Below are 288358 nucleotides of genomic sequence, written 5' to 3'. Positions count from 1 at the left end.
GGGCATTGTAGGGACAGCATGGCTGACAACGACCCCAAAACACCGCAGGACCTCTCTGATTTTGTAAGTTTGTCTTGTTTCTTGTGCTGTGATACAATGTAACGCCACGTTCCCAGGAGGAGCATTAGGGGAGTTCTTGGTGTTGCAGACTTCCTAGGTTACTTATAATATTTCTAGTGCATTTTGTTACATCTGTTTTTATAGCGTTTTGGATGCTGTGGTTTTGTCTCTCTGTGGGACATTATGTTTTAAATAAAGCTGCTTTGTTTTTGATACTTCCGGGTATTTATCTTTGACTTTACAAATTTAGTCATGTGCGGATTACATATGTTTTTAGTGCCTTTTCGCAGCAAAAAAAAAAAAACCCCATTAAAAACTGCATGGGCTTTTTTTTTTACCTGCAGGATTTTCGTGTTTAGGATGTGCATTTTCACTGCGACAAAAAGCACTTTGTCCGTGTTCTCCATGACCCGTAACATTTTTATTTTTTCTGTTGTTGGTGCTGAGTGAGGGTGTGTGTGTGTGTGTGTGTGTATATGTGTGTATGTGTGTGTGTTTTGAAAAAAAATGTCTGGACCACCATGACCCATTTTTCTATATATAACACATTCCTTCAAAATGTAACAAGACATCTTTGTCTTACTGTTTTTCCAGGACCCTCCTCCCATTCCACCACCTCTAGTCAAAAAATATATGTAGTACCATTAAAAATGTCCCCTCTGTGCCCTGCTGAGTAATAGTAACTTCATTTTGTGCCCCACACAACAACAGTGCCCCTCTGTAAATCTTCATAGTAATATCACCTTCATGACCTTACAATTTTCCATTTTCATGTTTTCGTTGTTTCCTTCACTTCTTCCAAGAGCCATCATTTTTATTTATATTTCCTTCAATATAGCAGTTTATTTATTAGGGCTTATTTATTTTTAGGGCTTATTTATTTATTTTTTTGCTGGTTGTTGTACTTTTAAATGACACCATTAATTTTACCATATAGTGGGAGCGTGTGAGGCATTGGACTGCACTCGGATGTCATCCAAGTGCAGTCCGATTACTGCAAAACAGAGAATGGAGAATAAGAAAAAATTTAGTTCTCTGTCTTTTCATCACCTGCAAGAGAATCTGATCACAGTAAGACGATGCTCTGATTAAATTCTGATGCAGTTTGATCAGAGTGTCATTAGCATAATGACAGCACAGTGGCTCAGTGGTTAGCACTGCAGCCTTGCAGCGCTGGAGTCCTAGGTTCAAACCCCACCAAGGACAACATCTGCAAAGAGTTTATATGTTCTCCCCGTGTCTGCGTGGGTTTCCTCCGGGTTCTCCGGTTTCCTTCCACATTCCAAAGACATACTGATAGGGAATTTAGATTGTGAGCACCAACGGGGACAGCGATGATAATGTGTGCAAACTGCAAAGCGCTGCGGAATATGTTAGCGCTATATAAAAATAAAGATTATTATTATATTATTATAATCGGCCCGCATGAGAGATTCAACAGCTGTGTGACCCTGGCATTATAAGGAGGTTCATTGAGGAGTGGTATTATTATAAGGACCCTCAGTGCATCTTTATTGTAATAATGCTCCTGAGCATATGTAGAAATTACAGGGCCCCATAGCAAAAGTTCTATTTCAACAGTCACAGAAGGTTATACTTTCAAACTTTGTAAAATACGGGTAAGGATATGTATTGGTGCCTATAGACAGTTATTTTCTTCACTAGATGGTGGCCCGATTCTAACGCATCGGGTATTCTAGAATATGTATGCGTAGTGTATAGCACAGCCCACGCAGTACGTTGCGCAGCCCACGCAGTACGTTGCGCAGCCCACGCAGTACGTTGCGCAGCCCACGCAGTACGTTGCGCAGCCCACCCAGTACGTTGCGCAGCCCACCCAGTACGTTGCGCAGCCCACCCAGTACGTTGCGCAGCCCCACGAAGTACGTTGCGCAGCCCCACGAAGTACGTTGCGCAGCCCACGCAGTACGTTGCGCAGCCCACGCAGTACATTGCGCAGCCCACGCAGTACATTGCGCAGCCCATGTAGTACATTGCGCAGCCCACGTAGTATATTGCGCAGCCCACTTTGTATATTACGCAGCCCACGTAGTATATTGCGCAGCCCACGTATATTGCGCAGCCCACGTTGTATATTGCGCAGACCATGTTGTATATTGCGCAGCCCACGTTGTATATTGCACAGCCCACATAGTATACAGCACAGAGCCACGTAGTATATTGCCCAGCCACGTAATATGTAGTATATTGCCCAGCCACGTAGTATATTGCCTAGCCACGTAGTATATTGCCCAGCCACGTAGTATATAGCACAGCCCATGTAGTATATTGCCCAGCCATGTAGTATATTGCCCAGCCACGTAGTATATATCACAGCCCATGTAGTATATTGCCCAGCCACATAGTATATAGCACAGCCCATGTAGTATATTGCCCAGCCACATAGTATATTGCCTAGCCACGTAGTATATTGCACAGCCCATGTATTATATTGCACAGCCCATTGTTGTGAATTCCGTTCTCGGGCTCCCTCCTGTGGTCGTGAATGGTACTTTGGTGAGTTCTGTCCTTGGACACCCTCTGGTGGCTTTGAGTGGAACTGTTGATCTTTGAGGTTGGCTTTCTCAGCTGCCCTCGTTTATTGCTTCTGCTGGCTTCCCTATTTAACTCTGCCCAGGTCGTTAGTTCATGCCAGCTGTCAATGTCTCAGTACTGGTTCAGACCTCTCTTGGATTTCTCAGTGACCTGTCTACTGCAGCAGACGCTAAGTCCTTGCTAGTCATTTGCTGTTCATTGGTTTTTGAATATATTTCTCAGTACATGCTATGTTTCTAGTCCAGCCTGCTATTATATTTCCTTGCTAGCTGGAAGCTCTGGGGGTGCAGAGCTGCACCTCCACACCGTGAGTCGGTGTGGAGGTCTTTTTGCACACTCTGCGTGGTTTTTGTAGTTTTTAATACTGACCGCATAGTTCCCTTTCCTATCCTCTGTCTATCTAGTGAAGATTCGGCCTCCTTTGCTAAAATCTGTTTCATTCCTGTGTTTGTTACTTCCCTCTTAACTCACAGTCAATCTTTGTGGGGGGCTACCTTTACTTTGGGGAATTTCTCTGAGGCAAGGTAGGCTGCTATTTCTATCTTTAGGGGTAGTTAGCTCTTAGGCTGTGAAGAGGCATCTAGGGAGAGTTAGGTACGCTCCACGGCTATTTCTAGTGTGTGTGATAGGATTAGGGATTGCGGTCAGTAGAGTTACCACTTCCTCAGAGCTTGTCCCAGGTTTTCCATTTTAACCATCAGGTCATTTCGGGTGCTCCTAACCACCAGGTCCATAACAGTACAGCTGGCCCACAAAGTGTTAATGCATCTCAAAAGAGGGAAAAGAGAAGTTCTGAGTCAATTTTTTTTTCTTTGCTGCTTGTTTTGTCTTTCTTTTCCCCTTAACCTCTGGGTGGTTCAGGACTCAGGTGTAGATATGGATATTCAAGGTTTGTCCTCTTGTGTGGATCAACTCACTGCTAGGGTACAGAGGATTCAAGATTATGTAGTTCAGAATCCGATGATAGAGCCTAGAATTCCAATTCCTGATTTGTTTTCTGGGGATAGATCTAAATTTTTGAATTTCAAAAATAATTGCAGACTGTTTCTTGCTCTGAAACACCGCCCCTCTGGTGATCCCATTCACCAAGTAAAGATTGTTATTTCTTTGTTGCGTGGTGACCTGCAAGACTGGGAATTCTCCCTTGAGCCAGGAAATCCTGCATTGCTTAATGTGGATGCATTTTTTCTAGCGCTTGGATTGCTTTATGACGAACCTAATTCAGTGGATCAGGCAGAAAAGATCTTACTGACTCTATGTCAGGGTCAGGATGAAGCAGAAGTATATTGCCAGAAGTTTAGAAAGTGGTCTGTGCTTACCCAATGGAATGAGTGTGCCCTGGCAGCAATTTTCAGAAAGGGTCTTTCTGAAGCCCTTAAGGATGTTATGGTGGGGTTTCCCACGCCAGCTGGTCTGAATGAGTCAATGTTTTTGGCCATTCAGATTGATCGGCATTTGCGCGAGCGCAAAGTTGTGCACCATTTGGCGGTGTCCTCTGAGCAGAGGCCCGAGCCTATGCAATGTGATAGGACTTTGACCAGAGCTGAACGGCAAGAACACAGACGTCAGAATGGGCTGTGTTTTTACTGTGGTGACTCCTCTCATGCTATCTCTGATTGTCCTAAGCGCACTAAGAGGTTCGCTAGGTCTGTCACCATTAGTACTTTGCAGCCTAAATTTCTCTTATCTGTTACTCTGATTTGCTCATTGTCGTCCTACTCTGTTATGGCATTTGTGGATTCGGGCGCTGCTCTGAATTTGATGGACTTGGAGTTTGCCAGGCGCTGTGGTTTTTTCTTGGAGCCTTTGCAGATTCCTATTCCCTTAAGAGGGATTGATGCTACGCCATTGGCCAAGAATAAACCTCAGTACTGGACTCAGCTGACCATGTGCATGGCTCCCGCACATCAGGAAAATATTTGCTTTTTGGTGTTGCATAATTTGCATGATGTTGTCGTGTTGGGTTTGCCATGGTTACAGGTTCATAACCCAGTACTGGATTGGAAATCAATGTCTGTGTCTAGTTGGGGTTGTCAAGGGATACATGGTGATGTTCCTTTGATGTCAATTTCTTCTTCCACTCCTTCTGAAGTCCCTGAGTTTTTGTCGGATTACCAGGATGTATTTGATGAGCCCAAGTCCAGTGCCCTACCTCCTCATAGGGACTGTGATTGCGCTATTAATTTGATTCCTGGTAGTAAGTTCCCTAAGGGCCGACTGTTCAATTTATCTGTGCCAGAACATGCCGCTATGCGGAGTTATGTAAAGGAGTCCTTGGAGAAAGGGCATATTCGCCCGTCTTCGTCGCCGTTGGGAGCAGGGTTCTTTTTTGTGGCCAAGAAGGATGGCTCTCTGAGACCCTGTATAGATTAACGCTTTCTCAATAAAATCACGGTCAAATTTCAGTACCCTTTGCCTCTGTTGTCTGATTTGTTTGCTCGGATTAAGGGGGCTAGTTGGTTTACCAAGATTGACCTTCGAGGGGCGTATAATCTTGTGCGTATTAAACAGGGCGATGAATGGAAAACAGCATTTAATACGCCCGAGGGCCATTTTGAGTATCTGGTGATGCCATTCGGGCTTTCTAATGCTCCATCTGTGTTTCAGTCCTTTATGCACGACATCTTCCGGAAGTATCTGGATAGGTTCATGATCGTATATTTGGATGATATTTTGGTCTTTTCGGATGATTGGGAGTCTCATGTGAGGCAGGTCAGGATGGTGTTCCAAGTCCTTCGTGCCAATGCGTTATTTGTGAAGGGCTCTAAATGCCTCTTTGGAGTTCAGAAGGTTTCCTTTTTGGGCTTCATTTTCTCCCCTTCTACTATCGAGATGGATCCTGTTAAAGTTCAGGCCATTTATGATTGGACTCAACCTACATCTGTGAAGAGTCTTCAGAAGTTCCTGGGCTTTGCTAATTTTTACCGTCGATTCATCGCTAATTTTTCTAGTGTGGTTAAACCTTTGACTGATTTGACGAAGAAAGGCGCTGATGTGGTGAATTGGTCCACTGCGGCCGTTGAGGCTTTTCAGGAGCTTAAACGTCGTTTTACTTCGGCCCCTGTGTTGCGTCAGCCAGATGTTTTGCTCCCTTTTCAGGTCGAGGTTGATGCTTCTGAGATTGGGGCAGGGGCTGTTTTGTCTCAGGGAAGTTCTGATGGCTCCTTGATGAAGCCATGTGCTTTCTTTTCTAGAAAGTTTTCGCCTGCTGAGCGTAATTATGATGTCGGCAATCGGGAGTTGTTGGCTATGAAGTGTGCATTCGAGGAGTGGCGACATTGGCTTGAGGGAGCCAAACATCGCGTGGTGGTCCTGACTGATCACAAGAATCTGACTTACCTCGAGTCCACCAAGCGGTTGAACCCTAGACAGGCTCGATGGTCACTGTTTTTCTCCCGTTTCGATTTTGTGGTCTCATACCTTCCGGGATCTAAGAATGTGAAGGCTGATGCCCTTTCTAGGAGTTTTTTGCCTGATTCTCCGGGAGTCTCTGAACCGGCTGGTATTCTCAAAGAGGGGGTGATTTTGTCTGCCATCTCCCCTGATTTGCGGCGGGTGCTGCAGGAGTTTCAGGCTGATAGACCTGACCGCTGTCCAGTGGAGAAACTGTTTGTCCCTGATAGATGGACTAGTAGGGTTATTTCTGAGGTTCATTGTTCAGTGTTGGCTGGTCATCCTGGGATTTTTGGTACCAGAGATTTGGTTGCCAGGTCCTTTTGGTGGCCTTCCTTGTCACTGGATGTGCGTTCTTTTGTGCAGTCCTGTGGGACTTGTGCTCGGGCCAAACCTTGCTGTTCTCATGCCAGTGGGTTGCTTTTGCCTTTGCCTGTCCCGAAGAGGCCCTGGACACATATTTCCATGAATTTTATTTCTGATCTTCCTGTCTCTCAAAGGATGTCTGTCATCTGGGTGGTTTGTGATCGGTTTTCTAAGATGGTCCATTTGGTGCCCTTGCCTTAATTGCCTTCCTCCTCTGATTTGGTTCTATTATTTTTTCAGCATGTGGTTCGTTTGCATGGCATTCCAGAGAACATTGTGTCGGACAGAGGTTCCCAATTTGTTTCTAGGTTTTGGCGGTCCTTTTGTGCTAAGATGGGCATTGATTTGTCTTTTTCTTCAGCGTTCCATCCTCAGACAAATGGCCAAACCGAACGAACCAATCAGACCTTGGAAACCTATCTGAGATGCTTTGTTTCTGCTGATCAGGATGATTGGGTGACCTTCTTGCCATTGGCCGAGTTCGCCCTTAATAATCGGGCTAGTTCTGCTACTTTGGTTTCGCCTTTTTTTTGTAATTCTGGTTTTCATCCCCGTTTTTCTTCAGGGCAGGTTGAGCCTTCTGACTGTCCTGGTGTGGATTCTGTGGTGGACAGGTTGCAAGAAATTTGGACTCGCGTGGTGGACAATTTGACTTCTCAGGAGAAGGCGCAACGTTTTGCTAACCGCAGTCGCTGTGTTGGTCCCCGACTTCGTGTTGGGGATTTGGTTTGGTTGTCTTCTCGTTATGTTCCTATGAAGGTTTCTTCTCCTAAGTTCAAGCCTCGTTTCATTGGTCCTTATAAGATTTCTGAAATTATCAATCCTGTGTCGTTTCGTTTGGCCCTTCCAACTTCTTTTGCCATCCATAATGTGTTCCATAGGTCGTTGTTGCGGAGATATGTGGCGCCTATGGTTCCTTCCGTTGATCCTCCTGCTCCGGTGTTGGTTGAGGGGGAGTTGGAGTATGTGGTGGAGAAGATTTTAGATTCTCGTATTTCGAGATGGAAGCTTCAGTACCTAGTTAAATGGAAAGGCTATGGTCAGGAGGATAATTCCTGGGTTGTTGCCTCCGATGTCCATGCTGCCGATTTGGTTTGTGCCTTTCATTTGGCTCATCCTGATCGGCCTGGGGGCTCTGGTGAGGGTTCGGTGACCCCTCCTCAAGGGGGGGGGTACTGTTGTGAATTCCGTTCTCGGGCTCCCTCCTGTGGTCGTGAATGGTACTTTGGTGAGTTCTGTCCTTGGACACCCTCTGGTGGCTTTGAGTGGAACTGCTGATCTTTGAGGTTGGCTTTCTCAGCTGCCCTCGTTTATTGCTTCTGCTGGCTTCCCTATTTAACTCTGCCCAGGTCGTTAGTTCATGCCAGCTGTCAATGTCTCAGTACTGGTTCAGACCTCTCTTGGATTTCTCAGATGACCTGTCTACTCCAGCAGAAGCTAAGTCCTTGCTAGTCATTTGCTGTTCATTGGTTTTTGAATATATTTCTCAGTACATGCTATGTTTCTAGTCCAGCCTGCTATTATGATATTTCCTTGCTAGCTGGAAGCTCTGGGGGTGCAGAGCTGCACCTCCACACCGTGAGTCGGTGTGGAGGTCTTTTTGCACACTCTGCATGGTTTTTGTAGTTTTTAATACTGACCGCATAGTTCCCTTTCCTATCCTCTGTCTATCTAGTGAAGATTCGGCCTCCTTTGCTAAAATCTGTTTCATTCCTGTCTTTGTTACTTCCCTCTTACCTCACAGTCAATATTTGTGGGGGGCTACCTTTACTTTGGGGAATTTCTCTGAGGCAAGGTAGGCAGCTATTTCTATCTTTAGGGGTAGTTAGCTCTTAGGCTGTGAAGAGGCCTCTAGGGAGAGTTAGGTACGCTCCACGGCTATTTCTAGTGTGTGTGATAGGATTAGGGATTGCGGTCAGTAGAGTTACCACTTCCTCAGAGCTTGTCCCAGGTTTTCCATTTTAACCATCAGGTCATTTCGGGTCCTCCTAACCACCAGGTCCATAACAGCCCATGTAGTATATAGCACAGCCCATGTAGTATATAGCACAGCCCATGTAGTATATTGCACTGCCACATAGTATATTGCACAGCCCATGTATTATATTGCACAGCCCACGTAATATATAGCACAGCCCACGTAGTATATTGCCCAGCCCATGTAGTATATAACACAGCCCATGTAGTATATAGCACAGCCCATGTGGTATATTGCCCAGCCACGTAGTATACTGCACAGCCCATGTAGTATACTGCACAGCCCATGTATTATATTGCACAGCCCATGTAGTATATTGCACAGCCCACGTAGTATATAGCAATGTGGGCATCATATCCCTGTTAAAAAAAAGAAATAAAATAAAAAATAGTTATATACTCACCTTCCGGAGCCCCCGACGCGGCTCGTGCGCGCCGGTGCGGTCTCGCGAGATGATGACGTAGCGGTCTCGCGAGACCGCTACGTCATCGTCTCACGAGATCGCAGCATGGACCGGTTGCCGGAGCGTCGCGAGCGGGAAAGGCCTGTTGTCGATCCGGGGGCCGACGGACGGTGAGTATATAACGATTTTTTATTTTTTTAATTATTTTTAACATTAGATTGTTTTACTATTCATGCTGCATAGGCAGCATGAATAGTAAAAAGTTGGTCACACAGGGTTAATAGCAGCGTTAACCAAGTGCGTTACACCGCGGTCAACGCTGCCATTAACCCTTTGTGAGCGCAGACTGGAGGGGAGTACGGAGCGGGCACTGAATGCAGGGAGGAAGGAGCGGCCATTTTTCCGTCGGACTGTGCCCGTCGCTGATTGGTCGTGGCAAAACAGCCACGACCAATCAGTGACTTGGATTACATGACAGACAGAGGCCGCGACCAATGAATATCCGTGACAGACAGACAGACAAAAGGACGGAAGTGACCCTTAGACAATTATATAGTAGATGGTCCCCCCTCCCCCACACAGAATAGTGGTTTCCACAGCCCTCCACCCATTATGATGTCCACTACACCCTCCACACACTATGATGGTTCTCCCAGTCTCCCGTATAGTATGACTGTATATTCACAGCCCACCATACAGTACGATAGTTCCCCATGACCGTTCATACGGTATGATCGTATCCCCTACAGCCAACCACACAGTATGATAGTTCCCGCATAGCCTACAACACAGTATGATAGACCCCCATGACTTACGTTACAGGTGTCACAGACAATTCTGCATAAATCCAGTGACCTACTAGTAGTACATACATTTACAGGAAAGGGTGAAAAATCCAGAAGCAGAAATGTACCTCTATACCAGGGCTGTGGAGTCAGGTAAGCCAAACCACCGACTGCTCAATTTCCCTGATTTCTGACTCCGACTCCACAGCACTGCCTCCCTATTGATCATGTGCATAAAGTGCAGCACAGATTCATCTCCACTAAAAGCCAAGATTCTTAGATCAGGAGCAGAACAGACATTTAATAGACATTTCATAACTTTCCCAAATTCTTATGAAAGCATTCACAGCAAAACTGCATTGTACTACTGTACACAATTTATTATATATTTTAGGAGTCAGAGTGTGTCTATTTTATATTGACTCCACAGCCCTGCTCTAAACAACTATTACAGCTAAATATCTATGTTGCTTATTTAAATCTGTCACCAAGAACAACTGCCCTGAACTACTATAATGTGTGGATACCTAAAGAGACAGGTTCCAACCATGTAATATTTTTCTCTCTGAACTCACATTCACTCCTCAAATATAAAGGTGCATTTACACCGCAAGATTATGATCACTGCTGAAGTTCATTGTGATCTGCCGGACTGATAAACCAAGGTCTCGGTTCAAGGATTCTGTGGCTATCAGTTTGTGATAAGTGGTGAGTACAGGCACATCGCCAGAAAGGCTGCATTGCACAATCATCCCATAAGATTTTATCCAATTTTTGGCATTTCAAGTGGCTAAAAAAATAGCATTCAATTATGCCCCTCTTTCATGTCACAGATTGGAGTTAGGCTATGTGCACACGTTGTGGATTCTCTGCGGATCCGCTGCATTTTTTGCGGTGCAGAAACGCTGCAGATCCACAATTGATTTACAGTACAATGTAAATCAATGAGAAAAAAAAAAGCTGTGCACACGTTGTGGAAAATCCGCGCAGAAACGCTGCGGTTTAAATGAAGTAGCATGTCACTTCTTTTCTGCGGATCTGCAGCGTTTTTGTACCCACTCCATTATAGAAATCCGCAGGGGTAAAAAACGCACAAAAAACGCAACAAATCCGCAGCTGCGTTTTCTGCGAGGAAATGCAGAATCTGCAACAGAAATTCCTAAGGCTAAGGCTGCTTTCACACTAGCGTCGGTACGGGGCCGTGGCGCTGCGTCGGCCTGACGTACTGACGCATACTGTGACAAAAATGCCCGACGTGGGCAGCGGAAGCAGTCTTACGACGCTTCCGCTGCCCCATTTCAAGGTCCGGGGAGTTTCGGCCGCACATGCGTGGTCGAAAATGGCGGTCCCGACGCACAAAAAAAGTTACATGTAACTTTTTTTGTGCCGACGGTGCGCCAAAACACAGCGCAACCGTCACACGATGGTTGCGACGTGTGGCACTGCGTCGCAATGCGTCGCTAATAAAAGTCTATGGAGAAAAAACGCATCCTGCGGGCAACTTTGCAGGATGCGTTTTTTCTCCACAATATACCGGTTAAAATTATACCTGGGAGATGAAATCCGTCTTAAGCCGGAGTCACACTAGAGCATAATACGGACGTGTGCTATGCGATAAAAAAACGCATAGCACTCGGACCAATGTTAATCTATGGGGCAGCTCCTATCATCCATTGTTTTCTCAGCCGTATTATACGTGAGAGAGAAATCGCAGCATGCTGCGATTTGCACCATATATCGGCCGAGACGCCAATAAAAGTCTATGGGTGCGAGAAAAACTCGCACACCACACGGATCATCAGTGTGACTTGTGAGAAATACGCACCAGTGTGTCCTTTAGGAAAGCCGGTAATTCAGTGTGGTGTACAGTAAAATAACACTGACGGGTTACATAGAATAGATAGAATAAATGATGTCTACACATAGTGTGTGTGAGTATGTACAGTAGATATATATATACAGTCATGGCCAAAAGTATTCACACCCCTGCAATTCTGTCAGATAATACTCTTTCTTCCTGAAAATGACTGCAAACACAAATTCTTTGGTATTATTATCTTCATTTAATTTGTCTTAAATGAAAAAACACAAAAGAGAATGAAGCAAAAATTGATCATTTCACATAAAACTCCAAAAATGGGCCAGACAAAAGTATTGGCACCCTCAGCCTAATACTTGGTTGCACAACCTTTAGCCAAAATAACTGCGACCAACCGCTTCCGGTAACCATCAATGAGTTTCTTACAATGCTCTGCTGGAATTTTAGACCATTCTTCTTTGTCAAACTGCTCCAGGTCCCTGATATTTGAAGGGTGCCTTCTCCAAATTGCCATTTTTCGATCTCTTCACAGGTTTTCTATGGGATTCAGGTCAGGACTCCTTGCTGGCCACCTTAGAAGTCTCCAGTGCTTTCTCTCAAACCATTTTCTAGTGCTTTTTGAAGTGAGTTTTGGGTCATTGTCCTGCTGGAAGACCCATGACCTCTGAGGGAGACCCAGCTTTCTCACACTGGGCCCTACATTATTCTGAAAAATTTGTTGGTAGTCTTCAGACTTCATAATGCCATGCACATGTTCAAGCAGTCCAGTGCCAGAGGCAGCAAAGCAACCCCAAAACATCAGGGAACCTCCGCCACGTTTGACTGTAGGGACCGTGTTCTTTTCTTTGAATGCCTCTTTTTTTCTCCTGTAAACTCTATGTTGATGCCTTTGCCCAAAAAGCTCTACTTTTGTCTCATCTGACCAGAGAACATTCTTCCAAAATGTTTTAGGCTTACATCTACTTTGTCGATAGTTTGTTATGCGATGACATTTGTTTTTACCTTTCAGGCTGAAAACCTTTTAAAAAAACTCCAGGAGCGATTCCAATCAATGTCAGATCAACTGACAGAGAGAAATATCCTTTTAGTTGACATTTGCAATGTATGTTTACGATCTGCTGAAGTGCAGGCATCGCATATTCATGACTTATAACATCAACGTTGCAGCTATTAGAGACCAGATGGGAACTGGGCAGCATTGTGACTGGATCAGTGGGGGATGGATGAGGTGAGTATAGCTTTTTTTTTTTTCCAACCAACCCCCCCAAGAAAAAAAAAAATAAAAAATTGGTTGCATGTAAACCTTTTTAATACTCTATTTCCGGATTTGATCGGCATCAGTACTAGGAAATGTCTTTACTACTTCAATTTATAAACAATTGTGGAACAACTTTGTAACCTGTGAAGAAAGCTGAGCAGGGCTATTTGGGCCAAAGTGTCAAGACAAATTCCTAACGCTGGTACCATCCCATTCTAGTGATAAGTGGCACGGAAAGGCCGACACCTCTGATCAGACACTAATGTTATTTCCTAGCAATACACTATTTAGAGACCATCTCTGTTCGGAATACTGTTTAATACAGTTTACGTTGTTGCACTAAAGTTCTTTTACTTAAAAAAAACCTATAACCAGTGAGGAGCTTTCATAGGATCGCTCACTCCTGATTATCTGCCTGAGTATATAGGCTGGCAATTACCCTACAAATTAATCAAACCACTAGTTTGAGTATATGCATAAAAATCGTGATTATCGGCAGCACATCGCCCTGTAATGTGTATGGGGCCAGGACGATATATTTGTGTATTCATCATTGCTTGTTGGCCTGTGTAAACAGGCTCGTACACGAGCCATTAACCATTTGAAAATAGTCGCTTTGCGCATGTTACTGGAATGGAATTTGCCAATGTCCACGGGCCAATAGTGTTTAAAACTATTCAGACAAAATAGAGAATAAACTTAAAACCCGTGAAGCAGTGTAAAAAGACCCTTGACCAAAAGTTGAGAGGGGCTGAACAGAGTGTAAACACTACAGGTTCACTTTTTGTTCTGAAAATGGTACCTCTTATTTAGGCTGTGTCTGGTATAACAGCTTGGCACCATTTACTTTAGAGGTTTTTCAGGACTATTTGTTTTCTATGAGCCTTAACACTAGCAGGCAGGTAGGTGGTAACAGAGGCAACTACCTGGCTGTACTACCCAGCTTGAGCTGTCACCGACTGCTCCTGCCAGCGATTCAGTTGCTCTACGTCAACAGACCAGCACTTCTTCATCTGGGTTTTAGGCGGCAGAGAGTCGGCTGTTAATCAGCATAATGTCGACAGTCAAGACCTGTCAACAGAGCAGATAGGATGAGAAGCCGCTGCTCTGTGAATGTGGCGTCAGCTGCTGAATCACCAGCAGGAGCTGTCTGTGACGGCTCTGTACCAGCAGAGATTGGCGCCCAGCACAGCAGGCAGGTAGAGCACAACTACCTGCCTGTTAGTTCTCAGGCTCATAGTAAAAAAATAAATAAATAACAGTCCTGGATAACCCCTTTAAATCAGAATGCCACGCAGTACCTAACATTTACAAAAATGTTTTGTACTTTAGAGGTTTTGGAGAAAAAATACTTTATTTTGTAACTCATTCTTCTTTCCAGTTGTGCCTTTAAAGGGAACCTGTCACCACGTTTTTGGAAGATGGGATAAAAATAGCGTTAAATAGGGGCAGAGGTGGGCGTTACATTAGTGTGTTTGTTATGCGTTTATTACCCACCTAAGTTGCCGAAATACCTTTGCAAAGTCTCCGTTTTCGCCTGTCAATCAGGCTGGTCTGGTCAAAAGGGCGTTGTCTTCCCCCAGATTTTGCGTAGTTTTCCGTTGGTGGCGTAGTGGTGTGCGCATGCCCAAGGTCCCGAATCCTCTGCCAGGGGATTTAAAAGAGCGCGCTGTTCGTTATTTCATTGGTGATCGGTGGGCGCGGCCATCTTCCTTTGGCCGCGCGTGCGCAGAAGCAGCGCTCTGCTGGCCGCGGCTTCAGGAAAATGGCCGCCGCGATATCCATCTGCGCACGCGCGGCATCCCGCAGCCATTTTCCTGAAGCCGCGGCCAGCAGAGCGCCGCTTCTGCGCACGCGCGGCCAAAGGAAGATGGCCGCGCCCACCGATCACCAATGAAATCACGAACAGCGCGCTTTTTTAAATCCCCTGGCAGAGGATTCGGGACCTTGGGCATGCGCACACCACTACGCCACCAACGGAAAACTACGCAAAATCTGGGGGAAGACAAGACGCCCTTTTGACCAGACCAGCCTGATTGACAGGCGAAAACGGAGACTTTGCAAAGGTATTTCGGCAACTTAGGTGGGTAATAAACGCATAACAAACACACTAATGTAATGCCCACCTCTGCCCCTATTTAACGCTATTTTTATCCCATCTTCCAAAAACGTAGTGACAGGTTCCCTTTAACATACATTATAAGCTGCTATTTCTACATTATTATGTTATTTTCCTGAATATCTTACTGGATGACATGGGTTCTAACATTGATAAACTACAGAGTGACGTCAGTGACCTGATGACTCAAGCAGGCATAGAAAACACAGATGAGGTTGCGGTAAGTATCTTTTAAATGTCAGATCTTTAAAAAAAATCAGTAAAACTTGTAAATCGTATACGTATAAAGTGGTAATCGGCAAATTGTCTCTTCAGAGAGGAGGAGCACTAGAACTCTAGTGCCACCTATAGGAAGTAACAATTATAATAGTCAGTCGACCCTTTAACGAGCCTTGTCACATGACTCAGGATAATAGCCAAACCAGAATCTCAATTTGCAGACACTGTGTTTCGGGGTACTGCCCCTCATCAGTGCAAAGTGTGAGATCTGGTTTGGCTGTGTTAGAGACGTCTGACCAGGATCCAAGAAGTATCGTTTCTCCTTGCAGAGAGTGACATGTTAAGCATTTACAAAGCAATTACAAAATCATAAATAAAACCTAGAAAAATTAGTAAAACTTGAATTGAGAAACTCTGATTTGTAATTGTCTATAAAACAACTTTTATTTATATATTTTATTCTTTTCCAGCACTGACAGTCCGAAGGCTTTCCTGCAATGTACTTATTAGTGTCTAACCTTTTAGTCATCCAATATTTGTATGACTAAATGCTGCTATTTCCCCCCGACACCCGGTGCAGAGAACATGTAATGTTTTATACACACATTATCAGTGTATTTGTAACTAACAGCTGAAGCAGAGTTTCAATACAGATTCTGCTCTGATTTATGGATTATGCTAATTAAAATGATCCCATTTTTCTGATTTTGTGTAATACCTCCTCTTGTTTTGTAAAGAAATGATGGGGGATAGAGAAGTAATTTTGTTACAGAACAAATTACTATATTATTATTATTTAGGTTCATGGTGCACAATTTAAAAACAAGCAGCAAGAATAAAAGATCCTGCATTCTAAAGTGGTTTCATTCTGAAATACGATCACATCAAAAGATGGTGCACATAGACCACATACGAGTATAATCCTTAAAAATTTACATTTTATTGATACAAAAAATCACAGAAATAAAAACAGAACTACTGGACACCACTAGTCAAAGGACAAAATGTGACCAGCACAACAGCGAACGCTTTTAAGTGCAAATGAGGATAAAAATAATTAGTACATAACCTCTCGGATAGTAGGTATGATCATTAATGCAGACAGAATAAATCTGTCAATGCAAGTTTATGTGGATAAAACATTATTCTTACATATAAAGTGCATAGTAGCAAGTCCAAAAAGGACCATTAGAGTGCAATATCCAGCGACAGAAGGAGAGAGGTATAATGTACTTACAGAGTATGAGCAGGCTGTGTGCTGGTGACAAGTGGTCCCTGCCGCCCCAACGCACGTTTCGTTAAGACTTCCTCAGGAGGCACCTCCTGAGGAAGTCTTGACGAAACAGGCGTTGGGGCGGCGGGGACCACTTGTCACCAGCACACAGCCTGCTCATACTCTGTAAGTACATTATACGTCTCTCCTTCATTGACAGATTTATGCTGTCTGCATTAATGATCATACCTACTATCTGAGAGGTTATGGACTAATTATTTTTGTCCTCATTTGCACTTAAAAGCATTCGCTGTTGTGCTGGTCACATTTTGTCCTTTGACTAGTGGTGTCCAGTAGTTCTATTTTTATTTCTGTGATTTTTTGTATCAATAAAATGTAAATTTTTAAGGATTATACTCGTATGTGGTCTATGTGCACCATCTTTTGATGTGATAATATTGCTGTGAGTTCTCTGTCCTTTTTTTGAAATTCTAAGGACATTTGCTTAGTGTTAAATACTCATTCTGGAATACTGCCATGTTTTAGACAAAACACATCATGGAATGATTGGCTGGGGACGAGGAGCATAGTCCAAGAAATATGTTCCCAGTCTTCTCCCCGCCCGCTCAGCTAGACTGACATAGATCGCCCCAGACAGTTTAGATGTCTGATGCAGGGGTTGGGCTCCGGCTGCCTGTGATTCGTGCGGCATGAATCGGATGTAAACCTTTCCACTATAGAAAAAAACAAACCTTACGGCTAAAGTAGGTTAGCCTTGCAATAGACATAGTAAACCCTTCCTAACAAAGAAAAGTGAAAGAACCTAACACAATCAGAAGGAATAGCCACCGCAAGTAAAAACCTGACCCTCATGGTCCCCACTCCCTGAAAATTAGGATCCTCATGGGTAGAGTTGAGCAAATATGTTTGGAATCGGTCGCCAAATCTGCCATTCATACCATATTGCTACCCTATTTGTGCCGAATTTATGTTTGACAATTGTTTCCGAACATATTTTCTCAGTTCTACTCCCATTGACTCCAACTTTCGGAGAATATTGCAAGAACCATATTCGCCGGCGAACGTAAACCGAACAATGAAAAAGTCGCTCATCTCTACTCATGGGAACCTCAGGAATCCAATTTGAGGCTGAAAATATCACAGAAATGGACTTTTAGGCTGTGTGCGAACAATGGGTTTTTTTACCCTAATTTTTGCTCTATCAAAAATACATCATCTTAGGCAATGTTCACACGTTGCGTATTTCCTGCAGGCAAAGCCCTCTCTTGGCAGTAAAGAAGCAATATAAAAAAAATCAGGTTTTGCTGTGCGATTGCCACGTTATTTTACTGTATTTTTGTCTGGTTACATTTGTCTCTTCTGAATGCTGATAAAGTTTAGTGCATTAAAAAAAATAATCAGATTCATGAGGTTTTGGCACTAAACGCAGCAAAACCCAATTCCTGTGTCTTGTTGCACTACCTACTGCCTTGAATGGGTGAAAAACGCAACAAGCGACATGTTGCATTCTGCAAAAATGCAGCTCTTTGACTAAACAGGAGAAAAAACAAGCTGTGTGCATGAGATTTCTGAAATCTCAGACTTTGCTAGTATTGTGAAAGGCAGCTGAAAATGAGCAGAAAAAAAGCCGCAAAAACACAATGTGTGACATATCCCATACACTTTACTGGAATTGTAAGGCTTTTTTTTTTTTTAACTACATATAAACGTAGGCTGTTACCACAATGAGCTTTTGATGTTGCAGATTTTCTGCACCTATTAAGTAAATTAGGATACTTGCATTTTCTTCATTGTCTTTTTTTTTTCTCTTAGTATGTCATGTTTTAAACAAATAGGTCTTGTTTGTTATACTTGTTGGTATTTTGTTTTGACAAAACATTATTAATCCAGTCAGGTGCAGATTACATGTGATTTTGATGCATTTCCGTTGCAAAAACGCTCTAAAAACGCATGTGCATTTTTTATTTTTTCCATAAATCCCATCCACTTTGCTGGAACTGCAAGGCGTTGCATTTTCAACTAAGCTCTTTTTCTCAGACAATGTTATGATGGTGGAACATTTATTCAAGAGGTGGTTATTAAGCCCGAATATTTGGAAACCAGAAAAGGGAAGGTCTCAGTACTTCTAGTATGGAAGGTGCTCATATTGTATCGGAGCAACTTCTGTCCAGAGAAGTAAGAAGGGAATGTCCCCAAAAAGTGTGTTTATAAGAGGCTAAGAAGGACAATGCTTAAGTGTGACATTTTCCCTCCAAAAACATGGTGTACCAAAGAAAATGAAATTTGACTTAAACAGCATAATATATTAGAAAATACTATACACTTATGGGGGTGTAGTTTCCTTTTATAGAGATACCGCATAGGCTTTGCAAATCAATCTAGATCCCGGAAAAAAATAAATTCCAGCAATATTTTAACTGTGAAAGCCAAATAGCCCTCGTCCCCTTTAGTCTGCCCTACATGAGTTGTAATTTAACAGATTTTCTTTTACCTTTGACAACTCCAATGTCTCTGCAGATTCCAAGCCTCAATAAAAAAATATTTCTGCACTTTATTAAGTGAAATAAAGTCTTTACAGATTTCTTATTAATACAACATACTGCTCAATGGAAGCTCACCAGCCTTTCATACCACTTATTGCAAACTTTTTTGTTCTTAATCATGAGTGAGAGAGACAGTGTATATAATGGTGGTTTGAATGTAGCTTTACCGTTAGGCTATGTGCACACGTTGTGGATTTTTCCGCACTGTTTTTGCAAAATCCGCAGGTAATCCGCACTGCGAATTACACGTGGTTTTTGTGCGGATTCCTATTATGGAGCAGGTGTAAACCGCTGTGGAATCCGCACAAAGAATTGACATGCTGCGGAAAATACAATGCTGCGTTTCCACGCTTTTTTTTTCCGCAGCATGTGCACTGTGGATTTTGTTTTCCATACGTTTACATTGTACTGTACAACGCATGGAAAACGGCTGCAGATCCGCAGCAAAATCCACAACGTGTGCACATAGCCTTAGGATTGATCACGGTTTTGGAGCGAGGGGAAAAAAAGGTGACTGCTTTGCAACCACTGCAAGGGATGTTTGTGGCAGAAACCAATAATAAAATGAAATCGTACAGTGGCTACCTATATCTTTAGTGTACCATGTCTGTTAACATGAGCATACGCACGATGTACAGTACAGGGAAAGAAAGCACGCACAATAGGGTGACTATTAGAGGAGAAAAAAAGATATAAAAATATGGTAGTATTCACCTAGGGAGGATATGGGATATCTACCTAACCCCTTCACGACCTAGGACATATAGGTATGTCATGGGTCGTGTCCTGGAGCCCGCATCTTTTCTGGCACATGACAGCTGATTTGATGTTGACATGTTAAATGCCGCTATCAATCTCTGACACCGGCATTTAACATGTGTGCGGCGGAAGCATGCCACAAACCACACCCATGACATGATTGCGAGGCGCCAGTGGGTTGGTGTGCCAACCGGGGGTCTGCAAAAGATGGGGGTTATGGACAAAAACGCAGCTCGTCATTGCTGATCTGCTATGAGCACTGCCCCGTGGCCGGCGTCCACAGCAGATGGTCATGTCTGCAGCCCTGCTATGTGTAGCACAAGCAATCAGAAGATCGCAGCTTCAAGTCTCCTAAGAAGACTATTGAAGCAAGTAAAAAAAAAAAATATGAACAAAAATATATATAAAAGTTCAAACAAAAAATTGATATCCATGCATTTAGAATCTCCCAATCCATCCAAATATAAAAAGAATTAATCTGATAGGTAAACAGGGTAACGAGAAGGAAAAAAATAAACGCCAGAATTACTTTTTTTTTTTGGTCACTGCAAAAAAAAAAAAAAAGTTATGGCTCTGGGAAGAAGGGGAGAAAAAGATGAAAATGAAAAAAAAAAAAAAAAATCCTAAGATTGTGAAGTGGTTAAAAATTTGGTGTTGAAGCACGTTGAATAAAAATTTTATCCAGCGGCACAGCCTCTTCAAAGTGTTTTTTTTTTTCCTAGAGGTGAAAAAGCATACTAACAGAAATGCAGTAAAAACCACACTACTGCTACGTTCACAGCATAACTTTATTCTGCACCAGTGCCACACCATGGTTTGTGAGCTTAGAAATGTAATCCACTGATCAAAAACAATCCATTCTTTATCTCAATGTTCTTTTTTGGCCACGCAGATACAATACTCACATCAGTATTTGTAAGCTAAAATCAGGAGTGGAACAATCAGAGGACAGTATAATAAATACAGAAGTGGTGTTTCTATCACTCACTCTTGGTTTTGGCTTACAAATACTGATGTAAAATACTGACCAAACACTGAACGTGGCCTAAGGTTGAAATCTGAACCTAAGAGTAATTCTGACGAGCAGCACTAATTGTATTATGATGACCATATGACAGACAGTAGTTTTCAAAAACAAAAGTTAAAAATTTAAGATTTATTAAAACAATACAAAAAGGAGAAAAAAAAAAGACTTACAATATAAATAACATGTTCGAGGATTGAATCCTTGTGTTTTCTCTCAGATCAGAAAGCTCATCAATAGGTGTAAAACGTAGGATTGCGCACTGCTTCGCAAGTCGATGATCTCATGACCGTTCTTACGTCCAAGTTAATGTTTAGCATAATAATGATGTGTGTAAAAAGCACCATATCACCAGGCAGTAAGCTTCAGTATCTGTATTTTGTGGAGTAGTCCTTGGGAGACACCACTAGACCTCTGCCCTTCCTGGCACCTCTGTAGACCGTTTCCACGATATCAATCATCTCCTGTTTATCTTCCATTGGCCAGTTAATCTTGTTATTGTTACCAGTGCCTAAATCAATCATAATGTGCTTGTTCCTGTTGTAAGGCGATAGACAAAAAATACATATTAATGGGTAAGCATGACCTGCCGACAAAGATGCAAAGGCGGTGAGACGCGCGCCGAGGCCACAGATAATGGATCAGATACTTTGACTTATGTATAACTTTATGTGCCTCCATTGTGCCATTCCTATTATTATGCCACCTTTATTATGTATCAATTTGGCCCTCTATTACCTGGACCCGTCATTAACCTGTACAGTTATGCAGGTGTTTATTTTCCAGTATTGATCTAGAAATATTTTGGACAATTAATCCAACAGACACTGACTATATTTCTATACTAGTCCAGACATGCTAGGTAAGGCCTCTTTCACACTTCAGTCTTTTGGCGTCAGTCTGAAACCACCATTTTCCTCAAACAGCGGATCCGCCATTTTTTTTTGCGGATCCGCTATTTTCCCATAGACTTGCATTAGCGATGGATTGTGGCGGATGGTCGTCCGTTCCATCCGCCATGCGACGGATCCATCGAACTGTCATTTGGCGGATCAGTCGCCCCAATCCGTTTTTTTCAATTGAGCATGCTCCAAAAAGTAGATACTTTGCCCAGACAACCCCAAAACTATATAAACAGGACAGATGGGCCTCATTCCTCAATGCGCCAGCAAGAGAGACAGACCCTGCCAGCAAGAGAGACCCTGCCAGCAAGAGAGACAGACCCTGCCAGCAAGAGAGACCCTGCCAGCAAGAGACACAGACCCTGCCACCAAGAGAGACAGACCCTGCCAGCAAGAGACACAGACCCTGCCAGCAAGAGACAGACCCTGCCAGCAAGAGACAGACCCTGCCAGCAGCCAGCAAGACCCTGCCAGAGACTGCCATGTGAGTACTGCCATCCAGTGTGTGTGTGTGTGTGTGTGTGTGTGTGTGTGTGTGTGTGTGTGTGTGTGTGTGTGTGTGTGCCTGCCTTGCATGTTTTTATTTTTAATACCGTGTGGTGTGTGTATAAATGCCGTGTGATGTTTGTGTCCTGCATTTTTGTTATTTTTCATACATTAACATATTGTACTGGTATTTAAAATAAAGAGCAGTGTAGCTCCTACTTTCCAACAACAAAAAAAACAAGAAAAAAAAAAATTGTAATAAAAATTCCACAAAACTGTCCGTAGTATGATTTCAAGATAAATTTAAAACTGGGTCTACATTCAATAAAGGTGTTTGAGGTTATATATATAAATGCGGAATGCAAACCTTTGGTATAGAAGATGTTATCTGGTTTTAGAAAATAGTAACTGTAGGGTAACCATAATTAACATTTTTGGGTATTGGTATTTTAACTTTGAATGAGGGAAATTTTTTATAAGGTTGAAACTGTGTCTGGAGGAGGGGGTGGGGTAGGTTTACCAACATGTGCATGGCGCATATCAAGTTTGAAGTAGTTTTGGTGTTGCTTTCAAGGAATTTGGGGGGGGAACAGGAGGTGGACGGTTTTGCAGCTTGTGCATCAAGCATATCAAGTTTGAAGGGAACAGTTTAACACAATTTATTTTTTTGTGTAATAATTTTTTTGTGGGGAATCAAAATGTATGTTGGCATACCAATACATACTCATTCTAATTAAAACTGTGTTTAAATTGGAAGATTCTTGGGACCAAGCAAGGAACCCAAGAGAAACGCAGCAAGGACCCAAGACAGACGCAGCCAGGCCCCCCAAGTTTGGAAAACAGATGTAAGTATAAAGTCCCGAAAGCTGCGTCTATCCTTTTGTATAGTAGCTTAGAACTCTCTTTATACTTGCAGATTCTTAGGGACCCAAGACAGACGCTGGAAAGCAGGACCATAATGTCTTCTTCTGAGAGCCCCCCCTCACATCGTCAGCCACCTGAGGTGATTTTTTTTTTTCTTCATAAATTTTTTTGGGTACATCTCTGGTAACATATGTTTTTGAACCCTATATGTATTTATTCTGTTTTCACAGGAAGCTGAAGCAGAGGGGCTTCCAGAAGGAGACGGGCAGGGTGGAGAAATGAGGAGCGGGAGCGCATAGTGTAAGTTTTGCAGAGACAGATCCTCACATAAAAAACACTGCACCCAACACAAACATTCAGCACAGCACACACACAGTACATATGCCTCCATCCAAGCACATCATTTATTTGTTTATTTATTTATTTTTTTATTAGTCTTCACAATCCGGGGCTTGACGTAGAGTTCCTCAGAGCACCTCCCATAGTCGTCGGAATGCTAATCGCGGCGGTCACCGAAGAGTAAGTTCCTTTTTGGTTTGGTGTTTAGTAAACTGTAAAATTCATGTGGTATAATCTTTTCCTTTTTATTCTTATTTTTTTGTTAAGGCTTCACAGCGTGCTCCCGAACAGGCTGAGGAAGAGGAGGGCATTGATGTGGACACCCTCATTCAAGCGGTCCAAAGTCGGGAGCCGCTGTGGAACATGGCGGACCGCCGCCATACTGACCAGTTCATCACCCGACGGCTATGGGAGGAAGTGTGCAGTGCTGTTCTGGATAACTGGGAGGAACTCGACGCTGGGGCCCAGGATCTAGCGCGTAAGTATTCACACTTCATTAACTTGTGTTAACATGACTTAATGTGTTGTATAGTAACCAATTTTTGCTTTCTCTTTCCAGGTAACAAGGTTATCGTGCAGTGGCGGTTACTCAGGGATCGCTTCAAGAGGGAGTTTAACAAGGAGATGCAGGCCCCGAGTGGATCTAGAGGACGCAGGAGCAGGTATAAATATGCCAGAGCCCTGTCGTTCCTCCGGTCGACGCTGCTGAGCAGAAGGTAAATATTCAACACCACGTTTTCAGTCAAACTGTTAAAATGTGTAACCTTCATATTTTGGGGGGCAGCAAGGGCAATTGTAATATCAAGATACAAATTTATTTATTTTCTTCTTTTACAGCACTGTCTGCAGCACTCGGGAGCCTGCATCAGCGTTGCACCCCTCTGGAGCGATCTCTCAGGAGTCCGCCACCGGGGACCACGTCGACCCCTCTGTATCTGTACCTTCCCTTTTGTGTGATCCCTCGGCCCCATCCACCAGCGCTGGAGCAGCAGGGCGGACTTCGTCACTTGAAGCTGCAGGTGATGAGTTACAGTTCCCTTTACCCCATCCCTCTGAAACTGCCGCAACATCTAGACCACCTTTGGGGTCAGGACGGCAGCGCCAGAGAGTTCAGGAAAGGAGCTATGCGCCTGAGTTTTTGCATCTGAAAGCAGCCTTAAGGAATGCCATCAAGCTTTTGGGTGAGCAAACATCTGCTGGGTACAATATGCTTAAAAGCATACTTGAACTCAGCAGTTGTCTGGATAGGATGCATTCAGATGCAAACCAGTCACCAAGACACTTTTTTTCAGTCGGTCCTCAGGCACATGGAAAATCTAACCTGCAGATGCATGTGATGCAAGGCTGCCACACTGCTCTAGCGCAGGCGATGTCCCAAGCCCCTCCACCCACCCTTCATGTTTCAACACCTTTCCCCTCTCAAGCCGCCGTCCATCCTCCTCCCGTCCATCCTCCTACTCCTTCTCCATTCCTTCCTTCCCCCCCTCATTATTTCCCAGTACCTACCTTCCCCTTTCCATTCTTCCCCTTTAACTTCACCGTTCCCAATCCCACCAACACCTTCACCATACCTCCCACAGACCACATCTGTACCTCAACTCCCTGCCCAACCTCATGTTTTTACCACCCATTCCACTTCTGTTCCTCCCCGCGATGTCCTGTCCCCCACTATCGACGTGGTCCGCCCTGTCAGCCCCTCCGCTATTATCTCCACCCCAAATTATGAGAACCTGTAATAAACGTGTAACAAATAAAACTTTTTTTGGTTTAAAAACAATTTTGTCTTTCCTTTTTTTTTTTTAACTGTATAAAAACCACCAAGGTTATGGTAAAAGTAACAGTAGAAAATGTGTAAAGGGGTACCGGTTCAAAACATACAATACTGTGAGGTTAAAGTCCAAAGGTTTTGTAACAAAACAAAAAACATGGTATATTTACAAGTGTGAAAAAAAAATTTTTTTACACCATTTCGTACTGCCAGTCAACTGATCCTTGAGGAGACATGAAGTAGTCTGCAAAATTGTCCCGCATTCTGGACTGCGAAAACTTGTGTTGTGGTAATCCCGCAAGGTGGTTTCTGACACATTATCCTCCAGGGAAACATGTTCTTTGGATAAAACAAAATTGTGAAGTACCACGCAAGCCTTCACCACATCATCAACAGTGTCAGTCTGCAGTTTAATTGCAGTTAGTAGGATTCTCCATTTAGCAGTTAAAATGCCAAAGGCACATTCCACAACTCTCCGTGCTCTGGTTAAGCGATAATTAAAAATTTTCTTCCTCTGGGTCAGTCCACTACTTCCATAGGGTTTAAGCAAGTGTGGGGAAAGCTGGAAGGCATCATCTCCAACGCACACAAATGGTAATGGTGGACCGGTGGTTCCAGGGAGAGGTCTAGGCGGTGGAAAGTCAAATGTCTCTCCATACAAACGACGCCCCATTGGAGAAGTTTTAAAAATCTGGGAGTCATTTGCGCGTCCATACGCACCGATATCCACAGCGATAAACTTGCAGTGTGCGTCGGCTATGGCCATCAATACAATTGAGAAGTACTTTTTGTAGTTGTAAAATTCAGATCCAGGGCCAGAAGGTTTGACAATCCTCATATGCTTCCCATCGACTGCTCCGACACAATTTGGGAACTGGCATATTTGTTCAAAATTGTGGGCAATCTCCAGCCACCTCTCCTGTGATGGCTCTGGAATGTATTCCGCTTGTAAGCAATCCCACAATGCCCGGCAGGTCTCTCTGATGATCCCTGAGATTGTGGATATCCCAAGCCTGAACTGGAAATGTAGGGATGTAAACGACTCTCCAGTTGCAAGGAATCTGTTAACAAAAGGAAAAGACAATAATTAATAAAAACTTCAAAAAACAACATTACAGTTATAAGTCGTCTGAATGAGAATAAAAAAAAAACAAAAAAAAAAAAACTTACCGAATAGTCACCATGAGACGCTCCGCTGGTGATATGGAGAAGCGCATCTGGGTGTCTCGTCTCCGTATAGATTCTACCACATAGCCCAACAAAATTTCGAAATTTTCTGCTTTCATTCTCACATAGCTGAAGAATTTTTGAGGATTTTCCCTCAATTCAATGTACAGTGTGGAATAAACGCCACTGGTCATGCGTTGGGCTGTGATAGGATGGATCCACAGCCTTCTCTTCCGCCGCTGCCACAGGATGCGCATTCTTTCTTCCTCCTTGTCTCGAACGATGACTGCCAACCGATTTGCCTCAAAAGTGAAATCCGCACATATCTTCACAATATTCGCCAGCACCCCTTCCATCTTTGCCACTTTCTCTACAACCTTTCAAAGATGTGGTGTAAATACACTGTATATATAGTTTTCCAGTCATTTCCAGTAGCCAATCACATTGAGATCCTCCCTTTTTAAAAAACGGATCCGTCAAAAAACGGTTACAACGGATGGAAAAACGGTAGCAACGGTTCAAACGGATCCGTTTTTTTGACGGAACAGTAACTGATCCGTCACAAAAACGGATCCGTTTTCTCAACAATTTTGACGGATCTGTCACGATGTCGGAGCTGACTGACGCCAAACAACTGAAGTGTGAAAGAAGCCTTAGAGGTGTGTTCCTGCTTTATGGTTCCAGCTATGTCCCATTGTGACTATGTTTTAAACTGTTTTGCTATTGAATATCATATCAATTATGTTTTATAATATCTAAATAAAATTTGATACATTTTATCATTCTTGATAGTTTGCTCCTTCATAATCGCTATTGGGTCTTGCATCCAAACTAAGAAGGGCTCACTATACTATAACGAAGAATTTTGGTGGTTATATACATATATAAGCATGAAGGCTTTGTAGGTGGAAGTGTGGAAACAAAAAAAGACCTGTGAGCTCTCCAGATACATCTGCTTATGGGTATGTGCACAAAATTCTGCTGCAAATCCTGATGTGTTGGCAGAAAAAACGCTGCATAGAAAAATAAAAACATTGTTGCCAAGTTTTCCTCCACTCATTACTATGGGTTAAGGCTACGTTCACACGATCCTTTTTTTCATCCTTTTTTTTTCAGGTCCTGTTTTGAAAAACCCCAGCTAAATTCAGCGCTGATTTTAGCTGCGGTTTTTGATCCTTTTTCTTCTGCGGATTCCACTGCGGGTTTCCAACTGCAGTTTCCTATTGGTGCTGCTGGAAACCCGCTGCGGAATCCGCAGAAAGAATTGACATGGTACTTCATTTTTCTGCAGGCAAAACCGCTGCGGATTTGCCTGTGAAAAAAAGGATCGTCGGCACAGCGGGTCCTTTTTTCCATTGGGTTACATTGTACTGTAACCTACGTGGAAAACTGCTGCGGATCCGCAGTGCAATTCCGCTGCGGATCCGCAGCAAAAACCGCACCGTGTGAACATAGCCTAAGTCTGCAGCGAAAAATGCTGAAAGAGATATGTAGCAAATTTAAATCTGTAAGAAAAAAAAATAAGCAAAGCGTGCATAAGATGTTAGGAATCTCATTCACTTTGCTGGGACTAGGAAATATTTCAGGTTCTGCAACAAAACTGCTGAAAAAATGCGAGAAACGCAACATGGGCACAAACTCATGATACGTAATTACCCTATAATCCCCATATTACAATCCTGGAGACTTTTAACTCTGTGCTGTTCTTTTGTTAATCATCCAATAAAGGTATGAGCTAATTTATTACTGGGCGTTACTAGTTGAGGGTGCGTCCACAAGCTGCGCTAATGCATGCAGTAGTGCAGCCACCCCCACCTGCGAGCAAGTGCACAATGTTGGAGGGAACGGCTCAGTTTTGCTGCAAATTCATGTGTTCATTCAGATGGCGATGTTGAACAGAGAATAATGTACAAGAACGTCAATCACATCCCTGAGACGTATACTATGCTGGTTTTGTGGTTAACTAATGTATAGGAAAGAACAGGAGAAAATAATAAGTATGCCAATGTAATGTCATCAGCTGAGTCCAAAAAGGCCAATAAGTGGGGTCCTCAGGCTCTGATCAGCGCATGCACCAGGGGCTTTCACTACACATATGATGAACATGTCCACATCTATCTATATAATCGTCCAAGGGTCACTTCTGTCTGTCTGTCTGTAACGGAAATCCCGCGTCGCTGATTGGTCACAGCCGGCAGGCCACGACGACGGGCACAGTCCGGCCGCAAATTCGCCCCTTCCTACTCTCCATCTGTGCCCCCTCCCTACTCCCCTCCAGTCAGCACTCACACAGGGTTAATGGCTGCGTTACACCGCGTTATGCCGTGGTGTAACGCAGTCCGTTAACGCTGCCATTAACCCTGTGTGACCAACTTTTTACTACTGATGCTGCCTATGCAGCATCAATAGTAAAAAATCTAATGTTAAAAATAATTTAAAAAAATAAAATTATATTCTGACCTTCCGGCGACTTTCCCACTCCTCGCAACGCTCCAGGCCATGCATTGCGGTCTCGCGAGATGATGACGTAGCGGTCTCGCGAGACCACTACATCATCATCTTGCGAGACTGCAATGCATTCTTGAGACCGGAGCGTCGCGAGGAGCATCGCTAAACGCCTGGCCTGGATCCAGGGGCCGTCGGAAGGTGAGTATATAACTATTTATTTTAATTTATTTTATTTTTTTTAAACAGGGATATGGTGCCCACATTGCTATATATTGCGTGGGCCGTGCCATATGCTGCGTGGGCCGTGCTATATGCTGCGTGGGCCATGCTATATTTCTCTGCTGTATCTGTGTATCATGAATCGTGGTATGTGTTAAAGAGGGGGGCCCACAGAGACTCTTTCGCCCGGGGCCCTCAAAAACCTGGAGCAGGCCCTGGCTTCACTGATTGTTCACTTCCGGACGTGACCAATCAGTGACAGGCGCAGTCCGGCCGTGAATTGGCGCGGAATTTGCACCACGCTTCGCTAATTGGCAGCGGCCGGCCGAATCCTGTGTATAAATTGCATTATTCTGAAAACTTCATAAATAAACTACATACATATTCTAGAATACCCGATGCGTTAGAATCGGGCCTCCATCTAGTAACCAGATATAGCCACAAACTCTAGCAGAAGAAACATTTTATAGAACTCACCTGAAGAAGAACATGACTGTACAGGGATCATATAACTCGTACATTTTATTGAAATCGGGGACTTCTGTTATATCCACCAGATAAATCACAGCAAAGTTTTTCACCTGTAGTGAACAATAAGATAATAGAAATGTTTGTTGTACAAGTACAGCACACTGATGAGTGCATAGCAGACACGGGTAGCTTATCTAGGGGCTTACGCTCAATGCAGGGCTCTGCTGCAGCGTGCACCGCCTTGTGCTGTACTTACTTTCATTACGTAACCTGTGGCCACTAGAGGGGAGTCCCGACAACACGTCTATCCTCTTTGCAAATTCTGTGTTAATTCTGATTAGCCAGCCTGGCACCTTGTCATTGTGCCGTGCCAGGCCGGCTAAGCAAAACAAGAGTCGTGAGGTGGTTGTCGGGGACCTGTCAATCAATCCACACCAACTCCCATCATGGATCTAATGTCATTTAGAAACTCCTGTCCTGAAGTGTTACTATCCAAGCAGCCCTATGCTGATATTAACAATATTTATTTTTATTGCTGCACTATGATGTAACTACACTTCTATTATTTTAAATATGTGACAGACCATAAGACGCCCTGCAGAATGGTGGGAGTCTATTGCTCCGACCCCAACCGATGGCGCAACACTTATGTGACAGGTGCACAGGAGCACTTTAGGGGGTGTAGAAAGTCTGAGCCTGGACACCATTAAAGGAAACCTGACAGCTCCCCATGTCTCTATCACACTCCATACTGCTTCCTACAAGCCTCTGTTTTCTGTTTAATCAATTTCATGAAAATAATTTAATTATGCCAGTGATGTGCCACCAGTGGGCGAGTAGTTGAGGGAGCATTTCTTTCCCAGGACTAATCTTATCACACCCCAATAGGCAGATGTGACATGATTTGCATAGTAAGTATATCAGAAGTAAGCCAAGTGTAAGCACCTCGGATCATCGGCATTCTTGCAGCTCACCGTTCCTCATCAAGACATGGGGAAGCCGTCAAGTTACCTTAAAGTATGCGCCCTCACGCAGGAACAGAGCACTTCTGATTCCCTCAATAGCACACAGGATTATGTACGGGGGGCACATAGACTGTCTACAAGCCTATACACCTTTCTGTATGGAGGCTCCTGCTACCACTTCGCAACCGTGTTGAGCAATCAGTTGGGGTCTCAGGATCCCTATCGATCTGTCACATCTTTGAAATAAAACAATAAAAAGTGTAGGTACCTTTCAACTGAGTGTTGGGCGGACAGCTTTTCTTCCCGATTCTCCCCCATATCTGGGACTGAGCATGAATGTGTTCTCAGAGGAGAGGGGGGCACCCTGCCTTGTCCTTACTACCCCTCCTCTAAAATCTGCATTCAGGGGGTTGTAGACAAGCGGTGGTGCTGGTCAAAACAGTCGGGTTTGGTCAGCTCTCCTGTAACAGCCATCTATGGAAGAGGACACAAGTGGGATGTAAATGAAACACTGGTGAATACAGCAGAGAAATTAGAGAAAAGCCTGCCATACCATGGAATCAGGCCGAACGTTAGGCAGGGGCGAGATGGAGATATTGGGAGATTTACACTGAGCTCTTAAAGCAATAAACAATAAATACAGAAATAATTGCGTGCTCTAAACTTTGCAGAAACAGAGGTGAAGGCCCAGGAAATTATGATAAACTCACTGTGCAGGAAATACGGCACCAATAATGCTATGGTTCCAAACCTTCACCGCTTACATCAGCTGAAATGTCTAATGTGGGGCTGTACTTTCCCGATTCGTATGATCTAATATTAACCCCTTAACGTCCAATGACGGGCAGTGTGTCATTGGATGCCTCCCCGTTTGGTTCGGGCTGCGGTGATGAGCCGGCATCTTTTCCTGTACATGACAGCTAATCTGATCAGCTGTCATATGCCCGTTAACATGTTAAATGCCACTGTCAAAAACCTGACAGCGGCATTTAACATGCATGCGCAGGAAGAGCGTCATTACCTCCTCCCATCAGCGCCCGTGTCACATGAGCGCGGGTTGCCAATGGATTGGCATGACAACCCGGGGTCAGCAGGTCGGCGCTTATGGCAAGTGAACATATCTGCTATGTATGTAGCTATCTATGTAGCACAAGCGATCGGATGATCGCAGCTTCTAGTTTTCCCATGGAGACTATTGAATCAAGCAAAAAGTAAAAAAATAAAAATTGTTTTTTAAAAATATTAAATATAAAAGTTCAAATCACCCCCCTTTGCACCATTCAAAATAAAATAAAAAAATACATATTTAGCTTTGTCACGTTCAGAGTCACCCAATCTATCAATATATAAAAAGAGTTAATCCAATCTGTACACGGCGTAGCGAGAAAAAAAAAAAAAAAAAATCGAAAGGCCAGAATTACTTTTTATGATCACTGCAACATTGCAATACAATGCAATAACTGCCAATCAAAGGATTGTATCTGCACCAAAATGGTATAAATAAAAACATTGTATTGGCGAGCAAAAAAGTAAGCCCTCACCCAACCTAAGATCATGAAAAATGGAGACACTACGGGTCTCGGAAAATGAAAACTTTTTTTTCACCACTTACGGTAAATAAAAAAGAACCTTGACATGTTTGGTGTCTATGACCTCGTAATGACCTGGAGAATCATAATGGCAGGTCAGTTTTAGCATTTAGTGAACATGGTTAAAAAAAAAATATCAAAAACACAATTGTAGGATTGCACTTTTTTTTGCAATTTCACCGCATTTGGAATTTTTTCCCATTTTCCAGTACATGATATGGTAAAATAAGTTCAAAAAGTACAACTCGTGTTGCAAACAACAAGCCCTCACATGGCCACATTGACAGAAAATAGAACAGTTATGGCTCTGCGAAGAAGGGGAGCAAAAAATGGAAATGCAAAAACGGAAATACCCCTGGTTCTTATGGGGTTAATTACACTTCGCTTCATTGGGATTGTCCCACAATAATATACCACGTCTCTATTGGATCAAAAAAAAAAAAAAAATTGTTCATCTCAAGTCATAATAAAAAAAAAATAATAATAAAAATATGCGTGTGTGTCGATATTGCTGTTATGGACTTTTTATAGCCCCCTGCTGTTATTCTGATTTTTTTTCCACCCGATCTGTCCGCTGCTGGTGAGAAGCAGCTTCTTTTCTGCTGATTTTTAGTTGCTTGCACATTTTGCGTTGTGTGCCCAATGACACTATGAGAAACAAAGACCAGCAGGGGGCGCTAGAACAGTTATGTAACCAATTTCTAGACACTGGATTTCTATATTAATTTGAAAAGATGTTGTTTCGTCTGATCCACCACAGAAAATTATTATATAAATTGTAGGACAATAGCTTTAAGCTGAGCACTCTATTGATTTATAAGGCAGGAATCCGACCCTGGCGTTCACACTGACCTTCTCAGCTATGCAGTACAAAACTTCATCCATCTTCATACATGTAGGATCCCAGTCATGTCCAAAGCGGATAACCAACACGCGGTCCTCCTCGGAAAGGATGGACTGGTCAACCTGCCAGCCATTGTGCAGATGTGGAAGCATGTAAGACATCCTGACGCCTTGGTTTTACCTTTACAAGAAGAGACAGTAACGCGTTACATAAGAGGCCGCACACCACAGGACGGAGGAGCACTATGATCGCTGGGCACCCCAAAGGTCAGGAAAGTGGGGACCCCATACTGATGGTGACTGGAGCAGCGGTCACACACGTTCTCCTTCACGTCTAGGAGCCTGGAAATAAATACAATAAATGGTGCACGAGTGATCATTGAGCCATTCATTGACTATGGGACTGAGAACAGCGCGGTCAGTACCAAACCCAATGAGCAGCACAACGTGGATGGGTGACTAATGTTCTGGACATGTAGATGAGGCGCAGACAATGGCCTCGGTGGACTAGTCTAGTGCAGGTTTACACATGCTGATAATTGGGGATCGAGCATTCCAAGGACTGACGGACAACTGATCTTCCAAAAGACGAGCAAAACGCTTGTTTGTCGGGTGCAATATTTTTTTAAAGGTTGGGGTACAAGTCTGCAGTCAGTATGTGACTGAACACTGCGAGGATTCTCGCTGGCGGTCACGTGCCGACTAGCCGTGTGAGGCCTCAATGCAATTGTACTGAGCAAGGGTGGACACGTCTAGCCGGAATGTGGCTAGGAGTGTGCAAATCGCATATTAGTGATCACATGACCACCAACTCTGGCTCCGGAGAATCCTGACAGTGCGCAGTGTGAACTTTCACAAGTCTGCAGACGCATAGGGTAACTGCAGACGTGTACCCCAAGGCCGGACAGCCCCTGTAACCATCCTGTGTATGTAAGATATATGTAGAGGGGTTGGGAGGAGCTAATGCTGAGCTGTCAGTCAGTGCCGGAGGGGCAGAACGCTGTAGGGGGGAGGGGGTGTCGGGCAGTTTCTCACAGTTATTAACCCCATATCTGAAGGTTAGTAGGGTTGTTAAAGTAACAGGTGCTCTTTAATAGTTTCAAAAAGGCCGACTTCCCTCATACAATCATTTCTGCATTCGCTCTACCCACAGGACAGCCATGTCCTCGGCAGCACATCTTTCCACAGGACAGCCATGTCCTCGGCAGCACATCTTTCCACAGGACAGCCATGTCCTCGGCAGCACATCTTTCCACAGGACAGCCATGTCCTCGGCAGCACATCTTTCCACAGGACAGCCATGTCCTCGGCAGCACATCTTTCCACAGGACAGCCATGTCCTCGGCAGCACATCTTTCCACAGGACAGCCATGTCCTCGGCAGCACATCTTTCCACAGGACAGCCATGTCCTCGGCAGCACATCTTTCCACAGGACAGCCATGTCCTCGGCAGCACATCTTTCCACAGGACAGCCATATCCTCGGCAGCACATCTTTCCACAGGACAGCCATGTCCTCGGCAGCACATCTTTCCACAGGACAGCCATGTCCTCGGAAGCACGTCGTTCCACAGGACAGCCATGTCCTCGGCAGCACATCTTTCCACAGGACAGCCATGTCCTCGGAAGCACGTCGTTCCACAGGACAGCATGTCCTCGGCAGCACATCTTTCCGCAGGACAGCCATGTTGTCGGCAGCACGTCTTTCCACAGGACGATGTGTTGCAGAACGTCATTAGGCATGGCTGAGCGTCCTGCTCGGTGCTGGGGAGAGGAGGTCGGTGTAGACCGGAGGACCCTGAGGACGGTCCGGTGTGTGCAGCCATGGTAGCGCTCTCACGGCACAGCACTCCGGGCAGGAGACCACAGATACCCGTCACCCCCGGGGTTATGGCGGCTCAGTGCTGGAGCACCGCACACCGGTCACTTACCGCACAGCGGCCGCCCCACAGACACAGCTTTACCCACGGCCCCGCACGCTGCGAGCGCAACCGGAACTCAGCAGTACGGTCCTAGTCCTTTCCGCTCTTGCTTCCTACGCCGCCATGTTTACCCAGGGAAATGGCAGACCGCGACCTCTACCCGGTTTAGTAATGAAATGTGATTAGAATCACACCGCCATCTTAGTAGTTTTGAGGATTTAAAAAAAAAAAATAATTAACATTTGAAAATTATGTTTCTCCTCATCCCTGATGTATTCTACTACCCGAATCAAATATGGCCGCTCGTGACTCCCGTGACATCACATGACCCCGCCCCGTACAGGAAGCCGCCACTGTGAATCCGGCTGTAAGAGAAGAGCGGTTTTCCAGTCAGTCACAGGGTTGTCATGGAAACAGTCTCACGCGCGTCACTGTGCTTTTCGTAACCTCTGTGGTGCCCGTACACTGGCGGCGCTTTCACTCCTGCTGCCTAGGGGAGCTGCGACTTATAGTTCCCTAGCCGCTGTATGGACAGAGAGGTTGGACACGGAGAAGCGAAGACTGGGTGGTTATTATTATTATGCCAGAACTGGCTGGGTGTAGGGGCAGGTCTGGCACCGCGCATGCTCAGTGCTGGTGTCAGAGTCCTGGGGCAGCAGCTGTTGTGCTGCTGCAGTTTCCAGCTGGAGGTGAGTGGTAGGAACATGCGATCATTCTTCACCAAGGTGGCCACTTCTTATGGGGTGGCCATGGCTGGTGCAGCTCCACAACTGATCCCATCCGCAGTGCCGTGTGTCGCCCCTTATCCGTCTGATCTTGATGACCTAGCCGGAGTTTGGGCCATCAATATAAAAGTACGGGCAGACCCCTTTACAAGTAGACTTGTTCATTACAAATGCTCAGATCTCTTTTCTACAGAAGTGTAAAAACATGTAGGTGGAATATTGATCGAAAACATGGCCGAGTTTTTTGCTCCAATCAGCCTGCAGTGATCCTGAACCTACTGAACCGCCGCACAACCAGCTCTGCCCTCTCCTAGAGTATCATCACCCGTCCCCTGCAGATTGTGAGCCCTCGCGGGCAGGGTCCTCCCTCCTTATGTACCCGTGTGCCTTGTTTTTTGTTTTTTTTTGTTTTTTTTTTGCTCATGTCTAATGTATTTGTCTATATTTGCCCCGTATTTCACATGTACAGCGCCATGGAATAAATGGCGCTATAAAAATGAATAATAATAATAAAAAATAATAATAATAGTGCAGAAATTGACAAAAATGTGTAAAACTCTGCAACCAATGTCTAATAAGTAGTCACCCTGCCTACAATGGAATAAGGAGAAATACAATAATGAACACATGGTGGTAAAGCCATAACCGGAAAGTAAAGCCTGTATACGTTCCCCTCCTGCCACACACAACAAGGCTCAGTAACCCATCAGCGTCCTTATCAGTACGTATTTGTATCAGTATGTAGGGTCACCGTCACGTGGTCAGATTATTATTCCATGGCACTTTACATGTGAGGAGGGTATACATAATAAAAACAAGTACAATAATCTTAAACAATACAAGTCACAACTGGTACAGGAGGAGAGAGGACCCTGCCCGCGAAGGCTCACAATCTACAAGGGATGGGTGACAATACAGTAGGTGAGGGTAGAGCTGGTCATGCAGCGGTTTGGCCGATCGGTGGTTACTGCAGGTTGTAGGCTTGTCGGAAGAGGAGGGTCTTCAGGTTCTTTTTGAAGGTTTCGATGGTAGGTGAGAGTCTGATGTGTTGTGGTAGAGGGTTCCAGAGTAGGGGTGATACGCGAGAGAAATCTTGTATACGATTGTGGGAAGAGGAGATAAGAGGGAAGTGGAGAAGGAGATCTTGTGAGGATCGGAGGTTGCGTGCAGGTCAGTACCGGGAGACGAGGTCACAGATGTATGGAGGAGACAGGTTGTGGATGGCTTTGTACGTCATGGTTAGGGTTTTGTACTGGAGTCTCTGGGCAATGGGGAGCCAGTGAAGGGATTGACAGAGGGGAGAGGCCGGAGAATAGCGGGGGGACAGGTGGATTAGTCAGTCAGCAGAGTTTAGAGTAGATTGGAGGGGTGCGAGAGTGTTAGAGGGGAGGCCACAGAGCAGGAGGTTGCAGTAGTCAAGGCGAGAGATGATGAGGGCATGGGCTAGGGTTTTTGCAGATTCTTGGTTTAGGAATGTACGGACCCGTGAAATATTTTTCAGTTGAAGTCGTCAGGAAGTGGAAAGGGCTTGGATATGTGGTTTGAAGGAGAGATCAGTGTCAAGGATTACCCCGAGGCAGCTAGCTTGTGGGACTGGGGAGAGTGGGCAGCCGTTTACAGTAATGGATAGGTTCGTTGGGGGGGTCACATGAGATGGGGGAAAGATGATCAATTCTGTTTTGTCCATGTTAAGTTTTAGAAATTAGCGGAGAAGAAGGATGAAATAGCGGACAGACATTGTGGGATTCTGGTTAGCAGGGTGGTATCTGGTCTAGAGATGTAGATCTGTGTGTCATAAGCATAGAGGTGTGTCATAAGCATAGCGGGACTCTTGACATATAGGGGGCGAGGTGAGGAGGTGGTGTGTGAGTAGGAGACGCTGAATGTCCGGTCTGTTAGGTATGATGAGATCCAGGATAGGGCCAAGTCTGTGATGCCAAGGGATGAGAGCGTCTGTAATAATAGGGAATTGTCCACTGTATCAAAGGCAGAGGACAGGTCCAGGAGGAGGACAGAGTAGTGTTGCTTGGCTTTGGCGGTTAATAGGTCATTGGTCACACATAACCCCGCCCCCACCGCATCACCACACAATCCCGCCCCCACCGCATTACCACACATAATCCCGCCCCCCCATTACCACATATAATCCCGCCCCCCACCACACACAATACCACCCCCCAACCACATTACCACACATAATCCCGCCCCCACCACATTACCACACACAATCCCACCCCCCACAACATTAGCACAGACAATCCCACCCCCATCACATTACCACACACAATCCCGCCCCACCACATTACCACACATAATCCCGCCCTACCACATTACCACACATAATCCCACCCCCACCACATCACCACACATAATCCCGCCCCCCACCACATCACACATTATGCCGCCACATTACTACACATAATTCCGCCCCCCACCACATTACCACACACAATCCCGCCCCCCACATTACCACACAATCCCGCCCTTCCACATTACCATACAAAATCCCGCCCCCCACCACATTACCATACACAATCCCGCCCCCCACCACATTACCATACACAATCCCGCACCCCCACATTACTATACACAATCCCGCCCCCCCACCACATTACCATACACAATCCGCATACATCACCACACATAATCCCGCCCCCCACCACATGGCCACAGATAATCCCGCCCCCCACCACATTACCACACATAATCCTGCCCCACCACATTACCACACATAATACCGTCCCCCACCAAATTACAATTATTGTTATTAACTTAATTTTAAGTTAATTTACCACCTGCGTAAGCGCTATTGCGTGTTGTCATTATTTACTTTAGTTTAATCACCAGCAGCGTTAATTAGATAGCAATGAGCGTGCCGAGTGTTAGCTGGCTGGGAACAGCTAGTATATATATATATATATATCAAAAAGATGTAAAAAAGAAAAAAAAGGACTTTAATGCCCTGTGGCGTGGCAACGTTTCGGATAAAACAAATCCTTTCTTAAGCAATGAATCAAGCATATATAATCTTTCATGCAGAGCTAGATAGCCGAATAGTAGATAATTCGATTGTCGGCATCTGTAAAATCATTACCGAACCCGACAGGATATGAGACATGGTTTACATACAGTAAACCATTGCAGCAGAGTTCTATTTGTATATGTCCCTCACTAATAATGTTAGTAGTGTGTGTGTGTAAAATTTTGGAGCTGTAGGTGTTAAATTAATGGATTAATTAACGGAAAAAAATGGCATGGGCTCCCGCGCAAATTTTCTCCACCAGCGTGGGAAAGCCAGTGACTGAGGGCAGATATTAATAGCCTAGAGAGGGACCATGGTTATTGGCCCCCCCTGGCTAAAAACATCTGCCCCCAGCACCCCAGAAAAGGCACATCTGTAACATGCACCTATTCCGGCACTTAGCCTTTCTCTGCCCATTGCTAATAATGGAGAGGTTTCAATAAGACATCCATTATTAATCCAATAGTCTGGAAGGGTTAAAAATACACACATTAAGAATAAAGTCTTTTAAGGAAACACACAGGTTTTACATCTTTATTGCACGCTCAGTCCAAGCGAACCCTCATTCTTCTGTAAAAAAAAAACAAAAATCCGCAGTGCACATGCTGCCAAAAAAACCGCGCGGAAACGCAGCCTTTTATATTCCGCAGCATGTCAATTCTTTGTGCGGATTCCGCTGCGGGTTTACACCTGCTCCAATAGAAAACAGGTGTAAACCCGCAGCGGAAACCGCGATAAATCCGCAGTAAAAACCGCAGCGGTTTTGCACTGCGGATTTATCAATTCCGCTGTGGAAAATTCCGCAATGGAATCCGCAGTGTGTGCACAAGCCCTTATTAGAGAAGAAAAAAAATAAAAATTCTTCAAAGATGGCGCTGCCTGTGCAATAGCAGCTATCGGTGTCTAATGCTGTGATTGGAGAGCTGCTACTGAGCAGCTGCGGGCGGCGCCATTTTGGAGGATTTTTTTTCTCTTCTCCAGCAGGATGGTGCCGCAGTTGCAGCTGTGAGATAGCAGGAACGCGGGATGCAATTACAGACAGGAGGCAGAGCAAGAGTTAATGGATTTATTACAGGGGATACTCCATACAGGGAGATAATGGGTTAAGCAGGGGGTATTGAGAGGGAGGAAAACGGGGAAAAGGCAGGTCATGAAACAAGTGATCTTATCAGTGGGCAGGGTTCCTGGCTGCTGAGGCTTGGAATCTCTGAGTGGCGCGTGAAGACTCCAGGGTGGTCCTGAAGAGATTAAGGAACTGGCTTCCGACGAAGGCGGTATATCCGAGTAGTCCTAAGCAAGGTATTGCGTCCACGGTTTGTGTGGCAGAATGCAGCACAGTATGCGGCACGGCCAGAGGGTAACTCAGTTCAGCGGTGGAGGCAGGGAAGAACCTACCTGGCTCTGCATGGATCGCCAGGTCAGTCTTAGGTCACACTCTCGCGGCAATCAATGGGACGGTACAGGTCGCCTTCTCAGTCACAGCAGCTTTCTGCTAACAGTCATGATGCGCATAGGCCAGGGAACTACAGCGTGGGCCTGCGCTATCATGTTGCTCAAAGGAGAGAGCACCAACCTTCCTCTGCAGTGCGCTCTGTCTTCCAGCCAAGTCCACCACTTTCACGCGCACTGCCCCTTTTTATATCAGTTACGCCCCCTACTGTTGAGTGCAAAGGTCTGTCCGGGTCAGAAAGCCTTCCCCCAGGCAACAATGGTGACAGCCCTGACAGTTCAGGGACCAGCGCAAGAGAGGTACCTCATTCCGGTCCATCTTCCTACACAGCTATAGACACCGATAGCTGCTATTGTTTTTTTGCTAGCTGGATAACATCAAGAAAATGTATTATTGCCACAGTAACCATGCGATTATGCTGCAGAGTAGGTGCCACGGCCGGCACCTGCCTGCAGAAGGTTTTTTTTTTTGTCTCTTTCTTCAGTATGTTAGGTATTCATTATGCAAACTAGGGGGCAGGTCAGTGAGGGATCAGTGACCTTTCGGCAGTCTACATTATGAATACCTAATCAGGGCACCACATACACCAACCCCGCCTTAGGGCTCGAGCATATCATTACCTACAAACTGAAAATAAAGACTAAACAACAACCATAAGGCTGGAGTCACACACAACGTATTAAAAAAAAAAAGTCTGTTTTTCACGGACAAGAATCACACAAATGTTTCATGAAAAGTGATCCGTATATCATCCATGTGCAATGCAAGGATGCGATTTTTTTTTTCTCAAAAAAGTATCCGTGTGACATCCGTATGGCGAGATTTTCTCGCCGGCTTGCAAAATGGACATATAATGGATCCATGGCCTCAAATATTCTTGAAAACATAAATACAGTTATATACATTCATACAGAGCTAGATAGCAGAAAAGCCGAAAAGCCAGTGACTGAGGGCAGATATTAATAGCCTAGAGAGGGGCCATGGTTATTGCCCCCCGGCTAAAAAAAAAAAATCTGCCCCAGGCACCCTAGAAAAGGCACATCTGTAACATGCGCCTATTCCAGCACTTAGCCTCTCTCTTCCCATTGCCCAGTAGCGGTGGCTTATGGGGTAATAAGGGGTTAATGTCACCTTGCTATTGTAAGGTGACATTAAGCCTAGTTAATAATGGAGAGGTGTCAGACACCTCTCCATTATTAATCCAAAAGTCAGAAAGGGTTAAAAATACACATATACACACACATTAACAATAAAGTCTTTAATGAAACCCACAGGTTTTACATCATTATTGTACGCTCAATCCAAGCGAAGCCCTCGTTCTTCTGTAAAAAATTAAAAAGCAAAAATATCCCATACTTGTCCTCCGTACAGTCAAGTCCCACGCTGTAATCCATCTCAAGGGGTTAAATAGTTACAACCCGGAGCGGTGCTAATGCTACCGGCCGGGCTGTAAACCACGGAGGAATGAATAAAAAGCTGCCTGCGCAGTCTCCCCGCCTGGCCGGACATAAACTCTATAGCATGGGAAAGTTTCTGAACATTTTCCCATGCTGTAAAGTTCACCTCAGGTCAGGGTGGGCCGGCTACTACTGACATCACTGAGCATGCGCAGACTCTCCGCCTGACCCGCGGACAGGTATGGGATATTGTTGCTTTTTTATTTTGGATTTTTTTTTTCTGGGAAGAAGGGGAGAAAAAGATGAAAATGAAAAAAAAAAAATTCTTAAATTGTGAAGTGGTTAAAAATTTGGTGTTCAAGCACGTTGAATAAAAATTTTATCCAGCGGCACAGCCTCTTTAAAGTGTGTTGTTTTTTTTCCCTAGAGGTGAAAAAGCATACTAACAGAAATGCAGTAAAAACCACACTACTGCTACGTTCACAGCATAACTTTATTCTGCACCAGTGCCACACCATGGTTTGTGAGCTTAGAAATGTAATCCACTGATCAACCACAATCCATTCTTTATCTCAATGTTCTTTTTTGGCCACGCAGATACAATACTCACATCAGTATTTGTAAGCTAAAATCAGGAGTGGAACAATCAGAGGACAGTATAATAAATACAGAAGTGGTGTTTCTATCACTCACTCTTGGTTTTGGCTTACAAATACTGATGTAAAATACTGACCAAACACTGAACGTGGCCTAAGGTTGAAATCTGAACCTAAGAGTAATTCTGACGAGCAGCACTAATTGTATTATGATGACCATATGACAGGCAGTAGTTTTCAAAAACAAAAGTTACAAATTTCAGATTTATTAAAACAATACAACAAGCAGAAAAAAAAGACTTATAATATAAATAACATGTTCGAGGATTGAATCCTTGTGTTTTCTCTCAGATCAGAAAGCTCATCAATAGGTGTAAAACATAGGATTGCGCACTGCTTCGCAAGTCGATGATCTCATGACCGTTCTTACGTCCAAGTTAATGTTTAGCATAATAATGATGTGTGTAAAAAGCACCATATCACCAGGCAGTAAGCTTCAGTATCTGTATTTTGTGGAGTAGTCCTTGGGAGACACCACTAGACCTCTGCCCTTCCTGGCACCTCTGTAGACCGTTTCCACGATATCAATCATCTCCTGTTTATCTTCCATTGCCCAGTTAATCTTGTTATTGTTACCAGTGCCTAAATCAATCATAATGTGCTTGTTCCTGTTGTAAGGCGATAGACAAAAAATACATATTAATGGGTAAGCATGACCTGCCGACAAAGATGCAAAGGCGGTGAGACGCGCGCCGAGGCCACAGATAATGGATCAGATACTTTGACTTATGTATAACTTTATGTGCCTCCATTGTGCCATTCCTATTATTATGCCACCTTTATTATGTATCAATTTGGCCCTCTATTACCTGGACCCGTCACTAACCTGTACAGTTATGCAGGTGTTTATTTTCCAGTACTGATCTAGAAATATTTTGTACAATTAATCCAACAGACACTGACTATATTTCTATACTACTCCAGACATGCTAGGTAAGGCCTCTTTCACACTTCAGTCTTTTGGGGTCAGTCTGAAACCGCCATTTTCCTCAAATAGCGGATCCGCCATTTTTTGGGGGGGCGGATCCGCTATTTTCCCATAGACTTGCATTAGCGACGGATTGTGGCGGATGGTCGTCCGTTCCATCCGCCATGCGACGGATCCATCGAAATTTGGCGGACGTTGTCTAGACATTGACGGACATTGTAACGTTTATTGTCTGCGCCTAATTGACGGTTCGTGACGGATCCATCGAACTGTCATTTGGCGGATCAGTCGCCCCAATCCGTTTTTTTCAATTGAGCATGCTCCATAAAGTAGATACTTTGCCCAGACAACCCCAAAACTATATAAACAGGACAGGTGGGCCTCATTCCTCAATGCGCCAGCAAGAGAGACAGACCCTGCCAGCAAGAGAGACAGACCCTGCCAGAGACTGCCATGTGAGTACTGCCATCCAGCATGAGGTGTGTGTGTGTGTGATGTGTGTGTGTGCCCGCCTTGCATGTTTTTATTTTTCATACTGTGCTGGTATTTTGAATGGCTGTGCTGTGACGTGTGTGTATAAATGCCGTGTGATGTGTGTGTCCTGCATTTTTGTTATTTTTCATACATTGACATACTGTACTGGTATTTAAAATAAAGTGTAGCTCCTACTTTCCAACAAAAAAAAAAAAGAAATAAAAAATTGTAATAAATTCCACAAAACTGTCCGTAGTATGATTTCAAGATAAATTTAAAACTGGGTCTACATTCAATAAAGGTGTTTGAGGTTCTATATACAAATGCGGAATGCAAACCTTTGGTCTCAAAAATTTTATCTGGTTTTAGAAAACAGTAACTGTAGGGTAACCATAATTAACATTTTTGGGTATTGGTATTTTAACTTTGAATGAGGGAAATTTTTTATAAGGTTGAAACTGTGTCTGGAGGAGGGGGTGAGGTAGGTTTAGCAAAATGCGCATGGCGCATATCAAGTTTGAAGTAGTTTTGGGGGGAAACAGGAGGTGGACGGTTTTACAGCTTGTGCATCAAGCATATCAAGTTTGAAGGGAACAGTTAACACTTTTTTTTTTTTTATAATTTTTTTGTGGGGAATCAAAATGTATGTTGGCATACCAATACATAATCATTCTAATTAAAACGGTGTTTAAATTGGAAGATTCTTGGGACCAAGCAAGGAACCCAAGAGAAACGCAGCAAGGACCCAAGACAGACGCAGCGAGGCCCCCCAAGTTTTGCAAACAGATGTAAGTATAAAGTCCCGAAAGCTTTATCTATCCTTTTGTATAGTAGCTTAGAACTCTCTTTATACTTGCAGATTCTAGGGACCAAGAGGCACCCAAGACAGACGCAGGCAGGCCCCCCAAGTCAGGGACCATAATGTCGTCTTCTGAGAGCCCCCCTCACATCGTCAGCCACCTGAGGTGATTTTTTTTTTCTTCATAAATTTTTTTGGGTACATCTCTGGTAACATATGTTTTTGAACCCTATATGTATTTATTCTGTTTTCACAGGAAGCTGAAGCAGAGGGGCTTCCAGAAGGAGACGGGCAGGGTGGAGAAATGAGAGGAGCGGGAGCGCATAGTGTAAGTTTTGCAGAGACCGATCCTCACATAAAACACACTACACCCAACACAAACATTCAGCACAGCACACACACAGTACATATGCCTCCATCCAAGCACATTATTTATTTATTTATTTTTTTATTAGTCTTCACAATCCGGGGCTTGACGTAGAGTTCCTCAAAGCACCTCCTATAGTCGTCGGAATGCTAATCGCGGCGGTCACAGAAGAGTAAGTTCCTTTTTGGTTTGGTGTTTAGTAAACTGTAAAATTCATGTGGTATAATCTTTCCCTTTTTATTCTTATTTTTTTGTTAAGGCTTCACAGCGTGCTCCCGAACAGACTGAGGAAGAAGAGAACATTGATGTGGACACCCTCATCCAAGAGGTCCAAAGTCGGGAGCCGCTATGGAACATGTCGGACCGCCGCCATGCTGACCAGTTAGTCACCCGACGGCTATGGGAGGAAGTGTGCAGTGCTGTTCTGGATAACTGGGAGGAACTCGACGCTGGGGCCCAGGATCTAGCGCGTAAGTATTCACACTTCATTAACTTGTGTTAGCATGATTTAATGTGTTGTATAGTAACCAATTTTTGCTTTATCTTTCCAGGTAACAGGGTTATCGTGCGGTGGCGGTCACTCAGGGATCGCTTCAAGAGGGAGTTTAACAAGGAGATACAGGCCCCGAGTGGATCTAGAGGACGCAGGAGCAGGTATAAATATGCCAGAGCCCTGTCGTTCCTCCAGTCGACGCTGCTGAGCAGAAGGTAAATATTCAACACCACATGTTTTCAGTCAAACTGTTAAAATGTGTAACCTTCATATTTTTTTGACAGCAAGGGCAATTGTAATATCAAGATACAAATTATTTTTTTTTTTCTTCTTTAACAGCACTGTCTGCAGCACTCGGGAGCCTGCATCAGCGTTGCACCCCTCTGGAGCGATCTCTCAGGAGTCCGCCACCGGGGACCACGTCGACCCCTCTGTATCTGTACCTTCCCTTTTGTGTGATCCCTCGGCCCCATCCACCAGCGCTGGAGCAGCAGGGCGGACTTCGTCACTTGAAGCTGCAGGTGATGAGTTACAGTTCCCTTTACCCCATCCCTCTGAAACTGCCGCAACATCTAGACCACCTTTGGGGTCAGGACGGCATCGCCAAAGAGGTCAGGAAAGGAGCTATGCGCCTGAGTTTTTGCATCTGAATGCAGCCTTCCAGAATGCCATCAAGCTTTTGGGTGAGCAAACATCTGCTGGGTACAATATGCTTAAAAGCATACTTGAACTCAGCAGTTGTCTGGATAGGATGCATTCAGATGCAAACCAGTCACCAAGACATTGTTTTTTTCAGTCGGTCCTCAGGCACATGGAAAATCTAACTCCTGACCTGCAGATGCATGTGATGCAAGGCTGCCACACTGCTCTAGCGCAGGCGATGTCCCAAGCCCCTCCACCCACCCTTCATGTTTCAACACCTTTCCCCTCTCAAGCCGCAGTCTATCCTCCCGTCCATCCTCCTCCTGTCCATCCTACTTCTACTCCTTCGCCATTCCTTCCTTCCCCCCTCAGTATTTCCCAGTACCTACCTTCCCCTTTCCATTCTTCCCCTTTAACTTCACCGTTCCCAATCCCACCAACACCTTCACCATACCTCCCACAGACCACATCTGTACCTCAACTCCCTGCCCAACCTCATGTTTTCACCACCCATTCCACTTCTGTTCCTCCCCGTGATGTTCTGTCCCCCACTATCGACGTGGTCCGCCCTGTCAGCCCCTCCGCTACTATCTCCACCCCAAATTATGAGAACCTGTAATAAACGTGTAATAAATAAAACTTTTTTTGGTTTAAAAACAATTTTATCGTCTTTCCTTTTTTTTTTTTTTAAACTGTATAAAAACCACCAAGGTTATGGTAAAAGTAACAGTAGAAAATGTGTAAAGGGGTACCGTTTCAAAACATACAATACTGCGAGGTTAAAGTACAAAAGGTTTTGGAACAAAACAAAAAACATGGTATATTTACAAGTGTGAAAAAAAAATTTTTTACACCATTTCGTACTGCCAGTCAACTGATCCTTGAGGAGACATGAAGTAGTCTGCAAAATTGTCCCGCATTCTGGACTACGAAAACTTGTGTTGTGGTAATCCCGCAAGGTGGTTTCTGACACATTATCCTCCAGGGAAACATGTTCTTTGGATAAAACAAAATTGTGACGTACCACACAAGCCTTCACCACATCATCAACAGTGTCAGTCTGCAGTTTAATTGCAGTTAGTAGGATTCTCCATTTAGCAGTTAAGATGCCAAAGGCACATTCCACAACTCTTCGTGCTCTGGTTAAGCGATAATTAAAAATGTTCTTCCTCTGGGTCAGTCCACTACTTCCATAGGGTTTAAGCAAGTGTGGGGAAAGCTGGAAGGCATCATCTCCAACGCACACAAATGGTAATGGTGGACCGGTGGTTCCAGGGAGAGGTCTAGGCAGTGGAAAGTCAAATGTCTCTCCATACAAACGACGCCCCATTGGAGAAGTTTTAAAAATCTGGGAGTCATTTGCGCATCCATACGCACCGATATCCACAGCAATAAACTTGCAGTGTGCGTCGGCTATGGCCATCAATACAATTGAGACGTACTTTTCGTAGTTGTAAAATTCGGATCCAGAGCCAGAAGGTTTGACAATCCTCATATGCTTCCCATCAACTGCTCCCACACAATTTGGGAACTGGCATATTTGTTCAAAATTGTGGGCAATCTCCAGCCACCTCTCCTGTGATGGCTCTGGAATGTATTCCGCTTGTAAGCAATCCCACAATGCCCGGCAGGTCTCTCTGATGATCCCTGAGATTGTGGATATCCCAAGCCTGAACTGGAAATGTAGGGATGAGAACGACTCTCCAGTTGCAAGGAATCTGTTAACAAAAGGAAAAACAGGATTTTTGGTTGCTTACCGTAAAATCTGTTTCTTGAAGCCTCCATTGGGGGACACAGGAACCATGGGTGTATGCTGCTGCCACTAGGAGGCTGACACTATGCAAATAAAAAAGTTAGCTCCTCCTCTGCAGTGTACACCCCACCGACTGGCATTGAACTCTTCAGTTAGTGAGAAAGCAGTAGGAGATAATGAAACAAGGTTGAAAAACCATAACCACAAACTTGAGAACTGTAACGTGAGAACAGTCATAGAACAGATAACAGAAAACATTGGGAGGGTGCTGTGTCCCCCAATGGAGGCTTCAAGAAACAGATTTTACGGTAAGCAACCAAAAATCCTGTTTTCTTTATCGCCTCTCATTGGGGGACACAGGAACCATGGGACGTCCCAAAGCAGTCCCAAGGGCGGGAGAACAGACTTCCATCAGGTCAGAGGACTCACCACTGCCGCCTGCAGGATCCTTCTGCCTAGGCTGGCGTCCGCCGATGCGTAGGTATGGACCTTGTAAAATTTGGCGAACGTGTGGATGGAAGACCAAGTTGCCGCTTTGCAAAGCTGTAGGGCGGAAGCCCTGTGGTGCACCGCCCAGGAGGCGCCGACTGCCCGGGTAGAGTGAGCCTTAATCCCAGGAGGGGGCACTCTGTTCTTGACCCGGTAAGCCTCCAAAATTGCCGTTCTGATCCAACGAGCAATAGTCGCTTTAGAAGCCGGCTGGCCTCTGCGCGTGCCATTAGGAATGACGAAAAAAGAATCCGTCTTCCGGAAAGAGGATGTTCTATCCAGATAAATCCTCACTGCCCTGACTAGGTCTAGCTTGTTCAACGATCGCTCCAGAGGATGAGTCGGAGCTGGACAAAAGGAAGGTAGAACGATGTCCTCGTTGAGGTGGAAGGTGGAAACCACCTTAGGAAGAAAAGAAGGTGGAGGACGGAAGACCACCTTGTCCTGGTGAATGACCAAAAACGGAGGGCGGCAAGACAGTGCCGCCAGCTCGGAAACGCGGCGAATGGACGTGATGGCCACAAGAAAGGCCACCTTCCAAGATAAAACTGATAGAGGAATCTCCCTAAGAGGTTCAAAGGGAGAAACCTTCAAAACGTCCAGTACCAGGTTTAAGTCCCAAGCCTCCACAGGGGCCCTGAACGGCGGGACCGCGTGGGCTACCCCCTGAAAGAAGGTCTTAACCTGTGGCCGAGAGGCCAAGGTCTTCTGAAAGAGGATGGAAAGCGCAGAGACCTGACCCTTCAGGGAACTAAGAGCCAGGCCCGAATCCAGTCCTGCCTGAAGGAAGGCCAAAAGAGAAGGCAGGGAAAAAACCATAGGCGGCACGCGGTTGGACTCGCACCAACGGAAGTAGGCCTTCCAGGTGCGGTAGTAGATCCTGGAAGACGAAGGCTTCCGAGCCTGAATCATGGTGTGAATCACACGGTCCGAAAGGCCGGACGCTCTTAGAACCGCGGTCTCAACAGCCACGCCGTTAAACTGAGCGACCGAGAATTCGGGTGGCAGATCGGACCCTGGGACAGCAGATCGGGCCTGTCTGGAAGGTGCCAGGGAGCGTCCGCGAGAAGGTTGACGAGCTCCGCGAACCAAGCTCTCCTGGGCCAATCCGGGGCGATCAGGATGACCGGCACCCCTTCCGCTTTGATCTTCTTCAACAGTTTGGGAAGTAATGGAAGGGGTGGGAACAGGTAGGGCAGCTTGAACTGTGACCAAGGAATGGCCAGGGCATCGACGCCCACTGCGAGAGGATCGCGTGACCTGGAGACGAATTGCGGAACCTTCCTGTTGATTCGAGACGCCGTGAGATCCACATCCGGAGTTCCCCATCGAAGGCAAATCTGATGGAAGACCTCCGGATGCAGGGACCATTCCCCTGCCGCGAGACCCTCGCGGCTGAGGAAGTCGGCGGCCCAGTTTTCTACGCCGGGGATATGCACCGCGGATATCACCGGAACCGTTGCCTCTGCCCAAAGGAGGATCTTGGATACCTCGGCAAGGGCCAAGGAGCTCCGAGTCCCCCCCTGATGGTTGACATATGCCACAGCCGTGGCGTTGTCCGTCTGGATCCGGACTGGAAGGCCCCTGAGGATCCTTTCCCAATGGCGGAGGGACAGAAAGATGGCCCGAATTTCGAGGACATTGATCGGCAGCGCAGACTCCTGCGGCGACCAACGGCCCTGAACCGTCAGGTGGCGAAAAACCGCACCCCAGCCGATCAGGCTGGCATCCGTTGTCACCACCTGCCAGTGAACCGGAAGGAAGGACCTGCCCTGGGAGATGAGAGGAGACGTCAGCCACCAGTTGAGAGACCGCTTGACCCGAAAGGAGAGTCTGATCGGCCGATCCAGGGAGAAGACCGACCTGTCCCACTGAGACAGAATGGCTTGCTGAAGGGGCCGAGAATGGAATTGGGCGAAGGGAATCGCTTCCAAGGTAGCTACCATCCTCCCCAGAACCTTCATGGCCGATCGGAGTGAGGGAGGCCGAGGTCCCTGGAGCAAGAGTATGTCCCGACAAAGGGTGGATCTCTTCTCCTTGGGAAGGAAGACTCTGGACTGACGAGTGTCGAAAAGCATGCCCAAAAAGATGATGCGCTGAGAAGGAATAAGGCAGGACTTCTTCCGGTTGACCAGCCATCCGAAACGGGATAAGGTGTCGAGAACAATGGACAAGCTTTCGTGGGCCTGAGCAAAGGACGGAGCCTTGATGAGGATGTCGTCGAGGTATGGAAACAGGACCAAGCCTCTGACTCTCAAAACGGCCATCAGCGCCGCCATGATTTTCGTGAACACCCTTGGCGCGGTTGCGAGACCGAACGGCAGGGCGACGAACTGAAAATGATCTTGTTGCACTGCAAAGCGCAGGAAACGGTGATGACCGGGAAAAATTGGAACATGTAGGTAGGCGTCCTGGATATCTATAGAGCATAGAAATTCCTGAGCCTCCATGGAAGCAATTACTGAACGAAGGGATTCCATCCTGAAGTGTTTCAGGCGAACCCTCCTGTTCAGCAATTTGAGGTCCAGAATGGGACGAACCTTGCCGTCTTTTTTCGGTACCACAAAGAGGTTCGAGTAGAAACCCGTGTACCGTTCCCTTTCTGGAACGGGAACAATCACCCCGGATTTTAGCAGAGAAGCGATGGCTGCGAAGAAGCCCGGAACCAAAGCTGGATCTTTTGGAGGACGAGATTGGAAGAAACGATCCCTGGGTCGGGAGGCGAACTCTATCTTGTATCCCGAGGATACAACTTCCCTGACCCATGCATCCTCTACTGCGGAAATCCAGACGTCCCTGAAACGGAGAAGACGGCCCCCCAACCTGGGAGTTGGGCTGGAGTCTTGCCGAGAGTCATGCGGAAGTGGATCTTCCAGTCCTGGGCCTGGACGATCTACCCTGGGAATAGCGAGGACGCCAGGACGGAGTGGGCCTGAAGGACACCGCCTTCTTCTCTTGACGTGCCTGTGGCCTCTGTTGCTGCTGGGAAAAGGAGTTTGATGCAGCGAAGCGACGAAAAGGCCGAAACGAGCGAAACTGCCGTCTAGGAGGAGGGCGACGAGGTTTAGCCTGGGGGAGAAGGGAACTTGTGCCCCCAGTGGCATCCTTAATGATCTGGTCCAGCTGGGAACCAAAGAGACGAGAGCCCTGGAAGGGCAGACTAGTGAGGGACTTTTTGGAGGACAAGTCCGCCTGCCAGGCCTTGAGCCAAACGGTCCGGCGAATGGCAACGGCATTGCTGGAAGCCTGAGCAGCACAAGAGGCGACATCCAGGGAGGCGGAAACCAGGTATTCACCAGCGTGGGAAATCTGGTTGGCAAGTTCCGCTAATTGCGCGGGAGGAGCCCCGTCCAGGATACCTCGCCGTAGATCCTTGGCCCATATTGAGATGGATTTTGAAGCCCAAGTGGAAGCAAAGGCTGGGCATAGCGCTGCTGAAGCCGCATCAAAGGCAGATTTCGCAAAAGATTCTATAACTCTGTCGTTAGAATCCTTCAGAGACGCTCCGCCGGACAGTGGAAGCACCGTGTTGGCGGACAGCCTGGAAACAGGGGGATCCACCGAGGGAGAGACCGTCCAATTGGCGGTAAGATCTGGTGAAAAAGGATATAACACCCCCAGACGTTTTCCCCTCTGAAAACGTCTGGTCGGATTCTCTCTCTCTCTGGCCAGGATTTCCTCGAATTCAGGATGAGGAGCAAAAAATTTTGAAGGTGGTTTGGCCCGTCTAAACGAAACCGCCTGATCTGCGGGTTCCGTAGAGGGATCCTTGATGCCACAGGTTTGGTTTATAGCCCGAATGAGGTTCTGGACCGACTCACTCATGGTGGCGATTTGCCTAGGATCCAGCTCCGAAAATTCGTCTGAGGGCGCATCAGATAAAGCCTCGCCTGACTCAGGGGAGGAGGAACGGTGCGACACCAACCGCGGGGGAGGGCCGTGCGGCGAGATGGAACGCGAAGAGGACTCAGACCGACGTTCCTGTCTGGACCTTTTGTGGCTAATCAAGGAGGGCTCGGGCGGCGGTTCCTGCGACCCGCTGGCCACTGCAGGGGTCTGCAGGGGAAACCGATCCAGCGCGGACACCAGGGTTTGAGACACCCGTGTTAAATCGGCCACCGATTGTGACAGAGAAGCGGCCCAGCCTGGGATGGGGGGATCACTCTCGGGCGGAACAGCCGGGGGATCCTGGGCGGTGGGAACAATCGGGTTGCTGCAGGACTGACACAACGGGGAGGACTGACCTGAGGGAAGTTTGCTGTTACAGGACGAACATGCAAAGTACGTGACTAAGGCAGTAGATGAAGAAGAAGTAGGGGGGCGAGAGCGGCCCCCTTTAGAGGAAGACATCTTGAGGGACCCTGAAGATGCCAGTTGGTTAGGGGACAGTGTGCAGAGGGGGGTGTCAGACTGCAGTGCAGCTACTCACGGACCCGGTCCTGGAAGATGTCCCACTTGTCCTTGGTGGAGAAATCCCCTGTGCTGAGCTCACAGAAGATGCGGGCGAAGGAGCGTGGCGCGCTGCGGGAGGCACTGCAAGGGCTGCTGCTGTGGTGTGAAGCGATGCTAACACCAGACGAGTGTCCCACGAGGAAGGGGGCGGAGCTAGACGCAGAGGCGCCGGTGGGCAGGTCCTAGTATGTCGGGCGGGAAAAAGCCCGCCCGCAGAAGCGGAAGTGACAGATCCGAAGACCGGAAGTAGGCCCCGGCCGAAGCCGGGGCCTAAATTAGGAACCGGCGGCCGGGAAACGAGCCGCGGCGCCGGTATAGAGCGCCAGAGCGATGCGCCGCGACGGGAAGCTGGCGGCACAGGCGCCGCAGCCTGCTAGGCTGCGCCACTGAAGGGCGCCACAGTCCACCTCCTGCGGCGCCGGAGCAATGCGCTGCAGCGATAAGCAGCGCGATAGACTGCAGGGCTGCTGCGCTGAGGACTGTGCCCAGGGAAAAAACCGCAGCACTGATAGTGCGCCGCGGAAAGGAGTGAACGGCAGCCAGGAGCTGTCAGAAAGAAGGTGCTGAGAACGCTGCGGCCAGAAAGGGGCCCCGCGCTGGAGCAGAAGGCCCTTGCAGAATAGGATACACTTAACAAGAATCCCCCCCTAACAAGGATCTGAGAAGGGATAGGGGACATACTCACCTAAAAACATCCCACGCCGTACTAACCTTAAAAAAAGGGTGAAACGTCCAGGGCTGATGGACGTCCTCGTCTCCTCCAACCGACAGGCTCTGGTGGGCGAGTGGGTGGGGGACGGAGCCAGGACCGGACTTCTGAGCACGCTGGTGTGCCAGGATCTTGGTCCTGGTGAGGGATCAATGAGGATACGGGGTGGCAGTACACACCGTACTCATAGTCCGCTTGTGGGAATACAGGTGTGACTATTCACCCTGTATCCCTCCGAGGAAACCTGCAAGAAAACGACGCACATTGAGGTAGATAAGGGTCTAATGAAAGACCCGTGTCCACCTCCTACTGACACTAAGCTAAAACTGAAGAGTTCAATGCCAGTCGGTGGGGTGTACACTGCAGAGGAGGAGCTAACTTTTTTATTTGCATAGTGTCAGCCTCCTAGTGGCAGCAGCATACACCCATGGTTCCTGTGTCCCCCAATGAGAGGCGATAAAGAAAGACAATTAATAAAAACTTCAAAAAACAACATTACAGTTATAAGTCTGATGAATGAGAATCATTAAAAAAAATAAATAAATAACTTACCGAATAGTCACCATGAGACGCTCCGCTGGTGATATGGAGAAGCGCATCTGGGTGTCTCGTCTCCGTATAGATTCTACCACATGGCCCAACAAAATTTCGAAATTTTCTGCATTCATTCTCACATAGCTGAAGAATTTTTGAGGATTTCAATTCAATGTACAGTGTGGAATAAACACCACGGGTTATGCGTTGGGCTGTGATAGGATGGATCCACAGCCTTCTCTTCCGCCGCTGCCGCAGGATGCGCAGTCTTTCTTCCTCCTTGTCTCGAATGATGACTGCCAACCGATTTGCCTCAAGAGTGAAATCCGCACATATCTTCACAATATTCGCCAGCACCCCTTCCATCTTTGCCACTTTCTCTACAACCTTTCAAAGATGTGGTGTAAATACACAGTATATATAGTTTTCCAGTCATTTCCAGTAGCCAATCACATTGAGATCCTCCCTTTTTAAAAAACGGATCCGTCAAAAAACGGTTACAACGGATGGAAAAACGGTAGCAACGGTTCAAACGGATCCGTTTTTTTGACGGAACAGTAACTGATCCGTCACAAAAACGGATCCGTTTTCTCAACAATTTTGACGGATCCGTCACGATGTCGGAGCTGACTGACGCCAAACAACTGAAGTGTGAAAGAAGCCTTAGAGGTGTGTTCCTGCTTTATGGTTCCAGCTATGTCCCATTGTGACTATGTTTTAAACTGTTTTGCTATTGAATATCATATCAATTATGTTTTATAATATCTAAATAAAATTTGATACATTTTATCATTCTTGATAGTTTGCTCCTTCATAATCGCTATTGGGTCTTGCATCCAAACTAAGAAGGGCTCACTATACTATAACGAAGAATTTTGGTGGTTATATACATATATAAGCATGAAGGCTTTGTAGGTGGAAGTGTGGAAACAAAAAAAGACCTGTGAGCTCTCCAGATACATCTGCTTATGGGTATGTGCACAAAATTCTGCTGCAAATCCTGATGTGTTGGCAGAAAAAAAAGCTGCATAGAAAAATAAAAACATTGTTGCAGAGTTTTCCTCCACTCATTACTATGGGTTAAGGCCTCTTTCACACTTCAGTTGTTTGGAGTCAGTCTAAAACCGCCATTTTCCTCAAATAACGGATCCGTCTTTTTTTGTGACGGATCCGTTATTTTCCCCATAGACTTGCATTAGCGACGGATTGTGACGGATGGTCGTCCGTTCCATCCGTCATGCGACGGATCTGTCAAAATTTGGCGGATGTCATCTAGACATTGACGGTCATTGCAACGTTTTTTGTCTGCGTTGAAATGGCGGATCGCGACGGATCCGTCGCGTCCGTCATTCCATAGAATGGCCACCTATGGGCGACGGATCCGTCGCGACCGTCATTTCGGCGGATCCGTCGCCCCAATCCGTTTTTTCAATTGCGCATGCTCCAAAAAGTATATACAACCCACAAGTAACTGATCCGTCAAAAAAACGGATCCGTTAGAACCGTTTTCTCAGCAATTGTGACGGATCCGTCGATCCGTCATTATGGCGGAGCAGACTGACGCCAAACAACTGAAGTGTGAAAGAAGCCTTAGTCTGCAGCGAAAAATGCTGAAAGAGATATGTAGCAAATTTAAATCTGCAAGGAAAAAAAAATAAGCAAAGTGTGCATAAGATGTTAGGAAACTCAGTCACTTTGCTGGGACTAGGAAATATTTCAGGTTCTGCAACAAAACTGCGGACAAAAATGCGAGAAACGCAACATGGGCACAAACTCATGATACGTAATTACCCTATAATCCCCATATTACAATCCTGGAGACTTTTAACTCTGTGCTGTTCTTTTGTTAATCATCCAATAAAGGTATGAGCTAATTTATTACTGGGCGTTACTAGTTGAGGGTGCGTCCACAAGCTGCGCTAATGCATGCAGTAGTGCAGCCACCCCCACCTGCGAGCAAGTGCACAATGTTGGAGGGAACGGCTCAATTTTGCTGCAAATTCATGTGTTCATTCAGATGGCGATGTTGAACAGAGAATAATGTACAAGAACGTCAATCACATCCCTGAGACGTATACTATGCTGGTTTTGTGGTTAACTAATGTATAGGAAAGAACAGGAGAAAATAAATAAATATGCCAATGTAATGTCATCAGCTGAGTCCAAAAAGGCCAATAAGTGGGGTCCTCAGGCTCTGATCAGCGCATGCACCAGGGGCTTTCACTACACATATGATGAACATGTCCACATCTATCTATATAATCGTCCAAGGGTCACTTCTGTCTGTCTGTAACGGAAATCCCGCGTCGCTGATTGGTCACAGTCCGGACGCAAATTCGCCCCTTCCTACTCTCCATCTGTGCCCCCTCCCTACTCCCCTCCAGTCAGCACTCACACAGGGTTAATGGCTGCGTTGCACCGCGTTATGCCGTGGTGTAACGCAGTCCGTTAACGCTGCCATTAACCCTGTGTGACCAACTTTTTACTATTGATGCTGCCTATGCAGCATCAATAGTAAAAAATCTAATGTTAAAAATAATTTAAAAAAAATAAAATTATATTCTAACCCTCCGGCGACTTTCCCGCTCCTCGCAACGCTCCAGGCTATGCATTGCGGTCTCGCGAGATGATGACGTAGCGGTCTCGCGAGACCACTATGTCATCATCTTGCGAGACTGCAATGCATTCTTGAGACTGGAGCGTCGCGAGGAGCATCGCTAAACGCCTGGCCTGGATCCAGGGGCCGTCGGAAGGTGAGTATATTGTTGAAGAATAAGACGTGCACTCTCGCTAGTGCTGGTGCAGACTGAACCTGGAGGGATACTCCGGACTATAATCCTGTACAACAACAGTCGCACTCAATAAAGGAGTTTTTAGAATTTTCGTTAATCAAAAAAACGCGATTTCTTTATTGTGAACAAACACCAAAATGAGGGTATCACCGCAGTGTTTCAAGGTAGGTAACGTTTCGACCCGCAGGGTCTTTCTCAAACCTTACTTTCAGTGGTAGATACCAAGAAGAGGGCGTAAATCCCTTTGGAGATGCAGAAGTCCCGTTAGGGGCTGTAATATGAGAGAATCCGGTGTCTGCGACACACCACCACCGCAGACACCGGATTCTCTCATATTACAGCCCCTAACGGGACTTCTGCATCTCCAAAGGGATTTACGCCCTCTTCTTGGTATTTACCACTGAAAGTAAGGTTTGAGAAAGACCCTGCGGGTCGAAACGTTACCTACCTTGAAACACTGCGGTGATACCCTCATTTTGGTGTTTGTTCACAATAAAGAAATCACGTTTTTTTGATTAACGAAAATTCTAAAAACTCCCTGATTGAGTGCGACTGTTGTTGTACAGGAAGGTGAGTATATAACTATTTATTTAAAAAAAATTTTTTTTTTTTAAACAGGGATATGGTGCCCACATTGCTATATACTACGTGGGCCGTGTTATATGCTGCGTGGGCCGTGCCATATGCTACGTGGGCCGTGCCATATGCTACGTGGGCCGTGCCATATGCTACGTGGGCCGTGCCATATGCTACGTGGGCCGTGCCATATGCTACGTGGGCCGTGCTATATTTCTCTGCTGTATCTGTGCATCATGAATCGTGGTATGTGTTAAAGAGGGGGGCCCACAGAGACTCTTTCGCCCGGGGCCCTCAAAAACCTGGAGCAGGCCCTGGCTTCACTGATTGTTCACTTCCGGACGTGACCAATCAGTGACAGGCGCAGTCCGGCCATGAATTGGCGCGGAATTTGAACCACTCTTCGCTAATTGGCTGCGGACAGCAGAATCCTGTGTATAAATTGCATTATTCTGAAAACTTCATAAATAAACTACATACATATTCTAGAACAGTGATTTTCAACCTTTTTTGAGCCGCGGCACATTTTTTATACTTAAAAAATCCCGAGGCACACCACCAACCAAAATGGCACAAAATGGTGCGTCCAGGTTTGAGATGAAAGTCTGCAGTCATTCTATGTGACTGCAGGCTTTTGAATTCTCACAGCGCAAGCACTGCACACTTTCAGGATTCTCCCTTGCCGGTGGCCAGAGTGGACGGTCATGACAGCACAAGTATGTGATTTGGATACTTCTGGTCACATTCTAACTAGACGTGTCCGGCCTCAGTCAATTCATTTTCATTGAATGAGGCCACACATGTCTAGTCAGCACGTGACCGCATGTATGTAAATCACCAACATCAGAGAATTATGATAGCAGTGTGCACTGTGAGAATTCAGAAGTCTGCAGTCACATAGTATGACTGCAGACTCATCACAACCTTGGACATCCCCTTTAATGTTCCTAACAAATAAAAATGAGAATTAGTATCACAAAAAAAACACATTTACATCCAGGTACCTGATAGATGACGTTGTTTGTGGAGTCGCCTCTTTCTTTTCATCTTCACCTTGTCCAGATGCCATGATGACTCTTCTCATCCACCGGCAGAGCTCGTTTCTGCAGACTTCCATCTTCTCCTGTCTTCTGCAGCACATCCCGACACAACACCCTTAAAGATAGCAGTGTTATTATAATGCTCCGGAATAACAATATCTGCCCTAGGCTGAGCCTCTGAGTAAATAATTGCCCCTCACTTTATTCCCAGCACATAATATGACCCTCACTGTCCCTCTTATGGTACATGCCATCCACACTACCCTCTCTCTCTTTTCCATACTTCACACTGCCTTCTCATACGGTGTCCCTCATAGAGAGCCCAGTCTCTCTACTGTGCCCCTTCATTACACTCCTCCTACTTGGCATACTGTCTCCTCCTGGCTGTTACCCTCACACTACTCACTATCTATTATGTGTCCACTCACACTTTCATCCCCCCATACTGTCTGCACACATTTCTAATAGCCTCCTCCTGTACATCCCCCCCCCCTGCTAACATACCCCTTTGCTCTCTCCATATTTACTCCTCACACATTCCCCCCTCACACATTCCCCCGACTCCCCATACTGTCCTCACACATCCCATCACCGTTGCTCCCAGTACTGTCTGCACACATTTCTAATAGCCTCCTCCTGTACATCCCCCCCCCCTGCTAACATACCCCTTTGCTCTCTCCATATTTCCTCCTCACACATTCCCCCCTCACACATTCCCCCGACTCCCCATACTGTCCTCACACATCCCATCACCGTTGCTCCCAGTACTGTCAGCACACATTTTTCCCCTCGCTACTGTGTCCACCCCCATCTCCCCACTCACCCCCACAGAATATATCCACTGCCCTTCCGATAGAATAAATCCATCCCCTTCCACAGAATAAATGCACCCTGCCCCACACATGCTAAATAAATTCCAGCCCCCCCCCCACGTACACACTGAATAAATCCCCCACACACTGAATAAATCCCCCCACACACTTAATAAATCCCCCCACACACTTAATAAATCCCCCCACATACTCCCCATAAACCCACCCCACGCTGAATCTTCGGTGTCTTCAGCTCCACAGCACAGGAGCACTTACCACCAAGTCTCTTCTTTCTCCTGCGCGCCGGATAGTGACGTCAGCAGCGTGATCACATGACTTGATCACGCTGCTGGCGTCGCTCTGACCCGGCAGTCAGAGCCTCAATTGTACTCGCAGCTGGTAGATGTCTGCGAGTACAATTGATCTCCGGGAGCCGGCGCGCTGCAGCTTCTCTGTGCCGGCTGTCAGCTTGACAGTCGGCACAGAGAACAGCTGACTCCCGTTCCCCGCGGCACACCCGACCATGTGTCGCGGCACACTAGTGTGCCGCGGCACACTGGTTGAAAAACACTGTTCTAGAATACCCGATGCGTTAGAATCGGGCCTCCATCTAGTAACCAGATATAGTCACAAACTCTAGCAGAAGAAACATTTTATAGAACTCACCTGAAGAAGAACATGACTGTACAGGGATCATATAACTCGTACATTTTATTGAAATCGGGGACTTCTGTTATATCCACCAGATAAGTCACAGCAAAGTTTTTCACCTGTAGTGAACAATAAGATAATAGAAATGTTTGTTGTACAAGTACAGCACACTGATGAGTGCATAGCAGACACGGGTAGCTTATCCAGGGGCTTACGCTCAATGCAGGGCTCTGCTGCAGCGTGCACCGCCTTGTGCTGTACTTACTTTCATTACGTAACCTGTGGCCACTGGAGGGGAGCCCCGACAACACGTCTATCCTCTTTGCAAATTCTGTGTTAATTCTGATTAGCCAGCCTGGCACCTTGTCATTGTGCCGTGCCAGGCCGGCTAAGCAAAACAAGAGTCGTGAGGTGGTTGTCGGGGGCCTGTCAATCAATCCACACCAACTCCCATCATGGATCTAATGTCATTTAGAAACTCCTGTCCTGAAGTGTTACTATCCAAACAGCCCTATGCTGATATTAACAATATTTTTTTTTATTGCTGTAACTACACTTTTATTATTTTAAATATGTGACAGACCATAAGACGCCCTGCAGAATGGTGGGAGTCTAGTGCTCCGACCCCAACCGATGGCGCAACACTTATGTGACAGGTGCACAGGAGCACTTTAGGGGGTGTAGAAAGTCTGAGCCTGGACACCATTAAAGGAAACCTGACAGCTCCCCATGTCTCTATCACACTCCATACTGCTTCCTACAAGCCTCTGTTTTCTGTTTAATCAATTTCATGAAAATAATTTAATTATGCCAGTGATGTGCCACCAGTGGGCGAGTAGTTGAGGGAGCATTTCTTTCCCAGGACTAATCTTATCACACCCCAATAGGCATATGTGACATGATTTGCATAGTAAGTATAGCAGAAGTAAGCCAAGTGTAAGCACCTCGGATCATTGGCATTCTTGCAGCTCACCGTTCCTCATCAAGACATGGGGAAGCCGTCAAGTTACCTTAAAGTATGCGCCCTCACGCAGGAACAGAGCACTTCTGATTCCCTCAATAGCACACAGGATTATGTACGGGGGGCACATAGACTGTCTACAAGCCTATACACCTTTCTGTATGGAGGCTCCTGCCACCACTTCGCAACCGTGTTGAGCAATCAGTTGGGGTCTCAGGATCCCTATCGATCTGTCACATCTTTGAAATAAAACAATAAAAAGTGTAGGTACCTTTCAACTGAGTGTTGGGCGGACAGCTTTTCTTCCCGATTCTCCCCCATATCTGGGACTGAGCATGAATGTGTTCTCAGAGGAGAGGGGGGCACCCTGCCTTGTCCTTACTACCCCTCCTCTAAAATCTGCATTCAGGGGGTTGTAGACAAGCGGTGGTGCTGGTCAAAACAGTCGGGTTTGGTCAGCTCTCCTGTAACAGCCATCTATGGAAGAGGACACAAGTGGGATGTAAATGAAACACTGGTGAATACAGCAGAGAAATTAGAGAAAAGCCTGCCATACCATGGAATCAGGCCGAACGTTAGGCAGGGGCGAGATGGAGATATTGGGAGATTTACACTGAGCTCTTAAAGCAATAAACAATAAATACAGAAATAATTGTGCGCTCTAAACTTTGCAGAAACAGAGGTGAAGGCCCAGGAAATTATGATAAACTCACTGTGCAGGAAATACGGCACCAATAATGCTATGGTTCCAAACCTTCACCGCTTACATCAGCTGAAATGTCTAATGTGGGGCTGTACTTTCCCGATTCGTATGATCTAATATTAACCCCTTAACGTCCAATGACGGGCAGTGTGTCATTGGATGCCTCCCCGTTTGGTTCGGGCTGCGGTGATGAGCCGGCATCTTTTCCTGTACATGACAGCTAATCTGATCAGCTATCATATGCCCCTGTTAACATGTTAAATGCCACTGTCAAAAACCTGACAGCGGCATTTAACATGCATGCGCAGGAAGAGCGTCATTACCTCCTCCCATCAGCGCCCGTGTCACATGAGCGCGGGTTGCCAATGGATTGGCATGACAACCCGGGGTCAGCAGGTCGGCGCTTATGGCAAGTGAACATATCTGCTATGTATGTAGCTATCTATGTAGCACAAGCGATCAGATGATCGCAGCTTCTAGTTTTCCCATGGAGACTATTGAATCAAGCAAAAAAATAAAAATTGTTTTTTAAAAATATTAAATATAAAAGTTCAAATCACCCCCCCTTTGCACCATTCAAAATAAAATAAAAAAATACATATTTAGCTTTGTCACGTTCAGAGTCACCCAATCTATCAATATATAAAAAGAGTTAATCCAATCTGTACACGGCGTAGCGAGAAAAAAAAAAAAAAAAAATCGAAAGGCCAGAATTACTTTTTATGATCACTGCAACATTGCAATACAATGCAATAACTGCCAATCAAAGGATTGTATCTGCACCAAAATGGTATAAATAAAAACATTGGATTGGCGAGCAAAAAAGTAAGCCCTCACCCAACCTAAGATCATGAAAAATGGAGACACTAAGGGTCTCGGAAAATGAAATTTTTATTTTTTTTTTATTTAATTTTTTTTTCACCACTTACGGTAAATAAAAAAGAACCTTGACATGTTTGGTGTCTATGACCTCATAATGACCTGGAGAATCATAATGGCAGGTCAGTTTTAGCATTTAGTGAACATGGTTAAAGAAAAAAATATCAAAAACACAATTGTAGGATTGCACTTTTTTTTTTGCAATTTCACCGCATTTGGAATTTTTTCCCATTTTCCAGTACATGATATGGTAAAATAAGTTCAAAAAGTACAACTCGTGTTGCAAACAACAAGCCCTCACATGGCCACATTGACAGAAAATAGAACAGTTATGGCTCTGCGAAGAAGGGGAGCAAAAAATGGAAATGCAAAAACGGAAATACCCCTGGTTCTTATGGGGTTAATTACACTTCGCTTCATTGGGATTGTCCCACAATAATATACCACGTCTCTATTGGATAAAAAAAAAAAAAAATTGTTCATCTCAAGTCATAATAAAAAAAAATAATAATAAATAATAAATAATAATAAAAATATGCGTGTGTGTCGATATTGCTGTTATGGACTTTTTATAGCCCCCTGCTGTTATTCTGATTTTTTTTTTCCACCCGATCTGTCCGCTGCTGGTGAGAAGAAGCAGCTTCTTTTCTGCTGATTTTTAGTTGCTTGCACATTTTGCGTTGTGTGCCCAATGACACTATGAGAAACAAAGACCAGCAGGGGGCGCTAGAACAGTTATGCAACCAATTTCTAGACACTGGATTTCTATATTAATTTGAAAAGATGTTGTTTCGTCTGATCCACCATAGAAGATTATTCTATAAATTGTAGGACAATAGCTTTAAGCTGAGCACTCTATTGATTTATAAGGCAGGAATCCGACCCTGGCGTTCACACTGACCTTCTCAGCTATGCAGTACAAAACTTCATCCATCTTCATACATGTAGGATCCCAGTCATGTCCAAAGCGGATAACCAACACGCGGTCCTCCTCGGAAAGGATGGACTGGTCAACCTGCCAGCCATTGTGCAGATGTGGAAGCATGTAAGACATCCTGACGCCTTGGTTTTACCTTTACAAGAAGAGACAGTAACGCGTTACATAAGAGGCCGCACACCACAGGACGGAGGAGCACTATGATCGCTGGGCACCCCAAAGGTCAGGAAAGTGGGGACCCCATACTCCCCGGTGACTGGAGCAGCGGTCACACACGTTCTCCTTCACGTCTAGGAGCCTGGAAATAAATACAATAAATGGTGCACGAGTGATCATTGAGCCATTCATTGACTATGGGACTGAGAACAGCGCGGTCAGTACCAAACCCAATGAGCAGCACAACGTGGATGGGTGACTAATGTTCTGGACATGTAGATGAGGCGCAGACAATGGCCTCGGTGGACTAGTCTAGTGCAGGTTTACACATGCTGATAATTGGGGATCGAGCATTCCAAGGACTGACGGACAACTGATCTTCCAAAAGACGAGCAAAACGCTTGTTTGTCGGGTGCAATATTTTTTTAAAGGTTGGGGTACAAGTCTGCAGTCAGTATGTGACTGAACACTGCGAGGATTCTCGCTGGCGGTCACGTGCCGACTAGCCGTGTGAGGCCTCAATGCAAGTGTACTGAGCAAGGGTGGACACGTCTAGCCGGAATGTGGCTAGGAGTGTGCAAATCGCATATTAGTGATCACATGACCACCAACTCTGGCTCCGGAGAATCCTGACAGTGCGCAGTGTGAACTTTCACAAGTCTGCAGACGCATAGGGTAACTGCAGACGTGTACCCCAAGGCCGGACAGCCCCTGTAACCATCCTGTGTATGTAAGATATATGTAGAGGGGTTGGGAGGAGCTAATGCTGAGCTGTCAGTCAGTGCCGGAGGGGCAGAACGCTGTAGGGGGGAGGGGGTGTCGGGCAGTTTCTCACAGTTATTAACCCCATATCTGAAGGTTAGTAGGGTTGTTAAAGTAACAGGTGCTCTTTAATAGTTTCAAAAAGGCCGACTTCCCTCATACAATCATTTCTGCATTCGCTCTACCCACAGGACAGCCATGTCCTCGGCAGCACATCTTTCCACAGGACAGCCATGTCCTCGGAAGCACATCTTTCCGTAGGACAGCCATGTCCTTGGAAGCACGTCGTTCCACAGGACAGCATGTCCTCGGCAGCACATCTTTCCGCAGGACAGCCATGTCCTCGGCAGCACATCTTTCCGCAGGACAGCCATGTCCTCGGCAGCACATCTTTCCACAGGACAGCCATGTCCTCGGAAGCACATCTTTCCGTAGGACAGCCATGTCCTTGGAAGCACGTCGTTCCACAGGACAGCATGTCCTCGGCAGCACATCTTTCCGCAGGACAGCCATGTCCTCGGCAGCACATCTTTCCGCAGGACAGCCATGTCCTCGGCAGCACATCTTTCCACAGGACAGCCATGTCCTCGGCAGCACATCTTTCCACAGGACAGCCATGTCCTCGGCAGCACGTCGTTCCACAGGACAGCATGTCCTCGGCAGCACATCTTTCCATAGGACAGCCATGTCCTCGGAAGCACGTCGTTCCACAGGACAGCATGTCCTCGGCAGCACATCTTTCCATAGGACAGCCATGTCCTCGGCAGCACATCTTTCCACAGGACAGCATGTCCTCGGCAGCACATCTTTCCATAGGACAGCCATGTCCTCGGCAGCACATCTTTCCACAGGACAGCCATGTCCTCGGCAGCACATCTTTCCACAGGACAGCATGTCCTCGGCAGCACATCTTTCCATAGGACAGCCATGTCCTCGGCAGCACATCTTTCCACAGGACAGCCATGTCCTCGGCAGCACATCTTTCCACAGGACAGCCATGTCCTTGGAAGCACATCTTTCCACAGGACAGCCATGTTGTCGGCAGCACGTCTTTCCACAGGACGATGTGCTGCAGAACGTCATTAGGCATGGCTGAGCGTCCTGCTCGGTGCTGGGGAGAGGAGGTCGGTGTAGACCGGAGGACCCTGAGGACGGTCCGGTGTGTGCAGCCATGGTAGCGCTCTCACGGCACAGCACTCCGGGCAGGAGACCACAGATAGCCGTCACCCCCGGGGTTATGGCGGCTCAGTGCTGGAGCACCGCACACCGGTCACTTACCGCACAGCGGCCGCCCCACAGACACAGCTTTACGGTAGAGGCTAAATCCAAGTCGGCTAAAGGACCTCTGCCCATGTGACCGGAAGGGGCGGTGCCTCTTCCTCCACATAGAACAGACAGAGCACACACGAGGAAGCTGTGGATGTCATGGCGGGATTTCGTGCAGGATTTGGTTTTGGAGTGTTTTGTGCAGGATTTGCCTCTTCCTCCATAGAGCAGAGCAGACAGCAGGAGGCTGTGTGTCATGGCTGGATTTCGAGGATTTTTGTGCAAGATTTGGGGTATTATGGGGGTCATTCTCCAAAGTCATAGATCAGGTAAGTGGGAGTCTGCCTGGGGAGAATGGGGTGGTGTTGCTTGCATGGGGCTGCTGGGGAGAATGGGGTGTTGCTTGCATGGGGCTGCTGGGGAGAATGGGGTGGTGATGCTTGCATGGGCTGCCTGGGGAGAATGGGATGTTGCTTGCATGGGGCTGCCTGGGGAGAATGGGGTGATGTTGCTTGCATGGGGCTGCCTGGGGAGAATGGGGTGATGTTGCTTGCATGGGGCTGCCTGGGGAGAATGGGGGGGGGTGCTTGCATGGGGCTGCCTGGGGAGAATGGGGTGGTGTTGCTTGCATGGGGCTGCCTGGGGAGAATGGGGTGATGATGCTTGCATGGGGCTGCCTGGGGAGAATGGGGTGGTGTTGCTTGCATGGGGCTGCCTGGGGAAAATGGGGTGATGTTGCTTGCATGGGGCTGCCTGGGGAGAATGGGGTGATGTTGCTTGCATGGGGCTGCTTGGGGAGAATGGGGTGATGTTGCTTGCATGGGGCTGCCTGGGGAGAATGGGGTGGTGTTGCTTGCATGGGGCTGCCTGGGGAGAATGGGGTGATGTTGCTTGCCTGGGGAGAATGGGGTGGTGTTGCTTGCATGGGGCTGCCTGGAGAGAATGGGGTGATGCTTGCATGGGGCTGCCTGGGGAGAATGGGGTGATGTTGCTTGCATGGGGCTGCCTGGGGAGAATGGGGTGGTGTTGCTTGCATGGGGCTGCCTGGGGAGAATGGGGGGGGGTGCTTGCATGGGGCTGCCTGGGGAGAATGGGGTGGTGATGCTTGCATGGGGCTGCCTGGGGAGAACGGGGTGATGATGCTTGCATGGGGCTGCCTGGGGAGAATGGGGTGATGATGCTTGCATGGGGCTGCCTGGGGAGAATGGGGTGGTGTTGCTTGCATGGGGCTGCCTGGGGAAAATGGGGTGATGTTGCTTGCATGGGGCTGCCTGGGGAGAATGGGGTGATGTTGCTTGCATGGGGCTGCTTGGGGAGAATGGGGTGATGTTGCTTGCATGGGGCTGCCTGGGGAGAATGGGGTGGTGTTGCTTGCATGGGGCTGCCTGGGGAGAATGGGGTGATGTTGCTTGCCTGGGGAGAATGGGGTGGTGTTGCTTGCATGGGGCTGCCTGGAGAGAATGGGGTGATGCTTGCATGGGGCTGCCTGGGGAGAATGGGGTGATGTTGCTTGCATGGGGCTGCCTGGGGAGAATGGGGTGGTGTTGCTTGCATGGGGCTGCCTGGGGAGAATGGGGTGATGTTGCTTGCATGGGGCTGCTTGGGGAGAATGGGGTGATGTTGCTTGCATGGGGCTGCCTGGGGAGAATGGGATGTTGCTTGCATGGGGCTGCCTGGGGAGAATGGGGTGGTGATGCTTGCATGGGGTGATGATGCTTGCATGGGGCTGCCTGGGGAGAATGGGGTGATGATGCTTGCATGGGGCTGCCTGGGGAGAATGGGGTGATGTTGCTTGCATGGGGCTGCCTGGGGAGAATGGGGTGGTGATGCTTGCATGGGGCTGCCTGGGGAGAATGGGGTGATGTTGCTTGCATGGGGCTGCCTGGGGAGAATGGGGTGGTGTTGCTTGCATGGGGCTGCTTGGGGAGAATGGGGTGGTGTTGCTTGCATGGGGCTGCCTGGGGAGAATGGGGTGGTGTTGCTTGCATGGGGCTGCCTGGGGAGAATGGGGTGATGTTGCTTGCATGGGGCTGCCTGGGGAGAATGGGGTGATGTTGCTTGCATGGGGCTGCCTGGGGAGAATGGGGTGATGTTGCTTGCATGGGGCTGCCTGGGGAGAATGAGGTGATGTTGCTTGCATGGGGCTGCCTGGGGAGAATGGGGTGATGTTGCTTGCATGGGGCTGCTTGGCGAGAATGGGGTGATGTTGCTTGCATGGGGCTGCTTGGCGAGAATGGGGTGATGCTTGCATGGGGCTGCCTGGGGAGAATGGGGTGGTGTTGCTTGCATGGGGCTGCCTGGAGAGAATGGGGTGATGTTGCTTGCATGGGGCTGCCTGGGGAGAATGGGGTGTTGCTTTCATGGGGCAGCTGGGGAGAATGGGGTGGTGATGCTTGCATGGGGCTGCTGGGGAGAATGGGGGGTGTTGCTTGCATGGGGCTGCCTGGGGAGAATGGGGGGGTGTTGCTTGCATGGGGCTGCCTGGGGAGAATGGGGTGATGCTTGCATGGGGCTGCTTGGGGAGAATGGGGTGATGTTGCTTGCATGGGGCTGCTTGGGGATAATGGGGTGATGTTGCTTGCATGGGGCTGCTTGGGGAGAATGGGGTTTTGTTGCTTGCATGGGGCTGCCTGGGGAGAATGAGGAGGTGTTGCTTGCATGGGGCTGCCTGGGGAGAATGGGGTGGTGTTGCTTGCATGGGGCTGCCTGGGGAAAATGGGGTGATGTTGCTTGCATGGGGCTGCCTGGGGAGAATGGGGCTGATGTTACTCGCATGGGTCTGTGTGGTGTGCAGGTCAGTGTGTGTGATGTCACTTGCGGTGGGGGGGTGCAGGAAAGTATAGTGCTACGTGTGTGGGGGCGAACAGGGGAGGGGATGAATGATGATGGAGATCTGAGGGATTGATATTACTTAGCATGAGAATCTCTGCCTGGTGGTGAGGGCTCGGTCCTGTTTTTTTTTTTAATATACATAAAATGTGTTCTCATTAATATTATTGGGGACACATGCTGTCAGGTTGATGACTGAGCTATGACCTCTGGGAGCGAAGCAGCTTTACAACAATGTCTCCAGATCCCTGACTTTATTCTCCCCTCGCACTCTGTGCTGGTCAGTATTAGCCCTGTGGCCACTGGTGTCAGCCACTACTTGTATCCAGTTTTCTGCATGATTTTTTTTCTGTTTTATTCTAGGTATTGTGACTTTTCCCCATCCTGTGCCCCCCAGAGCAGTGACCTCCCTGCAGATGTCATTTCATCACTGGACTTCTTTTCACCAAGTGGAATGGCGGTGCCCCCACAATCCATGTGAGGACCCAAAGGGATGACACTGTGGGCGTCTGATAATGTCAGATAGATGAGTATAATTACTAAATTGTCTCCATCCGCGGCGGCTCCGTCTCCCCCGCGGCGGCTCCGTCTCCCCCGCGGCGGCTCCGTCTCCCCCGCGGCGGCTCCGTCTCCCCCGCGGCGGCTCCGTCTCCCCCGCGGCGGCTCCGTCTCCCCCGCGGCGGCTCCGTCTCCCCCGCGGCGGCTCCGTCTCCCCCGCGGCGGCTCCGTCTCCCCCGCGGCGGCTCCGTCTCCCCCGCGGCGGCTCCGTCTCCCCCGCGGCGGCTCCGTCTCCCCCGCGGCGGCTCCGTCTCCCCCGCGGCGGCTCCGTCTCCCCCGCGGCGGCTCCGTCTCCCCCGCGGCGGCTCCGTCTCCCCCGCGGCGGCTCCGTCTCCCCCGCGGCGGCTCCGTCTCCCCCGCGGCGGCTCCGTCTCCCCCGCGGCGGCTCCGTCTCCCCCGCGGCGGCTCCGTCTCCCCCGCGGCGGCTCCGTCTCCCCCGCGGCGGCTCCGTCTCCCCCGCGGCGGCTCCGTCTCCCCCGCGGCGGCTCCGTCTCCCCCGCGGCGGCTCCGTCTCCCCCGCCCCGGCTCCGTCTCCCCCGCCCCGGCTCCGTCTCCCCCGCGGCGGCTCCGTCTCCCCCGCGGCGGCTCCGTCTCCCCCGCGGCGGCTCCGTCTCCCCCGCCCCGGCTCCGTCTCCCCCGCCCCGGCTCCGTCTCCCCCGCCCCGGCTCCGTCTCCCCCGCCCCGGCTCCGTCTGTTAAAGGGAACCTGTCACCCCCAAAATCGATGGTAAGCTAAGCCCACCAGCGTCAGGGGCTTATCCTACAGCATTCTGTAATGGTGTAGTTAAGCCTCCAATGTATCTTAAAAGATGAGAAAAAGAGGTTATATTATACTCACGCTGGCGGTCCGATCCAAGTCGCGGTCCGATCCAAGTCGCGGTCCGGTCCTGGGCCTCCCATCTTAATAGGATGACTTCCTCTTCTTGTCTTCACGCTGTGGTGCGCAGGCGCCGGGAAAGGTCAGAGGGGCCTGCACACTGCAGTACTTTGTGCTGGAGCCGCAGCGTGAAGACACGAAGAGGACCAAAACAAAAGTCAAGGGTGCTCACTATACTTAGGCAGGGGTGCTCTGGAGAAAAAGAGTCCAATATACAGGTCCTTCTCAAAAAATTAGCATATAGTGTTAAATTTCATTATTTACCATAATGTAATGATTACAATTAAACTTTCATATATTATAGATTCATTAACCACCAACTGAAATTTGTCAGGTCTTTTATTGTTTTAATACTGATGATTTTGGCCTACAACTCCTGATAACCCAAAAAACCTGTCTCAATAAATTAGCATATCAAGAAAAGGTTCTCTAAACGACCTATTACCCTAATCTTCTGAATCAACTAATTAACTCTAAACACATGCAAAAGATACCTGAGGCTTTTATAAACTCCCTGCCTGGTTCATTACTCAAAACCCCCATCATGGGTAAGACTAGCGACCTGACAGATGTCAAGAAGGCCATCATTGACACCCTCAAGCAAGAGGGTAAGACCCAGAAAGAAATTTCTCAACAAATAGGCTGTTCCCAGAGTGCTGTATCAAGGCACCTCAATGGTAAGTCTGTTGGAAGGAAACAATGTGGCAGAAAACGCTGTACAACGAGAAGAGGTGACCGGACCCTGAGGAAGATTGTGGAGAAGGACCGATTCCAGACCTTGGGGAACCTGAGGAAGCAGTGGACTGAGTCTGGTGTGGAAACATCCAGAGCCACCGTGCACAGGCGTGTGCAGGAAATGGGCTACAGGTGCCGCATTCCCCAGGTAAAGCCACTTTTGAACCATAAACAGCGGCAGAAGCGCCTGACCTGGGCTACAGAGAAGCAGCACTGGACTGTTGCTAAGTGGTCCCAAGTACTTTTTTCTGATGAAAGCAAATTTTGCATGTCATTCGGAAATCAAGGTGCCAGAGTCTGGAGGAAGACTGGGGAGAAGGAAATGCCAAAATGCCTGAAGTCCAGTGTCAAGTACCCACAGTCAGTGATGGTGTGGGGTGCCATGTCAGCTGCTGGTGTTGGTCCACTGTGTTTCATCAAGGGCAGGGTCAATGCAGCTAGCTATCAGGAGATTTTGGAGCACTTCATGCTTCCATCGGCTGAAATGCTTTATGGAGATGAAGATTTCATTTTTCAGCACGACCTGGCACCTGCTCACAGTGCCAAAACCACTGGTAAATGGTTTACTGACCATGGTATTACTGTGCTCAATTGGCCTGCCAACTCTCCTGACCTGAACCCCATAGAGAATCTGTGGGATATTGTGAAGAGAAAGTTGAGACGCAAGACCCAACACTCTGGATGAGCTTAAGGCCGCTATTGAAGCATCCTGGGCCTCCATAACATCTCAGCAGTGTCACAGGCTGATTGCCTCCATGCCACGCCGCATTGAAGCAGTCATTTCTGCCAAAGGATTCCCGACCAAGTATTGAGTGCATAACAACTGAACATTATTATTTGATGGTTTTTTTGTTTGTTATTAAAAAACACTTTTATTTGATTGGTCGGGTGAAATATGCTAATTTATTGAGACAGGTTTTTTGGGTTATCAGGAGTTGTAGGCCAAAATCATCAGTATTAAAACAATAAAAGACCTGACAAATTTCAGTTGGTGGATAATGAATCTATAATATATGAAAGTTTAATTGTAATCATTACATTATGGTAAATAATGAAATTTAACACTATATGCTAATTTTTTGAGAAGGACCTGTATTATAGATAACTCCGGCACACCATAAATCTTCAGCAGTAAATGTATATTTATTATCTCAATTCAGTAGACAGCGGGATGCCATACAGAAAAGAAAAACGATCACAATTGTGGGTATCCCCAACGTTTCGGCATCAAATAGCCTTTCTCAAGGGGTATCAGTTTATTTGATGCCGAAACGTTGGGGATACCCACAATTGTGATCGTTTTTATTTCTGTATGGCATCCCGCTGTCTACTGAATTGAGACACGAAGAGGACGTCATCTGATGAAGATAGGAGGCTCCGGACTGCGATGCCCATCGGACAGGACTGGGACTGTCCCTGGGTGAGTATAATATAACCTCTTTCTTATTTTTTAGGATACATCGGGGGCTTATCTACAGCATTACAGAATGCATTACAGAATGCTGTAGATAAGCCCCTGATGCTGGTGGGCTTAGCTCGCCCTCGATTTTGGGGGTGACAGGTTGCCTTTAAGCACCACAATACAATTTTTGCAGCTAAAGCACAGTGGACTTTGGTAAAAAATGTGTTTTTCTTTTGTTATTAATCTGTCTTTAATGTTTAATTCATTGTTTTGATTTCTAAAACTCTTTATTATTGATTTGTATGTATGCATACTTATATATTTCTCTTTTTTATTTCTAACTATTCATCTTGTAATAAACTTGTTTGACAGCTATGAGTTGAAATTTCATTTCCTTGCGGATTTACGTTCTATGGGATAATGGGGAAGAGACAAAAGGTCGGGGGTGCAGTAGCTCTGGTGGTGGTGAGGCGGCAGAATGGTTATTGCAGGCTGTAGGCTTTCCTGAAGAGATGAGTTTTCAGGTTCCATCTGAGGGATCCAAGGGTGGCGGATAATCGGACGTGTTGAGGCGTGGAATTCGAGAGGATGAAGGATATTGGGGAGAAATCTTGGAGGCGGTTGTGTGAGGAATAAGTGTGGAGGAGAGTAGGAGGTCTTTGGAGGATCGGAGATTACGTGAGGGAAGATAGTGGGAGATTAGTTCAGAAATATAGGGAGGGGACAGGTTGTGGATGGCTTTGTAGATCAGTGTTAGTAGTTTGAACTGGATTCGTTCTGGAATTGGGAGCCAGTGGAGGGATTTGCAGAGGGGAGAAACAGGAGTAGCGAGGAGAGAGGTGGATTAGCCGGGCAGCAGAGTTGAGGACAGACTGGAGTGGTGCAAGAGAGTTAGCGGGGAGGCCACAGAGGAGGATGTTGCAGTAGTCGAGGCGAGAGATGATGAGGGCATGCACAAGCATTTTAGTAGATTAAGGGCAGAGGAAGGGACGGATTATGGCAATATGTTTGAGTTGGAGGCGACAGGAGGTGGCAAGAGTTTGGACGTGCGGTGTGATGGACAGGGCAGAGTCGAGAGTTACCGCGAGGCAGCGTATTTCAGGTGTGGGAGAGAGCGTGATGCCGCTTACCATAATAGATAGATCAGGTAGGGGGGATACGCGAGATGGAGGAAAGATGAGTTCGGTATTGTCTACATTGAGTTTTAGGAAGCGAGAGGTGAAGAAGGAGGATATGGCTGCTAGACACTTCGGGATTCTGGACAGCAGAGAGGTGACATCTGGGCCAGAGAGGTAGATCTGAGTGTCATCAGCATACAGGTGATACTGGAAGCCATGGGACTTTATGAGTTATCCTAGGCCAAGGGTATAGATGGAAAAAAGTAGGGGCCCCAGGCCAGAGCCTTGAGGGACTCCAACAGAGAGAGGGCGGAATGTGTCAATACAGTCTGCTGTGCCTGCGCAACGACCGCAGAGTTGCCCAGATCTTCCTTACTGATTACTGGGTGGCCACCCTGCTGGATCCCTGCTGCAAAGACAAAGTACCATTATTTGTTCCGTCACTGGAGCGGGATGGCAAAATGTGTGAATACAAGCACATGCTGGTAGAGGCACTACTGACGGCATTCCCACCTGACAGAAGAAACACAACGCAGAGGAGGAGGAAGTCGCCAACGCAGCTGTGGCACCACCTCAGAAGGGAGGGTTAACATGGCTAAAATGTGAAAAAAATTCATCAGCATGACACAGCATCCAGCACCACCATCTGATACGGTCTATACAACCAGGTGCCAGTGTTATAACAACATGGTGGAAGAGTACATGTCTATGTCCACACGTCTGCATGTACTAAGTTGGGTCTGCCCATTTAACTTCTTGGTTTCCAAACTGGACACATGGCCTAGGCTTGGAAGTGCCGGCATGCCCCGTGGCAAGTGTAATGTTGGAACATTTGTTTATCAGAGCAGGGGATATCACACATAGGCGCATCCACCTGTCCAAAGCCAACGTGGCCACTCTCGCCTTCATTAAAAGAAACCAGGAGTGGAGTCCACAGGACTTGTCTTTGCCTTTGGCAAACCAGACAAAGGTACCATCTGCACCCAGACATTGTTATATTTTATTTGCCATTTGTTTTATTTTGGGGCCTTACCAAAAAGGAAGAGAAATAAAATCCACCAAAATAATGGCCTGCCTCTTCCACCTACACTGCAATGTCCACCTACATCTCCTCCACTAGGACATCCGACTACTGTATCTACATTGTTCTTTTTTATTTTATACTATGTTCTTTTAAATGCTGTCCCTAAAAAAAAAAAAAAATCCTCCAAAAAACTGTTGGATACCTCATCCTCTGCCTCTTCCACCTTCATCGCCACATTCGCCTCAAGCTCATCCACCTACTACACCTCCTCCTACATTTGGACCTATGCCTCTTTTTTCAAGATTATTATTACTTTTTATTCTCTGTTATTTTAAGTGATCTTACTATCCACATTTGTTTTCAGGGCTATTGTCCTGCTTACCCCCTTTTTGTTCTATTTTTCACCTTTACCGCTTACTACCCCCATTTTACCACGCGAAAGTACGAGACCACATTAACTGTGAGCTGGTCTCATTATGCTGGGAAGGGCCCAATAAAGATTTAACTTTTCAGCTTATTAATCAGTGAACAGCTGTCTGCTTTTTCTTTGCTGGTTATTAAAAAATGGGTGGACTCATCCAAAAAAATTAATTGGGGCCCCCTCTATTTTTAATAACCAGCTACGGCAAAACAGACAGCTAAGGGCTGATATTAAAAAGCTGTGAAGGTCCATGGATATTGGCCCCTACCAACACTAATGAGACTAGTCCTCAGCCGCACGAGAAATGGAGCATCTATTAGGGTATATTTCCACTGTCAGGATGGCCGGCGGTATCGCCGCAGCGGCGAAGCCCCGCCCCCTTTCTGCGACGCGATCATGCCGGATGTGTTTACTCTTCACATCCGGGATGATCGCTCGCTCCCATAGGGCCCTGTGATATGCCTTGCGGGGACGCTGCGTCCCTGCAAGGTGTACGGACATGCTGCGATCTGAAAAGACGCGCAGCATGTCCGGAGTCGCAGGGCCGCCGCGTGCGGGTTTCCACGCATAGTGGAGACGGGATTTCATAAAATCCCCTCCACTATGCTGGAACATCTGGACGCTGCTTGTTTGACGCTGCAGCTCTGCGCAGTGTCAAACAAGCAGCGTTTCCTGACCGTGGAAACATACCCTAAGAAGCGCTAATTCTTGAGCATCGACTCAGCTCTTCCTGATTGCATGTGTGCAGTGGCAACTGGGGTAATATATACAGCTCTGGCCAAAATTAAGAAACCACCACATCAAAACCCTGCCATGGGCAGCCCATTCTCCAGACCCCCACTGGAAACCTCTGGAATGTAATCAAGAGGATGATGGATAGTCACAAGCCATCAAACAAAGAACTGCTTATATTTTTGCGCCAGAAGCAGTGTGAAACACTGCTGGAAAGCATGCCAAGATGCATGAAAGCTGTGATTAAAAATTATGGTTAGTACACAAAATATTAATTTCTGAATAGTGATGGGGTCGAGCAAATTGGAATACTCGGGTACTCAGCCAGAACAGCGAACCCAATATAAGTCTATGGGAGACCCAAGTACTTTTACTACGATCTCCCCCGGGGGTCCTTTTAAGGTCTAAAAATGATGGAAACACTGCTCAAAAGACACAGGAACATCATGGGGATCGCCCCTGAAAAAATTCCTGACTCCTAGTTCACAGCCTTAATAATTTTTTTCCGAGATTCATGCCATTTTTCCTGGTGCCACAAAAAACACATTAAAACGAAACCAAAATGGGTTTTGCTGGCCTGTAAGGCCAAATATTTAACCCCAGGCCGAAAATTTCCTCTCCCTCTTAGGCTGCCGTCACACAAGGAGTATTTGGTCAGTATTTTACATCAGTATTTGTAGCCAAAACCAGGAGTGGGTGATAAATGCAGAAGTGGTGACGTGTTTCTATGATACTTTTCCTCTATTTGTTCCACTCCTGGTTTTGGCTACAAATACTGATGTAAAATACTGACCAAATACTGCTAGTGTGACGGCAGCCTTAGGCTTAGTTCAGACGCAGCGTTTTTGAAGCGTTTTTCAACTTTAACATTGCTTTCAACCACTACAAATGCATTCACTGGGAAATGTCATTGTAACATTTAACTGGCCATGTGGTGTGTGACACATAAGCAGACCCATCTTGTTTCATTTATAAAGGAGGGACTCTTAAAGTCACAGAGCCTATTTTTACTGGCATCAGGCGGCATTAATCTTCTTAAAGGGCCAATATGAAACAGTGGGTCTCCTAAGCTGTTGTAGCCTATGCTGTGAGTGGATGGGCTGCCAAGAATTACAACGCACCACAGTACCCCTGTCATAAGATGTCCAGGGGGGACTCCTGAAAAAGTGTTGCATTGAATTCAAGGCCTGCCCTGCTACCAATTCATATGCACCCCAATAAGCCTTTGAACCCACATAGTGGATGGGCCCATGAAAATCCACTTCACAATATGCATTTTGTACTCCGTACTCCTTTGTTTTACACATTGGCGGCAAGGCCAGCCCTGCTGCATAGTCATATGCACCCCATTAGGCCTTGGAACACACATACTGGATGTGCCCATGAAAATCCACTCGTATTTTTTATGGTATGATGGTTCCCTCTTTGCAGAATTATTTACAGGAAATTTGGCAATTGTGTTTGCCATGTTTTTAACACTAAGGTTCAGATACGGCTTTAAAAAAGTCTAATCCTAGCAATACAAAGCAATTTCATTGCAAACTACAAAAATCAAGGAATATTAAGATTGAATAGTGTGAGTGCGTACATTTTTGTATATGTTACCAATAACATACAAAAGTTAATGATTACATATAAGGATTACATAGATATACTGATTACGTGTATATATGAAGATTAACTTCATACAGTCTACTTAGATCATCACCAAGAGGCTTTTAAATATCATCCGTCTGGAATATCCGAGAAGCAACACCAAGACAGAGAACCCCTTTGAGATTACCTACACTGCATGGGCGTCTCCAATTATGCAGGTATCAGCACACTGTACATGTACAGGTACCCCAGTTTTGGTATCTGTCTTAGTCATGTTTCTCTGGTCTTATATAGTGATTTACACTATGTAGTAACTCTAGTTTCACCCAGACCTTCAAGTGACCAGCTTTCACGGGTGTATTAAACTGAGATATCATGGAGTCATCAGACGAGTGGCCATAAACCACTAGAAAATAAAAACCACAAGGATTTAGATCAAACCACCACAGGCAGAGTTTCAGTAAACCTTAATGTTTTACAACGACAAACAGCAAACATATAGAGGCTTCAAACTGTTTCTGAAGTGAGAAAACAAACATTTATCAACATGGTGCATTATGAGCATTATGAGCATTGTCTGTCACATTTGTAAATGTTTTACAAGACATGCAGCTATGTGATTGTCTGAATGCATTCGGTGTACAGTATTTCAATCTTGTTTACAAATCGCCATTTGTATATTCGCCATTTGTACATTTGAGGCAGCCAAAGTTATCGCTCTCAAGGAGAGAAACTAATATAGTGGACAAAGAAATATTTGTAATAAACTACTGAGCCAAACTAACATCATTGCATTATCAAATTTATATGAAGTGTATTGTGTCCAATTTGCGCAACCAGGCAACACAAAAAGGAGCTTTTCCAGTGAGCTCTTTAAGGTACACAAATGTGAAGTGTTTGCTATCAAGGATGTGGTTTCACCAATGGGGGGTACCTTTTTTAAAAATATACTATTGCCATCACAGCCACCCATGCCCAAACTTCACGGGCCTATAACAATACAAAGCATGTTCACCCAGGTCATGTTGTCGGAGATAAGGAAGAGACATTGCAGGAGACAGTTAAGAATTAGGGCCAATGTAGTGGTGTGGGTCTCTGAGACTTGTAATGCAGTGCATGATCTGCCAAACAATTCCCCAAAGGGGGTACTGTCAAGGTGAAAAGATATATCTTCATACACTTTTTGTACTGTTGTATTCTTATACTGTGAAACAATAAGTTTTTCCCATCTGCTAGCTAATGTAGATGTAATTGTATTTAAAATCGCTGCCAGTATTCACCTTTGCCCTACTTTTTGTCTCTGAGGAAAGAAGTATCATTTCTTCTTAAATTGAAACTTGAGGAATGTGAAGAAAGGAGGATTCGCCAGGAGACATCAGGACAAATCAGAAAGACTGAATACTAGACATATACTGCTTAAACCCCGCCCAATGCATTCCTTCTCCTAACACACAATATAGTACTGTGTATCCGGAAATAAACGCAGTTGCTGTGATCGTGGCCGATACTGGTAGACGCACGAGCATCAACTGAGATTGAACCAGCTATTTGTCTGACTCATTCTTACCCGGTACCAAATGCTCTGCTCATACTTTAATTTGGGATGACTGGTGAATGAGGGTTATTGTCGTGACGACCCCGACAGTACCTTTTTTAAAAGTACACTAGTGCCATCGCATGCCCCTAGCCCAAATATTAACGGCCTATAACAGTACTGAGCATGTTTACCCTGGTGATCTAGTGGCAGGAACATTTTAGATTGCAGGAGAGCAAGTTAAGAAGTCAGCCCAATGGAATGTCATGCCCAATTCCACAATGTGGGATCTTTTTAAAAAAACTAAGAGTGCCATCACAGCCCCCTTGGCAGGGCCGGACTGGCCATCGGGCAGTTCTGGCAAATGCCAGAAGGGTCGGTGGCAGTAGTGGGGCACTCGAGTGTGCCGCTGTCAGCACACTCCCCCTGTTGTCGGCACACTCCCCCCGTTGTCAGCACACTCCCGGCCCCGCATTCAACTATACCGGCGTCATAGACACCGGTACAGTTGAATGCAATGATGGAGGAGAGAGCGTCTGCTGACGCTCCCTCTCCCATCATTCCCCGCTCTGCCTGCCGCTGACACTGTGGGTGCGCGATGACGTCATATCATCGCGCACCTGCTGTGTGACCGGGCGGGCAGACTGCAGCTGCTGAGACCGGAGCCAGGAGCAGCAGCGCGGGGCAAGAGGAAAGGTGAGTAGACTTTGTTTTTTTATTATTACATATCAATGGGTGATAACTGGATTGTAGGGGGGGGCTGGCTGCATTACATTCTATGGGGCAGTGCTGCATTACATGATTTTATGGGGCTGGGCTGCATTACATGATTCTATGGGGCAGTGCTGCATTACATGATTCTATGGGGCTGGGCTGCATTACATGATTCTATGGGGCTGGGCTGCATTACATGATTCTATGGGGCAGTGCTGCATTACATGATTCTATGGGGCTGGGCTGCATTAAATTCTATGGGGCAGTGCTGCATTACAGGATTCTATGGGGCTGTGCTGCATTACATTCTATGGGGGCTGTGCTGCATTACATTCTATGGGGACTGAGCTGTAATGCTGGATACAGCTGTAATTATATGTTATATAGTCGTGTTACACTCCCCTCACTTCTTGTAACCTACAATTGTACAAAGATATTATACAGTCACCAGGCGACAAGTGGGCCTGTGTGACTTCAAATGCCAGGGCTGAATTTTAGTCCCAGTCCGGCCCTGCCCCTTGGCCAAAATGCACCGTACAGAGCACGTTCACCCTGGTGATCTATTGGCAGATACAGGACAGATTGCAGGCGACTGTCATGATTCCAATGGCAGGGAATCACCAAAAGGGCAAGCACAAAAATAGGACAAGCTCTAGGGTGATGGAACCTGAGCTGACCGCGATCCTGAACTTAACACAAACACTATCAGCAGCCGGGGAACGTACCTACGGGGACTCTAGACGTCTCGCGCCAGCCGGAGAACTAACTTCCCCTAGAAGATGAAAAGCAGACCTCTCTTGCCTCCTAGAGAAATACCCCAAAGGGATAGCAGCCCCCCACATATAATGACGGTGAATTAAGAGGAAGGCACATGCGCAGGTATGAAAACAGTTTTAGCAAAATGAGGCCCGCTAAAGCTAGATAGCAGAAGGATACAAAAGAGATCTAGGCGGTCAGCGAAAAACCCTTTCTTCAAAAAACCATCCTGAAATTACTGGGACCCATGTGCCAACTCATGGTACATGGGGAGTAATTTCAGCCCACTAGAGCAACCAGCAGCAAAGACTCATATGTATGCAAGCTGGACTAAAAACATGATAAGGCAGAACACAAAAAAACAAGAAAATCAGAACTTAGCTTGTCCAGCAGATTATAGGAGCAGGTAGCAGAGGCAAACAGAGACACTCTGATTAGATTGATAGCCGGCAAGGGAATGACAGGAAAGCTAGGTTAAATATGAAACACCCAGCCTATGATGGACAGGTGGAAACCAGAGACCGCAACCCACCAAAGTCACCCAGTACCACTTGTAACCACCAGAGGGAGCCCAAAAAAAGAATCCACAACAGGCGACTGAGTTAAGAAGTAGGCCCAATGTAATGTCATGCCCAATTTCCCAATGTGTTGTCCTTTTTGGACTTAAAAAAATATTGCCAGCACAGCCCCTTTGCCCAAAATTCACTGGCCTATAACAGTACAGAGCACGTTCACCCTGGTGATCTACTGGCAGGTACAGGACAGTTTGCAGGAGACCGAGTTAAGAAGTAGGCCCAATGTAATGTCATGCCCAGTTCCCCAATGTGTTGTCCTTTTTAAAAAAAATAAAAGAGTGCCATCAGAGCATCCTTGGCCAAAATGCACCGTACAGACCACGTTCACGCTGGTGATATATTGGTTCTGGAGGAGGAGGATTAGGATAAGGAGGAGGATAAGAACAAACAGACCAAATCTGTAAGCGTATACCCATGTTGGGTTGTGAAGAGGTGCATAAGAATACGCCTCCCCAAAAGAGAGAATGTATTTGAGGTTATGTTTTGCTGTTTTCACTTGGTGGTGTACAGAAGTCTTTCCCAATCCAGGCCTTGTTCATTTTTATAAGAGTCAGCATTTTCAGTTGACAGGCGGATGCGCTTTTCTGTTATAATTCCACCAGCGGCACTAAAAACCCTCTCTGACAGAATGCTAGCAGCAGGGCAGGCCAGGACCTCCAAGGTGTAGACAGCCAGTCCATGTCACGTGTCCAGCTTGGATACCCAATAATTCAAAGGCACATAGGAATCCCGGAGGATGTTTGCACGATCTGCAAGGTACTCCCTCACCATCTTCCCAAACATTGCACTTCTTGTGACAGCACCCCTTGCCTCTGTGCCGCCACGATGGGAGTGTCTGAGAAAACTGTCCCAGAACTTGGCCATTGTTCCCCTGCCTGAGCTGGATTGTACTTCTGTCTCTCTCTTGCTTGGAGTCCTTGGTTGTACAACAAACTCTTGAAGTCTGCTGCCAGCGTTCTCACATGGGAATTTTCTAAGTAATTCCGCTACAAGGGCCCTGTGGTACTGCAAAATTTTAGTACACCTCTCTGCCTCAGGCAGAAGAGATTGAAAGTTCTCCTTGTAGCGTGGGTCTAGAAGTGTCACCAACCAGTAATGAGTGTCACCCAAAATTTTGATAATCCGAGGGTCACGTGAAATGCAGTGCAACATAAAGTCAGCCATGCGTGCCAGACTGCTAACAGGCAAGACTTCCGTGTCCTCATCAACAGGACGACTGACGATGCTGTCCTCCTCCTCCTCCTCCCTGTCCTCAGGTCATCCCCACTGAACAGAAGCTAATACAGATGTGTTTGTAGTACCATCTATAGCACATGAAAGTAGCTCCTGTTCTTCCTCCTCCTCCTGATTGCCTACCAATCCACGTTGAGAAGACATGAGGCTGGGCTGAGTGTAATCCCCCTGTATGTTTCCTTGCTCCATGTCCTCGTGCTCCGCCTGCAATGCATCCTCTTTGATTGTGAGCAGAGAGTTTTTCAGAATGCTGAGAAGCGGGATAGTGATGCTAATTATGGCATCATCGCCACTCACCATCTTAGTGCAGTCCTCAAAGTTTTGGAGGATGTTATATATGTCTGACATCCATGTCCACTCCTGAGGTCTTATGTGTGGAGTCTGACATGAAATTTGACGGCCTTGTTAATGTTGGTAGTCAACAACGGCCCTCTTCTGCTCCTTTCCAAGATATGCAGCGTAGAGTTCCAGCGCGTGGGGATGGGGGACATCACACAATAGTCAGTGAGCTGGAATCTGAAAACGCTGCTGAAGCACGGCAAGGGCGGCTGAAGCTGTAGCTGACTTTCTAAAATGGTCAGACAGACAGCGTACTTTCACTAGCAGATCCGGCAGCTCCGGGTAGCTTTTCAGAAAACGTTGAACCAAGAGATTAAGCACATGGGCCAAGCAAGGTACGTGTGTGAGCTCACCTTGCCTCAGAGCCGCCACCAGGTTTCGGCCATTGTCACACATGACCATGCCTGGCTGTAGGTTCAGCGGTGTCATCCAAACATCTGACTGCTCTTTCAGCGCTGTCCACAACTCTTCTGCATTGTGCGGTTTGTCACCTATGCAGATTATCTTCAGCACAGCCTGTTGCCGCTTGGCTGAGGCAGTGCTGCAGTGCTTCCAGCTTCTGACTGATGTGTTGATTTCAGAGATGGAGGATGAATAGGAGGAGGAGGTGCAGGAGCTGTAGACTGTGGGGGCAACCCTGATTGACCTAGGGCCAGCAATCCTCAGCGTGGGGAGGATGTGTTCCATCTCAAGGTCCAACTGGGTCCCGGCTTCCACTATGTTAACCCAGTGTGCCGTCATTGAGATGTACCGTCCCTGCCCACAAGCACTTGTCCACGTGTCCGTGGTTAGGTGGACTTTCCCGGTAACAGCATTGTTGAGGGCACGGGTAATGTTGTGGGACACATGCTGGTGTAATGCCGGTATGGCACACCGAGAGAAATAGTGGCGACTGGGGACCGAGTACCTTGGGATGACCGCCCCCATCAGGTTGCGGAATGCTTCCGTCTCAACAAGCCTAAAAGGCAGCATTTCTAGCACAAGCAGAAGAGAAATAATAGAATTGAGGACTGTGGCCTGTGGGGTGTTGGCTGGGTATTTCTGCTTGTGTTCCAAAGACTGGGTTATAGACAACTGAATGCTGTGCTGGGTCAAGGACGTGGACGGGCTTGCTGATGGTGCTGCTTGACTGTGGGCCACAAGAGGTGCAGGGCTAGAGGCATCTTCACATGCACGGTGTACTAGGGATTGGCTTCTATGCAAAACAGTGGAAGAAGCAGTGGTGTGACCAGCATGCAGTGGTCCTCGAGCCTGGGGTTCGGCCCACAAAGTCAGGTGCTTTGCTTGCATGTGCCTGATCATGCTGGTGGTCAGGCTGGTTGTTTTGCTACCCCTGCTGAAGCAGGCATGGCAGGTGCTGCAAATGGCCTGTTTAGGGTTATCGGCAGAGTCTTTAAAAAATAGCCAGACTCGGGAAGATCTCACAGGTGGAATGGCAACTTCACTCATGTTGGTGTTACAGGGAACGGATGCACGCCTTCTGTCTGTGGCCACCACACTGCTTCTTCCTGCCTGTTGGGGGATATGCCTCCTTCCCCATTTGTGCTGCTGTCCTCGCTACGCATGTCCTCCTGCCAGCTTGGGTCATTTACTATGACATCCACCACCTCGTCTTCCACATGTGCACCTTGCTCCTCCTCCTGACTTTCTAGAAATTAGGTCTCATCATGGTCCACCTCTTGTGACACTTTCCCACCATTGCCTTCGTGTGACTGGGGCTGGTCAAAGCTTTGGGCAGCTCTACATGCGATCTCATCTTTCCCCACTTCAAGTTGACCTGCAGAGATTTCTGAATCTTGAAATGGAAAACTGAACAGCTCTTCAGAGTGTCCAAGTGTGGGATCAGTTGTCTCAGGGTACTCGGCATGGTGGGAGGAATGTTGTGATTTTGCTTTTTTGCTCCCTCTAGTGGTCATTAGTGATTTGACTCTGGAGCGTCTGTCTTTTCCTATATCCTCACCTGGGCCGTTAGTTCAGGGGCGTTGCTATATAAGCTCCCTGGACCTTCAGTTCAATGCCTGGCATCGTTGAAATCAGAGCTAATCTGTTGTGCTCTTGTCCTCTGATCCTGGTTCCTGTTTTTCAAGCTAAGTCTGCTTCTTTGCTTTTTGCTTTTGTTTTGTTTGGTATTTTTGTCCAGCTTGTTCCTATCTGTATCCTGACCTTTGCTGGAAGCTCTAGGGGGCTGGTGTTCTCCCCCCGGACCGTTAGACGGTTCGGGGGTTCTTGAATCTCCAGCGTGGATTTTTATAGGGTTTTTGTTGACCAGATAAGTTATCTTGCTTTATTCTGCTATTAGTAAGCTGGCCTCTCTTTGCTGAACCTGGTTCATTTCTGTGTTTGTCATTTCCTCTTACCTCACCGTTATTATTTGTGGGGGGCTTGTATCTTGCTTTGGGGTCCCTTTCTCTGGAGGCAAGAGAGGTCTTTGTTTTCTTCTCCTAGGGGTAGTTAGATTCTCCGGCTGGCGCGAGTCATCTAGCGATCACCGTAGGCATGATCCCCGGCTACTTCTAGTGTTGGCGTTAGGAGTAGCTATTTGGTCAACCCAGTTACCACAGCCCTATGAGCTGGATTTTTGTATCTTGCAGACTTACACGTTCCTCTGAGACCCTGTCCACTGGGGTCATAACAGTATGCCAGGCCAGTATTAAATGTTTAATGCATTGCAGAAGTGGGATTATAAGAAAGAAAATTTTGAGGGTTTTTTTCCCTCTCTCATTTTTTTTTTTTCTTTTCCCCTTTACCTCAGAGTGGCTTAAGCTTGCTGCAGACATGAATGTCCAGACCTTGATTACAAGTGTGGACCAGCTTGCCGCTCGTGTGCAGGGTATACAAGATTATGTTACCAGAAATCCTAGGTCTGAACCCAAGATTCCGATTCCTGAACTGTTTTCAGGAGACCGATTTAAGTTTAGGAATTTCAGGAATAATTGTAAATTATTTTTGTCCCTGAAACCTTGTTCGTCTGGAGACTCTGCTCAACAAGTAAAAATTGTTATTTCATTCTTACGGGGTGACCCTCAGGATTGGGCTTTTTCGTTGGCGCCAGGAGATCCGGCATTGGCTGATATTGATGCGTTTTTTCTGGCGCTCGGTTTACTTTATGAGGAACCCAATCTTGAGATTCAGGCAGAGAAAGCCTTGCTGGCTATGTCTCAGGGCCAGGACGAGGCAGAGGTGTATTGCCAAAAATTTCGGAAATGGTCCGTGCTGACACATTGGAACGAGTGTGCACTGGCCGCTAATTTTAGAAATGGCCTTTCTGAGGCCATTAAGAATGTTATGGTGGGTTTTCCCATTCCCACAGGTCTGAATGATACCATGTCCCTGGCTATTCAAATTGACCGGCGATTGCGGGAGCGCAAAACCGCAAATTCCCTCATGTTGTTGTCTGAACAGACACCTGATGTGATGCAATGTGATAGAAAAACCGCAAATTCCCTCATGGTGTTGTCTGAACGGACACCTGATTTGATGCAATGTGATAGAATCCTGACTAGAAATGAGAGGAAAATTCATAGACGCCGGAATGGCTTGTGCTACTACTGTGGTGATTCTACACATGTTATCTCAGCATGCTCTAAACGTATATCTAAGGTTGTTAGTCCTGTCACCGTTGGTAATTTGCATCCTAAGTTTATTCTGTCTGTAACTTTGATTTGCTCACTGTCATCTTATCCTGTCATGGCGTTTGTAGATTCAGGTGCTGCCCTGAGTCTTATGGATCTCTCATTTGCTAAGCGCTGTGGTTTTATTCTTGAACCATTAGAAAATCCTATCCCTCTTAGGGGTATTGATGCTACGCCATTGGCAGAAAATAAGCCGCAGTATTGGACACAGGTTACCATGTGCATGACTCCTGAACACCGCAAGGTGATACGTTTTCTCGTTCTACATAAAATGCATGATTTGGTTGTTTTGGGGCTGCCATGGTTACAGACCCATAATCCAGTCCTTGACTGGAAGGCTATGTCAGTGTCTAGTTGGGGCTGTCGTGGTATTCATGAGGATTCCCTGCCTGTGTCTATTGCTTCTTCTACGCCTTCGGAAGTTCCGGAGTACTTGTCTGATTATCAGGATGTCTTTAGCGAGTCCAGGTCCAGTGCATTGCCTCCTCATAGGGAATGTGACTGTGCAATAGATTTGATTCCAGGCAGTAAGTTTCCTAAGGGAAGACTGTTTAATCTGTCGATACCTGAACATACCGCTATGCGTTCATATATCAAGGAGTCTCTGGAGAAAGGACACATCCGTCCGTCTTCTTCCCCTCTTGGTGCGGGATTCTTTTTTGTGGCTAAAAAGGACGGATCTTTGAGGCCTTGTATTGACTATCGGCTTTTAAATAAGATCACTGTCAAATTTCAGTATCCTTTGCCGCTGTTGTCAGATTTGTTTGCCTGGATTAAAGGTGCCAAGTGGTTCACCAAGATAGACCTTCGTGGTGCGTACAACCTTGTGCGCATTAGGCAGGGCGATGAATGGAAAACCGCATTCAATACGCCCGAAGGTCATTTTGAGTACTTGGTGATGCCATTTGGGCTCTCTAGTGCACCTTCAGTTTTTCAGTCCTTCATGCATGACATTTTCCGGAAGTATCTGGATAAATTTTTGATTGTTTATCTGGATGATATTCTGGTTTTTTCTGATGATTGGGACTCGCATGTGGAGCAGGTCAGGATGGTTTTTGAGATTCTGCGTGAAAATTCTTTGTTTGTAAAAGGCTCAAAGTGTCTCTTTGGTGTACAGAAGGTTCCCTTTTTGGGGTTCATTTTTTCCCCTTCTGCTGTGGAGATGGATCCAGTCAAGGTCCGAGCTATTCATGATTGGACTCAACCCTCGTCAGTTAAGAGTCTTCAGAAGTTCTTGGGTTTTGCTAACTTCTACCGTCGTTTTATCGCAAATTTCTCTAGCGTTGTTAAACCGCTGACGGATATGACCAAGAAAGGCTCTGATGTAGCTAACTGGGCTCCTGCTGCCGTGGAGGCTTTCCAGGAGTTGAAACGCCGGTTTACTTCGGCGCCTGTTTTGTGCCAGCCTGACGTCTCACTTCCCTTTCAGGTTGAGGTGGATGCTTCGGAGATTGGGGCAGGGGCCGTTTTGTCGCAGAGAGGCCCTGGTTGCTCTGTTATGAGACCTTGCGCCTTTTTCTCTAGGAAGTTTTCGCCTGCGGAGCGAAATTATGATGTGGGCAATCGGGAGTTGTTGGCCATGAAATGGGCATTTGAGGAGTGGCGTCATTGGCTCGAGGGTGCTAAGCATCGTGTGGTGGTCTTGACTGATCACAAAAATCTGATGTATCTCGAGTCTGCTAAACGCCTGAATCCTAGACAGGCCCGCTGGTCATTGTTTTTCTCCCGTTTTGACTTTGTTGTCTCGTATTTACCAGGTTCAAAGAATGTGAAGGCCGATGCTCTTTCCAGGAGCTTTGTGCCTGATGCTCCTGGAGTCGCTGAACCTGTTGGTATTCTTAAGGATGGTATTATCTTGTCAGCTATTTCTCCAGATCTGCGACGTGTGTTGCAGAGATTTCAGGCTGATAGGCCTGATTCTTGTCCACCTGACAGACTGTTTGTGCCTGATAAGTGGACCAGCAGAGTCATTTCCGAGGTTCATTCCTCGGTGTTGGCAGGTCACCCAGGAATTTTTGGCACCAGAGATCTGGTGGCCAGATCCTTTTGGTGGCCTTCCTTGTCTAGGGATGTGCGGTCATTTGTACAGTCCTGTGGGACTTGTGCTTGAGCTAAGCCTTGCTGTTCTCGTGCCAGCGGGTTGCTCTTGCCCTTGCCTGTCCCTAAGAGACCTTGGACACATATCTCCATGGATTTCATTTCTGATCTTCCGGTGTCTCAGGGCATGTCTGTTATCTGGGTGATATGTGATCGCTTCTCCAAGATGGTCCATTTGGTTCCTTTGCCTAAACTGCCTTCCTCTTCCGATCTGGTTCCTGTGTTTTTCCAGAACGTGGTTCGTTTGCACGGCATCCCTGAGAATATTGTGTCAGACAGAGGATCCCAGTTCGTTTCCAGATTCTGGCGATCCTTTTGTAGTAGGATGGGCATTGACTTGTCGTTTTCGTCTGCTTTCCATCCTCAGACTAATGGACAGACGGAGCGAACTAATCAGACTTTGGAGGCTTATTTGAGGTGTTTTGTCTCTGCTGATCAGGACGATTGGGTGACCTTCTTGCCGTTAGCTGAGTTTGCCCTTAATAATCGGGCTAGTTCCGCCACCTTGGTTTCGCCGTTTTTCTGCAACTCTGGTTTCCACCCTCGTTTTTCTTCGGGTCATGTGGAACCTTCTGACTGCCCTGGGGTGGATTTTGTGGTGGATAGGTTGCAGCGGATCTGGAATCTTGTGGTGGACAACTTGAAGTTGTCACAGGAGAGGGCTCAGCGCTTTGCCAACCGCCGCCGCGGTGTGGGTCCCCGACTACGTGTTGGGGATTTGGTGTGGCTTTCTTCCCGCTTTGTTCCTATGAAGGTTTCCTCTCCCAAATTTAAACCTCGTTTTATTGGTCCTTACAAGATATTGGAAATTCTTAATCCTGTGTCCTTTCGCCTGGATCTTCCTGTGTCGTTTGCTATCCACAACGTGTTTCATAGGTCCTTGTTGCGGCGGTACGTTGTGCCTGTGGTTCCTTCTGCTGAGCCTCCTGCTCCGGTGTTGGTTGAGGGCGAGTTGGAGTACGTGGTGGAGAAGATCTTGGATTCTCGTCTCTCCAGGCGGAGGCTTCAGTACCTGGTCAAGTGGAAGGGCTATGGTCAGGAAGATAATTCCTGGGTGGTCGCCTCTGATGTTCATGCGGCCGATTTAGTTCGTGCCTTTCACGCCGCTCATCCTGATCACCCTGGTGGTCGTGGTGAGGGTTCGGTGACCCCTCACTAAGGGGGGGGGTACTGTTGTGATTTTGCTTTTTGCTCCCTCTAGTGGTCATTAGTGATTTGACTCTGGAGCGTCTGTCTTTTCCTATATCCTCACCTGGGCCGTTAGTTCAGGGGCGTTGCTATATAAGCTCCCTGGACCTTCAGTTCAATGCCTGGCATCGTTGAAATCAGAGCTAATCTGTTGTGCTCTTGTCCTCTGATCCTGGTTCCTGTTTTTCAAGCTAAGTCTGCTTCTTTGCTTTTTGCTTTTGTTTTGTTTGGTATTTTTGTCCAGCTTGTTCCTATCTGTATCCTGACCTTTGCTGGAAGCTCTAGGGGGCTGGTGTTCTCCCCCCGGACCGTTAGACGGTTCGGGGGTTCATGAATCTCCAGCGTGGATTTTTATAGGGTTTTTGTTGACCAGATAAGTTATCTTGCTTTATTCTGCTATTAGTAAGCTGGCCTCTCTTTGCTGAACCTGGTTCATTTCTGTGTTTGTCATTTCCTCTTACCTCACCGTTATTATTTGTGGGGGGCTTGTATCTTGCTTTGGGGTCCCTTTCTCTGGAGGCAAGAGAGGTCTTTGTTTTCTTCTCCTAGGGGTAGTTAGATTCTCCGGCTGGCGCGAGTCATCTAGCGATCACCGTAGGCATGATCCCCGGCTACTTCTAGTGTTGGCGTTAGGAGTAGCTATTTGGTCAACCCAGTTACCACAGCCCTATGAGCTGGATTTTTGTATCTTGCAGACTTACACGTTCCTCTGAGACCCTGTCCACTGGGGTCATAACAGAGGAAGGAGGATCAGGGTGAGGAATATCCTGGCCTCACTCACGGCTACTCAGACTTGACCGTGTGAAAGACAAGGTGGTGGTGGTGATGGCTAAGTGACTGGAAGCATTATCCGCTATCCAACCAACAACCGTTACACACTGCTCTGGCTTCAATAGTTGTGTGCTGCGGTACCCTAGAAACTGGGACAGGAATGTCGAGCGAGAAGATGTGGGTCTTTGTTGTTGCCCACTTTCACCTTGCCCACGGCCTCATCCTATGGATGCACCATCACGTCCACTTCCCCGTCCTTTGCCTCTTGCCTTAACCATTTTAAATGGACTACTGCACTATTTCAAATGCTCAACACAAATGTCTTTATTAGTAGCGAAATAATATGTGATCAGTATGCCTGCAAATCTATGATTTTTCAAACCCAAACACCAGGCAGGCCTCAGCCTGACCTAACAGACTGTATTCATGTTTTTTTTAAGTTAATTTATGCAAAATAGTGCTGTATTGAATTTGAGTATCACACAGCCAAAAAATAAGTACACCAGCCTCCAATGCCCAAACTTGGAGCACAGAGATATATGACGGCTGTAACGGAAATACCACACTGGCAAATCTGTGGCCTTTGAATTTTTTGGATACGAAATAGTGCTGTATAGAATTTGACTATCACACAGTCAAAAAATAAGTACACCGGCCTCCAATGACCAAACATGGAGCACGCAGATATATGAGGCCTTTTTCAGTGAATTTAAAACACCAAAAAAAAGGGAGCACAAGGGTCGCACAGACAACTATGCTACGTATGCCTGACAAACTATAACTTTTCAACAGGCCTCAGTATGACAGAACAGACTGTATTTTTTTTTTTTGGGGGGGGGGGAATTTTTGAAAAAAATGAAGGAAAAATAAATATATAGACAGTAAATAAGCTGCAGCTGCAGGCAGTTATGGAGCTTTGGGAGGGATGCAGTGGGAGCAATGGACGCACATACAGTGCCTGCAGGCCTTGCACTGATGTGGATATGCTATGCCCTGCCGACCTAGTGCTGCAATATCGGGACCCACGAATTAGCCCTAAAAAGGACTTTTGGTTTCTGAGGAGTTGTGGATGTAAGAGTTGCAGACCTACACTCTAAAACCACGATTCTGACCCTATCTCGGCAGCAGCTCTCCCTATTCTCGCTGAAACAGGAACAGAATGCGGCGAGCAGGGCGGCACCAGGTCTCTTATACTTGGGATGATGCTGTGCGGCCCAGCCAATCACTGCACGACACAACAAAGATGGCTGCCGCGTTTCATGGCCTGGCAGACAATCTCTGCACCGTGATTGGGTCTCTAAAGTCCGCTAAAACTTCTGGGTGGAGACTGCAGTTACCGCCGAATAGTACCGGAAATGCTCGCTGCTCGCCGAGTACCCCGATACTCGGGCGAGTAACGAGTAGTGGCGAGCACGTTCACTCATCACTATTTCTGAACTCTTCCTGAGTTAAAAAATTAGTACTGTTGTTTCTAAATGATTATGAACTTGTTTTCTTTGCATTATTTGAGGTCTGAAAGCACTGGGTTTTTTTAATTTTGACCATTTTTCTTTGTTAGAAAAAAATACTAAATTTATTTCTTGAAAATTCTGAGACATGTCAGACGTTTATAGAATAAAAGAACAATTTACATTTTACTCAAAAATATACCTAGAAAGAGAAAAATCAGACAAACTGGACATTTTGCAGTGGTCTCTTAATTTTTGCCAGGGCTGTAAGTATAATTACAACTGTGATTTGTCAAAAATCACAGCTGACATCAAGCCCAGGGTTAGTAATAGAGAGGTGTCTATGAAACACCCCGTTTACTAACACTGTAAGTAAAAATAAAGAAACACATTAAAAACATGTACGGTAATTAAAATATAAAAACAGACACCCTCTTTCACCCATTTATCATCATCAAGGTCTCAAGATGATCCCCTGCTCCAATACATACAGAAGCCACAGTGACATCATAAAACGTGACCCCTCCCCGTATCCGGCGTACACACACTAAGGGTGCATGGAAGCCGCCACCTGTGAGGTCACTGGAGATTACAGTTTGCGGTTATCACAGTACCCTCTGAGCTGTCAACTGTCACTTGAGGTGAACTCAAGGAGCACAGTGACCGGCAATATGCATAACCTGGCGGAAACATTGTAGTAGGTTGGATTGCCGGACTGCCCCCAGCGTGACACAGGGGCACTACAGTACGGAAGTCCGACAGTGAACCAGTGGGATCATTACAGTGCATCAGATTGGTGAATCACTGGTGGACTGCGCTGCCCACTAGACTTTGTTATATACAGCAAGCTAAAGCTAAGTGGGCAGAAGGACCTGGTGTTTTAGCTTACTAAGTCTGGTATTAAACCACTCCAAGGGACCTGGTCCTTTATCCCACTTGGATTTAGCTTTCTCACAGAGAGCAGGCTAAATCCAAGTCGGCCGAAGGACCTGGTCCATTTGGCCAATAATTATAGTATTAACCCCTTCACAACGCATGATGCAGTTACATCATATATCATAAAAATATCAGAAAAAGAAATATCGCGTTTGCTCCATTTAAAAAAAAATAAATTTGGAATTGACGTGATCAGAAAGGTCTGACCAATCAAAATGTAAAATAATCTGATCAGCAAACGGCATAACGAGAAAAAAACTAGAAATGCCATAATTACTTTTTTTTGGTCACCACAACATTGTAATAAAATGAAATAAGAGGTGATCAAAACATGGTATCCGCGCCAAAATGGTATCAATAAGAACGTCCCGCCAAAATAAAAAAAATTCACAACGGCGATGTGGATGGAAAAATAAATAAGTTATGGGAAGAAAAAAAAACGGAAAATCGCCCGAGGGTTAAAACACTCCTAGGTGCATGCATGGAAAAAATCTGTGGTTGTGTGATCTACAAAAATGATCACCAGTAAATAAAACGGGACGCGGATGAGATTGCTGCAGAATATTGTACACACTGGGATTACGGGGAAAATTCTTGCGTATAATTGTCACATATAAATAAAAGTGTAATCAGATGTCATATCCAGGCTGCAGCTCAATATAACTGCAAAAAATCACAAGACAAGATTCATATATATCTATATACAATAAGGGTCCTTCTATCTACTGGGATTTAGCATTCTTATATAGAGCAGGCTAAATCCAAGTCGGCTAAAGGACCAGGTCCCTCTGCCGACTGGGAAATAGCCCACTCTGTGTGAGAAAGCTAAATCCCAGTGCACAGAAGGACCAGGTCCTTTAGCCGACTGGGATTTAGCTTTCTCACAGAGAGCAGGCTATTTCCAAGTCGGCAGAAGGACCTGGTCCATTTGGCCAATAATTATAGTATTGACCCCTTCACAACACATGATGCAGTTAGGCTACGTTCACATTTGCGTTGTGCGCCGCAGCGCACAACGCAAACAAAAACGCGGCAAAACGCACGCTAAAACGCTGCGTTTTGCGCCGCATGTGTCCTTTTTGGCCGAAAGTTGGACGCAAAAAAAATGCAACTTGAAGCGTTTCTTGCATCCAACGCTTGCGGCCATGCGGCGCAAAACGCAGCACAACGCATGTCCATGCGCCCCCATGTTAAATATAGGGGCGCATGACGCATGTGGCGCCGCTGCGGCGCCCGACGCTGCGGCGCGGACCGCAAATGTGAACGTAGCCTTACATCATATATCATAAAAATATCAGAAAAAAAAATATCGCTTTTGCTCCATTTAAAAAAATAAATAAATTTGGAATTGACGTGATCAGAAAGGTCTGACCAATCAAAATGTAAAATAATCTGATCAGCAAACGGCATAACGAGAAAAAAAACGCCATAATTACGTTTTTTTTGGTCGCAGCAACATTGCAATAAAATGAAATAAGAGGTGATCAAAACATGGTATCCGCGCCAAAATGGTATCAATAAGAACGTCCCGCCAAAATAACAAAAAAATCCCAATGGCGATGTGGATGGAAAAATAAGTTATGGGAAGGAAATTAAAAAAAAAAAAAAAACGGAAAATTGCCCGAGGGTTAAAACACTCCTAGGTGCATGCATGGAAAAAAATCTGTAGTTGTGTGATCTACAAAAATGATCACCAGTAAATAAAACGGGACAAGGATGAGATTGGCGCAGAATATTGTACACACTGGGATTAGGGGGAAAATTTGTGTGTATAATTGTCACATATAAATAAATGTGTAATCAGATGTCATATCTAGTCTGCGGCTCAATATTACTGCAAAAAAAATCACATGACAGTATTCATATCTATCTATACACAATAAGGGTCCTTCTATCTGCTGGGATTTAGCATTCTTATATAGAGCAGGCTAAATCCAAGTCGGCTAAAGGACCTGGTCCCTCTGCCGACTTGGAAATAGCCCACTCTGTGTGAGAAAGCTAAATCCCAGTGCACAGAGGGACCTGGGCCTACAGCCGACTGGGATTTAGCTTTCTCACAGAGAGCAGGCTATTTCCAAGTCGGCAGAGGGACCAGGTCCTTTAGCCGACTTGGATTTAGCCACAACCACAGCTTTACCCACGGCCCCGCACGCTGCGAGCGCAACCGGAACTCAGCAGTACGCTCCTAGGGTAGAGGCTAAATCCAAGTCGGCTAAAGGACCTCTGCCGACGTCATGCCCATGTGACCGGAAGGGGCGGTGCCTCTTCCTCTATAGAGCAGACACTGTTGTGGCTAAATCCCAGTCGGCTAAAGCAGTGTTCCCCAACTCCAGTCCTCAAGGCCCACCAACAGATCATGTTTTCAGGATTTCCTTTGTATTGCACAGGTGATGCAATTATCACCTGGGCAAGACTAAGGAAATCCTGAAAACATGACCTGTTGGTGGGCCTTGAGGACTGGAGTTGGGGACCCCTGGGCTAAAGGACCTGGTCCTTCTGTGCACTGGGATTTAGCTTTCTCACACAGAGTCGGCCATTTCCCAGTCGGCAGAGGGACCAGGTCCTTTAGCCGACTTGGATTTCGCCTGCTCTATATAAGAATGCTAAATCCCAGTAGATAGAAGGACCCTCATTGTATATAGATATATATGAATCCTGTCATGTGATTTTTTGCAGTAATATTGAGCCGCAGACTAGATATGACATCTGATTACACATTTATTTATATGTGACAATTATACACACAAATTTTCCCCTTAATCCCAGTGTGTACAATATTCTGCGCCAATCTCATCCGCGTCCCGTTTTATTTACTGGTGATCATTTTTGTAGATCACACAACCACAGATTTTTTTCCATGCATGCACCTAGAAGTGTTTTAACCCTCGGGCAATTTTCCGTTTTTGTTTTTTTTTAAATTTCCTTCCCATAACTTATTTTTCCATCCACATCGCCATTAGGATTTTTTTGTTATTTTGGTGGGAGGTTCTTATTGATACCATTTTGGCGCGGATACCATGTTTTGATCACCTCTTATTTCATTTTATTGCAATGTTGCTGCGACCAAAAAAAACGTAATTATGGCGTTTCTAGTTCTAGTTTTAGTATCCTAAAAGATGAGAAAAAGAGGTTATATTATACTCACGCTTGTTGTCGCAGGTCTCGACCTACTCTCTGATGAGTGCACTGTAGAGATGACGTCACGACACCGGAGAGATAAGACACAGTACACCAGGGCTGTATCTGAAGTATCTCTAGTTTTATTTAAGCTTACACACACTTTTATGCATTCTTGTGTTGGAGGCGGATTCTCCATATATTGGCTAAGCGTCGGAGTGTATTACTCCCTTCACTCCCTATGATTTCGCAAACACATTTTTACACAGTACATTATTCGTTATTTTACCAAGGACATTCACTGCTACAATTAGTTCTTAGGAATCAGCGATAACAGCACAATGAAGAATAGTGAATTATGTCTTATTTTGCTGACCTTAGGTAACACTTATACAAAATGGAGGCAACCAAAATAAAATGGATTCTGCTCTAACATTCCCCCATTTTATTCACTATTCTGAATAAGCTGTACTGTTTCCTGGCTGTAGGATTTGTTAGTATATATCATCATCAGCTGTGTGAGTGCAGAATTTCCCAGCACGTACTACACCAAAGACAGAAAATACAGAGAAAACTGGAACGCAGCTACGAGCCACCTCCATCAGGTATTTTAGAAATTTCACACAGAAACGGAATACAGCAGTTCTCAGACTTAATGTCCACAAAACCTTCATCACACAAATTCAAAGTCTTCTTCTTCTACGGAAACTGATTATCTAGCAGGGAGACCCTCTGTCCCAAATTTTTAACTGTTTGCTTTCCCGACACATTAATCTCAGTCACTTTCTCAGTTCCTTCTTGCACCACAAAACATCCGGTTTTTCGTCATAGTAATAGACACCTTTCCTTTTTTCAACGTGACAAAAACAATCAGAATTCACTTCCTCGGTTGATCTTCAATTTGCTATATATCAACCACTCAACTTGAAGCAGGTAAATCTTTTACCAATCTTTCAATCACACTGATAACCATCAATCACTTACAAGTTTCCTTCTAAAACTAGGCACCATATTTCACCTTCAACTTCCAACTTCAACTTACAATATTTCTTTCTACTGCAAAACGATATTGTTGCTTTAAACAAAACACAGATCTCCCAGTACATACAGAGATACACTTAAAAACTATTTTGAACACTATATATGCAATAAGGACAATCGCAACTATATGCAATAAGCTCTGTAAAATCCCAGCTACCCAGCCCCCGATCCCCTTAAACTAATTGGCTGGGTTTAGGAAAGAGAAAGTATCTGACCACCAGCTGTCCGACAGTAGTGTTCCACAACTGAACATTGTTCGTGGCATTGTTGGCAAGTGTGTCAGAACAATCAGTCCAGGCAAGCAGTTCCTCAGGTGACACAGGGATAGCTAGGAAGGGGGGGATACTTGTGGCTGACGTTGGTGAATGCGTACAGATCCAACTAGGTTTTCCTTCGAGCTTGACAGCTGTGGCTGTGGTCAGGAGTACTTGGTATAGTCCGTCAAATCTTGGATCCAGGCTCTTCCGGACGTGCCGCTTTATCACTACCCAGTCTCCTGGCTCCAAGGGATGGTGTCCAGGAACCTTGTCTGGGTCTGGAAGAGAACTGAAGACAGTTAAATGCACTTTGGCAAGGTGTCCATGTAAGGCCTGCACATAGCTAGTCAAGTCCTGGTACTTGAGCTGCAACTGTTGTGGAAAGAAACATCCAAGATTGGGGCCCCTGCCAAACAGAATCTCATACGGTGACAGTCCTGTCTTCCTACACACAAATTACACACGGCACTCGAGGCTCCTGGGTGGTGCTCAAGTAGGGGTTCCAACCCGTCAATAAATGAATAATAAACTTGGCACTCAAAAGTTCATTTTGCAAGATGAGAAACAATTTTTTCGTTTATTGGTGCAACCAGTTCAATAATTGATGATTTTAAACGTTTTCGGTCACAAGACCTTCATCAGAAACATCATATATGAGACTGGAAGCCGGGCAGCACAATATATAGGCCCAAGTGGCCTGCGCACAAATGTTGCTGGGTGATTAAACCTGGAGGCTCCTGGGAAACATATAAGATAGGGCGCACTGGGGAGGCGAGGGTCCCGCTGTGGAGAACTTGCGCTGATATATCCAGGTCCAGGGAGCGCTGTGTAGCCGGTATGACAGGAAGACGCGTCTATCTTATATGTTTCCCAGGAGCCTCCAGGTTTAATCACCCGGCAACATTTGTGCGCAGGCCACTTGGGCCTATATATTGTGCTGCCCTGCTTCCAGTCCTGTCTTCCTGTTTGGGGTATATCTTACTGAAAACAAAGCTAGAGGAAGGCATTCTGTCCATGGTTTTCCAGTCTCTGCTATTGCCTTCTGGATTTTAAGCTTAGAAGTTCCATTTAGTCTCTCCACTTTTCCACTGCTCTGCGGATGGTATGGAGTATGCAATGCTTGACTTACCCCCAGTGCTGCCATTTCCTCTGACATGATCTCTCCAGTAAAATGGGAACCCTGATCGCTTTCAATGACTTCAGGAATTCCATACCTGCATATGATCTCAGCCATCAGTTTCTTCGCCGTTGTTTTAGCCGTAGCTTTGTATAGTGAGCGGTCAGGACGGTGCAGCGCATTGTAGCAGCCCCTGGTCCAGAATATAGCCCCCGGTTTGGTCCCCTGATGAACCCCGGCTTATCTTCCTGGGGGAAACGCGTCGGGATAGGATGGGCAATTGATTGATAAGTACCATTCTTGTACTATCTTCTTTTTATGACCACAATCAAACTATGGATTATTTATATCCCTGCAAGTTTTTCACTATGTGACTTATGACTTTATCTGTTTAAATAAGCACCCGTGAACACTAGTGTGCTTGTATATCTGTGGATGTATAGCTATTGTTGTCATTTGATAACCTGAATATATAACTTAAAATAGTGTTACTATTTCCCACTGGTTACCCCTCTTTTGTGGTACATTGCAATTTTGGCTAAATGATCACTTACTAAGGCGCTGACTAGGACATCTATATAATACAGTGATCAATGCTATATGGTGATTTGGTTGTCAATTAAAACAATCACTACCTCTTTATTAGTGACCTTCCGTGTGAGACACTGTAGATATTCCCCAGATGGGGTTTGGGAATGCTTTAAGGTTATTTTATATAGCTTAATACATGGCACACACAGATTAATTGCTGCTATAAGATTATTCTAAATCTCTGCTCACAGTTGCACTTTAGTCATAAGGCACTAGGACTCTCACTCATTGGAGCCCTAGGACATTGAAAAAGTGGTATATGAAATATTGGTATATACCTATGCAGGTGTTATTCTTAAGCATTTTTAAAGCACATTAGCACTTTAAAAATATTTGGTGTTGGTGATGGTGTTTCTTTGTTAGTCCCCCTTAGGGTCATAAGGGAGAGCCGTCGTTGAGTGGGGGCGCCATGTCGAACTTAGGGTGCCAACCTCCGCGGTAAGGTAGGGTGAGTAAGGGAAAGAGCACCCCCTCACCTATTATACCTCTATCCTTTCTTAGTGTTAAGTTTATATTGTTAAAATTAACTATTGTCTCCTGACCCAATAGGTCATTTTACCTTATCTAATTAAAAGTTATATTTTAGGGGCATATTGTGGTTCTCTTTTGGTCAATAATATTTATATATGCTCCGTTCCAATTAGTTTTGGTTTTCTCTTTAGCCGTAGCTTTGGCAACTGGGTAGGCTTCTGGCCAACCTGAAAATAAATCAATGCAGACCAACACATACTCATACGTCTCTACCCTAGACAACTGAATATAATCAATCTGCAGTCTCTGGAATGGGTAAAGGGGTCGGGGAGTGTGTTTGGATGGAGTTTTCACTGTCCTACCCTAATTATGTGTGACACATATCATGCAGCTCTGTACCTGCCTTTCTGCGCAGGTGGAAAACCCGGGGGCAATCCATTGTTTCTGTAGGGTGTCACACATGGCCGTCTTCGAGTGGTGCACATTCCCGTGCAGAACCTGTGCCATCATTGGGTACAGTACCTGTGGTAGGCAGACCTTTTCACCCCTCCCCCATAGTCCAGTGACGGTATCAGAGCAAGCCCCTATCTTTTGCCACCTATCTTTCTCCTCCTTACTTGCCTGTTCTTGTAACCGGGCTAAGATGTCTTTTGACACAAGTGGAGATGGTGGGGTGTCTAGGTGATGTACTTTAGAGGCTACAGGAGTGCTTGCTGCTTTCTTGGCAGCCTGGTCTGCCAGTGCGTTACCCTTTGCCTGTCCATCGGTGCCTTTGGTATGTGCCTTTACCTTTATGATGCCTGCTTGGGTGGGAAGCTGTAGTGCATTCATAAGTTGCTGGACTGCCTCAGCATGTTTAACCCCTTAAGCCCCGAGGGTGGTTTGCACGTTAATGACCGGGCCAATTTTTACAATTCTGACCACTGTCCCTTTATGAGGCTATAACTCTGGAACGCTTTGACGGATCTTGGCGATTCTGACATTGTTTTCTCGTGACATATTGTACTTCATGTTAGTGGTAAAATTTATTCGATATAACTTGCGTTTATTTGTGAAAAAAACGGAAATTTAGCAAAAATTTTAAAAATTTCGCAATTTTCCAACTTTGAATTTTTATGCCCTTAAATCACAGACATATGTCACGCAAAATACTTAATAAGTAACATTTCCCACATGTCTACTTTACATCAGCACAATTTTGGAACCAAAATTTTTTTTTGTGACGAAGTTATAAGGGTTAAAAGTTGACCAGCAATTTCTCATTTTTACAACACCATTTTTTTTTAGGGACCACATCTCATTTGAAGTCATTTTGAGGGGTCTATATGATAGAAAATACCCAAGTGTGACACCATTCTAAAAACTGCACCTCTCAAGGTGCTCAAAACCACATTCAAGAAGTTTATTAAACAGTCAGGTGTTTCACAGGAAGTTTTGGAATGTTTAAATAAAAATGAACATTTAACTTTTTTTCACACAAAATTTATTTCAGCTCCAATTTGTTTTATTTTACCAAGGGTAACAGGAGAAAATGGACCCCCAAAGTTGTTGTACAATTTGTCCTGAGTACGCTGATACCCCATATGTGGGGGTAAACCACTGTTTGGGCGCATGGCAGAGCTCGGAAGGAAAGGAGCGCCATTTGACTTTTCAATGCAAAATTGACTGGAATTGAGATGGGACGCCATGTTGCGTTTGGAGAGCCCCTGATGTGCCTAAACATTGAAACCCCCTACAAGTGACACCATTTTGGAAAGTAGACCCCCTAAGGAACTTATCTAGATGTGTGGTGAGCACTTTGACCCACCAAGTGCTTCACAGAAGTTTATAATGCAGAGTCGTAAAAATAAAAAATCATATTTTTTCACAAAAATGATCTTTTCGCCCCAAATTTTTTATTTTCCCAAGGGTAAGAGAAGAAATTGGACCCCAAAAAATGTTGTGCAATTTGTCCTGAGTACGCTGATACCCCATATGTGGGTGTAAACCATTGTTTGGGCGCATAGCAGTGCTTGGAAGGGAAGGAGCGCCATTTGACTTTTCAATGCAAAATTGACTGGAATTGAGATGAGACGCCATGTTGCGTTTGGAGAGCCCCTGATGTGCCTAAACACTGAAACCCCCTACAAGTGACACCATTTTGGAAAGTAGACCCCCTAAGGAACTTATCTAGATGTGTGGTGAGCACTTTGACCCACCAAGTGCTTCACAGAAGTTTATAATGCAGAGCCGTAAAAATAAAAAATCATATTTTTTCACAAAAATTATCTTTTCGCCCCCAATTTTTTATTTTCCCAAGGGTAAGAGAAGAAATTGGACCCCACAAAAATGTTGTGCAATTTGTCCTGAGTACGCTGATACCCCATATGTGGGTGTAAGCCATTGTTTGGGCGCATAGCAGAGCTTGGAAGGGAAGGAGCGCCATTTGACTTTTCAATGCAAAATTGACTGGAATTGAGATGAGACGCCATGTTGCGTTTGGAGAGCCCCTGATGTGCCTAAACACTGAAACCCCCTACAAGTGACACCATTTTGGAAAGTAGACCCCCTAAGGAACTTATCTAGATGTGTGGTGAGCACTTTGACCCACCAAGTGCTTCACAGAAGTTTATAATGCAGAGCCGTAAAATTAAAAAATCATATTTTTTCACAAAAATGATCTTTTCGCCCCCAATTTTTTATTTTCCCAAGGGTAAGAGAAGAAATTGGACCCCACAAAAATGTTGTGCAATTTGTCCTGAGTACGCTGATACCCCATATGTGGGTGTAAACCATTGTTTGGGCGCATAGCAGAGCTTGGAAGGGAAGGAGCGCCATTTGACTTTTCAATGCAAAATTGACTGGAATTGAGATGAGACGCCATGTTGCGTTTGGAGAGCCCCTGATGTGCCTAAACACTGAAACCCCCTACAAGTGACACCATTTTGGAAAGTAGACCCCCTAAGGAACTTATCTAGATGTGTGGTGAGCACTTTGACCCACCAAGTGCTTCACAGAAGTTTATAATGCAGAGCCGTAAAAATAAAAAATCATATTTTTTCACAAAAATTATCTTTTCGCCCCCAATTTTTTATTTTCCCAAGGGTAAGAGAAGAAATTGGACTCCAAAAAATGTTGTGCAATTTGTCCTGAGTACGCTGATACCCCATATGTGGGTGTAAACCATTGTTTGGGCACATGGCAGAGCTTGGAAGGGAAGGAGCGCCATTTGACTTTTCAATGCAAAATTGACTGGAATTGAGATGGGACGCCATGTTGCGTTTGGAGAGCCCCTGATGTGCCTAAACATTGAAACCCCCCACAAGTGACACCATTTTGGAAAGTAGACCCCCTAAGGAACTTATCTAGATGTGTTTTGAGAGCTTTGAACCCCCAAGTGTTTCATTACAGATTATAACGCAGAGCCGTGAAAATATATATATATTTTTTTTTCACAAAAATGATTTTTTAGCCCCCAGCTTTGTATTTTTACAAGGGTAACAGAATAAATTGGACCACAAAATTTGTTGTCCAATTTGTCCTGAGTATGCTGATACCCCATATGTGGGGGGGAACCACTGTTTGGGCGCATGACAGAGCTCGGAAGGGAAGGAGCGCCATTTGGAATGCAGACTTAAATGGATTGGTCTGCAGCCGTCACGTTGCATTTGCAGAGCCCCTGATGTACCCAAACAGTACAAACCCCCCGCAAGTGACCCCATATTGGAAACTAGACCTCCCAAGGAACTTATCTAGATGTGTTGTGAGAACTTTGAACCCCCAAGTGTTTCACTACAGTTTATAACGCAGAGCCGTGAAAATAAAACATCTTTTTTTTTCTCACAAAAATGATTTTTAGACCCCCAAATTTTTACTTTTCCAAAGGATAACAAGAGAACTTAGACCCCAGAAGTTGTTGCTCAATTTGTCCCAAGTACGCTGATAACCCATATGTTGGGGTAAACCCCTTTTTGGGCACACGGGAGAGCTCGGAAGGGAAGGAGCACTGTTTTACTTTTTCAACGCAGAATTGGCTGGAATTGAGATTGGACGCCATGTCGCGTTTGGAGAGCCCCTGATGTGCCTGGACAGTAGAAACTCCCCAATTCTACCTGAAACCCTAACCCAAACACACCCCTAACCCTAATCCCAACGGTAACCCTAACCACACCCCTAGCCCTGACACACCCATAATTCTAATCCCAACCCTAATCCAAACCGTAAATGTAATTCAAACCCTAACCCTAACTTTAGCCCCAACCCTAACCCTAACTTTAGCCCCAACCCTAACCCTAACTTTACCTCCAACCATAGCCCTAACCCTAACCCTAGCCCTAACCCTAACTTTAGCCCCAACCCGAACCCTAGCCCTAACCCTAACTCTAGCCCTAACCCTAACCCTAACCCTAGCCCTAATGGGAAAATGGAAAAAAATACATTTTTGTAATTTTATTATTTTTCCCTAACTAAGGAGGTGATGAAGGAGGGTTTGATTTACTTTTATAGCGTTTTTTATATCGGATTTTTATGATTGGCAGCTGTCACACACTAAAAGACGCTTTTTATAGCAAAAAAGTTTTTGCGTCTACACATTTTGAGACCTATAATTTTTCCACATTTTTCTCCACAGAGTCATGTGAGGTCTTGTTTTTTGCGGGACGAATTGACGTTTTTATTGGTAACATTTTCGGACACGTGACCCTTTTTGATCACTTTTTATTCCGATTTTTGTGAGGCAGAATGACCAAAAACCTGCTATTCATGAATTTCTTTTGGGAGAGGCGTTTATACCGTTCCACGTTTGGTAAAATTGATAAAGCAGTTTTATTCTTCGGGTCAGTACGATTACAGTGATACCTCATTTATATCATTTTTTTATGTTTTGGCGCTTTTATACGATAAAAACTATTTTATAGAAAAAATAATTATTTTGGTATCGCTTTATTCTCAGGACTATAACTTTTTTATTTTTTTGCTGATGATGCTGTATGGCGGCTTGTTTTTTGCGGGACAAGATGATGTTTTCAGCGGTACCATGATTATTTATATCCGTCTTTTTGATCGCGTGTTATTCCACTTTTTGTTCGGCGGTATGGTAATAAAGAGTTATTTTTTGCCTCGTTTTTTTTTTTTTTTTCTTACGGTGTTTACGGAAGGGGTTAACTAGTGGAGCAGTTTTATAGGTTGGGTCGTTACGGACGCGGCGATACTAAATATGTGTACTTTTATTGTTTTTTTTTTATTTAGATAAAGAAATGTATTTATGGGAATAATATATATATTTTTTTTATTATTTATGTAGGATTTTTTTTTTTTTTTTTTTTACACATGTGGAAAAAATTTTTTTTAACTTTTTTACTTTGTCCCAGGGGGGACATCACAGATCGATGATCTGATAGTGTGCACAGCACTCTGTCAGATCACCGATCTCACTGACAGGGCTGCAGGCTTACCAGCGTCTGCTCTGAGCAGGCACTCGGTAAGCCACCTTTCTCCCTGCAGGACCCGGATGCCGCGGCCATCTTGGATCCGGAACCTGCAGCGAGGAAGGAGGTAGGAGACCCTCGGAGCAACGCGATCACATCGCGTTGCTCCGGGGGTCTCAGGGAAGCCCGCAGGGAGCCCCCTCCCTGCGCGATGCTTCCCTATATCGCCGGTACACTGCGATCATGTTTGATCGCGGTGTGCCGGGGGTTAATGTGCCGGGGGTGGTCCGTGACCGCTCCTGGCACATAGTGCCAGATGTCAGCTGCGATATGCAGCTGACACCCGGCCGCGATCGGCCGCGCTCCCTCCGTGAGCGCGGCCGATCGCGTATGACGTACTATCCCGTCACCCGGAATTAAGTCCCAGGTCACCTTGACGGGATAGTACGTTATACGGGATTAAGGGGTTAATGGGGTGGCCATTTGCTGTCATGAAAGCCCTGGCTCTCCAGATAGGCCCATAACCGTGTGCAATGCCAAAAGCATACCTGGAATCAGTGTAGATATTTACAGTCTTACCTTCTGCTAGTTTGCACGCTTCTATGAGCGCCTTGAGCTCTGCTTCTTGTGCAGACATATGAGCTGGCATTGACTCTGCCTTGATTACCTCATGTTCTGAGACCACAGCATATCTGGTACAGTAGCGTCCTTGGTCATCTTGGTGACGGGATCCATCTACAAAAAGCTCAAAATCAGCATTAGAATGGGCACACTAGAGACAGTAGGGAGACCAGCCGTTTCCTAAGACATCAATTCTAGACAATCATGAGGTTTGGAAACCTGATCTTGTTCCCCTGGATCCATTCTAGAAAGAAAAAGAGTGTCCTTTTCCATGTCACCTACCCCTCCCCCATTTGGATCCATGGGAACTGGGAGAAGAGTAGCGGGGTTTAGGACAGTGCACCTTTTCAAAGTCACATTAGTAGGCATGAGAATAGCACACTGAAGTCGCAACTGCCTGGCCATGGACATGTGGCCAGGTTGTACTTGGTTAAGGATACTATGTACATCATGTGGGGTATGGACCATCAGTGGGTGATCCAAAACAATCTCTGAAGACTTGTGTAGCAACAGCTGGACAGACAACACAGCCCAAACACAGGAGGGGCTTCTCTTGCCACACTTTATCCAGGCGGCCGCTGTAAGAAGCGACAGGTCTCTGTTTGTCTCCATGAAGCTGAGTCAGCACACCCGTAGCATGTCCTGCATTTTCATAAAGAAAAAGGTTAAAAGGAAGGGCATAATTGGGGATGCCCAAAGTTGGAGAAGAAACAATGCACAATTTCAGAGAGTAAAAACAGTCAAGTGCCTCTGGTGTAAGACAGAAGGGGACAGGTTGCATTAAGATGGAGGCAGAACGAATCCATGGACGACAGTAGGAAGTTAGTCCTAGAAACACACGGGGGCCCTGCAAATTCCGCGGGGGCTGCATGTCCATGATAGCCTGTTTTCGCTCAGGGGTGAGGTGCTTTTTCCCTGGAGAGAGACAATGTCCTAGAAACACAGCAGTACTTAAGCAAAACTGTAATTTTTGTTTGGATACCTTGCACCCCTGTTCATGGAGGAAAAAAAAAAGAGTAAAGAGATTGTGGCCATTTTACACAGAGAATGAGAAGGAGCACACAGCAATAGGTCATCAACATACTGAATGAGAACTGCTCCTTTAACATGCCAGCCTTGTGATACTGACAAACTAGGTGCAATGGAACACTGAAAAAGGCATTTGCTAAGTCAATCACTGAAAAACAAGTACTGTTACAGGTATGTGTGCCAACAAGGTGTCAGGGTTAGGAACCAAGGGAGCAAGCAGTTCTGTTGCGGCATTGACTGCTCTGAGGTCATGGACCATTCTATAATTCACCGGCTCCCCAGGACTAACCTTCTTCTTTACTGGATACAGGGGAGTGTTGCAAACGGACTGTGTAGGCACAACAACCCCTGATTCCAGCAATTTTTGTAACTGTGCGTCTATTGCAGCCTCCTGAGCAGCACTCAAGGGGTACTGACGCAATAGGGGTGGTGCTACCCCTGGTTTCAATTTGACTATTATGGGAGGAACTTTTAGTTTTCCCACATCAGTTTTGCCTTTTGCCCACAGATCAGTGGGGAGTTGATCCAGGGCAGGTGCAGTGAACGGATCACTTTCTGCAGTACTTGCAGCTGCATCCAGGGCCATAATCTTACAGAGGGTACTGGGTTTAAGTTGAGGGGTCATAGTCACTGTTCCGTCATCATGGCAAGTAATAACCGCCTGTAGTTTCCGCAAAACGTCAGCACCTAGCAAATTACATTGTCCCCTGGGGGCTACCATTAACTAAGTCAGAATGGTCTTCCCACAAATGGAGAGGGGAATGGTTTCCGTCATTCCCAAGGTCTGGGTCGGCGCATTGAAAGGTGTGGCCATGACTAAGTTGGTGGTGTCACGGAAGGATAATGGACAGTCTGAAAGCGTGATAACTGAGTTGTCAGCTCCTGTGTCAACCTGAAAGTCTGCTGTAGTTCCTCCTGGCAGGCTCACCTGTACTGTACAGTCGGGGGTGGGAGGTAGAGTGACTAGAGGACACAGTTGCAGGCTGCCAGTTACCTATTCGTCGGTCTGGGGGGTAGCAGCGGTGGGAACCTTATCTGGGTATGGGTTTGTGCGACAATCTTTCCTAAAATGTCCTGGTTTCTTACATCCGTAACACAATCTAGGACCCATAGTGGGTCCTCCACGTCCTCCACCTCTCTGTGAGGGTCCACTCCTCTGAAAGTGAACCTTAGTCTTTTGCTTTTGTGAGTCCAAACTGACTCCATGTGCAATCTTAGCAAGATCGCCTGGGGGGCAGGATCTCCAATCTGGTCTACTTGCCATCACCTTCTCTCTCACATACTTATCAATCCCTTGCATATATGCATGACTTAACAAACGTGTCGCAGTTCTATCATCTTCACCATAACCCATATCAGACCATCGTTGTTGCAACCTGTAGAAATAATCAATGGGGAGCTCCTTCGGGTCCGGTACACAGTCTTCTAAATGCACCAATACTTCCTCCTGTCTAATCTTACAGGCTTTTTCTAGTGCTTCAACAAAGTCAGACCCTGACTTGGCATTGTTAGGTTCTCCGTCTTGGGGACCATTTCCCCCTGGGTACATTTTAAATGTCTCAGCTGTCAGTCGGGTGGAAGGTGCTTCCCCCAGGGCTGAACGCACGAACTGTTGCACGTCCTGTCTGGTTGCCTGGTAAGTGTGCTGTATCACCCCACACTGTCTGGCAAAAGTCATAGGTCCTTGGTTAATGTCTGGCAGCTGTGCAGTCAAAGTCATCTGTTCTGTGGGAGACCATGGCTGATACCTACTAGTAACATAGTAAGTCGGAGGTCCACTGTCAGTTGCACCGTGTGGGTTTTCATGAAGTCATGCCATTTACCTGAATCTAATTCCCCTGAGGGGTGGAAGCCTCCTGCCTTCAAGAGCACGCTAATCTGCTCCTGGGATTCTTTCCCTTCTGGACTATTCTCTGGACTAATTCTCTAGCACTATGGAACCCTGTACTTAGTTCCCAATTCTGTTGCTAGTATACTGGACTCTGGACTAATTCTCTAGCACTATGGAACCCTGTACTTAGTTCCCAATTCTATTGCTAGTATACGTGCAGGCTGAAAACTTATCAGACGGACCTTTCCTCCTCACCTAGAGTAGGCTATGCCATCCTGCGTTAGTCCTATACATGCAGGCTGAAAACTATCAGACGGACCTTTCCGCCTCACCTACAGTAGGCTATGCCCTCCTGCCTTAGTCCTAAACCTAAACTATAGGTTTACTGTGCTTACAGGTTACTGTATTAGCTTGCTTCCAAGATTGATAACACAGGTATATGAACAGACAAACAACAAACACTCCACAAGCACAACATACAAAGAGTCAATCATTTTAGTATAACAGTGGAGTAATCAGTAACCACACAATGAGGGTTAACATCTGGGTTCAAGGGTACTTGAGCCGGGCAAAGCCCGTGATCTTACCTGGTCCTGGTCGACTAGAAGCAGGGGAAAACCCGTCCACAAATGGAATGACGTAGGCAGAATATAATCAGTATTCTAACCCCAGCGCTGTGTGATGCCACTAGTCCCAGGAAGTCCCCTGGTCCATTACTGGAGTCGGCCGGGTCCCAGATGAAGCACTCAGGTCCCTGTTCGGGCAGCCAGAATTGTTGTCGCAGGTCTCGACCTACTCTCTGATGAGTCCACTGTAGAGATGACGTCACGACACCGGAGAGATAAGACACAGTACACCAGGGCTGTATCTGAAGTATCTCTAGTTTATTTAAGCTTACACACACTTTTATGCATTCTTGTGTTGGAGGCGGATTCTCCATATATTGGCTAAGCTTCGGAGTGTATTACTCCCTTGACTCCCTATGATTTCGCAAACACATTTTTACACAGTACATTATTCGTTATTTTACCAAGGACATTCACTGCTACAATTAGTTCTTAGGAATCAGCGATAACAGCACAATGAAGAATAGTGAATTATGTCTTATTTTGCTGACCTTAGATAACACTTATACAGAATGGAGGCAAGCAAAATAAAATGGATTCTGCTCTAACACGCTGGCGGTCCGATCCAAGTCGCGGTCCGGTCCTGGGCCTCCCATCTTGATAGGATGACTTCCTCTTCTTGTCTTCACGCTGTGGTGCGCAGGCGCCGGGAAAGGTCAGAGGGGCCTGCACACTGCAGTACTTTGTGCTGGAGCCGCAGCGTGAAGACACGAAGAGGACGTCATCTGATGAAGATAGGATGCTCCGGACTGCGATGCCCATCGGACAGGACTGGGACTGTCCCTGGGTGAGTATAATATAACCTCTTTTTCTCATTTTTTAGGATACATCGGGGGCTTATCTACAGCATTACAGAATGCATTACAGAATGCTGTAGATAAGCCCCTGATGCTGGTGGGCTTAGCTCGCCCTCGATTTTGGGGGTGACAGGTTGCCTTTAAGCACCACAATACAATTTTTGCAGCTAAAGCACAGTGGACTTTGGTAAAAAAATGTGTTTTTCTTTTTTATTAATCTGTCTTTAATGTTTAATTCATTGTTTTGATTTCTAAAACTCTTTATTATTGATTTGTATGTATGCATACTTATATATTTCTCTTTTGTATTTCTAACTATTCGTCTTGTAATAAACTTGTTTGACAGCTATGAGTTGAAATTTCATTTCCTTGCGGATTTACGTTCTATGGGATAATGGGGAAGAGACAAAAGGTCGGGGGTGCAGTAGCTCTGGTGGTGGTGAGGCGGCAGAATGGTTATTGCAGGCTGTAGGCTTTCCTGAAGAGATGAGTTTTCAGGTTCCGTCTGAAGGATCCAAGGGTGGCGGATAATCGGACGTGTTGAGGAGTGGAATTCGAGAGGATGAGGGATATTGGGGAGTAATCTTGGAGGCGGTTGTGTGAGGAATAAGTGTGGAGGAGAGTAGGAGGTCTTGGGAGGATCAGAGATTACGTGAGGGAAGATATTGGGAGATTAGTTCAGAGATATAGGGAGGGGACAGGTTGTGGATGGCTTTGTAGATCAGTGTTAGTAGTTTGAACTGGATTCGTTGTGGAATTGGGAGCCAGTGGAGGGATTTGCAGAGGGGAGAAACAGGAGTAGCGAGGAGAGAGGTGGATTAGCCGGGCAGCAGAGTTGAGGACATACTGGAGTGGTGCAAGAGAGTTAGCGGGGAGGCCATGGAGCGCCCCCACCGCCGCAGGGCCGAGGGGTACCCGGTACCGGGCCTCTGAATCTCTTGTTTTGGGGTTGTCACGGTGGCTAGACCCGGTCCGTGGCCCTGCCCGTGCGGAGGGGGAGTCCAGTGAATGAGTGATCAATGGTGACGGTATTGTTGTGGTGCGGTGCAGTAAATAACGAGGACACCAGGTTGCAGTCTCTTTACTGGAGATCTCTGAGTCCTCAGCCCGGAATACGGTTAACCAGGCTGCGCAAGTCCGGCCGGTCCGATGGCACCTCCAGAGTTCTCTTTGCAGGTAGAAATCTGTGCTTTCCTGCTAGCGCTAAGTGTTGCGGTCCTTCCCTGCTGTGCTTACGGAAAGTCCCCACAACTGTTGTGTCTGTTTCTCATGTTCCCTCACAACTCGATTAGATGATGTTCTGCTAATCCGTCCCTCCCGGTGTTATGGTTGGGACGCACCCGTATGACGGGTAGGCTCGGAACTCTTCCGGGACCCTAGAGTCGCCCCTCTCCACAGGTTGCCCCCTATGTCTTCTTAGGTGATTTAGGTGAGACAGTCCGCCTATGACTGACTGTCCTGCCGTTGGTTTGAAGTATTGCTTGGAGCTAGATATATATAAATACTTCCTCGGCGTTCCGGCCGCCGGCTGCGCGCCTCAGTAGGATGTTGCCTCGGTCTTACAGCACGACTCCTACTGGTATTCTCCTTGTTGCTTTGATCTCGTTTCTCACTCAGCACAATATATCTCACTTCTGATCCTTTCTTAGGGCACCGCCGCTATGCTGAGCAGGCACGGTCCCGTGGCGTTCTCTCTCGTTGCCAGGCCTCTGTCAGGGTCCCAAACCAAACCTACCGAATCTTCTCCCACAACACCCCCTGCCACAGGGTGTTGCCTGGTTCCAACCCAGTCAGCTTTCTGATCTAACTTCCTGCCTGACCCCCAGTTTACCCACACGGTGAGGAGTGGCCTAATAAATAGCACCCTTAGCTCCCCCTGGAGACCCGACTGTGAAATGTATTGGTGTATGTGATACCTGGTCAGATGAACTCCTTCAGTGCCATCAGACGTACCATAGCTCCCCTTAGCGGCAGAGCTTCAGTACTGCAACGACCAGGACTCTGGGGCGCTGCAGCCACAGAGGAGGATGTTGCAGTAGTCGAGGCGAGAGATGATGAGGGCATGCACAAGCATTTTAGTAGATTGAGGGCAGAGGAAGGGACGGATTATGGAAATATGTTTGAGTTGGAGGCGACAGGAGGTGGCAAGAGTTTGGACGTGCGGTTTGATGGACAGGGCAGAGTCGAGAGTTACCGCGAGGCAGCGTATTTCAGGTGTGGGAGAGAGCATGATGCCGCTTACCATAATAGATAGATCAGGTAGGGGGGATACGCGAGATGGAGGAAAGATGATGAGTTCGGTATTGTCTACATTGAGTTTTAGGAAGCGAGAGGTGAAGAAGGATATGGCTGCTAGACACTTCGGGATTCTGGACAGCAGAGAGGTGACATCTGGGCCAGAGAGGTAGATCTGAGTGTCATCAGCATACAGGTGATACTGGAAGCCATGGGACTTTATGAGTTATCCTAGGCCAAGGGTATAGATGGAAAAAAGTAGGGGCCCCAGGACAGAGCCTTGAGGGACTCCAACAGAGAGAGGGCGGAATGAGCCAATACAGTCTGCTGTGCCTGCGCAATGACCGCAGAGTTGCCCAGATCTTCCCTACTGATTACCGGGTGGCCACCCTGCTGGATCCCTGCTGCAAAGACAAAGTACCATTATTTGTTCCGTCACTGGAGCGGGATGGCAAAATGTGTGGATACAAGCACATGCTGGTAGAGGCACTACTGACGGCGTTCCCACCTGACAGAAGAAACACAACGCAGAGGAGGAGGAAGTCGCCAACGCAGCTGTGTCACCACCTCAGAAGGGAGGGTTAACATGGCTAAAATGTGAAAAAAATTCATCAGCATGACACAGCATCCAGCACCACCATCTGATACGGTCTATACAACCAGGTGCCAGCGTTATAACAACATGGTGGAAGAGTACATGTCAATGTCCACACGTCTGCATGTACTAAGTGATGGGTCTGCCCATTTAACTTCTTGGTTTCCAAACTGGACACATGGCCTAGGCTTGTACTTTTTGACTTGGAAGTGCCGGCATGCCCCGTGGCAAGTGTAATGTTGGAACATGTGTTTATCAGAGCAGGGGATATAGTCACAGATAGGCGCATCCACCTGTCCAAAGCCAACATGGGCACTCTCGCATTCATTAAAAGAAACCAGGAGTGGAGCCCACAGGACTTGTCTTTGCCTTTGGCAAACCAGACAAAGGTACCATCTGCACCCAGACATTGTTATATTTTATTTGCCATTTGTTTTATTTTGGGGCCTTACCAAAAAGGAAGAGAAATAAAATCCACAAAAATAATGTTGGATACCATCAGGCCTGCCTCTTCCACCTACACTGCAATGTCCACCTACACCACCTCCTCCACTAGGACATCCGACTACTGTATCTACATTGTTCTTTTTTATTTTATTTTATTTTATTTTATACTATGTTCTTTTAAATGCTGTCCCTAAAAAAAAAAAAAAAAAAATTAATAAGAAATCCTCCAAAAAACTGTTGGATACCTCATCCCCTGCCTCTTCCACCTTCATCGCCACATTCGCCTCAAGCTCATCCACCTACTACACCTCCTCCTACATTTGGACCTATGCCTCTTTTTTCAAGATTATTATTATTACTTTTTATTCTCTGTTATTTTAAGTGATCTTACTATCCACATTTGTTTTCAGGGCAATTGTCCTGCTTACCCCCTTTTTGTTCTATTTTTCACCTTTACCGCTTACTACCCCCATTTTACCACGCAAAAGTACGAGACCACATTGGCTGTGAGCTGGTCTCATTATGCTGGGAAGGGCCCAATAAAGATTTAACTTTTCAGCTTATTAATCAGTGAACAGCTGTCTGCTTTTTCTTTGCTGGTTATTAAAAAATGGGTGGACTCATCCAAAAAATTAATTGGGGCCCCCTCCATTTTTAATAACCAGCTACGGCAAAACAGACAGCTAAGGGCTGATATTAAAAAGCTGTGAAGGTCCATGGATATTGGCCCCTACCAACACTAATAAGACTAGTCCTCAGCCGCACGAGAAATGGAGCATCTATTAGAAGCGCTAATTCTTGAGCATCGACTCAGCTCTTCCTGATTGCATGTGTGCAGTGGCAACTGGGGTAATATATACAGCTCTGGCCAAAATTAAGAAACCACCACATCAAAACCCTGCCATGGGCAGCCCATTCTCCAGACCTGAACCCCACTGGAAACCTCTGGAATGTAATCAAGAGGATGATGGATAGTCACAAGCCATCAAACAAAGAACTGCTTATATTTTTGCGCCAGAAGCAGTGTGAAACACTGCTGGAAAGCATGCCAAGATGCATGAAAGCTGTGATTAAAAATTATGGTTAGTACACAAAATATTAATTTCTGAATAGTGATGGGGTCGAGCAAATTGGAATACTCGGGTACTCGGCCAGAACAGCGAACCCAATATAAGTCTATGGGAGACCCAAGTATTTTTACTACGATCTCCCCCGGGGGTCCTTTTAAGGTCTAAAAATGATGGAAACACTGCTCAAAAGACACAGGAACATCATGGGGATCGCCCCTGAAAGAATTCCTGACTCCTAGTTCACAGCCTTAATAATTTTTTTCCGAGATTCATGCCATTTTTCCTGGTGCCAGAAAAAACACATTAAAACGAAACCAAAACGGATTTTGCTGGCCTGTAAGGCCAAATATTTAACCCCAGGACGAAAATTTCCTCTCCCTCTTAGGCTTAGTTCAGACGCAGCATTTTTGAAGCGTTTTTCAACTGTAACATTGCTTTCAACCACTACAAATGCATTCACTGGGAAATGTCATTGTAACATTTAACTGGCCATGTGGTGTGTGACACATAAGCAGACCCATCTTGTTTCATTTACAACGGAGGGACTCTTAAAGTCACAGAGCCTATTTTTACTGGTGCATCTGGCGGCATTAATCTTCTTAAAGGGCCAATATGAAACAGTGGGTCTCCTAAGCTGTTGTAGCCTATGCTGTGAGTGGATGGGCTGCCAAGAATTACGACGCACCACAGTACCCCTGTCATAAGATGTCCAGGGGGGACTCCTGAAAAAGTGTTGCATTGAATTCAAGGCCTGCCCTGCTACCAATTCATATGCACCCCAATAAGCCTTTGAACCCACATAGTGGATGGGCCCATGAAAATCCACTTCACAATATGCATTTTGTACTCCGTACTCCTTTGTTTTACACATTGGCGGCAAGGCCAGCCCTGCTGCATAGTCATATGCACCCCATTAGGCCTTGGAACACACATACTGGATGTGCCCATGAAAATCCACTCGTATTTTTTATGGTATGATGGTTCCCTCTTTGCAGAATTATTTACAGGAGAATTTGGCAATTGTGTTTGCCATGTTTTTAACACTAAGGTTCAGATACGGCTTTAACCCCTTAATCCCATATGACGTACTATCCCGTCAAGGTGACCTGGGACTTAATTCCCAGTGACGGGATAGTACGTCATACGCATATCGCAGCTGACATCCGGCACTATGTGCCAGGAGCGGTCACGGACCGCCCCCGGCACATTAACCCCCGGCACACCGCGATCAAACATGATCGCAGTGTACCGGCGGTATAGGGAAGCATCGCGCAGGGAGGGGGCTCCCTGCGGGCTTCCCTGAGACCCCCGGAGCAACGCGATGTGATCGCGTTGCTGCGAGGGTCTCCTACCTCCTTCCTCGCTGCAGGTCCCGGATCCAAGATGGCCGCGGCATCCGGGTCCTGCAGGGAGAAAGGTGGCTTACCGAGTGCCTGCTCAGAGCAGACGCTGGTAAGCCTGCACCGATGTAAGTGAGATCGTTGATCTGACAGAGTGCTGTGCACACTGTCAGATCATCGATCTGTGATGTCCCCCCCTGGGACAAAGTAAAAAAGTTAAAAAAAAATGTTTCCACATGTGTAAAAAAAAAAAAAAAATCCTAAATAAATAATAAAAAAAATATATATATTATTCCCATAAATACATTTATTATCTAAATAAAAAAAAAAAACAATAAAAGTACACATATTTAGTATCGCCGCGTCCGTAATGACCCAACCTATAAAACTGCCCCACTAGTTAACGCCTTCAGTAAACACCGTAAAAAAAAAAAGAGGCAAAAAACAACGCTTTATTACCATACCGCCGAACAAAAAGTGGAATAACACGCGATCAAAAAGACGGATATAAATAATCATGGTACCGCTGAAAACGTCATCTTGTCCCGCAAAAAACAAGCCACCATACAGAATCATCAGCAAAAAAATAAAAAAGTTATAGTCCTGAGAATAAAGCGATACCAAAATAATTATTTTTTCTATAAAATAGTTTTTATCGTATAAAAGCGCCAAAACATAAAAAAAATGATATAAATGAGGTATCACTGTAATCGTACTGACCCGAAGAATAAAACTGCTTTATCAATTTTACCAAACGTGGAACGGTATAAACGCCTCTCCCAAAAGAAATTCATGAATAGCAGGTTTTTGGTCATTCTGCCTCACAAAAATCGGAATAAAAAGTGATCAAAAAGGGTCACGTGTCCGAAAATGTTACCAATAAAAACGTCAACTCGTCCCGCAAAAAACAAGACCTCACATGACTCTGTGGAGCAAAATGTGGAAAAATTATAGGTCTCAAAATGTGGAGACGCAAAAACTTTTTTGCTATAAAAAGCGTCTTTTAGTGTGTGACAGCTGCCAATCATAAAAATCCGATATAAAAAACGCTATAAAAGTAAATCAAACCCCCCTTCATCACGCCCTTAGTTAGGGAAAAATAATAAAATAAAAAAAATGTATTTATTTCCATTTTCCCATTAGGGCTAGGGTTAGGGTTAGGGCTAGGGTTAGGGTTAGGGCTAGGGTTAGGGTTGGGGCTAAAGTTAGGGTTAGAGCTAGGGTTGGAGGTAAAGTTAGGGTTAGGGTTGGGGCTAAAGTTAGGGTTAGGGTTGGGGCTAAAGTTAGGGTTTGGATTACATTTACGGTTTGGATTAGGGTTGGGATTAGAATTATGGGTGTGTCAGGGCTAGGGGTGTGGTTAGGGTTACCGTTGGGATTAGGGTTAGGGGTGTGTTTGGGTTAGGGTTTCAGGTAGAATTGGGGATTTTCCACTGTCCAGGCACATCAGGGGCTCTCCAAACGCGACATGGCATCCAATCTCAATTCCAGCCAATTCTGCGTTGAAAAAGTAAAACAGTGCTCCTTCCCTTCCGAGCTCTCCCGTGCGCCCAAAAAGGGGTTTACCCCAACATATGGGTTATCAGCGTACTCGGGACAAATTGAACAACAACTTCTGGGGTCCAAGTTCTCTTGTTATCCTTGGGAAAATAAAAATTTGGGGGGCTAAAAATCATTTTTGTGGGAAAAAAAAGATGTTTTATTTTCACGGCTCTGCGTTATAAACTGTAGTGAAACACTTGGGGGTTCAAAGTTCTCACAACACATCTAGATAAGTTCCTTTGGAGGTCTAGTTTCCAATATGGGGTCACTTGTGGGGGTTTGTACTGTTTGGGTACATCAAGGGCTCTGCAAATGCAACGTGACGGCTGCTGACCAATCCATTTAAGTCTGCATTCCAAATGGCGCTCCTTCCCTTCCGAGCTCTGTCATGCGCCCAAATAGTGGTTTCCCCCCACATATGGGGTATCAGCATACTCAGGACAAATTGGACAACAACTTTTGGGGTCTAATTTATCCTGTTACCCTTGTGAAAATACAAAACTAGGGGCTAAAAAATAATTTTTGTGAAAAAAAAAAGAATTTTTATTTTCACGGCTTTGCGTTATAAACTGTAGTGAAACACTTGGGGGTTCAAAGTTCTCACAACACATCTAGATAAGTTCCTTGGGAGGTCTAGTTTCCAATATGGGGTCACCTGTGGGGGGTTTGTACTGTTTGGATACATCAGGGACTCTGCAAATGCAACGTGACGCCTGCAGACCAATCCATTTAAGTCTGCATTCCAAATGGCGCTCCTTCCCTTCCGAGCTCTGTCATGCGCCCAAACAGTGGTTCCCCCCACATATGGGGTATCAGCATACTCAGGACAAATTGGACAACAACCTTTGGGGTCTAATTTATCCTGTTACCCTTGTAAAAATACAAAGTTGGGGGCTAAAAAATCATTTTTGTGAAAAAAAAAAAAAATTATTTTCACGGCTCTGCGTTATAATCTGTAGTGAAACACTTGGGGGTTCAAAGCTCTCAAAACACATCTAGATAAGTTCCTTAGGGGGTCTACTTTCCAAAATGGTGTCACTTGTGGGGGGTTTCAATGTTTAGGCACATCAGGGGCTCTCCAAACGCAACATGGCGTCCCATCTCAATTCCAGTCAATTTTGCATTGAAAAGTGAAATGGCGCTCCTTCCCTTCCAAGCTCTGCCATGCGCCCAAACAATGGTTTACACCCACATATGGGGTATCAGCGTACTCAGGACAAATTGCACAACATTTTTTGGGGTCCAATTTCTTCTCTTACCCTTGGGAAAATAAAAAATTTGGGGCAAAAAGATCATTTTTGTGAAAAAATATGATTTTTTATTTTTACGACTCTGCATTATAAACTTCTGTGAAGCACTTGGTGGGTCAAAGTGCTCACCACACATCTAGATAAGTTCCTTAGGGGGTCTACTTTCCAAAATGGTGTCACTTGTAGGGGGTTTCAATGTTTAGGCACATCAGGGGCTCTCCAAACGCAACATGGCGTCCCATCTCAATTCCAGTCAATTTTGCATTGAAAAGGCAAATGGCGCTCCTTTCCTTCCGAGCTCTGCCATGCGCCCAAACAGTGGTTTACCCCCACATATGGGGTATCAGCGTACTCAGGACAAATTGTACAACAACTTTGGGGGTCCATTTTCTCCTGTTACCCTTGGTAAAATAAGACAAATTGGAGCTAAAATAAATTTTGTGTGAAAAAAAGTTAAATGTTCATTTTTATTTAAACATTCCAAAAATTCCTGTAAAACACCTGAAGGGTTAATAAACTTCTTGAATGTGGTTTTGAGCACCTTGAGGGGTGCAGTTTTTAGAATGGTGTCACACTTGGGTATTTTCTATCATATAGACCCCTCAAAATGACTTCAAATGAGATGTGGTCCCTAAAAAAAAATGGTGTTGTAAAAATGAGAAATTTCTGGTTAACTTTTAACCCTTATAACTCCCTAACAAAAAAAAATGTTGGTTCCAAAATTGTGCTGATGTAAAGTAGACATGTGGGAAATGTTACTTATTAAGTATTTTATGTGACTTATGTCTGTGATTTAAGGGCATAAAAATTCAAAGTTGGAAAATTGTGAAATTTTCTACATTTTCGCAAAATTTCTGTTTTTTTCACAAATAAACGCAAGTTATATCGAATAAATTTTACCACTATCATGAAGTACAATATGTCACGAGAAAACAATGTCAGAATCGCCAAGATCCGTCAAAGCGTTCCAGAGTTATAGCCTCATGAAGGGACAGTGGTCAGAATTGTAAAAATTGGCCCGGTCATTAACGTGCAAACCACCCTCGGGGCTTAAGGGGTTAAAAAAGTCTAATCCTAGAAATACAAAGCAATTTCATTGCAAACTACAAAATTCAAGGAATATTAAGATTGAATAGTGTGAGTGCGTACATTTTTGTATATGTTACCAATAACATACAAAAGTTAATGATTACATATAAGGATTACATAGATATACTGATTACGTGTATATATGAAGATTAACTACATGCAGTATACTTAGATCATCACCAAGAGGCTTTTAAATATCATCCGTCTGGAATATCCGAGAAGCAACACCAAGACAGAGAACCCCTTTGAGATTACCTACACTGCATGGGCGTCCCCAATTATGCAGGTATCAGCACACTGTACATGTACAGGTACCCCAGTTTTGGTATCTGTCTTAGTCATGTTTCTCTGGTCTTATATAGTGATTTACACTATGTAGTAACTCTAGTTTCACCCAGACCTTCAAGTGGCCAGCTTTCACGGGTGTATTAAACTGAGATATCATGGAGTCATCAGACGAGTGGCCATAAACCACTAGAAAATAAAAACCACAAGGATTTAGATCAAACCACCACAGGCAGAGTTTCAGTAAACCTTAATGTTTTACAACGACAAACAGCAAACATATAGAGGCTTCAAACTGTTTCTGAAGTGAGAAAACAAACATTTATCAACATGGTGTCACTATGAGCATTGTCTGTCACATCTGTAAATGTTTTACAAGACATGCAGCTATGTGATTGTCTGAATGCATTCGGTGTACAGTATTTCAATCTTGTTTACAAATCGCCATTTGTATATTCGCCATTTGTACATTTGAGGCAGCCAAAGTTATCGCTCTCAAGGAGAGAAACTAATATAGTGGACAAAGAAATATTTGTAATAAACTACTGAGCCAAACTAACATCATTGCATTATCAAATTTATATGAAGTGTATTGTGTCCAATTTGCGCAACCAGGCAACACAAAAAGGAGCTTTTCCAGTGAGCTCTTTAAGGTACACAAATGTGAAGTGTTTGCTATCAAGGATGTGGTTTCACCAATGGGGGGTACCTTTTTAAAAAATATACTATTGCCATCACAGCCACCCATGCCCAAACTTCACGGGCCTATAACAATACAAAGCATGTTCACCCAGGTCATGTTGTCGGAGATAAGGAAGAGATATTGCAGGAGACAGTTAAGAATTAGGGCCAATGTAGTGGTGTGGGTCTCTGAGACTTGTAATGCAGTGCATGATCTGCCAAACAATTCCCCAATGGGGGTACTGTCAAGGTGAAAAGATATATCTTCATACACTTTTTGTACTGTTGTATTCTTATACTGTGAAACAATAAGTTGTTCCCATCTGCTAGCTAATGTAGATGTAATTGTATTTAAAATGGCTGCCAGTATTCACCTTTGCCCTACTTTTTGTCTCTGAGGAAAGAAGTATCATTTCTTCTTAAATTGAAACTTGAGGAATGTGAAGAAAGGAGGATTCGCCAGGAGACATCAGGACAAATCAGAAAGACTGAATACTAGACATATACTGCTTAAACCCCGCCCAATGCATTCCTTCTCCTAACACACAATATAGTACTGTGTATCCGGAAATAAACGCAGTTGCTGTGATCGTGGCCAATACTGGTAGACGCACGAGCATCAACTGAGATTGAACCAGCTATTTGTCTGACTCATTTTTACCCGGTACCAAATGCTCTGCTCATACTTTAATTTGGGATGACTGGTGAATGAGGGTTATTGTCGTGACGACCCCGACAGTACCTTTTTTAAAAGTACACTAGTGCCATCGCATGCCCCTAGCCCAAATATTAACGGCCTATAACAGTACTGAGCACGTTTACCCTGGTGATCTAGTGGCAGGAACATTTTAGATTGCAGGAGACCAAGTTAAGAAGTCAGCCCAATGGAATGTCATGCCCAATTCCACAATGTGGGATCTTTTTTTAAAAAATAAGAGTGCCATCACAGCCCCCTTGGCAGGGCCGGACTGGCCATCGGGCAGTTCTGGCAAATGCCAGAAGGGCCGGTGGCAGTAGTGGGCCGCTCGAGTGTGCCGCTGTCGGCACACTCCCCCCGTTGTCGGCACACTCCCTCCGTTGTCGGCACACTCCCGGCCCCGCATTAAACTATACCGGCGTCATAGACACCGGTACAGTTGAATGCAATGATGGAGGAGAGAGCGTCTGCTGACACTCCCACTCCCATCATTCCCCGCTCTGCCTGCCGCTGACACTGTGGGTGCGCGATGACGTCATATCATCGCGCACCTGCTGTGTGACCGGGCGGGCAGACTGCAGCTGCTGAGACCGGAGCCAGGAGCAGCAGCGCGGGGCAAGAGGAAAGGTGAGTAGACTTTGTTTTTTTATTATTACATATCAATGAGTGATAACTGGATTGTAGGGGGGGGCTGGCTGCATTACATTCTATGGGGCAGTGCTGCATTACATGATTCTATGGGGCTGGGCTGCATTACATGATTCTATGGGGCAGTGCTGCATTACATGATTCTATGGGGCTGGGCTGCATTACATGATTCTATGGGCCAGTGCTGCATTACATGATTCTATGGGGCTGGGCTGCATTAAATTCTATGGGGCAGTGCTGCATTACATGATTCTATGGGGCTGGGCTGCATTACATTCTATGGGGCAGTGCTGCATTACATGATTCTATGGGGCAGTGCTGCATTACATTCTATGGGGCTGTGCTGCATTACATAATTCTATGGGGCTGGGCTGCATTACATTCTATGGGGCTGGGCTGCATTACATTCTATGGGGCAGTGCTGCATTACATGATTCTATGGGGCTGGGCTGCATTACATTCTATGGGGCAGTGCTGCATTACATGATTCTATGGGGCTGGGCTGCATTACATGATTCTATGGGGCTGTGCTGCATTACATTCTATGGGACAGTGCTGCATTACATCCTATGGGGCTGTGCTGTATTACATTCTATGGGGACTGGCTGCATTACATTCTATGGGGGCTGTGCTGCATTACATTCTATGGGGGCTGTGCTGCATTACATTCTATGGGGGCTGTGCTGCATTACATTCTATGGGGGCTGTGCTGCATTACATTCTATGGGGCAGTGCTGCATTACATTCTATGGGGCTGTGCTGTATTACATTCAATGGGGCAGTGCTGTGTTGTGAATTAGACTTTTTGGCTCCCTCTTGTGGTTACTAGTGATATGACTCTGGGATTGTCTTTCCTCAGTTTGGCACCCACCTGGGTCGTTAGTCCAGGGGTGTTGCTATATAAACTTCCTGGATCCTTAGTCCAGTGCCTGGCATTGTTGTAATCAGATCCTTTCTGTTTGCTCCTGTCTGCTGATCCTGGTTCGTGCAAACTTAAGCTAAGTCCTGCTTCTTGTTTTTTGGTTATTTGCTTTGCTCTTATTTTTGTCCAGCTTGTACTAAATGTGACTCCTGACTTTGCTGGAAGCTCTAGGGGGCTGGTGTTCTCCCCCCGGGCCGTTAGACGGTTCGGGGGTTCTTGAATATCCAGCGTGGATATTTTGATAGGGTTTTTGCTGACCATATAAGTCATCTTACTATATTCTGCTATTAGCTAGTGGGCCTCTCTTTGCTAAATACCTAGCTCATTCTTACGTTTGTCTTTTCCTCTTACCTCACCGTTATTATTTGTTGGGGGCTTGTATCCAACTTTTGGGGTCTTTTCTCTGGAGGCAAGAAAGGTCTTTCTTTTCCCTTCTAGGGTTAGTTAGTTCTCCGGCTGGCGCGAGACGTCTAGAACCAACGTAGGCACGTTCCCCGGCTGCTGCTATTTGTGGTGCTAGGATTAGATATATGGTCAGTTCAGTTACCACTGCCCTATGAGCTGGTTTTTGGTGTTTGCAGACTTAGTAATTATTTCTGAGACCCTCTGCCATTGGGGTCATAACAGTATGCCAGGCCAACATTGAATGTTTAATGCATTGCAGAAGTGGGATAATAAGAAAGGAAATTCTGAGTTGTTTTTTTTTTTTTTTTTTTCCTCTCTTCCTTCCCTTTACCTCTGAGTGGCTTGTGCTTGCTGCAGACATGAATGTTCAGACCTTGATTACAAGTGTAGACCAGCTTGCTGCTCGCGTGCAGGGCATACAAGATTTTGTTACCAGTAGTCCTATGTCTGAACCTAAAATACCTATTCCTGAACTGTTTTCTGGAGACCGATTTAAGTTTAGGAATTTCAGGAATAATTGTAAATTGTTTCTATCTCTGAGACCCCGTTCATCTGGAGATTCAGCTCAGCAAGTTAAAATTGTTATCTCTTTTTTATGGGGCGACCCTCAGGATTGGGCTTTCTCGCTAGCGCCAGGAGATCCGGCATTGGCAAATATTGATGTGTTTTTTCTGGCGCTAGGATTGCTTTACGAGGAACCCAATCTTGAAGTTCAGGCAGAAAAAGCCTTGCTGGCTATTTCTCAGGGCCAGGATGAAGCTGAAGTGTATTGCCAAAAATTTCGGAAATGGTCCGTGCTTACTCAGTGGAATGAGTGTGCTCTGGCCGCAAATTTCAGAAATGGCCTTTCTGAAGCCATTAACCCCTTAGTGACAGAGCCAATTTGGTACTTAATGACCGAGCCAATTTTTACAATTCTGACCAGTGTCACTTTATGAGGTTATAACTCTGGAACGCTTTATCGGATCCCGCTGATTCTGAGATTGTTTTTTCGTGACATGTTGTACTTCAAGTTAGTGGTAACATTTCTTCGATATTACTTGCGATTATTTATGAAAAAAATGGAAATATGGCGAAAATTTTTAAAATTTTGCAATTTTCAAACTTTGTATTTTTATGCCCTTAAATAAGAGAGATATGTCACAAAAAATAGTTAATAAATAACATTTCTCACATGTCTACTTTACATCAGCACAATTTTGGAAACAATTTTTTTTTTTGTTAGGAAGTTATAAGGGTTAAAAGTTGACCAGCAATTTCTCATTTTTACAACACCATGTTTTTTTTAGGGACCACATCACCTTTGAAGTGATTTTGAGGGGTCTATATGATAGAAAATAACCAAGTGTGACACCATTCTAAAAACTGCACCCCTCAAGCTGCTCAAAACCACATTCAAGAAGTTTATTAACCCTTTACGTACTTCACAGGAACTAAAACAATGTGGAAGAAAAAAATTAACATTTTACTTTTTTTTGCAAACATTTTACTTCAGAACCATTTTTTTTAATTTTCACAAGTGTAAAAACAGAAATTTAACCACAAATTTTGTTGTGCAATTTTTCCTGAGTACGCCGATACCCCATATGTGGAGGTAAACCACTGTTTGGGCGCACCGCAGAGCTTGGAAGTGAAGGAGCACCGTTTGACTTTTTCAATGCAGAATTGGCTGGAATTGAGATCGGATGCCATGTCGCGTTTGGAGAGTCCCTGATGTGCCTAAACAGTGGAAACCCCCCACAAGTGATACCATTTTGGAAACTAGACCCCCCAAGGAACTTATCTAGATGTGTGGTGAGCACTTTGAACCCCCAAGTGCTTCACAGAAGTTTATAACGTAGAGCCGTGAAAATAAAAAATCTCATTTTTTCTACAAAAATGATCTTTTTGCCCCAAAATTTTTATTTTCACAAGGGTAACAGGAGAAATTAGACCACAAAAGTTGTTGTGCAATTTCTCCTGAGTACGTCGATACCCCATATGTGGAGGTAAACCACTGTTTGGGCGCACCGCAGAGCTTGGAAGTGAAGGAGCACCGTTTGACTTTTTCAATGCAGAATTGGCTGGAATTGAGATCGGATGCCATGTCGCGTTTGGAGAGTCCCTGATGTGCCTAAACAGTGGAAACCCCCCACAAGTGATACCATTTTGGAAACTAGACCCCCCAAGGAACTTATCTAGATGTGTGGTGAGCACTTTGAACCCCCAAGTGCTTCACAGAAGTTTATAACGTAGAGCCGTGAAAATAAAAAATCTCATTTTTTCTACAAAAATGATCTTTTTGCCCCCAAATTTTTATTTTCACAAGGGTAACAGGAGAAATTAGACCACAAAAGTTGTTGTGCAATTTCTCCTGAGTACGTCGATACCCCATATATGGGGGTAAACCACTGTTTGGGCGCACCGCAGAGCTTGGAAGAGAAGGAGTGTCGTTTTACTTTTTCAATGTAGAATTGGCTGGAATTGAGATCGGACGCCATGTCACGTTTGGAGAGCCGCTGATGTGCCTAAACAGTAGAGACCCCCCACATATGACACCATTTTGGAAACTAGACCCCTTAAGGAACTTATCTAGATGTGTGGTGAGCACTTTAAACCCCCAGGTGCTTCACAGAAGTTTATAACGTAGAGCCGTGAAAATAAAAAAATCGCATTTTTTCTACAAAAATGATCTTTTTGCCTCCAAATTTTTACTTTACCAAGGGTAACAGGAGAAAATGGACCCCAGAAGCTGTTGTACAATTTGTCTTGAGTACTCCGACACCCCATATGTGGGGGTAAACCACTGTTTGGGCGCATGGCTGAGCTCGGAAGCAAAGGAGCGCCATTTGACTTTTCAATGCAAAATTGACTGGAATTGAGATCGGACGCCATGTCGCGTTTGGAGAGCCCCTGATGTGCCTAAACAGCAGAAACCCCCCAAAAGTGACCCCATTTTGGAAACTAGACCCCCCATGGAACTTATCTAGATGTGTAGTGAGAACTTTGAATGCCCAAGTGCATCACAGAAGTTTATAATGCAGAGTCGTGAAAATAAAAAATATATATTTTTTAACAATAAAGATTTTTTAGCCCCCAAGTTTTTATTTTCACAAGGGTAACAAGAGAAATTGGACCCCAAAAGTTGTTGTCCAATTTGTCCTGAGTATGCTGGTACCCCATATGTGGGGGTAAACCACTGTTTGGGCGCATGGCAGAGCTCGGAAGGGAAGGAGTGCCATTTTGGAATGCAGACTTTGATAGAATTGTCTGCGGGCGTTATGTTGCCTTTGCAGACCCCTAATGTACCTAAACAGTAGAAACCCCCAACAAGTGACCCCATTTTGGAAAATAGACCCCCCAAGGAACTTATCTAGATATGTGGTGAGAACTTTGAATGCCCAAGTGCTTCACAGAAGTTTATAATGCAGAGTAGTGAAAATAAAAAATATTTTTTTTCCCACAAAAAAGATTTTTTTAGCCCCCAAATTTTTATTTTCACAAGGGTAACAAGAGAAATTGGACCCCAAAAGTTGTTGTCCAATTTGTCCTGAGTATGCTGGTACCCCATATGTGGGGGTAAACCACTGTTTGGGCGCACGGCAGAGCTCGGAAGGGAAGGAGCGCCATTTTGCAATGCAGACTTTGATAGAATTGTCTGCGGGCGTTATGTTGCGTTTGCAGACCCCTAATGTACCTAAACAGTAGAAACCCCCACAAGTGACCAAATTTTGGAAACTAGACCCCCTAAGGAACTTATCTAGATATGTGGTGAGAACTTTGAAAGCTCAAGTGCTTCACAGAAATTTATAATGCAGAGTAGTGAAAATAAAAAAATATATTTTTTTCCAACAAAAAAGATTTTTAGCCCCCAAGTTTTTATTTTCACAAGGGTAACAGGAGAAATTGGACCCCAAAAGTTGTTGTCCAATTTATCCCGAGTACGCTGATGCCCCATATGTGGGGGTAAACCACTGTTTGGGCGCACGGCAGAGCTCAGAAGGGAGGGAGTACCATTTGACTTTTTTAGCGCAAAATTGGCTGTCGTGTTTGGAGACCCCCTGATGTACCTAAACAGTGGAAACCCCCCAATTCTAACTCCAACCCTAACCCCAACACAGCCCTAACCCTAATCTCAACCCGATCCATAATCCTAATCACAACCCTAACGATAATCACAACCCTAACCCCAAAACAGCCCTAATCTCAACCCTAACCATAACCCTAATCAAAACCCTAAATCCAACACACCCCTAACCCTAATCCCAACCCTAACCCTAATCCCAACCCTAATCCCAAACGTAACACTAATCCCAACCCTAATCCAAACCCTAACCCTAATCCCAACTCTAACCCTAACTTTAGCCCCAACCCTAACTTTAGCCCCAACCCTAACCATAACTTTAGCCCCCGTCGTCACAAAAAAAGTTCAATGTAACCTTTTTTTTGTACGTCGCGTCCGCCATTTCCGCGGATGCGTGGCCGTAACTCTGCCCCCTCCTCCCCAGGACATAGACTGGGCAGCGGATGCGTTGAAAAACTGCATCCGCTGCCCACGTTGTGCACAATTTTCACAACGTGCGTCGGTACATCGGGCCGACGCATTGCGACCGCCCCGTACCGACGCAAGTGTGAAAGAAGCCTTAGGCTACTTTCAGACATAGCGCATTTTTGAGCGCTATTTTGCGGGCACTTTTCAAAAATGCGCAATGTCATTTTCGTCTGCCGGCAAAGTGAATGAGAAATTCACTTTGCCGTTCAGACACACCGCAAAAAAACGCGGCGCTTTTGTCTGCAAACACGCCGGCGTAAAAAGAATTGACATGTCAATTCTTTACGCAGCGGCGTGTCTGCGTATCCCCCTAGGGCCCCATATTACCTTCCACACACAGCGCCTTTGTCCTGGGTGTCGGCGTCTTTGTACGGAGGGGTTGACACCCAGGACCGGACGTGACGTCGGACAGGAAGAGGGAAGCCCCCGCCCCCCAGTGAAGCAGCATGGAGTCCTTCTGTGTGTGTGTGTGTGCGTGTGTGTGCGTGTGTGTGCGTGTGTGTGTCCCCATGCGACGCTAGTGCCACCATTGTGCTAAGTCGCCGTATGGGACTACTACTCCCATCCGGTATTAGGATGGGAGAGTTGTCCCTGTGTCCGGCGACTTAGCACAATTGTAAAGTTACACAAAACACCTACACACAATACACATACATGACACACAGTACATACAACATATAACACAGAGTATATACTCACCAACAGCACACTTGTAGGCGAAGCCCTCGATCCTCCAGGAAAAAATCCAAAAATAATAAACCAAATTCATACTCCCTGTCCGCAGAATCCATAAAACGAGTGTCCCACGCCGATCGGCTGCTCTCCGGCGATACACTGCCAGGAGCGAAGCTCCTAGCAGTGTATCGCGTACTGTTCCGGAGTTCAATGACTCCGGCGTCTCGGTTAACAGCAGTACAGCTGCGTTGAACTTTCCCACGCAGCACTGCCGTTAAGCGAGAGTGCCGGGGTCAATGACCGCCGGTAAACTCGCTCGCGCATGCGCAGTGACACACCGACAGGAACTATGGCTCCTGTCAGTGTGTTGCTGCAGCCGTGGAGAGCAGACATATCTCTGGATGTGTCTGTTCTCCATGGAAAATCTTGATACGTGGCACTTAAATATGTGGCAATTAAATACGTGACACGTGGCACTTATACGTGATACGTGTCACTTAAATACGTGGCACTGAAATACGTGATACGTGGCACTTTGATACGTGGCACGTGTCACTTAAATACGTGGCACGTGGCACTGAAAGATGTGGCACGTGGCACTTTGATACGTGGCACGTGGCACTTTGATACGTGGCACTGAAATACGTGGCACTTTGATACGTGGCACGTGGCACTTTGATACGTGGCACGTGGCACTTTGATACGTGGCACGTGGCACTTTGATACGTGGCACGTGGCACTTTGATACGTGGCACTGAAATATGTGGCACGTGGCACTTTGATACGTGGCACGTGTCACTTAAATACGTGGCACGTGGCACTGAAATATGTGGCACGTGGCACTTTGATACGTGGCACGTGTCTCTTAAATACGTGGCACGTGGCACTGAAAGATGTGGCACGTGGCACTTTGATACGTGGCACGTGGCACTGAAATATGTGGCACGTGGCACTTTGATACGTGGCACGTGGCACTTTGATACGTGGCACGTGGCACTTTGATACGTGGCACTGAAATATGTGGCACGTGGCACTTTGATACGTGGCACGTGTCACTTAAATACGTGGCACGTGGCACTGAAATATGTGGGACACGTCGCACAAAAAAGTTACATGTAGTTTTTTTTGTGTCGACGGTCCGCCGAAGCACGACGCATCCGTCGCACGACGGATGCGACATGTGGCAATCCGTCGCAATGCGTCGCTAATGCAAGCCAATGGAGAAAAAACGCATCCTGCAAGCACTTTTGCAGGATGCGTTTTTTCTCCAACGACGCATTGCGACGGAAGCCAAAAAACGCTAGTGTGAAAGTAGCCTAACCCTAACCCTAGCCCTAACCCTAAATTTAGCCCCAACCCTAACTCTAACCCTAACCCTAACTCTAACCCTAACCCTAACCCTAACCCTAATTTTAGCCCCAACTTGTCTTCTCCTGCCGGCCGGCAGATGGCAGCAGATGGCGGGCGCACTGCGCATGCGCCCGCCATGATGAAAAAGCCGGCTGGCAGGAGAAGACAGAAGAGGACCCAGGGACCCCGGGTGAGTATGATAGGGTCCCCGAATCCCCCTATTTCTCTGTCCTCTGATGTGCGATCACATCAGAGGACAGAGAAATAACTGATCGCTTTTTTTTTTTTTTTTTTTGCGGTCGCCGGTAAACTGTTAATTACCGGCGATCGCAAAGCAGGGGTCGGTGCAAATCGACCCCGATCATGTTCTTTGGGGTCTCGGCTACCCCCGGCAGCCGAGACCCCAAAGAACATCCGGGTGCCGGGCGGCGGGCGCACTGCGCGTGCGCCCGCCATTTTTTCCCGGAAAAAAGATGGCGGCGCCCATGGGGAGACACGAGGAGCACCGGGGGAGGTAGGTAAGTATTGGGGGGCTATTGGGGGCCATCGGGGACCACATTTCTCTGTCCTCCGATGTGCGATCACATCGGAGGACAGAGAAATTAAACGGCAAATCGCGTTTTTTTTTTTTTGTTGCGACCGCCGGTAAACGGTTAATTACCGGCGATCGCAACTCGGGGGTCGGTAAAAAACCCCCGAATCATGTTCTCTGGGGTCTCGGCTACCCTCGGCAACCGAGACCCCAGAGAAAATCCGACTCTGGGGGGCGCTATTCACTTTTTCCACAGCGCCGTTAATTAACGGCGCTGTGGTTTAAGTACCCTTAGCGGCCGCCGTTAAAAGGCGTATCAGCGGTCGTTAAGGGGTTAAGAATGTGATGGTGGGTTTCCCCATTCCTACAAGTCTGAATGATTCCATGGCGCTGGCTATTCAAATTGACCGGCGTTTGCGGGAGCGCAAAACCGCTAATCCTCTGGTGGTGTTGTCTGAACAAACACCTGATTTAATGCAATGTGATAGAATTCAGACTAGAAATGAGCGGAAAAATCATAGACGTCAGAATGGGTTGTGTTTTTACTGTGGTGATTCTACACATGTTATATCAGCATGCTCTAAATGCCTAACAAGGGTTGTTAGTCCTGTCGCCATTGGTAATTTGCAACCTAAATTTATTTTGTCTGTGACTTTAATTTGCTCATTGTCTTCTTACCCTATTATGGCGTTTGTGGATTCAGGTGCTGCCCTGAGTCTTATGGATCTGTCATTTGCCAAGCGCTGTGGTTTTGTTCTTGAACCGTTGGTAAATCCTATTCCTCTAAGAGGTATTGATGCTACGCCATTGGCGGAAAATAAACCGCAGTTTTGGACGCAGGTAACCATGTGCATGACTCCTGAACATCGGGAGGTGATTCGTTTTCTTGTTCTGCATAAAATGCATGATTTGGTCGTTTTGGGTCTGCCATGGTTACAGACCCACAATCCAGTCTTGGATTGGAAGGCAATGTCTGTGTCAAGTTGGGGCTGTCAGGGAATTCATGCTGATTCCCCGCCGGTGTCTATTGCTTCCTCTACTCCTTCGGAAGTTCCTGAGTATTTGTCTGATTATCAGGATGTATTCAGCGAGTCCAGGTCCAGTGCTCTGCCTCCTCATAGGGACTGTGACTGCGCCATAGATTTGATTCCAGGTAGTAAATTTCCTAAGGGAAGACTATTTAATCTGTCTGTACCTGAGCATGCCGCAATGCGTTCGTATATCAAGGAGTCTCTGGAGAAGGGGCATATCCGTCCATCCTCTTCCCCTCTTGGTGCGGGATTCTTTTTTGTGGCCAAGAAGGACGGATCTTTGAGACCTTGTATTGACTATCGGCTTCTGAATAAAATCACTGTTAAATTTCAGTATCCTTTGCCTCTGTTGTCGGACTTGTTTGCCCGGATTAAAGGTGCCAAGTGGTTCACCAAGATAGATCTTCGTGGTGCGTACAACCTTGTGCGCATTAAGCAAGGAGATGAATGGAAGACAGCATTTAATACGCCCGAAGGTCATTTTGAGTACTTGGTGATGCCTTTTGGGCTCTCTAATGCTCCCTCAGTGTTTCAGTCCTTTATGCATGATATTTTCCGGAAGTATCTGGATAAATTTATGATTGTTTATCTGGATGATATTCTGGTTTTCTCTGAAGATTGGGACTCACATGTGGAGCAGGTCAGGATGGTGTTTCAGGTTTTGCGTGAGAATGCTTTGTTTGTTAAGGGCTCAGAGTGTCTCTTTGGAGTACAGAAGGTTCCCTTTTTGGGGTTTATTTTTTCCCCTTCTGCTGTGGAGATGGACCCAGTCAAGGTCCGAGCTATTCATGATTGGACTCAACCCACGTCAGTTAAGAGTCTTCAGAAGTTCTTGGGTTTTGCTAACTTCTACCGTCGTTTTATCGCTAATTTTTCTAGCGTTGTTAAACCTTTGACGGATATGACCAAGAAAGGTTCTGATGTTGCTAACTGGGCTCCTGCAGCCGTGGAGGCGTTCCAAGAGTTAAAGCGCCGGTTTACTTCGGCGCCTGTTTTGTGCCAGCCTGATGTCTCACTTCCCTTTCAGGTCGAAGTGGATGCTTCTGAGTTTGGGGCAGGGGCCGTTTTGTCGCAGAGAGGCCCTGGTTGCTCGGTAATGAGACCATGTGCTTTCTTCTCTAGGAAGTTTTCGCCTGCTGAGCGGAATTATGATGTTGGAAATCGGGAGTTGCTGGCCATGAAGTGGGCATTTGAGGAGTGGCGTCATTGGCTCGAGGGTGCTAAGCATCGTGTGGTGGTCTTGACTGATCACAAAAATTTGATGTATCTCGAGTCTGCTAAACGCCTGAATCCTAGACAGGCCCGCTGGTCATTGTTTTTCTCCCGTTTTGACTTTGTGGTCTCGTATTTACCAGGTTCAAAGAATGTGAAGGCTGATGCTCTTTCAAGGAGCTTTGTGCCTGACTCTCCTGGAGTCGCAGAACCAGTTGGTATTCTTAAAGAGGGAGTTATCTTGTCGGCCATTTCTCCTGATTTGCGACGTGTGTTGCAGAGATTTCAGGCTGGTAGACCTGACTCTTGTCCACCTGACAGACTGTTTGTTCCTGATAAGTGGACCAGCAGAGTCATTTCCGAGGTTCATTCCTCGGTGTTGGCAGGGCATCCGGGAATTTTTGGCACCAGAGATCTGGTGGCTAGGTCCTTTTGGTGGCCTTCCTTGTCACGGGATGTGCGGTCATTTGTGCAGTCCTGTGGGACTTGTGCTCGAGCTAAGCCTTGCTGTTCTCGTGCCAGCGGGTTGCTCTTGCCCTTGCCTGTCCCGAAGAGGCCTTGGACACACATTTCCATGGATTTCATTTCAGATCTCCCGGTGTCTCAGGGCATGTCTGTCATCTGGGTGGTATGTGATCGCTTTTCTAAAATGGTCCATTTGGTGCCTTTGCCTAAGCTGCCTTCCTCTTCCGATCTGGTTCCTGTGTTCTTTCAGAATGTGGTTCGTTTACACGGCATTCCTGAGAATATTGTGTCTGACAGAGGATCCCAGTTTGTTTCCAGAACCTGGACAATCCAGCTCAGGCAGGGGAACAATGGCCAAGTTCTGGGACAGTTTTCTCAGACACTCCCATCGTGGCGGCACAGAGGCAAGGGGAAGATCTCACAGGTGGAATGGCAACTTCACTCATGTTGGTGTTACAGGGAACGGATGCACGCCTTCTGTCTGTGGCCACCACACTGCTTCTTCCTGCCTGTTGGGGGATATGACTCCTTCCCCATTTGTGCTGCTGTCCTCGCTACGCATGTCCTCCTGCCAGCTTGGGTCATTTACTATGACATCCACCACCTCGTCTTCCACATGTGCACCTTGCTCCTCCTCCTGACTTTCTAGAAATTAGGTCTCATCATGGTCCACCTCTTGTGACACTTTCCCACCATTGCCTTCGTGTGACTGGGGCTGGTCAAAGCTTTGGGCAGCTCTACATGCGATCTCATCTTTCCCCACTTCAAGTTGACCTGCAGAGATTTCTGAGTCTTGAAATGGAAAACTGAACAGCTCTTCAGAGTGTCCAAGTGTGGGATCAGTTGTCACAGGGCACTCGGCATGGTGGGAGGAAGGAGGATCAGGGTGAGGAATATCCTGGCCTCACTCACGGCTACTCAGACTTGACCGTGTGGAAGACAAGGTGGTGGTGGTGGTGGCTAAGTGACTGGAAGCATTATCCGCTATCCAACCAACAACCGTTACACACTGCTCTGGCTTCAATAGTTGTGTGCTGCGGTACCCTAGAAACTGGGACAGGAATGTCGAGCGAGAAGATGTGGGTCTTTGTTGTTGCCCACTTTCACCTTGCCCACGGCCTCATCCTCTGGATGCACCATCACGTCCACTTCCCCGTCCTTTGCCCCTTGCCTTAACCATTTTAAATGGACTACTGCACTATTTCAAATGCTCAACACAAATGTCTTTATTAGTAGCGAAATAATATGTGATCAGTATGCCTGCAAATCTATGATTTTTCAAACCCAAACACCAGGCAGGCCTCAGCCTGACCTAACAGACTGTATTCATTTTTTTTTTTAAGTTAATTTATGCAAAATAGTGCTGTATTGAATTTGAGTATCACACAGCCAAAAAATAAGTACACCAGCCTCCAATGCCCAAACTTGGAGCACAGAGATATATGACGGCTGTAACGGAAACACCACACTGGCAAATCTGTGGCCTTTGAATTTTTTTGATACGAAATAGTGCTGTATAGAATTTGACTATCACACAGTCAAAAAATAAGTACACCGACCTCCAATGACCAAACATGGAGCACGCAGATATATGAGGCCTTTTTCAGTGAATTTAAAACACCAAAAAAAAGGGAGCACAAGGGTCGCACAGACAACTATGCTACGTATGCCTGACAAACTATAACTTTTCAACAGGCCTCAGTATGACAGAACAGACTGTATTTTTTTGGGGGGGGGAATTTTTGAAAAATAAAGAAGGAAAAATAAATATATAGACAGTAAATAAGCTGCAGCTGCAGGCAGTTATGGAGCTTTGGGAGGGATGCAGTGGGAGCAATGGACGCACATACAGTGCCTGCAGGCCTTGCACTGATGTGGATATGCTATGCCCTGCCTACCTAGTGCTGCAATATCGGGACCCACAAATTAGCCCTAAAAAGGACTTTTGGTTTCTGAGGAGTTGTGGATGTAAGAGTTGCAGACCTACACTCTAAAACTACGATTCTGACCCTATCTCGGCAGCAGCTCTCCCTATTCTCGCTGAAACAGGAACAGAATGCGGCGAGCAGGGCGGCACCAGGTCTCTTATACTCGGGATGATGCTGTGCGGCCCAGCCAAACACTGCACGACACAACAAAGATGGCTGCCGCGTTTCATGGCCTGGCAGACAATCTCTGCACAATGATTGGGTCTCTAAAGTCCGCTAAAACTGCTGGGTGGAGACTGCAGTTACCGCCGAATAGTACCGGAAATGCTCGCTGCTCGCCGAGTACCCCGATACTCGGGCGAGTAACGAGTAGTGGCGAGCACGTTCACTCATCACTATTTCTGAACTCTTCCTGAGTTAAAAAATTAGTACTGTTGTTTCTAAATGATTATGAACTTGTTTTCTTTGCATTATTTGAGGTCTGAAAGCACTGGGTTTTTTTAATTTTGACCATTTTTCTTTGTTAGGAAAAAATACTAAATTTATTTCTTGAAAATTCTGAGACATGTTGTCAGAAGTTTATAGAATAAAAGAACAATTTACATTTTACTCAAAAATATACCTATAAAGAGAAAAATCAGACAAACTGGACATTTTGCAGTGGTCTCTTAATTTTTGCCAGGGCTGTAAGTATAATTACAACTGTGATTTGTCAAAAATCACAGCTGACATCAAGCCCAGGGTTAGTAATAGAGAGGTGTCTATGAAACACCCCATTTACTAACACTGTAAGTAAAAATAAAGAAACACAGATTAAAAACATGTAATTAAAATATAAAAACAGACACCCTCTTTCACCCATTTATCATCATCATCAAGGTCCCAAGACGATCCCCTGCTCCAATACATACAGAAGCCACAGTGACATCATAAAACGTGACCCCTCCCCGTATCCGCCGTACACACACTAAGGGTGGCATGGAAGCCGCCACCTCTGAGGTCACTGGAGATTACAGTTTGCGGTTATCACAGTACCCTCTGAGCTGTCAACTGTCACTTGAGGTGAACTCAAGGAGCACAGTGACCGGCAATATGCATAACCTGGCGGAAACATTGTAGTAGGTTGGATTGCCGGACTACCCCCAGCGTGACACAGGGGCACTACAGTACGGAAGTCCAACAGTGAACCAGTGGGATCATTACAGTGCATCAGATTGGTGAATCACTGGTGGACTGCGCTGCCCACTAGACTTTGTTATATACAGCAAGCTAAAGCTAAGTGGGCAGAAGGACCTGGTGTTTTAGCTTACTAAGTCTGGTATTAAACCACTCCAAGGGACCTGGTCCTTTATCCCACTTGGATTTAGCTTTCTCACAGTGAGCAGGCTAAATCCAAGTTGGCAGAAGGACCTGGTCCTTTAGCCTGCTAGGTCTAGTATTAAAACACTCACAGGGACCTGGTCCTTTAGCCGACTGGGATTTAGCTTTCTCACAGAGAGCAGGCTAAATCCAAGTCGGCAGAAGGACCTGGTCCATTTGGCCAATAATTATAGTATTAACCCCTTCACAACGCATGATGCAGTTACATCATATATCATAAAAATATCAGAAAAAAAAAATATCGCTTTTGCTCCATTTAAAAAAATAAATAAATTGGGACTTGACATGTTCAGAAAGGTCTGACCAATCAAAATGTAAAATAATCTGATCGGTAAACGGCATAACGAGAAAAAACTAGAAACGCCATAATTACGTTTTTTTTGGTCGCCGCAACATTGCAATAAAATGAAATAAGAGGTGATCAAAACATGGTATCCGCGCCAAAATGGTATCAATAAGAACCTCCCGCCAAAATAAAAAAAAATCCCAACATCGATGTGGATGGAAAAATAAGTTATGGGAAGGAAAAAAAATTAAAAAAAACGGAAAATCGCCCGAGGGTTAAAACACTCCTAGGTGCATGCATGGAAAAAAATCTGTGGTTGTGTGATCTACAAAAATGATCACCAGTAAATAAAACGGGACGAGGATGAGATTGGCGCAGAATATTGTACACACTGGGATTACGGGGAAAATTTGTGTTTAATTGTCACATATAAATAAATGTGTAATCAGATGTCATATCTAGTCTGCGGCTCAATATTACTGCAAAAAATCACATGACAGGATTCATATATATCTATATACAATAAGGGTCCTTCTATCTACTGGGATTTAGCATTCTTATATAGAGCAGGCGAAATCCAAGTCGGCTAAAGGACCTGGTCCGTGTGCCGACTGGGAAATGGCCGACTCTGTGTGAGAAAGCTAAATCCCAGTGCACAGAAGGACCTGGGCCTTTAGCCGACTGGGATTTAGCTTTCTCTATACTGAGCCGGCTATTTCCCAGTCGGCACAGGGACCAGGTCCTTTAGCCGACTTGGATTTAGCCACAACCACGGTCCTAGTGCTTTCCGCTCTTGCTTCCTACGCCGCCATGTTTACCCAGGGAAATGGCAGACCGCGACCTCTACCCGGTTTAGTAATGAAATGTGATTAGAATCACACCGCCATCTTAGTAGTTTTGAGGATTTAAAAAAAAATAATAATTAACATTTGAAAATTACGTTTCTCCTCAGCCCTGATGTATTCTACTACCCGAATCAAATATGGCCGCTCGTGACTCCCGTGACATCACATGACCCCGCCCCGTACAGGAAGCCGCCACTGTGAATCCGGCTGTAAGAGAAGAGCGGTTTTCCAGTCAGTCACAGGGTTGTCATGGAAACAGTCTCACGCGCGTCACTGTGCTTTTCGTAACCTCTGTGGTGCCCGTACACGGGCGGCGCTTTCACTCCTGCTGCCTAGGGGAGCTGCAACTTATAGTTCCCTAGCCGCTTTAGGGACAGAGAGGTTGGACACGGAGAAGCGAAGACTGGGTGGTTATTATTATTATGCCAGAACTGGCTGGGTGTAGGGGCAGGTCTGGCACCGCGCATGCTCAGTGCTGGTGTCAGAGTCCTGGGGCAGCAGCTGTTGTGCTGCTGCAGTTTCCAGCTGGAGGTGAGTGGTAGGAACATGCGATCATTCTTCACCAAGGTGGCCACTTCTTATGGGGTGGCCATGGCTGGTGCAGCTCCACAACTGATCCCATCCGCAGTGCCGCGTGTCGCCCCTTATCCGTCTGATCTTGATGACCTAGCCCAGTGATGGGCAACCTTTTGAGCTCGGTGTGTCAAAATTCGCCAAAAAACCGAGCATAACTTGGGTGGTGTGTCACCTTGATAAAAAAACATAATTTTGCGACATGTATAGTTTAAATAACAAATATGTATAATTAGAATTAACTTACCTGCTTAGTGACTTCTTTGTTCATCTGTCAGTTGGTTTCTTTTGTTGGTCTTGCTATTATTTAACTTGTGTGGGGTGCCGTGAACTAAGATAAGTGAGGGGGAGGGGGAATTCTTCCAGTGATGGCGAACCTGTGGCACTCCAGCTGTTGCAAAACTACAATTCCCATCATGTCTTTACAGCCAAAGCCTTTGCTTTGAATGGCCAGCCATGATGGGAATTGTAGTTTTGCAACAGCTGGACTGCCACAGGTTCGCCATCACTGATGCCTCCCTCTCACTTATCTCAGTAATGGCCAATGACACCCCACAGTTCACTGGATGATGGTTGCTGTAGTAGTCACAGGGCCTCAGTCCAGACAGCAATCACAGGGCCTGAGTCCAGACAGCAATCACAGGGCCTGAGTCCAGACAGCAATCACAGGGCCTGAGTCCAGACAGCAATCACAGGGCCTGAGTCCAGACAGCAATCACAGGGCCTGAGTCCAGACAGCAATCACAGGGCCTGAGTCCAGACAGCAATCACAGGGCCTGAGTCCAGACAGCAATCACAGGGCCTGAGTCCAGACAGCTATCACAGGGCCTGAGTCCAGACAGCTATCACAGGGCCTCCAGACAGCAATCACAGGGCCTGAGTCCAGACAGCAATCACAGGGCCTGAGTCCAGACAGCAATCACAGGGCCTGAGTCCAGACAGCAATCACAGGGCCTGAGTCCAGACAGTAATCACAGGGCCTGAGTCCAGACAGCTATCACAGGGCCTGAGTCCAGACAGCAATCACAGGGCCTGAGTCCAGACAGCAATCACAGGGCCTGAGTCCAGACAGCAATCACAGGGCCTGAGTCCAGACAGCAATCACAGGGCCTGAGTCCAGACAGCAATCACAGGGCCTGAGTCCAGACAGCAATCACAGGGCCTGAGTCCAGACAGCAATCACAGGGCCTGAGTCCAGACAGCTATCACAGGGCCTCCAGACAGCTATCACAGGGCCTGAGTCCAGACAGCTATCACAGGGCCTGAGTCCAGACAGCAATCACAGGGCCTGAGTCCAGACAGCAATCACAGGGCCTGAGTCCAGACAGCAATCACAGGGCCTGAGTCCAGACAGCTATCACAGGGCCTCCAGACAGCTATCACAGGGCCTGAGTCCAGACAGCTATCACAGGGCCTGAGTCCAGACAGCAATCACAGGGCCTGAGTCCAGACAGCAATCACAGGGCCTGAGTCCAGACAGCAATCACAGGGCCTGAGTCCAGACAGCAATCACAGGGCCTGAGTCCAGACAGCAATCACAGGGCCTGAGTCCAGACAGCAATCACAGGGCCTGAGTCCAGACAGCTATCACAGGGCCTGAGTCCAGACAGCAATCACAGGGCCTGAGTCCAGACAGCAATCACAGGGCCTGAGTCCAGACAGCTATCACAGGGCCTCCAGACAGCTATCACAGGGCCTGAGTCCAGACAGCAATCACAGGGCCTGAGTCCAGACAGCTATCACAGGGCCTGAGTCCAGACAGCAATCACAGGGCCTGAGTCCAGACAGCAATCACAGGGCCTGAGTCCAGACAGCAATCACAGGGCCTGAGTCCAGACAGCAATCACAGGGCCTGAGTCCAGACAGCAATCACAGGGCCTGAGTCCAGACAGCTATCACAGGGCCTCCAGACAGCTATCACAGGGCCTGAGTCCAGACAGCTATCACAGGGCCTGAGTCCAGACAGCAATCACAGGGCCTGAGTCCAGACAGCAATCACAGGGCCTGAGTCCAGACAGCAATCACAGGGCCTGAGTCCAGACAGCTATCACAGGGCCTGAGTCCAGACAGCAATCACAGGGCCTGAGTCCAGACAGCAATCACAGGGCCTGAGTCCAGACAGCTATCACAGGGCCTGAGTCCAGACAGCAATCACAGGGCCTGAGTCCAGACAGCAATCACAGGGCCTGAGTCCAGACAGCAATCACAGGGCCTGAGTCCAGACAGCTATCACAGGGCCTGAGTCCAGACAGCAATCACAGGGCCTGAGTCCAGACAGCTATCACAGGGCCTCCAGACAGCTATCACAGGGCCTCCAGACAGCTATCTCCTCAGGCCTCAGAAGTGCAGCCTGGGACTTCTGGTCGGTGCAGCCTGGGACTTCTGGTCGGCGCAGCAGGGAGCAGCGCAATGTCGCCCAAACAACACAGATCCGACGCAGAGGCCTGGGACTTCCGGGAGCTGCGCCTGGCCTACCGGAAGTCCCAGGCCTAGACGCTCTGCACCGGAGCTCTGTTGTTTGGACCCACAGACCTCCTGCATGGCATCCGATCCGATAAAAAATCGGATCGGATGCCATTGTTTAGTATTCCGATACCGCAAGTATCGGGTATCGGCCGATATTTGCTGTATCGGAATTCCGATACTGAGATCCGATACTTTTGTGGTATCGGGTATCGGTATCGAAACAACATTAATGTGTGTAAAATAAAGAATTAAAATAAAAAATATTGCTATACTCAACTGTCCGACGCAGCCTGGACGTCCGCAAGGGAACCGGCAGCGTTGTTTGCTTAAAAATCGCGGTTTTCCTTCCTTACTTGAAGTCCCGGCTTGTGATTGGTTGCGTGCCGCCTATGTGACCGAGACGCGACCAATCACAGCAAGCCGTGACGTAATTTTAGGTCCTTCAGGATTTTAAAATTACGTTCCGGCGTTGTGATTGGTTGCGTGCGGTCACATGGGCGACGCAACCAATCACAACGCCGGAACGTAATTTTAAAATCCTGAAGGACCTAAAATTACGTCACGGCTTGCTGTGATTGGTCGCGTCTCGGTCACATGGGCGGCACGCAACCAATCACAAGCCGGGACTTCAAGGAAGGAAGGAAAACCGCGATTTTTAAGCAAACAACGCTGCCGGTTCCCTCGCGGACGTCCAGGCTGCGTCGGACAGGTGAGTATAGCAATATTTTTTATTTTAATTCTTTATTTTACATATTAATATGGTTCCCAGGGCCTGAAGGAGAGTTTCCTCTCCTTCAGACCCTGGGAAAGAAGCAATTTCTATGGGGCCGCGGCCGGCGTGTCACTGAAAATGACTACGCGTGTCAGCACTGACACGCGTGTCATAGGTTCGCCATCACTGACCTAGCCTGAGTTTGGGCCATCAATATAAAAGTACGGGCAGACCCCTTTACAAGTAGACTTGTTCATTCCAAATGCTCAGATCTCTTTTCTACAGAAGTGTAAAAACATGTAGGTGGAATATTGATCGAAAACATGGCCGAGTTTTTTGCTCCAATCAGAATAGTGCAGAAATTGACAAAAATGTGTAAAACTCTGCAACCAATGTCTAATAAGTAGTCACCCTGCCTACAATGGAATAAGGAGAAATACAATAATGAACACATGGTGGTAAAGCCATAACCGGAAAGTAAAGCCTGTATACGTTCCCCTCCTGCCACACACAACAAGGCTCAGTAACCCATCAGCGTCCTTATCAGTACGTATTTGTATCAGTATGTAGGGTCACCGTCACGTGGTCAGATTATTATTCCATGGCACTTTACATGTGAGGAGGGTATACATAATAAAAACAAGTACAATAATCTTAAACAATACAAGTCACAACTGGTACAGGAGGAGAGAGGACCCTGCCCGCGAAGGCTCACAATCTACAAGGGATGGGTGACAATACAGTAGGTGAGGATAGAGGTGGTCATGCAGCGGTTTGGCCGATCGGTGGTTACTGCAGGTTGTAAGCTTGTCGGAAGAGGAGGGTCTTCAGGTTCTTTTTGAAGGTTTCGATGGTAGGTGAGAGTCTGATGTGTTGCGGTAGAGAGTTCCAGAGTAGGGGTGATACGCGAGAGAAATCTTGTATACGATTGTGGGAAGAGGAGATAAGAGGGGAGTAGAGAAGGTGATCTTGTGAGGATCGGAGGTTGCGTGCAGGTCAGTACCGGGAGACGAGGTCACAGATGTATGGAGGAGATAGGTTGTGGATGGCTTTGTATGTCATGGTTAGGGTTTTGTACTGGAGTCTCTGGGCAATGGGGAGCCAGTGAAGGGATATGACAGAGGGGAGAGGCTGGAGAATAGCGGGGGGACAGGTGGATTAGTTGGTCAGCAGAGTTTAGAGTAGATTGGAGGGGTGCGAGAGTGTTAGAGGGGAGGCCACAGAGCAGGAGGTTGCAGTAGTCAAGGCGAGAGATGATGAGGGCATGGGCTAGGGTTTTTGCAGATTCTTGGTTTAGGAATGTACGGACCCGTGAAATATTTTTCAGTTGAAGTCGTCAGGAAGTGGAAAGGGCTTGGATATGTGGTTTGAAGGAGAGATCAGTGTCAAGGATTACCCCGAGGCAGCTAGCTTGTGGGACTGGGGAGAGTGGGCAGCCGTTTACAGTAATGGATAGGTTCGTTGGGGGGGTCACATGAGATGGGGGAAAGATGATCAATTCTGTTTTGTCCATGTTAAGTTTTAGAAATTAGCGGAGAAGAAGGATGAATTAGCGGACAGACATTGTGGGATTCTGGTTAGCAGGGTGGTATCTGGTCTAGAGATGTAGATCTGTGTGTCATAAGCATAGAGGTGTGTCATAAGCATAGCGGGACTCTTGACAGATAGGGGGCGAGGTGAGGAGGTGGTGTGTGAGTGGGAGACGCTGAATGTCCGGTCTGTTAGGTATGATGAGATCCAGGATAGGGCCAAGTCTGTGATGCCAAGGGATGAGAGCGTCTGTAATAATAGGGAATTGTCCACTGTATCAAAGGCAGAGGACAGGTCCAGGAGGAGGAGGACAGAGTAGTGTTGCTTGGCTTTGGCGGTTAATAGGTCATTGGTCACACATAACCCCGCCCCCCACCGCATCACCACACAATCCCGCCCCCACCGCATTACCACACATAATCCCGCCCCCCCATTACCACATATAATCCCGCCCCCCACCACACACAATACCACCCCCCAACCACATTACCACACATAATCCCGCCCCCACCACATTACCACACACAATCCCACCCCCCACAACATTAGCACAGACAATCCCGCCCCATCACATTACCACACACAATCCCGCCCCACTACCACATCACCACACAATCCCGCCCCCCACCAAATTACCACACATAATCCCGCCCCACCACATTACCACACATAATCCCGCCCCCACCACATTACCACACATAATCCCACCCCCACCACATTACCACACATAATCCCACCCCCACCACATCACCACACATAATCCCGCCCCCCACCACATCACACATTATGCCGCCACATTACTACACATAATTCCGCACCCACCACATTACCACACACAATCCCACCCCCCACATTACCACACACAATCCCGCCCCCCCACTACATTACCATACAAAATCCCGCCCCCCACCACATTACCATACACAATCCCGCCCCCCACCACATTACCATACACAATCCCGCCCCCCCACCACATTACTGTACACAATCCCGCCCCCCCACCACATTACCATACACAATCCGCATACATCACCACACATAATCCCGCCCCCCACCACATTACCACACATAATCCTGCCCCACCACATTACCACACATAATACCGCCCCCCACCACATTACAATTATTGTTATTAACTTAATTTTAAGGTAATTTACCACCTGCGTAAGCGCTATTGAATGTTGTCATTATTTACTTTAGTTTAATCACCAGTTAATCTCTTCAGGACCACCCTGGAGTCTTCACGCGCCACTCAGAGATTCCAAGCCTCAGCAGCCAGGAACCCTGCCCACTGATAAGATCACTTGTTTCATGACCTGCCTTTTCCCCGTTTTCCTCCCTCTCAATACCCCCTGCTTAACCCATTATCTCCCTGTATGGAGTATCCCCTGTAATAAATCCATTAACTCTTGCTCTGCCTCCTGTCTGTAATTGCATCCCGCGTTCCTGGTATCTCACAGCTGCAACTGCGGCACCATCCTGCTGGAGAAGAGAGAAAAAATCCTCCAAAATGGCGCCGCCCGCAGCTGCTCAGTAGCAGCTCTCCAATCACAGCATTAGACACCGATAGCTGCTATTGCACAGGCAGCGCCATCTTTGAAGAATTTTTTTTTTTTTTCTTCTCTAATAAGGGCTTGTGCACACACTGCGGATTCCATTGCGGAATTTTCCACAGCGGAATTGATAAATCCGCAGTGCAAAACCGCTGCGGTTTTTACTGCGGATTTATCGCGGTTTCCGCTGCGGGTTTACACCTGTTTTCTATTGGAGCAGGTGTAAACCCGCAGCGGAATCCGCACAAAGAGTTGACATGCTGCGGAATATAAAAGGCTGCGTTTCCGCGCGTTTTTCTTGGCAGCATGTGCACTGCGGATTTCATTTCCCATAGGTTTACATTGTACTGTAAACTTATGGGAAACCGCTGCGGACCCGCAGCTTGCGGTTCCGCAGCGAAGTCCGCAGCGTGTGCACATACCCTAAGATGCCACCACAATAGCAGCTCTCGGACCACAGCTTTAGACACCGATAGCTACTACTGCAGAGGCACGGTGGGCGCCATTCTCAAATAGTTTTTTTTTTTCCTAGCTGGATAACATCAAGAAAATGTATTATTGGCACTCTAACCATGTGATTATGCTGCAGAGCAGGTACCACAGCCGGCACCTGCCTGCAGAAGCGTTTTTTGTCTCTTTCTTCAGTGTGTTAGATATTCATTATGTAAACTAGGGGGCAGGTCAGTGAGGGATCAGTGACCTGTCAGCAGTCTGCATTATGAATACCTAATCACTGCACCACATGAAGACCCCGCCCCGGAGCACGAGCATATCATTAACTCAGAACTGAAAATAAAGATTAAATAACAACCACAAGACGGATTTCATCATCCAAGGTATCATTGTAATCAGTATAATGGCACTGACCTGACTGTAAGTTACTGTGCACAATCCTGCTGACAGGTTTCCGCTAAGTGCTTGTAAATGTGAACATTTGCAGATCTTAGCGACAGCCGCTACGTCCTCAGTTCAGTCTTTCCAATGCTGAGGAGTGAAGATCCAAAATCCAGACATGCCTGAGAATCACATCTGGTTACGCTGACAAGCTCGGATTACTTTGCACGGCTGATCAGTGTAATGATGTCTATTTTTATGCTTACATCTACTTTGTCGATAGTTTGTTATACGATGACATTTGTTCTTACCTTTCAGTCTGAAAACCTTTTGAAAAAACTCCAGGAGCGATTCCAATCAATGTCAGATCAACTGACAGAGAAATATCCTTTTAGTTGACATTTGCAATGTATGTTCTCGTCAATGCGGTGTCTACGATCTGCTGAAGTGCAGGCATCGCATGTTCATGACTTATAACATCAACGTTGCAGCTATTAGAGACCAGATGGGAACTGGGCAGCACTGTGACGGGATCAGTGGGGGACGGATGAGGTGAGTATAGCTTTTTTTTTTTTTTTTTTTTTTTCAACCAACCCCCCTTCCCAAGGAAAAAAAAAAACAACAAATTGGTTGCATGTAAACCTTTTTAATACTCTATTTCCGGATTTGATCGGCGTCAGTACTAGGAAATGTCTTTGCTACTTCAATTTATAAACAATTGTGGAACAACTTTGTAACCTGTGAAGAAAGCTGAGCAGGGCTATTTGGGCCAAAGTGTCAAGACAAATTCCTAACGCTGGTACCATCCCATTCTAGTGATAAGTGGCACGGAAGGCCGACACCTCTGATCAGACACTAATGTTATTTCCTAGCAATACACTATTTAGAGACCATCTCTGTTCGAAATACTGTTTAATACAGTTTACGTTGTTGCACTAAAGTTCTTTTACTTAAAAAAAAAAAAAAAAAACTATAACCAGTGAGGAGCTTTCCTAGGATCGCTCACTCCTGATTATCTGCCTGAGTATATAGGCTGGCAATTACCACTAGTTTGAGTGTATGCATAAAAATCGTGATTATCGGCAGCACATCGCCCTGTAATGTGTATGGGGCCAGGACGATATATTTGTGTATTCATCATTGCTTGTTGGCCTGTGTAAACAGGCTCGTACACGAGCCATTAACCATTTGAAAATAGTCGCTTTGCGCATGTTACTGGAATAGAATTTGCCAATGTCCACGGGCCAATAGTGTTTAAAACTATTCAGACAAAATAGAGAATAAACTTAAAACCCGTGAAGCAGTGTAAAAAGACCCTTGACCAAAAGTTGAGAGGGGCTGAACAGAGTGTAAACACTACAGGTTCACTTTTTGTTCTGAAAATGGTACCTCTTATTTAGGCTGTGTCTGGTATAACAGCTTGGCACCATTTACTTTAGAGGTTTTTCAGGACTATTTGTTTTCTATGAGCCTTAACACTAGCAGGCAGGTAGGTGGTAACAGAGGCATCTACCTGGCTGTACTACCCAGCTTGAGCTGTCACCGACTGCTCCTGCCAGCGATTCAGTTGCTCTACGTCAACAGACCAGCACTTCTTCATCCGGGTTTTAGGCGGCAGAGAGTCGGCTGTTAATCAGCATAATGTCGACAGTCAAGACCTGTCAACAGAGCAGATAGGATGAGAAGCCGCTGCTCTGTGAATGTGGCGTCAGCTGCTGAATCACCAGCAGGAGCTGTCTGTGACGGCTCTGTACCAGCAGAGATTGGCGCCCAGCACAGCAGGCAGGTAGAGCACAACTACCTGCCTGTTAGTTCTCAGGCTCATAGTAAAAAAAATAAATAACAGTCCTGGATAACCCCTTTAAATCAGAATGCCATGCAGTACCTAACATTTACAAAAATGTTTTGTACTTTAGAGGTTTTGGAGAAAAAATACTTTATTTTGTAACTCATTCTTCTTTCCAGTTGTGCCTTTAACATACATTATAAGCTGCTATTTCTACATTATTATGTTATTTTCCTGACTATCTTACTGGATGACATGGGTTCTAACATTGATAAACTACAGAGTGACGTCAGTGACCTAATGACTCAAGCAGGCATAGAAAACACAGATGAGGTTGCGGTAAGTATCTTTTACATGTCAGATCTTTAAAAAAAAATCAGTAAAACTTGTAAATCGTATACGTATAAAGTGGTAATCGGCAAATTGTCTCTTCAGAGAGGAGGAGCACTAGAACTCTAGTGCCACCTATAGGAAGTAACAATTATAATAGTCAGTCGACCCTTTAAGAAGCCTTGTCACATGACTTAGGATAATAGCCAAACCAGAATCTCAATTTGCAGACACTGTGTTTCGGGGTACTGCCCCTCATCAGTGCAAAGTGTGAGATCTGGTTTGGCTGTGTTAGAGGCGTCTGACCAGGATCCAAGAAGTATCGTTTCTCCTTGCAGAGAGTGACATGTTAAGCATTTACAAAGCAATTACAAAATCATAAATAAAACCTAGATATTCCCCCCCCCCCCCCGACACACTGTGCAGAGAACATGTAATGTTTTATACACACATTATCAGTGTATTTGTAACTAACAGCTGAAGCAGAGTTTCAATACAGATTCTGCTCTGATTTATGGACTATGATAATTAAAATGATCCCATTTTTCTGATTTTGTGTAATACCTCCTCTTGTTTTGTTATGAAGTGGTGGGGGATAGAGAAGTAATTTTGTTACAGAACAAATTACTATATTATTATTTAGGTTCATGGTGCCCAAATGACAAGCAGCAAGAATAAGAGATCCTGCATTCTAAAGTGGTTTCATTCTGGAATACTGCCATGTTTTAGACAAAACACATCATGGAATGATTGGCTGGGGACGAGGAGCATAGTCCAAGAAATATGTTCCCAGTCTTCTCCCCGCCCGCTCAGCTAGACTGACATATATCGCCCCAGACAGTTTAGATGTCTGATGCAGGGGTTGGGCTCCGGCTGCCCGTGATTCGTGCGGCATGAATCGGATGTAAACCTTTCCACTATAGAAAAAAACAAACCTTACGGCTAAAGTAGGTTAGCCTTGCAATAGACATAGTAAACCCTTCCTAACAAAGAAAAGTGAAAGAACCTAACGCAATCAGAAGGAATAGCCACCGCAAGTAAAAACCTGACCCTCATGGTCCCCCACTCCCTGAAAATTAGGATCCTCATGGGTAGAGTTGAGCAAATATGTTTGGAATCGGTCGCCGAACCTGCCATTCATACCATATTGCTACCCTATTTGTGCCGAATTTATGTTTGACAATTGTTTCCGAACATATTTTCTCAGTTCTACTCCCATTGACTCCAACATTCGGAGAATATTGCAAAAACCATATTCGCCGGCGAACGTAAACCGAACAATGAAAAAGTCGCTCATCTCTACTCATGGGAACCTCAGGAATCCAATTTGAGGCTGAAAATATCACAGAAATGGACTTTTAGGCTGTGTACAAACAATGGGTTGTTTACCCAAATTTTTGCTCCATCAAAAATACATCATCTTAGACAATGTTCACACGTTGCGTATTTCCTGCAGACAAAGCCCTCTCTTGGCAGTAAAGAAGCAATATAAAAAAAAAATCAGGTTTTGCTGTGTGATTGGCACGTTATTTTACTGTATTTTTGTCTGGTTACATTTGTCTCTTCTGAATGCTGATAAAGTTTAGTGCATTAAAAAAATAATCAGATTCATGAGGTTTTGGCACTAAACGCAGCAAAACCCAATTCCTGTGTCTTGTTGCACTACCTACTGCTTTGAATGGGTGAAAAACGCAACAAGCGACATGTTGCATTCTGCAAAAATACAGCTCTTTGACTAAACAGGAGAAAAAACAAGCTGTGTGCATGAGATTTATGAAATCTCAGACTTTGCTAGTATTGTGAAAGGCAGCTGAAAATGAGCATAAAAAAGCTGCAAAAACACAATGTGTGACATATCCCATACACTTTACTGGTATTTTAAAGGGCCACTGTCACCCCCTCCAGCCGTTATAAACTAAAAGAGCCACCTTGTGCAGCAGTAATGCTGCATTCTAACAAGGTGGCTCTTTTAGTTTTTGATTCAGTTTGTACCTCAATAAAGCGTTTTAAAAATTGGCCACAAATACCTGATTTTGTACCTGGAGGCGGTCCGAAGCCCCCTCTATGAATCTCCCAACGGCCGTCACTCTTCTCTTCAGGGGCGATGGTCGCCGCCCCCTGCGCGCTGTTTCTTCTTAAATCCGGCGCCTGCGCTGTGCGTGCCTGCCTGGGGCCTGCGCAGTGTTCATTGTCAGTCACAGCTCAGATGCCGGGTGCCTGACTGCGCCTGTGCGGGCAGTGCGCCCACCCTGTTGCTGAATCCCCGCCCCGCACTGTGTTATTCATTATGCACAGTGCGGGGCTGGTATTCCTGGGCATGCGCACTGCGCTGTTTAGACGCTCCCCAGCTCAGACGCTCCCCCAGCTCAGACGCTCCCCCAGCTCCCCCGCCTTCCCAGGAACCCCAGCCCCGCACTGTGCATAATGAATAACACAGTGCGGGGCGGGGATTCAGCAACAGGGTGGCCGCACTGCCCGCACAGGCGCAGTCAGGCACCCGGCATCTGAGCTGACTGACAATGAACACTGCGCAGGCCCCAGGCAGGCACGCACAGCGCAGGCGCAGGATTTAAGAAGAAACAGCGCGAAGGGGGCGGCGACCATCGCCCCTGAAGAGAAGAGTGACGGCAGTTGGGAGATTCATAGAGGAGGCTTCGGACCGCCTCCAGGTACAAAATCTGGTATTTGTGGCCAATTTTTAAAACGCTTTATTGAGGTAATAACTGAATCAAAAACTAAAAGAGCCACCTTGTTAGACTGCAGCATTACTGCTGCACAAGGTGGCTCTTTTAGTTTATAACGGCTGGAGGGGGTGACCGTGGCCCTTTAAGGCTTTTTTTTTTTAACTACATATAAACGTAGGCTATGTTACCACAATGAGCTTTTGATGTTGCAGATTTTCTGCACCTATTAAGTAAATTAGGTTACTTGCATTTTCTTCATTGTCTTTTTTTTTTCTCTTAGTATGTCAGGTTTTAAACAAATAGGTCTTGTTCGTTATATTTGTTGGTATTTTGTTTTGACAAAACATTATTAATCCAGTCAGGTGCAGATTACATGTGATTCTGATGCATTTCCGTTGCAAAAACGCTCTAAAAACGCATGTGCATTTTTTATTTTTTCTATAAATCCCATCCACTTTGCTGGAACTGCAAGACGTTGCATTTTCAACTAAGCTCTTTTTCTCAGACAATGTTATGATGGTGGAACATTTATTCAAGAGGTGGTTATTAAGCCCGAATATTTGGAAACCGGAAAAGGGAAGGTCTCAGTACTTCTAGTATGGAAGGTGCTCATATTGTATCGGAGCAACTTCTGCCCAGAGAAGTAAGAAGGGAATGTCCCCAAAAAGTGTGTTTATAAGAGGCTAAGAAGGACAATGCTTAAGTGTGACATTTTCCCCCAAAAACATGGTGTACCAAAGAAAATGAAATTTGACTTAAACAGCATAATATATTAGAAAATACTATACACTTATGGGGGTGTAGTTTCCTTTTATAGAGATACCGCATAGGCTTTGCAAATCAATCTAGATCCCGGAAAAAAATAAATTCCAGCAATATTTTAACTGTGAAAGCCAAATAGCCCTCGTCCCCTTTAGTCTGCCCTACACGAGTTGTAATTTAACAGATTTTCTTTTACCTTTGACAACTCCAATGTCTCTGCAGATTCCAAGCCTCAACAATAAAAAAATATTTCAGCACTTTATTAAGTGAAATAAAGTCTTTACAGATTTCTTATTAATACAACATACTGCTCAATGGAAGCTCACCAGCCTTTCATACCACTTGTTGCAAACTTTTTTGTTCTTAATCATGAGTGAGAGAGACAGTGTATATAATGGTGGTTTGAATGTAGCTTTACCGTTAGGCTATGTGCACACGTTGTGGATTTTTCCGCACTGTTTTTGCAAAATCCGCAGGTAATCCGCACTGCGAATTACACGTGGTTTTTGTGCGGATTCCTATTATGGAGCAGGTGTAAACCGCTGTGGAATCCGCACAAAGAATTGACATGCTGTGGAAAATACAATGCTGCGTTTCCACGCTTTTTTTTTCCGCAGCATGTGCACTGTGGATTTTGTTTTCCATACGTTTACATTGTACTGTACAACGCATGGAAAACAGCTGCAGATCCGCAGCAAAATCCACAACGTGTGCACATAGCCTTAGGATTGATCACGGTTTTGGAGCGAGGGGAAAAAAAGGTGACTGCTTTGCAACCACTGCAAGGGATGTTTGTGGCAGAAACCAATAATAAAATGAAATGGTACAGTGGCTACCTATATCTTTAGTGTACCATGTCTGTTAATATGAGCATACGCACGATGTACAGTACAGGGAAAGAAAGCACGCACAATAGGGTGACTATTAGAGGAGAAAAAAAGATATAAAAATATGGTAGTATTCACCTAGGGAGGATATGGGATATCTACCTAACCCCTTCACGACCTAGGACATATAGGTATGTCATGGGTCGTGTCCTGGAGCCCGCATCTTTTTTGGCACATGACAGGTGATTTGATGTTGACATGTTAAATGCCGCTATCAATCTCTGACACCGGCATTTAACATGTGTGCGGCGGAAGCATGCCACAAACCACACCCATCACATGATTGCGAGGCGCCAGTGGGTTGGTGTGCCAACCGGGGGTCTGCAAAAGATGGGGGTTATGGACAAAAACGCAGCTCGTCATTGCTGATCTGCTATGAGCACAGCCCCGTGGCCGGCGTCCACAGCAGATGGTCATGTCTGCAGCCCTGCTATGTGTAGCACAAGCAATCAGAAGATCGCAGCTTCAAGTCTCCTAAGAAGACTATTGAAGCAAGTAAAAAAAAAAAAATATGAACAAAAATATATATAAAAGTTCAAACAAAAAATTGATATCCATGCATTTAGAATCTCCCAATCCATCCAAATATAAAAAGAATTAATCTGATAGGTAAACAGGGTAACGAGAAGAAAAAAAAATTAACGCCAGAATTACTTTTTTTTTGGTCACTGCAAAAAAAAAAAAAAAATTATGGCTCGGGAAGAAGGGGAGAAAAAGATGAAAATGAAAAAAAAAAATTCTTAAATTGTGAAGTGGTTAAAAATTTGGTGTTGAAGTACGTTGAATAAAAATTTTATCCAGCGGCACAGCCTCTTTAAAGTGTGTTTTTTTTTTCCCTAGAGGTGAAAAAGCATACTAACAGAAATGCAGTAAAAACCACACTACTGCTACGTTCACAGCATAACTTTATTCTGCACCAGTGCCACACCATGGTTTGTGAGCTTAGAAATGTAATCCACTGATCAACCACAATCCATTCCTTATCTCAATGTTCTTTTTTGGCCACGCAGATACAATACTCACATCAGTATTTGTAAGCTAAAATCAGGAGTGGAACAATCAGAGGACAGTATAATAAATACAGAAGTGGTGTTTCTATCACTCACTCTTGGTTTTGGCTTACAAATACTGATGTAAAATACTGACCAAACACTGAACGTGGCCTAAGGTTGAAATCTGAACCTAAGAGTAATTCTGACGAGCAGCACTAATTGTATTATGATGACCATATGACAGACAGTAGTTTTCAAAAACAAAAGTTACAAATTTCAGATTTATTAAAACAATACAACAAGCAGAAAAAAAAAGACTTATAATATAAATAACATGTTCGAGGATTGAATCCTTGTGTTTTCCAGCTCTCAGATCAAAAAGCTCATCAATAGGTGTAAAACGTAGGATTGCGCACTGCTTCGCAAGTCGATGATCTCATGACCGTTCTTACGTCCAAGTTAATGTTTGGCATAATAATGATGATGTGTGTAAAAAGCACCATATCACCAGGCGGTAAGCTTCAGTATCTGTATTTTGTGGAGTAGTCCTTGGGAGACACCACTAGACCTCTGCCCTTCCTGGCACCTCTGTAGACCGTTTCCACGATATCAATCATCTCCTGTTTATCTTCCATTGGCCAGTTAATCTTGTTATTGTTACCAGTGCCTAAATCAATCATAATGTGCTTGTTCCTGTTGTAAGGCGATAGACAAAAAATACATATTAATGGGTAAGCATGACCTGCCGACAAAGATGCAAAGGCGGTGAGACGCGCGCCGAGGCCACAGATAATGGATCAGATACTTTGACTTATGTATAACTTTATGTGCCTCCATTGTGCCATTCCTATTATTATGCCACCTTTATTATGTATCAATTTGGCCCTCTATTACCTGGACCCGTCATTAACCTGTACAGTTATGCAGGTGTTTATTTTCCAGTATTGATCTAGAAATATTTTGTACAATTAATCCAACAGGCACTGACTATATTTCTATACTACTCCAGACATGCTAGGTAAGGCCTCTTTCACACTTCAGTCTTTTGGCGTCAGTCTGAAACCGCCATTTTCCTCAAATAGCGGATCCGCCATTTTTTTGGGGGGCGGATCCGCTATTTTCCCATAGACTTGCATTAGCGACGGATTGTGGCGGATGGTCGTCCGTTCCATCCGCCATGCGACGGATCCATCGAAATTTGGCGGACGTTGTCTAGACATTGACGGACATTGTAACGTTTATTGTCTGCGCCTAATTGACGGTTCGTGATGGATCCGTCGTGACCGCCATTTCATAGAATGGGTGTCTATGGGCGACGGATCCATCGAACTGTCATTTGGCGGATCAGTCGCCCCAATCCGTTTTTTTCAATTGAGCATGCTCCAAAAAGTAGATACTTTGCCCAGACAACCCCAAAACTATATAAACAGGACAGGTGGGCCTCATTCCTCAATGCGCCAGCAAGAGAGACAGACCCTGCCAGCAAGAGAGACAGACCCTGCCAGCAAGAGAGACAGACCCTGCCAGAGACTGCCATGTGAGTACTGCCATCCAGCATGAGGTGTGTGTGTGTGTGTGATGTGTGTGTGTGCCCGCCTTGCATGTTTTTATTTTTCATACTGTGCTGGTATTTTGAATGGCTGTGCTGTGACGTGTGTGTATAAATGCCGTGTGATGTGCGTGTCCTGCATTTTTGTTATTTTTCATACATTGACATACTGTACTGGTATTTAAAATAAAGTGTAGCTCCTACTTTACAACAAAAAAAAAAAAAAAGAAAAAAAAAATTGTAATAAAAATTCCACAAAACTGTCCGTAGTATGATTTCAAGATAAATTTAAAACTGGGTCTACATTCAATAAAGGTGTTTGAGGTTCTATATACAAATGCGGAATGCAAACCTTTGGTCTCAAAAATTTTATCTGGTTTTAGAAAACAGTAACTGTAGGGTAACCATAATTAACATTTTTGGGTATTGGTATTTTAACTTTGAATGAGGGAAATTTTTTTATAAGGTTGAAACTGTGTCTGGAGGAGGGGGTGAGGTAGGTTTCGCAAAATGCGCATGGCGCATATCAAGTTTGAAGTAGTTTTGGGGGGAAACAGGAGGTGGATGGTTTTACAGCTTGTGCATCAAGCATATCAAGTTTGAAGGGAACAGTTAACACTTTTTTTTTTTTTTATAATTTTTTTGTGGGGAATCAAAATGTATGTTGGCATACCAATACATAATCATTCTAATTAAAACGGTGTTTAAATTGGAAGATTCTTGGGACCAAGCAAGGAACCCAAGAGAAACGCAGCAAGGACCCAAGACAAACGCAGCGAGGCCCCCCAAGTTTTGCAAACAGATGTAAGTATAAAGTCCCGAAAGCTTGATCTATCCTTTTGTATAGTAGCTTAGAACTCTCTTTATACTTGCAGATTCTAGGGACCAAGAGGCACCCAAGACAGACGCAGGCAGGCCCCCAAGTCAGGGACCATAATGTCGTCTTCTGAGAGCCCCCCCTCACATCGTCAGCCACCTGAGGTGATTTTTTTTTTCTTCATAAATTTTTTTGGGCACATCTCTGGTAACATATGTTTTTGAACCCTATATGTATTTATTCTGTTTTCACAGGAAGCTGAAGCAGAGGGGCTTCCAGAAGGAGACGGGCAGGGTGGAGAAATGAGAGGAGCGGGAGCGCATAGTGTAAGTTTTGCAGAGACCGATCCTCACATAAAACACACTGCACCCAACACAAACATTCAGCACAGCACACACACAGTACATATGCCTCCATCCAAGCACATTATTTATTTATTTATTTTTTTATTAGTCTTCACAATCCGGGGCTTGACGTAGAGTTCCTCAAAGCACCTCCTATAGTCGTCGGAATGTTAATCGCGGCGGTCACAGAAGAGTAAGTTCCTTTTTGGTTTGGTGTTTAGTAAACTGTAAAATTCATGTGGTATAATCTTTCCCTTTTTATTCTTATTTTTTTGTTAAGGCTTCACAGCGTGCTCCCGAACAGACTGAGGAAGAAGAGAACATTGATGTGGACACCCTCATCCAAGAGGTCCAAAGTCGGGAGCCGCTATGGAACATGTCGGACCGCCGCCATGCTGACCAGTTAGTCACCCGACGGCTATGGGAGGAAGTGTGCAGTGCTGTTCTGGATAACTGGGAGGAACTCGACGCTGGGGCCCAGGATCTAGCGCGTAAGTATTCATACTTCATTAACTTGTGTTAGCATGATTTAATGTGTTGTATAGTAACCAATTTTTGCTTTATCTTTCCAGGTAACAAGGTTATCGTGCAGTGGCGGTCACTCAGGGATCGCTTCAAGAGGGAGTTTAACAAGGAGATACAGGCCCCGAGTGGATCTAGAGGACGCAGGAGCAGGTATAAATATGCCAGGGCCCTGTCGTTCCTCCAGTCGACGCTGCTGAGCAGAAGGTAAATATTCAACACCACATGTTTTCAGTCAAACTGTTAAAATGTGTAACCTTCAGATTTTTTTGACAGCAAGGGCAATTGTAATATCAAGATACAAATTTTTTATTTTTTCTTCTTTAACAGCACTGTCTGCAGCACTCGGGAGCCTGCATCAGCGTTGCACCCCTCTGGAGCGATCTCTCAGGAGTCCGCCACCGGGGACCACGTCGACCCCTCTGTATCTGTACCTTCCCTTTTGTGTGATCCCTCGGCCCCATCCACCAGCGCTGGAGCAGCAGGGCGGACTTCGTCACTTGAAGCTGCAGGTGATGAGTTACAGTTCCCTTTACCCCATCCCTCTGAAACTGCCGCAACATCTAGACCACCTTTGGGGTCAGGACAGGAGCTATGCGCCTGAGTTTTTGCATCTGAATGCAGCCTTCCAGAATGCCATCAAGCTTTTGGGTGAGCAAACATCTGCTGGGTACAATATGCTTAAAAGCATACTTGAACTCAGCAGTTGTCTGGATAGGATGCATTCAGATGCAAACCAGTCACCAAGACACTGTTTTTTTCAGTCGGTCCTCAGGCACATGGAAAATCTAACTCCTGACCTGCAGATGCATGTGATGCAAGGCTGCCACACTGCTCTAGTGCAGGCGATGTCCCAAGCCCCTCCACCCACCCTTCATGTTTCAACACCTTTCCCCTCTCAAGCCGCCGTCTATCCTCCCGTCCATCCTCCTCCCGTCCATCCTACTTCTACTCCTTCGCCATTCCTTCCTTCCCCCCTCAGTATTTCCCAGTACCTACCTTCCCCTTTCCATTCTTCCCCTTTAACTTCACCGTTCCCAATCCCACCAACACCTTCACCATACCTCCCACAGACCACATCTGTACCTCAACTCCCTGCCCAACCTCATGTTTTCACCACCCATTCCACTTCTGTTCCTCCCCATGATGTTCTGTCCCCCACTATCGACGTGGTCCGCCCTGTCAGCCCCTCCGCTACTATCTCCACCCCAAATTATGAGAACCTGTAATAAACGTGTAATAAATAAAACTTTTTTTGGTTTAAAAACAATTTTATTGTCTTTCCTTTTTTTTTTTTTTAAACTGTATAAAAACCACCAAGGTTATGGTAAAAGTAACAGTAGAAAATGTGTAAAGGGGTACCGTTTCAAAACATACAATACTGCGAGGTTAAAGTACAAAAGGTTTTGGAACAAAACAAAAAACATGGTATATTTACAAGTGTGAAAAAAATTTTTTTTTTTACACCATTTCGTACTGCCAGTCAACTGATCCTTGAGGAGACATGAAGTAGCCTGCAAAATTGTCCCGCATTCTGGACTGCGAAAACTTGTGTTGTGGTAATCCCGCAAGGTGGTTTCTGACACATTATCCTCCAGGGAAACATGTTCTTTGGATAAAACAAAATTGTGACGTCCCACACAAGCCTTCACCACATCATCAACAGTGTCAGTCTGCAGTTTAATTGCAGTTAGTAGGATTCTCCATTTAGCAGTTAAGATGCCAAAGGCACATTCCACAACTCTTCGTGCTCTGGTTAAGCGATAATTAAAAATGTTCTTCCTCTGGGTCAGTCCACTACTTCCATAGGGTTTAAGCAAGGGTGGGGAAAGCTGGAAGGCATCATCTCCAACGCACACAAATGGTAATGGTGGACCGGTGGTTCCAGGGAGAGGTCTAGGCAGTGGAAAGTCAAATGTCTCTCCATACAAACGACGCCCCATTGGAGAAGTTTTAAAAATCTGGGAGTCATTTGCGCATCCATACGCACCGATATCCACAGCAATAAACTTGCAGTGTGCGTCGGCTATGGCCATCAATACAATTGAGAAGTACTTTTCGTAGTTGTAAAATTCAGATCCAGAGCCAGAAGGTTTGACAATCCTCATATGCTTCCCATCAACTGCTCCCACACAATTTGGGAACTGGCATATTTGTTCAAAATTGTGGGCAATCTCTAGCCACCTCTCCTGTGATGGCTCTGGAATGTATTCCGCTTGTAAGCAATCCCACAATGCCCGGCAGGTCTCTCTGATGATCCCTGAGATTGTGGATATCCCAAGCCTGAACTGGAAATGTAGGGATGAGAACGACTCTCCAGTTGCAAGGAATCTGTTAACAAAAGGAAAAGACAATTAATAAAAACTTCAAAAAACAACATTACAGTTATAAGTCTGATGAATGAGAATCATTAAAAAAAAAAATAATAACTTACCGAATAGTCACCATGAGACGCTCCGCTGGTGATATGGAGAAGCGCATCTGGGTGTCTCGTCTCCGTGTAGATTCTTCCACATGGCCCAACAAAATTTCGACATTTTCTGCATTCATTCTCACATAGCTGAAGAATTTTTGAGGATTTCAATTCAATGTACAGTGTGGAATAAACACCACGGGTTATGCGTTGGGCTGTGATAGGATGGATCCACAGCCTTCTCTTCCGCCGCTGCCGCAGGATGCGCAGTCTTTCTTCCTCCTTGTCTCGAATGCTGACTGCCAACCGATTTGCCTCAAGAGTGAAATCCGCACATATCTTCACAATATTCGCCAGCACCCCTTCCATCTTTGCCACTTTCTCTACAACCTTTCAAAGATGTGGTGTAAATACACAGTATATATAGTTTTCCAGTCATTTCCAGTAGCCAATCACATTGAGATCCTCCCTTTTTAAAAAACGGATCCGTCAAAAAACGGTTACAACGGATGGAAAAATGGTAGCAACGGTTCAAACGGATCCTTTTTTTGACGGAACAGTAACTGATCCGTCACAAAAACGGATCCGTTTTCTCAACAATTTTGACGGATCCGTCACGATGTCGGAGCTGACTGACGCCAAACAACTGAAGTGTGAAAGAAGCCTTAGAGGTGTGTTCCTGCTTTATGGTTTCAGCTATGTCCCATTGTGACTATGTTTTAAACTGTTTTGCTATTGAATATCATATCAATTATGTTTTATAATATCTAAATAAAATTTGATACATTTTATCATTCTTGATAGTTTGCTCCTTCATAATCGCTATTGGGTCTTGCATCCAAACTAAGAAGGGCTCACTATACTATAACGAAGAATTTTGGTGGTTATATACATATATAAGCATGAAGGCTTTGTAGGTGGAAGTGTGGAAACAAAAAAAGACCTGTGAGCTCTCCAGATACATCTGCTTATGGGTATGTGCACAAAATTCTGCTGCAAATCCTGATGTGTTGGCAGAAAAAAAAGCTGCATAGAAAAATAAAAACATTGTTGCAGAGTTTTCCTCCACTCATTACTATGGGTTAAGGCCTCTTTCACACTTCAGTTGTTTGGCGTCAGTCTAAAACCGCCATTTTCCTCAAATAACGGATCCGTCATTTTTTGTGACGGATCCGTTATTTTCCCCATAGACTTGCATTAGCGACGGATTGTGACGGATGGTCGTCCGTTCCATCCGTCATGCGACGGATCCGTCAAAATTTGGCGGACGTCATCTAGACATTGACGGTCATTGCAACGTTTTTTGTCTGCGTTGAAATGGCGGATCGCGACGGATCCGTCGCGTCCGTCATTCCATAGAATGGCCACCTATGGGCGACGGATCCGTCGCGACCGTCATTTCGGCGGATCCGTCGCCCCAATCCGTTTTTTCAATTGTGCATGCTCCAAAAAGTATATACAACCCACAAGTAACTGATCCGTCAAAAAAACGGATTCGTTAAAACCGTTTTCTCAGCAATTGTGACGGATCCGTCGATCCGTCATTATGGCGGAGCAGACTGACGCCAAACAACTGAAGTGTGAAAGAAGCCTTAGTCTGCAGCGAAAAATGCTGAAAGAGATATGTAGCAAATGTAAATCTGCAAGGAAAAAAAAATAAGCAAAGTGTGCATAAGATGTTAGGAATCTCATTCACTTTGCTGGGACTAGGAAATATTTCAGGTTCTGCAACAAAACTGCGGAAAAAATGCGAGAAACGCAACATGGGCACAAACTCATGATACGTAATTACCCTATAATCCCCATATTACAATCCTGGAGACTTTTAACTCTGTGCTGTTCTTTTGTTAATCATCCAATAAAGGTATGAGCTAATTTATTACTGGGCGTTACTAGTTGAGGGTGCGTCCACAAGCTGCGCTAATGCATGCAGTAGTGCAGCCACCCCCACCTGCGAGCAAGTGCACAATGTTGGAGGGAACGGCTCAATTTTGCTGCAAATTCATGTGTTCATTCAGATGGCGATGTTGAACAGAGGGATGTGATTGACGTTCTTGTACATTATTCTGAGACGTATACTATGCTGGTTTTGTGGTTAACTAATGTATAGGAAAGAACAGGAGAAAATAAATAAATATGCCAATGTAATGTCATCAGCTGAGTCCAAAAAGGCCAATAAGTGGGGTCCTCAGGCTCTGATCAGCGCATGCACCAGGGGCTTTCACTACACATATGATGAACATGTCCACATCTATCTATATAATCGTCCAAGGGTCACTTCTGTCTGTCTGTCTGTAACGGAAATCCCGCGTCGCTGATTGGTCACGGCCGGCAGGCCGCGACGACGGGCACAGTCCGGCCGCAAATTCGCCCCTTCCTACTCTCCATCTGTGCCCCCTCCCTACTCCCCTCCAGTCAGCACTCACACAGGGTTAATGGCTGCGTTACACCGCGTTATGCCGTGGTGTAACGCAGTCCGTTAACGCTGCCATTAACCCTGTGTGACCAACTTTTTACTATTGATGCTGCCTATGCAGCATCAATAGTAAAAAAATCTAATGTTAAAAATAATTTTAAAAAAATAAAATTATATTCTAACCCTCCGGCGACTTTCCCGCTCCTCGCAACGCTCCAGGCTATGCATTGCGGTCTCGCGAGATGACGTAGCGGTCTCGCGAGACCACTACGTCATCATCTTGCGAGACTGCAATGCATTCTTGAGACCGGAGCGTCGCGAGGAGCATCGCTAAACGCCTGGCCTGGATGCAGGGGCCGTCGGAAGGTGAGTATATAACTATTTATTTTAAATTTTTTTTTTTTTAAACAGGGATATGGTGCCCACATTGCTATATACTACGTGGGCCGTGTTATATGCTGCGTGGGCCGTGCCATATGCTGCGTGGGCCGTGCCATATGCTGCGTGGGCCGTGCCATATGCTACGTGGGCCGTGCTATATTTCTCTGCTGTATCTGTGCATCATGAATCGTGGTATGTGTTAAAGAGGGGAGCCCACAGAGACTCTTTCGCCCGGGGCCCTCAAAAACCTGGAGCAGTGTTGTGAAATTGGATTTTGGGCTCCCCCGGTGGCCACTGGTGGAATTGAACTGGTGTGCATCATCCTCTCTGTTCACCTGTTTCCATCAGGATGTGGGAGTCGCTATTTAGCCTTGCTCCTCTGTCACTTCCATGCCGGTCAACATTGTAATCAGAAGCCTTTCTGTGCATGTTCCTGCTGCTAGACAACTCCCAGCTAAGTTGGACTTAGTCCTTGTTTGTTTTTGCATTTTGTTCCAGTTCACAGCTGTAGTTTCGTTTCTGTGTCTGGAAAGCTCTTGTGATCTGAAATTGCCACTCTGATGTTATGAGTTAATACTAGAGTCTTAAAGTAATTTCAGGATGGTATTTTGATAGGGTTTTCAGCTGACCATGAAAGTGCCCTTTCTGTCTTCCTGCTATCTAGTAAGCGGACCTCAATTTTGCTAAACCTATTTTCATACTACGTTTGTCATTTCATCTAAAATCACCGCCAATATTTGTGGGGGCCTCTGTCTGCCTTTCGGGGAAATTTCTCTAGAGGTGAGCCAGGACTATATTTTCCTCTGCCAGGATTAGTTAGTCCTCCGGCCGGCGCTGGGCGTCTAGGGATAAAACGCAGGCTACGCTACCCGGCTACTGTTAGTTGTGCGGCAGGTTTAGTTCATGGTCAGTTTAGTTTCCATCCTTCCAAGAGCTAGTTCGTATGTTTGCTGGGCTATGTTCTCTTGCCATTGAGAACCATAACAGAGCAGGCCCTGGCTTCACTGATTGTTCACTTCCAGACGTGACCAATCAGTGACAGGCGCAGTCCGGCCGTGAATTGGAGCGGAATTTGAACCACTCTTCGCTAATTGGCTGCGGACGGCAGAATCCTGTGTATAAATTGCATTATTCTGAAAACTTCATAAATAAACTACATACATATTCTAGAATACCCGATGCTTTAGAATCGGGCCTCCATCTAGTAACCAGATATAGTCACAAACTCTAGCAGAAGAAACATTTTATAGAACTCACCTGAAGAAGAACATGACTGTACAGGGATCATATAACTCGTACATTTTATTAAAATCGGGGACTTCTGTTATATCCACCAGATAAGTCACAGCAAAGTTTTTCACCTGTAGTGAACAATAAGATAATAGAAATGTTTGTTGTACAAGTACAGCACACTGATGAGTGCATAGCAGACACGGGTAGCTTATCCAGGGGCTTACGCTCAATGCAGGGCTCTGCTGCAGCGTGCACCGCCTTGTGCTGTACTTACTTTCATTACGTAACCTGTGGCCACTGGAGGGGAGTCCCGACAACCAGTCTATCCTCTTTGCAAATTCTGTGTTAATTCTAATTAGCCAGCCTGGCACCTTGTCATTGTGCCGTGCCAGGCCGGCTAAGCAAAACAAGAGTCGTGAGGTGGTTGTCGAGGACCTGTCAATCAATCCACACCAACTCCCATCATGGATCTAATGTCATTTAGAAACTCCTGTCCTGAAGTGTTACTATCCAAACAGCCCTATGCTGATATTAACAATATTTTTTTTTATTGCTGTAACTACACTTTTATTATTTTAAATATGTGACAGACCATAAGACGCCCTGCAGAATGGTGGGAGTCTAGTGCTCCGACCCCAACCGATGGCGCAACACTTATGTGACAGGTGCACAGGAGCACTTTAGGGGGTGTAGAAAGTCTGAGCCTGGACACCATTAAAGGAAACCTGACAGCTCCCCATGTCTCTATCACACTCCATACTGCTTCCTACAAGCCTCTGTTTTCTGTTTAATCAATTTCATGAAAATAATTTAATTATGCCAGTGATGTGCCACCAGTGGGCGAGTAGTTGAGGGAGCATTTCTTTCCCAGGACTAATCTTATCACACTCCAATAGGCATATGTGACATGATTTGCATAGTAAGTATAGCAGAAGTAAGCCAAGTGTAAGCACCTCGGATCATCGGCATTCTTGCAGCTCACCGTTCCTCATCAAGACATGGGGAAGCCGTCAAGTTACCTTAAAGTATGCGCCCTCACGCAGGAACAGAGCACTTCTGATTCCCTCGATAGCACACAGGATTATGTACGGGGGGCACATAGACTGTCTACAAGCCTATACACCTTTCTGTATGGAGGCTCCTGCTACCACTTCGCAACCGTGTTGAGCAATCAGTTGGGGTCTCAGGATCCCTATCGATCTGTCACATCTTTGAAATAAAACAATAAAAAGTGTAGGTACCTTTCAACTGAGTGTTGGGCGGACAGCTTTTCTTCCCGATTCTCCCCCATATCTGGGACTGAGCATGAATGTGTTCTCAGAGGAGAGGGGGGCACCCTGCCTTGTCCTTACTACCCCTCCTCTAAAATCTGCATTCAGGGGGTTGTAGACAAGCGGTGGTGCTGGTCAAAACAGTCGGGTTTGGTCAGCTCTCCTGTAACAGCCATCTATGGAAGAGGACACAAGTGGGATGTAAATGAAACACTGGTGAATACAGCAGAGAAATTAGAGAAAAGCCTGCCATACCATGGAATCAGGCCGAACGTTAGGCAGGGGCGAGATGGAGATATTGGGAGATTTACACTGAGCTCTTAAAGCAATAAACAATAAATACAGAAATAATTGTGCGCTCTAAACTTTGCAGAAACAGAGGTGAAGGCCCAGGAAATTATGATAAACTCATTGTGCAGGAAATACGGCACCAATAATGCTATGGTTCCAAACCTTCACCGCTTACATCAGCTGAAATGTCTAATGTGGGGCTGTACTTTCCCGATTCGTATGATCTAATATTAACCCCTTAACGTCCAATGACGGGCAGTGTGTCATTGGATGCCTCCCCCTGTTTGGTTCGGGCTGCGGTGATGAGCCGGCATCTTTTCCTGTACATGAGAGCTAATCTGATCAGCTGTCATATGCCCCTGTTAACATGTTAAATGCCACTGTCAAAAACCTGACAGCGGCATTTAACATGCATGCGCAGGAAGAGCGTCATTACCTCCTCCCATCAGCGCCCGTGTCACATGAGTGCGGGTTGCCAATGGATTGGCATGACAACCCGGGGTCAGAAGGTCGGCGCTTATGGCAAGTGAACATATCTGCTATGTATGTAGCTATCTATGTAGCACAAGCGATCGGATGATCGCAGCTTCTAGTTTTCCCATGGAGACTATTGAATCAAGCAAAAAGTAAAAAAATAAAAATTGTTTTTTAAAAATATTAACCCCTTCCCGACCCATGACGCCACATAGGCGTCATGAAAACCTGTGCCAATCCGACCCATGACGCCTATGTGGCGTCATGGAATGATCGCGTCCCTGCAGATCGGGTGAAGGGGTTAACTCCCATTTTACCCGATCTGCAGAGACAGGGGGAGTGGTGCTTCAGCCCAGGGGGGGTGGCTTCACCCCCCCGTGGCTACGATCGCTCTGATTGGCTGTTGAAAGTGAAACTGCCAATCAGAGCGATTTGTAATATTTCACCTAAAAAACAGGTGAAATATTACAATCCAGCCATGGCCGATGCTGCAATATCATCGGCCATGGCTGGAAAACCTGAAGTGACCACCCCCCACCCCACCGATCGCCCCCCCAGTGCTCCGGTGCGTGGTCCGGTCCCCTCCGTCCTGTGCTCCGCTGCCCCGTGCTCCTGCCCGCTCCCCCGTCCTGCTGTCCGCTCCCCCCGTCCTCCGATCACCCCCCTGTGCTCAGATCCACCCCCCCACCACCCCTTCATACTTACCGATCCTCCCGGTGTCCGGCCGTCTCCTCGCTGGGCGCCGCCATCTTCCAAAATGGCGGGCGCATGCTCAGTACGCCCGCCGGCCGGCAGATTCCTTACAGGTACATTTTGATCGCTGTGGTAGTTTCTACCACAGCGATCAAAATAAAAAAAAATAATAAATAAACCCCCCCATTTATCACCCCCATAGATAGGGACAATAATAAAATAAAGAAAATATTTTTTTATTTTTTTTTTTCCACTAGGGTTAGGGTTAGAACTAGGGTTAGGGTTAGATCTAGGGTTAGGGTTACGGGTAGGGTTAGGGTTATGGCATGTGCGGATTTGGCAGCGGATCCGCAGCGGATCGGCCGCGGATCCGCAGCGGATCGGCCGCGGATCCGCAGCGGATCGGCCGCGGATCCGCAGCGGATCGGCCGCGGATCCGCAGCGGATCGGCCGCGGATCCGCAGCGGATCGGCCGCGGATCCGCAGCTGATCGGCCGCGGATCCGCAGCGGATCGGCCGCGGATCCGCAGCGGATCGGCCGCGGATCCGCCGCGGATTGGCCGCGGATCCGCAGCGGATTGGCCGCTGCGAATTCGTAGCAGTTTTCCATCAGGTTTACAGTACCGTGTACACCTATGGAAAACCAAATCCGCTGTGCCCATAATGCGGAAAATTCCGTGCAGAAACGCTGCGTTGTATTTTCCACAGCATGTCAATTCTTTGTGCGGATTCCGCAGCGTTTTACACCTGTTCCTCAATAGGAATCCACAGGTGAAATCCGCACAAAAAAACACTGGAAATCTGCTGTAAATCCGCAGGTAAAACGCAGTGCCTTTTACTTGCAGATTTTTCAAAAGTCGTGCGGAAAAATCTCACACGAATCCGCTACGTGGGCACATACCCTTAGGGTTAGGGTTGGAATTAGGGCTAGGGTTGGAATTAGGGTTACGGGTGTGTTGGGGTTAGGGTTGTGGTTAGGGGTGTGTTGGGGTTAGGTTTGGGATTAGGGTTATGGCTACAGTTGGGATTAGGGTTAGGGGTGTGTTGGGGTTAGTGTTGAAGTTAGAAATGAGGGGTTTCCACTGTTTAGGCACATCAGGGGTCTCCAAACGCAACATGGCGCCACCATTGATTCCAGCCAATCTTGCATTCAAAAAGTCAAATGGTGCTCCCTCCCTTCCAAGCCCCGACGTGTGCCCAAACAGTGGTTTACCCCCACATTTGGGGTACCAGCGTACTCAGGACAAACTGGGCAACAACTGTTGGGGTCCAATTTCTCCTGTTACCCTTGTGAAAATAAAAAATTGCTTGCTAAAACATCTTTTTTGAGGAAAGAAAAATGATTTTTTATTTTCACGGCTCTGCGTTGTAAACTTCTGTGAAGCACTTGGGGGTTGAATGTGCTCATCACACATCTAGATAAGTTCCTTGGGGGGTCTAGTTTCCAAAATGGGGTCACTTGTGGGGTGTTTCTACTGTTTAGGCACATCAGGGGCTCTGCAAATGCAACGTGACGCCCGCAGACCATTCCATCAAAGTCTGCATTTCAAATGTCACTACTTCCCTTCCGAGCCCTGACGTGCGCCCAAACAGTGGTTTACCCCCACATATGGGGTATCACTGTGCTCACAACAAACTGGGCAACAAACATTGGGGCCCAATTTCTCCTGTTACCCTTGTGAAAATAAAAAATTGCTTGCTAAAACATCTTTTTTGAGGAAAGAAAAATGATTTTTTATTTTCACGGCTCTGCGTTGTAAACTTCTGCGAAGCACTTGGGGGTTGAATGTGCTCATCACACATCTAGATAAGTTCCTTGGGGGGTCTAGTTTCCAAAATGGGGTCACTTGTGGGGTGTTTCTACTGTTTAGGCACATCAGGGGCTCTGCAAATGCAACGTGACGCCAGCAGACCATTCCATCAAAGTCTGCATTCCAAAACGTCACTACTTCCCTTCCGAGCCCCGGCATGTGCCCAAACAGTGGTTTACCCCCACATATGGGGTATCAGCGTACTCAGGAGAAACTGGACAACAACTTTTGGGGTCCAATTTCTCCTGTTACCCTTGCAAAAATAAAAAATTCTGGGCTAAAAAAATATTTTTGAGGAAAGGAAACACATTTATTATTTTCACGGCTCTGCGTTATAAACTTCTGCGAAGCACTTGGGGGTTCAAAGTGCTCACCACACATCTAGATTAGTTCCTTGGGAGGTCTAGTTTCCAAAATGGGGTCACTTGTTAGGGAGCTCCAATGTTTAGGCACACAGGGGCTCTCCAAACGTGACATGGTGTCCGCTAATGATTGGAGCTAATTTTCCATTCAAAAAGCCAAATGGCGTGCCTTCCCTTCCGAGCCCTGCCGTGTGCCCAAACAGTGGTTTACCCCCACACATGGGGTATCATCGTACTCAGGACAAACTGGACAACAACATTTGGGGTCCAATTTCTCCTATTACCCTTGGAAAATTAAAAAATCCTGGGCTAAAAATCATTTTTAAGGAAAGAAAAATTATTTTTTATTTTCACGGCTCTGCGTTATAAACTTCTGTGAAGCATCTGGGGGTTATAAGTGCTCACTATGCATCTAGATAAGTTCCTTGGGGGGTCTAGTTTCCAAAATGGGGTCACGTGTAGGGGAGCTCCAATGTTTAGGCACACAGGGGCTCTCCAAACGCGACATGGTGTTCGCTAACGATTGGAGCTAATTTTCCATTCAAAAAGTCAAATGGCACGCCTCCCCTTCCGAGCCTTGCCGTGCACCCAAACAGTGGTTTACCCCCACATATGAGGTATCAACATACTCAGCAGAAATTGCCCAACAAATTTTAGGATCCATTTTATCCTGTTGCCCATGTGAAAATGAAAAAATTGAGGCTAAAAGAAATTTTGTGTGAAAAAAAAGTACTTTTTCATTTTTACGGATCAATTTGTGAAGCACCTGAGAGTTTAAAGTGCTCACTATGCTTCTAGATAAGTTCCTTGGGGGGGTCTACTTTCCAAAATGGGGTCACTTGTGGGAGCGCTCCAATGTTTAGGCACACGGGGGCTCTCCAAACGTGACATGGTCTCTGCTAGCGATGGAGATCATTTTTCATTCAAAAAGTCAAATGGCGCTCCTTCCCTTCCGAGCCTTGCCGTGCACCCAAACAGTGGTTTACCCCCACATATGAGGTATCAACATACTCAGCAGAAATTGCCCAACAAATTGTAGGATCCATTTTATCCTGTTGCCCATGTGAAAATGAAAAAATTGAGGCTAAAATAATTTTTTTGTGATAAAAACACCGGATTACGTACCGGTAATGCTCTTTTATAGAGCCACGACAGCACCCACTTGAGAGAGGGGATCCGCCCCTAGGAACAGGAAACCCTATGGAGAGATAAAAGGGGCGGTCCCCCTCGCTCCCACAGTTGGGTTACAGAGATTGCGAGGAACCGCCCACCAGATTAGTAGGCAATATGATTTCATCATTTATCATTAGTTAACTTAGTATGGCTAACTATAAGAACCAAAAAACACCCTTAATCGTGCTTTTATAAAAATAACTTAATAGGGTGGGAAGTAAAGGGGTGCTGTCGTGGCTCTATAAAAGAGCATTACCGGTACGTAATCCGGTGTTTTCTCTTCGCCACGACAGCACCCACTTGAGAGACTTTCAGAGATAGTCATTTGGGAGGGATTACAGTGTTAAGAACTGATCTACCAAAGGACAGGTCAGATGAAGAAGACAAATCCAATCTATAGTGATTATAGAATGTAGTAGGAGAAGCCCAGGTTGCGGCCTTACATATTAGTTCTATTGGAACTTCCGCACGCTCGGCCCAGGATGAGGCTATCGCCCGAGTAGAATGTGCTTTTACAGTCTCAGGCGGCTTCTCCCCTTTGGATGAATAGGCCAAACATATTGCATCCCGAATCCACCGAGATAAGGTACCCTTCGTGACTCCATCTCCTTTTCTATGGCCCTGGAAGGAAATAAAGAGAGCCCTGCTCTTCCTCCAGGCGCTAGTTCTATCTAAATAGGCTAATATGGCTCTCCTCACATCTAATGTGTGGTATTTTTGTTCTTCCTGATTCGTAGGGTTATCATAGAAGGAGGGGAGAAAAATCTCTTGTGACCTATGGAATTTAGTACATACTTTGGGCAAGTAGGAAGGGTCTGTTTTTAGGATAATTCTATCTGGAAATATAGACATAAATGGTGGATCTATTGATAATGCCTGTATGTCGCTTACTCTTCTAGCTGATACCAAAGCAACAAGAAGAGCTGTTTTGAAGGAAACATGTTTTATGTGAGCTGAATGTAGTGGCTCAAAGGGGTGGTCTGTTAGAGCTTCGAGGACCAGATTAACATCCCAAGGTGGTACATGGGGAATTTGGACTGTCTCTGACCTTTGGCAAGCTGCGATAAACCTAGCTACCCACCTGTCACCTGCAATATCGTGACCATATAAAGCACCAAGCGCAGAAATATGTACTTTTAGGGTACTGACTGCCAGACCTAAATCACGCCCTTTTTGAAGAAATTCTAGAATCATAGGGATATGAATTTTGTCTGATAGTGCTGTTGGGTAGAGGTTTAGAAATTTTTTCCACACTCTCACATAAATGGTTGTGGTGGATTTTTTCCTACTTAGTAGCAGAGTGTCAATTACTTTGTTAGAAAATCCTCTCCTTTTTAGCAGCTGCCTTTCAAATGCCAGGCTGTCAACCGTAGACCCTTCACTTGAGGGTGGTTGAAGGGGCCTTGAGAGAGAAGATCCTGATCCTCCGGAAGGATCCACGGGTCTGAGATCGACATGGCTCTCAGCCAGGAAAACCATGGCCTCTTGGGCCAAAATGGAGCTATTAAGATCACATGAGCTCTGTCTTCTCTTATCTTCCTGATCACTGTTGGAAGAAGTATTAGTGGGGGAAAGGCATATGCTTTCTGGAATGTCCATGGGACCTGCAGAGCATCGAAGATATCTGGATTGTCGGATCGGAATAGTGAAGCGAACCTTTTGACTTGTCTGTTGCGTCTTGTCGAAAAAAGGTCTATCTCGGGAGTGCCCCATTTTTTGACTATCATTAAAAAGATACGTCGGCTGAGAACCCACTCTCCTTGGCGAAGAGTGTGGCGGCTGAGAAAGTCCGCTTTTGGATTGTCGACTCCTCTCACGTGCAGTGCTGACAAGGATAGGAGGTGCTTCTCTGCTATGGATAGAATGTCGCCGGCTATAGACATGAGAGCTTCTGATCTTGTACCCCCTTGGTGATTTAAGTATGCCACTGCTGTCATGTTGTCTGAAAGGATTCTTGTATGCTTTCCGTGTAGCTGTGGAAGAAATTTACATATGGCATAATAGACAGCCTTCAGTTCTTTTTTATTAGAAGAATCGTTCGATTCTTCAAGAGACCACAGACCTTGAGCTATTTGATCTCCTAAGTGTGCTCCCCAACCACTAGGACTGGCATCGGTAAAGATTGTTCTTGAAGGATTAACCACCCAGGGAACCCCACTGGTAAAATGACTGTGATCTAACCACCAGGTAAGAGAATTTAACACGTCTGTTGGAAAAGACAATCGACTATCTAATTGGCCTTGTAACCTCTCTTCCTCTTGCAGAATATTATACTGTAATTTTCTACTATGGTATTGAGCCCATGGGACAGCCGGAATACACGATGTAAAAGAACCAAGAAGGGACATCCCTTCTCTTAGGGAAATTAGGGGGTTATTAATCACCGATTGTACTTTGTTGATAATCGCTATTTGTTTAGAGTCGGGAAGAAAGCACCTCTGACTTGTAGAGTCTAGAATAAGCCCCAGGAATGTTTGTCGAGTTGTGGGGGATAATCTGGACTTTTCCCAGTTTACTAACCACCCCAACTCTTGCAGGGAGGAAATTGTATCAAGTACTCGTTGATGGCATTGGGAAAAGGAGTTACCCACTATCAAGAGGTCATCTAAATATGGTATCACAAGTGTGTCTTTTAATCTCAAGTATGACATTATTTCCGACATTAATTTTGTGAAGACTCTCGGGGCTATTGATAGACCGAAGGGCATTGCTGTATATTGATAATGCCTTACTTGACCTCCCATCATAACTGCCACCCGAAGATATTGTTGATGTTCAATGAAGATTGGTAGATGATAATACGCATCTTTAAGGTCAAGCACTGCCATGAAGCAATGGGGAAACAGAAGCTTAATAGTTGATCGTATAGATTCCATTTTAAAGGTTTGGTTTTCTAAGAATACGTTTAGTCTTTTTAGGTTAATTATTGTTCTAAACGATCCGTCTGGTTTCGGAATCAAAAACAAAGGGGAATAAAAACCTTTTCCTTTTTGATGAAAAGGGACTTCCACTAGTACCCCTTTGGACAGGAGATTTATTATTTCTTGTTCTAAGGCCTCCTGTTGTGATTGAGACCTTAAGGAAGTCAATAAGAATGAGTCCGGAGGGACTCGGGCAAATTTTAATTTTAAACCCGTAGATATAAGGCTAGTTGCCCACGGGTTAGAGGTTATTGTCAGCCATTGTGACGAAAAGAAAGACAACCTACCACCAACGGGTAGATCTGTCCTAACGGGGTTTTTCCTCAGGTTTGAATGGACGCTTTCCGAAAAATGCTCCTTTCTGTTTAAAGTCTTTATTAGCCCAGCGGTCTTGGTTTTTATAGTCTTTTCTCCTATTAAACATGGGCTTTCGGAACGCTCTCCTGTAGGATGGAAGATAAGTGTTATTGGGGAACCCCTTCTTCCTCTCACCCGCTTTAGTTAGAATTTCGTCTAACTTAGTACCGAATAGGTACTCACCCTGGCATGGAAGACCACACAGTTTGGACTTTGTTTGGGGATCTCCTTTCCACCCCTTTAGCCATAAGGCTCGACGAGCCGCGTTAGTTAGACCTGCCGATTTGGCCGCCAGCCGTATGGAATCAGCTGAGGAATCCGCTAAAAAGGCTGTAGCTCCCCTAATTAACGGCAAGGAAGAGATTAGTCTATCTCGGGAAAGGCCGCTTTTTAATCCTTCTTCTAAATCATTCAACCAGACCAACATGGATCTGGCAGTACATGTGGCTGATATAGCCGGCCTGAAGGCTCCAGTACAGGATTCCCATGCTCTTTTTAGGAGGGTATCGGCCTTCCGGTCCAGCGGGTCTTGTAAGGAGCCGGAATCTTCCACGGGTAGTAAAGATTTCCTAGAGGTGGAGGCCACAGCTGCATCCACCTTCGGGGCTTTCAACCATATGGAGAAATCTTCATCGTTAAAGGGATAGCGTCTTTTTGATGAAGACGGTAATCCTCTTTGTCCCTGGCTTTCCCACTCCTTTTTAACTACATTTTTTATTGCTGGAATTACAGGAAAGGAAGGTTTTTTCCTCTCTGACAGGCCTGCAAACATCACGTCCTGTGGGGTTTTAGGGGTTTTTGTGTCCTCAATACCCATGGTGTTGCAAACTGATCTTACTAGATTATCAATACTGTCTGTGGGAAAGCATGTATCTCTCTCATCATCTGAGGAAATGATCTTTTGGGAATCATCCGAATCTTTTTCAATATCAGAGGACTGTTCAGACCTAGGGGAATCATATTTTCTTCTACTCTCAAGAATTTTTTCTGAGCTCCGGAAGGCCCGCAATTCTTCCCTAATCATACTCCTTATATCTTCCGACCTTACTGAAGATTCCTCACGTAAGGTGGATTCGATGCAAGGTTGGCACAGCTTCTTTAAATAATTATCGGGGAGCGGCTGAGAGCATAACGCACATTGTATGTGTTTTGTTTTCCCCGTTCTTTTTGCCTAGGGAATATAGACAAAGAGGGGAAGTATAATCAGCCTAAAAGGGTACACACACTCACACACTCACCCAGTGAGGTTGTTGTTACAATACCGGCTGACGAGGAGGAGACGAAGGCACAGATGGAACTGACCGGCCCGACTTTTTGCTTTTAGCAGAAGATCTGTGGCTGCTGCTTGTGCGGCTGACAGGTGTAATAGCGGTGACTTCAGATGAAGCCATCGCTGGGTCCTGTGGAGATGCCATGATGGACGCCGGAGGATCAGTGCCGGCGTCCTTTTCTAATGGGGGCCGCCATCTTGCTTCCTGCCGCACCCGGAAGTAACCGCTACATCCGGGTCGCGGCCATACTGTATGCGCCTGCGCTCTCACCAGCCTCAGCGCAGGCGCCGTCTCTCCTGAGTCACCCCGGAAGTTTTGCGATACTGCTTCCGGGGGACAGTACACCGGACCCACGCTGCCTGCGCACCATCCGAGATGGCGCCGCAGGATCAACTTACCCCAGCGTTTTTGGTCTCCGCAGGTCCGCTGGGTGAATCTCCGTGAGCCAGGCGACTCCCCGGACCCGGCCTCACGGTACCTGCCAGCAGAGGGGGGAAGCTGCCATAGGACCCCCGACGCTGCTTCCAGCTTCTGGAGCCCTTGCCGTCCCATAAAGGTAAACTGCGCAAGCGGCATCCAGGCTGGGCATCCTCTTCTCTCCAAGGGTCTCCCGTAGGAACAGGAAACCAACTGTGGGAGCGAGGGGGACCGCCCCTTTTATCTCTCCATAGGGTTTCCTGTTCCTAGGGGCGGATCCCCTCTCTCAAGTGGGTGCTGTCGTGGCGAAGAGAAAAAAGTACTTTTTCATTTTTACGGATCAATTTGTGAAGCACCTGAGGTTTTAAAGTGCTCACTATGCTTCTAGATAAGTTCCTTGGGGGGTCTAGTTTCCAAAATGGGGTCACTTGTGGGGGAGCTCCAATGTTTAGGCACACGGGGGCTCTCCAAACGCGACATGGTGTCCGCTAAAGATTGGAGCCAATTTTTCATTCAAAAAGTCAAATGGCGCTCCTTTCCTTCCAAGCCCTGCCGTATGCCCAAACAGTGGTTTACCCCCACATATGAGGTATCAGCGTACTCAGGACAAATTGGACAACATCGTTCGTGGTCCAGTTTTTCCTTTTACCCTTGGGAAAATAAAAAAATTGTTGCTAAAAGATCATTTTTGTGACTAAAAAGTTAAATGTTCATTTTTTCCTTCCATGTTGCTTCTGCTGCTGTGAAACACCTGAAGGGTTAATAAACTTCTTGAATGTGGTTTTGAGCACCTTGAGGGGTGCAGTTTTTAGAATGGTGTCACTTTGGGGTATTTTCAGCCATATAGAACCCTCAAACTGACTTCAAATGTGAGGTGGTCCCTAAAAAAAATGGTTTTGTAAATTTTGTTGTAAAAATGAGAAATCACTGGTCAAATTTTAACCCTTATAACTTCCTAGCAAAAAAAAAATTTGTTTCCAAAATTGTGCTGATGTAAAGTAGACATGTGAGAAATGTTATTTATTAACTGTTTTGTGTCACATACCTCTCTGGTTTAACAGAATAAAAATTCAAAATGTGAAAATTGCGAAATTTTCAACATTTTCGCCAAATTTCCGTTTTTTTCACAAATAAACTCAGAAATTATCGACCTAAATTTACCACTAACATGAAACCCAATATGTCACGAAAAAACAATCTCAGAATCGCTAGGATCCGTTGAAGCGTTCCTGAGTTATTACCTCATAAAGGGACACTGGTCAGAATTGCAAAAAACGGCAAGGTCATTAAGGCCAAAATAGGCTGGGTCATGAAGGGGTTAAATATAAAAGTTCAAATCACCCCCCCTTTGCACCATTCAAAATAAAATAAAAAAATACATATTTAGCTTTGTCATGTTCAGAGTCACCCAATCTATCAATATATAAAAAGAGTTAATCCAATCTGTACACGACGTAGCGAGAAAAAAAAAAAAAAAAAAAAAAAAAATCGAAAGGCCAGAATTACTTTTTATGATCACTGCAACATTGCAATACAATGCAATAACTGCCAATCAAAGGATTGTATCTGCACCAAAATGGTATAAATAAAAACGTTGGATTGGCGAGCAAAAAAGTAAGCCCTCACCCAACCTAAGATCATGAAAAATGGATACACTACGGGTCTCGGAAAATGAAAACTTTTATTTTTTTTTTATTTAATTTTTTTTCACCACTTACGGTAAATAAAAAAGAACCTTGACATGTTTGGTGTCTATGACCTCGTAATGACCTGGAGAATCATAATGGCAGGTCAGTTTTAGCATTTAGTGAACATGGTTAAAAAAAAAATATCAAAAACACAATTGTAGGATTGCACTTTTTTTGGCAATTTCACCGCATTTGGAATTTTTTCCCATTTTCCAGTACATGATATGGTAAAATAAGTTCAAAAAGTACAACTCGTGTTGCAAACAACAAGCCCTCACATGGCCACATTGACAGAAAATAGAACAGTTCTGGCTCTGCGAAGAAGGGGAGCAAAAAATGGAAATGCAAAATGGAAATACCCCTGGTTCTTATGGGGTTAATTACACTTCGCTTCATTGAGATTGTCCCACAATAATATACCACGTCTCTATTGGATCAAAAAAAAAAAATTGTTCATCTCAAGTCATAATAAAAAAAAAATAATAATAAAAATATGCGTGTGTGTCGATATTGCTGTTATGGACTTTTTATAGCCCCCTGCTGTTATTCTGATTTTTTTTCCACCCGATCTGTCCGCTGCTGGTGAGAAGAAGCAGCTTCTTTTCTGCTGATTTTTAGTTGCTTGCACATTTTGCGTTGTGTGCCCAATGACACTATGAGAAACAAAGACCAGCAGGGGGCGCTAGAACAGTTATGCAACCAATTTCTAGACACTGGATTTCTATATTAATTTGAAAAGATGTTGTTTCGTCTGATCCACCACAGAAAATTATTATATAAATTGTAGGACAATAGCTTTAAGCTGAGCACTCTATTGATTTATAAGGCAGGAATCCGACCCTGGCGTTCACACTGACCTTCTCAGCTATGCAGTACAAAACTTCATCCATCTTCATACATGTAGGATCCCAGTCATGTCCAAAGCGGATAACCAACACGCGGTCCTCCTCGGAAAGGATGGACTGGTCAACCTGCCAGCCATTGTGCAGATGTGGAAGCATGTAAGACATCCTGACGCCTTGGTTTTACCTTTACAAGAAGAGACAGTAACGCGTTACATAAGAGGCCGCACACCACAGGACGGAGGAGCACTATGATCGCTGGGCACCCCAAAGGTCAGGAAAGTGGGGACCCCATACTCCCCGGTGACTGGAGCAGCGGTCACACACGTTCTCCTTCACGTCTAGGAGCCTGGAAATAAATACAATAAATGGTGCACGAGTGATCATTGAGCCATTCATTGACTATGGGACTGAGAACAGCGCGGTCAGTACCAAACCCAATGAGCAGCACAACGTGGATGGGTGACTAATGTTCTGGACATGTAGATGAGGCACAGACAATGGCCTCGGTGGACTAGTCTAGTGCAGGTTTACACATGCTGATAATTGGGGATCGAGCATTCCAAGGACTGACGGACAACTGATCTTCCAAAAGATGAGCAAAACGCTTGTTTGTTGGGTGCAATATTTTTTTAAAGGTTGGGGTACAAGTCTGCAGTCAGTATGTGACTGAACACTGCGAGGATTCTCGCTGGCGGTCACGTGCCGACTAGCCGTGTGAGGCCTCAATGCAAGTGTACTGAGCAAGGGTGGACACGTCTAGCCGGAATGTGGCTAGGAGTGTGCAAACCGCATATTAGTGATCACATGACCACCAACTCTGGCTCCGGAGAATCCTGACAGTGCGCAGTGTGAACTTTCACAAGTCTGCAGACGCATAGGGTAACTGCAGACGTGTACCCCAAGGCCGGACAGCCCCTGTAACCATCCTGTGTATGTAAGATATATGTAGAGGGGTTGTTGGGAGGAGCTAATGCTGAGCTGTCAGTCAGTGCCGGAGGGGCAGAACGCTGTAGGGGGGAGGGGGTGTCGGGCAGTTTCTCACAGTTATTAACCCCATATCTGAAGGTTAGTAGGGTTGTTAAAGTAACAGGTGCTCTTTAATAGTTTCAAAGAGGCCGACTTCCCTCATACAATCATTTCTGCATTCGCTCTACCCACAGGACAGCCATGTCCTCGGCAGCACATCTTTCCACAGGACAGCCATGTCCTCGGCAGCACATCTTTCCACAGGACAGCCATGTCCTCGGCAGCACATCTTTCCACAGGACAGCCATGTCCTCGGCAGCACATCTTTCCACAGGACAGCATGTCCTCGGCAGCACATCTTTCCACAGGACAGCATGTCCTCGGCAGCACATCTTTCCGCAGGACAGCATGTCCTCGGAAGCACGTCGTTCCACAGGACAGCATGTCCTCGGCAGCACATCTTTCCATAGGACAGCCATGTCCTCGGCAGCACATCTTTCCACAGGACAGCCATGTCCTCGGAAGCACGTCGTTCCACAGGACAGCATGTCCTCGGCAGCACATCTTTCCATAGGACAGCCATGTCCTCGGCAGCACATCTTTCCACATAACAGCCATGTCCTCTGCAGCACATCTTTCCACAGGACAGCCATGTCCTCGGCAGCACATCTTTCCACAGGACAGCCATGTCCTCGGAAGCACGTCGTTCCACAGGACAGCCATGTCCTCGGCAGCACATCTTTCCACAGGACAGCATGTCCTCGGCAGCACATCTTTCCACAGGACAGCATGTCCTCGGCAGCACATCTTTCCATAGGACAGCCATGTCCTCGGAAGCACGTCGTTCCACAGGACAGCATGTCCTCGGCAGCACATCTTTCCGCAGGACAGCCATGTTGTCGGCAGCACGTCTTTCCACAGGACGATGTGCTGCAGAACGTCATTAGGCATGGCTGAGCGTCCTGCTCGGTGCTGGGGAGAGGAGGTCGGTGTAGACCGGAGGACCCTGAGGACGGTCCGGTGTGTGCAGCCATGGTAGCGCTCTCACGGCACAGCACTCCGGGCAGGAGACCACAGATAGCCGTCACCCCCGGGGTTATGGCGGCTCAGTGCTGGAGCACCGCACACCGGTCACTTACCGCACAGCGGCCGCCCCACAGACACAGCTTTACCCACGGTAGATGCTAGAGTGTATGGGCTCCTTCCAGGTGTGACGTCATTTCCGGGGGCGTGTCCTATCGGGAGGGGGGCGTGTTCTCCAAGGCGGCAAAGGAAAGCAGCATGACAGCTTGTGGACGCCATGGAGGTCGGTGGTTTCAGGGTGAAAAATGCTACTTGCCGATCACTATTCGCTATTGGGGGGAGGCCCTGTGGTGGTCGACCTACTTGTCTGTGTGGGGAGTGACCCGTGGTGGGATTTTGGGGGGCTCCGCTGCTGGCTATTGTGGGGGACCCCTGTGGTGGGATTTTGGTGGGCTCCGCTGCTGCTGGCTATTGTGGGGGATCCCTGCGGTGGGATTTTGGTGGGCTCCGCTGCGGTGGGATTTTGGTGGGCTCCGCTGCTGCTGGCTATTGTGGGGGACCGCTGTGGTAGGATTTTGGGGGGCTCCGCTGCTGCTGGCTATTGTGGGGGATCCCTGCGGTGGGATTTTGGTGGGCTCCGCTGCTGCTGGCTATTGTGGGGGACCGCTGTGGTAGGATTTTGGGGGGCTCCGCTGCTGCTGGCTATTGTGGGGGATCCCTGCGGTGGGATTTTGGGGGGCTCCGCTGCTGCTGGCTATTGTGGGGGACCCCTGTGGTGGGATTTTGGTGGGCTCCGCTGCTGCTGGCTATTGTGGGGGATCCCTGCGGTGGGATTTTGGGGGGCTCCGCTGCTTCTGGCTATTGTGGGGGACCCCTGTGGTGGGATTTTGGGGGGCTCCGCTGCTGCTGGCTATTGTGGGGGACCCCTGCGGTGGGATTTGGGGGGGCTCTGCTGCTGCTGCTGGCTATTGTGGGGGACCCCTGCGGTGGGATTTTGGGAGCCTCCGCTGCTGCTGGCTATTGTGGGGGACCCCTGTGGTGGGATTTTGGGGGGACTTGCTGCTGCTGGCTATTGTGGGATGTTGTGGGGGGGGGGAACTGCTGCTGGCTGTTGTGGTGGACTTCTGTGGTAGGCGACCTGCTTGTGTGAGGGGGGCTGCAGGCTATTGGGGGACCCCTGACCTGCTTGTGGGGGGGCGACCTGCTGCATGCTATTGGGGGTGACCCATTTTAGTTGGGGGTGACCTGCTTGTGGGGGGGACCTGCTGCTGCCAATTGGGGGACCCCTGTGGTGGGATTTAGGGGTGACCTGCTGCTTATGGGGTGACTTGTTTGGGGTGGGAGACCTGCTGCTGGCTATTGGGGTGACCCCTATGGTGGGACCCCTGTGGTGTGATTTGGGGGCGACCTGCGTGCGGGGGACCCCTTTTAGTGAGGGTGACCTGCTTATGGTTGGGTTTGGGGAGGCGACCTGCTTGTTGCGGGACCCCTTTTAGTGGGGGTGACCTGCTTGTGGAGGGGTGACCTGCTGATGGCTATTGATGGGCCCCTGTGGTGGGGTTTGGGGGTGACCTGCTGGCTATTGAGGGGGACCCCTGTGGTGGGGTTTGGAGGTGACTTGCTGCTTACGGGGTGGACCCCTTTTAGTGGGGGCGACATGCTGCTGGCTATTGGGGAGACCCTGGTGGTGGGGTTTGAGGGCGACATGCTTGTGGTCGGGTTTTGGGAGGGCATGATCTGCTGTCTATTGGGGGGGACCCTTGTGGTGGATGTGGGGGGAGACCTGCTGCAAGCTATTGGGGGACCCCTGTGGTGGGATGTGGGGGTGACCTGCTTGTGGTGGGATGTGGGGAGGCGACCTGCATGTGAGGGGTGACCTGCTGCAGGCTATTTGGGGGACCCCTGTGGTGAGATTTGAGGGCGACCTGCTTGTCGTTGAATGTGGGGAGGCGACCTGCTTGTCGTTGAATGTGGGGAGGCGACCTGCTTGTCGTTGAATGTGGGGAGGCGACCTGCTTGTCGTTGAATGTGGGGAGGCGACCTGCTTGTCGTTGAATGTGGGGAGGCGACCTGCTTGTCGTTGAATGTGGGGAGGCGACCTGCTTGTCGTTGAATGTGGGGAGGCGACCTGCTTGTCGTTGAATGTGGGGAGGCGACCTGCTTGTCGTTGAATGTGGGGAGGCGACCTGCTTGTCGTTGAATGTGGGGAGGCGACCTGCTTGTCGTTGAATGTGGGGAGGCGACCTGCTTGTCGTGGAATGTGGGGAGGCGACCTGCTTGTCGTGGAATGTGGGGAGGCGACCTGCTGCTGGCTACTGGGGGGATCCCGTGGTGGGATTTGGGGACGACCTGCTGCTTACAGATGGAACCCTTTTATTGGGGGGTGACCTGCTGCTTACTGGGGGATCCCTTTTATTGGGGGGCGACCTGCTTATGGGTTGGGTTTGGGGGGCTGAAGAGGGTTTAAGCTGGGTGGGGGGTGGACATCGAAGGGGGTGTGTGCTGGGTGGGGGGGTCCACGTCCGATGGGGGTTTGTGGGGGTTGGACGTCCGAAGGGGGTGTGTGCTGGGTGGGGGGGTCCACGTCCGATGGGGGTTTGTGTTGGGTGGGGGGGTCCACGTCTGATGGGGGTTTGTGCTGGGTGGGGGTCTGCATCTGGGGGTTTCTGCTGGGTGGGGGGTTCCGCGTCCGGTGGGGGTTGTACGTCCGATGGGGGTTTGTGGGGGTTGGACGTCCGATGGGGGTTGGACGTCCGATGGGGGTTTGTGGGAGTTGGACGTCCGATGAGAGTTTACGCTGGGGTGGTGTTCGATTGGAGGGGGTGTCTGATGGGATTTATGGTTGGGGCAGGGGGCGTCATATTTGGATTTACGCTTGAGGGGAGGGAATGTCTGGTGGGCTCTGGATTTATCCTGTGGGGTCCGCTGGTTAATGTGAGGTGGATGTTTCTGACTGGGGGAGCGAGGTTATGCTGTGTGGCCCGCTGGTTAATGTGAGGTGGAGGTTTCTGACTGGGGGAGCGAGGTTATGCTGTGTGGCCATAAAGGCATAAAGTTATTCACTGCAAAAAAATGCAGTTTTATAAAATTAGAAGTGTTTCTATATCTAATGGTAAAATGATATTTATCCAGTATTTCTATAAGTAAAAGTCTGAGATTTCTGTGGGAAATGGTCATTTGTTCCTCTTAAACCAGTTCTGAATGTAAATAAAACATTGCTCTGATGAAGTCTCCACATTGTATTTTAGCCTTTCATTTCATGCGTATGGCAGGACAAGCCCATGATGTATCTGTGCAACACATGGAAGGTGCTATAATAACAGCCTTAGGCTGGTTTCACACCAGCGTTCGGCTGGGCTGCAGATGGCAGCCTTCCTCCTCCGTTAAGGCTACTTTCACACTAACGTCGCTTGCTGTACGTCTCAATGCGTCGTTTTGGAGAAAAAACGCCTGCATGATGTGTTTTTTCTCCATAGACTTTCATTAGCAACACATTGGGACGGATTGCCACACGTCGCATCTGTCATGCGACAGATGCGTCGTGTTTTGGCGGACCGTCGGCACAAAAAAAGTTCCATGTAACGTTTTTTTGTGCGTCGAGTCCGCCATTTTCGACCGCGCATGTGTGGCCGAAACTCCGCCCCCTCCTCCCCTGAACTCACAATGGGCCACGGATGCGTTGTAAAACTGCCTCCGGTGCCCACGTTGTTCTACATAAAACACACTGTCCGTCGGGCCGACGGTTTGCGACTGCCCGTACCGACTGACTAGTGTGAAAGTAGCCTTAGCCCTGCTCACTGCCACAACTCTTCATTCAGTTCCGCCTACGTCTGCATGCGTCCTGCATACCCTATCTTTAATATTGGGTACGCAGGCCAAGCGGATGCCTCCGCATGCGTTGTTTTAACGCTGCGCCGACTGCAATAAAATGCAACATGTTGCGTTCGACGCAGTTCAGCGCATCTTCAAAATGAGGCATGCCTGCGTACCTAATGTTAGATAGGGGACGCATGCAGACTTAGGCGGAGCTGAAGGAAGAGGCGCAGCAGTGGGCGGGGCTTAATGGAGGAAGAAGGCTGCCGAACGCTGGTGTGAAACCTGCCTGAGACAGGTAAGCCACCTTTGAAACATGTTCACATGTATAAGCTCTTAGCCCCTTTGTGGCGGGGCCAATTTTTTAAAATCTGACCTGTGTCACTTTATATAGTAATAACTCTGGAATGCTTCAACATCCCATTGATTTTGAGATTAATTTTTTTTTTTCGTGTTATATTAGACTTTATGATAATGGTAAACTTGTGTTGATATGTTTTGCTTTATTATGTAAAAAATCAGAAATTTTACAAATTTTAAAAAATATAAATTTTTAATGATTTTCCCTTTAAGGATGGAGTCACACTAGAGAGGAATACGGACGAGCGCTATGCGAGAAAAAAAATCGCATAGCACTCGAACCAATGTTAATCTCCCATCACTTTTTTTTCACGGCCGTATATGTGCGAGTGAAATTGCAGTATGCTGTGATTTGCACCGTATATCAGCCGAGACTCGCCAATGAAAGTCTATTTGTGCAAGAAAAACTCGCACCACACGGGCCTTCAGTGTGACTTGCGAGAAATACGCAACGGTGTCCTTTGAAAGGCCGACAATTCAGGTGCAGTGTACAGTAAAATCACACTGACAGGTTACAATAGAATAGATATATATACACACAGTATAGGTGTATTTAAAATCTAAAGAGATACACTACAGACCAAAAGTTTGGACACACCTCATTTAAAGATTTTTCTGTATTTTCATGACTATGAAAATTGTACATTCACACTGAAGGCATCAAAACTATGAATTAACACATGTGGAATTATATACTTAATTTCAGTTGTTTCACACTTTTTTGTTATGTCATATTCTAGGTTCTTCAAAGTAGCCACCTTTTTCTTTGATGACTGCTTTGCACACTCTTGGCATTCTCTTGATGAGCTGCAAGAGGTAGTCACTGGGAATGATTTTCACTTCACAGGTGTGCCCTGTCAGGTTTAATAAGTGGGATTTCTTGCCTTATAAATGGGTTTGGGACCACCAGTTGTGTTGTGCAGAAGTCTGGTGGATACACAGCTGATAGTCCTACTGAATAGACTGTTAACATTTGTATTATGGCAGGAAAAAAGCAGCTAAGTAAAGAAAAACGAGTGGCCATCATTACTTTAAGAAATGAAGGTCAGTCAGTCCGAAAAATTGGGAAAACTTTGAAAGTGTCCCCAAGTGCAGTGGCAAAAACCACCAAGCGCTACTAAGAAACTGGCTCACATGAGGACCGCCCCAGGAAAGGAATACCAAGAGTCACCTCTGCTTCTGAGGATAAGTTTATCCGAGTCACCAGCCTCAGAAATCGCAGGTTAACAGCAGCTCAGATTAGAGACCAGGTCAATGCCACACAGAGTTCTAGCAGCAGACACATCTCTACAACAACTGTTAGGGCTTGTTTCCATTTGCGAGAAACACATCCGTATCTCGCATGTGGAAACCAAGCTGTGGCGCCGGCACTTTGGAGCGGAGCTTGCAGCTCCATGTGTTCCTATGCGGCCGCACGCTCCGCTCTGGAGTGCCGGTGCTACAGCTTGGTTTCCACATGCGAGATACGGACGTGTTTCTCGCAAATGGAAACAAGCCCTTAAGAGGAGACTTTGTGCAGCAGGCCTTCATGGTAAAATAGCTGCTAGAAAACCACTGCTAAGGACAGGCAACAAGCAGAAGAGACTTGTTTGGGCTAAATAACGCAAGGAATGGACATTAGACCAGTGGAAACCTGTGCTTTGGTCAGATGAGTCCAAATTTGAGATCTTTGGTTCCAACCACCGTGTCTTTGTACACAGAAAAGGTGAATGGATGGACTCTAAATGCCTGGTTTCCACCGTGAAGCATGGAGGAGGAGGTGTGATGGTGTGGGGGGCTTTGCTGGTGACACTGTTGGGGATTTATTCAAAACTGAAGGCATACTGAACCAGCATGGCTACCACAGCATCTTGCAGCGGCATGCTATTCCATCCGTTTTGCGTTTAGTTGGACCATCATTTATTTTTCAACAGGACAATGACCCCAAACACACCTTCAGGCTGTGTAAGGGCTATTTGACCAAGAAGGAGAGTGATGGGGTGCTACGCCAGATGACCTGGCCTCCACAGTCACCAGACCTGAACCCAATCGAGATGGTTTGGGGTGAGCTGGACCGCAGAGTAAAGGCAAAAGGGCCAACAAGTGCTAAGCATCTCTGGGAACTCCTTCAAGATTGTTGGAAGACCATTCCCAGTGACTACCTCTTGAAGCTCATCAAGAGAATGCCAAGAGTGTGCAAAGCAGTCATCAAAGCAAAACGTGGCTACTTTGAAAAACCTAGAATACAAGACATATTTTCAGTTGCCTTACACTTTTATTAAGTATATAATTCCACATAGTTTTGATGCCTTCAGTGTGAATGTACAGTTTTCATAGTCATGAAAATACAGAAAAATCTTTAAATGAGGTGTGTCTAAACATTTGGTCTGTACTGTGTGTGTGTGTGTGTATATGTATATATATACACTCACCGGCCACTTTATTAGGTACACCATGCTAGTAACGGGTTGGACCCCCTTTTGCCTTCAGAACTGCCTCAATTCTTCGTGGCATAGATTCAACAAGGTGCTGGAAGCATTCCTCAGAGATTTTGGTCCATATTGACATGATGGCATCACACAGTTGCCGCAGATTTGTCGGCTGCACATCCCAAAGATGCTCCATACAAGGCAGGATGGATCCATGCTTTCATGTTGTTTACGCCAAATTCTGACCCTACCATCCGAATGTCGCAGCAGAAATCGAGACTCATCAGACCAAGCAACGTTTTTCCAATCTTCTACTGTCCAATTTCGATGAGCTTGTACAAATTGTAGCCTCAGTTTCCTGTTCTTAGCTGAAAGGAGTGGTACCCGGTGTGGTCTTCTGCTGCTGTAGCCCATCTGCCTCAAAGTTCGACGCACTGTGCGTTCAGAGATGCTCTTAGGCCTACCTTGGTTGTAATGGGTGGCGATTTGAGTCACTGTTGCCTTTCTGTCAGCTCGAACCAGTCTGCCCATTCTCCTCTGGCATCAACAAGGCATTTCCGCCCACAGAACTGCCGCTCACTGGATTTTTTTTCTTTTTCGGGCCATTCTCTGTAAACCCTAGAGATGGTTGTGCGTGAAAATCCCAGTAGATCAGCAGTTTCTGAAATACTCAGACCAGCCCTTCTGGCACCAACAACCATGCCACGTTCAAAGGCACTCAAATCACCTTTCTTCCCCATACTGATGCTCGGTTTGAACTGCAGGAGATTGTCTTGACCATGTCTACATGCCTAAATGCACTGAGTTGCCGCCATGTGATTGGCTGATTAGAAATTAAGTGTTAACAAGAAGTTGGACAGGTGTACCTAATAAAGTGGCCGGTGAGTGTATATTATAATATGTCACACGGACAGCGGAATAGCTGATAGATAATTTGTCGGCTTCTGTTAAATCATTGCAGAGGCTGACAGGATAGGAGACATGGTTTACATACAGTAAACCATTGCAGAACAGTTAGACTTATATAGGTCAGTGACTAATACGGTTAGTAGTGAATTTGGGGCCTGTATGTATTTAATAATGTTTTCACTGAAAAAACTGGCGTGGGCTCCCGCACAATTTTCTGTGCCACAGAGGGAAAGCCAGTGACTGAGGACAGATATTATAGCCTAGAGAGGGACCATGGTTATTGCCACCCCAGAAAAGGTGCATCTGTAAGATGCGCCAATTCTGGCACTCAGCCTCTGTCTTCTCACTGCCCTGTAGTGGTGGCATATGGGGTAATAAGGGGTTAATGTCACCTTTGTATTGTAAGGTTACATTAGGCCAGCTTAGTAATGGAGAGATGTCTGATAGATGCCTCTCCATTACTAACCTGAGGGCTTGATGTTACTTATAACATCAATAAAAAGGTGACATCAACCGCACAATTATGAACCCCTCTGCTACAGGGCAAGTGGGAAGAGCGAGGCTAAGTGCCAGAATTGGCACATCTATAAGATGCGCCATTTCTGCGACGGCTGAGAGCTGATGGTTTTTAGCCTGTGGGGCTGCCAATATCCATGGCCTCTTCACAGGCTATAAATATCAGCCTACAGCTGTCTGCCTAGCATTTGCTGGTTGGATTTTATGTCAATATTTTGTGTCCCCCTGTAAAATAGCCAGTAAAGGCTAAGCAAACAGCTGTGAGCTGATATTAATAGCCTGGGAACCTTTATGGTTATTGGCTCCTTTCCAGAATAGTAACATCAGCTGTCAGCTTTCCCACTGCTGGTTATGAAAATTATGCGGGAGCCCATGCAGGTTTTAGTTTTTGAAAAATAAACATATTGCATTTCACGCAGGTTTGTTAGTTGTTTTTTTTACAGCATATGTAGGTTAATTATGTTAATGCTCCTACATGGGTGTGTGTGTGTCTTTAGTTAATATTAATGAGGGTATCTCGTGAAGAGTTTGAATAAGGAAATGCATCAAATTCCTTTATTTATTTATTTATTTTTTAATATATCTTTATTTAGCGCTCACGATTTACAGAAACGCATCAAATCCGCATAAAAAAGTACAGAATTTCCACTGCGTTTTCTGCTAAGAGACGCACTAACCATGCAGACATTTCCTCAAGCAAATCTGCAACGTGCGCACATAGCCTTAACCATTATGCGTCCATATTCATTAATGAGCAGAACCACGTGACCGCTGAACACAGGAAGAGCTGCCCGGAGACCATCGGACATGCAGGGACCGCGCCAGGAGCAGGTGAGTATGTGACAGCTGCCGCTTCCCCGCCGACAATGACTCGAGTATAAGCCGAGAGGGTCTCTTTCTGCCCCAAAAAATTTCGGCTTATACGTGAGTATATACGGTACAGCATTCTAGAAGGGTGTGTATAAGGGCATATAGGTGCTGGTGGTACTATATATGGGAAAAACCTGGTGACAGGTTCCCTTTAAGAAACCTATGGAACTAGGTTAAAATTAGCATTTTTTTGGATGGTGAAAAACTTGTAATTTAAATATTGATGGTGGCTGAACTGCAGGTGGTCTGTGTCGCTTCATAAGTTTAAGGCCGGGGTCACACTAGAGTAGAATACGGACGAGCGCTATGTGAGAAAGCATCGCATGGCACTCGGACCAGTGTTAATCTATGGGGCAGATCACATCTGTGATTATTTTTTCATGCCGAATCAGCATACGAGAACAATCGCAGCATATATACCTGACAGGGGCCCATACAGTCAATATCTACAATAATATATACCTGACAGGGGCCCATACATTCTGATATCATCACTAATATATACCTGACAGGAGCCCATACATTCTGATACCATCACTAATATATACCTGACGGGGCCCATACATTCTGATATCATCATTAATATATACCTGACGGGGCCCATACATTCTGATATCATCAGTAATATATACCTGACAGGGGCTCATACATTCTGATATCACTAATATATACCTGACAGGGGCCCATACATTCTGATATCATCAGTAATATACACCTGACAGGGGCCCATACATTCTGATATCATCACTAATATATATACCTGACGGGGGCCCATACATTCTGATATCATCACTAATATATACCTGACAGGGGCCCATACATTCTGATATCATCACTAATATATACCTGACAGGGGCCCATACATTCTGATATCATCACTAATATATACCTGACAGGGGTCCATACATTCTGATATCATCACTAATATATACCTGACAGGGGCCCATACATTCTGATATCATCACTAATATATACCTGACAGGGGCCCATACATTCTGATACCATCACTAATATATATACCTGACAGGAGCCCATACATTCTGATATCATCACTAATATATACCTGACAGGAGCCCATACATTCTGATATCATCACTAATATATACCTGACAGGGGCCCATACATTCTGATATCATCACTAATATATACCTGACAGGAGCCCATACATTCTGATATCATCACTAATATATACCTGACAGGGGCCCATACATTCTGATACCATCACTAATATATACCTGACAGGAGCCCATACATTCTGATATCATCACTAATATATATACCTGACAGGAGCCCATACATTCTGATATCATCACTAATATATACCTGACAGGAGCCCATACATTCTGATATCATCAATAATATATACCTGACAGGGGCCCATACATTCTGATATCATCACTAATATATACCTGACAGGAGCCCATACATTCTGATACCATCACTAATATATACCTGACAGGAGCCCATACATTCTGATATCATCACTAATATATATACCTGACAGGAGCCCATACATTCTGATATCATCACTAATATATACCTGACAGGAGCCTGTACAGTCTGATATCATCACTAATATATACCTGACAGGGGTCCATACATTCTGATATCATCACTAATATATACCTGACAGGGGCCCATACATTCTGATATCATCACTAATATATACCTGACAGGAGCCTGTACATTCTGATATCATCACTAATATATACCTGACAGGGGCCCATACATTCTGATATCATCACTAATATATACCTGACAGGGGCCCATACATTCTGATATCATCACTAATATATACCTGACAGGGGTCCATACAGTCTGATACCATCACTAATATATACCTGACAGGAGCCCACACATTCTGATATCATCACTACTGTAATATATACCTCACAGAGGCCCATACATTCTGATATTATCACTAATATACACCTGACAGGAGCCCACACATTCTGATACCGTCAATGATATATATACCTGATAGGAGCCCATACATTCTGATATCATCACTTATATATACCTGACAGGAGCCCGTACAGTCTACAGTATATCTACAGTAATACATACCTGACAGGAGCCCGTACAGTCTATATCTACAATAATATATACCTGACAGGAGCCTGTACAGTCTATCTACAATAATATATATCTGACAGGAGCCCGTACAGTCTGTATCTACAATAATATATACCTGACAGGAGCCCATACAGTCTATATCTACCATAATATATATCTGACAGGAGCCCGTACAGTCTGTATCTACAATAATATATACCTGACAGGAGCCCGTACAGTCTATATCTACAATAATATATACCTGACAGGAGCCCGTACAGTCTATATCTACAATAATATATGCCTGACAGGAGCCCATACAGTCTATATCTACAATAATATATACCTGACAGGAGCCCGTACAGTCTGTATCTACAATAATATATACCTGACAGGAGCCCGTACACCTGACAGGAGCCCGTACAGTCTATATCTACAATAATATATACCTGACAGGAGCCCGTACAGTCTATATCTACAATAATATATACCTGACAGGAGCCCGTACAGTCTATATCTACAATAATATATACCTGACAGGAGCCCGTACAGTCTATATCTACAATAATATATACCTGACAGGAGCCCGTACAGTCTATATCTACAATAATATATGCCTGAAAGGAGTCTGTACAGTCTATATCTACAATAATATATACCAGGAAGGAGCCCATACACTCTAGCATCTTCAGTAATGAGCCGGCTAGAATGTATGGGCTGCAGTCAGGCACCTGGAAGGAGCCCATACACTCTAGCATCTTCAGTAGTGAGCCGGCTAGAGTGTATGGGCTGCAGTCAGGGAACCAGGAAGGAGCCCATACAGTCTATATCTACAATAATATATACCTGACAGGAGCCCGTACAGTCTGTATCTACAGTAATATATACCTGACAGGAGCCCGTACAGTCTATATCTACAATAATATATACCTGACAGGAGCCTGTACAGTCTGTATCTACAATAATATATACCTGACAGGAGCCCGTACCGTCTGTATCTACAATAATATATACCTGACAGGAGTCCGTACAGTCTATATCTACAATAATATATACCAGGAAGGAGCCCATACAGTCTATATCTACAATAATATATACCTGACAGGAGCCCGTACAGTCTGTATCTACAATAATATATACCTGACAGGAGCCCGTACCGTCTGTATCTACAATAATATATACCTGACAGGAGCCTGTACCGTCTGTATCTACAATAATATATACCTGACAGGAGCCTGTACAGTCTGTATCTACAATAATATATACCTGACAGGAGCCCGTACAGTCTATATCTACAATAATATATACCTGACAGGAGTCCGTACAGTCTATATCTACAATAATATATACCTGACAGGAGTCCGTACAGTCTATATCTACAATAATATATACCTGACAGGAGTCCGTACAGTCTATATCTACAATAATATATACCTGACAGGAGCTCGTACAGTCTATATCTACAATAATATATATCTGACAGGAGCTCGTACAGTCTATATCTACAATAATATATACCTGACAGGAGTCCGTACAGTCTATATCTACAATAATATATACCAGGAAGGAGCCCATACAGTCTATATCTACAATAATATATACCTGACAGGAGCCCGTACAGTCTGTATCTACAATAATATATACCTGACAGGAGCCCGTACCGTCTGTATCTACAATAATATATACCTGACAGGAGCCTGTACCGTCTGTATCTACAATAATATATACCTGACAGGAGCCTGTACAGTCTGTATCTACAATAATATATACCTGACAGGAGCCCGTACAGTCTATATCTACAATAATATATACCTGACAGGAGTCCGTACAGTCTATATCTACAATAATATATACCTGACAGGAGTCCGTACAGTCTATATCTACAATAATATATACCTGACAGGAGTCCGTACAGTCTATATCTACAATAATATATACCTGACAGGAGCCCGTACAGTCTATATCTACAATAATATATACCTGACAGGAGCCCGTACAGTCTATATCTACAATAATATATACCTGACAGGAGCCCGTACAGTCTATATCTACAATAATATATGCCTGAAAGGAGCCTGTACAGTCTATATCTACAATACTATATACCTGACAGGAGCCCATACAGTCTATATCTACAATAATATATGCCTGACAGGAGCCTGTACCGTCTGTATCTACAATAATATATACCTGACAGGAGCCTGTACAGTCTGTATCTACAGTAATATATACCTGACAGGAGCCCGTACAGTCAGTATCTACAATAATATATGCCAGAAAGGAGTCTGTACAGTCCATATCTACAATAATATATACCAGGAAGGAGCCCATAAAACTCTAGCATCTTCAGTAATGAGCCGGCTAGAGTGTATGGGCTGCAGTCAGGCACCTGGAAGGAGCCCATACACTCTAGCATCTTCAGTAGTGAGCCGGCTAGAGTGTATGGGCTGCAGTCAGGGAACCAGGAAGGAGCCCATACACTCTAGCATCTTCACAGTGAGCCGGCTAGAGTGTATGGGCTGCAGTCAGGACCTGGAAAGAGCCCATACACTCTAGGCTCAACCTAGAGTGTATGGGCTCCTTCCAGGTGTGACGTCATTTCCGGGGGCGTGTCCTATCGGGAGGGGGCGTGTTCTCCAAGGCGGCAAAGGAAAGCAGCATGACAGCTTGTGGACGCCATGGAGGTCAGTGGTTTCAGGGTGAAAAATGCTACTTGCCGATCGCTATTCGCTATTGGGGGGAGGCCCTGTGGTGGTCGACCTACTTGTCTGTGTGGGGAGTGACCCGTGGTGGGGTTTTGGGGGGTGTTGCTGGCTATTGTGGGGGACCCCTGTGGTGTGGTTTTGGGGGGCTCCGCTGCTGCTCGCTATTGTGGGGGACCGCTGTGGTAGGATTTTGGGGGGCTCCGCTGCTGGCTATTGTGGGGGTTCCCTGCGGTGGGATTTTGGGGGCTCCGCTGCTGCTGGCTATTGTGGGGGGCCTCCGCTGCTGCTAGCTATTGTGGGGGATCCCTGCAGTAGGATTTTGGGGGGCTCCGCTGCTGCTGGCTATTGTGGGGGACCCCTGTGGTGGGATTTTGGGGGGCTCTGCTGCTGCTGGCTATTGTGGGGGACCCCTGTGGTGGGATTTTGGGGGGCTCTGCTGCTGGCTATTGTGGGGGACCCCTGTGGTGGGATTTTAGGGGGCTCTGCTGCTGCTGGCTATTGTGGGGGACCACTGTGGTGGGATTTTGGGGGGCTCTGCTGCTGGCTATTGTGGGGGATCCCTGCGGTGGGATTTTGGGGGGCTCCGCTGCTGCTGGCTATTGTGGGGGACCGCTGCGGTGTGGTTTTGGGGGGCTCCGCTGCTGCTGGCTATTGTGGGGGACCGTTGCAGTTTTGGTGGGCTCCGCTGCTGCTGGCTATTGTGGGGGACCCCTGTGGTGGGATTTTGGTGGGCTCCGCTGCTGCTGGCTATTGTGGGGGACCCCTGCAGTGGGATTTTGGGGGGCTCCGCTGCTGGCTATTGTGGGGGACCGCTGCGGTGGGATTTTGGGGGGCTCCGCTGCTGGCTATTGTGGGGGACCGCTGCGGTGTGGTTTTGGGGGGCTCCGCTGCTGCTGGCTATTGTGGGGGACCGCTGCAGTTTTGGTGGGCTCCGCTGATGCTGGCTATTGTGGGGGACCCCTGTGGTGGGATTTTGGTGGGCTCCGCTGCTGCTGGCTATTGTGGGGGACCCCTGCGGTGGGATTTTGGTGGGCTCTGCTGCTGCTGGCTATTGTGGGGGACCGCTGCGGTGTGGTTTTGGGGGGCTCCGCTGCTGCTGGCTATTGTGGGGGGACCCCTGTGGTGGGGTTTTGGTGGGCTCCGCTGCTGCTGGCTATTGTGGGGGACCCCTGTGGTGGGATTTTGGTGGGCTCCGCTGCTGCTGGCTATTGTGGGGGATCCCTGCTGTGGGATTTTGGGGGGCTCCGCTGCTGCTGGCTATTGTGGGGGACCCCTGCAGTGGCATTTTGGGGGCTCCGCTGCTGCTGGCTTTTGTGGGGGACCGCTGCGGTGTGGTTTTGGGGGGCTCCGCTGCTGCTGGCTATTGTGGGGGGACCCCTGTGGTGGGGTTTTGGTGGGCTCCGCTGCTGCTGGCTATTGTGGGGGATCCCTGCTGTGGGATTTTGGGGGGCTCTGCTGCTGCTGGCTATTGTGGGGGACCCCTGCGGTGGCATTTTGGGGGGCTCCGCTGCTGCTGGCTATTGTGGGGGACCGGTGTGGTTTTGGGGGGCTCCGCTGCTGCTGGCTATTGTGGGGGACCGCTGCGGTGTGGTTTTGGGGGGCTCCGCTGCTGCTGGCTATCGTGGGGGACCGCTGCTGTGTGGTTTTGGGGGGCTCCGCTGCTGCTGGCTATTGTGGGGGACCGCTGCGGTGTGGTTTTGGGGGGCTCCGCTGCTGCTGGCTATTGTGGGGGACCGCTGCGGTTTTGGTGGGCTCCGCTGCTGGCTATTGTGGGGGACCCCTGTGGTGTGGTTTTGGTGGGCTCCGCTGCTGCTGGCTATTGTGGGGACCCCTGTGGTGGGGTTTTGGTGGGCTCCGCTGCTGCTGGCTATTGTGGGGGACCCCTGTGGTGGGATTTTGGTGGGCTCCGCTGCTGCTGGCTATTGTGGGGGACCCCTGCGGTGGGATTTGGGGGGGGCTCCGCTGCTGCTGGCTATTGTGGGGGACCGCTGCTGTGTGGTTTTGGGGGGCTCCGCTGCTGCTGGCTATTGTGGGGGACCGCTGCAGTTTTGGTGGGCTCCGCTGCTGCTGGCTATTGTGGGGGACCCCTGCGGTGGGATTTTGGTGGGCTCCGCTGCTGCTGGCTATTGTGGGGGACCCCTGCGGTGGGATTTTGGTGGGCTCCGCTGCTGCTGGCTATTGTGGGGGACCCCTGTGGTGTGGTTTTGGGGGGTTCCGCTGCTGGCTATTGTGGGGGACCCCTGTGGTGTGGTTTTGGTGGGCTCCGCTGCTGCTGGCTATTGTGGGGGACCCCTGTGGTGGGGTTTTGGTGGGCTCCGCTGCTGCTGGCTATTGTGGGGGACCCCTGTTGTGGGGTTTTGGTGGGCTCCGCTGCTGCTGGCTATTGTGGGGGACCCCTGTGGTGAGGTTTTGGTGGGCTCCGCTGCTGCTGGCTATTGTGGGGGACCCCTGTGGTGAGGTTTTGGTGGGCTCCGCTGCTGCTGGCTATTGTGGGGGACCCCTGTGGTGGGGTTTTGGTGGGCTCCGCTGCTGATGGCTATTGTGGGGGACCCCTGTGGTGGGATTTTGGTGGGCTCCGCTGCTGCTGGCTATTGTGGGGGATCCCTGCTGTGGGATTTTGGGGGGCTCCGCTGCTGCTGGCTATTGTGGGGGACCCCTGCGGTGGGATTTGGGGGGGCTCTGCTGCTGCTGGCTATTGTGGGGGACTCCTGCGGTGGGATTTTGGGAGGCTCCGCTGCTGCTGGCTATTGTGGGGGACCCCTGTGGTGGGCTTTTGGGGGGACCTGCTGCTGCTTGCTATTGTGGGATTTTGTGGGGGGGGACTGCTGCTGGCTGTTGTGGTGGACTTCTGTGGTAGGCAACCTGCTTTTGTGAGGGGGGCTGCAGGCTATTGGGGGACCCCTGACCTGCTTGTGGGGGGGGGCGACCTGCTGCATGCAATTGGGGGTGACCCATTTTAGTGGGGGGGTGACCTGCTTGTGGGGGGGGGACCTGCTGCTGGCAATTGGGGGGACCCCTGTGGTGGGATTTAGGGGTGACCTGCTTATGGGGAGACTTGTTTGGGGTGGGAGACCTGCTGCTGGCTATTGGGGTGACCCCTGTGGTGTGATTTGGGGGCGACCTGCATGCGGGGGACCCCTTTTAGTGAGGGTGACCTGCTTATGGTTGGGTTTGGGGAGGCGACCTGCTTGTTGCGGGACCCCTTTTAGTGGGGGCGACCTGCTTGTGGAGGGGTGACCTGCTGATGGCTATTGATGGGCCCCTGTGGTGGGGTTTGGGGGTGACCTGCTGGCTATTGTTGGGGACCCCTGTGGTGGGGTTTGGAGGTGACGTGCTGCTTACGGGGTGGACCCCTTTTAGTGGGGGCGACCTGCTGCTGGCTATTGGGGAGACCCTGGTGATGGGGTATGAGGGCGACATGCTTGTGGTCGGGTTTTGGGAGGGCGTGACCTGCTGTCTATTGGGGGGGACCCTTGTGGTGGATGTGGGGGGAGACCTGCTGCAAGCTATTGGGAGACCCCTGTGGTGGGATGCGGGGGTGACCTTGTGGTGGGATGTGGGGAGGCGACCTGCATGTGAGGGGTGACCTGCTGCAGGCTATTTGGGGGACCCCTGTGGTGAGATTTGAGGGCGACCTGCTTGTCGTTGAATGTGGGGAGGCGACCTGCTTGTCGTTGAATGTGGGGAGGCGACCTGCTTGTCGTTGAATGTGGGGAGGCGACCTGCTTGTCGTTGAATGTGGGGAGGCGACCTGCTTGTCGTTGAATGTGGGGAGGCGACCTGCTTGTCGTTGAATGTGGGGAGGCGACCTGCTTGTCGTTGAATGTGGGGAGGCGACCTGCTTGTCGTTGAATGTGGGGAGGCGACCTGCTGCTGGCTATTGGGGGGATCCCGTGGTGGGATTTGGGGATGACCTGCTGCTTACAGATGGAACCCTTTTATTGGGGGGTGACCTGCTGCTTACTGGGGGATCCCTTTTATTGGGGGCGACCTGCTTATGGGTTGGGTTTGGGGGGGGGCTGAAGAGGGTTTAAGCTGGGTGGGGGGTGGACATCGAAGGGGGTGTGTGCTGGGTGGGGGGGTCCACGTCCGATGGGTGTTGGATGTCCGATGGGGGTTTGTGGGGGTTGGACGTCCGATGGGGGTTTGTGCTCGGGAGGGGGGGTCCACGTGTGATGGGGGTTTGTGCGGGGTGGGGGGTCTGCATCTGGGGGTTTGCTGGGTGGGGGGTTCCGCGTCCGGTGGGGGTTGGACGTCCGATGGTGGTTTGTGGGGGTTGGACGTCCGATGGGGGTTGGACGTCCGATGGGGGTTTGTGGGGGTTGGACGTCCGATGAGAGTTTAAGCTGGGGTGGCGTTCGATTGGAGGGGGTGTCTGATGGGATTTATGGTTGGGGCAGGGGGCGCCATATTTGGATTTACGCTTGAGGGGAGGGAATGTCTGGTGGGCTTTGGATTTATCCTGTGGGGTCCGCTGGTTAATGTGAGGTGGATGTTGCTGACTGGGGGAGCAAGGTTATGCTGTGTGGCCATCTGGTTGATGTGGGGGGGGGGGGGGCTAATGCTTCATTGGGGTACACAAAAAAAATATGAGTGTATGCTGCTTATGCTATGCAAAAAAAAAAGGTATTTCCCTGTAGAGTAGGCCACACCACCAACTGGCACGAAGCTAATCCTTTTTAGCTTAATGTCAGTAGGAGGCAGACATGGGTCTGGACCACCCAGCTCAGTTCTGACTTAGGTTTTTTGGGGGGGGGGGTTTATTAACGATTTTCCTTTTTCTTTTTTTTCAGATACGGCTTTTGAGGGCGACAGTGGAATTGTCACTCTAATCTCCCACCTAGAATTGTCACTACCATATCATCTGTGGTCTACGAGGCAAGGCCCTAACACATCAAAAGTGTTTGTGGTTCCCCAGAGGACGGTCCATGCCACGAATCCCCCTACCCTCTGCCCCCCCCAGAGCCAGATAGAGTAGGGAGGGAAGACTAATCCGTTATGTGCCAGCCGCCGAAAGGTCTGCGTCCAGGTTATTCCATGCCCATCTTCATCATCGGTCTGTGAAGAATGATGTGTGACCTTCAGGACAGGTATATCCTACCAGGCAGTGAGGGGGCTACTTTAAAAAAAAAAAAAAAAAAATGGAAAGGACAGGACAAGTATGTCCTAGTTTGCCCCTGAGCAATATGGACATCTTCTGGGGAAACCTTCCTATTCATGCAGCCTCCATGTTTTCCAGAGGCTCCTGTGACCCTGCTCTTAAAATATCCATGCTTCGGTCTAGGCCTTCTCTGGTGGCCGGTCCACACCGCCGGTGCCCTGAATAATCATGCACCCCAACTTTCTAGTGTGTCCTACTCTGCACCTATCAGTTTAAGAGTACTTCGCTTCTGCAACAGAGGACTAAAGTCTGCCTCCCAAGACATCTGCTGTTCAATTTTGGTTGTTTTGGAAATGTTCTGTCCAAAAAACCGACGGGACAACTCTCCGACCCGCCAGGAAAAGATGAGACCTTCCTTTAGGCCAACCCCCTCCTGGCATCCATGAACCCACCAGCACTGGTCTGCTAGGCCTGGTTCTAGCAGACTCTCTTCGACATGATGGGGCGTTCCCACCTTGGATGTTTCTCAGGGTCGGCTGCCGTGTCCTTCACAATTCAAGGCCGGTATTACGATCTCTGGTCTGGGACACCGAAACCTCAGACATCGGAGGCAGGCCTGGGGGGAACAGAGCCACATACCAAACCGACAGTCCAACCCGCATGCACCAACAGCATACTACAGTTTTACAATACTTTAGAAATGCATAAAATGAAACAAGCAAAGGCATAAAGTTATTCAATGCAAAAAAATGCAGTTTTATAAAATTGGAAATGTTTCTATATCTAATGGTAAAATGATATTTATCCAGTATTTCTATAAGTAAAAGTCTGAGATTTCTGTGGGAAATGGTCATTTGTTCCTCTTAAACCAGTTCTGAATGTAAATAAAACATTACTCTGATGAAGTCTCCACATTGTATTTTCGCCTTTCATTTCATGCGCAGGGCAGGACAAGCCCATGATGTATCTGTGTAACACATGGCAGGTGCTATAATAACAGCCGTAGGCTGGTTTCACACCAGCGTTCGGCAGGGCTGCGGATGGCAGCCTTCTTCCTCCGTTAAGGCTACTTTCACACTAGCGTCGCTTGCTGTACGTCTCAATGCGTCATTTTGGAGAAAAAACGCATCCTGCAAAGTTGCCTGCATGATGCGTTTTTTCTCCATAGACTTTCATTAGCAACACATTGGGACGGATTGCCACACGTCGCATCCATCATGCGACAGATGCGTCGTGTTTTGGCGGACCGTCGGCACAAAAAAAGTTCCATGTAACTTTTTTGTGCGTCGAGTCCGCCATTTTCGACCGCGCATGCGTGGCCGAAACTCCGCCCCCTCCTCCCCGGAACTCACAATAGGCCCCGGATGCGTTGTAAAACTGCCTCCGCTGCCCACGTTGTTCTACATAAAACACACTGTCCGTCGGGCCGACGGTTTGCGACTGCCCGTACCGACTGACTAGTGTGAAAGTAGCCTTAGCCCTGCTCACTGCCACAACTCTTCATTCAGTTCCGCCTACGTCTGCATGCGTCCTGCATACCCTATCTTTAATATTGGGTACGCAGGCCAAGCGGATGCCTCCGCATGCGTTGTTTCAACGCTGCGCCGACTGCAATAAAATGCAACATGTTGCGTTCGACGCAGTTCAGCGCATCTTCAAAATGAGGCATGCCTGTGTACCCAATGTTAGATAGGGGACGCATGCAGACTTAGGCGGAGCTGAAGGAAGAGGCGCAGCAGTGGGCGGGGCTTAATGGAGGAAGAATGCTGCCGAACGCTGGTGTGAAACCTGCCTGAGACAGGTAAGCCACTTTTGAAACAGTGTTCACATGTACAAGCTCTTAGCCCCTTTGTGGCGTGGCCAATTTTTTAAAATCTGACCAGTGTCACTTTATATAGTAATAACTCTGGAATGCTTCAACATCCCATTGATTTTGAGTTTAATTTTTTTTTTCGTGTTATATTAGACTTTATGATAATGGTATACTTGAGTTGATATGTTTTGATTTATTTTGTAAAAAATCAGAAATTTTACAAATTTTAAAAAATATAAATTTTTAATGATTTTCCCTTTAAGGCCGGAGTCACACTAGAGAGGAATACGGACGAGTGCTATGCGAGAAAAAAATCGCATAGCACTCGAACCAATGTTAATCTCCCATCACTTTTTTTTTCACGGCCGTATATGTGCGAGTGAAATTGCAGTATGCTGTGATTTGCACCGTATATCAGCCGAGACTCGCCAATGAAAGTCTATTTGTGCAAGAAAAACTCACACCACACGGGCCTTCAGTGTGACTTGCGAGAAATACGCAACGGTGTCCTTTGAAAGGCCGACAATTCAGGTGCAGTGTACAGTAAAATCACACTGACAGGTTACAATAGAATAGACATATACACACAGTATAGGTGTATATAAAATCTAAAGAGATACACTACAGACCAAAAGTTTGGACACACCTCATTTAAAGATTTTTCTGTATTTCATGACTGAAAATTGTATATTCACACTGAAGGCATCAAAACTATGAATTAACACATGTGGAATTATATACTTAATTTCAGTTTCACACTTTTTTGTTATGTCTTATATTCTAGGTTCTTCAAAGTAGCCACCTTTTTCTTTGATGACTGCTTTTCACACTCTTGGCATTCTCTTGATGAGCTGCAAGAGGTAGTCACTGGGAATGATTTTCACTTCACAGGTGTGCCCTGTCAGGTTTAATAAGTGGGATTTCTTGCCTTATAAATGGGTTTGGGACCATCAGTTGTGTTGTGCAGAAGTCTGGTGGATACACAGCTGATAGTCCTACTGAATAGACTGTTAGCTGCTTTTTTCCTGCCATAATACAAATTCTAAGTAAAGAAAAACGAGTGGCCATCATTACTTTAAGAAATGAAGATCAGTCAGTCCGAAAAATTGGGAAAACTGAAAGTGTCCCCAAGTGCAGTGGCAAAAACCACCAAGCGCTACTAAGAAACTGGCTCACATGAGGACCGCCCCAGGAAGGAATACCAAGAGTCACCTCTGCTTCTGAGGATGTTTATCCGAGTCACCAGCCTCAGAAATCGCAGGTTAACAGCAGCTCAGATTAGAGACCAGGTCAATGCCACACAGAGTTCTAGCAGCAGACACATTTCTACAACAACTGTTAGGGCTTGTTTCCATTTGCGAGAAACACATCCGTATCTCGCATGTGGAAACCAAGCTGTGGCGCCGGCACTTTGGAGCAAAGCGTGCAGCTCCATGTGTTTCTATGCGGCTGCATGCTCCGCTCTGGAGTGCCGGTGCTACAGCTTGGTTTCCACATGCGAGATACGGACGTGTTTCTCGCAAATGGAAACAAGCCCTTAAGAGGAGACTTTGTGCAGCAGGCCTTCATGGTAAAATAGCTGCTAGGAAACCACTGCTAAGGACAGGCAACAAGCAGAAGAGACTTGTTTGGGCTAAATAACGCAAGGAATGGACATTAGACCAGTGGAAACCTGTGCTTTGGTCAGATGAGTCCGAATTTTAGATCTTTGGTTCCAACCACCGTGTCTTTGTACACAGAAAAGGTGAACGGATGGACTCTACATGCCTGGTTTCCACCGTGAAGCATGGAGGAGGAGGTGTGATGGTGTGGGGGGCTTTGCTGGTGACACTGTTGGGGATTTATTCAAAATTGAAGGCATACTGAACCAGCATGGCTACCACAGCATCTTGCAGCGACATGCTATACCATCCGGTTTGCTTTTAGTTGGACCATCATTTATTTTTCAACAGGACAATGACCCCAAACACACCTCCAGGCTGTGTAAGGGCTATTTGACCAAGAAGGAGAGTGATGGGGTACTACGCCAGATGACCTGGCCACCACAGTCACCAGACCTGAACCCAATCGAGATGGTTTGGGGTGAGCTGGACCACAGAGTGAAGGCAAAAGGGCCAACAAGTGCTAAGCATCTCTGGGAACTCCTTCAAGATTGTTGGAAGACCATTCCCAGTGACTACCTCTTGAAGCTCATCAAGAGACTGCCAAGAGTGTGCAAAGCAGTCATCAAAGCAAAAGGTGGCTACTTTGAAAAACCTAGAATATAAGACATTTTCAGTTGCCTTACACTTTTATTAAGTATATAATTCCACATAGTTTTGATGCCTTCAGTGTGAATGTACAGTTTTCATAGTCATGAAAATACAGAAAAATCTTTAAATGAGAAGGTGTGTCTAAACATTTGGTCTATACTGTCTGTGTGTGTGTGTGTGTGTATGTATGTGTGTGTATGTATATGTGTATATATATATATATATATATATATATATATATATATATATATATATAATATATCACACGGACAGCGGAATAGCTGATAGTTAATTTGTCGGCTTCTGTTAAATCATTGCAGAGGCTGACAGGATAGGAGACATGGTTTACATACAGTAAACCATTGCAGAACAGTTAGACTTATATAGGTCAGTGACTAATACGGTTAGTAGTGTGTGTGTGTGTGTGTGTGTGTGTGTGTGTAAAATTTGGGGCCTGTATGTATTTAATAATGTTTTCACTGAAAAAACTGGCGTGGGCTCCCGCACAATTTTCTGTGCCACAGAGGGAAAGCCAGTGACTGAGGACAGATATTATAGCCTAGAGAGGGACCATGGTTATTGCCACCCCAGAAAAGGTGCATCTGTAAGATGCGCCAATTCTGGCACTCAGCCTCTGTCTTCTCACTGCCCTGTAGCGGTGGCATATGGGGTAATAAGGGGTTAATTTCACCTTTGTATTGTAAGGTGACATTAGGCCAGCTTAGTAATGGAGAGATGTCTGATAGATGCCTCTCCATTACTAACCTGTGGGCTTGATGTTACTTGACAATAAAAAGGACATCAACCGCACAATTATGAACCCCTCTGCTACAGGGCAAGTGGGAAGAGCGAGGCTAAGTGCCAGAATTGGCACATCTATAAGATGCGCCATTTCTGCGACGGCTGAGAGCTGATGGTTTTTAGCCTGTGGGGCTGCCAATATCCATGGCCTCTTCACAGGCTATAAATATCAGCCTACAGCTGTCTGCCTAGCATTTGCTGGTTGGATTTTATGTCAATATTTTGTGTCCCCCTGTAAAATAGCCAGTAAAGGCTAAGCAAACAGCTGTGAGCTGATATTAATAGCCTGGGAACCTTTATGGTTATTGGCTCCTTTCCAGAATAGTAACATCAGCTGTCAGCTTTCCCACTGCTGGTTATGAAAATTATGCGGGAGCCCATGCAGGCTTTATTTTTTGAAAAATAAACATTTTGCATTTCACGCAGGTTTCTTAGTTGTTTTTTTTACAGCATATGTAGGTTAATTATGTTAATGCTCCTACATGGGTGTGTGTGTGTCTTTAGTTAATATTAATGAGGGTATCTCGTGAAGAGTTTGAATAAGGAAATGCATCAAATTCCTTTATTTTTATTTTTTTTAATATATCTTTATTTAGCGCTCACGATTTACAGAAACGCATCAAATCCGCATAAAAAAGTACAGAATTTCCACTGCGTTTTCTGCTAAGAGACGCACTAACCATGCAGACATTTCCTCAAGCAAATCTGCAACATGCGCACATAGCCTTAACCATTATGCGTCCATATTCATTAATGAGCAGAACCACGTGACCGCTGAACACAGGAAGAGCTGCCCGGAGACCATCGGACATGCAGGGACCGTGCCAGGAGCAGGTGAGTATGTGACAGCCGCCGCTTCCCCGCCGACAATGACTCGAGTATAAGCCGAGAGGGTCTCTTTCTGCCCCAAAAAATTTCGGCTTATACGCGAGTATATACGGTACAGCACTCTAGAAGGGTGTGTATAAGGCCATATAGGTGCTGGTGGTACTATATATGGGGAAAACCTGGTGACAGGTTCCCTTTAAGAAACCTATGGAACTAGGTTAAAATTAGCATTTTTTTGGATGGTGAAAAACTTGTAATTTAAATATTGATGGTGGCTGAACTGCAGGTGGTCTGTGTCGCTTCATAAGTTTAAGGCCGGGGTCACACTAGCGTAGAATACGGACGAGCGCTATGTGAGAAAGCATCGCATGGCACTCGGACCAGTGTTAATCTATGGGGCAGATCACATCTGTGATTATTTTTTCATGCCAAATCAGCATACGAGAACAATCGCAGCATATATACCTGACAGGGGCCCATACAGTCTATATCTACAATAATATATACCTGACAGGGGCCCATACATTCTGATATCATCACTAATATATATACCTGACGGGGCCCATACATTCTGATATCACTAATATATACCTGACGGGGCCCATACATTCTGATATCATCACTAATATATATACCTGACGGGGCCCATACATTCTGATATCATCACTAATATATATACCTGACAGGGCCCATACATTCTGATATCACTAATATATACCTGACAGGGCCCATACATTCTGATATTATCAGTAATATATACCTGACAGGGGCCCATGCATTCTGATACCATCACTAATATATATACCTGACAGGGCCCATACATTCTGATATCACTAATATATACCTGACAGGGCCCATACATTCTGATATTATCAGTAATATATACCTGACAGGGCCCATACATTCTGATATCACTAATATATACCTGACAGGAGCCCATACATTCTGATACCATCAGTAATATATATACCTGACAGGGCCCATACATTCTGATATCACTAATATATACCTGACAGGGCCCATACATTCTGATATCATCACTAATATATATACCTGACAGGAGCCCATACATTCTGATATCACTAATATATACCTGACAGGGCCCATACATTCTGATATTATCAGTAATATATACCTGACAGGGGCCCATGCATTCTGATACCATCACTAATATATACCTGACATGGGCCCATACATTCTGATATCATCAGTAATATATACCTGACAGGAGCCCACACATTCTGATATCATCACTACTGTAATATATACCTCACAGAGGCCCATACATTCTGATATTATCACTAATATATACCTGACAGGGGCCCACACATTCTGATATCATCAGTAATATATACCTGACAGGAGCCCACACATTCTGATATCATCACTACTGTAATATATACCTCACAGAGGCCCATACATTCTGATATTATCACTAATATATACCTGACAGGGGCCCACACATTCTGATATCATCAGTAATATATACCTGACAGGAGCCCATGCATTCTGATACCATCACTAATATATACCTGACAGGAGCCCATACATTCTGATATCATCACTAATATATACCTGACAGGAGCCCATACATTCTGATATCATCACTAATATATACCTGACAGGAGCCCATGCATTCTGATACCATCACTAATATATACCTGACAGGAGCCCACACATTCTGATATCATCACTACTGTAATATATACCTCACAGAGGCCCATACATTCTGATATTATCACTAATATACACCTGACAGGAGCCCACACATTCTGATACCGTCAATGATATATATATACCTGATAGGAGCCCATACATTCTGATATCATCACTTATATATACCTGACAGGAGCCCGTACAGTCTACAGTATATCTACAGTAATATATACCTGACAGGAGCCCGTACAGTCTATATCTACAATAATATATGCCTGAAAGGAGTCTGTACAGTCTATATCTACAATAATATATACCAGGAAGGAGCCCATACACTCTAGCATCTTCAGTAGTGAGCCGGCTAGAGTGTATGGGCTGCAGTCAGGGAACCAGGAAGGAGCCCATACAGTCTATATCTACAATAATATATACCTGACAGGAGCCTGTACAGTCTATATCTACAATAATATATATCTGACAGGAGCCCGTACAGTCTATATCTACAATAATATATACCTGACAGGAGCACGTACAGTCTATATCTACAATAATATATGCCTGACAGGAGCCCATACAGTCTATATCTACAATAATATATACCTGACAGGAGCCCGTACAGTCTATATCTACAATAATATATACCTGACAGGAGCCCATACATTCTGTATCTATAATAATATATACCTGACAGGAGCCCGTACAGTCTATATCTACAATAATATATATCTGACAGGAGCCCGTACAGTCTATATCTACAATAATATATACCTGACAGGAGCCCGTACAGTCTATATCTACAATAATATATACCTGACAGGAGCCCATACATTCTGTATCTATAATAATATATACCTGACAGGAGCCCGTACAGTCTATATCTACAATAATATATACCTGACAGGAGCCCGTACAGTCTATATCTACAATAATATATACCTGACAGGAGCACGTACAGTCTATATCTACAATAATATATGCCTGACAGGAGCCCATACAGTCTATATCTACAATAATATATACCTGACAGGAGCCCATACAGTCTATATCTACAATAATATATACCTGACAGGAGCCCATACATTCTGTATCTACAATAATATATACCTGACAGGAGCCCGTACAGTCTATATCTACAATAATATATATCTGACAGGAGCCCGTACAGTCTATATCTACAATAATATATGCCTGACAGGAGCCCATACAGTCTATATCTACAATAATATATACCTGACAGGAGCCCGTACAGTCTATATCTACAATAATATATACCTGACAGGAGCCCATACATTCTGTATCTACAATAATATATACCTGACAGGAGCCCGTACAGTCTATATCTACAATAATATATACCTGACAGGAGCCCGTACAGTCAGTATCTACAATAATATATGCCAGAAAGGAGTCTGTACAGTCCATATCTACAATAATATATACCAGGAAGGAGCCCATACACTCTAGCATCTTCAGTAATGAGCCGGCTAGAATGTATGGGCTGCAGTCAGGCACCTGGAAGGAGCCCATACACTCTAGCATCTTCAGTAGTGAGCCGGCTAGAGTGTATGGGCTGCAGTCAGGGAACCAGGAAGGAGCCCATACAGTCTATATCTACAATAATATATACCTGACAGGAGCCCATACAGTCTATATCTACAATAATATATACCTGACAGGAGCCCGTACAGTCTATATCTACAATAATATATATCTGACAGGAGCCCGTACAGTCTCTGTCTACAATAATATATACCAGGAAGGAGCCCATACACTCTAGCATCTTCACAGTGAGCCGGCTAGAGTGTATGGGCTGCAGTCAGGACCTGGAAGGAGCCCATACACTCTAGCTCAACGGTAGAGGCTAGATTGGAGTTGATTTCTTGAGGGGGAGGAGTGATTCCTTGAAATCATGATGTCACCGGAAGGGGCGGGGCCTCCTTTATTGACGAGCCGAGAGCAAGGAAGTTACTGCTGGAGAAGAGACGCGGGAAATGAGAGGCTGGCTGCAGCATGGAGCCGTGTGAGGAGAGGACCGAGGAGCTGCAGCATGGAGCCGTGTGAGGAGAGGACCGAGGAGCTGCAGCATGGAGCCATGTGAGGAGAGGAGCATCCAGGGTGCCTTGTGGCTGTTGTGAGGGGGCATGGGGTATGTAGAGGGGCATCCAGGGTGCCTTGTGGCTGTTGTGAGGGGGCATGGGGTATGTAGAGGGGCATCCAGGGTGCTTTGTGGCTGTTGTGAGGGGGCATGGGGTATGTAGAGAGGCATCCAGGGTGCTTTGTGGCTGTTGTGAAGGGGCATGGGGTATGTAGAGGGGCATCCAGGGTGCTTTGTGGCTGTTGTGAGGGGGCATGGGGTATGTAGAGGAGCATCCAGGGTGCCTTGTGGCTGTTGTTAGGGGGCATGGGGTATGTAGAGGGGCATCCAGGGTGCCTTGTGGCTGTTGTGAGGGGGCATGGGGTATGTAGAGGGGCATCCAGGGTGCCTTGTGGCTGTTGTGAGGGGGCATGGGGTATGTAGAGGGGCATCCAGGGTGCCTTGTGGCTGTTGTGAGGGGGCATGGGGTATGTAGAGGGGCATCCAGGGTGCCTTGTGGCTGTTGTGAGGGGGCATGGGGTATGTAGAGGGGCATCCAGGGTGCCTTGTGGCTGTTGTGAGAGGGCATCCAGGGTGCCTTGTGGATGGTGTGAGGGGGCATAGGGTATGTAGAGGGGCATCCAGGGGGCTGGTGTGAGAGGGCATCCAGGGGGCCTTGTGGCTGTTGTGGGGGGCATGGGGTATGTAGAGGGACATTCAGGGGTCTGGTGTGATGGGTCATGTAGTGGGGCATCCAAGGGGCTGGTGTGAGGGGGCATGGGGTATGTAGAGGGGCATTTGGGGGGCTGTGTTGCATAGTGTGAGGGGGCATCCAGGGAGCCTTGTGGCTGTTGAGGGGGCATGGGGTTTGTAGGTGAGGGGGCATCCAGAGGCTGTGTTTCATAGTGTCAGGGGTCTGGTGTGAGAAGGGGCATCCAGGGGGCCTTGTGGCTGTAGAGGGTCATCCGGGGGGGGGGCTGTTTTGCATAGTGTGAGGAGGTATGTAGAGGGGCATTCAGGGGGCTGGTGTGAGGGGGAAAGGGGTATGTAGGGGGGGCATGGGGCATCCAGGGGGCTGTTGCATAGTGTAAGGAGGCATGGGGTATGTAGGTGAGGGGGGCATGGGGCATCCAGGGGGTCTAGTGGCTGTTGAGGGGGCATGGGGTATGTAGGGGAGCGGGCATGGGGCATCCAGGGGGCTTGTGACTTGTGAGGGGGCATGGGGTATGTAGAGGGGCATCCAGGGGGCTGGTGTGAGGTGGCATGGGAGAAGCTGTGGGTCACAAGGACCCAAAAAAACGACCAGAAAATCCCAATGTATGTACAAAAAAATATATAAACTTTATTGATATATACTAATAACAAAAAACATAACATATAGGAAACAGGTGAGGCATAGTGCTGTAGGGTGTGCACAGACACCACCACAGGAGCATACTAAGGGGGCACGGAGCCGGGATAAAAACATACACCCATCAGTATACAAAAATATTGAATGGTAATGGACTGCATAGTATATTATTTAAATGCCCTAATAGCATACTGCTAGAAGCCCAGATAGCTATATAAATGGACAGCAGGCCAAAATACCAAAATATAATAAATAAATATTACCTCAAAAAGCAGATGGGCAGAGTATATCCAGGGTCCGTGCGCCCTCCCCGACGCACGTTTCGGTGATAAAACCTTCCTCAGGGGGAAGGTTTTATCACCGAAACGTGCGTCGGGGAGGGCGCACGGACCCTGGATATACTCTGCCCATCTGCTTTTTGAGGTAATATTTATTTATTATATTTTGGTATTTTGGCCTGCTGTCCATTTATATAGCTATCTGGGCTTCTAGCAGTATGCTATTAGGGCATTTAAATAATATACTATGCAGTCCATTACCATTCAATATTTTTGTATACTGATGGGTGTATGTTTTTATCCCGGCTCCGTGCCCCCTTAGTATGCTCCTGTGGTGGTGTCTGTGCACACCCTACAGCACTATGCCTCACCTGTTTCCTATATGTTATGTTTTTTGTTATTAGTATATATCAATAAAGTTTATATATTTTTTTGTACATACATTGGGATTTTCTGGTCGTTTTTTTGGGTCCTTGTGACCCACAGCTTCTTCTATATTCCTTTTAGCGACTATCCTTGATTATTGGTCCTCATTATTCAGCATAGATTGTTTCATCTTTTTGCTATGCCTCTTTTCTCTGTCATGTGTTTGATTATTGGTGGCATGGGGTATGTAGAGGAGCATCCAGGGTGCCTTTTGTCTGGTGTGAGGAGGCATGGGGTATGTAGAGGGGCATCCAGGGGGCTGTTGTGAGGGGGGGGCATGGGGTATGTAGAGGGGGCATGGGGAATCCAGAGTGCTGTGTGGATGGTGTGAGGGGGCATGGGGTATGTAGAGGGGCATCGGGGGGGGGGGGGGGGCTGTGTTGCATAGTGTGAGGGGCTGGTGTGAGGGGGTATGTAGAAGGGCATTCAGGGGGCTGGTGTGAGGGGGAAAGGGGTATGTAGGGGGGGCATCCAGGGGGCTGTTGCATAGTGTAAGGGGGCATGGGGTATGTAGGTGAGGGGGCATGGGGCAATTAGGGGGCCTTGTGGCTGTTGAGGGGGCATGGGGTTTGTAGGTGATGGGGCATCCAGGGGCTGTCAGGGGGCTGGTGTATGGGGGGGCATCCAAGGGGCCTTGTGGCTGCTGTGAGGGGGCATGGGGTATGTAGAGGGGCATCCGGGGGGGGGCTCTGTTGCATAGTGTGAGGGGCCGGTGTGAGGGGGTATGTAGAGGGGCATTCAGGGGGCTGTTGTGAGGGGGCATGGGGTATGTAGAGGGGCATCCAGGGTGCCTTGTGGCTGTTGTGAGGGGGCATGGGGTATGTAGAGGGGCATCCAGGGTGCCTTGTGGCTGTTGTGAGGGGGCATGCAGGGTGCCTTGTGGCTGTTGTGAGGGGGCATGGGGTATGTAGAGGGGCATCCAGGGTTCCTTGTGGCTGTTGTGAGGGGGCATGGGGTATGTAGAGGGGCATCCAGGGTGCCTTGTGGCTGTTGTGAGGGGGCATGGGGTATGTAGAGGGGCATCCAGGGTGCCTTGTGGCTGTTGTGAGGGGGCATGGGGTATGAAGAGAGGCATCCAGGGTGCCTTGTGGCTGTTGTGAAGGGGCATGGGGTATGTAGAGGGGCATCCAGGGTGCCTTGTGGCTGTTGTGAGGGGGCATGGGGTATGTAGAGGGGCATCCAGGGTGGCTTGTGGCTGTTGTGAGGGGGCATGGGGTATGTAGAGGGGCATCCAGGGTGCCTTGTGGCTGTTGTGAGGAGGCATGGGGTATGTAGAGGGGCATCCAGGGTTCCTTGTGGCTGTTGAGGAGGCATGGGGTATGTAGAGGGGCATCCAGGGTTCCTTGTGGCTGTTGAGGAGGCATGGGGTATGTAGAGGGGCATCCAGGGTGCCTTGTGGCTGTTGTGAGGGGGCATGGGGTATCCAGGGTGCCTTGTGGCTGTTGTGAGGGTGCATGGGGTATGTAGAGGGGCATCCAGGGTGCCTTGTGTCTGTTGTGAGGAGGCATGGGGTATGTAGCGGGGCTTCCAGGGTGCCTTGTGGCTGTTGTGAGGGGGCATGGGGTATGTAGAGGGGCATCCAGGGTGCCTTGTGGCTGTTGTGAGGGGGCATGGGGTATGTAGAGGGGCATCCAGGGTGCTTTGTGGCTGTTGTGAGGGGGCATGGGGTATGTAGAGGGGCATCCAGCGTGCCTTGTGGCTGTTGTGAGGAGGCATGGGGTATGTAGAGGGGCATCCAGGGTGCTTTGTGGCTGTTGTGAGGGGGCATGGGGGTATGTAGAGGGGCATCCAGCGTGCCTTGTGGCTGTTGTGAGGAGGCGTGGGGTATGTAGCGGGGCATCCAGGGTGCCTTGTGTCTGTTGTGAGGAGGCATGGGGTATGTAGAGGGGCATCCAGGGTGCCTTGTGTCTGTTGTGAGGGGGCATGTGGTATGTAAAGGGGCATCCAGGGTGCCTTGTGTCTGTTGTGAGGAGGCATGGGGTATGTAGCTGGCATCCAGGGTGCCTTGTGGATGGTGTGAGGGGGCATAGGGTATGTAGAGGGGCATCCAGGGGGCTGGTGTGAGAGGGCATCCAGGGGGCCTTGTGGCTGTTGTGGGGGGCATGGGGTATGTAGAGGGACATTCAGGGGTCTGGTGTGATGGGTCATGTAGTGGGGCATCCAAGGGGCTGGTGTGAGGGGGCATGGGGTATGTAGAGGGGCATTTGGGGGGCTGTGTTGCATAGTGTGAGGGGGCATCCAGGGAGCCTTGTGGCTGTTGAGGGGGCATGGGGTTTGTAGGTGAGGGGGCATCCAGAGGCTGTGTTTCATAGTGTCAGGGGTCTGGTGTGAGAAGGGGCATCCAGGGGGCCTTGTGGCTGTAGAGGGTCATCCGGGGGGGGGGGGGCTGTTTTGCATAGTGTGAGGGGGTATGTAGAGGGGCATTCAGGGGGCTGGTGTGAGGGGGAAAGGGGTATGTAGGGGGGGCATGGGGCATCCAGGGGGCTGTTGCATAGTGTAAGGAGGCATGGGGTATGTAGGTGAGGGGGGCATGGGGCATCCAGGGGGTCTAGTGGCTGTTGAGGGGGCATGGGGTATGTAGGGGAGCGGGCATGGGGCATCCAGGGGGCTTGTGACTTGTGAGGGGGCATGGGGTATGTAGAGGGGCATCCAGGGGGCTGGTGTGAGGGGGCATGGGGTATGTAGAGGAGCATCCAGGGTGCCTTTTGTCTGGTGTGAGGAGGCATGGGGTATGTAGAGGGGCATCCAGGGGGCTGTTGTGAGGGGGGGGCATGGGGTATGTAGAGGGGGCATGGGGAATCCAGAGTGCTGTGTGGATGGTGTGAGGGGGCATGGGGTATGTAGAGGGGCATCGGGGGGGGGGGGCTGTGTTGCATAGTGTGAGGGGCTGGTGTGAGGGGGTATGTAGAAGGGCATTCAGGGGGCTGGTGTGAGGGGGAAAGGGGTATGTAGGGGGGGGCATCCAGGGGGCTGTTGCATAGTGTAAGGGGGCATGGGGTATGTAGGTGAGGGGGCATGGGGCAATTAGGGGGCCTTGTGGCTGTTGAGGGGGCATGGGGTTTGTAGGTGATGGGGCATCCAGGGGCTGTCAGGGGGCTGGTGTATGGGGGGGCATCCAAGGGGCCTTGTGGCTGCTGTGAGGGGGCATGGGGTATGTAGAGGGGCATCCGGGGGGGGGGCTCTGTTGCATAGTGTGAGGGGCCGGTGTGAGGGGGTATGTAGGGGGCTGTTGTGAGGGGGCATGGGGTATGTAGAGGGGCATCCAGGGTGCCTTGTGGCTGTTGTGAGGGGGCATGGGGTATGTAGAGGGGCATCCAGGGTGCCTTGTGGCTGTTGTGAGGGGGCATGCAGGGTGCCTTGTGGCTGTTGTGAGGGGGCATGGGGTATGTAGAGGGGCATCCAGGGTTCCTTGTGGCTGTTGTGAGGGGGCATGGGGTATGTAGAGGGGCATCCAGGGTGCCTTGTGGCTGTTGTGAGGGGGCATGGGGTATGTAGAGGGGCATCCAGGGTGCCTTGTGGCTGTTGTGAGGGGGCATGGGGTATGAAGAGAGGCATCCAGGGTGCCTTGTGGCTGTTGTGAAGGGGCATGGGGTATGTAGAGGGGCATCCAGGGTGCCTTGTGGCTGTTGTGAGGGGGCATGGGGTATGTAGAGGGGCATCCAGGGTGGCTTGTGGCTGTTGTGAGGGGGCATGGGGTATGTAGAGGGGCATCCAGGGTGCCTTGTGGCTGTTGTGAGGAGGCATGGGGTATGTAGAGGGGCATCCAGGGTTCCTTGTGGCTGTTGAGGAGGCATGGGGTATGTAGAGGGGCATCCAGGGTGCCTTGTGGCTGTTGTGAGGGGGCATGGGGTATCCAGGGTGCCTTGTGGCTGTTGTGAGGGTGCATGGGGTATGTAGAGGGGCATCCAGGGTGCCTTGTGGCTGTTGTGAGGAGGCATGGGGTATGTAGAGGGGGGCATCCAGGGTTCCTTGTGGCTGTTGAGGAGGCATGGGGTATGTAGAGGGGCATCCAGGGTGCCTTGTGGCTGTTGTGAGGAGGCATGGGGTATGTAGAGGGGCATCCAGGGTGCCTTGTGGCTGTTGTGAGGAGGCATGGGGTATGTAGCGGGGCATCCAGGGTGCCTTGTGTCTGTTGTGAGGAGGCATGGGGTATGTAGCGGGGCTTCCAGGGTGCCTTGTGGCTGTTGTGAGGGGGCATGGGGTATGTAGAGGGGCATCCAGGGTGCCTTGTGGCTGTTGTGAGGGGGCATGGGGTATGTAGAGGGGCATCCAGGGTGCTTTGTGGCTGTTGTGAGGGGGCATGGGGTATGTAGAGGGGCATCCAGCGTGCCTTGTGGCTGTTGTGAGGAGGCATGGGGTATGTAGAGGGGCATCCAGGGTGCTTTGTGGCTGTTGTGAGGGGGCATGGGGTATGTAAAGGGGCATCCAGGGTGCCTTGTGTCTGTTGTGAGGAGGCATGGGGTATGTAGCTGGCATCCAGGGTGCCTTGTGGATGGTGTGAGGGGGCATAGGGTATGTAGAGGGGCATCCAGGGGGCTGGTGTGAGAGGGCATCCAGGGGGCCTTGTGGCTGTTGTGGGGGGCATGGGGTATGTAGAGGGACATTCAGGGGTCTGGTGTGATGGGTCATGTAGTGGGGCATCCAAGGGGCTGGTGTGAGGGGGCATGGGGTATGTAGAGGGGCATTTGGGGGGCTGTGTTGCATAGTGTGAGGGGGCATCCAGGGAGCCTTGTGGCTGTTGAGGGGGCATGGGGTTTGTAGGTGAGGGGGCATCCAGAGGCTGTGTTTCATAGTGTCAGGGGTCTGGTGTGAGAAGGGGCATCCAGGGGGCCTTGTGGCTGTAGAGGGTCATCCGGGGGGGGGGGCTGTTTTGCATAGTGTGAGGGGGTATGTAGAGGGGCATTCAGGGGGCTGGTGTGAGGGGGAAAGGGGTATGTAGGGGGGGCATGGGGCATCCAGGGGGCTGTTGCATAGTGTAAGGAGGCATGGGGTATGTAGGTGAGGGGGGCATGGGGCATCCAGGGGGTCTAGTGGCTGTTGAGGGGGCATGGGGTATGTAGGGGAGTGGGCATGGGGCATCCAGGGGGCTTGTGACTTGTGAGGGGGCATGGGGTATGTAGAGGGGCATCCAGGGGGCTGGTGTGAGGGGGCATGGGGTATGTAGAGGAGCATCCAGGGTGCCTTTTGTCTGGTGTGAGGAGGCATGGGGTATGTAGAGGGGCATCCAGGGGGCTGTTGTGAGGGGGGGGCATGGGGTATGTAGAGGGGGCATGGGGAATCCAGAGTGCTGTGTGGATGGTGTGAGGGGGCATGGGGTATGTAGAGGGGCATCGGGGGGGGGGGGGCTGTGTTGCATAGTGTGAGGGGCTGGTGTGAGGGGGTATGTAGAAGGGCATTCAGGGGGCTGGTGTGAGGGGGAAAGGGGTATGTAGGGGGGGGCATCCAGGGGGCTGTTGCATAGTGTAAGGGGGCATGGGGTATGTAGGTGAGGGGGCATGGGGCAATTAGGGGGCCTTGTGGCTGTTGAGGGGGCATGGGGTTTGTAGGTGATGGGGCATCCAGGGGCTGTCAGGGGGCTGGTGTATGGGGGGGCATCCAAGGGGCCTTGTGGCTGCTGTGAGGGGGCATGGGGTATGTAGAGGGGCATCCGGGGGGGGGCTCTGTTGCATAGTGTGAGGGGCCGGTGTGAGGGGGTATGTAGAGGGGCATTCAGGGGGCTGTTGTGAGGGGGCATGGGGTATGTAGAGGGGCATCCAGGGTGCCTTGTGGCTGTTGTGAGGGGGCATGGGGTATGTAGAGGGGCATCCAGGGTGCCTTGTGGCTGTTGTGAGGGGGCATGCAGGGTGCCTTGTGGCTGTTGTGAGGGGGCATGGGGTATGTAGAGGGGCATCCAGGGTTCCTTGTGGCTGTTGTGAGGGGGCATGGGGTATGTAGAGGGGCATCCAGGGTGCCTTGTGGCTGTTGTGAGGGGGCATGGGGTATGTAGAGGGGCATCCAGGGTGCCTTGTGGCTGTTGTGAGGGGGCATGGGGTATGAAGAGAGGCATCCAGGGTGCCTTGTGGCTGTTGTGAAGGGGCATGGGGTATGTAGAGGGGCATCCAGGGTGCCTTGTGGCTGTTGTGAGGGGGCATGGGGTATGTAGAGGGGCATCCAGGGTGGCTTGTGGCTGTTGTGAGGGGGCATGGGGTATGTAGAGGGGCATCCAGGGTGCCTTGTGGCTGTTGTGAGGAGGCATGGGGTATGTAGAGGGGCATCCAGGGTTCCTTGTGGCTGTTGAGGAGGCATGGGGTATGTAGAGGGGCATCCAGGGTGCCTTGTGGCTGTTGTGAGGGGGCATGGGGTATCCAGGGTGCCTTGTGGCTGTTGTGAGGGTGCATGGGGTATGTAGAGGGGCATCCAGGGTGCCTTGTGGCTGTTGTGAGGAGGCATGGGGTATGTAGAGGGGGGCATCCAGGGTTCCTTGTGGCTGTTGAGGAGGCATGGGGTATGTAGAGGGGCATCCAGGGTGCCTTGTGGCTGTTGTGAGGAGGCATGGGGTATGTAGAGGGGCATCCAGGGTGCCTTGTGGCTGTTGTGAGGAGGCATGGGGTATGTAGCGGGGCATCCAGGGTGCCTTGTGTCTGTTGTGAGGAGGCATGGGGTATGTAGCGGGGCTTCCAGGGTGCCTTGTGGCTGTTGTGAGGGGGCATGGGGTATGTAGAGGGGCATCCAGGGTGCCTTGTGGCTGTTGTGAGGGGGCATGGGGTATGTAGAGGGGCATCCAGGGTGCTTTGTGGCTGTTGTGAGGGGGCATGGGGTATGTAGAGGGGCATCCAGCGTGCCTTGTGGCTGTTGTGAGGAGGCATGGGGTATGTAGAGGGGCATCCAGGGTGCTTTGTGGCTGTTGTGAGGGGGCATGGGGTATGTAGAGGGGCATCCAGCGTGCCTTGTGGCTGTTGTGAGGAGGCGTGGGGTATGTAGAGGGGCATCCAGGGTACCTTGTATCTGTTGTGAGGAGGTATGGGGTATGTAGCGGGGCATCCAGGGTACCTTGTATCTGTTGTGAGGAGGCATGGGGTATGTAAAGGGGCATCCAGGGTGCCTTGTGTCTGTTGTGAGGAGGCATGGGGTATGTAGCTGGCATCCAGGGTGCCTTGTGGATGGTGTGAGGGGGCATAGGGTATGTAGAGGGGCATCCAGGGGGCTGGTGTGAGAGGGCATCCAGGGGGCCTTGTGGCTGTTGTGGGGGGCATGGGGTATGTAGAGGGACATTCAGGGGTCTGGTGTGATGGGTCATGTAGTGGGGCATCCAAGGGGCTGGTGTGAGGGGGCATGGGGTATGTAGAGGGGCATTTGGGGGGCTGTGTTGCATAGTGTGAGGGGGCATCCAGGGAGCCTTGTGGCTGTTGAGGGGGCATGGGGTTTGTAGGTGAGGGGGCATCCAGAGGCTGTGTTTCATAGTGTCAGGGGTCTGGTGTGAGAAGGGGCATCCAGGGGGCCTTGTGGCTGTAGAGGGTCATCCGGGGGGGGGGCTGTTTTGCATAGTGTGAGGAGGTATGTAGAGGGGCATTCAGGGGGCTGGTGTGAGGGGGAAAGGGGTATGTAGGGGGGGCATGGGGCATCCAGGGGGCTGTTGCATAGTGTAAGGAGGCATGGGGTATGTAGGTGAGGGGGGCATGGGGCATCCAGGGGGTCTAGTGGCTGTTGAGGGGGCATGGGGTATGTAGGGGAGCGGGCATGGGGCATCCAGGGGGCTTGTGACTTGTGAGGGGGCATGGGGTATGTAGAGGGGCATCCAGGGGGCTGGTGTGAGGGGGCATGGGGTATGTAGAGGAGCATCCAGGGTGCCTTTTGTCTGGTGTGAGGAGGCATGGGGTATGTAGAGGGGCATCCAGGGGGCTGTTGTGAGGGGGGGGCATGGGGTATGTAGAGGGGGCATGGGGAATCCAGAGTGCTGTGTGGATGGTGTGAGGGGGCATGGGGTATGTAGAGGGGCATCGGGGGGGGGGGGGGGGCTGTGTTGCATAGTGTGAGGGGCTGGTGTGAGGGGGTATGTAGAAGGGCATTCAGGGGGCTGGTGTGAGGGGGAAAGGGGTATGTAGGGGGGGGCATCCAGGGGGCTGTTGCATAGTGTAAGGGGGCATGGGGTATGTAGGTGAGGGGGCATGGGGCAATTAGGGGGCCTTGTGGCTGTTGAGGGGGCATGGGGTTTGTAGGTGATGGGGCATCCAGGGGCTGGTGTATGGGGGGGCATCCTAGGGGCCTTGTGGCTGCTGTGAGGGGGCATGGGGTATGTAGAGGGGCATCCGGGGGGGGCTCTGTTGCATAGTGTGAGGGGCCGGTGTGAGGGGGTATGTAGAGGGGCATTCAGGGGGCTGGTGTAAGGGGGCATGGGGTATGTAGGTGAGGGGGCATCCAGGGTGTTGTGTGGATGGTGTGAGGAGGCATGGGGTATGTAGGTGAGGGGGCACGGGGCATCCAGGGGGCTTGTGACTGAGGGGGCATGGGGTATGTAGAGGGGCATCCAGGGGGCTGGTGTGAGGGGGCATGGGATATGTAGAAGGGCATCCAGGGGGCTGGTATGAGGGGGTATGTAGAGGGGCTTCCAAGGGGCTGGTGTGAGGGGGCATGGGGTATGTAGAGGGGGCAGGGGGCTGGTGTGAGGGGGGGTATGTAGATGGGCATCCAGGGGGCTGTGTTGCATAGTGTGAGGGGGGCATGGGTTATGTAGAGGGGCATCCAGGGGGCTGGTGTGAGGGGGCATGCATCACTGCTGCATCACCGCAACCCCCCTCAGTAATTTTTTTTTTTTTTTAAAGGTTCAGATTATAAGATGCACCCTGTTTTCGCACAGGGGATGTGTGTTAGGGTATGCGCACACGTTGCAGTTCTGCCTGTGGAATTTTGTGTGCAGATTTGGCATCTCTTGGCAGAAAAATCCGTGCAGATCTGATGCTGATTTTCATGCGGCTTTGTGTGCGTTTTTGTAAGCTAAATAAAGATCTATTATTTAACCCCCCAAAAAAGTGATGTAATTTTTTGTTCAACCTTTTCCTTTATATACTCCATTGAAGAATAATGTTTACACACACATAGATAGATAATAGATGAATCTATAGATAGATAATACCAAGCCCGAAGTTTAGTATTGAATAGAGTTGAGCGACTTTTACTTTTTTTGGATCGAGTCGGTTTTCGCGAAACCCGACTTTGTCAAAAGTCAGGTCGGGTGAAATAGGCCGATTATTGCGAAAAGTCGGGGTCCGACTGAAACACGAAACCCAATGCAAGTCAATGGGGAATCAAAGTAGGCAGTAAGTGGAGGACAGGAAAACACCAACAGTACCCATTTTAATGCCAAAAACTTTTAATTCTTATTACTGAAGCTTGTCAATCTTAATTTACTTTATAATAGGCATTGAAAACTGGTGGTCATTTGGCTAAAGTTGGGGGGTAGGGCTGGCTCAAGATTTTCGTGGGTCCAGGAAAGCAGAATACGTCATGGCAGTGGAGCAGGGAGAGGTAAGTATTTCAACTTTGCAAGTGCTCTGATCCTGAGCAAGCAGTGGGGGCCCACTCATTGGCACAGGGCCCCTCATAGTACGGCGGTGTGTTTGACGGGTGGCGCCTCCCACCGACAGACACTTTTGCATACTATGAGGGGCCCTGTGCCAGTGACGTTGCCAACGAGTATGCCCCCCCCCACACACACACCTGATGAAGGAACCTGCACTTTCATCTGCACCTTCCTCTTTGTCCCCGTGTAAGGTGGTATAGTATGCGGGAAGGGGAACCTGACTTTCAGCAGGGTCAGATTCTGGCTGTGTAGAGTGCAAGGGGAATGTAGTGGTCTGGGTCAATGTACCAGCAGACTCATCTAATGGGCATGATGAGGAGGAAACATATAGGCCCAAATAATTATGTAGGCTAAATGCAGTTCAAAATTGGTAACAGGACTAAACAGGCGGCATTGCTTTGTTCAGTGGAGGAAAACTAATGAGTGGCTGACACAGTTTGTAGGCCCAAATAATAAAGTGGGCTAAATGCAGTTCAAATGTGGTAACAGGACTAAACAGGCAGCATTGCTTTGTTCAGTGGAGGATAACTGTAATGAGTGGCTGACACAGTTAGTAGGCCCTAATAATAAAGTGGGCTAAATGCAGTTCAAATGTGGTAACAGGACTAAACAGGCGGCATTGCTTTGTTCAGTGGAGGACAACTGTAATGAGTGACTGACACAGTTAGTAGGCCCAAATAATTAAGTAGGCTAAATGTCTGCCAAAAAATTGTTTATAAATAAACAGGTGGCATAGCTAGGTACAGGGGTGGGCTCCTCTGCTGAGTAGCTGACAGTGGTAGTAGGCGCAAAGTATTAACTGGTCTAAATGGAGGCCAGGGCCCCTGTATATTTTAACTATCATCTATCATTTCAACAAATTTGTATTGGCAGTGCCATTGAAGGATTTATCAGCACAGCTTACACAGTGGAGCAGGGAGAGGTAAGTATTGCAAGTGGTAGAGCACTGTTCGAGCTGGGAGGAGCACTCTCGTGGGCGGCGGTACTGGCACAGGGCCCCTCATATTACGACGGTGTGTCTGACGGTTGTGCACCACCACCTTCAGAGACACTTCATTGTACTAGGAGGGACCCTGTGCCAGTGCCATCGCCCAAGAGTGGGCACACCCACCTGTCCAGGCAAACGGCACTCGCATGGGTGCTTGCGCCAGGTGGTGACCACGGCCCTGTGGGGGTAGTTAGCCCATTTAGAGAGGTATAAAAATGGCCTATGGTGGACATTCAGCAGCTGCAAATGGAGGAATTGGAGCAGTCAGTAAGAGGAGGCCAAAAGCAAGACATTTTTCAGGCAAGCTACGTGTCAGCAGGGGAAGGTGGGGCCAAATAATTTTAAATCCATGATTGGTTCATTTTAATGAAGGTTAGATCATCGACATTTCGGGTAGCCAGACGTGTCCTTTTTTTCGGTCAGTATTGAACCAGCAGCACTGAAGACTTTCGGATAGCACACTAGCAGCAGGGCAAGCGAGCTCCTGTAATGCATAGTCTGCCAATTCACGCCAGGTGTCTATTTTAGATGTCCATTAATCAAAGGCGAATGACCTGTGAGGGAGAAGATCGATAAGGGAGGAAAAGTAGCATAATAATCTAGCTGTGGCTATGCATCAGTGCACTCCATGTCCGATTCGTCTTGTAATGGGCAGTTAACAATTTCCCTTTCTAACCCAGGCACGGTATGTGTAATGAGCTCCATGGAGTAAACTGTAGTGTTGCCTGACTCATCCTTCACTTTTGGTTTGGGTGAAGGACACAAGGAAGCGACTTGTTCCTGACCCGGAGCATCCACTGACGACTCGCTGCTTTTATATTTGGAACTTTCTGAAGAGGAGGCGAAAGAGCTAGAGGCTGAGTCAGCAAGGAAAGCCAAAACTTTTTCCTGCTGCTCCGGCTTTAAAAGCTGTTTTCCAGGACGTCATCCTGACAGCACTATGGAGGACGTCCTCCCCCTTGCTGGGACAGGAAACACACGAGAGTTCAAAAGGTCTGGTCCCACCCCCAATCCTCAGTGTTTTTCCTGTCCCTGCAAGGGACGCACGAGAAGAAGCTGCGCAGCTTACCGGAGCTCAGGGGGATCGTGCGGCTTGCCAGATCCTTCCCCCTGTCAAGAGGCTCAGGGCAGAAACCCTCCAGAGGGGGGTCCCTCTGCTCCAAAGACCAGCAGCCGCTCCTCCCGGTGGGGGGGCTCTCGGCTGCGGACGCGGTTCCCGAGGTCAGCAGCATCCATCAGCGTGAATGCCGGGCTCTGACTCTTCCGGCGGAAGTTCCGGGGACCGCGTCACTTCCGGTTTGCGGCATCCGTTACCGTCACTTCCGGTAACGCTGGATGTACAGGGGAGGCATGCGTTCCAGCGTGGAGCTCAGGTATCGTAGCGCTTTGCAGACGCTGCAGCGGCAAGGAGCCTGACCCCGTGGAACATGGAGAGCATGCCACCTGAGGATGGGGTAAGTGCGCAGTGCGCAAACTCCCCTAAGCACCCTGGTAAAAGACAGCCACCCTGTTACGTTCCCTATCTTATGTCATTTAAGGATAAGGGAACCCCAGCCGTCCCCCCCTGGTCAAGTTAAGAGATCCGGAAAGGCCTCGGGGAAGTCCAGTAGATGTCCATTATGTAATGCAAAACTCCCGGACACCCATGGCAAAACCTTATGTGCGGATTGCACATCTAAGGTCATGAGAGAGGAGCAGCCCACCTTATTATCTGAGATGAGGTCCTTAATCAGAGAAGAGGTCCAGGCTTCCTTAGCTACCATGGTGGAAAAGCCCAGCCCTATGCCCAGTCGCAAAAGGGCCAGGCGGGAGCCGGAATATACTTCTGATGACAGGTCCGACTCTGAGGACCTAGTCTCTGAGGACGAGGGTGAGCTTCCTTCTGGAAGCCAGGACCATCAGAGGAAGTACCTTTTCCAGGCAGAGGACACGAACGAGCTGGTGCAAGCGGTGCGATGCACCATGCAGGTAGAAGAGACATCTAAGCCGCAATCCAGGCAGGACCTGATGTTTGGGGGACTTATGTCACATCGGCAGACAGTCTTCCCGGTTAGTGAGCATATCAAGGCCATGGTGCTCGAAGAATGGAAAGAGGCGGAACGTCGGCTGTCTTTGTCTAAAGACTTTAAGGCGCGTCTACCCTTTGAGCCGGACGATGTTAAGCTATGGGACGAGATACCCAAGGTGGACGTCCCGGTGGCGAAGGTCGCCAAAAAGACAGCTATCCCATTTGAGGACTCATCGACCTTGCGCGATCCGATGGATCGTAAGGCGGACATATTACTAAAGAGAGCCTGGGAGTCTTCTGCGGCTCTAATTAAGACCAACATTGCTGCCACCTTGGTAGCTCGGTCTATGCACCTTTGGATGGGGCAATTAGAGGAGCACCTCTCTAATAAGACCCCAAGGTCAGAGATACTAAGCTCTCTCCCCATAATGAAATCGGCTACCGCTTTTCTATCTGACATGACGGCTGAGTCAGTCAGATTTTCAGCCAGAAACGGATCATTGTCTAATGCGGCTAGAAGAGCGGTCTGGCTAAGGTCTTGGTCGGGGGATAATGCGTCCAAGACAAAATTGTGTTCAATCCCCTTCTCCGGTGCAAGGGTGTTTGGTCCTTCCCTCGATACTATCTTAGAGTCGGCTTCAGACAAGAAAAAAGGGTTCCCAGAGGACAAGCCTAAGAGGCCTCAGTCCTTTCGGAGAGGGTTTCCCTTTAGAAGACAGTCCGACTACAGGTCCGACTTCAGAGGGGGAAGGTCCAATAGAGGTTTTAATAGGGGCGCCCTTGGCCACGGTAGCAAGAACAGGAGTTTCTTCTTCAGCCCCTCCTCTAAATCTAAATCACAATGACGCCACTCTTATAGGGGGAAGGCTTCGCCATTTTGCGGTAAACTGGAGCAGAGTCACTCAAAATCAATGGGTCCTTCGCACTGTGTCAGAAGGCTACAGTATAGAGTTCTACTCCCCTCCACCAGACAGGTACATCATACCTACGGTGGTTATGCAAGACTCTCCCATGTTAAAAGACTTAATGGACATGCTTTCCTCAAGAGTCATAATACCAGTACCACCGCTAGAGCTAGGCCAGGGACACTACTCTTCCCTGTTCTCCATAACAAAACCGTCCGGCGACTCACGCACAATTGTAAATTTGAAACCTCTGAATGCCTGGGTCAGGTACAAGAGGTTTCGTATGGAGTCCATCCGTTCTGCAATCCTCCTCATAGATCAGAACGCGGTAATGTGCACTCTCGATTTGAAGAGTGCCTATTATCAGGTCCCTGTCCACCATCTATCTCAGAGGCTTCTGAGGTTCGCGGTAGTTCTGCCGTCCGGGACCTGTCACTACCAATTTCAGTGCCTGCCGTTTGGACTTGCCTCAGCACCTCGTGTATTTACAAAACTGGTGTCGGAGATAGTAGCGTTCCTAAGAAACCAGGGGATTATAATAGTCCCGTATCTCGACGACTTTCTCCTGATAGCAAGAACACCAGAGATCCTATTGGATCACAGGAACCGAACCATCGCGGTAATGGAGCACTTGGGATGGATCATAAACTGGCAGAAATCAGACCTAATTCCGGAGCACAAGAAGGTCTTCCTGGGTGTCTGTCTAGATTCTGCAAACAGAATATCCCTACTACCCGAATCCAAGCTGGAGGCAATTCAGATTCAGATCAGACTCCTACTAGAACGCAGAGTCTTGATAAGGATGGCCATGAGAGTGCTAGGCCTAATGACGGCATGCATACCATGCGTAAGATGGGCACAGTTCCATTCAAGACCACTACAGAGCCTAATCCTCTCCAAGTGGGACCGTCGTCAGTCTTCTCTAGACAGTACTTTACATCTACCAGATCCAGTACGAAGATCTCTCCTGTGGTGGACAGACCCGGAGAAGCTAAGAACAGGAGTACTATGGACTACCGATCCCTACGTAGTAGTTACTACAGACGCCAGCGCCTGGGGCTGGGGAGCTCACTTAGAAGGAAGGATCCTCCAGGGAAGGTGGCCTCCAGACGTCGCTCGCAACTCATCCAACTTCAGAGAGCTGTATGCTGTCTGGGAAGCCCTGAGAATGTGACAACTGTTTCCTTCCTAAAACACCAAGGAGGCCCAAGACACCATCTTCTCCAGGAGCTGGCCGGGAGAATATTTCGCTGGGCAGAAAGGTCGATCCTTTCCATCTCTGCAATCCACCTAGAAGGCTCCCAGAATGTCATAGCGGATTACCTGAGCAGAAGAAGAGTGTTTGCAACAGAGTGGGAACTCAACCAGGACATCTTCCAGGAGCTGTGCCGGCGTTGGGGCACTCCCAGTATAGACCTCTTCGCAAACAGGAGAGACTCGAAGGTCTCAAGGTTCTTCTCGCTGAACCCTCGAGATCTGCCGGAAGGAATAGATGGTCTAAGTCACAGTTGGACGGAGCCCCTCTCATATGCTTTCCCTCCTCTAGCTCTAATCCCGGCTGTTCTCAGGAAGATCAAGGAAGAACAGGCTCGAGTGATTTTGATAGTTCCATACTGGCCAAGGAGGAGTTGGTTCTCCCTGCTGGTAGACCTGGCGATAGAGAGTCCAGTGGAGCTCCCTCACAGACCAGATGTAATCCACCAGGCCCAGTGTACCATCCGGACCCAGAGAAGCTACATCTCTCAGCCTGGATCCTGAAAGGAACATCCTGAAGGCAAGAGGCTTGTCTGACCAGGTCATATCCACTATCAAGGCTAGCAGGAAGCCGGCCACGTCAGCAATCTACCTGAAGATCTGGAGGCGTTTCTGTCTGGAGGGTGGCAGGTCCGAGGTTGCGGCAGGCACTCCCGACTTACCCAGAATTCTGGATTTTCTGCAAGCTGGGTTTGATAAGGGGCTTAGGCCGAGTACCTTGAAGGTGCAGATCTCGGCACTTAGCTCCTTTCTAGACTATCCCCTGGCAACACACCCTTGGATAGTTAGATTTATCAGAGCCACCCAAAGGTTGCGCCCCACCATCAGACAATTATCTCCTCCTTGGGACCTTAACCTCGTCCTGAGATTCCTCTGCAAAAATAATTACGCTTCGGCAGATAACATGTCCATTTCGGCCCTGACAGTGGCAGAAAGTGGCTGACTGATATACGACAAACTAACAGGACTTAAGTACATCCACTTTATGACAATTTGAATCTCACTTTTTTTGGGGGGAGACTGCACCAAAACTCAGGCCCAGTGTATAACAACACAATGTAAGTGGCTGGAAGATATATGAAAAAATACAAGGACTGTAGTACAATTTCAATTTCCCTACAATGATCTCAGGACAATTATGGCAGCAATAAAAAGGACTGCTGCACACAAAAGTGTGGACAAATAAACAAGATAACTGTGCAGAAAGGAGCAACAGGATTTTTGCTTTTAAAAAAGCAGTCGGTTTGCACAACAGCGTGCAAACAGCAATGCAGTTATCAGGGAGCCTTATAAGGCAGACTAATAAGCTACAGAGCTGATGCACAAAAATATAGCCTCCACTGTCACCAAACAAAAGGTGGTGTTGGACAGTGGAAATCGCTACAGCACAAGCGGTTTGGGGGTTAATCTTCCCTCCCTAACTATACCCCTTCTGATGAAGCTGCAGCAACCTCTCCCTATGCTAAGATCAGCAGAAGTAAGATGGCGGTCGGCGTGCACGCCCCTTTATAGCCCCTGTGACGCCGCAGAAAGCAAGCCAATCACGGTCATGCCCTTTTCTAAGATGGTGGGGACCGAGACCTATGTCATCACACTGCCCACACTCTGCGTCCATCTTCATTGGCTGAAAAATGGCGCTGAACGCGACTTTGGCGCGAAGATTGCCGACCTCATGGCCGATCCCACACTAGGGTCGGGTTTCATGAAACCCGACTTTGACGAAAGTCGGTGATTTTTGAATTTGTCTGATCCGTTTCGCTCAACCCTAGTAATGAACATAATAAAATGGTACATAGAGAGTTAATCCGACCTGTGACGCCTATGTGGCGTCATGGCAGGATCGCATTCCTGTAGATCGGGTGAAAGGGTTAACTGAGAATTGGTGAAATATTACAATCCAGCCGATGCTGCAATAACATCAGCCATGGTTGGAGACCACGATCTGCCCCCTCCACTGACTGACAGCGGCGATCCGCCGCCATCAGTCTTCTCTCCGTCCGTGCCCCCCCACTTTCCGATCCCACCCCCCCATACTTACCAAGTCCGGGTGTCCGTCCGTCTTCTCCATGGGTGCCGTCATCTTCCAAAATGGCGGGCACATGCACAGTGCGCCCGCCGAATCGGCCCGCAGATTCATTAAAGGTACATTTTGATCACCGTGATAGGTTGTATCACAGTGATCAAAAAAAAAAATAGTAAATACCCCCCTCCCCTTTATCACCCCCATAGGTAGGCAAAATAATAAAATAAAGAAAATATATATTTTTTTCCACTAGGGGTAGGGTTGCAATTAGGGTTAGGTGTTATGACCTGGTGATTACGGAGCAGTACTGAGATGACCTGGTGGGTAAAACCAATCATGGACAAGCTCAGAGGAGGTGGCAGCTCCACCGACAGTAATCACTGTTATGACCTAGTGATTACGGAGCAACACTGAAATGACCTGGTGGGTAAAACAAATAATGTACTAGCTCTGAGGAGGTGGTTGCTTTACTGACCGCAATCCCTACTCCTAACACCAACACTAGAGATAGCCGTGGAGCGTTCCTATCTCTGCCTAGACACCTCTTCACAGCCTAAGAACTAGCTACCCCTGAAGATGGAAACGGAAAACTATCTCGCCTCAGAGAAACCCCCAAAGGAAAGATAGCCCCCCACAAATATTGACGGTGAGTGGAGAGGGAAATGACAAACTCAGAAATGAAACTAGATTTAGCAAAGGAGGCCAATACTATCTAAATAGACAGAGATAGAAAAGGCTACTGTGCGGTCAGTATAAAAAACTGAATGTCCACGCAGAGTTTACAAAAATAACCTCCACACCGACTCACGGTGAGGAGGAGCAAATCTGCAACCCCAGAGCTTCCAACTAGCCGGAATAATTCATAATGACAAGCTGGACAAAAGAGACATAACTTAAACTGAACAGAAGGTCATAAGCAGGGAAACACCCAAAAACTAGCTGAACTTATCTTAAGCTGAAATGGACTGGCCAACAGAGAGCTTCCAGGAAAGGACTGAATCCACAGGAAGAAACATTGACAGCTGGCATCAACTACAGCCTAAAGCCCAGTTAAATAACAAGGCCAGGGCACCGATTAGTGAAAGCAGCTGCTAAGTTCCACTCGAAACCACCAGAGGGAGCCCAAGAGTAGAACTCCCAAAAATACCATTCATGACCACAGGATGGAGCCCAAGAACGGAATTCACAACAGTTAGGGTTGCAATTAGGGTTAGAATTAGAGTTGGGGTTAAAATTAGGCTCTGTGCACACGGTGTGGATTGGCCGCTGCGGATTCATAGCAGTTTTCCATCACGTTTACAGTACCATGTAAATCTATGGAAAACCAAATCCGCTGTGTCCATGGTGCGGAAAATACCGCGCATTTTCCGCAGCATGTCAATTCTTTGTGTGGATTCTGCAGCGTTTTACACCTGTTCCTCAATAGGAATCCGCAGGTGAAATCAGCACAGAAAACATTGTAAATCCGCAAGTAAAATGCAGTGCGTTTTGCCTGCGGATTTTTCAAAAACTGCGGAAAAATCCGCAACGTGGGCACTTAGGGTTAGGGTTGGAACTAGAGTTAGGGTTAAGGTTAGGGTTAGGCTTGTGGTTAGGGGTGTGTTGGGGTTAGGGTTAGGCTTGTGGTTAGGGTTATGGTTGTTATTAGGGTTAGGGGTGTGTTAGGTTTGGGATTAGGGTTACGAGTGTGATGGGGTTAGTGTAGGAGTTAGAATTGAGGGGTCTCCACTGTTTAGGCACATCAGGGGCTCTCCAAACGCGACATGGCACCACCATTGATTCCAGCCAATCTTGCATTCAAAAAGTCAAATGGTGTTCCCTCCTTCCGAGCCCCGACGTGCGCCCAAACAGTGGTTTACCCAAACATGGGGCATAAGTGTACTCAGGAACAATTGCACAACCACTTTGGGGGTCTAATTTCTCCTGTTACCCTTGGGAAAATAAAAAAATCTGGACTAAAATTTTTGTAGGAAAAAAATTATTTTGTATTTTCACGGCTCTGCGTTATAAACTGTAGTGAAACACTTTGGGCTTCTTAGTGCTCTCCACACATCTAGATAAGCTCTTTGGGGGGTCTAGTTTCCAAAATGGGGTCACTTGTGAGGGGTTTTTACTGTTTAGGAACATCAGGAGCTCTGCAATTCTGCATTGAAAAAGTCAAATGGTGCTCCTTCTCTTCTAAGCCCTGCCGTGCGCCCAAACAGTTGTTTACCCCCACATATGGGGTATCGGCGTATTCAGGAGAAATTGCACAACACATTTTGTGGTTCATTTTCTCTTTTTATACTTGTCAAAATAAAAAAAAAATGGTTCTGAAGTAAAATATTTGCAAAAAAAAAGGTAAATGTTCATTTTTTTCCTTCCACATTGTTTCAGTTCCTGTCAAGCACGTAAAGGGTTAATAAACGTCTTGAATGTGGTTTTGAGCACCTTGAGGGGTGTAGTTTTTAGAAGGGTGTTAAGTTTGGGTATTTTCTGTCATGTACACACCTCAAAGTGACTTTAAATGTGAGATGGTCCCTAAAAATGTATTTATTAACTTTTTTGTGTGACATATCTTTCTGATTTAAGGGCATAAAAATTCAAAGTTTGAAAATTGCGAAAATTTTAAAAATTTTAGCCATTTTTCCGTTTTTTTTAATTAATAATGGCAAGTAATATTGAATAAATGTTACCACTAACATGAAGTACAATATGTCACCAAAAAACAATCTCAGAATCAGCGGGATCCGTTAAAGCGTTCCAGAGTTATAACCTCATAAAGGGACAGTGGTCAGAATTGTAAAAATTGGCTCGGTCATTAAGTACCAAATTGGCTCTGTCACTAAGGGGTTAATTAAACAGTTTGAGAAAAGCTTGTTGGGGCATTAATGACAGGTTACTGGCTGTTTGATCTCTATCAAGGTATGTAAACGTGTTTTCTTGCAAAATCTTTATAAAAAAAAATCCAGAAGTATTTACACAAATAGCCACAATAATAGGTCTGCAATAATGTAGATCTTTTTCCTCCTACAGACTATTTTATTAGGTCACAGCTGTGTTTCTATGGCAATTTTGGGGCATCCTACATCATTCCCTATAGCCCAAATAGCTAATAAAGAATTTCTATTAACCCCCGCTCTTTCATATCCCAACAATGTTGATTACAGTAGCACTATAACACCCCCAATGCTAAACAGCACAACGTTACCTATAATGGCCAGTAACCCACCCCTGGCTGCCGATTCAATTACCCCCAACATACCCCATAGCCACAGCGGACGCAAGCGTAGATGCCACACGCCTTCCCAATCATTTAATAATTCCTGCCAACATTTCTCCTATCCCTCTAAAAGTCATTCCTCCCTATACCACCACATACGAGCCGCCGCAGATCTCGGCCTCTGGATGCCTCTCCACATCTTCATCAGAAGGCTCCGACGCGTCACAAAGTCCCGATAGGCAAAATCAGGCACACAACAAATGGCAAAAGTCGCATGCTCCTTCAGAGGTTGTCAGCCGGTCTAGATCCACCCACTCCAGGAATGTCGGAGCTGGGACTGGTTGGAATACAGTAAAAGTCAAATTCGGCCAAAACTGAACAATAAATGCTGTGTGTAACTATTCTTTTTACAAAAACTGACAATACATACATGCATACATTTATAATTCGTATGCCACTAGATTGGAATCTAGGAGGAGCTCCTGGAATTAACTCCATTCTGGAAGTTTCAGTCATGAGCCGTCTAGATTAGATTTGATCCTATGAGGACATCACTCCAGCAACTCCATTCTAGTCATGTCAAGCAATGAACTATACAGAATAGAGGCTACAAGGAAAAACTCTGCTTACTGTTTGAAAAACTCAATTCCAGTCACCTCAGCACCAAACTACAGAATAGAGGCCAGTCTAGACAGTTCATCGTGTCCTATCCTGCACCCACCTTCTAATGCTCTTTCTGCTACTCCTCGTTGCTGGCGACGTATCCCCAAATCCTGGCCCTCAACACATCCCCACACTCATTTCGAACACCCTACCACGATCCTCTACATGTTTTCTCAATGATGGTAACCTCATACCCACTCATCTGGTCCCCTTAGCTGGCGCTCTATGGAACGCACGCTCTGTCTGCAACAAACTGCCGTTTATCCATGACCTCTATCACCAACAAACTCTCCTCCCTTGCCATCACTGAAACCTGGCTTACTACCTCTGACTCAGCCTCTCCAGCTGCACTTTCCTATGGCGGATTCCACCTCTCACACCCCTCGTCCCAGCAACAAACACGGTGGAGGAGTTGGCTTGCTTTTGTCCGATACCTGCTCCTTTACCCCAATTCCACTACCACACTCAGCTACTCTTCCCTCGTTTGAGGTGCACTCCGTCCGCATCGACTCCCCCTCCAACCTCCAGCTGGCCTTCATCTGCCACCCCCCAGAACTAGCCATCTCCACCTTTCTCGACCACTTCACCATCTGGCTATTTAATTTCCTTTCTGCTGACATCCTCACTATCATCATGGTCTACTTCATCCCCATTGATGCTTCCACCCCAGCTGCCTCTAAACTTCTATCACTCACTGCCTCCTTTGTCCTCACTCAATGGTCCTCCGTGGCCACTCACAAAGATGCTGGACCTTATCTCCACCCGCCTCTGTTCCCTTACTTATCTCACTAACCCCTCCCCCTGTCTGTCCACAACCTACTGACATTCTCTTCTCTCTCCTCTCCTAGTGTGCAACCCCTACTCCACAAACTCACCCTCGCAGAAATCTAACACCTCAATTTACAATCACTCTGAGTCCCTTCTCCCTCTAACAGACATAGCTTCCCTTCATGACACAGATACTACTGCCACTTTTTATATCACAGCACAATGACAGCAACACTTGACTCCGCTGCCCCCACACTCATAGCAAAACTCGTACAATCAACAGGCAGCCCTGGCTGACCAGCCTGACCACAGAACTGAGGCGGGCTTCCAGGGTCACTGAGCAGAGATGGAAGCGACCCCCCTCTCCGGAGAACGTCATCGCATACAAGCAGTCCCTTGCCAGCTTTAAGTCAACGCTCACGCAAACTTCTCATCTCTCATATTCTCCCTGTCCCACAACCCTAAACAGCTTTTCAACACTTTCAATTCTCTACTACGTCCCCCAGCACCTCCCCCTCTCCTCTCATTTCTGCTGAAGACTTTGCCTCTTTAAGCAGAAGATTGTTATGATCAGAGAAAGCTTTGGCCCGCAGCCCCCAATACTCCTCTTAGCTGCTTAACACTGTTCCCCCCAAACCAGCTTCTCCATGACAGAAGATGTTGTGAAGAAACCAGATTGTATCTTAATTTCCCAGACAACCATGTTTTTGCAAAACCAAAAGAACTGGCTTTTTATCTGTATATTGGCTTGTGAATTTAAGTGTTTATGTCTGGTGGGTCAAGAAGACAGACTTGCCAAATGATATACTATCTAACATACTGTGTAAAGGTACCGTCACATTAAGCGACGCTGCAGCGATATAGACAACGATGCCGATCGCTGCAGTGTCGCTGTTTCGTCGTTGTGTGGTCGCTGGAGAGCTGTCACACAGACAGCTCTCCAGCGACCAACGATGCCAAGGTCCCCGGGTAACCAGGGTAAACATCGGGTTACTAAGCGCAGGGCCACGCTTAGTAACCCGATGTTTACCCTGGTTACCAGTGTAAATGTAAAAAAAACAAACACTACATACTTACATTCCGGTGTCTGTCGCGTCCGCTTCCCTGCACTGTGTAAGCGTCGGCCCTAAAGCAGAGCGGTGACGTCACCGCAGTGCTGTGCTTTACGGCCGGCCGGCGCTGACACAGTGCAGGGAAGCGGACGCCGGGGGACGCGAGAGACACCGGAATGTAAAGCCCCCGTCACACTAAGCGAGGTCGCTAGCGAGATCGCTGCTGAGTCACAAGTTTTGTGACGCAACAGCGACCTCAGTAGCGATCTCGCTATGTTTGACACGTACCAGCGACCAGGCCCCTGCTGTGAGATCGCTGGTCGTGTCGGAATGGCCTGGACCTTTTTTTGGTCGTTGAGGTCCCGCTGACATCGCTGAATCGGTGTGTGTGACACGGATTCAGCGATGTCTTCACTGGTAACCAGGGTAAACATCGGGTTACTAAGCGCAGGGCCGCGCTTAGTAACCCGATGTTTACCCTGGTTACCATCGTAAATGTAAAAAAAAACAAACACTACATACTCACATTCCGGTGTCCGTCAGGTCCCTTGCCGTCCGCTTCCCGCACTGACTGACTGCCGGCCGTAAAGTGAAAGCACAGCACAGCGGTGACGTCACCGCTCTGCTGATAGGGCCGGCGCTCAGTCAGTGCAGGAAGCGGACGCCGGGGGACGCGAAGGTGAGTATGTACTGTTTGTTTTTTACATTTTACACTGGTAACCAGGGTAAACATCGGGTTACTAAGCGCGGCCCTGCGCTTAGCAACCCGATGTTTACCCTGGTTACCCGGGGACCTCGGCATCGTTGGTCGCTGGAGAGCTGTCTGTGTGACAGCTCCCCAGCGACTAAACAGCGACGCTGCAGCGATCGGCATCGTCTGTATCGCTTCAGCGTCGCTAAGTGTGACGGGGCCTTAAGTATGTAGTGTTTGGGTTTTTTTACATTTACAATGGTAACCAGGGTAAATATCGGGTTACTAAGTGCAGCCCTGCGCTTAGTAACCCGATGTTTACCCTGGTTACCAGTGAAGACATTGCTGAATCCACGTCACACATGCCGATTCAGCGATGTCTGCGGGAGATCCAGCGATGAAATAAGGTGCTGGCCTTCTAGCTCCGACCAACGATGTCACAGCAGGATCCTGATCGCTGCTGCGTGTCAAACACAACGATATCGCTATCCAGGACGCTGCAACGTCACGGATCGCTATCGTTATCGTTGTTAAGTTGTTCAGTGTGAAGGTACCTTAAATTAGTCTGTAATAGTGACTGTACATTGAGAGTGTTAAGCTTTGTTTATTGATGTGTGCTTATATGATAATATTGCTACTTAATCCCATCACCATTGTTTACCTTATCTTGATGTTGGACTGAAAGACCCTGGGTAATTCTAAAAATAGCTTGCATGCCTTGGGTATAAAAAGACTCAGAGAACACATCCTGGGGGACGGAAGTAACACAGAGCTACCAGCCAGATATTCTGCAAACCACCCAACAGACAAGAGAAAGGACTGCAGCCAATTCATCATGGCACCATCACGAGGGACACTGATCTAGGATTCTATAGGAAACAACCTAGGGGTTTTCGGCTCCAGTTGGAAGGACACAGATCTGATCCAGTGACCATCTCTGAACCATGGATATGTTTGGAGAAAGCCAGGTTTGGGACCCGCTGGTCGCCTGGTTTCATGGAGATGGTCAGATAAGCCAGGTGGTGACTCGTGTCAACTGGCTTTGGACCTTGTATGGACTCTATAGACAGTTCTTGGTCATCTCCCTATGCTTGTCGTTACCCCTTCTCTGTGCGTGCATCCACAGATGGAGTAGTGACCCTGGGAGCTCTGACATCATGTAAACTGGCTTTGGACCTTGTATGGACTCTATAGACAGTTCTTGGTCATCTCCCTATGCTTGTAATTATCCCTTCTCTGTGCGTGCATCCACAGATGGAGTAGCGACCCTGGGAGCTCTGACGTAACATCTACCATTGTCTTGGCGAGTCAGCGGAAGGGTGAGGCCCTGTAATGTGCACCATCTTGGGGTAATTGGTGGGAGTGTTCTGTTGGCTATTGTGTGTTGTGGTTCAATAAAGTATTGCCACACTGTTTTACCTTAACCCTGTGTTGTCTGTGTAGTGTATTGCCCACTGGGAGATAGAGCGGGCGTTCAGTGGTATGAGCCGTGGTCCATGCAGTCTTGCTAAAGACAGCCGGGCCAGTGGACGAGAGCACCCACTGACCCCGTATCTCCACAGACGTGCTCTCCACCCTCCTGTCAAGATCGCATCTCACCACTTGCACGCTTGACCTGCTCCCGTCCCACCTCATCCCTAACCTCGCCACAGTCTTCATCCCAATCCTAACACACCTTCAATCTCTCACTCAAATTCCCCTCATCCTTCAAGCATGCCTCGATCACATCCATCCTCAAAAAGCCCTCCCTTGACCCATCCTCTGTGTTTAGCTATCACCCAATATCTCTTCTCCCTTATGCCTCAAAACTACTTGAACTGCATGTCCATCTTGAACTGTCCTCCTTCCTCTCATGCTCCCTCTTTGTCCGGTTACAATATGGCTTTTGACTGCATCACTCATCTGATACTGCCCTAACTAAAGTCACCAACGACTTACTAACTGCCAAGAGCAAGTGACACTACTCTGTCCTCCTTCTCCTGGACAGTGGTCTGCCTTCGATACTGTCGACCATTCCCTCCTGCTACAGATTCTTTAATCTCTTGGCATCACAAACTTGGCTCTATCCTGGATCTCGTCATATCTAACAGACCGAACATTCAGTGTCTCCCTCTCCCACACCACCTCCTCACCTTGCCCCCTGTCTGTGTTCCCCAAGGCTCAGTCCTAGGACCCCTACTCTTCTCCATCTACACCTTTGGCCTGGGACAGCTCATAGAATCCCACAGTTTGCAGTATCACCTCTACGCCGATGAAACGCAGATCTACCGATCTGGACCCGACCTCACATCCTTACCAAAATCCCACAATGTCTGCTATTTCAGCTTTCTTTTCTGCTTGCTTTCAAAAACTGAACATGGACAAAACAGAATTCATCATCTTTCCCCATCTCAATCTGCCCCTCCACGAGACCTATCCATCAATGTCAATGGCTGCTCACTTTCCCCAGTCCCGCATGCTCGGTGCCTCGGGGTGATCCTCGACTCTGCCCTCTCTTTCAAGCCTCATAGCCAAGCCCTTGCCTCCTCCTTTTGACTTAAACTCAGTAATATTTCCCAGATCCGTGCATTCCTTGACCATAAAACCACAAAAACGCTACTGAACGCCCTTATCATCTCCCGCCTTGATTACTGCAACCACCTACTCTCTGGCCTCCCTCTAGGACTCTGGCACCTTTCCAAGCCATCCTACACTCTGCTGCCCGACTAATCCACCTGTCTCCCCGTTATTCCCCAGCCTCTTCTGTCTGCCAAGCCCTTCACTGGCTTCCTATTGTCCAGATGCTTCAGTTCAAAACCCTAACTATGACATACAAAGCCATCCACAACCTGTCTCCTCCATATATCTGTGACATGGTCTCCCGGTACTTACCCACACACAACCTTTGATCCTCTCAAGATCTCCTTCTCTACTCCCGTATTATCTCTTCTTCCCACAACTGCATACAAGACTTCTCCTATGCCTTTCCATGCTCTGGAACTCTCTACCCCAACACATCAGACTCTCGCCTACCACGGAAACCTTCAAAAAGAACCTGAAGATCCACCTTTTCTGACAAGCCTACAACCTGCAGTGATCCTTAGTCTGCTGAATCGCCGCACGACCAGCTCTACCCTCTCCTACTGTATCCTCACTCATCCCCTTTGGACTGTGAGCCCTCGCGGGCAGGGTCCTCCTTCTGTACTTGTGTGTGCCTTGTTTTGCTCATGCTTATTGTGCTTGTCTATATCTGCCCCTTTCACATGTAAAGCCCTGTGGAATAAATGACGTTATAAAAATGTATTATAATCTACTATATAATCGTCTAAGGGTCACTTCCGTCTTTCTGTCTGTCACGGAAATCCCAAGTCGCTGACTGGTCACGGCCAAACAGCCACGACCAATCAGCGATGGGCACAGTCCGGCAGCGAAATGGCCGCTCCATACTCCCCTCCAGGCAGCGCTCACACAGGGTTAATAGCAGTGTTAACGGACCGCGTTATGCCGCGGTGTAAGGCACTCCGTTAACGCTGCTATTAACCCTTTGTGACTAACTTTTTTACTATTGATGCTGCCTATGCAGCAAATGTTAAAAATAATTAAAAAAACTAAAGAATCATTATATTCTCACCTTCCGGCGCCTTTCCCGCTCCTCGCGACGCTCCGGTCCATGCATTGCGGTCTCGCGAAATGATGACAAAGCGGTCTTGCGAGACCGCTACGTCATCATCTCGCGAGACCGCAATGCATTCTTGGGACCGGAGCATCGCTGAATGCCTGGGCTGTATCCGTGGGCCGTCTGAGGGTGAAAATATAATGATTTTTTATATTAATTCTTTTTTTAACAGTGATATGGTGCCCACATTGCCATATACTACGTGGGCTGTTATATACTATGTCGGCTGTGCAATATACTGTGTAGCTGTGCAATATACTACGTGGGCTGTGCAATATACTACGTGGCTGTGCAATATACTACGTGGCTGTGCAACATACTACGTGGCTGTGCAATATACTACGTGGCTGTGCAATATACTACGTGGCTGTGCAATATACTACATGGGCTGTGCAATATACTACGTGGCTGTTCAATATACTACGTGGACTGTGCAATATACTACGTGGGCTGTGCAATATACTACGTGGCTGTGCAACATACTACGTGGCTGTGCAACAAACTACGTGGCTGTGCAATATATTACGTGGCTGTACTATATATTATTTGGGCTGTGTTATATACTACGTGGCTGTGCTATATACTACGTCGCCGGCCGCGAACAATCAGCCACAGGCGCAGTCCGGCCGCAAATTGGCGTGGGATTTGAACAATGCTTCGCTAATTGGTCGCGCCCAGCCAGCCGAATCCTGTGTCTTCATTGTATTATTCTAAAATCTTCATAAATAAACTACATACATATTCTAGAATACCCGATGCGTTAGAATCGGGCCACCATCTAGTATTAAATAATTAGTAAATCAGCTAGAATGGAGTTACTAAAAGGAGGTCCTCAAAAAATCCACTCCGATCTAGACTGCTCAATGGTGAGTCAGCTAGAATGGAGTTGCTAAAATGAGGTCCTCAAAAAATCCACTCCGATCTGCACGGCTCAATGGTGAATCAGCTAGAATGGAGTTGCTAAAATGAGGTCCTCCAAAAATCCACTAGGATCCAATGTTATAAATTATGAGGACTCTGTTGCTGTGCTATGTTATGTTTCTCCCTGCGAAGCTCCGCTCACTCTTTGAAAAACTCGATTCCAGTCACCTCAGCATCAAACTGTACAGATTAGAGGCTACAGGGAGGTCCTCAAACAATCCACTCCGATCTAGACAGCTCACTAATGAATCAGCTAGAATGGAGTGGCTAAAATGAGGTCCTCGAAAAATCCACTCCGATCTAGACGGTTCACTAATGAATCAGCTAGAATGGAGTGGCTAAAATGAGGTCCTCAAAAAATCCACTCCGATCTAGACGGCTCAATGGTGAATCAGCTAGAATGGAGTTGCTAAAATGAGGTCCTCAAAAATCTACTCCAATCCAATATTGTAAATTATGAGGACTCTGTTGCTGTGCTGTGTTATGTTTCTCCCTGCAAAGCTCCGCTCACTCTTTCAAAAACTTGATTCCAGTCACCTAAGCATCAAACTGTACAGATTTGAGGCTACAGGGAGGTCCACAAACAATCCACTCCGATCTAGACAGCTCACTAATGAATCAGCTAGAATGGAGTGGCTAAAATGAGGTCCTCAAAAAATCCACTCCGATCTAGACGGTTCACTAATGAATCAGCTAGAATGGAGTGGCTAAAATGAGGTCCTCAAAAAATCCACTCCGATCTAGACGGTTCACTAATGAATCAGCTAGAATGGAGTGGCTAAAATGAGGTCCTCAAAAAATCCACTCCGATCTAGACGGCTCAATGGTGAAGCAGCTAGAATGGAGTTGCTAAAATGAGGTCCTCAAAAAATCCACTCCGATCTGCACGGCTCAATGGTGAATCAGCTAGAATGGAGTTGCTAAAATGAGGTCCTCCAAAAATCCACTAGGATCCAATGTTATAAATTATGAGGACTCTGTTGCTGTGCTATGTTATGTTTCTCCCTGCGAAGCTCCGCTCACTCTTTGAAAAACTCGATTCCAGTCACCTCAGCATCAAACTGTACAGATTTGAGGCTACAGGGAGGTCCTCAAACAATCCACTCCGATCTAGACAGCTCAATGGTGAATCAGCTAGAATGGAGTGGCTAAAATGAGGTCCTCAAAAAATCCACTCCGATCTAGACGGTTCACTAATAAATCAGCTAGAATGGAGTGGCTAAAATGAGGTCCTCAAAAAATCCACTCCGATCTAGACGGCTCAATGGTGAATCAGCTAGAATGGAGTGACTAAAATGAGGTCCTCAAAAATCTACTCTGATCCAATATTGTAAATTATGAGGACTCTGTTGCTGTGCTATGTTATGTTTCTCCCTGCGAAGCTCCACTCACTCTTTGAAAAACTCGATTCCAGTCACCTCAGCATCAAACTGTACAGATTTGAGGCTACAGGGAGGTCCTCAAACAATCCACTCCAATCTAGACAGCTCACTAACGAATCAGCTACAATGGAGTGGCTAAAATGAGGTCCTCAAAAAATCCACTCCGATCTAGACGGCTCAATGGTGAATCAGCTAGAATGGAGTTGCTAAAATGAGGTCCTCAAAAATCCACTCCGATCCAATGTTAATTATGAGGACTCTGTTGATGCGCTATGTTACGTTTTTCCCCGTGAGGCTCCGTCCACTCTTCCAATGTCGGTGCTGCGGCCAGGACTGGTAATACAGCAAAAGTAAAATTCAGGCAAAAATCAACAAACCGCGCTATGTGTAATTATTTATATTATAAAAAGCAATAATAAAATGTCAGTTTGATTAATCATGAAAAAAAAAATTGGCCCTTTGGAAATACATAACAAATATAACAGTTTAAGCAAGTATCTAAAAAATAGAAGTATTATATTATTACAATTGTAAAGCTGAGATATATATATACACACACACACACACACACACACACACACACACACACACACACACACACACACACACACACACACACACACACACACACACGTGTATGTATACATTCCAATTCCACTACATTGCAGTCTATGAGGCTCCTGGAATCCGCTCCGTTCTGAACATTGGAGTTGATTTTTTGAGGGACATCACTGTAGAAACTGAACTGTCTAGAATGGAGAAGCTGCAGAGAGATCATCAAAAAATCAACTCCGATCTAGTCACCTCACTAGTGAATTGTCTAGAGTGGAGTGGCTAAAATGAGGTCACCAAAGGCATGTGACTGCAGTGAGGCCTCAAAAATTCAACTCCAATCTAGTCACCTCACCAGTGAACCGACTAGAGTGGAGTGGCTGGAATGAGGACCACAAAATATCCACTCCGATCTAGTCACTTCAGTAGTGAGCCGTCTAGAGTGGAGTTGATAAAATGAGGCCTCAAAAAATCAACTCCGATCTAGACGGCTCACTAGTGAATCAGCTACAATGGAGTTGATTTTTTGAGGACCACAAAAAATCAACTCCAAACTAGACGCAACCCTAGCTCAACCCTTTACCCACGGCCCCGCACGCTGCGAGCGTAACCGGAACTCAGCAGTACGGTCCTAGTCCTTTCCGCTCTTGCTTCCTACGCCGCCATGTTTACCCAGGGAAATGGCAGACCGCGACCTCTACCCGGTTTAGTAATGAAATGTGATTAGAATCACACCGCCATCTTAGTAGTTTTGAGGATTTAAAAAAAAAAAATAATTAACATTTGAAAATTATGTTTCTCCTCATCCCTGATGTATTCTACTACCCGAATCAAATATGGCCGCTCGTGACTCCCGTGACATCACATGACCCCGCCCCGTACAGGAAGCCGCCACTGTGAATCCGGCTGTAAGAGAAGAGCGGTTTTCCAGTCAGTCACAGGGTTGTCATGGAAACAGTCTCACGCGCGTCACTGTGCTTTTCGTAACCTCTGTGGTGCCCGTACACTGGCGGCGCTTTCACTCCTGCTGCCTAGGGGAGCTGCGACTTATAGTTCCCTAGCCGCTGTATGGACAGAGAGGTTGGACACGGAGAAGCGAAGACTGGGTGGTTATTATTATGCCAGAACTGGCTGGGTGTAGGGGCAGGTCTGGCACCGCGCATGCTCAGTGCTGGTGTCAGAGTCCTGGGGCAGCAGCTGTTGTGCTGCTGCAGTTTCCAGCTGGAGGTGAGTGGTAGGAACATGCGATCATTCTTCACCAAGGTGGCCACTTCTTATGGGGTGGCCATGGCTGGTGCAGCTCCACAACTGATCCCATCCGCAGTGCCGCGTGTCGCCCCTTATCCGTCTGATCTTGATGACCTAGCCTGAGTTTGGGCCGTCAATATAAAAGTACGGGCAGACCCCTTTACAAGTAGACTTGTTCATTCCAAATGCTCAGATCTCTTTTCTACAGAAGTGTAAAAACATGTAGGTGGAATATTGATCGAAAACATGGCCGAGTTTTTTGCTCCAATCAGAATAGTGCAGAAATTGACAAAAATGTGTAAAACTCTGCAACCAATGTCTAATAAGTAGTCACCCTGCCTACAATGGAATAAGGAGAAATACAATAATGAACACATGGTGGTAAAGCCATAACCGGAAAGTAAAGCCTGTATACGTTCCCCTCCTGCCACACACAACAAGGCTCAGTAACCCATCAGCGTCCTTATCAGTACGTATTTGTATCAGTATGTAGGGTCACCGTCACGTGGTCAGATTATTATTCCATGGCACTTTACAAGTGAGGAGGGGTATACATAATAAAAACAAGTACAATAATCTTGAACAATACAAGTCATAACTGGTACAGTAGGAGAGAGGACCCTGCCCGCGAAGGCTCACAGTCTACAAGGGATGGGTGACAATACAGTAGGTGAGGGTAGAGCTGGTCATGCAGCGGTTTGGTCGATCGGTGGTTACTGCAGGTTGTAAGCTTGTCGGAAGAGGAGGGTCTTCAGGTTCTTTTTGAAGGTTTCGATGGTAGGTGAGAGTCTGATGTGTTGCGGTAGAGAGTTCCAGAGTAGGGGTGATACGCGAGAGAAATCTTGTATACGATTGTGGGAAGAGGAGATAAGAGGGAAGTGGAGAAGGAGATCTTGTGAGGATCGGAGGTTGCATGCAGGTCAGTACCGGGAGACGAGGTCACAGATGTATGGAGGAGACAGGTTGTGGATGGCTTTGTACGTCATGGTTAGGGTTTTGTACCGGAGTCTCTGGGCAATGGGGAGCCAGTGAAGGGATTGACAGAGGGGAGAGGCCGGAGAATAGCGGGGGGACAGGTGGATTAGTCGGTTAGCAGAGTTTAGAGTAGATTGGAGGGCTGCGAGAGTGTTAGAGGGGAGGCCACAGAGCAGGAGGTTGCAGTAGTCAAGGCGAGAGATGATGAGGGCATGGGCTAGGGTTTTTGCAGATTCTTGGTTTAGGAATGTACGGACCCGTGAAATATTTTTCAGTTGAAGTCGTCAGGAAGTGGAAAGGGCTTGGATATGTGGTTTGAAGGAGAGATCAGTGTCAAGGATTACCCCGAGGCAGCTAGCTTGTGGGACTGGGGAGAGTGGGCAGCCGTTTACAGTAATGGATAGGTTCGTTGGGGGGGTCACATGAGATGGGGGAAAGATGATCAATTCTGTTTTGTCCATGTTAAGTTTTAGAAATTAGCGGAGAAGAAGGATGAAATAGCGGACAGACATTGTGGGATTCTGGTTAGCAGGGTGGTATCTGGTCTAGAGATGTAGATCTGTGTGTCATAAGCATAGAGGTGTGTCATAAGCATAGCGGGACTCTTGACAGATAGGGGGCGAGGTGAGGAGGTGGTGTGTGAGTGGGAGACGCTGAATGTCCGGTCTGTTAGGTATGATGAGATCCAGGATCGGGCCAAGTCTGTGATGCCAAGGGATGAGAGCGTCTGTAATAATAGGGAATTGTCCACTGTATCAAAGGCAGAGGACAGGTCCAGGAGGAGGAGGACAGAGTAGTGTTGCTTGGCTTTGGCGGTTAATAGGTCATTGGTGACCTTAGTTAGGGCAGTTTCAGTGGAACGGTGTGACCGGAAGCCAGATTGTAAGCGGTCGAAGAGGGAGCAGGAAGAGAGATAGGAGGACAGTTCAAGATGGATGTGTTGTTCCAGTAGTTTGGAGGCATAGGGAAGAAGTGATATGGGACGATAGCTAGATACAGAGGATGGGTCAAGAGAGGGCTTTTTGAGGATAGGTGTGATTGAGGCATGTTTAAAGCTTGAGGGGAAGACACCAGTTGTTAGTGATAGGTTGAAGAGATGAGTTAGAGTTGGGATGAAGACTGTGGCGAGGTTTGGGATGAAGTGGGACGGGATCGGGTCAAGTGCACAGGTGGTGAGATGCGATCTTGAGAGTAGAGTGGAGAGTCGATCTGTAATGGTGGAGAAGTTGGTTTTGGAGGTGGAAGGCTGGGCAGTTAGGAGGAAGGGCTCTGACGTTTGTCGAACAAAACTCTCTGATGTTATCAATCTTCTGCTTGAAAAATGAGGCAAAGTCTTCAGCTGAGATGAGTGGGGAGGGAGGAGGTGCTGGGGAACGGAGGAGAGAATTGAAGGTGTTGAATAACTGTTTAGGGTTGTGAGACAGGGAGGATATGAGAGATGAGAAGTAGTTTTGTTTTGCTGTGGCGAGTGTGGCCTTGAAAGTAGTGAGGGACTGTTTGAATGTGATGAAGTGCTCATTGGAGTGGGATCTTTTCCATCTCCGCTCAGCAGCCCTGGAAGCTCGCCTCAGTTCTTTGGTCAGGCTGGTGTGCTAGGGCTGTCTGTTGATAATGTGAGCTTTGGTATATGTGAGAGAGGCAAGAGATTCCAAAGCTACAGCTATTGGTGTGTTATGTTGAGCGGCAGCAGCATCCACATTCTGATGGCTTTTAGTTTGTTTGTTTTTTTAATCAAAATTATGTTAACTTTAATACCTTATATTATTTTCATGCACTATTGCTATTTATTTACTGCAAGGTATTTGCTCATTTTGTTTTTAGCTTAGGTTTTGTCTGTTTAGTGGCCAGTGTGAAGATGCGCCTACACACTAGATGCATACCAACTTAGGCCGGGGTCACACGTACGTGTGCAATGTGAGAAACTTGCGCCTCAATACCCGGCACTGCCGCCGGCGATTCGGACCGAAGCGTTCAGCTGTATAGAAATACTTGCAGCCGCACATTATGGTCCCAAGTGCCTGCGGCAGTGCCGGGTATTGATGCAAGAGACTCGCATTGCAGTTGCAAGTGGGACTCCGGCCCAATATTCCATTTAATCTCTTTAGATTTTTATATTGCAATGTGAGCAGAAAGCAAAGCTAACTACAGGGTTGGTAGCCACTGTGCCATCTGGCCCACTGAGGAAGTGTTTACGAAACGCACGTTGGGGCAGAGGGAAGCACAAATAGACCCCGCAACAGCTCACAGGATCGCTACAATATTCTGGATCAATACGTAATGTTCTACTCTAGAACCTCGTATATAGATTAATATGCCTTCATATTAATATAATGGTATCCACTTGGCTCGTATCTGAGGATGTCTGTAAACCTCTGTTCTCAGACACTCACACTTATGATATGAGAGTATCTGATGTGAAGTTCCATTATACCCCAAAATAGTTTTGTTTATATAATGATTGTGGGTACAATTTTATAATTACCCTATATATTGGCTGATAAGTTTATATATATATATTGTAGCATTTCACCCGCTACGGGGCTAGGGGGGACACTCGCTTAGATGTGGCGGATGACACTCAGGAGACACGTTTCCTTAAAAGTTCACAGGGCTAATTGCTCCATAAACCCATTGCAACAGGAACAACAGGTACACAGTCTTACATCAGACAGATTAATCCTCAATGTCCATAGTAGAGCTCCGCTCTCTCTCAGACCTGTAGGCACACAGGTCGTGCTATGTCCAGCACATAGGCTTTCCAGCCTAAATGATCTCTGTCTGTTGTTCAGGACTTCTGTCCCCACATGGAACCGTCCAACACACAGGCCACTCTGCATTGTCCAGCCAGGACACCTGGAAGTGTGTCCACCCTGACACACACCCACACACCCACACCATGTGCTACACACACCTCCTTTACATAGGTGTAACCACACCCAGGTACCTGTCACATGGCCAGTCAGGTGAGCGTGACATCACCACAGGTCCTTACACTCAAAACAATCTTACGTGTTCAGACACGCCTCTTTCAGTGGGTTTGTAGGTGACTGAACCCACCGATCTCTCCAATCACCTGGAAGCCTCCCAACGTAAACAAATCCCTCAGCAGTAGATCTGCTTGAGCAAAACATACCCAGGCTTCCATCACAGGGCCCCCCACCTCTGCGATACACACCGTCCATCAATCACACGACCAGTCGCTATGCTACTATATATATATGTATATATCTACTATATAATTGTCTAAGGGTCACTTCTGTCTGTCTGTCTGACACGGATATTCATTGGTCGCGGCCTCTGTCTGTCATTGAAATCCAAGTCGCTGATTGGTCGCGGCAAAACATCCACGACGGATGTCAGCAACGGGCACAGTCCGGCGGCAAATGGCCGCTCCTTCCTCCCCACGGTCAGTGCCCGCTCCATAATCCCCTCCAGTCAGCGCTCACACAGGGTTAATGGCAGCGGTAATGGACCGCGTTATGCCGCGGTGTAATGCACTCCATTACAGCTGCTATTAACCCTGTGTGACCAACTTTTGACTATTGATGCTGCCTATGCGGCATCAATAGTTAAAAGATCTAATGTTAAAAATAATTAAAAATCATGATGTACTCACCGTCCTTCGGCCCCCGGATCAGGAACAGGCTTTTCCCGGTCCTCGCGATGCTCCGGTGAACGCTCCATGCATTGCGGTCTCATGAGATGATGACGTAGCGGTCTCGCGAGACCGCTACGTTATCATCTCGCGAGACCGCAATGCAGTCTTGGGACCGGAGCACGCGAGGAGCATCGGTAAACGCCTCGCTTGGATCCAGGGCCAACGGAAGGTGAGTATATAACTATTCTTTATTTTAATTCTTTTTTTTAACGGATATGATGCCCACATTGCTATATAGTGCGTGGGCTGTGCAATATACTACGTGGGCTGTGCTATATACTACGTGGGCTGTGTTATACACTACGTGGGCTGTGCAATATACTACGTGGGCTGTGCAACATAATACGTGGGCTGTGCAATATACTGCATGGGCTGTGCAATATACTATGTGGGCTGTGCAATATGCTACGTGGGCTGTGCAATATACTACGTGGACTGCAATATAATACGTGGCCTGTGCAATATAATACGTGGGCTGTGCAATATACTACGTGGACTGTGCAATATAATACGTTGCCTGTGCAATATAATACGTGGGCTGTGCAATATACTACGTGCGCTGTGCAATATAATACGTGCGCTGTGCAATATAATACGTGGGCTGTGGAATATACTACGTGGGCTGTGCAATATACTACGTGGGCTGTGGAATATACTACGTGGCCTGTGTTATATACTATGTGGCCTGTGTTATACACTACGTGGGCTGTGTTATACACTACGTGGTCTGTTATACACTACGTGGTCTGTTATACACTACGTGGGCTGTGTTATACACTACGTGGGCTGTGTTATACACTACGTGGGCTGTGTTATACACTACGTGGGCTGTGTTATATACTGCGTGCATGGGCTGTAATATACTACGTGAGCTGTGTTATGCTACGTGGGCTGTTATAAACTACGTGGCTGTGTTATATATATATCCTGGCTGAAGTGGTTATCTGTGTTTGCCTGTTTCTTCATGTGGGGTTAATATGGGCGACCATTTTGATTTACATTCTTTCTTATGGTACCACAATATTGGACACTTTCTTTTGATTTTATATCAACCCAGTGATTTTTCTCGTATGCAGAAAACGTAGTGATTTTCTCCAGTGTTAGGCCTCGCTCACACGAGCATATAATACAGCCTGGTAGTATGTGATGTTTTATCGAATAGCACACGGCCCACGTTATACTGTCGGGCAGTGCAGATCTGCGACATGCTGCAAGTGGCTCCACAAATTGGATCAAACATGCATACAAGTCTATGGGCGCAGCCACGACAGGACTGGGACTAAAATTCAGCCCTGGCATTTGAAGTTACACAGGCCCACCTGTCACATGGTGACTGTATAATATCTTTGTACACTTGTAGGTTACAAGTAGTGAGGGGAGTGTAACACGACTATATAACATATAATTACAGTTGTATGCAGCATTACAGCTCAGTCCTATTTATTGCTTTTAGTTGCAGTACCAAGAAAAGCCGCTACTTTACCTACATAACTGGATCTCGTAGATAATGAAGGGATGAGACGACCAAAGGCTGTGGAACCTCATTCTGATGCTCCATAAACGTTGCCTACAGCCACTTTTGGTTCCGCTGCGCAGCACGAGACCCAGTGACTCTGAAAAGCGGTGACATCAGTGACGTCACCGCTCTTCAGATATTCCGGGTCTTGCGCTGAGCTCGGCGACTGTGAAGAGCGGTATTGTTACTACCGTCACCGCTCTTCAGAGTCGCTGGGTCTCGCCAGGTCTGAGCTAGTAGTGGGGAGGTCTGATAGACACCTCTCCATTACTTACACTAGGAATTGATAGCAGCTGGCATTACGCAGCTGACATCAACCCTAAAAATCATGACACATACCAGAATGAAATGCTCTGGCGGCTGGGAAAAGCAGTAGAGTTAGCGCTATTCCCAGGCGCCGGGTGCTAACTACAACTGTCATCATCCTTGCCTGGTCTCCCTGTGAAGCATTTCTGTTGTATTTACATGCCCTAATCTCAGGCCGCTAAACGAGTGTGATCGACAATACTGAAGTCGTTCGCTTGTTTCCCGGCCTCTTTACACCAACTGAGAAAGAATGAAGGGAACAGAACAATCACAATTAGATCAATCTGTCCCCATACAGTATCATGTTATCAGCAGCTCAACTACAGTTTACACTGGCAATGTGCTGCTGAGAACAAGGATTTCTGTTCCCACAGAAACAATCCAATCACTCGATGAATAGGCAGCATTTTGCTTGTTTAGTATAATACACCCCATAGTCCTACATGTATTATAATGTGCACTTCAGTCCTCCATATAGTATAATACACTCCTCAGTCCTCCATACAGTATAATACACTCCTCAGTCCTCCATATAGTATTATACACACCCCATAGTCCTCCATATAGTATAATACACTCCTCATAGTCATCCATATATTAAAATACACTCCTCAGTCCTCCAAATAGTATAATACATTCCTCATAGTACTCCATATAGTATAATGCCCCGCCATTGTCATCCATGTAGTACAATTCACTTACCATAGTATAATGTACCCCATAGTTCTTCATATAGTATAATGTATTCTTCATAGTCCTTGATACAGTATAATGCAGCCCACATATAGTATAATGATGTCACCCCAGAGTATAATGCATCCACCCCACAGAATATATTGTAGCCCCCTGAGTATAATGTAACCCCCCAGAGAATATAATGCAGCCCCCTCATATAGTATAATGCAGCCCCTGCATATATAATATATGGTAGCCCCCTCATAGAGCATAATTAAGCCCCCCCATAGAATATAATGTAGACCCTCCATAGAATATAATACAGCCCCCCTTAGAATGTAATACAGCCCCCCATAGAATGTAATACAGCCCACCTTCCCATAGAATATAATACAGCCCCATAAAATATAATGTAGCCCCCAGAGAATGTAATACAGCCCCCATAGAATGTAATACAGCCCCCCCCATAGAATGTAATACAGCCCCCCCATAGAATGTGATACAGCCAGCCCCCATAGAATGTAATGCAGCCAGCCCCCATAGAATGTAATAAATCCCCCCCATAGAATGTAATACAGCCCCTCCAATAGCCCCACAATCCAGTTATCACTCATTGAAATATATAAAAAAAAAAACACCTCTTCTCGTGCCCCGCGCTGCTCCCGGCTCTGGTCTCAGCGGCTGCAGTCTGCCCGCCTGACACACAGCAGGTGCGCGATGATATGACATCATTGCGCACCTGCAGTGTCAGAGGCAGAGCGGGGAATGATGGGAGAGGGAGCGACAGCGGACGCTGTCTCCTCCATCATTGCATTCAACTGTACCGGCGTCATAGACGCCGCTATAGTTGTATACTGCGGCGCTGGGGGGGTGAGTCGGCGCTGGCGAGCGGACCACGACTGCCACCGGCCCTTCTGGCATTTGCCAGAAGTGCCCGATGGCCAGTCCGGCCCTGGGTGCAGCTAACACATCAGACTGCACTCAGATATCATACGAGTGCAGTCTGATATTACTGTGGACAGAGACAATGGAGAAATTAAGTTCTACATCTTCTTTGCACCTGTGCTGCGAGTTTTCATGCCAGAGAATTGGATCACGCTAAGTTTGAGCCGAGTGTCATTAGCGTAATCGTCCCGATTCTCTCGTGATAGGGTATATATGGCCGCGTGAGCAAGCCCTTAAGCCACTGTGTTAGTTTTTACCATCAAAGTTAAGTTTCATTCGATATTTTTATTTTTTTATGTCCAATAAGGTTTCACAAGCTTCACATATCAAATAAGCATGATCATAAGATGCAACAAGAATGGTATCCAAGTATTGTTCGATTCTATTCATTGGCCCATAGGAGTATATTGGTAGGTTACATCCATGACGTGGATCAAAATCGGATAACTTTCCATGTTTATGTACGGACCACACTGTAAAAAACATGGACTGGTGTACAGCTTGATAAACTATAATGAGTACGAGTGCGATCTGTAATAACAGAACTGACGTGTGAAAAACTGAGGTCTGAATGAGGCTGGAGGGGAGAGAGGTGTCACAGGAATTGGGGCAGGGAGATGTATGTTTTCTGTGGAATCCACGGTGCCTTGCAGCTCTGGGGTCCTGAATTCAAATCCCACCAAGGACAACATCTGCAAGGAGTTTGTATGTTCTCTCCGTGTTTGTGTGGGTTTCCTCCAGGTACTCTGGTTTCCTCCCACACTCCAAAGATATACTGATAGGGAATCTAGGTTGTGAGCCCCAATGGGGACAGTGATGATGTCTGTAAAGTGCTGTGGAATTAAGTAAAATAAATAATACATTCCTGGCTGGAATCATGCCGACAGCCTCTGATTAAAGCTGCCCGTGGTTTGAGCAGCAAGAATCTGATGACCGTTTCCTTTTATAGTGCCTAGAAAAAGTCTGAGATTTAATGTGCCAGATTTTTCTAATTGTGCACGATTTTTGGCTGAGAATATTGGGGTCTGTATGGCCACACATGGGGACAGTCCGGCCCCCGCTATGCTATACAGTCTTAATGCACAGGACTCCACATTGGGGCTCGTTCATAAATTGGACATGTGCTGTCTGATTTAAATGGGTTATCACACTGACCTTAGTAGTCAGTAGGGCTGTTCAGATGACCGATTATTTTTACAGTCCGAATCTCAGTATGCACAGCTATGGTCGGATATACGGACCAGACTAGTGCCTGTCCATAGCAAGCGGCCGATACTCCGGCGAGCACGCGGAGCTGCAGTCACGTACCTGACTGGCCTTAGGTTTTTGCCTGGTCACCTGAACTGGGGCATACACTGATATGAGAGTATGTTACACAATTGCCCAGAACTATTAACTATTGCACTGAGTGAAGTGACCCTTGCACGGAGGTCTTGTGACTGCCGTTTCAGCAGCAAGGACATAGACCTACACTCTCCGGGTACGGTACATTCATTTCTCTTATTCTATCTTGGGGAGGATAAATGTCAGATGCCATGTTGTATTATACAGTATTGGGGGCACAGGGATGCCACATTTACTTATATAAGCAGTATACCAATGAAGATGGGTTTTATCTGTAGTATGAGACATATTTATTGAAAAGATAAGGAAATGAGCATAGGACTTCATTCAGACATCTGAGATTTTTCTTGTATGCAAACATCTGTGATTTCACCAGTTTTTTTGGATCAGATTTTCATTAATGATTCAGTTTTTATCATCAGTTTCATTAGTGATTTCCTCATATGCTCAATTTAAAAAAATAAATACAATTTTCTCATACCCATTACAATGTTGTACGTCTTGTGCACTGATGCCATCTCTGTGCTGTCGGCGTTTTTCACAGACCCGTAGACTTGTAGGGCTGATCTTGATCTGTGCCTTGAATCATGAATAGTCATGGAGAGATGATCGGCCCCATAGCCTATAATAGGTACGTGTTCTATCTGTGCAAAATGCTAATCACACACCCGTATGTGAAAACAGATATCTGAAGGATGCCTTAAATCACCACGCCAGTGTTTTTCTATTGCAGCCCTGTGGTGGTGCTGCTATCTAAGTTTCCTGCTTTTAGTCTTATACTTACCCACCACCATCTTCTTCCGTTATCGGCGCCGCTCTGGTCGGGCTCCTGCAGTTTGTGACCTGCCGGATCGCTCCAGTGTTTGCTGTCCTGAAGTTACAACTCCTTGTAGATCTATAAAAGCTAGAATGAAGCTCTCATATACTTAACATTGAGAGGTGGTGACTAGTGATGAGCATGCTCTGGTGCTCTGACAAAGTCACTGGTAAAGTACTGGATGGGAGATATGTATCAGTGAGGTTGTTAGCTTCAGTGATATGAACCTAGGGAAATTGGTCCAGCACACTGAGAGAGGTTAATTGACCATTTTATGGGCTAGGTTTTTAAGTGAACAGCTGAAGAGCAGGTGGGAGGCTGTTCAGTGTATCTCCTCCCCAGGATAGGGTTTAATAGTCAGCTTTGAGTCATTTGGTGGTGGATGTGCCTGGAGTTGTGAACTCCAGAGCTGTGTGTGGAGGCTGCAGATCTCCTATATTTAAATGTCTTTGGTAAAAGGACATGGAAGCTGGACTCTAAGCCAGGTGGGCTAACCAGCACTATAGTATGGACTTGTTACTTTTTGTTTTACCTTCTGCCATACAAAAGCTGTATTTACGTTTTTATGGTGATGTGGTATATGAGGATTGCAATAAACCTGGTGTACTTTAAATACAAACAGTTCCTGTATCTACCTCTAGGTGCAGCCAAGTGAGCCGATCTACTACAGGTGCTAACCGACTGTCTTCGGTGTGCTCAAATAATATGTTCAAGTCCCCGCAGCTGTAGGTCTCGTGGCTGGTAAGACAGCCACAACACTGCAGCGATTGCCTAATAAACAGACAATCCCTGCATGTGTTGTGGCTGTCGAACAGCCGCGAGACATGCAGCCACGGGGACTCAAACATATTTTTCGAGCAGGCCAAAGACACTCGGTTAGCACAAGAGCATGCTCGGATAACACCTTATCTGAGCATGTTCGCTCATCACTATTTGTGACCTTTACCTCTGACTTCCGGTCAGTCAGAAGTTGTGGTCACAAGATGGCGTCGCAGAACCGGAGCGGCGCCGGAAAGAGCTTAAGACGGTGGCTGGTAAGTGTATCACTAGGGTCAGGGAACTTTGATTAGTAGTACCCCTGCACCGCTGAAATGAAAAGCACTGGAGTGGTGCTTCGAAATGATAAATGGTGACGTTAGCTAATATTATTATTTGGATAAGTAAATATGTGGGATTACGTTTAATAGGGAGACGGTGGAAAGCGAGCAGGAAGACATGTAAAAGGCTATGTTCACACGCTAGATTTTTGCAGATTTTCGTGCGTAAAACCACTGCGTATTACAGTACTGCCAAACTGAATGAGATTTTAGTTTTTCACTTACACAAATGAACAGACATTTTTTTAGTATATATTCACAAGTCAAAACTCCGCCACGTGTCCACTCATCAAGACTGTAGAAAAAAATTGCCGGCTTGATGAATCAGGGTGATAATTTTTGGGTTCTGATTATGAGCAGTTGTAATAACCATATTTCATCTGTGATTCAGTGTTTTATTCTTGTGCAACAGCTCACCAGATTGCACTGTCCCCTCAGCACCGATCGATTCCACGCTAACTGGGTAGGGGGAGATATAACTGGGATGACACTTGGAATTGTTGGAATGGGCAGGATTGGATACAAGATTGCTCAGCGAGCTAAAGCATTTGAGATGAAGATTTTGTATCATAATAGAAACCGCAGGTAAATCATAACTACACATTTTTCACAGCAGTTTCCTGCCAAGAGGGTGTTTTTAGTACTGAAAGAAATGCTAGAAAAACGCAGCGTTTGGATATACCCTTAAAATAAAGTTCAAGTTCAAGTAATAACCATTGTGCCTAACTAGGAAGAGTGATTAATAAGTAGCTCCAGTCCATCAATTAATAATTAATGCTTTTCAAATAAGACACGGTTAACAAACATCCCACCAAACATAGAAACCACCAGAAACTATTTTGTTTTTCCTCCTTTCAGAATGACTGAAAGCAAAGAGCTGCCTGGCGCATTAGTGGAGGAGATCGGAGGACCTAATGGAGTGATGGAAGAGCATCTGGACTTTCTGAAGGAGCGCTTTACTTTAATAACCTTGAAAGAGTTAAAAGAAAATAAGGAAGAGTTAGCTGAAAAGATCGTATGCATCTTTAATTGGGGAAACAAACCGGATGTTGACAGCCAGCTCCTGAGATGTCTACCTCGGCTCAAAGTGGTGGCAAGCGCTGGAGCTGGAGTTGACCACTTGGATATCAAGATGATTTCAAGCTTTGGCGTAAAAGTGGCCAATACACCGCATGCGGTCACCAATTGTACAGCAGACTTGGCAATGACATTGCTACTGGTAGCAGCCAGGAATTTTATGGAGGGTAATGTAAATGAAACCTTTATGATCTGCAATAACTGCACACACATGGTAGTGGATTCCCTTCCTACAGCTTCATTTTAGCAGATGTGTAAGGTTACATTGCCCAGTAATTCCTATATGCAGCTGCAGGAACAGTTGTCTATGCAATAATAATAATACATTTACATATTTTTTATCTAAAGATTTTTTTTCACTAATTGTTAGGAAATACAAAATATCTATATTTCCTATATTCCACTGTTGGTCAGCAGAGCGAGCTAAACCTGGTAAAGGCAAGCAACCTGTTATGTATCCTCTGAAAATGTGGTCTGGGTCCCTGCTGGCCACGTGAAGCCTCCCCCACTCCCGTGGCTGTGTGCAATAAGAGGGGCCATCGCCGATCAGCACTAATTTGTTGAGGCCTGCGCAATGGAAAAATTCTACAACTTCTTTACGATGCAGTGACTAACAGCCCCCTAATATTTTCATGGGTTAGACTCTAGGTTATTCACCAGTTCGGTGTACCCTAATTCACTATTATGGAGCTTTTGAGGTTGTTCCCAGTTTTGATGCTGAGCTGCCACTCCACTTCTGCTGTGACCTGTACATAGGATAGGGCTTCTTCATCAGAATAGGGTCACCTGGTATCCTGCTGTCCTCTGCTCTGTGTGTATGTTGTGCAGTGACATGCCTGGCCCATGTATGAAAGAAAATATACCGTAAAATTAACCCCCAAACCCATCAATTACTATTAATCAGTGTTTAAAAGGAATCTGTCATTATTAAAATGCAGTGGAAGCTGAGAGTAGAATGCTATAAAGTAAGATGAGGTGGTGGGAAAAGATTCTCGTCTTCTATTAATTTCAATCTGGTCTTATATGGCGCATAGGAGTCCAGTGGGTGGTCCTACCCAGTGATTGACGACATTCTTTATAGGACTCACACACAGAAAAAGCTGTCAATCAGTGCGTAAGACCACCAGCTAGGCTTCTAAGCCCACAATGAGTATGAAATGTGTAGCGCTAATGCCGACGCACCTGCATGGTTTCCCTTCTCTCTCCATGCAGGGATGCCGACATACCACTGCTGCCATGTGCTCACCTCCCTGTCTGTCAGCACATCTGCCCGCGTCCTGCTGTCTGTGCACGCAGCACAGACTTCCCGGAGGTGCTCCTAGTGCGTGTACCCTCACCTGCTCTTAAAGGGGCAGCACACGTAGTTTAAAAATTCCCCCAGGCAATAGCTGGAAGGCATCTGGTATAAAAAGCACCCTCCCCATGGAGAGGTGCCTCAGCAACCCCTATAGTTCCCTGAGTAGTGTGCAACTGTATCTTGACAGGTCCCTTGTCCTATTATCCCATGTAGTGAGCGTTAACGTGAACTCCTGGTCCTTGTGTGGCCAGGCCCTGAATCTGAACCACAGGTCCTTATGTGGCCAGGTCCTACACCTGAACCCCTGCTTCTTGTGTGGCCAGGGCCTCAACCTGAGCCCCAGGTATTTGTGTGGCCAGGGCCCTGAACCCAAAACCGGTATCCAGCAGTACTTGAACCCTGAGAAGTCATACTGGCAGTACCTGAACCCTAAGAATCCAGATTTACCTGATAACCCATTAAGATTAGCCAATTATCGACAATTGAGTGTTCTTGGGATGCTCCTTCGTGACTATGAACCAGTCTAAACAGGCTGGCAATCACCCAATGGACTACACTAGAGAAACCTCGCTTGTCATATGCAATGATTTTTAAGCAGCTTACAAATCATCCTTACTGATAGCCCACTGCCACATGTAAACAGGAGATGTGCAGTCGATAACATGATTTCTATGCACGCAGAATAATCGCATTAACTATCGTCCTGTGCACATAGAATGTTCATCAGCCTAAGCAGGAGAGTAAATGACCGCCAATACGCAGTGAATGAATGGACTAGGTCGGCCGTCTAATGGTGCCCATAGACTACAAATTTGGTAGCAGTTTCTTCTAACCCTATCATAAGCATGCAAGCTCAGCCATACTTGAATTTGTTATCAGTGGTAAGAGGAACGAAAGCCGCCATCAGACTCCTTTCTCAGCAGCTTATTCTGTAGCTAAAAGCATTGGGCAGTTGTAACCTTACTTAGTGATTTTACCGCCTCTGCTTGGCATCAGGCAAGAATCAGAAAGCCCCGTAAACATTAGTCAGCCGGTCTAATCTCATCCAAATGACATCTACTGCATTTGGCCAACTTGTTTCCGAAAATTGCCCCGCACTGGTCGAATAAAAGACCCTATGGTGGAATAAACACCATGACTGAGGAGGTTATTAGCACTGCCGTAGTTTGTGCTAATATGTATTCATCATTTTACTATTTGAATCTCAGTTACTAACCCTTAGTCTTGATTTTCTGTATGGTCCTCGGAATTTCACTCTTTTGTCCCAATGTGATTATTTTGGAAATAGAGGCCCTGATTCATCAAAGCCATTTTGCCAGAATTCTGGCATAAATTGCTTTGAAAAGTCTTCCAATTTTGTGACTTTTGGGGATTTTCCGTCACTTCTTCCCAGCGCCACAAAAATGGACTAGAGTAAGAGTGTATGGTAATGCGCATAGAGGCACGTGGCACTGATCAGATGCTCCTGATTCATTAGGCGTGTCTAACTCCGCCAAGTGTCCACTCATCAAGACTGTAGAAATAATTGCCGGCTTGATGAATCAGGGTGATAATTTTTGTTTCTGATTATGAGCAGTTGTAATAACCATATTTAATCTGTGATTCATTGTTTTATTCTTGTGCAACAGCTCACCAGATTGCACTGTCCCCCAGCACCGATCGATTCCACGCTAACTGGGTAGGGGGAGATATAACTGGGATGACACTTGGAATTGTTGGAATGGGCAGGATTGGATACAAGATTGCTCAGCGAGCTAAAGCATTTGAGATGAAGATTTTGTATCATAATAGAAACCGCAGGTAAATCATAAATACACATTTTTATTACGCACAGGGGAGATTGCACCACACAGGGAGCCCATGGCAGACAGAGTCCTGATCTCTCCGATCTCTGTTTGATATGGGTTCTATGAACTTTTACAAGACACTGAAGATTTCTGGCTCTCAGTGAAGGTGACTAAACTAATCCGGCCTTCTGTAATGTCATTTGTTGCCATGAGTTAAAAAGAGAAACATTACATTCTATTTGTACAACTTTTTCATTTTTGGTTAATCTCTCTGCCCAAAATTCACATATTTTCCCATAATCACAATTTATCACCTATCCACTCTCTAGGTGGTAATCGGTATGTCTCTGCTCTCTTGGGGTCCGACTCTTGAACCCCCACCATTCATTAAAGGGGTTTTCCCCATGAACAAAATTCATTTTAATCAACAGATCTTGGAATAATAATAATTTCCACAATTGAATGTGTAAAAAAATGTTCCTGTGCTGAGAAAATCTTATAAATGTGCCCCTGCTGTGTACTGTGTAATGCCTGTGTCTGACCGTACAGGAACATGGTCTGATCATTCCACAGCTCCTGGGCGGGGAGGACACAATAGAGAATATACAGACATTACAGCACGGGATGGCAGCTGATTCTTTTGGGGAGCTAAAACATTTTTCTTCCTGTTTTTAAACAATGTTTTGCTTCCAAGAATCGTCTGGGATCCCCTGCTGTAATGTCTGTATACTCTCTTTGCTTCCTCCCCTGCCCAGGAGCTGACCATGCGATCAGACCATGTTCCTGCACGGTCAGACACGGCCATTACACAGTACGCAGCAGGAGCACATTTATAAGATTATCTCAGCACAGGAATATTTAAGTTAAACACATCCAATTGTGGAACTTATTATTATTCCAAGATCTATTGATTAAAATAAACTTTTTGCTTGTGGGAAAACCCCTTGTGGTAGAGTGTCTCACTTGGCTGGACACAGAGGTATAACTGGAGCACTGTCTCTTTAAGAAAAGGTTTGATTTATTGTAGCAGCATAAACCAAGCTGGGAAAGTAAACACAGCCCTCTAGGCAAAACAAACAAAAAAAAAACAAAACAGTCCTTTTCCTAGCGGTATCAGCCCGCTCACAGGCAGCAATGTTCACAGTTCAGATTGAGCACAAACCTTCCTGAAGTGTTCTCTCTCCAAGCACATGCTGAACACTGGAAGCTCTGGCAGTCAGCCAATTAAGCTCAGAGCATGTGACTCCTCCATCATGTGATTGATCACGTGATCGCGACATCACACAGGTCCTGTCAAGACACTGCAGGTGGTGATATGGTGGACCCCCTCGCACCTGCTCTATGGAGTTCCACTAAAACCAGCCCATAACATGACTCTCATGTAAACCTCTCAACACGTAGTGTGCTGGAGGAAACTACTCTGGTTTCACATCACTGATGCTATCATGCACAGTGACACGTATTTCCCCTCCATCGCTTCACCAGTGATTCTGTCACACCCTTTAATACTTGGGTCCAATAAAGGGTCACTGTGAAGTGAACCTTAGCTCCTGACATGTCTGCTTTATTAAATGAAGAGGAAAAACAAACTTCATAAACTCTTTGTCCTCATGTGCACCATAGTGCGGACCAGACGCATGTTATTTTTTTAACATTTTTGAATACATTTTGATATTTTATTACAAAGGAGCTGGAACATCAACTTTGTTTTTCCTCTTCACACATCTACGTCTCATCAGGTCGGAGTTCTGTGCACATTCCAACTATCTGTGAGGCCTGTTTCACACGTCAGTGGCTCCGGTATGGGTGGTGACAGTTTTCTCACGTACCGGAGACACTGACACACGTAGACACATTAAAATCAATGTGTCTCTGCAGATGTCAGTGATTTTTCGCGGACCATGTGTCCGTGTGCAAAACATGGAGACATGTCAGTGTTCGTGGGAGCGCACGGATCACACGGACCCATTAAAGTCAATGGGACCGTGTAAACACGTACCGCACACGGATGCTGACCGTGTGCCATCCTTGTGCTGTCCGTGTGCGTTTTTCCTGTCATAGGGTTAAAATTGTAAAAATTGTTGCAATACACGGACACTGACACACGTACAGCACACGGACCTTAAAAACGTACTCACGGACATCACACGGATCCCACACAGATAGTCTACGTGAGCACACGGACACGGATAACTCCGGTACCGTTTTCTCCGGTACCGGAATTATCTGGACGTGTGAGACTGGCCTGAGCTGGCTTTTTCTTTCTCTTTTTCTCTTTCACGTGATCAGGGGTCATCGGTGCTTCGGCATAACAACCAGAGGTCTCCTTGAGACCTCTATGGTTGTTGATGCCAGATTGTTGTGAGCGCCACCCTGTGGTCGGCGCTCACAACAATGCTGTAATTCTACTACATAGAGGCGATCTGAGCATCGCCTCTATGTAGCAGAGCCAATAAAGTTGTGCCAGCTTCTAGCCTCCCATGGAGGCTATTGAAGCATGGCAAAAGTATGAAAAAAATATAAAAGTTCAAATCACCCCCCTTTCGCCCCATTCAAAATAAAACAATTAAAAAAAAATCAAGCCTACACATATTTGGTATCGCCACGTTCAGAATCGCCCGATCTATAAAAAAAGGATCAACCTGATCGCTAAACGGCGTAGCGACAAAAAAAATTCAAAACGCCAGAATTACGTTTTTCCAGGATGTCCCTCCTGACAGCACCACCAGGAGGTTGTTCTTATCCTTGATAGGGACAGGAACACAGAAGATGTTAAATAGCCCCTCCCCACCACCACCCTTCAGTATTTTTCCTGTCCCTATCAGGGACAGACACAGGAGAGGAGCGCTGCAAAGATTAAAGGTACCTGGTGCCGAAAGGTATCAGGGTCCGGTTGAGCAGGACACTCCCGGGAGCAGCCATATCCGTCCTTAGGGGGTTCTGGGCTGGTGGAGTTCCAGTGGACGGTGAACTCCACAGCATCGCTGATACCGACGGAGGTCCTTAAGTGTTTCGGTTGAGCTGTATGCTCCCGGGAGCTGCCACATCCCTCCACAGGGGGCTCTGGGCTGCGGCTGTTGCTGCAATGTCCCAGGCTGCCAATGCCTCAGGTTGGGACTTCCGGGTCAGGAGGCACGCCGGTGACGAGTTCCGAGGGCGTGGCCGGAGAGGCAGAGTTACCAGCCAGCGTCTCCTGGACTTCCGGCATGCCACGTCATCAGGAGGCGCACTGGTGACGACATCCGGGAGCGTGACCGGGGTCCCGGGTCTGGCCGGGGATCACGACTTTTGGTGCTCCAGATTGGTCAGGACCTGGGGGCGTGTCTTGGGGATTCCCAGGGCATCATGGCGCCGGGTGGAGGTGACTCCAGGCTGGTCGGCGTGCGTTCCAGGTGGCGCATGCGCAGTACAGCTGAGTACCTGCCACACCAAGATCGATAGCAGCTGAGCTCAGAAGGAGGACGAATCAGATGTCTTGAAGCTGGGTAAGACTGACTACTTAGGCTACTTTCACACATCAGGTTTTTGCAGTCAGGCACAATCCGTCGAATGTTGGAAAAACCGGGTCCATCGCAGATTGTAAAAAACTGATGCGATGGATCCGACTACCATATCCAGATAATTGAATTAAAAAAATTGGAGCATGCACAGTTTAAATAAACGGAATCCAGCACCTTTCGGCTCCCATAGGCTTCCATTCTAGCAAAAAGCTTTTTTGCCGGAGCCAAAAAATTTACTATGTACGTTTTTTCCAGAAACGGCAGATTTGCCAGATCCAGCAAAAACCGTACGAAACGCAAGGTCATCCGGCGCTAATACAAGTCTATGGGAAAACGGATCCGGCAGCAACATTCACTGGATCCGGTTTTTTGAAAATTAGCCGGATTGAGCCTGACTGCGAAAACCTGATGTGTGAAAGTAGCCTTAATGACAGGCAACTGACAGCACACCTGACTTAGTAAGATGGAGAGTACTAACCATCCTGACGTCCTGTCTTTAGAGCTGTCCACGGACCATGTGAGTAAATGTAACAGGCGTCACTTAGCTGGGCTTTAGATCCAATAGCTACAGGGCCTTCTTTCTACATTATCTTTTAGGACAAGGACATCCCTAAATGGTCCACTGCAACTACCAAAAAGAAGGCTAGCAGATGTCCGTTATGTACTGCCAGACCCCCAGAGGGTCACTTCAAGAAGCTATGTGAAGCATGTATCGCTAAACTGCTTAAGGACGAACAGACCTCCTTACTGACCAATATAAGGACCATCATCAGGGATGAGATTCAGGCTACTGTTTCAGCATTAGTGCCACCCCAATCCCCTTATGCTAAGAGGCCCAGATGGGATATGGATCCAAGTTCAGAGGAAGGAGAGATATCGGGGTATTCTGATCTGGACTCTGGTGAGGGCGAGAGTACTTCAGTACTGCTTCCGGAGGAACGGAAAAGATATCTATTTTCGTCCGAGAACACTGACATGTTCCTGAAGGCTGTTAGGAGTACCATGAAGGTAGGTAGAGGACTCCACGGAACCATTGTCAATTCAAGATTAAATGTTCGGCGGCCTGAGAGCTCATAGGAATAGAGTGTTTCCAGTTAATAACCACATAACGGCAATGATACTGGAAGAATGGGAAGACGTGGGAAAGAAGCTAGTAGTCCCAAGGGATTTCAGGTACCGCCTTCCCTTCAATCTGGAAGAAACTAAGGTATGGGAGTCCGTACCAAAGATCGATATTCCTGTTGCTAGAGTTTCTAAAAAAAAAACAGCCATCTTTTTCCATGACTCATCTGGTCTAAAAGATCCGATGGACAAGAGATCGGAGGACCTCCTTAAGAAAGCTTGGGAGTCATCGGCAGCCATCATGAAGACAAACATAGTGGCCACCTCAGTAACAAAGATCTATGAGTCTTTGGGTAGATGAGCTAGAAAGCCACATTAACCCCTTCCCGACCCATGACGCCTATGCGGCGTCATGGAATGATCGCATCCCTGCAGATCGGGTGAAAGGGTTAATTCCTATTTTACCCGATCTGCAGGGAGAGGGGGAGTTGTACTTCAGCCTAGGGGGGGTGGCTTTGCCCCCACGTGGCTACGATCGCTCTGATTGGCTGTTGAAAGTGCAACAGCCAATCAGAGCAATTTGCAATATTTCACCTATGAAAATGGTGAAATATTGCAATCCAGCCATGGCCGATGCTGCAATAGCATCTGCCATGGCTGGAAATCATGTACTGGCCCCCCCCCACCGCCCCCGATCTCCTCCCCAGTCCTCCGTTCTGTCAGGTACCCCCCTCCGTCCCCCTGTTCGCTCCCCCGTGCTCCTGTCCGCTCCCCCGTGCTCCTGTCCGCTCCCCCCGTCCTCCGATCCCCCCCCCTGTGCTCCGATCCACCCCACCACCACCCCCTCATACTTACCGATCCTCCCGAAGTCGGTCCGTCTTCTCCCTGGGCGCCGCCATCTTCCAAGATGGCGGGCGCATGCTCAGTACGCCCGCCGAATCTGCAGGCTGGCAGATTTGTTACAGGTACATTTTGATCGCTGTGGTAGGTTCTACCACAGCGATCAAAATAAAAAAATAATAAATAAACCCCCCCCCCTTTATCACCCCCATAGGTAGGGACAATAATAAAATAAAGAAAATATTTTTTTTTCTTTTTCCACTAGGGTTAGGGTTAGAACTAGGGGTAGGGTTAGGGGTAGGGTTAGGGTTACGGGTAGGGTTAGGGTTAGGGGTAGGGTTATGGCATGTGCACACAGAGCGGATCGGCCGCGGATCCGCAGCGGATCGGCAGCGGATCGGCAGCGGATCGGCCGCGGATCCGCAGCGGATCCGCAGCGGATTGGCAGCGGATTGGCCGCGGATCCGCAGCGGATTGGCCGCTGCGAATTCGAAGCAGTTTTCCATCAGGTTTACAGTACCATGTACACCTAAGGAAAACCAAATCTGCTGTGCCCATGGTGCGGAAAATTCCGTGCAGAAACGCTGCATTGTATTTTCCGCAGCATGTCAATTCTTTGTGCGGATTCCGCAGCGTTTTACACCTGTTCCTCAATAGGAATCCGCAGGTGATATCCGCACAAAAAAACACTGGAAATCTGCTGTAAATCCGCAGGCAAAACGCAGTGCCTTTTACCTGCAGATTTTTCAAAAATCGTGCGGAAAAATCTCACACGAATCCGCAACGTGGGCACATAGCCTTAGGGTTAGGGTTGGAATTAGAGTTAGGGTTGGAATTAGGGCTAGGGTTGGAAATAGGGTTAAGAATAGGCTTGTGGTTAGGGTTACGGATAGGGTTAGGGGTGTGTTGGGGTTACAGTTGTGGTTAGGGTTGGGATTAGGGTTACGGTTGGGATTAGGGTTAGGATTAGGGTTGGAATTAGGGTTACGGTTGTGTTGCGGTTAGGGTTGTGGTTAGGGGTGTGTTGGGGTTAGGGTTGTGATTAGGGTTATGGCTACAGTTGGGATTAGGATTAGGGGTGTGTTGGGGTTAGTGTTGAAGTTAGAATTGAGGGGTTTCCACTGTTTAGGCACATCAGGGGTCTCCAAACGCAACATGGCGCCACCATTGATTCCAGCCAATCTTGCGTTCAAAAAGTCAAATGGTGCTCCCGCCCTTCCAAGCCCCGACGTGCGCCCAAACAGTGGTTTAACCCCACATTTGGGGTACCAGCGTACTCAGGACAAACTGGGCAACAACTGTTGGGGTCCAATTTCTCCTGTTACCCTTGCAAAAATAAAAAATTACTTGCTAAAACATAATTTTTGAGGAAAGAACAATTATTTTTTATTTTCACGGCTCTGCGTTATAAACTTCTGTGAAGCACTTGGGGGTTGAAAGTGCTCACCACACATCTAGATAAGTTCCTTCGGGGGTCTAGTTTCCAAAATGGGGTCACTTGTGGGGTGTTTCTACTGTTTAGGCACATCAGGGGCTCTGCAAATGCAATGTGACGCCCGCAGACCATTCCATCAAAGTCTGCATTTCAAATGTCACTACTTCCCTTCCGAGCCCTGACACACGTGTGCCCAAACAGTGGTTTACCCCCACATATGGGGTATCAGCGTACTCACAACAAACTGGGCAACAAATATTGGGGTCCAAATTCTCCTGTTACCCTTGTGAAAATAAAAAATTGCTTGCTAAAACATCTTTTTTGAGGAAAGAAAAATGATTTTTTATTTTCACGGCTCTGCGTTGTAAACTTCTGTGAAGCACTTGGGGGTTGAACGTGCTCACCACACATCTAGATTAGTTCCTTGGGAGGTCTAGTTTCCAAAATGGGGTCACTTGTGCGGGAGCTCCAATGTTTAGGCACACAGGGGCTCTCCAAACGCGACATGGTGTCCGCTAATGATTGGAGCTAATTTTCCATTCAAAAAGCCAAATGGCGTGCCTTCCCTTCCGAGCCCTGCCGTGCGCCCAAACAGTGGTTTACCCCCACATATGGGGTATCATCGTACTCAGGACAAACTGGACAACAACATTTGGGGTCCAATTTCTCCTATTACCCTTGGGAAAATAAAAAATTCTGGGCTAAAAATCATTTTTGAGGAAAGAAAAATTATTTTTTTATTTTCACGGCTCTGCGTTATAAACTTCTGTGAAGCACCTGGGGGTTATAAGTGCTCACTATGCATCTAGATAAGTTCCTTGGGGGGTCTAGTTTCCAAAATGGGGTCACTTGTAGGGGAGCTCCAATGTTTAGGCACACAGGGGCTCTCCAAACGCGACATGGTGTCCGCTAATGATTGGAGCTAATTTTCCATTAAAAAAGTCAAATGGCACGCCTCCCCTTCCGAGCCTTGCCGTGCACCCAAACAGTGGTTTACCCCCACATATGAGGTATCGGCATACTCAGGAGAAATTGCCCAACAAATTTTAGGATCCATTTTATCCTGTTGCCCATGTGAAAATGAAAGAATTGAGGCTAAAAGAAATTTTGTGTGAAAAAAAAGTACTTTTTCATTTTTGCGGATCAATTTGTGAAGCACCTGGCGGTTTAAAGTGCTCACTATGCCTCTAGATGAGTTCCTTGGGGGGTCTAGTTTCCAAAATGGGGTCACTTGTGGAGGAGCTCCAATGTTTAGGCACACAGGGGCTTTCCAAACGCGACATGGTGTCCGCTAACGATGGAGATAATTTTTCATTCAAAAAGTCAAATGGCGCTCCTTCCCTTCCGAGCCTTACCATGTGCCCAAACAGTGGTTTACCCCCACATGTGAGGTATTGGTGTACTCAGGAGAAATTGCCCAACAAAATTTAGGATCCATTTTATCCTGTTGCCCATGTGAAAATGAAAAAATTGAGGCTAAAATAATTTTTTTGTGAAAAAAAAGTACTTTTTCATTTTTACGGATCAATTTGTGAAGCACCTGGGGGTTTAAAGTGCTCACTATGCTTCTAGATAAGTTCCTTGGGGGGTCTAGTTTCCAAAATGGGGTCACTTGTGGGGGAGCTCCAATGTTTAGGCACACGGGGGCTCTCCAAACGCGACATGGTGTCCGCTAAAGATTGGAGCCAATTTTTCATTGAAAAAGTCAAATGGCGCTCCTTCCCTTCCGAGCCCTGCCGTGCGCCCATACAGTGGTTTACCCCCACATATGAGGTATCAGCGTACTCAGGACAAATTGGACAACAACGTCCGTGGTCCAGTTTCTCCTTTTACCCTTGGGAAAATAAAAAAATTTTCGCTAAAATATCATTTTTGTGACTAAAAAGTTAAATGTTCATTTTTTACTTCCATGTTGCTTCTGCTGCTGTGAAACACCTGAAGGGTTAATAAACTTCTTGAATGTGGTTTTGAGCACCTTGAGGGGTGCAGTTTTTAGAATGGTGTCACTTTTGGGTATTTTCAGCCATATAGAACCCTCAAACTGACTTCAAATGTGAGGTGGTCCCTAAAAAAAATGGTTTTGTAAATTTTGTTGTAAAAATGAGAAATCACTGGTCAAATTTTAACCCTTATAACTTCCTAGCAAAAAAAAAATTTGTTTCCAAAATTGTGCTGATGTAAAGTAGACATGTGGGAAATGTTATTTATTAACTATTTTGTGTCACATAACTCTCTGGTTTAACAGAATAAAAATTCAAAATGTGAAAATTGCGAAATTTTCAAAATTTTTGCCAAATTTCCGTTTTTTTCACAAATAAACTCAGAAATTATCGACCTAAATTTACCACTAACATGAAGCCCAATATGTCACGAAAAAACAATCTCAGAATCGCTAGGATCCGTTGAAGCGTTCCTGAGTTATTACCTCATAAAGGGACACTGGTCAGAATTGCAAAAAACGGCAAGGTCATGAAGGGGTTAAAGACAGGGCTCCCAGGGAGGAAATTCTGAAATCATTACCATTACTGAGAATGGCAACTGACTTAATGGCAGATGCATCAGCAGAGTCAGTTCCTTTTGTAGCCAGAAATAATGCGCTATCAAATGCAGCAAGGAGGGCCCTGTGGCTAAGATTTTGGATGTGGGATACCCAGTCAAAGAATTGCTCAATTCCATTCTCAGGCCTACACGTATTCGGACCAGTTTTAGAAGAGTTGTTTGAGAAAGCATCGGATAAAAAGAAGGGCTTTCCTGAAGAAAAACCAAGGAAGATGCCGTCCTTTCGGAGGACTCACTCCCACCCTAGACGGGACTATGAAAGAAAGGGGAAGTTCAGCAGATGGAGCTACCGTAAAGGTGGCAGGGGTAGTGGCTCCTTTCGAGACCAGGCGTCAAGACCCAGCAGACAATGACGCCAAAGGTATCAGGGGAAGGCTGCAGTACTTCCTGAAGGGTTGGCAGGAGATCACACAGAATCCATGGATCCTGCAGACAGTTGCTCAGGGGTACAATCAAGACAATCAAGCGAGAGGTTCAGGCGCTAATAAAAGAAAGTGCATATCCATCAGGAAAGCCATGAGGCTTTTAGGTCTAAGTGCTTCATGTATTCCCAACGTCCAATGGAGTCAGTTCTATTTAAGGATCCTACAACGGGAGGTCCTTTCAGTATGGGATGGCAAGAAGGCTTCGTTGGACAACAGGATGTTACTATCCGTAGAGGTAAAACAGTCTCTGGCATGGTGGACCAGCATATCAAACCTCAGAGAAGGAAGACCCTGGAAGGTTTTCCCATGCATAAACGTCACTACAGACGCAAGCCTCAGTGGCTGGGGTGCTCACATAGAAGGACGTTACCTTCAGGGAACATGGCCCACATCTGTACGCAACAGTTCCTCAAACCACAGGGAACTCAGAGCAGTTTTGGAGCACTGAGAAGATGCCAAGGAGAGTTACACCAATGCTCAGGGTCTTCTCGGACAACTCGACCATGGTATCCTTCCTTCTGCATCAGGGAGGTTCGCGGCACCGTCACTTACAGGACTTAGCAGAGACAATATTTTCCTGGGCAGAGCTCACGGTAAAATCCATCACAGCAGTACATCTGAAAGGCTCAAAAATCAGATAGCAAACTTTCTCAGCAGGGAAAGGGTGCAACCCTCGGAATGGCACTCTAAACAAAGACGTCTTTGTTCGGCTAACCCTGCACTGGGGCACACCACAAATAGACTTATTTGCCTCAAGGAGGAATACAAAGACAAAAGAATTCTTCTCGTTAAATCTAAGATACAATCCAACAGGGGTAGACACCGTGGCACAGAGCTGGGATATGGAGCTCCCTTTCCACTACTTGCTCTGATACCGAGAGTTCTTTGGAAGATACAGGAGAGTTACACGTCGGTAATCTTGATAGTCCCATACTGGCCCAAGAGGAGCTGGTTCTCCCTATACAGTCATGGCCAAAAGTATTGACACCCCTGCAATTCTGTCAGATAATACTAATTTTCTTTCATGAAAATGATTGCAAACACAAATTATTTGGTATTATTATCTTCATTTAATTTGTCTTAAAAGAAAAAACACAAAAGAGAATGAAGCAAAAAGCAAAACATTGATCATTTGGCACCCTCAGCCTAATACATGGTTGCACAACCTTTAGCCAAAATAACTGCGACCAACCACTTCCGGTAACCATCAATGAGTTTCTTACAATGCTCTGCTGGAATTTTAGACCATTCTTCTTTGGCAAACTGCTCCAGGTCCCTGATATTTGAAGGGTGCCTTCTCAAAACTGCCATTTTTAGATCTCTCCACAGGTGTTCTTTGGGATTCAGGTCTGGACTCATTGCTGGCCACCTTAGAAGTCTCCAGTGCTTTCTCTCAAATCATTTTCTAGTGCTTTCTGAAGTGTGTTTTGGGTCATTGTCCTGCTGGAAGACGCATGACCTCTGAGGGTGACCCAGCTTTCTCACACTGGGCCCTACATTATGCTGCAAAATTTGTTGGTAGTCTTCAGACTTCATAATGCCATGCACACGGTCAAGCAGTCCAGTGCCAGAGGCAGCAAAGCAACCCCAAAACATCAGGGAACCTCCGCCATGTTTGACTGTAGGGACCGTGTTCTTTTCTTTGAATGCCTCTTTTTTTCTCCTGTAAACTCTATGTTGATGCCTTTGTCCAAAAAGCTCTACTTTTGTCTCATCTGACCAGAGAACATTCTTCCAAAACGTTTTAGGCTTTTTCAGGTAAGTTTTGGCAAACTCCAGCATGGCTTTTTATGTCTCAGGGTAAGAAGTGGGGTCTTCCTGGGTCTCCTACCATACAGTCCCTTTTCATTCAGATGCCGATGGATAGTACGGCTTGACACTGTTGTACCCTCGGACTGCAGGGCAGCTTGAACTTGTTTGGATGTTAGTCGAGGTTCTTTATCCAACATCCGCACAATCTTGCGTTGAAATCTATTGTCAATTTTTCTTTTCCGTCCACATCTAGGGAGGTTACCCACAGTGCCATGGGCTTTAAACTTCTTGATGACACTGCGCACGGTAGACACAGGAACATTCAGGTCTTTGGAGATGGACTTGTAGCCTTGAGATTGCTCATGCTTCCTCACAATTTGGTTTCTCAAGTCCTCAGACAGTTCTTTGGTCTTCTTTCTTTTCTTCATGCCCACACAAGGACACAGGACAGAGGTTGAGTCACCTGTAATCCATGTCAACTGGCTGCCAGTGTGATTTAGTTATTGCCAACACCTGTTAGGTGCCACAGGTAAGTTACAGGTGCTGATAATTACACAAATTAGAGAAGCATCACATGATTTTTCGAACAGTGCCAATACTTTTGTCCACCCCCTTTTTTATGTTTGGTGTGGAATTATATCCAATTTGGCTTTAGGACAACTATTTTTGTGTTTTTTCATTTAAGACAAATTCAATGAAGATAATAATACCAAACAATTTGTGTTTGCAATCATTTTCAGGAAGAAAATGAGTATTATCTGACAGAATTGCAGGGGTGTCAATACTTTTGGCCATGACTGTAGAAGTGGAATGCATTGGATGACCCAATTTTCCTACCATCAAGACGGGACCTACTGGTGCAGGGGCCGCTGGTTCATCAGAATCTAGAGATTATACAGCTGTCAGCTTGGATCCTAAAAAGGAGATCCTGAGGTCAAAAGGTCTGTCAGAACCAGTCATCTCAACCATGCAAAAAAGCAGGAAGCCGGTGAAGAAATTCTGCTCACAAAGCACAAGTCCTGTATCCATCACTTAGGGTCCAAATATTCCTCAGATCCTAGATTTCCTTCAAGTGTAGCGCCCCCACTGCCGCATGGCCGAGGGGTACCCGGTACCGGGCCTCTGAGTCTCTGTTCTGGGGTTGTCACGGTGGCTAGACCTGGTCCGTGACCCTGCTGAGGGGCGTACAATGAAGGGTGTGGATGAAATGATGATGATGTTGTGGTGGTGAGGTGCAGGTCGCAGTAAATAACGAGGACACCAGGTTGCAGTCTCTTTACCTCTTTACTGAAGGCTTCAGGATCCTCAGTCCGGAATACGGTTAACCGGGCTGCGCAAGTCCGGCCGGTCCGATGGCACCTCCAGAGTTCCCTTTGCAGGTGGAAATCTGTGCCTACCTTCTAGCGATTGTGTGTTGTGGTCCTCCCCTGCTGTGCTTACGGGATAGTCCCCACAACTGTTGTGTCTGTTTCTCGTGTTCCCTCACAACTCGATTCTGATGTTCTTCTTCGTCCCCCAGATGATATGGCTAGGATGCACCCGTATGACGGGTAGGCTCGGAGCTCTTCCTGGACCCTAGTGTCGCCCTTCTCCTATTGTTGCCCCCTGTGTCTTCGTAGGTGATTTGTGTGAGACAGCCCGCCTATAGCTGACTGTCCTGCCGTAGGTTTGAAGTATTGCTTGGAGCCTAGTACTTCCTCGGCGTTCCGGCCACTGGCTACGCGCCTCAGTAGGATGTTGCCTCGTCTTACAGCACGACTCCTACTGGTATTTCTCCTTGTTGCGTTGATCTCGTTTCTCACTCAGCACAATATACCTCGCTTCTTGTCCTTTCTTAGGGTACCGCCGCGATCAAGTGCAGGCACGGTCCCGTAACGTTCTCTCTGTTCGCTAGGCCTCTGTCAGGATCCCACCCCTGACAGGGACCCCCCTGAGTCTCTCCCCGCAACACCCTCTGCCACAGGGTGTTGCCTGTTCGATTCCCAGTCAGCTTCTGACTCACTTCCTATCTAACCCCCAGTTTTACCAGACTGTGAGGAGTGGCCTAATACATAGCACCCTTAGCTCCCCCTGGAGGCCAGACTGTGAAGTTTATTGGTGTCTGTGATACCTGGTCAGGTGAACTCCTTCAGTGCCATCAGACGTACCATAGCCCCCCTTAGCGGCGGAGCATCAGTACTGCAACGACCAGGACTCTGGGGCGCTGCACAAGCATGGTTCGATAGGGGTCTGATGCCTAGTACGTTAAAGGTACAGATTTCAGCCCTGGGCTGGGACCTCAGCTTAGTTCTAAACAAACTACGGAAAGGCCCATACGAACATCTAGACCAAGCAAACCTAAGGTTCATAACGTTCAAAGCAGTCTTCCTAGTTGCAATAACTTTGGCAAGGTGGACAGGCGAGATCCAGGCCCTTTCAATAAGAGACCCATATTTAAAAATCCAGGAGGACTGTATTATCTTAAAATTGGATCCTGCATTTCTTCCCAAGGTAGTTACTGACTTTCACAGAAACCAAGAGATCGTGTTACCCACTTTCTGTCAGAACTACAACAACGAGAAGGAACGTTCTCTTCACTCCTTGGACGTAAAAAGGACAGTGCTGCAATATCTAAAACTCACAGTGTGCTGGAGAATGGAGTCAAATCTCCTTGTCCAGATGGCCGGGAGAAACAAAGGGAAGAAAGCTTCAAAAGCTACTCTAGCCAGATGGATAAAGTCTACCATTTGCGCAGCATATCTCTCGGCGGGAAAGACTCCACTAGAAAACCTTAGGGCTCACTCACTGACAGCAATCTCGGCTTCGTGGGCAGAGAGTGCTGGTGCATCCATGGACCAAATATGCCGGGCAGTGACTTGGTCTAACTTAAATACCTTTTGCAGGCATTACAAGCTAGACGTTCTGTTAAATCAGCAGTCGGTCTTTGGGAGGAAAGTCCTCCAAGCTGTAATCCCGCCGTAATAGGAGTTATTTCGTATTTCTCCTGGTGGTGCTGTCAGGAGGAACTTCCTGGAAAATAGGAATTAGTCCTACCCGTAATGGTGTTTCCAGGAGCCCGTCATGACAGCACCCCTTATTTACCCCGACCTTGAGTTTCCTGTGTGATGTGTGATATGAACATATGTAGAGAGGAAGTTCAATAAAATAGCGTTGCATCCATCCTGGTGTGGTACTGTGGAAAATCACTGAAGGGTGTGGTGGGGAGGGGCCATTTAACCTTTTCTGTGTTCTTGTCCCTATCCCTATCAAGGATAAGAAGGACAACCTCCAGGTGGTGCTCTCATGATGGACTGCTGGAAACTCCATTACCGGTAGGACTAATTCCTACTTTTTGGTCGCCGTGACATTGCATTAAAATGCAATAACGGGCGATCAAAAGAACGTATCTGCACTAAAATGGTATAATTAAAAATGTCAGCTCGGCATGCAAAAAATAATCTTGCACCCAACCCCAGATGATGAAAAATGGAGACGCTACGGGTATCGGAAAATTGCTCAATTTATTTATTAAATTTTTTTAGCAAAGTTTGAAATTTTGTTTCACCACTTAGATAAAAAAGAAGGTCGTAATGACCTGTAGAATCATAATGGCATGTCAGTTCTAGCATTTAGTGAACCTAGCAAAAAAGTCAAGCAAAAAATAAGTGTGGGATTGCATTTTTTTTGCAATTTCACCGCACTTGGAATTTTTTCCCATTTTCTAGTACACGACATTGTAAAACCAATGATGTTGTTCAAAAGTACAACTCATCCTTCAAAAAATAAGCCCTCACATGGCCATATTGACGGAAAAATAAAAAAGTTATGGCTCTGGGAAGGAGGGGAGTGAAAAACAAAAACACAAAACCGAAAAAAGCTCCAGGGGGTTAAGGGGTTAATACACAGTATACACACACATCGGGTCTTGACTCTAACTCCCATCAGTGTTGCCTGGTCTCGCTGATCGCAGGGAGACTAGACGGCAATGATGAGTTCAATTCAGCATCTGGCGCCTGGGACCACACTGATGACACACGGATGCATTTTGTCTGTGGTGCGAGAAAAAAGGACATGTTTGCGAGTTTTTCACATGGACTTACGGTCTATGTGAAAAACCTGGCATGTGCGCACAGCCATTAAATACAGTGGGTGTGCGTGTGTCCATATCTGTGATACTTATAAAACAGACTGAGTATGGACATAAAAAACGGACATGTGAAGGGGGCCTTATGCTGTTCCTCTGTTGTTCCACCTGAAAATTTAGGAATTCATTGACACCTAGGCAGTAACTTTTTGTGAATTGAATGTGCACCTACACAGAAAAGACAGATCCATTTAACATAACAAACATAAAATCATGTTTAATTGCTTAATAATGCATTAATGACTTATGGAAACATGAGAAAGTACTAATTGGAAGGATATTTGTGTTTGTCGTTTATTGAGCCATGTGTTCATGAGCCTTACATCTGTCCTATATTCATCTATACTGATGTCCTGCAGGCAAGAGGAGGAAAGATCCGTGGGAGCCTCCTACTGTGCACGACTGGATGACTTACTGCGGCAGTCCGATTATGTAATGCTTGTTGTCAACCTATGTCCGGAAACGGAAAAGCTCATTGGAAAACATGAATTTCATGTGATGAAACCCTCAGCTACACTAATAAATATAAGCAGAGGTGTGTATCCAATTAAAGATACCATACTTATACATATTATTATTATTATTATTATTATCATGCTTGTGGACATTGTAGCTTTTATAAGCCTTGGTTGGTAAAGGCTTGTAGTAGTATTTCATTGCGGAGAAATCAGTCACAGCCCAAATGTTCTAGAAAACAAGATTGTTACTGAACAAATTTCATCTACTTTTCTTTTGACTAATTTTCTATGGTTGCTAATAAATTATTATGGTGCAGAATATCGTAATGTAATGTCTTTGCTTCTAGGACTTGTGGTTGATCAAGAAGCTTTGGTGGAAGCTTTACAGACAGGTCAGATAAAAGCTGCTGCGTTAGATGTCACTTATCCTGAACCACTGCCGAGGTAAACGCTTTGTCATATTATGCTTGTTACATCAGGGGCTGACATATCATTGGTGCCGAAGCACAGTGGCCCGAGAGGTAAAAGGGCCCACCTCAACCTCCAAAGCAGGTGGAATTGTGCATTATGGATGAGCTCTTGGACTGCAAAGGGCCCATATATTGCTCTTGCACAGGGGCCCTTTTCTGCCTGTGTCCGCCAGTGTGTTACATGATTAGCGTCACAGTTTTTCTAGGGCACCCACATTCAAAGACTGCAGCTCGGGCAATGAATTCAGCTGTAGTACCAGGCACAGTCACAATTGTATGGATATTGCGGTGTCCAAATAAACAATGAAGTTGCTATGACACGTCAGTAAGGAATGCAGCGTCTTTGTTGCTGATCATTGGGAGTCTCTGCATTTTGTCTATAATACTTTGGGACAATTAGGTTTTGCATTGGGGAACACTAGACCATAGGTATACACCCTGCTGCCAGGAGGCTTTACACTTGTGGGCTTTTCCCTCTTCCCAGACTCTTGCCAGTTCACATTTAGCCTAGTGTTCATTTGAGAAAGACACAATATGTTTCAGTTCTGCTGCATTTCTTTCTTTTTTACTAATTTAAATTTTTTTCATAGCTGGCATGGATGTCCTCCACCTTTTCTTTTCATTTTCCAATGCCAATTTTCCACTGGTCATTCTTTCCCCACAACTGGTGTGAAGTTCTGGTGACGCAACACCTGTGCAAGACCACCAAAAGGATGACCTTGGGGGCGTCCAAAGATATCAGGCAGGTGATTGTAATCCCCTCCCAGCCTACCCTCATGCTCCTCTTCTCTCAGGGGTCCATGGTGGCATCATCTTTAAGGGGTTGTCACTCCTTTTTATTCCCCCTAGGCCATTTTTCCCTTTATTTCTTAGGAAAACCTCTCCTCATATATCTGCCAGTTGCCTATTCCCATCTGGGGCCATTTTCCATCTCTTCTGACGCTTTGGCGCAGCATTCAGGGCTTCTACTATTAGGGAGCCCCATGGAACCCTTTAGCCTCCCTGTATCTCCCCAATCAATTCTTTCCTCCTTTGTCTATGGGGCAGTTTTTTACTGCTTCTTGTGCTTTTTGACACTTTTAATGGCCTTTTCTGCTGCTGGGTAGCATTTTTGACCCACCTCTCATTATTAGTTACTTGCTCCCTGTACTTTTCCTCACCCAGGCCTCTGCTCCAGGACTGCTACACCAGTGGCAAGCCCAACTAATTTAGGCCACAACCCAATTCAACTTATGTAATGCCCCCTGATAGGCCTGATACCTCACCTGACCCTTGCTTCTTCCCCTGGGAGGTTGGAGAATAGGTTTTCTTCTTCTAGTCAGTGGTTTTCTTGTTATTTTCATTTGCAGGTTGTTTTTTTTTTCAGGTGTTTCTCTTGACCAATAGCACCTGGCCTCATTGCTGTAAATGGATGCATCGTCTTCTCTTGGCTACATCTTCTCTTTTCTACATATTTTCCTGTCATGGCTATCTTGCACTCCACAAGCCTCCAGAACTCCCCAGTACAAAGATCCAGATGCTGCCCTGTAACCACCCTCTTGAGGGACCTAGTTACATGGCTCCTGACACATTCTTGTGTATCGGTAGGTACCCTTTTGGATAATTTTAGCTCTCTTCTAAGCAGCCTTTATTCTCACCTTATAAAGTGCCTCAACCCCTTCTGATAAGCATCTTGAGGAGATTCCTTGAAGATGCTCTCACAAGACATGTAGGGTCTCTTCCCACAGACCTTCTTTAACATCTCTAGAACATTAGAATATCTCTAGCACCAATGTGGATGAGACTACTTCTCCCCCTGCCAAGTTTCAATCCTCAATGGACACCTCTGACTAAAATGCTGATTCCAAGTAGGATACTAAACTGGCTTTGGCCATGCAGGACCTCATGTCGGAAGTGAGGGACAGCCTTCAAGTTAATGATGAGTTTACCTCTTCTTTCAAGGTGGTGGTTTCCTTCTGTTAGCACCGCGGACAACAAGTTTTTTTTCCCAAACACAAAAACTTTGATATTCTCCTTGCAAAAGAGTGAAAATTCCCAGACAGGGTCCACACATTCCTTTAAGAGGTTTTGTATCACCTAACCTCTTTCTAATGCAACATTTCTCAGTAACCCCCTGGATAAGAAGATGGACACCTTTCCAAAGCAAATATAGTCTGCCCCTGTATCTGCTATGAAGCATAGGACATAGGTCATGACCAAGGCCATAACCAAGGTCTGGGACAGACCAAAATGTTGTCCGTTCTTTCTATTTCCAAATGTTAACTTATCAATGAAACTTTAATTGCATACTTGGGTAAGTGGTGTAGAATTTTGCACTATAGTCTTTTGTGTAAAAGCCATGTACAGTCTCTAAATCACCTTGGATTTCCTGTAGCTTATCATTTGGGTCATCAATCACCAGAAGCAATCCCAATGCATGGTCTTTCTGGGCATCATCTTCGACACCACAGGTGGCTCGGATCTTCCTTATTCTACACAATCTCTTCCTACTTTGGGCCTGAATATCTAATTTGTGGGCGAAGACATTGTGCTCTATCTATTTCTGTAAGAAGGTCCTGGACATTATGGTCTTGGTCAATGAGACAGTCCCCTATGCCCAACTAAACACCCTCCAACAACCTCCAACTACAGAATTCCATTATGTCTTTCAGCAATAAGTCAGCTAATTCCTTTGATCTGCGTATCTATAATAATAATAATAATAATTTTATTTATATAGCGCCAACATATTCCGCAGCGCTTTACAAATTATAGAGGGGACTTGTACAGACAATAGACATTACAGCATAACAGAAATCACAGTTCAAAACAGATACCAGTAGGAATGAGGGTCCTGCTCGCAAGCTTACAAACTATGAGGAAAAGGGGAGACACGAGAGGTGGATGGTAACAATTGCTTTAGTTATTTGGACCAGCCATAGTGTAAGGCTCGGGTGTTCATGTAAAGCTGCATGAACCAGTTAACTGCATAAGTTTGTAGCAGTACAGACACAGAGGGCTATTAACTGCATGAAGTGTATGAGAACATGATGCGAGGAACCTGATTTTTTTTTTTTAATGATAGGCCAGACAGGGATCGTTAGGTTAATGTATTGAGGCGGTAGGCCAATCTGAACAAATGAGTTTTTAGGGCACGCTTTAAACTGTGGGGATTGGGGATTAATCGTATTAAAGGGAACCTGTCACCTGAATTTGGCGGGACCAGTTTTGGGTCATAGGGGCGGGGTTTTCGGGTGTTTGATTCACCCTTTCCTTACCCGCTGGCTGCATGCTGGCCGCAATATTGGATTGAAGTTCATTCTCTCTCCTCCGGAGTACACGCCTGCACAAGGCAATAACGGGCGATCAAAAGATCATATCTGCACCAAAATTGTATCATTAAAAATGTCAGCTCGGCATGCAAAAAATAAGCCTTCACCCAACCAGAGATCACAAAAAGTGGAGACACTACAGGTATTGGAAAATGGTGCAATTTTTTTTTTTTTTTAACAAAGTTTGGAAGTTTTTTCACCACTTAGATAAAAAAGAACCTAGACATATTTGGTGTCTATGAACTTGTACTTACTTACTTGGAGAATCATAATGGCAGGTCAGTTGTAGCATTTAGTGAATCTGGTAAAAAAGCCAAACAAAAAACAAGTTCACCGCACTTGGAATTTTTTTCCCATTTTGTAGTACATGACATGGTAAAACCAATGGTGTTTTTCTAAAGTACAGCTCATCCCGCAAAAAAAAGCCCTTATATGGCTATATTGATGAAAAAAAAAAAAAGTTATGGCTCTGGGAAGAAGGGGAGCGAAAAACTAAAACGCAAAACCGAAAAAAGCTCTGGGGGTTAAGGGGTTAAAGATGGTCTTTTACACTACCCAACTGTCGGTGTGAAACCACCGCCCCAGTCAGTACTTATGGCTGATTGATGGTTGTTCAGTAGCCTGTTTAAACAGGCAGACAACAATTAAAAGATTGTTCTGTGCTCTGAGGGTGCCATCGTCCTTAGGGTACTGTCACACAGTACCATTTTGATCGCTACGACGGTACGATTCGTGACGTTCTAGCGATATCGTTACGATATCGCAGTGTCTGACACGCAGCAGCGATCAGGGATCCTGCTGAGAATCGTACGTCGTAGCAGATCGTATGGAACTTTCTTTCGTCGCTTGATCACCCGCTGACATCGCTGGATCGTTGTGTGTGACAGCGATCCAGCGATGTGTTCGCTTGTAACCAGGGTAAACATCGGGTAACTAAGCGCAGGGCCGCGCTTAGTAACCCGATGTTTACCGTGGTTACCAGCGTAAACGTAAAAAAAACAAACAGTACATACTCACATTCCGGTGTCTGTCCCCGGCGTCTCAGCTTCTCTGCACTGTGTGAGCGCCTGCCAGCCGGAAAGCGAGCACAGCGGTGACGTCTGACGTCACCGCTGTGCTTTCCGGCTATGGCGCTTACACAGTGGAGAGAAGCAGAACGCCGGGGACAGACACCGGAATGTAAGTATGTACTGTTTGGTTTTTTTACGTTTACGCTGGTAACCAGGGTAAACATCGGGTTACTAAGCGCGGCCCTGCGCTTAGTTACCCGATGTTTACCCTGGTTACCGGGGACTTTGGCATCGCTCCAGCGCCGTGATTGCAACGTGTGACCGCAGTCTACGGCGCTGGAGCGATAATCATACGATCGCTGCGACGTCACGGATCGTGCCGTCGTAGCGATTAAAATGGTACTGTGTGACGGTACCCTTAAGGCCCCGTCTCACTAAGCGATTTACCAACGATCACGAGCAGCGATACGACCTGGCCGTGATCGTTGGTAAGTCGCTGTGTGGTCGCTGGGGAGCTGTCACACAGACCGCTCTCCCCAGCGACCAACGATCAGGGGAACGACTTCGGCATCGTTGAAACTGTCTTCAACGATGCCGAAGTCCCCCTGCAGCACCCGGGTAACCAGGGTAAACATCGGGTTACTAAGCGCAGGGCCGCGCTTAGTAACCCGATGTTTACCCTGGTTACCAAAAAAAACAAACAGTACATACTCGCCTTTCGGTGTCCAGGTCCCTTGCCGTCTGCTTCCTGCTCTGACTGAGATCCGGCCGTACACTGAGAGCAGAGCGCAGCGGTGACGTCACTGCTGTGCTCTCACTTCTCACTGTACGGCCGGCAGTCAGTGAGAGCAGGAAGCAGACGGCAAGGGACCTGGACACCGAAAGGCGAGTATGTACTGTTTGTTTTTTTTGGTAACCAGGGTAAACATCGGGTTACTAAGCGCGGCCCTGCGCTTAGTAACCCGATGTTTACCCTGGTTACCAGTGAAGACATCGCTGGATCGGTGTCACACACACCGATTCAGCAATGTCAGCGGGGCCTCAACGACCAAAAAAAGGTCCAGGCCATTCCGACACGACCAGCGATCTCGCAGCAGGGGCCTGATCGCTGGTACGTGTCACACATAGCGAGATCGCTATGGAGGTCGCTGTTGCGTCACAAAACTTGTGACTCAGCAGCGATCTCGCTAGCGATCTCGCTATGTGAGACGGGGCCTTTAGCTGCACAGGCACAGATTACACAGGATGATGTTTTGCCGATGATCCTGTCCTGTTTACACAGGACAATGTGCTGCCAAGTGCTGTGATTTTTAAGCAAAACAAATATTTTCTTGAGCAGTTAAAAATCTTTTGTATCTGTTGAACAAGTATTTTGCAAATTTATTGGGTAATTGGCAGCCTGTTTATACTGGATAATCAGGAAACGTGGAATTCCTATGAATGCTGTTCCTGATAAATGACAGACAGAGGCCGCGACCAATGAATATCCGTGACAGAAAGACTGAAGGACAGACAGACGGAAGTGACCGTTAGACAATTATATGATATTATAAGCTGCCGGGGATGGTTTTTAGCCCTGCTTTAGTCAAAGTTGTGAGATCTCATGGCTCTTGCTCTATATGATGCCAAAGATTATTGGAAGGTGCCATGGTTAGCCTTACCCAGAAGATTAACACCTGCTGTTAGCTGGGTCATTTACTTCACTTTTGGAAAATGTATGAATTACTTATATTCGTATGTTTTAGTATTTTTTTAATACTTATTTTAAAAAAAATCTTCATTGGTCATCTCTAAAAAGTGTCTTCTGACTGGAGAATTGTGTGTGTAATTAAATTCACCTTTTTCCCCAGAGATCACCCTTTGCTTAAAATGAGCAATGTTGTTTTAGCGCCCCACATGGGGACTGCAACCCGTGGCACTCTGCGCCTTATGATGGAAGATATGGTTCGAAGTATGATGGATTCTATTAGTGGTCTCAAAGTGTCCAATGAAGTTACCGCCTGCTAACTCAACTTTTGTAGTTTTGACGATTTATATTGTCCTCTATTACACTGCATTTGCCATTGAATACGTGTATGCAGTGTGTGAACAGACACTAAACCTTTCTGTCCATCAACCTAACAAACCAACTTGTATGTAGTAGAAGGCTTCACATAGAGATCAATGTTAAATCTTAAACTTTTTTTTTCATAAAAGGAAATACATTTCTGAAAATATTTTTATATGTGTGTTGTTGTTTTTTTTTAAGTCCCAACGCCCTAATTTTACATCAGTGATATATCTCTATACCATAAGTATATAGTGGCTTCCATTACTCAGTTTCTCAATTTCTAATATGCATTTATGCTTTCTTTACAACCATAATTCTATTCTATGGACTTAAAACTATGGCATCAACAAAAAATGTCCTGTTCTATATTGTTCTTGTAACATGTACTTGATTGCACCGCATAGTACTTAATGAAACCAAATGCTCAGGTCAATAGTTGCACTTAGAACCGAGAACAGAAGTAGTGAACACTAGGAATCCTTAAAGCAAACCTGTCAGCAAGATTTTGCTCGGTAAACTAAAGACACTAAAATCTGAGTCTACAAAAAATATACAGTACAGACCAAAGGTTTGGACACACCTTCTCATTTAAAGATTTTTCTGTATTTTCATGACTATGAAAATTGTACATTCACACTGAAGGCATCAAAACTATGAATTAACACATGTGGAATTATATACTTAACAAAATGTTTGAAACAACTGAAATGATGTCTTATATTCGAGGTTCTTCAAAGTAGCCACGTTTTGCTTTGATGACTGCTTTGCACACTCTTGGCATTCTCTTGATGAGATTCAAGAGGTAGTCACTGGGAATGGTTTTCACTTCACAGGTGTGCCCTTTTTTTAATAAGTGGGTTTTCTTGCCTTTTAAATGGGTTTGGGACCATCAGTTGTATTTAGCAGAAGTCTGGTGGATACACAGCTGATAGTCTTACTGAATAGACTGTTAGGATTTGTATTATGGCAATAAAAAAGCAGCTAAGTAAAGAAAAACGAGTGGCCATCATTACTTTAAGAAATGAAGGTCAGTCAGTCCAAAAAATTGGGAAAACTTTGAAAGTGTCCCCAAGTGCAGTGGTAAAAACCATCAAGCGCTACAAAGAAACTGGCTCACATGAGGACCGCCCCAGGAAAGGAAGACCAAGAGTCACCTCTGCTTCTGAAGATAAGTTTATCCGAGTCACCAGCCTCAGAAATCGCAGGTTAACAGCAGCTCAGATTAGAGACCAGGTCAATGCCACACAGAGATCTAGCAGCAGACACATCTCTACAACACCTGTTAAGAGGAGACTTTGTGCAGCAGGCCTTCATGGTAAAATAGCTGCTAAGAAACCACTGCTAAGGACAGGCAACAAGCAGAAGAGACTTGTTTGAGCTAAAGAACACAAGGAATGGATATTAGACCAGTGGAAATCTGTGCTTTGGTGTGATGAGTCCAAATTTGAGATCTTTGGTTCCAACCGCCATGTCTTTGTGCGATGCAGAAAAGGTGAACGGATGGACTCTACATGCCTGGTTCCCACCGTGAACCATGGAGGAGGAGGTGTGATGATGTGGGGGTGCTTTGCTGGTGACACTGTTAGGGATTTATTCAAAATTGAAGGCATACTGAACCAGCATGGCTACCACAGCATCTTGCAGCGGCATGCTATTCCATCCAGTTTGCGTTTAGTTGGACCATCATTTATTTTTCAACAGGACAATGACCCCAAACACACCTCCAGGCTGTGTAAGGGCTATTTGACCAAGAAGGAGAGTGATGCGGTGCTACGCCAGATGACCTGGCCTTCACAGTCACCAGACCTGAACCCAATTGAGATGGTTTGGGGTGAGCTGGACCACAGTGTGAAGGCAAAAGGGCCAACAAGTGCTAAGCATCTCTGGGAACTCCTTCAAGATTGTTGGAAGACCATTCCCGGTGACTACCTCTTGAAACTCATCAAGAGAATGCCAAGAGTGTGTAAAAAAGTCATCAAAGAAAAAGGTGGCTACTTTGAAGAACCTAGAATATAAGACATAATTTCAGTTGTTTCACACTTTTTTGTTAAGTATATAATTCCACATGTGTTAATTCATAGTTTTGATGCCTTCAGTGTGAATGTACAATTTTCATAGTCATGAAAATACAGAAAAATCCTTAAATGAGAAGGGGTGTCCAAACTTTTGGTCTGTACTGTATAGAATATACTGTATGTAAAGTGAAATCACAGGTGCCTCACAACTGAGAGACACAACATAGACTTGCTCAAAAAATGTAAGACAGATTTAGCATAATTATAACAAGATGGGGATTAGTGAAAGAACTTGTACGAGTGTCCGAAGTATAACCATGACATGTCCCCTGAAGAAGCTGGATGAAACGCGCATCAAGAGTGGAAGGATACTGGACCTGTCCCACACTTGTGATGCTGTTACTACTGTTACAAGGTACTATCTCTATTTCTAAGACTTTCATGGGTTTGTACATGATGTTTATACTTCAGACACAAGTACTAGTTCTTTGAACTGCATAAGATGTGGAGTGGAATGCTTATACCAGTCTCCAACATGTAATATTATGCTATATCTAGTACTTGAACGAAAAGGGGAGACACAAAGCACAAATAGGGTCTTATCTCACAAAACTGATAAAGGAATCACCAAGAAAGTCGCTCACCTGGTGATACTGGATACAAGCTTGCAAAGATTCGGCTGCCGCAGGTCCACAGGCCGGTCACCGACCATATGAAGCAATATACTAGGTAGGAAATGTGGATTAAATCCGCGCTGCCATAGTAATAAGGTTCCAGTTGATAGTAGAATTAAACAGTGGTTTATTCGTGGTTTATTCAACGCATTTCAAGGCTCCAATGGCCCCTTCTTCAGGATGAACCACATGCAACATACAGAGACAGTGTGCTTACAATGTTTAAATACATGCAGGGTTCAAAAAACGGCGCCAAACAATCAAATGATGTATAATGTCAAAGTTCATAGTTGACAGACGGTTAACAAATCTTTATCAGCACAGAATTATATGTATTGAAGATTACTCTCTAAATCACAAATCCATTTTTATATACAGGATCTTGAGATAAAAATAAAAAATAAAAATGGATGTAATTTAGAGAGTAATCTTCAATACATATGATAATTCTGTGCTGATAAAGATTTGTTAACCATCTGTCAACTATGAACTTTGACATTATACGTCATTTGATTGTTTGGCGCCGTTTTTTTAACCCTGCATGTATTTAAACATTGTAAGCACACTGTTTCTGCATGTTGTATGTGGTAATTCCTGAAGAAGGGGCCATTGGAGCCTTGAAATGCGTTGAATAAACCACGAATAAACCACTGTTTAATTCTATTCTACTATCAACTGAAACCTTATTATTATGGCAGCGCGGATTTAATCCACATTAAAGGTGGGGGTCGTCTTATACGCCCAGTCATCTTATACGCCAGAAAAATACAGTATATATGTGACATGAATTAAAAAATAATAAGTATTTTATAACCTTGCGTTGTGAATAAAACCGCATTTTACATTAAGATCTGTATCAATGTCAATTATTAACAGTAGACAATACTGAAGGCTTTGTGAACTGCAAATGAAGGCTAAATAAAAGAGATTTTTTTTAAAGTGCTGGCATCTTTTCTGTTTTTCATTGTGTTTTACAGTATAAGTCAATGTTTTACTTGATTTGCTTATTGAACTTTTGCAGTGTTAACACGGTTTAATAGAATGGTTATCTGACATATGAAATGTTTTAAATAGCTAGCAATTTACAACCCCAATTCCAAAAAAGTTGGACCGCTATGTAAAATGTAAAGAATGCAATAAATTGAAAATCTCTTCTAACTATATTTTATTCACAGCACAACCTGTAACACAGATCCGAAGGTGAAAGTTAGGCATTTTAACATTTCATTTGAAAAAACTAAAGGGGGTGTCCACTACTAGGACAACCCTTTATTAAACTAAATGTTCAGCCAAGATAAAATAATAAAAGCCTATACTCACCTCCTGTGCTGGAGCCATTCCCGCAGTGTCAGAACTTGCTCTCCCCAGGCCTGTGATGCTGTGTTGTTACATGTAAACAGCTGGACAGTTAATTTTCAACACAACTGGTTATTAAAAGAGCATGTTAGAGAGGCAGAATCTTGTAAATTAGAAGCCCAATATCAACATAACCCAGAAACATTGCGGTCTTCTTTGGGCCAAAGCTGATTTAAAATTGACTGAAGCAAAAGGGAAAACTGTTCTGTGGTCAGAAGAATCAAAATTTTAAATTCTTTATGGAAACCACGAACACCATGTCCTATGGAACTCAAGTGGAGAGGGACCACCCAGCTTGTTATCTGTGCACAGTTCAAAAGCCTGCATGTCCGATTGTATGGGTCTATGACATGGATAGATTACACATCTTGAAATGCAGTAACAATGCTAAACATTATATAGCGGTTTTAGAACAGGGTTGGGGAACCTCAGGCCCCAGGGCCACCTCGATGACCTTTTATCAGGCCCCCGAGCAGATTCTCAGGGACCGCATTCTTGGGAAAGGAGCTATATTTTGATTGCCACAAGCTCATTAATTTTTTCTTGCTCTGTTAGCACACACACGCAGTGTTCACTACTGATCATTGAAGGGCATGCAATGAAAGATTACATCCTGAAACCAGTGCCAGAGTCAGGATGTACTTTGTGGGCGGAGTTTGTACGGCCCCCGAAGGATGGTATAAGTATCCAAATGGCCCTTGGCAGAAAAAAAAGAGTCCCCACCCCTGTTTTTGAACAACATATACTTATATCCAGATTGCGTCTATTCCAGGGAAGGCCTTGCTTGTCTCAGCAAGACAATGCTAAGCCAACTACTACAGCCTTCACAACACGCCTTCCAAAAGAAGAGTTGGGCTGATGATTTGACCTCCTGCAGTCCAGACCTTACACCAGCAGAAAGCATTTGCTGCATTATGAAATGAAAAATCCAGCATAGAAGAAAAAGATTGTTAAGCAGAAAAAATCGTACATCACGGAAAAATGGGACAACTGTCCTCTCCCCAAAACTCCAGCAATTGATCTCACTTCCCACATGTTTACAGACCATTATAAAATATTGCTATAAGAGATTTCCAAATCTTTGCATTCTTGTTTTATTTATATTTTTCACAGCATCTCAAGTTTTTTGGAATTGTGGTTGTAGTAAAAAAAAAAATGAAAACATACAGTACTCATTTAGTGGTTCCCTGGTGTTTAGTGTTGAGCCTCCAATGGTGCTGCCGCTCTTTGTGGCGGCCATAGCGGTCTCGTACCCTGCCCCTCTCATCACGACTTAGCCAAGGCAGCCATGGTGCCAGAAGTATAGCACGTCTCGGCCACATGTAAGCACAGGCCTTTCACAGACATACTATATTGTTTTGACGGGAAGAATAGCCTTGTATGTAGCTCTTTTCTATCTATGGCACTACTGACAAAACTCGAAATGTACTGTAAAGTTACTAGCGCAGCACAAAATGTTCACTTTACATATTAACTAAGAAAGAAACTTTGAAGCACAAAATAAATGCTGAGTAAAGTATATAGTCACGTTATGGTAGTGACTGCCACAAATGAAAAGTCAGATAAAATTCCCCTCGTCAACAAGGTTTTTTTAGTTTCTACTGGAGATCTTTTTAGATTTTGTCAGCTTGTTTTTTAATTTGTTTCCTTTGCATTCCTTCTAGAAATCACCCACTTCTAAACCTCAGAAATGCTATTGTAACACCCCACATGGGGAGTGCAACCTTCCAATCCAGATGGTTAATGATGGAGCATATGGTACAAAGTATGATCGATGCTATAAACAACCTTCCTGTTTCCTATGAAGTTACTGAGAACTAACATTTAAAGATCTCTTATATGCATCATTATATTACAAAAATATCAAGAACGCAACATATGTCAACATACACACATTTAATATCTTGCTGATTTAATTCACATATTCCTTATAGTTAGAATTGATCTTCTACACTCCAATCCGTTACCTCAAAATGAAAGTTGTGTGGTTGAAAGCATGAATATGCATAGCCCAGACAATACATTTCTTGTGATATTTTAATATAAAAATAAGAAAACATTCATATTTTTGTTTTTTTCATTTAGATGATGTGACATTTATAATGAACTTTCGCATAAATAAATGGGTTGTCCAAAATGTTATATTGGTGGCCTATCCTTAGGCTAGCTCATCAGTATCAGATTGGTGGGGTTGCAACACTCCGCACAGCCACTAATTGGCTTTTCCCAGTGTCGGTGGCGGCTGGATGTGATCAGTTGCAAAGTTGGCGAGCACAGCTTCTTCAACCTGCACCTCTGCCCCTATTGAAATGAATAGAGGTGGATCTGCAGTTCTCCACTGCGACCACTACACAGTTCATGGAGCTGGGGTGTTCCGCTGCGCAACTGATCACTACTGGCTGTTGCTGAGTACAGCTGATCGGCGTGGGTGCCAGGTGTAGAGGGGGGCAGTGCAGATCACTTATTTGGAACCATCATTAAAATACAAGATGGACTGATGCACATAATGACATAAGCATTAGAGCCTGGGGAAATAATGGGAGATAGTCCACAAATTGTCTTCCAAAGATTCTATCCCCAATTACATTCCTATAAGATAATTCAGTTTGCTTGGAATTTCTGTCCCAGTTATTATCTGGGTCTAGAGTTAGTTAAGTGTAACCATTTACACTAGAGGAAGTAGATAGTAGCAGAGAAGACATTACAGTCATTCAAAAATAAAAAGGTTTGATCGGCTGTGGAGACACAGGGGGTCGGCAGGAATCCCAGGTCCGCTAGCCGGAATCGCATGGACCAGGGATCATCCTGCCAAACGCCCGCTCTCCCTTCAATGTGGGCATGAAACTACTTAAATAACACAGGGTGAGGGTAAAACAGTGTGGCGATGCTTTATTGAACCACAAAACATGCAAATAACACATAGAACAGTCCCAACACAGTACCCAAGATGGTGCACAGTACAGAGTCTCACCCTTCTGCTATCTCTTTGACTTCAGATCTTCCAAGGTCACTATCCCACCTGTTTCAAAAAACTGACCGTCACATCCAAACATAGATCAAGTGTGAACAGGTGCTGAACCTAGAGTCACCAACTCGTACACAGTCAAAAAAACAAGGCAGCACACTGTAGCGACAAAACATGCAAACATGAAACATGAAAGTTGAACTGCATTACTGCACTAGAAATATGAAAAAATGAGAGCGTTTAGCGCATAAATTGACCAATTTACGTGTACCTGGTAGCCACTTTACGGCATCTCTCGTATACCAAGTCCTACACTTTCCTTTCCTCGCTGAGAATAAATGTCTTCATCTGAATGGGTACCTGTGAAACCTGCTGCGATTAAAACACCTGTGGCTAAGAGGCGGAGTGCTCGGTCAGAAGGCTAGTAAATACAAATTTCAAAAATGGGGTCACTTGTGGGGTTTTCTACTCTTTAGGCACATCAGGGGCTCTGCAAACGCAACATGATTCCCGCAGACCATACTATCAAAGTCTGCATTCCAAAACAGCGCTCCTACCCTTCTGAGCTCTGCCATGCGCCCAAACAGTGGTCCCCCCACATATGGGATATCAGCATACTCAGGACAAATTGTGCAACAACTTTTGCGGTCTAATTTCTCCTCTTACTCTTGGGAAAGTAAAAATTGGGGGGTGAAAATATCATTTTTGTGGAAAAAAATATGATTTTTTATTTTCACGGCTCTACGTTATAAACTTCTGTGAAGCACTTGGGGGTTCAAAGTGCTCACCACACATCTAGATAAGCTCCTGGGGGGGTCTAGTTTCCAATATGTCACTTGTGGGGGGTTTCTACTGTTTAATTACATCAGGGGCTCTGCAAACTCAACATGATGCCCTCAGACCATTCCATCAAAGTCTGCATTTTAAAACGTCACTACTTCCCTTCCGAGCCCCAACATGTGCCCAAACAATGGTTCCCCCCACCTATGGGGTACCAGCGTACTCAGAACAAACTGGGCAACAACTTTTGGGGTCCAATTTCTCTGTTACCCTTGTGAAAATAAAAAATTTCAGGCTAAAAAATAATTTTGGGGGAAAAATAAATATTTTTTTTATTTTCACGGCTCTGCGTTATAAACTTCGGCGAAGCACTTAGGGGTTCAAAGTATTCACCACACATCTAGATAAGTTACTTAAGGGGTCTAGTTTCCAAAATTATGTCACTTGTGGTTGGGTTTACACTGTTTAGGCACATCAGGGGCTCTTCAAATGCGATATGGCGTCCGATCTCAATTCCAGCCAATTCTACATTGAAAAAGGCAAACGGCACTCCTTCCCTTCCAAGCTCTGCCGTGCGCCCAAACAGTGGTTTATCCCACATATGGGGTATCAGCGGATTCAGAAGAAATTGCACAACAAATTTTGTGGTTCATTCTCTCTTTTTCCACTTGAAAAATTAAAAAAAATTGGTTCTGAAATAAAATGTTTGTAAAAAAAAAACAAAACAGTTAAATGTAAATTTTTTCCTTCCACATCGGTTCAGTTCCTGTGAAGCACGTAAAGGGTTAATAAACTTCTTGAATGTGATTTTGAGCACCTTGAGAGGTGTGGTTTTTAGAATGGTGTTACTTTTGGGTATTTTCTGTCATGTACACCCCTCAAAGTGACTTTAAATGTGAGATGGTCCCTAAAAAATGGTTTTGTAAATTTTGTTGTAAAAATGAGAAATCGCTGGTCAACTTTTAACCCTTATAACTTCCTAACAAAAAAATTTTGGTTCCAAAATTGTGTTGATGTAAAGTAGACATGTGGGAAATGTTATTTATTAACTATTTTGTGTGACATATCTCTCTGATTTGAAAATTGCAGAATTTAAGAACATTTTGCCATATTTCCATTTTTTTCATAAATAAACGCAAGTAATATAAAAAATTTTTTACCACTAACATGAAGTACAATATGTCACGAAAAAACATTCTCAGAATCAGCGGGATCCGTTAAAGCGTTCCAGCGTTATAACCTCATAAAGTGACAGTGGTCAGAATTGTAAAAAATGTGCCTGGTTATTAAACTGCAAATTGCTCTGTTACTAAGGGGTTAAGCACAGTCACAAATTTAAGAGGTCTCACTATTATGACAGAAAACTTTGTATCATCCAGTTTCCTCAGTACATATTCCATGTCCTCCTTGTGAAAATAAACTCCACACATAATTGAGGAGAAACAACTGGTATTCATTGCGTCCTCTGCATTCCTGGATTAAATCCCATTCAATCCATTCAAGCTGGCACAACTCTTGTAGTTTCCGCTTCATGTTGAAGTCATACATCCACTCTGGTCTTCTTCCCAAGGCCGAGTTGGTGGGGTTGGACATAGTGCCGTTCGAAACCTGCTATGGATGGCTCCTCAATGGTCTGCTTGGTCTGTCTGTAAACCTCCCTGGTTGTGGAGCCCTGGATGGTGTGTGAGAACACCAATCCCCTGCAGCTCCCCCGGTTCCACTGAGCTCAGTAGTGTCCCACTGCTGCCACCATAGTGTGGAGACATGGGGGGTCGGTAGGCGCCCCGGGTCCGCTAGCCGGGACCTCATTACCAGGGATCATCCCACAGAACGCCCGCTCTCCCTTTAACGTGGGCGTAATGCTATTCAGACAACACAGAGTGAGGGTAAAACAGTGTAGCAATGCTATATTGAACCACAAACAGGCAGACAACACATAGAACAGTCCCAGCACAGTACCCAATATGGTACACATTACTGAGTCTCACCCTTCCGCTGACTCGTGGGGTTAATAGCAGCTGTGAGTTCAGATCTTCCAGGTCATTACCACACCTCTGGCACGCACACAGAGAGGAGGTAACGACAAGCGTAGGAAGATGACAATCCATTGAGTCCATACAAGATGCAATTAATCCGAAGATCACAACCCGGCTTCATCTTCCAGGGTCTGTTACTCCACCTGTGGCACACACACACAGAGAGGCGGTAACAACAAGTGTAGGAAGATGACAGTCCATGGAGTCCATACAAGGTGCAAATGATCCGAGGCTCACAACCTGGCTTCAACTTCCAGGATCTTGTAAAGCAACGGTGTCCTCACTGTACAAAAATGAAGCGCCCCAGGAAACGGACCGCCCCACTATCTGCCTGTAGTCTGTTTAAAAAATAAAAGCCCATGGCAGGTTTTACTAAATCTGCCTTGGACAAATAGCTTGCCCAAGACCAACACTCACTTTTATTCTGCATTGCAATCACAGCTATTACTGTGACTGCAATGCACTCCCACGGCCTCAATATGCTTGTTTGCGCATCCTAGTGGACATATACCGAACCTAACATATGACCCCGGTCACTGCCTCACAGTCTGTTACCCCACCTGTGGCACGCACACATAGGAGGTAGCAACAAGCATAGGAAGATGACAGTCCATTAACCTGGCTTCTCAAATGTATCCATGGTTCAACATTGGTCAATGGAGCAAATCTGTATTTTTCCAACCGGGGCCGAAAACTCCTAGGTTGTTTCCTGTAGAATGATAGATCCATGTCTCTCGTGATGGAGCCATGATGTAAAACCGCTGCTGTCCGGTCTCTTGTCCTTTATATGTATGGATGTCTTGGCAGAATCTCTCTCTCTGTCTCTCTCCATCTCTGTGTCTCTGAGTTTCTTTATACAGAGGCATGTAACCTATTTTTAACAAGTGTCCTTCAGTCCAGCTTCACAGATAAGGGGAAGAATGGTGATGAGATCAAGTAGCATTACTTGATTATTTAAACTATTTGCATGTAGTTTCCTCTGTTTAGAATGCAAACAAACTGGCAGGCAAGGACAATGCATCTAATTAACATATCAGTAAACATCATGGCTCAGTGGCCATCCATTAGGCTACTTTCACACTAGCGTCGCGCACTGCACGTCGCAATGCGTCGTTGTGGATAAAAAACGCATCCTGCAAAGTTGTCTGCAGGATGCGTTTTTTCTCCATAGACTTTTATTAGTGACGCATTGCGACGCAGTGCCACACGTCGCAATCGACGTGCGACGGTTTTGGCGCACCGCCGCCACAAAAAAAGTTACATGTAACTTTTTTTGTGCGTCGAGACCGCCATTTTCGACCCCGCATATGTGGCCGAAACTCCGCCCCCTCCTCCGCGGACCTTGCAATGGGGCAGCGGGAGCATCCTAAGACTGCTTCCGCTGCCCACGTCAGGCATTTTTTGCACAGTATGCATCGGTACGTCGGGCCAACGCAGCGCGACGGCCCCGTGCCGACGCTAGTGTGAAAGCAGCCTTACTGTTTTACAAAAATAACAGAAAATAAACTGTAGTAGATAATATTAGAGGTAAATATTCATCCTACAAGAGTTAATACTTCAGACAACAGTGTCATGGGGTTACCGTAACAGAGCGGAGCCAGAAGACCGCAGTGTCTGGTGGCTCTTACTTACGCTGAGAAGAAGCACTTCTCCAGTGTATTAAACGTGTTTATTTCAGCCGAACAGGGGTTAATCGGCCATGTTGGAGATTCCTGCATTCAGCTGTGCTCGGTTACCCACTCCTATAAAAGCTGGGCTTGATTACCAGGTCCTTGTTTGTGGAGCGCCCCCACTGCCGCAGGGCCGAGGGGTACCCGGTACCGGGCCTCTCTGTCTCGGTTCTGGGATTGTCACGGTGGCTAGACCTGGTCCGTGACCCTGCTGAGGGGCGTCCAGTGAAAGTTGAGAGTGATGATGGTGTGGTGCAGGTCGCGATAAATAACGAGGACACCAGGTTGCAGTCTCTTTACCTCTTTACTGAAGGCTTCAGGATCCTCAATCCGGAATACGGTTAACAGGGCTGGCTGAGACCGGCCGGTCCGATGGCACCTCCAGAGTTCCCTTTGCAGGTGGAAATATGTGCCTACCTTCTAGCGCTTGTGTGTTGTAGTCCTTCCCTGCTTAGCACCACGGGATAGTCCTCACAACTGTTGTGTCTGTTTCTGAAGTTCCCTCACAACTGATTCTGATGTTCTTCTCCGTCCCCTAGATGATATGGCTAGGACGCACCCGTATGACGGGTAGGCCTGGAGGTCTTCCGGGACCCTAGAGTCGCCCCTCTCCAACTGTTGCCCCCTATGTCTGCTTAGGTGATTTGGGTGAGACAGCCCGCCTATAACTGACTGTCCTGCCGTAGGTTTGAAGTAAGGCCTGGAGCTCAATACTTCCTCGGCGTTTCCGGCCACCGGCTACGCGCCTCAGTAGGATGTTGCCTCGGTCTTACAGCACGACTCCTACTGGCGTTATCTCCTTGTTGCGTTGATCTCGTTTCTCACTCTTCACAATAAACCTCGCTTCTTGTCCTTTCTTGGGGTACCGCCGCAATGAAGTGCAAGCACGGTCCCGTAACGTTCTTTCTGTTCGCTAGGCCTCTGTCAGGATCCCACCCCTGACAGGGACCCCCCTGAATCTTCCCCTGCAACACCCTCTGCCACAGGATGTTGCCTGGTTCCAACCCAGTCAGCTTTCTGTCTAACTTCCTATCTAACCCCCAGTTTTACCAGATTGTGAGGAGTGGCCTAATACATAGCACCCTTAGCTCCCCCTGGAGGCCAGACTGTGAAGTGTATTGGTGTCTGTGATACCTGGTCAGGTGAACTCCTTCAGTGCCA

The 288358-nt window shown here is 46.6% G+C and overlaps 7 protein-coding genes and 2 long non-coding RNA genes across 18 annotated transcripts; 6 read left to right on the top strand and 3 right to left on the bottom strand.

Moving 5' to 3' along the window:
* Nucleotides 1-20135: 20135 nt before the first annotated feature.
* LOC143782523 (thioredoxin-like protein 4A) lies at nucleotides 20136-93673 on the bottom strand. Of its 2 annotated transcripts, XM_077270035.1 has the most exons (5): nucleotides 93627-93673; nucleotides 34508-34592; nucleotides 32587-32758; nucleotides 29187-29290; nucleotides 20136-21053 (listed from the first exon to the last, which is right to left on the bottom strand). In XM_077270035.1, exons 3-5 carry the CDS (start codon nucleotides 32737-32739, stop codon nucleotides 20882-20884), a joined length of 429 nt encoding a protein of 142 aa, XP_077126150.1. In that variant the 5' UTR covers nucleotides 32740-32758; nucleotides 34508-34592; nucleotides 93627-93673; the 3' UTR covers nucleotides 20136-20881. The 2 variants fall into 2 exon arrangements, with proteins under 2 accessions (XP_077126150.1, XP_077126149.1); XM_077270034.1 differs by lacking the exon at nucleotides 93627-93673 and having other exon boundaries at nucleotides 34508-34766.
* LOC143782519 (uncharacterized) lies at nucleotides 21007-25231 on the top strand. Its single transcript, XM_077270029.1, has 2 exons — nucleotides 21007-23823; nucleotides 23945-25231. Exons 1-2 carry the CDS (start codon nucleotides 23627-23629, stop codon nucleotides 24831-24833), a joined length of 1086 nt encoding a protein of 361 aa, XP_077126144.1. The 5' UTR covers nucleotides 21007-23626; the 3' UTR covers nucleotides 24834-25231.
* Nucleotides 41568-64968, bottom strand: LOC143782524 (thioredoxin-like protein 4A). 3 transcript variants are annotated; one of them, XM_077270036.1, is made up of 4 exons: nucleotides 64936-64968; nucleotides 62704-62875; nucleotides 59275-59378; nucleotides 41568-42356 (listed from the first exon to the last, which is right to left on the bottom strand). In XM_077270036.1, exons 2-4 carry the CDS (start codon nucleotides 62854-62856, stop codon nucleotides 42185-42187), a joined length of 429 nt encoding a protein of 142 aa, XP_077126151.1. In that variant the 5' UTR covers nucleotides 62857-62875; nucleotides 64936-64968; the 3' UTR covers nucleotides 41568-42184. The 3 variants fall into 3 exon arrangements, with proteins under 3 accessions (XP_077126151.1, XP_077126152.1, XP_077126153.1); XM_077270037.1 differs by having other exon boundaries at nucleotides 62704-63908; nucleotides 64462-64962; XM_077270038.1 differs by lacking the exon at nucleotides 64936-64968 and adding an exon at nucleotides 64011-64791 and having other exon boundaries at nucleotides 62704-63908.
* LOC143782518 (uncharacterized) lies at nucleotides 44576-46070 on the top strand. Its single transcript, XM_077270028.1, has 2 exons — nucleotides 44576-45024; nucleotides 45149-46070. The coding sequence occupies exons 1-2, from the start codon at nucleotides 44828-44830 to the stop codon at nucleotides 46068-46070; spliced, it is 1119 nt and encodes a 372-aa protein (XP_077126143.1). The 5' UTR covers nucleotides 44576-44827.
* On the top strand, nucleotides 65054-77759 carry LOC143782525 (uncharacterized). Of its 2 annotated transcripts, none has more exons than XR_013216984.1 (3): nucleotides 65054-65252; nucleotides 68116-68229; nucleotides 77525-77759. It is a non-coding gene; the product is annotated as an uncharacterized LOC143782525 (long non-coding RNA). The 2 variants fall into 2 exon arrangements; XR_013216983.1 differs by lacking the exon at nucleotides 77525-77759 and adding an exon at nucleotides 67940-68032 and having other exon boundaries at nucleotides 68116-68318.
* Nucleotides 93674-145430: 51757 nt separating the features above from the next.
* LOC143782515 (glyoxylate/hydroxypyruvate reductase B-like) lies at nucleotides 145431-281874 on the top strand. 3 transcript variants are annotated; one of them, XM_077270025.1, is made up of 7 exons: nucleotides 236892-237191; nucleotides 248958-249130; nucleotides 249404-249789; nucleotides 252548-252719; nucleotides 268762-268937; nucleotides 269208-269304; nucleotides 281411-281874. In XM_077270025.1, exons 1-7 carry the CDS (start codon nucleotides 237033-237035, stop codon nucleotides 281565-281567), a joined length of 1320 nt encoding a protein of 439 aa, XP_077126140.1. In that variant the 5' UTR covers nucleotides 236892-237032; the 3' UTR covers nucleotides 281568-281874. The 3 variants fall into 3 exon arrangements, with proteins under 3 accessions (XP_077126141.1, XP_077126140.1, XP_077126139.1); XM_077270024.1 differs by lacking the exon at nucleotides 281411-281874 and adding an exon at nucleotides 275502-276314; XM_077270026.1 differs by lacking the exons at nucleotides 236892-237191; nucleotides 248958-249130; nucleotides 281411-281874 and adding exons at nucleotides 145431-145574; nucleotides 275502-276314.
* Nucleotides 151154-176283, bottom strand: LOC143782522 (thioredoxin-like protein 4A). Its single transcript, XM_077270033.1, has 4 exons — nucleotides 176245-176283; nucleotides 174152-174323; nucleotides 160590-160693; nucleotides 151154-151583 (listed from the first exon to the last, which is right to left on the bottom strand). The coding sequence occupies exons 2-4, from the start codon at nucleotides 174302-174304 to the stop codon at nucleotides 151412-151414; spliced, it is 429 nt and encodes a 142-aa protein (XP_077126148.1). The 5' UTR covers nucleotides 174305-174323; nucleotides 176245-176283; the 3' UTR covers nucleotides 151154-151411.
* Nucleotides 152935-155179, top strand: LOC143782521 (uncharacterized). Of its 4 annotated transcripts, none has more exons than XR_013216982.1 (5): nucleotides 152935-153243; nucleotides 153315-153420; nucleotides 153511-153582; nucleotides 153710-154091; nucleotides 154173-155179. XR_013216982.1 is itself a non-coding variant. In XM_077270032.1 (5 exons), the coding sequence occupies exons 3-5, from the start codon at nucleotides 153977-153979 to the stop codon at nucleotides 154724-154726; spliced, it is 492 nt and encodes a 163-aa protein (XP_077126147.1). In that variant the 5' UTR covers nucleotides 152935-153582; nucleotides 153710-153793; nucleotides 153881-153976; the 3' UTR covers nucleotides 154727-155179. The 4 variants fall into 4 exon arrangements, 1 of the variants encoding a protein (XP_077126147.1); XM_077270032.1 differs by having other exon boundaries at nucleotides 152935-153582; nucleotides 153710-153793; nucleotides 153881-154091; nucleotides 154173-154275; nucleotides 154453-155179; XR_013216981.1 differs by having other exon boundaries at nucleotides 153315-153582.
* On the top strand, nucleotides 189629-195777 carry LOC143782513 (uncharacterized). The gene is made up of 2 exons (XR_013216979.1): nucleotides 189629-189743; nucleotides 194558-195777. It is a non-coding gene; the product is annotated as an uncharacterized LOC143782513 (long non-coding RNA).
* Nucleotides 281875-288358: the final 6484 nt, after the last annotated feature.

Source organism: Ranitomeya variabilis, chromosome 6, assembly GCF_051348905.1.
Source record: "Ranitomeya variabilis isolate aRanVar5 chromosome 6, aRanVar5.hap1, whole genome shotgun sequence".
Taxonomy (NCBI): domain Eukaryota; kingdom Metazoa; phylum Chordata; class Amphibia; order Anura; family Dendrobatidae; genus Ranitomeya; species Ranitomeya variabilis.
Note: the sequence above shows the minus strand (reverse complement) of the source record. Positions and strands in the feature narration are given on the sequence as shown.

Bases quoted from the DNA above. Each gene is read 5' to 3' on its own strand.
- LOC143782519 (XM_077270029.1), top strand. From the start codon at position 23,627: ATGTGTTGTATAGTAACCAATTTTTGCTTTCTCTTTCCAGGTAACAAG. The intron at 23,824-23,944 runs GTAAATATTCAA...CTTCTTTTACAG, and splicing joins TCGACGCTGCTGAGCAGAAG to CACTGTCTGCAGCACTCGGG.
- LOC143782523 (XM_077270035.1), bottom strand. From the start codon at position 32,739: ATGTCTTACATGCTTCCACATCTGCACAATGGCTGGCAGGTTGACCAG. The intron at 29,291-32,586 runs GTCAGTGTGAAC...TGTTCACTACAG, and splicing joins TGTACTGCATAGCTGAGAAG to GTGAAAAACTTTGCTGTGAT. The intron at 21,054-29,186 runs GTGAGTTCTATA...GCCTTACAACAG, and splicing joins ACAGTCATGTTCTTCTTCAG to GAACAAGCACATTATGATTG.
- LOC143782518 (XM_077270028.1), top strand. From the start codon at position 44,828: ATGTGTTGTATAGTAACCAATTTTTGCTTTATCTTTCCAGGTAACAGG. The intron at 45,025-45,148 runs GTAAATATTCAA...CTTCTTTAACAG, and splicing joins TCGACGCTGCTGAGCAGAAG to CACTGTCTGCAGCACTCGGG.
- LOC143782524 (XM_077270036.1), bottom strand. From the start codon at position 62,856: ATGTCTTACATGCTTCCACATCTGCACAATGGCTGGCAGGTTGACCAG. The intron at 59,379-62,703 runs GTCAGTGTGAAC...TGTTCACTACAG, and splicing joins TGTACTGCATAGCTGAGAAG to GTGAAAAACTTTGCTGTGAC. The intron at 42,357-59,274 runs GTGAGTTCTATA...GCCTTACAACAG, and splicing joins ACAGTCATGTTCTTCTTCAG to GAACAAGCACATTATGATTG.
- LOC143782521 (XM_077270032.1), top strand. From the start codon at position 153,977: ATGTCGGACCGCCGCCATGCTGACCAGTTAGTCACCCGACGGCTATGG. The intron at 154,092-154,172 runs GTAAGTATTCAT...TTATCTTTCCAG, and splicing joins TGGGGCCCAGGATCTAGCGC to GTAACAAGGTTATCGTGCAG. The intron at 154,276-154,452 runs GTATAAATATGC...CTTCTTTAACAG, and splicing joins TCTAGAGGACGCAGGAGCAG to CACTGTCTGCAGCACTCGGG.
- LOC143782522 (XM_077270033.1), bottom strand. From the start codon at position 174,304: ATGTCTTACATGCTTCCACATCTGCACAATGGCTGGCAGGTTGACCAG. The intron at 160,694-174,151 runs GTCAGTGTGAAC...TGTTCACTACAG, and splicing joins TGTACTGCATAGCTGAGAAG to GTGAAAAACTTTGCTGTGAC. The intron at 151,584-160,589 runs GTGAGTTCTATA...GCCTTACAACAG, and splicing joins ACAGTCATGTTCTTCTTCAG to GAACAAGCACATTATGATTG.
- LOC143782515 (XM_077270025.1), top strand. From the start codon at position 237,033: ATGGACAGAGAGGTTGGACACGGAGAAGCGAAGACTGGGTGGTTATTA. The intron at 249,790-252,547 runs GTAATGTAAATG...CTTGTGCAACAG, and splicing joins AGCCAGGAATTTTATGGAGG to CTCACCAGATTGCACTGTCC. The intron at 269,305-281,410 runs GTAAACGCTTTG...CATTCCTTCTAG, and splicing joins TATCCTGAACCACTGCCGAG to AAATCACCCACTTCTAAACC.